The following is a 271,149-nucleotide window of genomic DNA, read 5'->3' on the forward strand; positions in this document are numbered from 1 at the left end:
CACCTAGAACTGAGGATGTGTAAAGGGTGTCTGACTGGCTTACTCCTTGGCTTAAAGCCACTTTAATCTAGGATGTTGCGGAAGCCAGAGTGCATGTCAATTCCATTAAGGAAAGAAGAGAAATGCTTATGGAAACAGTACCACCTCCATATCCATTGGCCTCCCCTTCCCGACCTCCACCCTGCTGTACCCATCAGTCATCTGAAAGGAAGATCCCACAGAGTTGACAGACTCCTTTAGAGAGAAGATCGTCATATGCTCTCCGTAGGTTACCTGTCTATTTAGAAGCAAACCTCTCGTCACCCGCTGCGGAGCATCTCGATGTTAGAAACCACGCCACTATTTTTAGTGTGTGTCCTTGTGCTTCTGCACGATGAGTCAGGGTTCTCTTTTTAAAAATACTTGGCATTCCTCAGAAGAAAGATAAACACATTTAATGTTCTCAGTTGCTACTATTCTAATCGCAAAGTCAAGAGTTCCTTCTTTTCTTAGCTGCCTTCAGTGCCACAGAACTATCTGGGCCTCTTCCTCTACCCCTCCTTGTGTGATCGCTTCTTTCAAAAGCAACAGCCAAAGCAGATGCAAGGGAGATGCATTGGTGCTCATAAATTCAAGGAGCTGAAATGGCAACAGCTGTGGCAATTTCAGGATTTCAGCAGGTAATCAAGTAAGTGCAAAAGCGGGATTTGACAATTCTACAGGGGACTGGGACAGAGGGCAGCGAGAACTTGAGCTTCAAGGAGAATCTTCACTAGCTATCAACAAGAAATGTAAATGCTGTGACTTTACCCAGTTAAGCACAGCAGATTTTCCTGCTTTCAACTCTAATCCTTGAGCAGCAGGAATACCCTTTCCCATCTCACAACATTTGACTTTCTCAGATATATTTATTCTATGTTATATACTGCAGTTCACCTATGTATTTTGGGGTTAATTTATCACTGGTTGAATAACATCGTTCAATAGACTTATGAAAAGATGGGCATTTTCAGTTGTGCCAATTTAGGTGAGGCTTATGGACAGTGTTTCTTCCAAAATGTTCCCAAGTCTAAAGGACCATGATTCTCAAATTCTCTGTAAAGTATAACTAGGTCTCTTTCTCACCTTGGAAGAACAGCAGCTAGAGGCCAGCATTCAAGGCATGGAAAGGAGAAGGTATATGGTGCCTTGTTCTCTTTTGTTATTAGATGTAATTATGAAATATAAAACTAGGACAAAAGCAAGTTGTAAGTGTTAGCATAGTGGCTAAGAGCACAGACTCAAGCCAGTCTGCCTAGGTTCAAATCCCAGCTCTGCCACTTGCAGGCTTTGTGACCTAGGACAGGTTTCTTTACTGTTTTACTGTCCCAGTTTCTGCATCTGTATAACAGTGCTAGTAATACCCACTGCAAATGATTTTATGAGAATTAATTTACTCACTGTTTGGAAAGTACTTAGAATAATGCCTAGCAATAGTAAGCACTCAGTAAATGTCTTTTATATAGAGCATGTATCTCTTCAATAACAAGCACCTGTGCAACAATCAGAACACCACAAAATAGCACTATAAAGACAGTAAAAAATATCCCTTTGTTTTTTTTTTAACATGTCTTTGTATTAATTAGAACTCTGCCAGCTGCAAATTCAGAAATCCAATTTCTGAACTAGCCTAAGGGGACACGAAAGGAACTTATTGCCTCTTGGGACTGGGAAGTTCAGTGTGCCTCTGATTTCAGGAACAGCTGAATCCAACAGCTCAGACTCTGTCCCCATCACTGTCGCTGTCTCTCTCCCTTTGTCTCTTGACTGTGCTCACATAATTATACCTGCAGTCTTTCACATGACAGGAAAGGTGACCACCACCGGCCCCTTGCTTATACCCAACTAATACCTATATATTAGTTGGTCTTACACTGCTATAAAGACATACCTGAGACTGGGTAATTTATAAAGAAAAGAGGTTTAATGAGCTCACGGTTCTGTGAGCTATACGGCTTCTGCTTATGGGGAGGCCTCAGGAAACTTATAATCATGGCAGGAGGGGAAGGGAAAGTAGGCATGGTCTTCACATGGCCAGAGCAGGAGGAAGGCGGAGGGGAAGTTGCTACCCACTTTCAAACAACCAGATCTCAGGAGAACTCTGTCATGAGATAGCACTAGGGGGATGGTACTAAACCATCAGAAACCACCCCCATGATCCAATCACCTCCCACCAGGCCCCACCTCCAACTTCAGGGATTACAATTCAACATGAGATTTGAGTGGGGACACAGAGCCAAACCATATCACCCTCCTAGCCTAGCATCTCCTACAGAAATGGTCTCCCCTGATGGGAAGAGCTGTGACTGGCTCAGCCTAGAAGCAGTCACTATGGATGGAGGGATATTGTTACCTAGCTGGACCAGGTGCCTACCTCTGTACAGCTTGGGGTGGGGGGTGGGGAGGTTGGAGTGAGGCAAGGCTGGCAACAGCAGTTCCAATCAAACCACACCACAGCTATGGAATTGGGTACCCATGGGAATGAGTGGTCCTGGTGTTAGAGGAAAGTGGCACTAGGGGATGATGTTGTGCAGTCCAAAGCAATAGATGCCCATCTGAAGCTAGCTGGGAAAAGGCTTGAGTTCATCAGCAGGAGTGTACATTTCATAAGACATTTCATTTTTGAATGTCTCATTTCATATTTATCCCATTTCATGGACAAATATCCATTATAAACATATAAACATCAAATTATGTCTGATTTTCTTTAGTCAATGAATAGTAATTGATTGTCTTTTGATCTACAATACTCTAAAAAGTAGTTATAATTATGTATAGAGATAGAGTCTTCATCCTTCTGTATAGAGATGGTGTATTAGTTCATTCTTATGCTGCTAATAAGGACACACCTGAGACTGAGTAATTTATAAAGAAAAAAGAGGTTTAATAGACTCACAGTTCCACATGGCTGGAGAGGCCTCACAATCATGGTGGAAGACAAAGGAGGAGCAAGGACACATCTTACATTGCAGCAGACAGGAGAGCGGGTGCAGGGGAACTCCCCTTTATAAAACCATCAAATCTCGTGAGATTTATTCACTATCACGAGTACAGCATGGGAAAGATCTGTCAATGTGATTCAATTACCTCCTACCAGGTCCCTCCCACGACATGTGAGAATTATGGGAGCTACAATTCAAGATGAGATTTGGGTGGGGAGACAGCAAAGCCACATCAGATGGCAAATAAATATGTTTCATCTATTATGCCAACCTATGAAAATTGGGTGTGAATTTCCTAGAACACTCTGTTGAGAGTTTCTGAGGTTGCGTCCTTGCTCAGACAAAATGATACCTGCCATCGATATGGTTCGGGATGTGGTGGTACATATGCCAGGTAGTAACTCCCTGCATACTGCCAGTTTAAGAACGCTTACCCACAAACTGAGGACATATATGGAGGGATTTTCTGTTAGAGTCACTGTCAGAGCTGAGCTGCCAAACAATGCCAGAACTCATTCAAATTGGCCAATTAACTGCCCGATGTAGCAGGTTATGCTCCTAACTGAGCAGCCTCACAACACCACACATGAGTGCTGGGAGGCTGACTCAGCTCTGTCTAGAAAGAAGAAAATGCTGATTTACCTCTTTCCAAGCTGCCTGAATCTGCCTCTTGCAAACAACAAGTAAATAAGGGCAGGAGGTAATTTAAGCTTTTCTTTTTCATTTAGCTTTCTTTTGTAGTTTAAACTTCAACTGAGGTCATATATGTACTGTTTCATCAATTGCTAGGCGTAGTAAGTGTTCATCAATGGTAGCAATTTTCATGATTCTTTTCACAACTTTTTTCCTTATAAAGCATTTATTTTATCACTAAATAAAACGAATTATATAGCCAAACTTAGTTTAAAGATTTGCTTGGAAAATTTCAGAGATGATACCCCTGTATTAATCATGTTCTTTTTTTTCATATTTTATGATGCTTTGACACTGTGGGGGCTGTGTGGACCTGGGGAGGGACTGCCTCTCCAGGGGTTAGCTAATTTTTAGAGATAGCAGACAACTTGCCTGTGAGCACACCTTTTTTGTATACAACCCCACCAATCCAAAGCCCATATCCTCAACCACCACCTTTATCTCGCTCTAATACACCAAGCCAGTATTTCCACTGCCAAATCACCCAAGGCCGGGCATCAGACAACTAGAGACCACCCCTATGGCCAGAGCCTGCCCACATTATCCAAACTATCCAATTCTAAGCTTGCTCAAACCTGCCTTCCCTGCCTCACCCTTTCTCTCCCATGGAAACCACAGTAAGGCTCTAGACCAGGCTTTTCCCTCATTCCTTCTGCCTCCTGACTGACCTGGGTACTTCCCCGGAGGCCTGACATAATATGGCATGCCCCTTCTCTTGGAACCTGTAAGTAATAAACTCTTCTTTCAAAGACAGTTGTCTCTATATCTGTGATGAAACTGTCTTTGCAAAATTATGACAGTGAGAGAAATCTAACATAACTGACTCCATCTTGCTTCTAACTTCACAAGCTAAGCCTTTGCTCATTCTAAGCTAACTATGGGAGGAATTTTGTTTATAATTTAACTTTAAGACAAAGATGATAGCAGTTCCTTCCTGAAACTAACCCCCACCTTACTCGGGGACAAAAACCACCTTTTTAAAACTAATGAAAGTTCACAAGGTTACAATTGTGGTAGGAACCTGAATTCTGCTAAGACGTAGGTATAAACCCTAACCAGTCATTGTTTCATAACTTGCTTTTTAAAAATTACTTACTACTCAGGAGTGATGTAGCCACAAAATTTATAACTTCACCAATTGCCCCTATGGAGAACGTTGCTATTGTAAAACCAAAGACTGGTGTTTGAGATATGTTTCAGATCTTTGGTTCTGTATGAACCAACTGGCACCACCCCGACCAGTAACCCACACTCAGGAACTAACTCAGCACAAGACAGGGTCGACCCCCTGTGATTTCATCTCCAACCCAGCCAACAAATATTCCCCATTCCCTAGTCCCCTGCTTGCTAAACTAGCCTTGAAAAACCCTAGTCCCCAAATTCTCAGGGAGGCAGATTTTAGAATTATCTCCCATCATGCCATTTGGCTGGCCTGCAATAATTAAATCTTTCCTTGCTGTGAACACTCTTGCTGCGCTCAGTGCATTGGCTTTTCTGGGCAGTGGGCAAGAAGAACCTGCCTGGGCAATTACAATCATACCTGTTTAAGACAAATCCCAGGGCTGGGTGCAGTGGCTTACACCTGTAATACCAAAACTTTGGGAGGCCAAGGAGGAAGGATTGCTTGAGCCCAGGAGGTTGAGGCTGCAAGCAAACCATGTTTATGCCACTGCACTCCAGCCTGGGCAACAGAGTGAGACCCCGTCTCTCAACCAATCAATCAAATCCCAGGTACATTTTAAGATACTCCCATAACCAAAAACGTAGGGCTGAAGAATAATATGCAAATAAAAAAATAGTCTCAAAACTGAAGTGAAAGTAAAAAATGTGGAAAGAAGAAAGCCTTTGAATACAATATGTTGGCATAGTTTATTATTTTCTCTCTCTAATCGTGTTTGGAAAAGAAGTTATCTAAATCCCAGGCAAATAGATATTGGAACTCTGGAATTTCTATGTAAATAATACCCATTTGCTATAGAGTTCTTTAATGAAGAACTTACTTTTACAAAATTATGGACAATATTAACATTACCAGAAATAATCTCCAATACAATCTTTAGCAATTTAGCAGTTAACTTCATCTCATCAAAACATGTTCAGACTTGGACCTTCTATTTTTGCATTTTCTTATTTTATTTTCAAGAAAATTCTTAAGTGATTTCTTTTGTTTTTAGTGCCTAATTTTAAAACATCATGCTCTTGGGTGAGACATAACATGTCCATGTATGAAATTAAGCATATAAAGAAGGGTTAAATTATAGTAGCTTTTTGGAGTAAAGAATGAAGAGGGCAAACATGATGAGGAAAAAGAAACTGTCAGTAATTGCAATGCACACAAGGGAGAGCATCCGCAGTGAACATTTCAGGGACAAGATGGAAAGTGTGCTCTGCACAGAGACCCTATGCTGTGAAAAGAGGGAGAATCAATTTATGGGCCAAGAAAGACCTGGACAAAATTATACATTTTGAGGGAAATCACTTGTGCTGAAGCAATGAAAACTTTCTGGAGAGCTATTTGAGGAGGCAGATGTTTAGGTAATATATTGCTGCTTTGCATTTCTATAACACCTTCCATGTAAGAGCTGCAGAGTGTAACACAAACATTAACTAATAAATTAAGCCTCGTGGCACCTCTGCATGATCGATAGACATAACAGCCATTTTTATAGTGTAGGAAAGGCAGCACCCTGCTCAAAAGTGCTGAAGTCATTTACCCAAGGTCATGGGGGTGGGGGGGGGGGGGGAATTGGCAAAGTGTTTCAAAATGGAGCGTTGCGTCTCGCCACACTCACACAACCTGCCTCCTTCAATGGGGTCATAGAAGGAAAGAATGGGGTGCCATGTATGCCCTGGTTTCCAATGATTCACTTCAGGAGATATATCTGTAATTTAACTTGAAGATGGTTTGGAAATAGTAAGTCTCAGATCAAAGGCTTAACTCCTTTCTCTCTGGTTTACTCGGGAATTAATTTGTTTGCTAATGCTGGTCTCTCCTGGGATCACACTGGCCTTTAGCTATAGAGTTTTGTGTTCATGTTACTTAATCTGATTATGCAAAGGACTTAAAATATTTCAAGAATATCACACAACACAAACATGTCTATGTAGGCATTAATGTAATTATTTTGTTATTTTAGTTTCTAAAAAACTCATAAAATTGCAATTGAAAATAGTGTGCCATCTTTACAAAAGATAATGCCAAGTCCCTAACAGAATCTCTTTATCTATTTTTTTAACTTTGGTCAGACATCACTATATATCTTCCTAAATGCAACTTCTCTCCATTATCAACCTTGGCTTGGTAATAGCCTGTTCCATAATAACATTGTCTTTTATTCCTCTTTCTCTCCGATAACCACGTATTTTCTCCATTAGAAGAATTGGCAGAGAGAAAACAAAGTAAGGAAATCAAATATAAGTCCCCAGTGCTCCTCATATCTCTTGGAAAGAAAATGGGACACCTCTGTTAACAAAGTTATGATGATTTCTACCTCGGTACACATTTTCGAACTTCTCAGAGAGGAACCAGCTCACCTGTAAGTCACTCATGTTCTCAATTTCCTTTTTTTTTTTCTATAGCAAGAAAAAGAAGACCTTTTTTTTTCTCATTGAAGCAAGGCATAAGGCACTTGTCACTGTTTAACATTCAGCCTCATTTCTTTTCCAGAGCGGTCCTTTGAGAGCATTAGCACTCACGCCCCATACAACTAGAACTCATGACACTGGCAAATGGTGTTTCTAGAGTGCTTTGCATTGCCCGACATGTTCTTACCCTGTTTTCTCCCCACTCCTTACAATTCTCCAAATGCAAGTGCAAACTGGGGTGCTGTCAAGCAGCCTGGTGCTTAAAGGGCAGAGCCAGGATGGACCCAGATTCTGGTTTCCACCATGTGCCCGATGGATACCATGCAGATGTGGAGCAGGAAACACTGGGTGCAAATCCCCGCCAGGAACTGTTCATCCTGAAAAAAACCTGCTGCACATTGCCCTGGTCACCTCAACGAAAAGTGAGTGCTTTTCCTAATGGAGGTGTGTGCACATCTAGAGGACAAGGGCAGTGAATGTTCATCATTTAGGAGAAAATAAACCCACCCCAAGTGATTCCAATACAGGCTTCTGGGATTCTATTTCAGCCTTTTGGTTGAAATCCTCAGAGATAATGTAGCTTTTTTAAAAGCATAGTTTGTCTTAGAGTTAGGATGTAAATAAGCTTTGGTACACAGCTCATTTCTGACACCTGTGGGCAAATCATCAGGGAAAAAGGAGAGGAGGTAAAGAAGAAGTAAACAGAAACACCCCATTGGTCAACCCACAGCCAGAGATGCTGCTGCTACACAGACATTTTGGGTTTGGGCGCTTCTGGGCTTGTATTAGTCTGTTTTCATGTTGCTGATAAAGACATACCCAAGACTGGGAAGAAAAAGAAGTTTAAGGGACTTACAGTTCTACATGGCTGGGAAAGCCTCACAATCATGGCAGAAGGCAAGGAGGAGCAAGTCACGTCTTACATGAATGGCAGCAGGAAAAGAGAGAGCGAGCTTGTGCAGGGAAACTCCGTCTTATAAAGCCGTTGGATCTCTTGAGACTTATTCATTGTCACGAGAACAGCACAGGAAAGACCTAACCCCATGATTCAGTTACCTCCCACCAGGTCGCTCTCACATGTGGGAATTCAAGATGAGATTGGGTGGGGACACAGCCAAACCATACCAGGGCTCCACAATTTCTTCAGAACTGTCTTGAGTATCAAGGTTGATAAACTCAAAGAAAGAGATGAAGACTTTATGCTAGGAGAAAAACCACCCCCTCACCTGCCCTCCCAAGTGGGAATGAGGTTGCTTCTCAGCATGGGGCTCTGTGGTTTGGAGCCTGGGTCCTAGTCAGCTCTTTCTTGTCTCACTCTGGAGGAATAGCCCAGGGTCCACTAGATAATGTCTCTGCTGCTGGCATCTCATTAGTAAGGCTCTTAGGGAAAAGACAGACTCTTCTTTGGGAATTCCTACTGCAACCTTTGAAGAAGCCATAACAAAAAGAGAGAGAGCATGAAATCAGTCCTTCTAATCTTCCAGGGTATTTGGATTTTGTGATAGAATAGAAAACTATTTCCCAATTACCCAAGCCCCTGTTTGACTGAAAATGGGCAAGATCAAACGGTTTTGCCACAACAGAGGAAGATTTGTGGCTACCAATTCAGCTAAGATTCTCATTTTGTTAAAAAAAAAAAAACCACACACACACGCAGTTGAAATTCTGTTTTGAACTTGATTTCAAGTATTATTTGACAATGTGGGAGTAATTATTTGTTTTCTGTTTGTATTAACATTGCAAACCGCAGAAACTAACATAGAATAACTTAGGTTGAAAAAAAGTTACCAGAAGGATTTTATTGCAGAATTAACATGAGAGCTGGAAAAAAAAAAAAAAAAAAAACAGGAGAAAGGGCAAGAACCAGAGGAAATGACACAACAGAGCCATCCACAGCTGGCTTAACCTGCATCTTAGTCCCTCCCTCAAGATGTAGCATCCTAGGCATATGCATTCTCTTAGATCTGCCTCAGTCAGTTTATTCCCCAAATGCCACCCTCAGCTTCATCTTGAGATTCCTCCAGAGTAGAAAGGGTGTTCAGATGCCAGGCAGCCAAGCATCACAGATGTCTACTGCAACACTTCACACTTTCGTCTACCTAAAAAACTTCTGCCATACTCTGAAACTCATTCTCATTAGTCAATATCTTTTTTTCTCTCTCCCTCCCTCACTTGCTCCACCCCCTCTCTCTCTTCCTCTCCCTCTCCCTCCTTTCCTCCCTTTCAGTGCTGTCTTACCCTTCTTTCCCACTTCCCCTCCCTAGCACCCTGATATAGTTTGGATGTGTGTCCCTGCCCAAATCTCATGTTGAACTGTAATCCCCAGTATTGGAGGTGGGGCCTGGTGGGAGGTGATTGGATCATGGGGGTGGGTTTCTTATGAATGGTTTAGCACCATCCCCTTGGTGTTGTCCTTGCAGTAGAGTGAGTCCTCATGAAATGTGATTGTTTGAAAGTGTGTGGCACCTCCCCACTCCCTCTCTTCCTTCTGCTCTGACCATGTGACATGCCTGCTCCCCCTTCACCTTCTGCCATGATTGTAAGTCTCCTGAGGCTTCCGAGAAGCCAAGCAGATGCCAGCATCATGCTTCCTGTATAGGCTGCAGAACTGGGAGCCAATTAAACCTGTTTGCTTTATAAATTACCCAGTCTCAGGTATTTCTTTATAGCAATGCAAGAACAGCCTAACACCCTCTACCATATCACTCTTATAAAAAATCTTGATAATGGCATTTTTATTATGGTAAGATATATATAACATGCAGTTTATGATTACTGCCTTTTTTAAGTGTAGAATTCAGTGCCATTAAGTACATTCACAATGTTTTGTAGCCATTAACACTTTCTATAGCAAGCTAATTTCAGTGAAGGCTTTCCTCTGATGAATGTGGTCTGAGGGGATTAGAGGTAATTCTGTAGAAACTAAGATGGAAACTGATCCATTATCAGGGAAGGTGCCTGGCATGAAAAGGCACATTATCATGCCTTGTCGTAGAAGGCAACATATGCCATTTATAGAATAGAACCGCTTTTATTACTGCTATGGCCCATCAGCACATAGCTGTTGGTTTGTATTGAAAAGTACACTGCTCCCAGGTAGAACCCTTTGGTTCAAGCATGGCCAGTTGATTTAGCATTGATATCCCTATCCAGGCCTCATTAGTTGCTTCATAAATAATTCTCCAGTGCAAAGTTATGAAGTTAAGTAAATTCCTAATAAAAGAAATAGAATCCAGTGTAACTCCAGTAAACACTGGAATTGTCTCGATAACTAAAACATTATTTACTTTGTTTGCTAATGTGTTATCTGTGTCTACATTCTAAACATATTCATCACACTTACACATCATCTAAAAAGAGAACGCTTCTCTGGCCCTCACTTTGTCACAACTCTGCCATCACTGACTTTTCATAAGACCCCCAACCACCAGTGTTCCCGGGCAGGGGAAAAGTTGTCTCCACTGAAAATAACATAACTCAGTACCGTTGACAACACCCATGCAATTGATTCTACTATTCCTCATCGTTTGGAATTTTAAAAGCTAGGTGACATAAATCCCTGCCTCACAATTATTATGGTCGTTCGCATTTCCAGGCCATATTAGGCAACTTACCTGCTTAGGAAGTAGATTTTATAATCTATCGGTTTTCATACAAATATTTTAAACAGAGAAACCGGGACAGGTGTGAGAGTGGGGATGACAGTCTTAGAGAACCTGGATTCAATGCCATCTAAATAAGGTGAGAGAGAAAGCAAAGAGTTACAAAAAAGCCTAAAAAGTTTTCATCAATTGTGTCGTTGTTGACAGATGGGTCAAAATCAAAGTTGATGATCAGTCATATGATCTTCAGCAGCCCTGGAAGGGTGTGAGTTCTCGGCATCCCATGCAGGACCTCTGAATGTACAGAGGTGCTGAGGAGGGAGCATGCGCCGGTGCGTGAGTATGGTTCATGTCGCCCCTCAGGGTTGGAGGGTGGTAATTGACCTGTGACACTGAGTTGAAGCTGGGCTCTAACCTAAGGATTAAACAGAATCCTGCCCCGGGGGAAGCACCTGCCTTCTGCCATTGAGAAGTAACAATTAGGCTTCTCCTCGGAGCTCACTGTTCGATGATAGTGTCATCTCCCAGCATTCTAGTCCCATTTCCTCCTGTGCTGAGAATCAGCTATAGAGTGGAATTGGCAATTTGAGGGAGCCTTGAAATGTGAATCTTTTTTGTCTTTTTACTGTTTTTCATCCACATGGTGAATAGCTGGTAAACAAACTCACAGAGAGCCTAAGTTACAGATGAACTCAATTTCTGATGCTGTTATCTCCCCAAATTGCTTGTCTTCTCCTTTCTAGGTTTTCACTCAGAAAGGTACAGAATTACCACTTGATGAGTTACCATGGCAACCCCTATACATTATCTTTTAAATATCCCAGACATGCAGAGTCTAATTTGATTGTAGGGATTTTAATTCATGACTTCTATGTTTTGTATAATACCATGTTTTTAAAGTTAATGAATTATAAACAGAAAAACATAGTTAAATTGGCTTTGATTAAAAGATAGCTTATTTAGCAATGCTGCTTCCATTTATGTTGCTCAAACAACAGAACATTATTTCAACCTATTTCAAATCTATACCACTGAGAGACTGCTGCACACTTCTGCAATAGGCTGTGATCCTGGGACCCTGGGATGGGAACTTCATTATTAGTAGAATCTAGTAGAGTTGGCCTTGCTATGTTGGTGTCTGAGGCTGGCTCTTTCTGGTTGTCTCAGGATGCTATCAGTGATTAGTAAATAATAAATTATACCAAGAAAGAAGCTCGTTTGAATGTTTAGTATGCCTTGCAAGGGAAATTAGGGACAACGAATAGACCTCTTCTATTCTCTTTGCACTTGATTTGCAAAAATATTTGTTTATTAAATGAGTTATTACATGGACAGCAGTTAGAACAGTGCCTGGCACTTTGTAACCAGTCAGTGAGTTTCATCATCATTGTTTGCATTTTTACAATGATTCCCAATACAAAAGGCTTCAGCATCTTGGGCTCCTCAACACGCTGGGCTTGCATGATCCTCATCACACTGTTTATCTTACTCTTGACTACTTCTGCTGTAAGCCCTGGATTGAAGTGTTCCACATGCCCTCTCACCATTATGTTTGGATGATTTTAAAGAGATTTCTGATTCAAAGAAATGTAGGAAGAAGAATTTCACAGCCTCTTGGGTTGCAATCTTATTTGGTGGTTAAGGTGAATATAACTTAGATTGTGTATATCATTATTAGGGGAATCTTCACTAACTTATAGAAGCAGTAAAGAAGTTGTATCACACTGTCTTGAGCTTCTCAAGTTTATTTCTGGTGCTCTCCAGAGCCACTGGCATCTGTTTCAATGCCCTTCACCCAAAAATGGTTTGGAATGTACACGCACATTATGGACAGTGTAGATGGCATGGTGGGAAGGAAGGGCTTTTTACTGAAAGATCAGGCGATTCTGAGAGAGACATTAGAGTCTGGGAGAAATAAAAGTTGAAACAACCAACAATCCACTTAGCTGTCTTCCTGCAGCATAAATAGGAAGAACCACCTAAACACAGATACCTACGACACCTGTTTTCCTGGGGGTATGTCCCGCCATCCCTCTCTGCTTGCTGGCTCCTAGCACCTCCTCCACCCCTGATGCCTCACAAACAGCCTAGCCCCTTCCCTCAGAAAGCTCTACCCCTCCCCAAAAGAAGAGTAACCTGAACATTTTCCTCCACCTTGCAATTTGAGTAATGCCTCAGCTCTTCAACCAATCTTTGCCGATATTTTCCTCTTCTTGAGTGTCGTAATCTCTGGAGGAAGATAATGATGGCTCCAAAGAATTAGATAAACTGGGGCATCCCAGTCTCAGACCATTCTCCACTCCTAAGAGAGCTTGCAACTGACGTCAACCTTAATATTTTTTCTTAGAGTCACTAACCCAATTTCGTCTCAAAGAAAGAATATCTATTCTGTTGTCATGACTTTGGTCTTTTTCTTCTGATAAAACAGGCCCCGCCACCTGACCTTTTTCTGCCCCTGAGCCCTGCTGCCTCTTTAGAGAAACACTTAGTTGTCAATGGTTGTTCTCCTTGTTTTCTGTGTGGGATGAGTCTTGCAGTTATGTGCCACTTTTTTCAAGGATCGTGTCGTGTAGGGGGACATGGTGTTGGGTAGGGGTGGTGGAAGGATTCAAGAAGGGATTGCCAATTCCATCATAGGGTTAGAAAGAACAATAATTCTCCTGGTCTCTAGTTGAGAGCAAGGGGAGGTTTGTGGACTCTGTGAGGGAGACAATGGGGTACTCTGCGCATAAAGGACTATGCACACCACATGACAGGTGCTCAACGAATCTTTCCTCTTGAAATTTAACTACCTTCTTGATATTTCATTGCTCCTTAGTTCCTCCAGAAAAGAGAGTAGAAAAAACAAAAGGATAATATGATTTTTCACTGACTTTTTAAAGCAATGGGATGTTTATTTTATTAAAGACTTTTGATACATACTAATGGCTTTAAGCATGATAATGAATATAATGCATTTTAAATCTTCCTTACTCTTCTGCCTGCCTTCATCTTGGACAGAATGATTTTTACCATAATTAGGGAACATGAGGTGATAGAGAAAGCTACAAAGTGTCTCTTGCTCATATATAAAGGCTGGATGCATGAGAAGCCCCCCATTTTTTATAAAATCTATTCAGTCTGTGGTCTAATCTGTGTCTCAGCAGTTAGCAGAAAGTGTCTCTGATTTGGGCCCTAAGAAAGACACTGGATAAAAATCCCAAACTTCACTCTCCTAGGATCTTGCAACCAAAGCTGACTATTGGTGGCTACACTGTGTACTAATGGGGTTAGTGCTACATGCAAATTATGTGGAAAAATAAAGCAAGATGACTCCACAGATTTTTACCCATAACCACAGCTACATCTGCATGGGAGAAGGCAAGCCTGCCATGCCACCCACCCCCATCTCAGGCCTAAGAGTGATGGAGATGTGTTCAGATGAGAGTCTGTGACTCAGCCTGCCATACCTTCCTCTCCAAGTTCTATTCAACATGGAAACCAACTGAGGCCAGGGCCTTAGGTGTCAGCTCCCTAGCTCAGTGTCAACTTAGAACCAAGCACCAAAAAGGGTGGGTAGCTCGACGGAGAGATGGAGTAGCAGATGGAGCTATTTTATTCCTTAATTAACATAACAGCTGTAAGCAATGTCTCCCCACCCCCATAATCTTACCAACAACACTGAGGGGTTCTACCTGTGTTTATTGGCTGTTTGTGCTGTGTGTTTCAAATAATTGACAACATATGTGATTTTGTTATTCTACACTGAGCTTGCTTAATCTGCATATTCATTAAAAAAGAATTTTTAAAATCTTTGTCAGATGTTCTACATCTGAATCATCTTCTAGTATTAAACCACAGCCAAGAATTTTTATATCTTTTATCACGTTAATATAAAGATTCATGGAAATTTGGGGACTTGGTGGTTGAGAATTTTTCTAGTTTCTCCAATTTGTTTACTTTTTAAAGGCAAGCTGTAAATATTGGTGATAACAATGTGCTGAATGGAATTATATTTCTATATCCACTTCAGTAAGATTAGACTAATCCAGGGGCCAGAAATCAGTGCAATTACAAACTATCCAATTCTTGGTTGGAGTTTTGAAGGAAAGTTTTTTAAGAGTAGTTTGTGGTTTAAGTTGCATATTCCCTCTGTAGTTTACTTTGAGCTATTTGAAATGCAGAAGTACACATGTGTAAGATCATCCGTTATATCACACATAATATATAAAATGCAGATAACTGTGTAAGGCAGCTCACCAAATGGTACCTGGCATGCAATAAGCATTGAATGAATATGAATGAATAAACTAAAGAAAACGTGCTGTCCCTAACAGGGTCGTATCTGATTCCTGTGGCCAAGGAAATGCAAGAGTCTGTGGGAGGTAATACCAAATGTTGCCAAATATGGCCTGGGGAAACAGATCACCAAGATGGACAGTATTCTACGATATGTTGAAAATGGTGAAAATATGCTTTATTTACTTGAAAAAATCTTATAAATCAGCTGAAATCGGCCACAGAAATATTTCTTGTGTGGATTTTAGCTTTTCCTCTACAAACTCTAAGCTGTAGAATCGAGCCACTGCAGTCTCTGTTGGGGATAGTCAGGGAGGCTGACTGGCTGGTGTTGAATTTGGTCCTAAGAGCTTCTTCATCATCCTCCTTCAGCTTGAATATCAGTAAGGCAAAAATAAGCTACATGTAATGTGGGCATCAGGAAGGTGAAATAGTGGTTTACAATTGCAGACAGCAGTCTCCAGACATTAAAAGATGAGGGAAGGGCGTAGGAATGGTGGACCCCCCCCAAAAAAAAAAAAAATTCTCCCCCTGCAAGGAACCATGTAAGGCAATCAAAAGACATAACAATAACCAACATCCACGCAACTCCTGCCAGGTGCCAAACGCTGGATGACCTCACTATCCTCATGGAAAAGGAGGTGGTAAGTACTGCTCATATCTTCTTCATTTTCCTTTTGAGGGAACCAAGACACAGAACGATAAAGTAACTTGCTTAGGTTACACCATTAGTGAGAGGCAGAGCTCGGTTTCAAACCCAAACTGAGCTATTAATATTTCAGTAAAGCACCTTTATATAAATAAGGAGGTAGTTCCTAAGATCTTATCATGGCTGTGCGGCTGCAGATCTCTTCACTACTCCAAGCCCTTTTTTTTTTTTTTATTGAGACGGAGTCTCGCTCTGTCGCCCAGGCTGGAGTGCAGTGGCGCGATCTCAGCTCACTGCAAACTCCACCTCCCTGGTTCACGCCATTCTCCTGCCTCAGCCTCCCGAGTAGCTGGGACTAGAGGCGCCCGCCACAATGCCCGGCTGATTTTTTTGTATTTTTGGTAGAGACGGGGTTTCACCGTGTTAGCCAGGATGATCTCGATCTCCTGACTGCGTGATCAGCCTGCCTCAGCCTCCCAAAATGCTGGGATTACAGGCGTGAGCCAGCGCCCCCGGCCCACTCCAAGTACTTCTACACATAGCATAGGGTTCCCCTACAACTAACCACGCCGGCGACCTTGAGAAAAATCCCAGACCCTTGAAAATCCAGGACAGCCACTCCATGGTCCCTGCTCTCCCTGCATGAATCATTTGCATCTCCAGACCATATTCCTTTCTGACCCCTAATGTTTGTCAGCCTCTCACCCCTGCGCACACCAGGGTGCCCCTTCCTTCCTGCACTGCCTTCTTCCTTGTTCTTCAGCTGTCAGATTGACTCCTCCTTTAAGAGCCATAAAGTTTGTCATGGCCAGTCCAATGCCAGGGATTATAATGCTGTACACATTCATCCACTCAGTCAACAAACATTTATCAATGTGCTTTCAGCATCAAGTTACAGAAAATCCATCTTAAACTGGATTTAGTAACAATAGAATAGTTGGTTCACATTCCTGGAAGTCACAGCAGGAGACCAGTGTTTAGGTTGCTTAGACTGGAAGCTTTAGTTCTATTTTTCCGCAAATTCTTTTTTTTTTTTAATTTTTATTTTTCTTTGAGACGGCATCTCACTCTGTTGCCCAGGCTGGAGTGCAGTGGCGCCATCTCCGCTCACTGCAAGCTCCGCCTCCTGGGTTCACGCCATTCTCCTGCCTCAGCCTCCCGAGTAGCTGAGACTACAGGCGCCCACCACCACGCCCAGCTAATTTTTTGTATTTTTAGTAGAGACGGGGTTTCACCATGTTAGCCAGGATGGTCTCGATCTCCTGACATTGTGATCCACACGTCTTGGCCTCCCAAAGTGCTGGGATTACAGGCGTGAGCCACTGCACCCAGCCGCGCAAATTCTTTTAAAAAGTTTTTTTTTTTTTTTTGTCTATGAATTTGTGACTCTACCCTCCTCTGCATGTTGACTTCATCCTCACTTTGTAGAAAGATGGAATAAAGAGGTCGGTTCTGGAAGCAGAAGACACAACTTTCTCAGGAGTCCCTAGCAAGCTTCTCATTGGTCTGATTGAGTGGCATGCCTGTCCTGGACCAATCACCAGCAAGTGGGATGAAATTACCGCTGGTGCTATCATTCCCACACTTGGAGCCAGGGTTGTGGTTGGCATGTATAAGGGAACTTAATTCCTATGTGAATCTGTGAAATAAAGTAATTCATAGTTTGTAGCTCATACATGCACAGTATTTCATTCTTACCAAGCAGGGAAATACTGCACACAACTAATTCAACAATTTTTATTTCATTTCTTGATATGTGCACATTCTGCTAACACTCTCTACATTGCTACTCATTGTGAATAAGGAAGGACCTAAAGAAATAAAAGAACCATGGGTTGCCTTATCTTTCCCTTCCATCATTTTCAGAATAAGTGTTTGACTAACACAAAGGTGTAACATGAGTAAGAAAGGCTGTGAAAAGCTTCCTTGATAATTTGTGTTTCTTAGAATACCACTGCCTTCTTTCTGTGTCCAAGCAAGTTATGATTGGAATGGAAAGTATAGCCACCCGGGGCTGGCAGTACCCCTACCTACTCAATTGCAGACATGTTGATACAGAACATGATCATCAAATTCCAGTGAAGCCACAGTGATGGGAGTCCAGCAAGAGTAAAAGCAAGTAGAAGGTAAGTATGTTACGGAGGTAGCAAATGGGATGGCTAAGATAGCAGATGTGCATATTATGTTTATGTTATCTGCTCACTGTGTGCTGTGTTGTCCCAGCAGACTTTACTTGCAAACCAGAAGTTCTAAGATAAAATTATTAAGCATTTCAAGATGGTAATAGCAGAGCATTTCCCCAAGCACAGGGCCCTTCTGAGCATGTGGCCCTGTCACTTGTCCATGAAGCCAGCCCTGGATGAGTAGTTACCTAGACAAAATTAGGGTCCTGTTAGAAAGGAGGGGATGGAGGTTGAATTCCCAGTCAACCTTGTCCTGCATTGGCATTGACTTCATTGTTTAGATGAGGGATCAGGGGCTCAAAAATGTCTGTCTAGTTGTTGTAAAGCTGATATTCAAACCTAGATCAGTCTATGAAACAAGTACATGTCCACTACACTCTTCCTTTTCTCATATTGATAACCTGTAACATGGTATATTAGTCTGTTCTGCATTGCTATAAAGAAATACCTGAGATTGGGTAATTTATTTTAAAAAGAGGTTTAATTGGCTCATGGTTCAGCAGGCTGTACAGGAAGCATGATACTGGTATCTGCTCAGCTTCTGGGGAGGCCTTAGGAAACTTAAAATCATGATGAAGGTGAAGGGGGAGGCAGCATGTCACATAGCTGGAGCAGCAAGAGAGAGAAGTGGGGAGGTGCCACACACTTTTAAACTACCAGATCTCACAAGAATTCACTCACTGTCACAAGGACAGCACCAAGGGGGATGGTGCTAAACCATTCACAAGAAACCCACCCCCAAGATCCAGTTACCTTCCACCATGTCCCGCCTCCAACATTGGGGATTACAATTCAACATGAGATTTGGGCAGGGACACAGATCCAAACTATATCACATGGGAATCAGTTTCACGTCTGGATTTGTGTGTTCCAGTGGATTGTCACTAAGTAGAAATCTATGCTCCTGGATCCCTCACAGAAATCAATTGGAATTCTGTGTAAACAAGAATACTTCCTAATGAATTCTAGGGAGAACCATTTATGTGGGTTTATGTATTCAACTTGTTATCACTGCTCCTAATGCTAAGAGGTGTGCATAAAAGGAAGAAGGATTCCAATATTACATTAAGGGAAGCCAGTAAAAGTCCCTTAAAGGGAAGCGAGATACCAACGGTTTGAATTGCTTAGTCTCATTTTTGAAACAGGCCCCCTTTTTAAATGTCTGGGCCTTGAAGCTGGAGATTCCGCTTCCGCTTCTCTGGGCTGGTGTTTCACAGGGCACTGTTGTAGGGATGTATTTCAGAGAATGACACTCAGATATTGGGAAGTAAATGATGAATGAGCAGACATTATTTGGGCAATGCAGTTTTCAGACAGGGGCTGCAAGAGAATATATTTTCGGGTGCTTCTGTTGGTATTTAACTTGCAGACTGTATATACAGTAAATCAGGAAGACCAATAATACAGTACATAGGGCGATGTTTTATGTAGGGTTCTGACGATGTACAACAGCTGCCCTAGCAGAAGGGGTATGGATTTATGGTCACACGCTTGCAGGTGGTGACAGCCAATATGTAGCAAGGTTCTCTATCGATACCTGGAAGTATTTATTTTTTTGGTTCATCCTGAGGTAAAGGAAAAATGAAAGGCAACTATGGATCTTTTGACACCAGATATGCAAGCTGCGTAGCAATTGCATAGCTTTTAAAGGATGGAGAAAGAGCTTAATATAACACACTCGCTCGGAGTCGTTTTTAAGACTCAGTTTCTTGGTGTCAGTACCATCCAGAAAAGGTCTTTTTTTTTTTTTTTTTTTTTTTTTTTTGCATCCCTGATGGTTCTCCCATTTTATCTGTGGGGTGGGGCCAACTTATCCCATAGGCACAGTAGGCGCAGCGGCTGAGCCCACACCACTTTCAGGGGTCCACAGAAAATGTTTCAATTTTAGGTTCTTTTAAAATCAGAAGAAAAATGAATATAATAATAACAAATATATAGTGATTGGTACAGCATAGATTATACTTGTCTTTACACCAATGAAGCCATAAAATATTTTAATTATTTTTTTAAATGCAGGAAGAAGCCCAGAAAAACCAAAGCGCCTAAGGCCCATGAAAGCTGTAATGACTCCTTACCATGAAGGTCAGCCGGGCTTAAAATCTCGCTTTTTCCCATATCCCCAGGCAGGCACCAGAGACTGCCCGTGGCATTGGGCATTTGATGAGGGTGAGCTGTTTCAGGTCTCGAACTCTCTCTGAAGAAACTCAGCTAGGGATTGGGGCCTGTCCATGAACCAGGCTCCCTCAGCCCATCCAGAAGCCACTCCCACAACCTTGACTCGATTTTCTCCCTACCTCACCCCAGAGCTGAGACACTTTCATGACTCCTCTGAGCATCTCTCCAGCTTAGCGGATTCCTAGGGTTGCCGTAACAAATACCACAAACTGGGTGGCTCACACAACTGAAAGCTATTCTCTCCCAGTTCTGGAGGCCAGAAATTCAACTCAAGGCGTCAACAGTGTTGGCTCCTTCTGAGGGCCATGAGGAGGCATCTGTCCCGTGTCCTCTCCTAGCTTCTGGTGGCTTGCTGGCAATCGGATATCCCTTGGCTTGTAGACGCATCATCCAGATCTTTCATCTTCACATGAAGGCATTCTGTGAGCATGTCTGTGTCCATTTGCCCTTTCTTTTTTTCTTTTTTTGAGACGGAGTCTTGCTCTGTCGTCCAGGCTGGAGTGCAGTAGAGTGATCTCCACTCACTGCAAGCTCCACCTCCCGGGTTCACACCATTCTCCTGCCTCAGTCTCCCGAGTGGCTGGGATTACAGGCACCCACCACCACACCCGGCTAATTTTTTGTATTTTTAGTAGAGACGGGGTTTCACCGTGTTAGCCAGGATTGTCTTGATCTCCTGACCTTGTGATCCGCCCATCTCGGCCTCCCCAAGTGCTGGGATTACAGGCATGAGCCACCGTGCCCGGCCCATTTGCCCTTTTTTATAAGGACACAAGTCATATTGAATTAAAGGCCACTCCACTATGACCTCGTCTTAACCAATTACATCTGCCCTGTTCCCAAATAAGGTCACATTCTGATGTATGGGGAGATAGGGTTGCAACATCTGAATCTTTGGGGGCCAGGGAGGTGTGGGGCAATAGAACTCCTAAAATCAGTTCACGATGATGCTGTGATCTCAGTGTGGGTTTGGAGTGTGAGCCCCTTCTGCCTGATGTTCCAAAAACCAACTCAGCGTGAGTGAGGCCTCTGCACCTCTCTCAGTTCACTCTTCTCCATCCCGAGGGAGGTGTGTGCCCCCTCACTTCCAGGAGTGTAATCAGGGATTCTCGTGCCCAGTGCCAGGTAGGGGGGAAGGGAAAAGAGACGGGGGTCTCCATCACCTCCTGTATAACCTCAATGCCTACTCAGCAGGAAGTGGGTAAAGAGTGGACAGAGGAGTTGAGGTGAAACAGAAGGTCGCCAGATGTGGGAACAGAGGAGGAGGTAGCCGACAGGTAGGACCAGAACCAGCCAGCTTTATCTGATTGTCTCGATGTCAACTTCACACTACTCTTTTCATGAGCAGGGTGGAGGATCAAACCCAGGCCAGGGTCAGGAGCAGAGATGCTGAGTCTGAAGAGCGGGTGTGAGTGTCAGGAGGCAGGGGGGTTTGTAGGGCTGGCATAGAGCCCAGGACACGTGTGGGAAGCACTGGACAGTTCAGCACAGCAGCTGTAGGCATTAGCCGGTTTAGTTAATCAGCAGTGCAAGCCCCCAAGGCTCAAGTCCTCTTTGTAGAAAGATCACAGTAAACAGGAGTGGGCGCAGTGGGAAAAGAATAGACTTGAGAGTTAACCAGACCTAAATTTAAATTCTAATTCTGAGTCCACTTGGCTTTAGGCAAATCACCTTATCTTTCTGGCCCCAAGTTCCCACATCTATTAAATATAAAATGGGAATAATAATAATAATAATACTTACTTTATAAGGTTGTTGTGAGGGCTAGATGTACTTATATGAAAGAGAGAGTCCTGGCAGGTGGTAGGTGATGAATAAATGGTAGCCAGTAATGGTGGTGAGAGAATCTTCTACTAACTAAGTAGTATCACTCACACTATGTGCTTGAAGTCGAAACCAAGGCTTAAACTTCCAGGAGTGGTTCTTTAGTTGTGGGCTTAAAATGTACACACAGGGTCTCACATATTGTCCCTGGGTTAAAATTTTTGTAAAATAAGTGTCATTTTTCTCTCTATGGGACACAGATAGAAGTGGTCAGGATGTTACAGGGAAGTGTATTCTTTCCTATTATCAAAGGGGTGATAATGCCCAGTTATTGTCCTGGCAGTTGGACCTCTGCTCTGCTGTCCTTAAAAGTTAGCGGAGGCCAAGTGCAGTTTCTCACGCCTGTAATCCCAGCACTTTGGGAGACTGAGGTGAGTGGATCACTTGAGGTCAGGAGTTTGAGATCAGCCTGGCTAACATGGTGAAACCCCATCTCTACTAAAAATACAAAAATTAGCCAAGCGTGGTGGTGCATGCCTGTAGTCCCAGCTACTTGGGAGACTGAGGCAGGAGAATTGCTTGAACCTGGGAGGTGGAGGTTGCAGTGAGCTAACATCACACCACTGCACACCAGCCTGGGTGACAGGGTGAGACTCCGTCTCAGAAAAAAAAAAAAAGGAGTGGCAAGAAAATATAATAATAAGCACTGACATGGTGCTTACCACGTGCCAAATTCTATTCTCTATGTCTACAGATATTACCTTATTCAATCCCCACCATAACCCTATGGAGTGAACGTTATCCTCACTCCATAGGATAAGGATATTATTATCCTCTTTTTTAAACCACTTTTTATGTGCAATATCTACCTTTAAAAATATCTATTAGTAAACAGCTGAATTATAAAAAATCAATTTCACTCCAGCAAACCTCGAGTGCCCAAAGCCGACAACAAATGACTCAGCGAGTAAAATAAAGGTAGAACAAAGCAACAAGGACAAGTAAGACTTTAAGTGATTATTATTACCTCATTTTTACAGATGCTAAAGGTTAAGATGCAAGAACACGAATGTCAAGTTCTGGTTCCAGACTACACGCTCGTGGCCACTACACTCTGCTGCTGCCTCATATTCTATATGCCTTGTACACTGTAACTCCACTGAAGTGCTGGTGGTGGTGGCGTGTGTGTGTGTGAGAGACAGAGAGAACTGGGGCATCGGGAGGCCCCTAGCCCTCACACCTACCAGCCCAGCCACTGTGCAGAATGCAGGGATGAGTTGTTTCATTTCAGGTGTTCACTCTGCTTTTTGCAGAACATATTGTCCCTTGAAGGATATTAATACAGGAAATGAATAAAGAGTGGCTTCAAAACAAATTTGAGACCAGGACAGCTTCCATCTTATGCGTTTCAGATAAATAAGCCCTTACAGTAATCAACTCTTCAGGGCCAGACCTCTCTCCCTGGAATATGAAGTGCTCCAGCACACTGTAAACAACAGTGATGTGACTCATTTCCTGAACTGTGTCCTGGCCATCTGCTCAAATATCTCCCTTCCTTTTACTGTATTCTAATGATACAGCAACTCTATGGACAATTATGTAGCCATTAAAAATGGCAGTTTAAATTTTCAAAGTTAAAATGCATAAGAATGTGGGGAAAATGCCTGCAATACAATGTTAAGTGAAACAATTGCACACAAGAGGTGCCTGTATGTAAAATGTGTATGCACGAGGCCAAGGCCTAGAAGGACATGGAAAAGGAAGCTTGTTTTCAAAAACTGGAGACTTCTTTTTTAAAGTTTCACATATACTTTTAAAATTAGAAATAAAGCAAGACGCTTCGTTGTGCAATTTCACTGCCATCAACTACAAACATAATGTTTACATACCGACCCAGTTTTTTTGGAGCTGGGAGGATCTCTAAGATTGATAAAAAATAGTTATTAAAATGGCAGATTTTTCTGGATATGGGAAAACTTATCATAAGATAAGTAATGTCGTTTCCTTATCCTGTTTGAAATTTTTTAATGGTTGGAGAACTTGTGAGGAAGGAGATTAAGAATGAAACAGTAATCTTTTCTTTAAAATGTTATCTCACACCAGATACAGAGAATAAATGAGCAGTTTCCAATCCTTTTTAGGAAGGAGGCAGGACATAAATAAACAAAATATGGACTACATGAAATATAACTTAAGCAATCTCCCTAGATACATTTTTCAATAAACCTAAAATCTATTAGGTATTTTTGTAGTTCTTCATTTCCTTCACTCACTTAAAGTCTTACTTGTCCTTGTTGCCTTGTTCTGCCTTTATTTTACTCACTGAGTCATCTGTTGTCAGCTTTGGGTACTTGAGGTTTGCTGGAGTGAAAAGAATTTTTTATAATTCAGCTCTGTTTACTAATACATCTTTTTTAAGGTAGATATTGCACGTAAAAAGTGTTTTTTTAAAAAAAAAAATCAGCCAATGCCCTTGTGAAGCTACTTCATTTGCTCTGTTGGTCCAGGTCAGCTAAGTTTCCAACACATCTTTAGTATTGATGCATCAAAGGACTTAGTGAAATTAATCAACTGCATTTTAGAATGAAGGCTTCATTCCACAGAATGTGTGGGCCATTAACAAAAGTGAATTTTTCCCAACTCAAAACGGTATAGAAAGGAAAATGTAAATGAAATGACTTGGAGTAAGTTCAGTATAAGGCTAATTTTTCTTAAGGGTAAGCTTGTGGTTTAGGTTAGAACTCATCAAGTTAATTGTCTTCTGATCCTTGAAAGTCAAATCCAGACATCTTCTTGATGATTCCTGTTACCAAAGTGTCTGGAACAAGTGATGTTTCCTGAGCCTTCTTAAAGACTCTGATACTAAGGAGGTCCTTCGGGAACCCAGTGCTAATAATGTGTGATACTGGAATAAAAAAGCAAGGGAGTAAATGAACTTGCTGAGAAGGACCCCAGTGAACCATTGTTCCTGAATATAAAAACTAATTCCTGAAGATTGTGGCCAAGAAGTAGGTCCCAGTGGAAAAGAAGGAGAATCAGAGTTTGGAAATGTGATGAAATTTCCGTTGGCATAGCAGAGAGTAGATCTTGTCACTAGTTGACAGGTGCTGCTGCCAAGGTGTGGCCCTTGGGAGAGTACAGCTAATGGCCTCAGCGTCACCTGGAGGTCTGTTACAAATGCAGATAGACCACGAAAGGATTTTTGTCTCTTTGTTCACTTCCATCACCCTAGTGCCTTTAACAATGTCTGCACATAATTGCTGGACGAATGAATTTCTTGAGCCCAATCCCAAATCATTGAACTAAAATCTCTGGGGGCAGGTCCCAAGAATCTGTATTTTAACAGGATCCCCAGTTGGTCCTCAGGCATAGTTTAGTGTGAGAACCATTGCCCTACTGTACATGGATACTGGCCAGTGTAGTACAGTATTGATTCCCCTGAATGCACCACAAACTCTAGAAACCTGAAAATGAAGGAACAGCCACACCTTGGTTTCTACTATGATTATGATGATGATTCTCTGGTATTGCATAAAACATTTACACCCAATATATCCAGGGGTTAGGTTAGGCAGTTACACTTATTCCCATTTCACAGTAGAAAAACTTGGACATATGCAAGGTCAGATAATTAACAAAAAAAGAATCAAAACCTACCCCACTAGACAAAGTTTAGGAGATGATGTGCTAAGCCTGAACTGGACAACGTGACATAATTAGCAAAGAGTGAAGGACAGCACTCCACTCGGGTCTATTATTGTTATGACCAACGTCATTTTAAAGTATCAGAGCCTCTTTCCAGGCGAGTTATAGGAAGAGGCCACAAAGAACCCGAAGAGATGGCGTCTTTCAACCACCTCTGTTACTCTGACAGTGATCTGAGAACAAAAGGCCCTCTTGGGCTAAAAAGAACAAGTTACGGAGTCAGAAGGGGGTATTAGGGAAGGGAAAGTGAGCCAATCCCTGGGGCTCACCAGGAACAATTAATTTGTTCAGTTCTAACTAACCCATGGGTTTACCTTGAATGAAAGTTAGCATTATATTGAACTTACTCCGAGTCATTTTATTTACATTTTCCTTTCTATATCATTTCGAATTGGGAAAAATTAGATTTTGTTAATTTTAGCTCCTTGGGCAAAAGGCACCGCATTCATTCCCAGCATTACCATTCCCAACACTTCGCGTAGTATTAGATCACTTTCCTATAATCACTTCATTCTCTTTTATGAGACTTGAGGTTTAATTGGAGGTTCCAATAAGAGACTTTATGTGTTTAATGGATTTTGGTATAATAATCGGAGTCTGAAATGCTAGTCAGAAGGCCAGTTGACTTCTAATGAGGCTGCACTTGGGAGAAAAGGGTTTTAAAGATACTACAAGTCTATGCTGTAGAAGTAGACATGCAAATATTTAGGGAAAGATGTAAAGTGTCTTGTTACTTCTAAATCACAGGCATGTGTACTCCAAAACCTATTGTTAGGCTGGGTTAACTGGTGAAAAACATTCAAATTGATGAGTGGGCAGTTCAGTTTTTGAGAGGGACTCAGTGAAAATAGTAACGGGACACTCGGACGCATTCTCCTGTTGGCCACTTCTGGAGGCTTCAGGGATTGGGCTCACCCTCCTTTCGCTGGTAACCCCTCGTGACCCCTCGGCCTGGGCTTCTCTTCCTCCTGCACGCTCCCCTGCAGAGTGGAACACAGACTTTCCAGCCTTCCTAACTGCACCCCTTCCTTACCGTCTCCAAAACGTGCACCTGCTCACTTCTTTTTAATTATTACTTAAGGAATTTTTCAACTGGACACGCTAAGGAAAATGGGATTACAAAATAAACAAGAAATGAGGAAATTAAATATTATGGGAAATCTTATATTTATAGCTATATCAAAGCAATTTCCCTAGGAAATTTTATGGTATATTGCTGGCTAGGCATTTTCTTACTTTCCCATTACTCGTGGGAATATTTTAAACAGAAGACAAGCACTCTTACCATGGAGCTATATTAAACTTAATATATTTAAATACTACATAGTGCATATCTCAAGTATTACGTGTTTTGCCTACACATGGAAACTAATTTTTAAGTGGCCTCACCCACAACCAAGGACTCTCTGCCCTTCCCAAGGTGGAAATGTGAGAGATGGATCTTCCCTGCGTCTCCCTCCAGGCCACAAGCTTTTTTTTGTTTGTTTTTGTTTTGTTTTGTTTTGCTTTGTTTTTTGAGGCAGAGCCTTGCTCTGTTGCCCAGGCTGGAGCGCAGTGGCACAATCTCGGCTCACTGCAACCTCCACCTCCCGGGTTCAAGTGATTCTCCCGCCTCAAGCTCCTAAGTAGCTGGGATTACAGGTATGTGCCACCACACCCGGCTAATTTTTGTATTTTTAGTAGAGACAGGGTTTCACCGTGTTGGTCAGGCTGGTCTTGAGCTCCTGACCTCATGATCTACCCACCTCAGCCTCCCAAAGTGCTGGAATTAGAGGCGTGAGCCACTGTGCCTGGCCCACGAGCTTTTGACCCTGGAACTGCATGGACAGTCTTTGCCTTTCACCAAAGTGTAAGTGATGCTAACCACACTCGGTGATCGATGGTTCTCAAATTGGAATGTGCATGACAGACAGCTAAGGCACACAGTAGGAATTTAGATTCTTGGTCACCAATCCTACAAATGGATTCAGCAGGCCTGAGAGGGGCTCAGGAACCTGAATCTGCATTTGTGCCAACCTCCTAACTCCTGGGTGATTCTAAGGACTACTCTTGAACTCTAGATCCTGCCTGGAGAAGCAGGGTGCCCTGCCCTATCTGCATTGGACACTTGGGGCCACAGCTGCTGCCCTGTGAGGTATGAATTAGTCTCTGGGTTACTCCCTGGGGCCCCATTTATTCCATAACTGCTTGAATTCTCTGAGGTCAAGCTTTGAGCTTAAGGATGAAGAATTCTTCCCTGAGTATAATCTCCAAAGCTTCCTCTCCATGAGCTGCAGGACATCCTGTATTAATTGGGAACATTAATTAAGCTCCTTTACTTATCCTGGAAGGTCTCTATTGTTTCAATAAGTTGTTCAATTTGCCAGCCACATTAGCTCATAATTTCAGGATATGGACTCAGTTTCTTCTTAATCTGTTGCTCTAGTGGTTCCCGAACTTAGATGGGGACAAGAATTACTGCAGAGCTTATTAAACAAAGGGTGCCAAGCTCACCCAAGGCTTACACAGCCAAAATCTCTGGTGTCTGTGCTAGAGATTTTGGGATTCTGTGTTTGACAAGCCCTACTGGGGTTCAGATACCAAACATTGAGAATTGTTGCATAATCCAGTTATTCTCAAATGTCAGGATGTATCAGGATCACCAAGGGGACTTGTTTAACAACATCACTGGGCCCTGCCTCTCAAGTGTCTGGTTCGGCAGATTTGGTTGGCGTCTGAGAGTTGACATTTCTATCAAGTTCCCAAGTGACATCGTTGTTTGTGGACCAGGGCCTACACGTAGAGAACCACTGACTAAGCTAGTATCTGGGCCCAGGTTGCACTTACAGCCATGTGTCACCATCAAACCAAACATATGGTGGCTTTAAAGCAGCTTCTTATCAAAACAAACACTTCCACTGAGCCCCACTAAATTCCTGCTTTTAGGCTGGGAGGGCCTTTTGTTCTCAGATCACTGGCAGAGTAGCAGAGGTGGATGAAACATGCTATCTCTCCAGGTTCTTTGTGGTCTCTCCCCATAACTCACCTGGAGAGTGGCCCTGACACTCCAGAATGACCTTGGCCATAGCAGTAGTAGACCCAAGTGGATGCTGTCCCTCACTGTTCACTAGTTATATCACGTTGTTCAGTTCAGGCATAGCACATCGGGCAGTTCTTGCTCCTGCCTTTTGATCATGCACAAACACTTCCCCAAGACAGAACCCCTCCTCAAATTTCATTTCTCCCCACCTCAATAGAACTCGTAAAGCACTATTTGGTAATGTCGGTTTTCCAGGCCGTTTCTGGAAAGATGGAGAAGAGAATATATCAAACACTGCACTACACAATACTTCATCAAAATCTCCACCTTTGTTGTCTCCTTCTCTCTTGTCCTCCCTGCCTCCCACCAGTTTTTCTCTTGATCTCTTTCCTCCTCTGATTATGTAGAATAATTTAGGTGTCCTCCCCCCTTCCAATTTGCATCCACCCACCTGAATCAATTTAACACCCCCATCTTCCTTCAGCAACTAGGGGATCTTCTTTGGGATCCTTCCTCCTTAGACATTAGGAGAGGATTGTAAAAATATATCCTTTCCCATCTCCACCCCACCTTGACACCAACTCCAACAGTGGGAGCAAAGAGGTTCTCTTTAGGGGAGAATATTTGCCTTTATGGAGCGTGTGATCCACCCCTCTGTGATCCCCTTCTTTCTCCAAGCAAAATGAGACAGGCACAGCTGGGAGATAGAAATCTCCCTTCTATGTGGGGCTTATGAGGTTGACATGCATCCCCATCTTTCCTGTAGGAGAATGCACTTGCCCGTGCAATATGGATACTTGGAGCCTTTGGGTCAGGGCAGGGGAGTGAGAGAGAGAGAGGTGGGGAGGTGGAGAGTTCACTTAGAGTGGAGTCTTCAAATGCTTTGAGAGACTTAGAGCCACCCAAAGCTATGTCTCCCTCATCACCCTCGGGTTCGCACTACCCCCGTAAATAGACCCTCTCCTCAGCCACCCTCACTGGGGTTCTTGGCATGGCAGCCTGCCCCCCATGTTGAGTTATCCCAACAGCCACAAAGTGTTTAGAGCTTCTTTTGAGTCTCCTGCAGCAGCACAGAGTTTCATGACACAGCATGGAATGACTCAGCAAAGTCAAATGAGGGCAGAGAAGACAATCAGAGGGAATTACAACACTTTGAGTAGAATGATGAGAAAAGGCCCTTATTAAAGAGCACCCACAAAGTTCAGATTGCCAAACACTGTAGTGCCATCTGCCGGCTGAGGGCCCTCTTGCATAGGCCCCCCCATTCTTGAAGCTATTCTCCAGGCCCCGAGCCATGGCCAGGATCTCTGAGACCACTGGAGATCCTTTTGCTGTCTGTGTGACCTAGACTTCAAAAGAGGTCATTCTATGAGTCTGTCATGCTCTAATGGAACCTCTCTCTGCCCTTGAGGAACTTGGATGATCTAAAACTCAGAGAGATCTAAAACTGTTGAAAGGCATTGAAGGTGTTGAAATGGAAGAAAGAAAATATACTAAACCTAGCAGCTAAAATATGTCCTTTGGATGTTTTGTATGTGCCTAAAATTCTTCAAGATACCATAAAATGGTCACCAACTACACTATTAATGTCATTGTGTAAATGATCATTGTCCTTCTCATGCCCCTAATTTTTAAAGACCACCAGCTGCAATCCAGCTCCTTGGTGGACAGGCATAACCGCGGACTTCGGATTACATCCCCTCTATTTCTTCTGCCCTATATTTATAGACATAAGTGATCCTTAAATTTGCTAATGAAGATGGATCCTAGTTTCAGTGAGATCAACGTTGCTGGCTGATTATTTATCAATACATTTTAACCAGGAATTGCTTCCAGAATCATAAAGGCAGCAGAAATCCAGGCATGTATTTGGAATTTGTCTTTAAATTCTAATACCTTTGTCTAAAGACTTTACTGCTACATCCATTTCTCTACTAGATGAGCAAAATACTTTTCCCTGGACACTAAGGTTAACTTCTGCTTTTTCATCTCCTAGAAGTGTTAGCCATTTGGACCTTTGTTTAACAGCTTCTGTGAAGCGTTATGCTCTGACAGCTTGCCTGATGGATGGAGCTGTCAGCGTATCCCCAGTCCAGAGATGAGGAGGACATTGCCTCACCTACCCACTCTATAAATCAGATGAATAAAAATTAGTACCAAGCTAGGCCCAGGGATCCTTTCTCATTTTAGTACTCTTTGTAGATTATAATCTTCAGAATGTGCTTCAGGAAAAAAAAAAAGAAAAAGAAAAACACTTTAATGTTGCTTTGCTCTAAAGAATTAGCATTGATTTAGTCTACAAAATAACTGCTCATGGCTAAGACATTTGAAAAAATTAGTACTATATGCACAAACCTGTCCTCTGTGACCTGGAATCATAACTTTAGGGGTTGGAGGTCCGATCTGAAGTGCAGAGAGGGAGGTATTAGCAGAAATGTCAACACCCAAGGGGGACTGGGCAGAGTGGGCAGGGCAGAGATGAGATGCCAAAGTGAGGCAACCAGAGGCACTCAGGAGAGGTATCAAGGAGAAAAGAAAGCCTTTCCTCACCCATCAGAGACAATTACTTCTGTGGTTTCCAGGACGTTTCTTTACAGATCTACCTACATCTTTACATGTCGGTTTTCCCTGGTAGCCTCTGAACCCCTTGACGTTAGGAACTGAGACTCATTCATCTTTGTGTCCCCAGGTTCCCAGCCCTAGGTCCCATGGCAGGCATTCAGTGTAAGATCTATGAGTGAATGAATGGGATCAGGTACTTTAGCAAAATAACTAGGGTAACTCTGGATGAGAAGAGAACTACATAGTCTGGCAGAGGTGCGTGGAAAAAAAATACCCAGAGTATGAATATGTAAAAAGGAATTGTGGGAAGTAAACGGCAGCAATAAACATGTGATCTCATACTTCATTCTTAGCTGAGAAAACAGAATTCTTACACTGCAAACACATGATGCTGTGTTATAGACTTCAAGTTCTTCACTGGGGAAGAAATCAGCAGTTAGACCATATGTTTTCCTAGGTCACCACTTTGCCCTGCTCCAAGTTGACACAGAACTGGTATTCGTTCCCATTTCCCTGATGACCATTGTGTCTCCCTTGGGACTTGGGGTAGTTTTAAATCAACCATGGAGTGGTTTCCAGTTCTGGCCCCACCATGTTCATGTTACTGAAGTTTCAGGGTTTCAGCTTTCACCATCTGTAAAATTTAAATGGCAACACTATGCCTTGGCTGCTAAGCAGGACTAGAATAAAAAGTAAGATGTTGTCAGGAAAGCCTGTAAGGCGTTTGCATGGCACAGGGGTAAAAATAGCCAAAAGGCAGATAAATGCAGTCAAATATTTTGTCATTTGCTTTGCCTTAAAATTTTCACTACTCTTCATGAAAATGAAAAGATGTCCTTTTGCAGGGTGACAGCTGCTGTTGGTTGCAGGAAGCTGCTGTCTGCTACTGATAAACAAATGACAACTTGCCCTGAATGGGTCCATATATTGCCGGAAGCAGATTTATGATTAAATTTTTGCTGGCCTTTTTTTTTGACCACGGAAAAAGATTTGGCTGGAGTGAGTATATTTCCCTCTTGACCAAATCCTTTGGTGTTTTGAAAACTTTCCAAGTGAGAAAATGAACCCTTTTACCCAGCTTGAGTCAGATGCTCAAAACACAAGATAAAAATAGCTTCTTGGGAAGCTGTCACACTGCTTTGCTCTGCCCCCAGGATGGTTAACCCATCACAGGGCCTTCAGCGCAGTGAGCGAGCTCCCCCGGCTTTTGTTAGAGATGATCCTTCTCACTTTTCATTTAGGATGTCCTTGTTACGACCCATGTGAAGTCGCCTGTGATTATGAACAGGAAACTTGAGGGTGAGCCAAATGTCAAAGAGCTCTTTCCAAACCATCTGCACTGAGGTGCTTTCCTTGTGGAAGGGATCAGTTTTGGGGCTTAACTCTTCCTATTTCTAATAGTAGTTTATGGTTTGACTTCTCTCTCCTAGACAATTTAATAAATCTGATTAATCGTTATGTCAATTTTAATAAGAAAAATGGCATGGTTGATATTAAAAGCTAACAGTCAATGAATATATTTCAGGCACCTTATGTGCATATATAAACATCATTCTATTTAGTCCTCATACAGGATTCATGAAATAGATGCTATCGGCAGTCTCTCCATTTTACAGATGGGGGAAGTGAGACCTGCCCAAAATCTCGTAGCTCAAAAACGACAGGCAAGAAATTAAACTCAGAGCTGTCTGTCCAGAGTCGGAGCGCTTAGCCAGTATGTCCTGCCAAGCGAGTGATGCTGGGCATGGCATCCTCTGGCCCATCAGTACTGCAATTCCAGATTCCAGTCTCCCGGAGCAGAACCCTTCAGGGGTTTTTTTTTTTTTTAGACAAGGTCTCACTCTGTCACCCAGGCTGGAGTGCAGTGACACAATCTCAGCTCACTGCAACCTCTGCCTCCTGGGTTCAAGTAATCCTCCTACCTCAGCCCCCCAAGTAGCTGGGACTATAGGCACGTGCCACCACGCCCAGCTAACCTTTGTATTTTTAGTAGAGATGGGGTTTTGCTATGTTGGCCAGGCTGATCTCAAACGCCTGACCTCAAGTGATCCACCCGCCTCAGCCTCCCAAAGTGCTGGGATTCCAGGTGTAAGCCGCCGCGCCCGGCCGCGGTCTGAATTTCAAACAGATGATTCAAGGCTGGGGCTTGAATGAATGCCAAGGCCTTAACTGCAGATTGCAATAAGTATGAGGTTCAGGTGGCCAACAGTCTAGCACCCAGTGGCAAGACTCATTACTGCCTTGAGGAATAACAGTCATCAAGACAAATGTAGGCCTGGGAGTCAGCATTGCTGGGTTGGCGTTAATCTTGTTTGTTTGGAAATCTGTAATGCATTTTGGATACCCATACAACATCTCTGGGGCTTAATTTCTTTTTGAAGTTGAGAACTGGGGGTAAATGAGGATTAATCATGTAACTTAATGGTCAGGAAATTTACAATCCAGTAAAGGAATTAAAGTGTCCGAATCTTGTTATGAGCCACAGGGTCATAATGAACTGGGATGCAGGGTAATTTTTCTCAGGTATCTCCCAGTCTTATCTCTGCAAGAAGTCTACTTATCTCTGCAGAAGTCTACTTCTGGGGGTGTTCAGAAAGGCAAGGAGCCTTTTACACATCAGGCCATCCAAGATTGAAGGCATGAGCTGCTTCACTTGGATGCAGGTGAATGGGTGTATGTGTGAAGGGGGCCTTTCCTCCAATTTGAGAAACAAGAGGTCAAATGAACAGGACCTGGTGACTGGGGCTTCCACTGGGAAAGCAGCAAAAGTGCCATTATCAGCCCTTGATGAGTCATTGTTTCAGCCCTTCAGGGTGCTAGGAATAAAAGCTCACATCACTGGGTTCATCTCAACTGACTTATTTAAAAATAAAAACTGAAAAACATGTGTTTATCTGGTAATTATAGAAGCAATAGCATTACAAAATGAATGCACAAGGGACTGAAGTTTACAATATGAAAAACAAGGCTTCCTCCACCTTGTTCTATCCCTGGGCCCGCTAGTGCTGCTGCCCAGGGCAGTTACTTAAAGACTCGATCTTTACCTCACCTCTGCCCAGCCCTGAGCTCCCTCTTTAATATTCCAGATTCTGGTTCTTCAAATGGTTTCCTCCATGTCTGCAAATATTAAGTGTATGCTGCTGATATGGTTTGGCTGTGTATCCCCACCCAAATCTCATCTGGAATTGTAATACCCGCATGTTGAGGAAGGGACCTGTAATCCCCATGTGTCAAGGGAGAGAGGTGATTGGACCACGGGGGCAGTTTCCCCCATGCTCTTCTTTTGATAGTGAGTTCTCACGAGATCTGATGGTTTTATAAGCGTCTGGCATTTCCCCTGCTTGCAGTTCTCTCTCCTGATACCATGTGGAGAAGATCCTTACTTCCTCTTCACCTTCCACCATGATTGTGAGTTTCCTGAGGCCTTCCCAGCCATGTGGAACCGTGAGTCAATTAAACATCTTTCCTTTATAAATTACACAGCCTTGGGTATTTTACAGCAGTGTGAAAATGGACTAATACAGCTGCTGACTCTTCCTCCTATGACAGATGAGTTCTTAGTTCACTTACATTACTCCCTTTCTTTCTCACAACACAGTTACATTGCTCTTGTAAAGTCCTCTCTATGTTACTTTTTTCACTACAAATAATATGACTAAACTTCTTATTTTTAATCCTATTAGTGATAGGTAAATTATCTTGACTCCTCGCTTTATAATATGAAGATAGAGTGCAGTTGCAATATGTGTGCACTTAGCTCATACGTATTAGCTAACTTCATCTGGCCAGAAAAGAAGAGGAAAGTGGGTATGAGGAAGAAGTGAGAGAGAAAACGGGGGCAGGAGGAAGACAGGCCGAGGGAGTGTGGGGGAGGCAGAACTCTTAAATAGTGTGAATGATGATTTCAGCTGCACCTGCATTTTGCCCAATAAGTGAGCTGGGATGGGAGGTATGATCAGTGCTCATTTGGTCTCATTCACCACCACCACCCTGCCTCATGTTTGTGAGTATCTCCCTCAAATTAGTACAGGTTGAGCATCCCTAATCTGAAAATCCAAAATCCAAAATGCTTCAAAAATCCAAAACCTTTTGAAAATGCTTATCAGTAGCATATAAATTCAGAGTCAGAGATGATGGTGATGCTAACTACCAGATTTTCCACATGGGTGGCTGAGATAGTGACACCTTTGCTTTCTGATGGTTCAACGTACACAAACGTTGTTTCATACACAAAATTATTTAAAATATTATATAAAATTAAATGTAAGCTGTGTGTATAAGGGGTGTGTGTGTGTGTGTGTGTGTGTGTGTGTGTATGTGTGTTTAGACTTGGGTCCCATCCCCAAGATATCTTCATTATGTATAATATATGCAAATATTCCAAATTCCAAAAAAAAAAATAAAAAATCTGAAACTCAAGTGTTCCCAGGCTTTTTGGATAAGGGACACTCGACCTGTATCACCTGAAAACTTAAGCAAATTCTTGGGCCCCACCCCAGACCCATTGAACCAGAAACTCTGGGGTGAGACCAGCAATCTGTGATTTAACAAGCCTTCCAGGTGATTCTGATGCAAGCTTAAGTCTGAGAACAACTGTTCTGAATTGAGTGTAATTCTAATGTTTAAAGAAAAGTTATTTTTCATACAATATAACCCCAAAACCCAAGCTGATTATGTCCACTGATTACTGATTTCATTTGGTAGGGAGGAAACAGTAATCTTGGTAACATTGATATTTTGTTCTGAAGCCATAGTTGTCTTTCACACTTTCTCCATAGGTTCATTTTTAAAAAATGAAAACGAGTTAAAAGTATTTACAGTTGGCCGGGCGTGGTGGTGCACACCTGTAATCCCAGCACTTTGGGAGGCTGAGGCGGGCGGATCACAAGTTCAGGAGATCGAGACCATCCTGGCTAACATGGTGAAACCCCGTCACTACTAAAAATACAAAAAATTAGCCGGCTGTGGTGGCGGGTGCCTGTGGTCCCAGCTACTTGGGAGGCTGAGGCAGGAGAATGGCGTGAACCCAGGAGGTGGAGCTGGCAGTGAGCCGAGATTGTGCCACTACACTCCAGCCTGGGCGACAGAGCAAGACTCAGTCTCAAAAAAAAAATAAAGTATTTACAGTTTATGTTATATAAATTTTTCCATTAGAGCCAAGAAGAAATGATTACATTTTTTTCTCTCTGACTCCAATGTCATGACTTAAAAGGAAAGTTGATTTAAAAATAAAATTGATTTTTCTTTCTTACAGTTTACCAGTTGGTCACCATCCATCATGTCATAGCAACCTTTGCTTCGTAATTGAACCACACCTTTCTTGTAAGTGGCTATTGTCTTGTTCGGGAGTTTCCTATTAACTTCTTTTTCAGTTGCTGGAAAAAGAATAATATTCACTCATCATTGTATTTCTGTTATCTTCCAGCTTCTTCTTCTTTGGGCTCTCTCTTGCTTGGAATCAATTTTATTTTTTCTAAAGCTCACTGACTTCCAGGTTACTTTCATTTGGGCCATAATTCGTATCACCTTTAATGTATCCTAAAACCTTTAAATGTTTTCCTTTTTTTTTTTTTCCTTATCATCCCTATTCGTCTATTCTGCGCCCTTTTCACAGTATAAGGGACTTCCCATTTCTTTGTAATCGTATATAGTTCACGGAATCCCTTCCTCCCCCCAGCGCTAGTCCTCTCCCTCTAGAACATTAGCTGTTCTGGCTGCTCCCCAAAGCCACCTGCCCAGCTCTTATCCCGGAACTTCTCTGAGCTACTTTCCTGAATTGAAGCCACTGTTTTCTGGATCCTATACCTACCTTTTTCTTGCTTTACATCCTTGTGTACTGCAGCATATCCTTAAGTAACTCCCTAAAAAAATGATGATACAAGAGAGGTATAGGAGGGTGAGTTTTCTGTATCTTTACATGTCTGAAAATATCTTTGTTCTGTCCTCATGGTGAACTAAGAGTTTGACTATGTATAGCATTATAGATTAAAAGCAAGATAAATTTATCTCAGACTTCTGAAGGAATTGCTCCATTGTCTATTAGTATTTAATGTTGCTGAAACTTACTTTTTCCATATTCTTTCCCACTACCCTTTAAGTTTAGGGTCTAGGCCAGGCCTAGTGGCTCACCCCTGTAATCCCAGCACTTTGAGAGGCCAAGGTGGGTGGATCACTTGAGGTCAGGAGTTCAAGACCAGCCTGGCCAATGTGGTGAAACCCCATCTCTACTAAAAATTCAAAAAAATAGCTAGGCATGGTGGCACATGCTTGTAGTCCCAGCTACTCAGGAGGCTGAGGTGGGAGAATTGCCTGAACCTGGAGGTGGAGGTTGCAGTGAGCCAAGATAATGCTATTGCACTCCAGCCTAGGTGACAGAGTGAGACTCTGTCTAAAATAATTTTTTTTCAAAAAGTTCAGGGTCTAGTTACTCTCCTTAATTTTTAAAATATTGCAGTGATGTATTTCAGTGATCTCCCTCCTTCTCCCAGCCTTGACTGACCTCCACTTATCTGGCCTGATATTGAATAGGTTATTTTTGAAGATTTTGGTCTCTTTATTAGTTTCCTATTGCTGCTATAACAACCTCAAATTTAATGGCTTAAGATAACACACATTTATTATCCTGCAGCTGTGGAAGTCAGAAGTCCAAAATGAGTCAACAGTGCTCCGTGTCTTCTTAAGGCTTTTTGGAAGAATCCATTTCCTTGCTGTTTCTGGCTTCTAAAGGCTGCCTGCATTTCTTAGCTTGTGGCCCTTTCCTCCACCTTCAAAGCCAGCAGCATAGCCTCTTCAAGTCTCTCTCTTACCGACTCTGTTATCACATTGCCTTTTCTCTCTGACCTTTCTACTTCCTTCTTATAGAGACCCTTGTGATTAGATTACTGGCTAATCCAGGGTGATATCCCCATCTCAAGATCCTTGCTTAATCTTCTAAATCCCTTTACCATATAAGGTAAATTATAGGGGTAAGGATGTGAACTTTTTTGGGGAGCCATTATTCTGTCTAGCACAGTCAGTCTTTGGCCTCCTAAATTCATATCCAACCCACATGAAAAATACATACACCCCATCCTAATATCTTCAAAATTCTCAACCCATTACAGCATCAACTAAAAGCCTAAAATCAAGTCTCATCAGCCTAAAAGCCCCTCAATTTCATCGAAGTCATCTAAATCAGGTATGAGTGAGACTCTGAGCATGACCCTTCTTGTGGCGAAGTTCATCTCCATCTGTGAACCTGTAAAACTCAAGAAACAAGTTATCTCTTCCCAAAATTGGTAGTGGGACAAGTATAGAATAACAGTTATAGACATTCTCATTTAAAAGGGAGAAAGGGGAAGGAAGAAATTACCTGTCCAAGCAATTTCAAAATCCAACAGGGCAAACCCCATTAGGTTTTAAGGCCTGCACATAATCCTATGGGGCTCCAGGTTCCACTTTCTGGACCCTCAGCTCCACCGTCTGAGTCATTCTTCCTTTTTCATAAAAGGGTAGTAGAGTTTGCAGCTGAGTAGTTTAATCAGCCTGTTCCCTGCCTGTAGAATCCTGAGAATCTGACAACCTTCTTGCATTTCATCCTCTTTCTGCCCCCTTTCAGTGTAATCTGGTAGTGTTTCAGCTAGTATAAAATTCTCAAAAACCTTCAACTCAGGGAAATTTTTTTGCCTTAGTTTTTAAAATAATTATCACTCCTAATTTTTTTCCATTGCATCATTCTTAAACTCTCATTAATAGTGTTGAAGTTCCTAGATTAACATCATGTTTTCATGTTTTCCCTCATATTTTACATTTCTTTGTATATTTACTATGTTCTGGGTGATATTCTTCTAAACTTTCTAATACACTATTTTATTTTAGTAAGATATTCTTAATTTCTAAGAATATTTCTTATTCTATCATTGCTCCTTTTTCATAGCAGCATGTTCTTATTTTATGGAGGCAGAATTCTCTCAACACTAAGAAGCATACTAACTTGAATTTTCAAACTTTTTTCTGTATCTGATAGTATCTCTTTTCTTCAGAATAAATGTTCTGCCTTTTACAAATCTTAATATTTCCTGTTAATCCATGTTCTTGGTTTTCCTCAGATGTCTAATCATCTTTGTTAACTGTTCACATTTATGTGTGAAGGGCAATGTTAGGATATAGGGATCCTCTCTTTATCTGTTCTCTGGCTTCTCATGCAAGTCGCTGGGCTGACTCTGGCTTCCATGATAGTGAAGAGATTGTGTCAATGTATGGCCTTCTTTTAGGGGGCATAAGTAGAGAACACCTCCACAATTGCCAAGATAAAGCATATTTACTCTTGTGTTAGTGGTGTGGGAAGTTCTTCACTGTACTTCCCTCTAGGTAGTGCTTCCTTTCTTTTTCTTTCTCTGGAGTTCCCTCAAGATCTGCTCTGCTCCTTTCAGTGATCCCTTTCCAAGCAGAACTCCCATTCTATTTACTATTCCTTCCTGCAGGTCTTTATTTTGGCCAGGTGGAGAGGAGGAGGAGGAGGACAGATGCCAAGAAGTAGAAAGAACATTCCCTGACTTGGCTCTCCTAGTTCGGAGCCTGCCAGGAGAATAACTCTCTTCCCTGCCAAGGCTTCTTTCTGTAAATATCCCAAATCTCTTTTCAGCAGCTCCAGTTTGTCTATCTACCCGATTCCTGTTTTCTTTCTCCTCAGGAAATTCATCAAAAATCTCTGAGTTGCTAATGGCATGTGTCTTAGTTTGTCTGGGCTACTGTAACAGAATACCATGGATCAGGTAATTTATAAACAGAAATTTATTTCTCACAGTTCTGGATCCTGAGAAATCCAAGGCACAAGCAGATTCAATGTGTGGTGAATAGATGTTTATCAAAGATCCTGCCCTCTGTGTCTTCCCGTGGTGGAAGGAGGCAGAAAGGGTGAACAGCTCCCTCATGCCTGTTTTATAAGGTGACCAATCCCATTCATGAGGGGTCTGCCCTCATGACTTAATCACCTCCTAAAGGCCCCAACTCTTAATACTATCACATTGGGGATTAAGTTTCAACCTACGAATTTTGGGGAGACACATTCAGACCATGGCAGCACACTGTTTTTAATACTACCGCAGCTTTTCTTTTCTGTTAAATTTTGCTACCTCTTTGATAGAATTTTGTGAAAGAAAGCAGTAACTCTATATGCTCAATTTTCCATCTTGAATTGGGAGATGTCACCTAAACTCTTAATGATCTTGCGGCTTTTAACATCTTAGATTGGGGGGAACATAGTTACACTTCTGACTTCAGAATCTTAGAAATATTTGCTACTTGAGACCTGACTATATGTAACTACTTATCAGGATAGGACCTTTCAGCCAGCTTCAATTGGAATAAGTATTTTTTTCTCCCTTTTATTTATTTCTTCTTTATTTTTTGAGATAGGGTCTCACTCCATCGCCTAGGCTGGAGTGCAGTGGTGTGATCATCGTCACTCACTGCTGTAGCCTCTACTCCTGGGCTCAGGTGATTTTCCCATCTCAGCCTCCCAAGTAGCTGGGACTACAGGTGTGCGTTACCACATTGAGCTAATTTTTTATTTTGTGTAGAGATGGGGTTTCACCATATTGCCCAGGTTGGTCTCGAACTCTTGCGCTCAAGCAATCCACCTACCTTGGCCACCCAAAGTGCTAGGATTACAGGTATGAGCTGCCATGCCCAGCCTTCTCCCTTTTCTTTTCTGCTTTAGGTAGATGGAAGGTAAATACTTCCTCTTGCCCTGGGAATGTTTGAAGATGAAGCCCTCTTTGCCCTCAAAGAAAAAAAAAAACATTTTTTGTTTGTTTGTTTGCTTAACTGCTAAGAATTTATAAGAGATACATTTTGCCGGGTAATGGTATGTGGAGAGATAAAGATGGGATAAAACTTGGAATTGAGAAAAGCCTGGGGAAGATTGGGAGCAAAGGGCAAATGAGATGGCCTTGATACAGGGCCTTAGACATATAGGAATTAATGTTGAAAAAGTTGTTCAAGGAGGGAGAGATCCGGCTGCCCGAGGAGAACTGTGTGAGTAAGTTGCATTTAATGCACGAGGGATGCCATAGTTTCAGTAACATAACAACTATGTAAATAACCATATAAATATTGAGTGCTTGCTATATTCCAGACACTGTGCTAAGTGTTTTACCCAAATAATCTCATATAATCCTTACAGCGAGTCAACGAGGTAAGTGTCATGTGTGATATTTTCTGTTGCCATGTAATATTCAGTCACATCTCTTTCCGTGCACATTCCTACATTGCTGGTGTTGGAAATCTGTTATAAAAACTAGATTCCCTTAAAGCGGGAGTTCTGGATGCTACCTGTAAGAGGCAATGGCCCAAGATTTGGAAGATAAAAGTGAGGTCGTGGCTACATCCTTGCTAGCAAGTAAGGTCAGAGGAATGTGAGTGTTTGCTACAGAGAATTCCACAATACGGTGTTAGTCACCAGCTTTGTGGGAAGAAGAGGTAGCTGTGGCTGCAGCAACAGCAGCTTCAGGTCCTATGGAATTCAGTAATGACGATATGCCATTGAAGTATATGGCCTATTGGTGGCTCCCCTGACTTGCACTACTCCAGTCTTTCCAACAAGTTTTTAAACACCACTTCCCTGTATTAAATCCCTTTCTGCTTAAAATACCTAGAATGCTTATTTAGCCTTAAACTTATGTGTACTATTACCACCTCCAAGTTATAGATGAAGCAAATAAGGCTCAAAGAGAATAAGTACCATGCCAAAAATGAACCAACTATTTAGTGGTGGAGCTGGATTTGAATCTAGGTTTATTAGATTTTAAGTCCAGTGCACTTAACCACTACGCTTTATTGTCTCTTGTTCTCCATCTAAAGTTGGCTCATGCAAATGTAGACTGGTTAGCCTTTAATATACAAGGGTACTTGTAAGACTGGTCCACCAGCCTTACCTATGTTTTTAGAATAAGTGGGTCAGTACTATGGCCTATGGGTTTCACTGGGGTTGAACTTTTGCCTTGAGCTCATTAACCAAGGCACTCTGAATGAGATAACACTAATCCCTCAAACAATTCTACCAGTTCTAATTTTCTGTAAATTTTTACAGCAAATTCAGTTAACTTTTTGTGATTCCCAGAACAGGTAACTGGGAGCCTGCAAATTGTTTTCAAAATGAAAATAATGGGAATATTCCTGATCCTGAAAACAGAAAACTTTACTATTTCCTACTCCTGTAACCCACCACCACTGATACTTTATTAAAATGTGAATAAAAGCAGAGTATCTCAGAGGCAAACCAACGATGCAGAAGATATATTTTGAGAATTTTTGTTTTTCCATCTCAGGAACAGTTTGTTGTCATAAAGATATTTGTCATTTTAAGAGAAAGAACTTCTGAATAGTGGCAATTATACATTTGTTTGGCTCAAATAATAACAGCAGCTAGGTTATTCATCATAATTAAAAGGGATTTTAGTCTCATCAAATCAGCTCAGCTTCCTCCTGTGATTTCCCAGCCTTGTGGAGAGGAGAGAGTGCTGTGAGGATGTGCTAATGGACATTTCATTTTAGATGGAAATGCTTTGTTCCTGCACTAATGCTCTCATGATTCTCTATGCATTTAGGCTGCTGAATCCTCAGAAAAGCCTAGGATTACGTAGCTTGTGCTCTTAAGCCACGCGTCCATTGCTCTATGCACATACTGAAATCACAGACATTTCACTTCGAATTGCAAGGAGCAAGGTAAGCCCATTGTGATTGGGAAAAGCACTAAACTCTGATATTACAGAAATCACTAGTGGGTATTATGGAGAGGACCTGAAGAGTTCTGGTTGTTATCTCCAAGCACTTACTATTTATCTAATCTGAATAAGCTGAGGTTACCCAAGATCTAAATGAAAGAGGCTGGGGCTGGGGACATTATATGGTGTCATATTAGGGACCTGTGTTTATTCATGCAAAAAGGAAGGGAAAGATTGAGGGGGTGAGGTTCATACAGGTGAGAGAGTTAGAACAATACACTTTAACCAGGCATTTCATAAAAATCACAGGCCTAACCTAACTGTAACCAAGTGTTGCTCCAATTGGGCTGAAAAAAAAATTCTCTTTAATCAGAAAATCAGTTGTGAGTATTAAATGCTCATAGTACTGCCAGGAATTTGTATGTAAAGGAACTGTACATATAGCCTTTGTAACCTTCCACTTTCCAGGGGTCCAGTATATACAGTAAATTTATTCAAATAGGATCTGAGGGGGATATTAAATTTGTTATTTTTGCTTTAAAAGGGTAATTTGTAATCAGAGTTTGGGGTCTCAGCATAATGATTCTAGAGGTTCATTCTGAATTTAAGAAAAGCAAGATTCAGTTTTTCATGGCACTAAATTCTTTTTCCCTAAAAGGAGTTAATGGAAGCCTCAACTCAAGTACACTGCAAGGATACATTTTTTATCTTGTATTTCTGAACCATCATTTTTTTAGCAGCCTCATTCACTTATGTGAAACATAACTAAGAATCTGAAAGGCAACAGAAAACACCTCTTAGCAGCAAAATACTGTTCACAAAGCCCAGGTACTAAAGGTCATGCTCTTTACCTACAAAAGAATCTTTTGGTGTTCAGCAGAGCCTCTTTACTCTTATTTTGCCCGCAAATCAATGAGCTTGATTATCTGGTAATAAAACAGATTGGGAGCAGCAGTTAGAAGGGATGACCAAGTAGCTACTGCAGAGGCAAGCTGAAACACAGGGAGTAGAAAGAAAAACGGTAAAATGTAGAAATAAGAATTCATATAATTTTTATGTGCCACAATGTATTCTACTTTTTAAACGAATTGATTTAGGGAGTATACGTGAAATTTCGTTACATGGATATATTACAATAGGGGTGTTTATTCTGCTTCTGATTTTTTAACTGTTGATAAATGTAAAAGCTATTCTGAAGCTCATGAGCCATGCAAAATCAGGCAGTAGTTGGTCGTGACTTGTAGAGGGGCAGGCCATCTTTTTCTAACCCTTAGTCTAAAGCAAAAAATATTAGCAACGAATCGTATATTTGTAGCATATACACATTTTTTAAATATTGATAAATGAATTGTGGTATATCCATAAGATGAAATACTGCTGAACAATAGAAAAAATAAGCTATTGATTTCATGAAACAACAGCAAAAAAGGATTCAAAGAACAGTCAGCTGAGGTCATTTCGTGGATTGGAAAATAGTCAACACCTTAAATACCTTGAATGAACTCCAAAGGTGTATATATTACACCCTTGTATTACCATGTTCATAATGACAAGCCTCAGGTCAAGGAAGTGTTTGATATTCTTCTTTTAAGATGCAGAGAAGAGAGAAGCACATTTCAGAAAGGTTACCATCCAGAAAAGCGAAACCTAAAACCGATAATTGTAAAGGTCAAATTTTGATTAATTTGGAATTCCTCATGTATCCAGATGAATTTATTTCGCATGAGTGTCCAATAGTCAATGTTTTACTTTATAAGATTTTACCTGGGGGAGAGAAAAATTAAAAGGATTATTTATTCATGGCTACAAGGTATATATATATATACACACACACACACACATACATGTATATATATGTGTATATATATATATATACACATAAACAAATATTAGCAAGTGTTGTCAATGTATATATGTGCATATAGAAACATTATCATACTGTTTAAAGTGAGTACATGAGTATGTTTAAGTGAACATGCCAAAGCTTCCTGCAATCAGAAGGTTTCTAAAAAGTGTATGAAGGTTTAAGAATAAGATACTGATGTCTGATTAGACTTTCAGTTTTGCCATTGCTTGATGATTTAGGCTGTTTGTCATAGCTTCCTCATATTCATTAGAAAATTGTGTTTTCCTCACATCCTGTGTCTACGCTTCTTTAAATGTTCGAGACACAAGGTTTAGAAAATCAAGTGGATCGTTTCTGAAGCTTATCTTAACAACGAATATCTTAGACTTAAGGATCTGGGACTAAGATGTAGAGCAATCATTATAATAATAATAGCTAATGTTTAACAACTTGGCCATTTACAAAGCACTTTCAGCTTTGTGTTTCTTTTGGTTGGTACGGTCTTGATTTTTAAAAATACTTGTAACAGGTAACTCTTCCTTTTTAAATGCCATTTTTTATTGAATACTGGCTTATTTATCCTGTGGCAGAATCTCACGATCTCTATGTGTCTGAGTCCACACAATGTCATTTAACATATTCCTCTATCCCCCATAAGTTTGTAAACTAATATTTGCATCTGAAGACTTGATTAGATTCAGATTTAAGTTTTTAAAAGGTTACCTCATGGCGGGGCTATGAAATTTCCATTGAATCCCTTTAGAAGGCTTATAATATCTAGCTGTCTTTCCATTAATGCCTTTAAGGTGGATTAGTCAAATCAGGTTGTCAAGTTGATCCATCCTTTATAAAATTCCCCATCAAAATTTTACCTAATGCTTTGAGCAGTCACTGATCATTGCCTAGAATAGACCCCTTGTTTCACCGGGTGTTCCAAAGTGCTAATTTTCTAATTCCACTATTATTTATGCAATTATTAGCTAGAATTCCATAAGAAGAGCTTACCCTTGTCAACTAGTTAGACATCCTAAAATACATTCAATACAGAAAAGACAGGATAAATGTCTATCCCATGCTTTTAACCACTGTGCTATCCTGGAAAGATAATGCTTTCTTACAAGCATGATCTGATAGGGTGGGCCTGGCATCAAAAGGGTCTAGCTAGCGAAGGTTCTCATCCTTAGGTCTCAGGAGACTATGCAGATTGAAGCAGGATTTCTGTTGGGAGATGGAAAGAGGAGATCGGGGCAAGCTACAGGGAGAGGAGTCTGGCAAAGTTTCTGCCCCAGCCCATGAGGCTGCCACAGACACAGAACTGGAGTGTGATGGGGAAATAGGACAGAGGCCCTGGAATATGGAACAGGCACACTGGGTGAGATTAAAAGCGGGAGGGGGTAAGAACATCACTGGAAATGAGAGGGTCTAGGGTCTTCACCCAAGCAAGAGGAAGCTGAGCCAAAGTGTAGCTGGGCTCCTTAAAGGGGACAGGGAATGAATACTAGACAATGTGGGACTGAGCCCTGGAGGGAGTGTTCTGAAAAGTGTTCGTGAAGGGCTGGGTTTGTATGACTGAAGAATCGTGCTGTACCACTGGGTCCGGAGCTGCTATGCCTTAGCTGGTTTGGCACCAGCCACCTCCTCATGAACCCCAACTGGAAACTCCACTTCCATGACCGAACAAAAAGGACCAGATTTCCAAAGGGACACAGCTAGAGGAAATGGAGCCAATACTGACTTTATATGGCCAATGCATTCATCACTGGTTCAAACCGGTACCCAGTCAGTGAATCCGCCACCCTGATTTTGCCCATGTATGACCGTACTCCCAGCGCAATCACATAAATGCCCCCAAAACGTTGAGTTGGAGTATTTCTGGTTCTAGAGCTGTGTTATCTAGGCCAGAACAGCTAAGAGATGTAAATGTAGACTCTCCAGGGCCTCTGCCCATCCTCTCAGCACCTGACTCCTCTCACTTGGGGCTCCAGAGACCCATCCCTGCTATTATATTCGGGAATTGACTGTAAAAACCAAACCACTCTGACCGATTAAAATTTCTTGTCTTCCTGCTGCATTACTTACAAGAGAACCAAGAACTATTTTTAGATTTAAAAAACAGCAGTTTGCTGGTGCTTGCCATCCAATTTGTAACAGATTTCCAGAGATTAACACTTGCTGGGTTTTTGGCCACATTTAATCACAAAAGTAATTCTCCATTCCATCAATACGCTCAGCTCGAGGGATAAAAATAGCACTGCAATCTGGTTGGGTGCCTCTCAGCCGTGGGGCTCTGCTTCCCCAGTTGCTGTTTTAATGTTGTTATGGAATTGCTGACCCGCTTTAGGGATATGTGTGTGCAAGGCAGCACATGAGGGTGTCCTGTATCTGATGTGCTTTTAGGCTCAGTGAGGCCCTCCGCATGCTAGAAAAGCGGTCTCTCCACCGAGCAAATGAAGAGAGTAATTGTGTCTGATTATCTGGCCAGATTTTATAAGTGAGAAACTGTATAGTACAATTGTAGCTACTTGAGAGGCTGAGGCAGGAGAATCGCTTGAACCCGTGAGGCAGAGGTTGCGGTGAGCCAAGATCACGCCACTGTACTCCAGCGTGGGTGACAGAGCAAGACTCGGTCTCAAAAAAAAAAATTACTTTAGATAAGAAGTATTAATATTTCAGTAGGTGAAAATTACTCCATGACAGCCATCCTGGCTGTGGCTCCTCTTTTGCTGTGGGGTGTCCACTAACCAACTGCTAAAGAAGGGAAGAAACTCCAGTAGGAATTGCATGTCAGCTTCTGCCCTGATTTGCTTTTGTTTCTCTGTATAACTCCAGTTGTGTAGATCTGCCAATATGGAGCTCTTGTGGCTCACAGGAAATAAATGTCACTAAATGCCACTACAATCAGTTTACATTGGTCATCCTGTAAAGTTTTGTTTCTGGTCTCTAGAAATTACTGATATTCTTGGATCTCCACATACCTGTGGTGGATTTTCAAGGGTGAAGAAAGTACCCCCAGATGCCTCCAGAGAGAAGGCGTGGGGCTTCACCTCTCTGTTTGGAGAGCTTTCAATCCTCTGTGCTGCTTTTGCAGTATGTTAAATGATGTCTCATTCATTGCTCATCACGTGTTATTCTGTGGGTGAACGTCTTGGTGGCAGAACTTCTGAATCCATCAGACACAGTCTTCCTTTCTCTGATAACCGCCACCCCAAGAAGACATACAGGTCCCCTATGCTCACAACTAAGGTAAAAAATAACACACACACAAGCATTCTGGCCACTCCAAATGTAAGTAAATTTGAAAACCCTGGAAGAGTTATTGACTTTCCTCCTGACAGAGTCCTCCATAGCCCTTCCTGCCTCCTTGTCCTTCCAGGCCCTTTTTTCTGCCATATTCTTCATGAAGCTTAATAACTTAGGAAACACCAATCCCTCTTCTTGGGACCCTTTTCTTCTTGGGAAATGGATTTTCTTAACTGATCAATTATATGATGTCTTACATTGATGGACATGATTTTTCATAACATCATGTATTTTAGAATTAGGGAGGAAAAAACAAAGAATATCTAGTCCAGCATTTATCCAAAGTATAATCTGAAACACACTGAGCAGAGAGATGTTATAGAAAAAGCGTTCCACAGTCAAGCAAGTCTGGAGAGCATTAACCGAAATTCCCAAGTCACATTGGCTAAATTTCAAAGGCTTCTCTCAGACCCCCTTGCGGTAACAGGCTAGTCTAAATATGTTAAACCCATTGTTTTCAAATTTTTACTTAGGATAACTTTTCTAGATAATGTTTATTACGTTTCTATAGAACATAATTCAGAAATGTCAATCCTATCTATTTTCTCCATTTTACAAATGAGAAAACAGGCTGGGAGATTCAAATGACTAGGATTAGTTTGTCAGTATTTGGAACCTGATAAAGTCTTACAAAGTTAGACTTATGACCCCATTAAGCTATAACCCATGTGGTCCAGTCTCAGAGCCAAGGCACCCTGGAGTCCTGATAAGTAAGCAGGGTCAAGGAAGGGGCCCCAGGTGGGGATTGTCAGCAACTGTTCTGAGAGATGGCTAACCACAAACAACCTACTGACGCATCCTGGTCCTGCACATAGCCCCAGCAGCACCACCCTGTAAAATTTCCCTCCAGCCCCTGCCTCTTGGCAGACAGTCCCTTCTCTGCCATGCTGCCTGTTGCTTCCTTGCAACATAGTTTCTCTGTAAGTAAACCTGCTTTCTTTTTTTTTTATTATTATACTTTAAGTTCTGGGATACATATGCAGAATGTGCAGCTTTGTTACACATAGGTATACATGTGCCATGGTTGTGTGCTGCACCCATAAACCTGTCACCTACATTAGGTATTTCTCCTAATGCTATCGCTCCCCTAGCCCCCCAGCCCCCGACAGGCCCCAGTGTGTGATGTTCCCCTCCCTGTGTCCATGTGTTCTCATTGTTCAATTCCCACTTATGAGCGAGAACATGTGGTGTTTGGTTTTCTGCTCCTGTGTTAGTTTGCTGAGAATTATGGTTTCCAGCTTCATCCATGTCCTTGCAAAGGACATGAACTAATCATTTTTTATGGCTGCATATTATTCCATGGTGTATATGTGCCACATTTTCTTTATCCAGTCAATCATTGATGGGCATTTGGGGTGGTTCCAAGTCTTTGCTATTGTGAATAGTGCTGCAATAAACATACATGTGCATGTGTCTTTATAGTAGAATGATTTATACTCCTTTGGGTATATAACCAATAAATGGATTGCTGGGTCAAATGGTATTGCTGGTTCTAGATCCTTGAGGAATCGCCACTGTCTTCCACAAAGGTTGAACTAATTTACACTCCCACCAACAGTGTAAAAGCATTCCTATTTCTCCACATCCTCTCCAGCATCTGTTGTTTCCTGACTTTTTAATGATCGCCATTCTAACTGGTGTGTGATGGTATCTCATTGTGGTTTTTTTTTTTTTTTTTTTTTTTTATTCTTTAAGTTTTAGGGTACATGTGCACATTGTGCGGGTTAGTTACATATGTATACATGTGCCATGCTGGTGGTATATCTCCCAATGCTATCCCTCTCCCCTCCCCCCACCCCACAACAGTCCCCAGAGTGTGATATTCCCCTTCCTGTGTCCATGTGATCTCATTGTTCAATTCCCACCTATGAGTGAGAATATGCGGTGTTTGGTTTTTTGTTCTTGCGATAGTTTACTGAGAATGATGGTTTCCAATTTCATCCATGTCCCTACAAAGGACATGAACTCATCATTTTTTATGGCTGCATAGTATTCCATGGTGTATATGTGCCACATTTTCTTAATCCAGTCTATCATTGTTGGACATTTGGGTTGGTTCCAAGTCTTTGCTATTGTGAATAATGCCGCAATAAACATACGTGTGCATGTGTCTTTATAGCAGCATGATTTATAGTCCTTTGGGTATATACCCAGTAATGGGATGGCTGGGTCAAATGGTATTTCTAGTTCTAGATCCCTGAGGAATCGCCACACTGACTTCCACAATGGTTGAACTAGTTTACAGTCCCACCAACAGTGTAAAAGTGTTCCTATTTCTCCACATCCTCTCCAGCACCTGTTGTTTCCTGACTTTTTAATGATTGCCATTCTAACTGGTGTGAGATGATATCTCATAGTGGTTTTGATTTGCATTTCTCTGATGGCCAGTGATGATGAGCATTTTTTCATGTGTTTTTTGGCTGCGTAAATGTCTTCTTTTGAGAAGTGTCTGTTCATGTCCTTCGCCCACTTTTTGATGGGGTTGTTTGTTTTTTTCTTGTAAATTTGTTTGAGTTCATTGTAGATTCTGGATATTAGCCCTTTGTCAGATGAGTAGGTTGCGAAAATTTTCTCCCATGTTGTAGGTTGCCTGTTCACTCTGATGGTAGTTTCTTTTGCTGTGCAGAAGCTCTTTAGTTTAATTAGATCCCATTTGTCAATTTTGGCTTTTGTTGCCATTGCTTTTGGTGTTTTGGACATGAAGTCCTTGCCCACGCCTATGTCCTGAATGGTAATGCCTAGGTTTTCTTCTAGGGTTTTTATGGTTTTAGGTCTAACGTTTAAATCTTTAATCCATCTTGAATTGATTTTTGTATAAGGTGTAAGGAAGGGATCCAGTTTCAGCTTTCTACATATGGCTAGCCAGTTTTCCCAGCACCATTTATTAAATAGGGAATCCTTTCCCCATTGTTTGTTTTTCTCAGGTTTGTCAAAGATCAGATAGTTGTAGGTATGCGGCGTTATTTCTGAGGGCTCTGTTCTGTTCCATTGATCTATATCTCTGTTTTGGTACCAGTACCATGCTGTTTTTGTTACTGTAGCCTTGTAGTATAGTTTGAAGTCAGGTAGTGTGATGCCTCCAGCTTTGTTCTTTTGGCTTAGGATTGACTTGGCAATGCGGGCTCTTTTTTGGTTCCATATGAACTTTAAAGTAGTTTTTTCCAATTCTGTGAAGAAAGTCATTGGTAGCTTGATGGGGATGGCATTGAATCTGTAAATTACCTTGGGCAGTATGGCCATTTTCACGATATTGATTCTTCCTACCCATGAGCATGGAATGTTCTTCCATTTGTTTGTATCCTCTTTTATTTCCTTGAGCAGTGGTTTGTAGTTCTCCTTGAAGAGGTCCTTCACATCCCTTGTAAGTTGGATTCCTAGGTATTTTATTCTCTTTGAAGCAATTGTGAATGGGAGTTCACTCATGATTTGGCTCTCTGTTTGTCTGTTGTTGGTGTATAAGAATGCTTGTGATTTTTGTACATTGATTTTGTATCCTGAGACTTTGCTGAAGTTGCTTATCAGCTTAAGGAGATTTTGGGCTGAGACAATGGGGTTTTCTAGATAAACAATCATGTCGTCTGCAAACAGGGACAATTTGACTTCCTCTTTTCCTAATTGAATACCCTTTATTTCCTTCTCCTGCCTGATTGCCCTGGCCAGAACTTCCAACACTATGTTGAATAGGAGCGGTGAGAGAGGGCATCCCTGTCTTGTGCCAGTTTTCAAAGGGAATGCTTCCAGTTTTTGCCCATTCAGTATGATATTGGCTGTGGGTTTGTCATAGATAGCTCTTATTATTTTGAAATACGTCCCATCAATACCTAATTTATTGAGAGTTTTTAGCATGAAGGGTTGTTGAATTTTGTCAAAGGCTTTTTCTGCATCTATTGAGATAATCATGTGGTTTTTGTCTTTGGCTCTGTTTATATGCTGGATTACATTTATTGATTTGCGTATATTGAACCAGCCTTGCATCCCGGGGATGAAGCCCACTTGATCATGGTGGATAAGCTTTTTGATGTGCTGCTGGATTCGGTTTGCCAGTATTTTATTGAGGATTTTTGCATCAATGTTCATCAAGGATATTGGTCTAAAATTCTCTTTTTTGGTTGTGTCTCTGCCCGGCTTTGGTATCAGAATGATGCTGGCCTCATAAAATGAGTTAGGGAGGATTCCCTCTTTTTCTATTGATTGGAATAGTTTCAGAAGGAATGGTACCAGTTCCTCCTTGTACCTCTGGTAGAATTCGGCTGTGAATCCATCTGGTCCTGGACTCTTTTTGGTTGGTAAACTATTGATTATTGCCCCAATTTCAGCTCCTGTTATTGGTCTATTCAGAGATTCAACTTCTTCCTGGTTTAGTCTTGGGAGAGTGTATGTGTCAAGGAATGTATCCATTTCTTCTAGATTTTCTAGTTTATTTGCGTAGAGGTGTTTGTAGTATTCTCTGATGGTAGTTTGTATTTCTGTGGGATCGGTGGTGATATCCCCTTTATCATTTTTTATTGTGTCTATTTGATTCTTCTCTCTTTTTTTCTTTATTAGTCTTGCTAGCGGTCTATCAATTTTGTTGATCCTTTCAAAAAACCAGCTCCTGGATTCATTGATTTTTTGAAGGGTTTTTTGTGTCTCTATTTCCTTCAGTTCTGCTCTGATTTTAGTTATTTCTTGCCTTCTGCTAGCTTTTGAATGTGTTTGCTCCTGCTTTTCTAGTTCTTTTAATTGTGATGTTAGGGTGTCAATTTTGGATCTTTCCTGCTTTCTCTTGTGGGCATTTAGTGCTATAAATTTCCCTCTACACACTGCTTTGAATGCATCCCAGAGATTCTGGTATGTTGTGTCTTTGTTCTCGTTGGTTTCAAAGAACATCTTTATTTCTGCCTTCATTTCGTTATGTACCCAGTAGTCATTCAGGAGCAGGTTGTTCAGTTTCCATGTAGTTGAGCGGCTTTGAGTGAGATTTTTAATCCTGAGTTCTAGTTTGATTGCACTGTGGTCTGAGAGATAGTTTGTTATAATTTCTGTTCTTTTACATTTGCTGAGGAGAGCTTTACTTCCAACTATGTGGTCAATTTTGGAATAGGTGTGGTGTGGTGCTGAAAAAAATGTATATTCTGTTGATTTGGGGTGGAGAGTTCTGTAGATGTCTATTAGGTCCACTTGGTGCAGAGCTGAGTTCAATTCCTGGGTATCCTTGTTGACTTTCTGTCTTGTTGATCTGTCTAATGTTGACAGTGGGGTGTTAAAGTCTCCCATTATTAATGTGTGGGAGTCTAAGTCTCTTTGTAGGTCACTCAGGACTTGCTTTATGAATCTGGGTGCTCCTGTATTGGGTGCATATATATTTAGGATAGTTAGCTCCTCTTGTTGAATTGATCCCTTTACCATTATGTAATGGCCTTCTTTGTCTCTTTTGATCTTTGTTGGTTTAAAGTCTGTTTTGTCAGAGACTAGGATTGCAACCCCTGCCTTTTTTTGTTTTCCATTTGCTTGGTAGATCTTCCTCCATCCTTTTATTTTGAGCCTATGTGTGTCTCTGCACGTGAGATGGGTTTCCTGAATACAGCATACTGATGGGTCTTGACTCTTTATCCAACTTGCCAGTCTGTGTCTTTTAATTGGAGAATTTAGTCCATTTACATTTAAAGTTAATATTGTTATGTGTGAATTTGATCCTGTCATTATGATGTTAGCTGGTGATTTTGCTCATTAGTTGATGCAGTTTCTTCCTAGTCTCCATGGTCTTTACATTTCGGCATGATTTTGCAGCGGCTGGTACCGGTTGTTCCTTTCCATGTTTAGCGCTTCCTTCAGGAGCTCTTTTAGGGCAGGCCTGGTGGTGACAAAATCTCTCAGCATTTGCTTGTCTGTAAAGTATTTTATTCCTCCTTCACTTATGAAGCTTAGTTTGGCTGGATATGAAATTCTGGGTTGAAAATTCTTTTCTTTAAGAATGTTGAATATTGGCCCCCACTCTCTTCTGGCTTGTAGGGTTTCTGCCGAGAAATCCGCTGTTAGTCTGATGGGCTTCCCTTTGAGGGTAACCCGACCTTTCTCTCTGGCTGCCCTTAACATTTTTTCCTTCATTTCAACTTTGGTGAATCTGACAATTATGTGTCTTGGAGTTGCTCTTCTCGAGGAGTATCTTTGTGGTGTTCTCTGTATTTCCTGAATCTGAACGTTGGCCTGCCTTGCTAGATTGGGGAAGTTCTCCTGGATAATATCCTGCAGAGTGTTTTCCAACTTGGTTCCATTCTCCGCATCACTTTCAGGTACACCAATCAGACGTAGATTTGGTCTTTTCACATAGTCCCATATTTCTTGGAGGCTTTGCTCATTTCTTTTTATTCTTTTTTCTCTAGACTTCCCTTCTCGCTTCGTTTCATTCATTTCATCTTCCATTGCTGATACCCTTTCTTCCAGTTGATCGCATCGGCTCCTGAGGCTTCTGCATTCTTCACGTAGTTCTCGAGCCTTGGTTTTCAGCTCCATCAGCTCCTTTAAGCACTTCTCTGTATTGGTTATTCTAGTTATACATTCTTCTAAATTTTTTTCAAAGTTTTCAACTTCTTTGCCTTTGGTTTGAATGTCCTCCCGTAGCTCAGAGTAATTTGATCGTCTGAAGCCTTCTTCTCTCAGCTCGTCAAACTCATTCTCCATCCAGCTTTGTTCCGTTGCTGGTGAGGGACTGCGTTCCTTTGGAGGAGGTGAGGTGCTCTGCGTTTTAGAGTTTCCAGTTTTTCTGTTCTGTTTTTTCCCCATCTTTGTGGTTTTATCTACTTTTGGTCTTTGATGATGGTGATGTACAGATGGGTTTTCAGTGTGGATGTCCTTTCTGTTTGTTAGTTTTCCTTCTAACAGACAGGACCCTCAGCTGCAGGTCTGTTGGAATACCCTGCCGTGTGAGGTGTCAGTGTGCCCCTGCTGGGGGGTGCCTCCCAGTTAGGCTGCTCGGGGGTCAGGGGTCAGGGACCCACTTGAGGAGGCAGTCTGCCCGTTCTCAGATCTCCAGCTGCGTGCTGGGAGAACCACTGCTCTCTTCAAAGCTGTCAGACAGGGACATTTAAGTCTGCAGAGGTTACTGCTGTCTTTTTGTTTGTCTGTGCCCTGCCCCCAGAGGTGGAGCCTACAGAGGCAGGCAAGCCTCCTTGAGCTGTGGTGGGCTCCACCCAGTTCGAGCTTCCCGGCTGCTTTGTTTACCTAATCAAGCCTGGGCAATGGCGGGCGCCCCTCCCCCAGCCTCGCTGCCGCCTTGCAGTTTGATCTCAGACTGCTGTGCTAGCAATCAGCGAGATTCCGTGGGCGTAGGACCCTCCGAGTCAGGTGTGGGATATAGTCTCGTGGTGCGCCGTTTTTTAAGCCGGTCTGAAAAGCGCAATAATCGGGTGGGAGTGACCCGATTTTCCAGGTGCGTCCGTCACCCCTTTCTTTGACTCAGAAAGGGAACTCCCTGACCCCTTGCGCTTCCCAGGTGAGGCAATGCCTCGCCCTGCTTTGGCTCGCGCACGGTGCGCTGCACCCACTGGCCTGCGCCCACTGTCTGGCACTCCCTAGTGAGATGAACCCAGTACCTCAGATGGAAATGCAGAAATCACCCGTCTTCTGCGTCGCTCACGCTGGGAGCTGTAGACTGGAGCTGTTCCTATTCGGCCATCTTGGCTCTCCCCCCTCATTGTGGTTTTGATTTGCATTTCTCTAATGACCAGAGACGATGAGCTTTTTTTCATACATTAGTTGGCCACATAAATGTCTTCTTTTTAGAAGTGTCTGTTCATATCCTTTGTCCACTTTTTGATGGGGTTGTTTTTTCTTGTAAATTTAAGTTCCTTGTAGATTCTGGATATTAACCCTTTGTCAGATGGATAGATTGTAAAATTTTTCGCCCATTCTGAAGGTTGCCTGTTCACTCTGATGATAGTTTCTTTTGCTATGCAAAAGCTCTTTAGTTTAATTACATCCCATTTGTCAATTTTGGCTTTTTTTGCCATTGCTTTTGGTGTTTTAGTCATGAAGTCTTTGCCCATGCCTATGTCCTGAATGGTATTGCCTAGGTCTTCTTCTAGGGTTTTTATGGCTTTAGGTCTTATGTTTAAGTATTTAATCCATCTTGAGTTAATTTTTGTAAAAGGTGTAAAGAGGGGGTCTAGTTTCAGTTTTCTGCATATGGCTAGCCAGTTTTCCCAACACCATTTATTAAATAGGGAGTCCTTTCCCATTACTTGTTTTCATCAGGTTTGTAAAAGATCAAATTGTTGCAGATGTGTGGCATTATTTCTGAGGCCTCTGTTCTGTTCCATTGGTTTATATATCTGTTTTGGCACCAGTACCATGCTGTTTTGGTTACTGTAGCCTTGTAGTATAGTTTGAAGTCAGGTAGCATAATGCTTCCAGCTTTGTTCTTTTTGCTTAGGATTATCTTGGCTATCTGGGCTCTTTCTTTGGTTCCATATGAAATTTAAGGTAGTTTTTTCTAATTCTGTGAAGAAAGTCAAAGGTAGCTTGATGGGGATAGCATTGAATCTATAAATTACTTTCAGCAGTATGGCCATTTTCATGATATTGCGTCTTCCTGTCCATGAGCATGGAATGTTTTTCCATTTGTCTGTGTCCTCTCTTATTTCCTTGAGCAGTGGTTTGTAGTTCTCCTTGAAGAGGTGGTCCTTTATATCCCTTGTTAGTTGTATTCCTAGGTATTTTATTCTCTTTGTAGCAATTGTGAATGGGAGGTCACTCATGATTTGGCTCTCTGTCTATTATTGGTGTATAGGAATGCTTGTGATTTTTGCACATTGATTTTGTATCCTGAGACTTTGCTGAAGTTGCTTGTCAGCTCAAGGAGATTTTGGGCTGAGACAATGGGGTTTTCTAAATATGCAATCATATTATCTGCCAACAGAGACAATTTGACTTCCCCTCTTCCTATTTGAATACCCTTTATTTCTTTATCTTGCCTGATTTCCCTGGCCAGAACTTCCAATACTGTGTTGAATAGGACTGGTGAGAAAGGGCATCCTTGTCTTGTGCTGGTTTTCGAAAGGAATGCTTCCAGCTTTTGCTCATTCAGTATGATATTGGCTGTGGGTTTGTCATAAGTAGCTCTTATTGTTTTGAGATAAGTTCCATCAATACCTAGCTTATTGAGTGTTTTTAGCATGAAGGGGTGTTGAATTTTATTGAAGGCCTTTTCTGCATCTATTGAGACAATCATGTGGTTTTTGTCATTGGTTCTGTTTATGTGATGGATTACGTTTATTGATTTTGTGTATGTTGAACCAGCTTTGCATCCCAGGAATGAAGTTGACTTGATCATGGTGGATAAGCTTTTTTATGTGCTGCTGGATTTGGTTTGCCAGCACTGTATTGAGAATTTTCGCATCAATGTTCATCAGGGATATTGGCCTAAAATTTTCTGTTTTTGTTTTGTCTCTGCCAGGTTTTGGTATCAGAATGATGCTGGCCTCATAAAATGAGTTGGGGAGGAGTCCCTCTTTTTCTCTTGTTTGGAATAGTTTCAGAAGGAATGGTACCAGCTCCTCTTTGTACCTCTGGTAGAATTTGTCTGTGAATCCGTCTTGTCCTGGGCTTTTTTTGGTTGGCAGGCTATTAATTTCTGCATCAATTTCAGAACTTGTTATTGGTCTATTCAGGGATTCAACTGGTTTAGTCTTGGGAGGGTGTGTGTGTCCAGGAATTTATCCATTTCTTCTAGATTTTTTAGTATATTTTCATAGAGGTGTTTATAGTATTCTCTGATGGTAGTTTGTATTTCTGTGGGATCAGTGGTGATATCCCCTTTATCATTTTTTATTGTGTCTATTTGATTCTTCTCTCTTTCCTTCATTATTAGTCTTGCTAGAGGTCTATCTATTTTGTTAATCTTTCCAAAAAACAGCTCCTGGATTCACTGACTTTTTGTAGGATTTCTCATGTCTCTATCTACTTCAGTTCTGCTCTGATCTTACTTCTTGTTTTCTGCTAGTTTTGAATTTGTTTGCCCTTGCTTCTCTAGTTCTTTTAATTGTGATGTTAGGGTGTTGATTTTAGATCTTTCTCGTTTTCTCCTGTGGGCATTTAGTGCTATAAATTTCCCTCTAAAAACATGCTTCAGCTGTGTCCCAGAGATTCTGGTATGTTGTGTCTTTGTTCTCACTGGTTTCAAAGAACTATTTATTTCTGCCTTAATTTCATTATTTACCCAGTAGTCATTCAAGAGCAGCTTGTTCAGTTTCCATGTAATTGTGTGGTTTTGGGTGAGTTTCTCAATCCTGAGTTCTAATTTGATTGCAGTGTGGTCTGAGAGACTGTTTGTTATGATTTCCGTTTTTTTTTTTTTTTTGCATTTTCTGATGAGTGTTTTACTTCCAATTATGTGATCAATTTTAGAATAAGTGTGATGTGGTGCTGAGAAGAATGTGTATTCTCTTGATTTGGGGTGGAGAGTTCTGCAGATGTCTATTAGGTCCACTTGGTCCAGAGCTAAGTTTAAGTCCTGAATATCCTTGTTAATTTTCTGTCTTGTTGATCTAATATTGACAGTGGGGTGTTAGTCTCCCACTATTATTGTGTTGGAGTCTAAGTCTCTTTGTAGGTCTCTAAGAACTTGCTTTATGAATCTGGGTGCTCCTGTATTGGGTGCATATATATTTAGGATAGTTAGCTCTTCTTGTTGAATTGATCCCTTTACCATTATGTAATGCCCTTCTTTGTCTTTTTGGATCTTTGTTGATTTAAAGCCTGTTTTATCAGAGACTAGGGTTGCAACCCCCGGTTTTTTTTTTTTTTTTTTTTGCTTGGTAAATATTTCTCCATCCCTTTATTTTGAGCCCATGTGTGTCTTTGCATGTGAGATGGGTTTCCTGAATACAGCACACTGATGGGTTTTGACTCTTTATGCAATTTGCTAGTGTGTGTCTTTTAACTGGGGCATTGAGTCCATTTACATTTAAGGTTAATATTATTATGTGTGGATTTGATCCTGTCATTATGATGCTAGTTGGTTATTTTGCCCATTAGTTGATGCAGTTTCTTCATAGTGTTGATGGTCTTTACAATTTGGTGTGTTTTTGCAGTGGCTGGTACCGGTTTTCCCTTTCCATATTTAGTGCTTCATTCAGGAGCTCTTGTAAGGCAGGCTTGGTTGTGACAAAAATCTCTCAGCATTTGCTTTTCTGTAAAGGATTTTATTTCTCCTTTTATGAAGCTTAGTGTGGCTGAATATGAAATTCTGGGTTGAAAATTCTTTAAGAATGTTGAATATTGGCCCCCACTCTGTCCTGGATTGTAGCATTTCTGAAGAGAGATCCACTGTTAGTCTGATGGGATTCCCTTTTTGGGTAATCCGACCTTGCTATCTGGCTGCCCTTAACATTTTTTCCTTCATTTCTACCTTGTTGAATCTGATGATTATGTGTCTTAGGGTTGCTCTTCTTGAGGAATATCTTTGTCGTGTTCTCTGTATTTCCTGAATTTGAATGTTGGCCTGTCTTGCTAGGTTGGGGAAGTTCTCCTGGATAATATCCTAAAGAGTGTTTTCCAACTTGGTTCCATTCTCCTCGTCACTTTCAGGTACACCAATCAAACATAGATTTGGTCTTTTCACAGAGTCCCATATTTCGTCGAGGCTTTGTTTGTTCCTTTTCATTCTTTTTTCTCTAATCTTGTCTTCATGCTTTATTTCATTAAGTTGATCTTCAATCTCTGATATCCTTTCTTCCACTTGATTGATTCAGCTATTGATACTTGTGTGTGCTTCACGACATTCTTGTGCTGTGTTTTTGAGCTCCATCAGGTCATTTATGTTCTTCTCTAAACTGGCTATTCTAGTTAGCAATTCCTCTAACCTTTTTTCAAGGTTCTCAGCTTCCTTGCATTGTGTTAGAACATGCTCCTTGAGCTCAGAGGAGTTATTACCCACCTTCTAAAGCCCACTTCTTTCAACTCATCAAACTCATTCTCCGTCCAGTTTTGTTCCTTTGCTGGCAAGGAGTTGTGATCCTTTGGAGGAGAAGAGGCATTCTGGTTTTTGGAATTTTCAGCCTTTTGTGCCGGTTTTCCTCATCTTCCTGGGTTTGTCTACCTTTGGCCTTTGGTGTTGGTGACCTTCAGATGGGGTTTTTGTGTGGACATCCTTTTTGTTGATGTTGATGCTATTCCCTTCTGTTTGTTAATTTTCCTTCTAACACTCAAGCCCCTCTGCTGAAAAACCTGCTTTCTTTAACTCACTACTGTCTTGATAAATTCTTTTACTGCCCACAACGCTGGCCCCAGTCAGTTGCAACCTATGACAGGCACATTTAAGGAAGCCCTGCCCAAGAAAAATTTGTATTTCCTTGAATCTCTTAAAGGAAATCAAAGAGGATTGAAGCAACAACCTTAAGTACCCTTTCCTCACTTTCCATCTGTCGGTTACCCAAGGCCTTACTGGAAAAACTGAAACCAAAACATTACCTTTATCTCAGCCCATGAAGCTTTCGCTGTCTCCCCTCTTGTTCAGCTCTTCACTTGTGTGTAGTCCCTACACATCTTTCCAGAGGCCCTTACAATGCTCCTTCTTTCTCTCTAATCTATTTCTGATACAACATCTATTTTTTGATCCAACATCAAAAGTGCCAGAAGAACTTGTCTAGCAGAGCTAAACTCTCCTCAAGGGAGGGAATGGAGAGAGGAAAATTGAAATGGCAATGGCAGGCATCTTTTAGAAAGATCAGAGAAGATGGGAAGTCAAGGACCACTCTCATCGTAATAAATTGTATCTTATCACACATTTGTTTCTTAGTGAAGCATCCACTATGAGAAGGGAATGAAACAATTCCCCTGATTCTTCATTCCTTGGTTTATTTTTTTGTGTTGCATCAATAATTATTTTTCTTTTGAAGATGTATTCATATTGGTTTGTATCCACCATTAAATTTATTTCATAATTTAAAGTATTCACCTATTTTATTTCTCTTCACTGACAATGTACAGTTGAAGCATAGGTTCAAGGTGTTTCTAATGTTTATTTTATGTTTTCTAAAACTCTGCCATCTGATAAAAGAAGAACTTCAGCAGAATTAAATTTAAAGAAGTTTAATTGAGCAATGAATGATTTGTGGATCGGGCAGCCCCCAGAATCACAGTAGATTCACAGACTCCTGCACAGCCACGTGGTAGAAGAGAGTTGTAGACAAAAAAGGGAAGTGACAAACAGAAATTTGGAAGTGAGGTACAGAACAGCTGGATTGGTGACAGCTCAGTGTATTCCTTATTTGAACACAGTTTGAACACTCAGCAGTGTATGACTGGTTGAAGTACAGCTGCTGGGATTGGCCAAGACTTAGCTATTGTTACAGATGCATACCACTAAGTTAGGTTCTCAATTTTGTCTGCTTATTTAGCCAGGTTACAGTTCATCCACAAGGACTCAAATATAGAAGTACAGAGTCCTTCTCAGGCCACATTTAGTTTGCTTTAACACATCTAATATGAAAGAAAAGTGTTCTGTTGAAAGCAGTCCTCAATTTCCCCAGATAAACACTTCCTGAGACCAGGCACAGTGCTCTGTAGACATTTTGAATTAGTGATCTTTGTTAACTCCTTCTGTTCAGACCTCATTGTTTGCTTATTTGGCCATTCATTATGTATTTGGGAAAATCATGCTTGTTGTGGAATTTCATGTTTCTTCAGATTAGGGATAACTTCTAACCTTTGAACCTCTTGAAATGTGAAACCTGGAAAGCAGCATCTCAAATCATGAACTTGAAACAAACCCAAGATATTCTTATGGAGCACCTGGGTGGGAAGGGAAGGAAACAAGAGGGGCTGAAAAGTAACCATGAGGTATTTGTAAAACAAAGAGAGATACAGAAAAGTCTGCTGTTTCTCACTGGAGGCCTTCCTTACTCTCCTTCTGAGACCTGACTTGCCTAAGTATAGTAAGAGGAAAATTTGAAATTGCTTCAAATTATTTATTTTATTTTAGGAATATAGGTTGTTGCCTAAAGGTATCTTAGAAATAATTTCTCCTTTATGGGTGAGTAAGGTATTTATTCCAGGTAGGAGTGTAGAACAAAAAAACGCTTAAGTGATTTCACACTTTTTTTTTTATTTAAGATTCTCCTTGCAGACATGGTAACTAAATGTAATGTGGTATCCTGGAAGGAATCTTAGACTAGAAAAAGGACATTAGATGAAAACTACAGACATTTGAAGCAAGTGTGGACTTTAGTTAATAATAATGTATCAATATTGGCTCATTAGTTTATTTTATGCTAATAATGTAAGATATTAACAATGGGTGAAACTGGGTGTGAGGTATAGGGGAACTCCCTGTACTACCTTAACAACTTTTCTATAAACCTAATATTAAAGTTAAAAGTTGATTTTAAACAATCCTCCTGTAGCAGATTGGGATTTGCAGGCAGCTCTTTGGAACTAGTAAGAGGTCAACACATGACTGTTAAGAATCATGTCCCAAAAGCTCCCCATTCCTGATGTAAAGAGAAGTCCAGATCTGAACTCTATGAAGCAAACCCTTGCCTGTATAGGGTTATTAGAGGACAAGAAGTGACACGGTGCTCAGTGCTCTCCTGAAACAAGGCCTGAAAACATCAGGAAGAATTGGGTGTAGATTCCTCAGGTTCCAAATCATTTTGATAAGGAGCTGAGGCTGGCTCACCTGGTCCCTGCTTCCCTGCCTCCCAACCTTCCTTCCTTCTGTGTTATGTATCTTTTAACCCTGTATGTTGTCAAGGCAGCTGTCCCTGCTCCTTTACAGCAGATCCCACAGGGATAGAAATAATGAGGGGACCCCTCTGGTCTGTACCCTTTGAGGAATGGCCCTGGCTCTCAGATTCCATACCTGGTACTTCCATTTACCTCCCAGCCAACGGCTCATCAGGAGTGGCAGTCATTTTATGGTAATATACCATTCTGAGGTGGAAATGTCAAAGATGTCACTGCTTCTGACAACTTACATAGGCAAAAGTTGACAGAATACTTATTCAGCTCAGGCCCTGAATGCACTGTGCACGGCAATCTTCTGTTACCAAAGCTCATTTACCCACACATTTCTATTTCAGGGCTACCTCAGGGAGACAAAAACTATAAGGACAAAGACGACAACTTCTGGATGACAGCAGCCAATTTCAGTCTTCTCTGGAACAGTATCTGTGCTGAGTACTAGCACTAGGCTATTTGCATGTGGTTTTAAAGGTCTTCTTTCAGAGCACTGGGCTTTTAAATTAGCTGGATTTTCCCAACCTCTGCATAGCTGGCATATGATAGGAGGGTTAGAGAACGCAGTTCTGAATCTTTTTGATTAATTCCTACCTTTTCCCACCACTGCTGCTGTATCCCTGTGACGTGACTACCTAGTGACTTTTTTGTTTTATATTTCAGCTCTTTCTTTTTTTTTTCTTCAGCTTTTCAGTTCAGGGGTATATGTGCAGGATATGCAGGCTTGTTACATAGCTGAACATGTGCCATGGTGGTTTGCTGCACAGATAATCCCATCACCTAGGTATTAAGCCCCGCATCCATTAGCTATTTCCCTGATGCTCTCCCTCCTGCCAGCAACAGGACTCAAGTGTGTGTTGTTCCCTCTCATGTATCCATGTCTTCTCATCATTCAGTGCCCACTTATAAGTGAGAACATGCCATGTTTGGTTTTCTGTTCCTGCATTAGTTTGTGAGGATAATGGCTTCCAACTCCATCCATGTCCCTGAAAAAGACATGATCTTGTTCCTTTTTATGGCTGCATAATATTCCATGGTGTATATATACCACATTTTCTTTATCCAGTATATCATTGATGGGCATTTGAGTTGATTCCATGTCCTTGCTATCATGAATAGTGCTTTAATGAACATACACATGCCTGTATCTTTATAATAGAATGACTTGTATTCCTTTGGATATATACTCAATGATGGGATTGCTGGGTCAAATGGTGTTTCTACCTCTAGGTCTTTGAGGAATTGCCACACTGTCTTCCACAATGGTTGAACTAATTTTCATTCCCACCATCAGTGTAAAAGTGTTTCTTTTTCTCCACAACCTCCCCAGCATCTGTTGTTTCTTGACTTTTAATGCCATTCTGACTGGCATGAGATGGTATCTCATTATGGTTTTGATTTGCATTTCTCTAATGATCAGTGATGTTGAGCTTTTTTTCATATGTTTGTCAGCCTCATGTATGTCTTCTTTTGAGAAGTGTCTGTTCATGTCCTTTGCCCACTTTTTAATGGGGTTGTTTGTTTTTTTCTTGTAAATTTAAGTTCCCTGTAGACTCTGGATATTAGCCCTTTGTCAGATGGATAGATTGCAAAAATTTTCTCCCATTCTGTAGGTTGTCTGTTCACTCTGATGATAGTTTCTTTTGCTGTGCAGAAGCACTTTAGTTTAATTAGACTTCATTTGTCAATTTTTGCTTTCATTGCAGTTGCTTTTGGCATTTTTATCATGAAATATTTGCCCATGCCTATGTCCTGAATGGTATTGCCTAGATTTTCTTCTATGGGTTTTATAGTTTTGGGTTTTACATTTAAGTCTTTAATCTATCTTGAGTTAATTATTCTATATGGTGTAAAGAAGGGGTCCAGTTTCAATTTCCTGCATTTGGCTAGACAGTTCTCCCAGCATCACTTATTACATAGCAATATTTTCCCCATTGCTTGTTTTTATCAGGTTTGTTGGAGATCAGATGGTTGTAGTAGGTGTGTGGTCTTATTTCTGAGTTATTTATTCTCTTCCATTGGTCTGTGTATGTTGTTGTACCAGTACCATGCTGTTTTGGTTACTCTAGCCTTGTAGTAGTTTGAAGTCAGGTAGCATGCTTCCAGCTTTGTTCTTTTTGCTTAGGATTGTCTTGGCTATTCAGGCTTTTCTTGGTTCCATATGAATTTCTAAATAGTTTTTTTTTCTAATTCTGTGAAGACTGTCAGGGTTAATTTAATGGGAAAGCATTGAATCTATAAATTACTTTGGGCAGTATGGCCATTTTCACAATACTGATTCTTCCTATCTGTGAGCATGGAATGTTTTTCCATTTGTTTATGTCCTCTCTGATTTCTTTGAGCAGTGGTTTGTAGTTCTGCTTGAAGAAGTCTTTCACTTCCCTAGTTATCTGTATTCCTAAGTATTTTATTATTATTGTAACAATTGTGAATGGGAATTCATTCATGATTTGGCCCTCTGCTCACCTATTGTTGGTGTATAGGAATGTTAGTGATTTTTGCATAATGATTTTGTATCCTGAGATGTTGCTGAAGTTGATTATCAGCTTAAGAAGCTTTTGGGCTGAGACAATGCGGTTTTTTAGATATAGGATCATGTTATCTGCAGTCTCACTTCCTTTCTTCCTATTTGAATACTCTTTATTTCTTTCTCTTGCCTGATTGGCCTGGCCAGAACTTCTAATACTATGTTGAATAGGAGTGATGAGAATAGGGTATCCTTGTCTTGTGCTGATTTTTCAAGGGGAAATGCTTCCAGTGGGTTTGTCATGAATGGCTCTTATTATTTTGAGGTATATTCCTTCTGTACCTAATTTATTGAGAGTTTTTAACATGAAGTGATGTTGAATTTTATTGAAGGTCTTTTCTGTATCTATTGAGATAATTATGCATTTTTTGTCTTTAGTTCTATTTATGTGATAAATCAAATTTACTGATTTGCACATGTTGAACCAACCTTGCATCCTGGAGGTGAGGCCAACTTGATTGTGGTGGATAAGCTTTTTGATGTGCTGCTGGATTCAGTTTGCCAGTATTTTATTGAGAAGTTTTATATCCATGTTCATCCAGGGATACTGACCTGAATTTTTGGTTTTTTTGTTATATCTCTTCCAGGTTTTGGTATCAGGATGATGCTGGCCTCATAGAATGAGTTAGGGAAGAGTCTCTCCTTTCCAATTTTTTGGAATAGTTTTAGTAGAAATGGTACCAGCTCTTCTTTGTATCTTTGGTAGAATTCTGCTATGAATCTCTCTGGTTCTGGGCCTTTTTATTGTTTTGTTTTGTTTTTTTTGGTTGGCAAACTATTTATTACTGCCTCAATTTCAGAATTCATTATTGGTCTATTCAGGGATTCAATTTCTTCCTGGTTCCATCTCAGGAGGGTGTATGTGTCCAGGAATTTATCCTTTTCTTCTAGTTTATGTGCATACAGGTATTTATACTATTATCTGATGGTTGTTTGTATTTCTGTGGAGTCAGTGGTGATATCCCTCTTATCATTTCTGATTGTGTTTGATTCTTGTCTCTTTTCTCCTTTATTAGTCTAGCTAGCAATCTATTTTATTAATTTTTTCAAAAAAAAAAGCCAGCTCCTGGATTCATTTTTTAAAGGGTTTTTCATGTCTTTATCTCCTTCAGTTCAGCTCTGATCTTGGTTATTTCTTGTCTTTTGCTAGCTTTGGAGTCTGTTTGCTCTTGTTTCTCTGTTTCTTTTAGGTGAGATGTTAGGTTGTTAACTTGATCTTTCTAGCTTTTTGATGTGGGCATTTAGTTCTGTAAATTTTCCTCTTAACACTGCTTTAGCTATGTCCCAGAGATTCTGGTGTATTGTCTCTTTGTTCTCATTAGTTTCAAGTAACTTCTTGATTTCTGCCTTAATTTTATTATTTACCCAAGGGTCATTCAGATGCCAGTTGTTCAATTTCCATATAGTTGGCGTGGTTTTGAGTGAATTTCTTAATCTTGAGTTCTAATTTGATTGCACTGTATTCTGGGAGCCTGTTATTAATTCAGTTCTTTTGCATTTGCTGAGAAGTGTTTTACTTCCAATTATGTGATCAATTTTTGAGTAAGTGTCATGTGATGATGAGAAGAAAGTATATTCTATTGTTTTTGTGTGGAGAGTTCTATAGATATCTATCAGGTCCACTTAATCCAGAGCTGAGTTCAAGTCCTGAATATCTTTGTTAATTTTCTGTCTCAATGATCTGTCTAATATTGTCAATGGGGTGTTAAAGTCTCCCATTATTATTGTGTGGGAGTCTAAGTCTCTTTGTAGGTCTCTAAGAACTTGCTTTATGAATCTGGGTGCTCCTGTCTTGGGTGCATATATATTTAGGATAGTTAAGTCTTCTTATTTAATTGAACTCTTTACCATTATGTAAAGTCCTTCTTTGTCTTTTTTGCTCTTTGCTGGTTTAAACTCTGTTTTTTCAGAAACTAGAATGGCAACCTCTGCTTTTTCTGTTTTCCATTTGCTTGATACATTTTTCTCCATCTCCTTATTTTGAGCCTATGTGTGTCTTTGCACATGAGATGGGTCTCTTGAAGACAGCATACTAATGGGTCCTGGCTCTTTATCCGGCTTGCCATTCTGTGTCTTTTAATTGGGTCATTTAGCCCGTTTACATTTACGGTTAGTATTTTTATGTGTGAATTTGATCCTGTCATCATGATGCTATCTGGTTATTTTGCAGACTTGTTTATTCGGTTGCTTTATAGTGTCACTGGTCTGTGTACTTCAGTGTGTTTTTGTAGTGGCTGGTAATGGTTTTTCCTTTGCATATTTAGTGCTTCCTTCAGGAGCTCTTGCAAGGCAGGCCTGGTGGTGATGAGTTCCTGCAGCATTTGCTTGTCTGAAAATGATCTTATTTCTCCTTTGCTTTTAAAGCTTAGCTTGGCCAGATATGAAATTCTGGGTTGGAAGTTATTTTCTTTAAGAATGTTGAGGCCGGGCATGGTGGCTCATGCCTGTAATCTCAGCACTTTGGGAGGTGGGGGTGGCAGTGGGGAGGATCACCTGAGGTCAGAAGTTCAAGACCAGCCTAGCCTAACATGGTGAAACCCTGTCTCTACTAAAAATACACAAATTAGCTGGGAGTGGCAGTGTGCACCTGTAGTCCCAGCTACTCAAGAGGCTGAGGCACGAGAATTGTTTGAACCCAGGAGGCAAAAGTTGCACTGAGCTGAGATCATGCCACTGCACTCTAGCTCAGGTGGCAGAGTGAGGCTCTGTCTAAAAAAATAAAAATGTTGAATATTGGCCCCCAATCTCTTCTGGCTTTGTAGGGTTTCTGCTGAGATGTGCACTGTTAGTTTGATGGCTTCCCTTTGTAGATGACCTGACCTTTCTCTCTGGCTGCCCTTAATGTTTATTCTTTTATTTTGACTTTGGAAAATCTGATGATTATGTGTCTTGGGGTGGATCTTCTCATGGAGTATCTTACTGGTATTCTCTGCATTTCCGGAATTTGAATGTTGGTCTGTCTTGCTAGGTTGGGGAAGTTCCCCTGGATGGTATCCTAAAGTATGTTTTCAACTTGGTTCCATTCTCCCTGTCTCTTTCAGGTATTCTAATCAGTCATAGGTTCAATCTTTTTACACAATTCCCTATTTCTCAGAGGCTTTGGTCATTCCTCTTTATTCTCTTTTCTCTATTTTTGTCTGCCTCTCTTATTTCAGAAAGATAGTCTTCAAGATCTGAGATTCTTTCCCCCATTTGGTCTATTCTGCCATTGACATTTGTGATTGCATTGTGAAGTTTTTGTATTGTGTTTTTCAGCCTCAACAGGTCAGTTATGTTCCTCTCTAAACTGGCTATTCTGGTTATCACCTCCTGTATTGTTTTATCGTGGTTCTTAGCTTCTTTGCACTGGGTTATAACATGCTGCTTTAGCTCAGAGTAGTTCATTATTACTCACTTTCTGAAGCCTATGTCTGTCAATTCAGCTATCTCAGCCTCAGCCCAATTTTGTGTCCTTGCTGGAGAAATATTACAGTAATTTGGAGGAGAAAAGGCACTCTGGTTTTTTGAGTTTTCAGCATTTTTGAGTTGATTCTTTCTCATCTTTGTGGGCTTATCTACCTTTGATCTTTGAGGTTGCTGACCTTTGAATGGGGTTTTTATGGGGTCTTTTTTGTTGATGTTGTTGTTTTCTGTTTGATTTTCTTTTAACAGTCAGGCCACACTTCCATAGGGCTGCTGTGGTTTGCTGTGGTCTGTTCCAGATCCTAATTGCCTTGGTTTTTCCCATACCTAAAGGTATCACTAGTGAAGCCTGCAAAACAGCAAAGATGGTAGCCTGCTCCTTCCTCTGAAAGCTCCATCTCTGGGGGTTACTGACTTGTTGCCAGTCCAAACATTCTTATAAGAGGTGTCTGAAGACCATTGTTGGGAGGTCTCACCCAGTTAGGAGAAACGGGATCAGGGACATGACTGAAGAGGCAATTCAGCTGCTTTTTGGTAGAGCAAATGTGCCACACTGGGGGGGACCCTTCTTCATCAAGACTGTTTGTCTTCTCCAGAGCCAATGGGCTGGTATGACTGAGTTGACCAAACTATAGAGATGGCAGCCGCCCCTCCCCCAGAGAGCTCCATCTTAGGGAGAGATCAGAGCTCTGTCTGTAGAACCCTTGCTGGAGTGGCTGAAGCCCACACAGGGAGGTCCTGCCTTGTGAGGAGGAATGGATCGCGGTTCCACTTAAAGAAACAGTCTGGCCACAATCTGGCAAGGCATCTGTGCTGCACTGTGGGGTGCCCTTCTTCCAGACCATTTTTATTCTCTAGAGCCCACAGACTGCAATGACTGAGGCTACCAAACCACAGAGATGGTGGCCACCCCTTCCCCCAGGATATCAGTCCCATCTCAGGCAGAATCCAGCCTGTTGCCATTGGCTGGCTGGAATTCCAAGTCAGTGGGTCTTAACTTGTGAGGTGCCATGGAAGTAGGGCCTGCAGAATGATGCTGCTTGGCTCTCTGGATTCAGCCCCCTTCCTAAATATATCTACATATGGATCTCCCACCTTGCTGAGGAACCTGGGGCCAGAGTATATAAAACTCCTGGGTCTCTGTGTGTGCCTGAGCAGCTGCTCTGCTGAGACTCCACAGCTCTGTGTATTGGACCCAAGGCCCTGGTGGAGTGGGCTCATAAGGGGATCTCCTGATCCACAGGTTGTGAATATCCATGGGAGAAGCATGATTTCCCAGACAGGGTTGCACAATCAGTCACCGCTTCCCTTGGCTGGGGGTGAAGGTTCCTTTGGCTCCATGCCACTCCTGGGTGGGCCATCACCCCACCCTGCTTTTCTTCATTCTCTGTGGGTAGAATTATTTGCCTTGTCAGTCCCAATGTGAGAACCTGGATATTTCAGTTGAAGGTGCTGAATTCACTCACTCCTTTAATTCTTCTCCTGAGTGCCACAGACCGTTGCTGATTCTAATTGGTCATCTTGGCCCCTCCTACTATATAGTGACTTTTGATCTTTTAGCCTTGTTTTCTGCTCCTGGCCCTAAATGTGCCCCCTTGGATCTGAAGCTGGATCTGGTCTCATACCTTCTCCTTTGGCAAGTTCCTCAAACCTGGTTTGCCTTTCTTCTTGGTTCTTTCTGTTCCAGCTCTTCTGGTTACCATTTTGCCTCAGCAAGCCCCTAGCCCTAGGTCTCCACCTAGCAATGACCTTCACCAGCCCAGAGAAAGCTCCTTTCAAGGGCAAGAATAAGGGAGGACCCCCTAGAGTTTGGAGCCAGAAGTTATCTTGCTTGCCTAAGCACCAAATAATTTTTCCTTGGGCTTTCAGTAGGGAGCCCTAGAGCTGTCGGGCTGCTTCTTATGATGTCTGGGATGATGACTGGGGAAGGCTATGAAGATAAAGGATTTCAAGCAAAGGAGTTAGGTTACCAGGGTGGCATGTTGCCTGCTCAGGGCTGACTGGGAAGCTTGCACAGACAAAGCAAGTAAAAATGTCCAAGCAGATGATTTGGCCACACGAAAATTTCTTCTCTTCCCGTATTTAATGTATTGCTAGATATGAAATATCAAGCATAGTAAATAAACCTGAAAATATTAAATGAAAGATTAAATCCGTTTTTAAAAACCTCAGTGTTAAAAATGTATACTTTGCAAAGTATGTATTGTTTCTTGCAAAAGAAACCGTCCTCTGTATGATTCTTATCTCCAGTGATTTTTGTTGAAGACATTGCTGATTTGTTATTTTAATGGGCTTTCCAAAATTAGCTGTGATACTCATTATTCTTGCATGGTTGTTTTATTCTTTCATTTCTCATATAAACAAGGGAGCCAGGGGACCTGTGGATGTTAATTATTCCGTAACCCTAGCACCGTGACAGCAGGGCTTTCACCTCCTGTTTGGAAATGGTAGCAAAAATACAAGGCTGAGGCCTGAATGAGGATTCTCTTGGTCACAGTATAAATATGAAAACATAATATGTCTGTATTTAAATTCTGCAGCAACAGATTATGTCTTCAGCCAATGTGCACAACTGGGTTCTTAATAGCAGAGGTAGCACTGAAGTGAAAAACCACAGAAGCAGATGTCCAGAGGATCATCATTCCTTTTACTTTCTCCTTAATTCAATATTTTTTCACTTATTAGTTGCAAGTATACCTTTATCTTGGGCCTGTGAATTTTATGCTACGAAATAATGCGTGATTTCCAATGTATTGACCGCCCCACCCCCTTCTTTCACAGATGTATCCATCACTGCCTTTATTCCTGCAATCATAATATGTACCCACCCTTCTTGATCAGGCAGGCCCTGGTAGAAGAAATTTCTGATTAGCATGTGAATTAGGCGGGGCTTCAACATCTAAATAAGCACCTGAGTCCTGAGAGGGTCTTGACGAATTGGTGTGGATCGTCCTTGACCACGAGGCCTGTGTACTGAATGAGGCACTTGGAATCAGCTGAAAAGGCATCAGAGAGTCACTTCTGAGTTCTCAGTAGTCACTCCAGTCACCTATCTTTCCTCCTTCTCGCTTTCCTATCTGTTTGCCCCACCCCTGGCCCCTCTAATTTCCCATTGTCCTTATTCAATTGCACTTCACTAAATATTTGTGAATGTTTATACTTCCTAACAAGACATATTCATGTAGCTGAACTTGAGGATATTTTATTCATATCCATCAGCTGCAGAGAAGGGAGAAGAGAACAAAGGGGAAAGAAAGAAGTTTGCTCCTAAACTGTGAGACTGTGTTCCAAACAGCCAGAGAGGCCTAGACTGAAATCCCTGTTCTACCATTTGATATCTGAGTGCCTCTGGAAACCTACTGAACATCTTTTAGCCTTAGTTGCCTTATTTGCAAACCAGACATAAAAATACCTACATTTCAGGGTTGTTGTCAAGGTTAGAGACAGTGTATAAGTTCCCAGCTCACGGTAGATGTTGAGAAGATAGTTGCTATTAATATTTTACATAGCGTTTTATATATATAATTTTACATCTTGCTTTTCTTGCTTAGCACTATAATATGAGCATTTTGCCACATTCTGAAAAACTCTTTGTAAACCTCATTTTAAAATGCTAGAGAAGCCACGTGCAGTGGCACACGGCTGTAGTTCCAGCTGCATGGGAGGATCACATAAGCCTAGGGGTTCAAGTCCAGCCTAGGCAACATAGTGAAACCCTGTCTCTAAAAAAATATATTAAAAATAACATACCAAAGAGTATTTAATCAAACAGATGTACTGTAATTATGTAACTTATTATTAGATCCTTAAGTCCTTCCTTCCTTCTTCTTTTCCTTCCTTTCCTTCCTTCCTTCCTTTTCTTTCCCTCCCTCTATCTCTTCTTTCTTTCTCTTTACCTCCATTCTTCCCTCTTTCTTCCTGCCTTCTTTCTTTCCCCCTCTCTTTCTCCTTCCTTCCTTCCTTCCTTCTTTCCCTTATAAAGGTGCTGCAATGAACTCCTCTAAGCACAAAGCTTTATCTATGTTTAGGCTCACCTTCCATGGGCTTTATTTCTGGAAGTCAAATTACTTTGTCAATGTGTATGGATGCTTTTAAGTATCCTAGTATATAGTACCAGATTACTTTCCAGAATGTCTACCAGCTGCATGTGGCCCATTTCACTATATTCTTGGCAGCCAGAGCAGACACCACAGGTTACCTACCAAAGAGTCACTATTTCCCCCTTTTCCCTGTTACTAGTGGCTTAATTTCTTCAGATGTCCATGCTTCCTCTGAGAATAAATCCTTATCAGCCTAAGCCAAATTTGCTAATCTCATTTCTCTCACTAGAGATTGGTTTAGAGATGGGCACGTGACCGAGCTGGGGCTAATGAGATGAACTGTGACGTTTACTAGGTAAATGTTTTTCATTCTTAAAAATAGACCAGAACAGTCTCCTTTTGTGTGTAGAACATTGTTATGTATGCACATACACCTTGAACTATGACAGCCTGACAATAAAACCAGTGGAGGATGAGAGACTGATAATGCTGTTGAACCCTAAACCAACTCAGGAGCTGTCCTTCCTTGGGACTTCTTTTATGTGAAATAATATATTATACATACTGTTTTAGAAGTTTGCTTTGGGTGTTGATATTGCAGCCTAAGCATTCTAACTGGAACACTAGCATTGTAATTATTAAAGATCTTTCTCAAATTAATTCAAACACACACACACACACACACATCTTAATTTTGATTCAACCTGCTGTTCTTTAATTACTGATGAGAGCACGTGCTTATTCATATCTTTGTTAATAATTTGCATTGTCTTTTCATAAACTATCTGAAAAGATTTTTGAAAGATCAGTGGTCCACAGAAGAGGATCATTTGCAGACTAGACTGAGCAGATGAATGTGGCATTGAGGGCACAGTTAAGGTCACGTTGGAACTAAGCCTCCAGATGTCCAAAAACTCCTGTTACTTGTCATGCAAATACTCCTCCAACTTGCAAAATGCCTTCAGCCCAGGGAAATCAGCTTCTGTCCAAAATATGGTAATGATGGAAGTCAGTCTTTCAGGACTCTTTGCTTATAAAAAGCTAGACCCTGGATGGCATTTTCTCAACAAGCCGACAAGAGGTCTGGTGGGCAGAAGAAAAGTAAGACTGAAAATGAAGGAAGGGTTGAGCAAGAACAAATACCTGCTAAGGACCTGCTGCCCAGGACACATAATGCATTTCTCTCTGCTTTTTCCTGGCATTCCCAGTTTCAAGTCACTGTGGTCCTCCCATCCCTTGCCCAGTTAAGCTTATCTATGTTTCCGTTCTAGCATAAGAATGTTTTCATTAGATTTTCCAAATACAGAAATGTTTTTCAATTACTCTGGTTTTGAAATAAACTTTGAACACGGGCATTGCAGCAAGAGTCTCTGATTCATTTCCTAGAAAAGGGAACATATGAAAATGAATCACCCTCCCTTTTTATTAGCACATCAGAGAGGCACAGAGTACTGAGTCATCAGTATTAAGGTAATGTATAATGGTCAGATAATTAGAAATTTAAATGGCTTGGGTTTAATAGGAGGTTTTCAATATTATGAATAGTCAGTGAATTCAAGCCCGACTGAGAAATGCCCCAGATGAAGTCTTGCCGATGGGTGTATGTATAATACATGGGTAAGGTTGTTTTATAAAAGACTTATTGACTTTATGGTCAAAGCTCTAGTACCTTGCATCAAAGTCTTGTTCTAAACCATTGTAAATTAACAGATGAATAGTTAATGGTACTGCCAGCCAAGTTTAAAGCCAAATAACTCAGATTCCAAGACAACTCGATTTTACTCATTTGTGATTCAGAGACACTTTGGTAGACAAATTGATGTTTGTTTAAGTCAATTTGTATATCCAAGGTCTTCAGCCTAACCTACTTTCATTAAGCCCACAAAGACCATCTGCAGAGTGGGGCTGACTAATCTGAAGCTTGCTTCCTTTTTGTTTGTGTCAAGACCTTTTATTGTAGAGATCCTTCACTAGGGGCATCTTGTATGATTAAATCTGATCATCTGTGGTAAGATCTTTAAGATCCTGACTAAATAAAAAGTGGGCTTCATTACAAAGTTGGGAGTGAGAGAACATGAGAATGTGTGTGAGAGAAAAAAAGTACATTTTTAAAAGAAATATGAAACAGTTCGAGGGTGGGAGAGTGTGTGTTGTGAGGTGTACATGCCATGTGGCCTGTGGATGTATTGGTGGGTGAGGAGTGTTTATGCCGTTTTCCATTGCCTGTTAGCTGTGCCCACCACTTGGGGATTTAAAAAATAGTATTTCTCTAGCTTTAATGTGAACTCTGTTGGGAGGAAAGAACATAGAGGAAAAAAAATAGATCGTGTGTGTTTCTGGCTGCCTGCTCTTTACATGCAAAATTATAAAATAAATAGGATCCCAAAATAGTACTGTCTCTGCTCCCAAAGAGATCTTCCACTCTGCTCTGAATTATAAAATCCTCTGTTAAAAAAGGACTAGATAATGAATTAGGCTCACGTGGGAAAAATACAGGAGCAGGAGGCAAGACTAATTTAATGGAGGGCTCAGGCTCAGCAGAGCTTGTTGATGTTTGTTGGAGGAGAGTAATATCTCAGTTCTCAGTCCTGGTGGGAATGGTGCTGTTCTGGGGATGCAGACCCCAAACTGTGGTCATGAGCCTCTCTTTTCCTTCCCAAAAAAGCTCTGGGTGAACAATACCAAAGAGCCTTCCCATTTAGTCACAACACCACTTAATTGTTTAAGACAGATAATATTTCTTCAACCCTGACATGCCCAGCTGTCTGGTAGTAGAGAGCTATCAAAGCTTTGGCTAAGAAGCCCTGAGGTTTCATCATCTCCTCCTCTCCCTTCCAGCCCCAAGCCCCATGATTTTTCATTTGGCATCCAATCACCAAAACCAGTACAGCACTTGTATCAGACCCAGATTCCTGGGTCGAGATTCTAATCCTGAATCAGAATCTCTGCAAGTAAAGCCCAGGAATGAGCCTTTTTGACTTGGGCCCCAGTAATTCTTATGCTCGCCCATATTTTTATGCTGAAAGTTTAAGAGCCGCTATCATAGTTTCTTTCTTTTGAGCTTCTTTTTTTTTCCTTTCCATTTCTAGCTAAGATCACCTTTGCCTCCTCCTCCTCCTCTTCTTCTTCTCCTTTCTTCTTTCTTCTTTAATCCCTATAAAAAGAAGAGCATTTTGATGAGATTCTAGAAGCCTTTATTGTTCTGGTGTGGTGGCAGGTTGGCTCTGGTTGGTCATTTGACTGTGACTCAGTTTGGGTCTTGCCTAATCCAGGTTGGATATCCCTGAGAGAGCCACAGTAATCACTTTAACGTTGGTAGTAGGCTACACGTACTCTACTCTGTTCTTCAAAAGACATTTCATTGGACCAGGGGAAGAAATGGTGTCAGAAGACAAAATAACTCCCCTATACTAATCCAGCCTCTGCTTTTAATATAACTGTGAAAATGTCCTCAATGACTTTAATATTATTAATAATTTATTTTATTATATAGTCTGTATAGCCCTTAACCTGAAGAATAATGAACTTAATGTATAGCAAATTCTTAATTATTCACTTTGTGGATTTTTCTAATGTAATTTTTTTATTCCAAGGTCAAAGTCTCCAGTGCTCAGAACCCTGCCAAACTGCTATCTCCCAAATAGTTTAAGCTAAACATAACTGGAAAGGTGTATCTGCTACATAAGTATGGATTCTAGATTTTGCTGTAATTTTGTTTCAAATCTATGGTTTTCAATTAAGGGCTATTGATTATTATTATTATTCACATGTGTTAGAGGAAAGATCCAGCTTTTTTTACACATATTTGTTGTTGTTCCCCCCTTTTGTAAAGATAACTTATGTTGATTAGAGAATAGTTCTTAATTCATAAATTATTGAATCTACAATGAAGAGTTTTCATTTTCATGAAGATGTCTTCTCAAAACTTACCCAATGCTGTAGAGGAAGCTCTTTAAGAGAAGGGAAAAGTCAGATTTAAAGGTCCCCACCCTATCAACTGGGAAGACACAGCTCCTTGGCCAGGATCTCTCTTGATCTCCTTATTTCTGTTCCAGCTTCATTTCTGGATAGCCTGACATTTGTCAAGGCTGTAGACAGGAAGACACTCCAACATTTTGTTCTGCTCTTTCCCCAATCCCATCTCCACCCTCCAGTACTCCCAGAGAGATCCGCACACCTCAGAGCAGGATTTGAAGGCCAAGCCAGCTGATAGCTGACACTTCCACCAAGGTCGGACAACCAAGGTTTCCCAACTCTGACTTAACCCTGTAGGCTCCAATGGGACTTAACCCAGGCTTCTGTTTGACCATCTCACACTGTGTATTATTAGCTCTATTTGAAGCCCGACTTTTCCTTTTTAATTGTGGGTACATAGTAAGTGTATATATTTATGGAGTACCTGAGATATTTTGATAAAGGCATTCAATGCATAATCACATCAGGGTAAATGGGATATCCATCACCTCAATCATTTATCCTTTCTTTGTGTTACAAACAATCCAATTATACTCTTTAAGTTATTTTTAAATGTATAATAAGTTATTGTTGACCATAGTCACGATGTTGTGCTATCAAATACTAGATCTTATTTATTCTAACTATATTTTTGTACCCATCAACCATCTCCTCTTTTCCTTCCTCCTCATATTCTTCCCAGACTCTGGTGACCATTATTCTACTCTCTGTCTCTCTCCAAGAGAGTAGAATGAGTTCAATTGTTAATTTTTAGCCCTCACAAATAAGTGAGAATATGCGGTTTGTCTTTTCAGTGACTGGCATATTCCACCTAGCATGATGGCCTCCAGTTCCATCCATGTTGCTGCAAATGACAGGATGTCATTAGTTTTTATGGCTGAATAGCACTCCATTGTGCATACGTTCCACATTTTCTTTATCCATTCATCTGTTTATGGACACAGGTTGCTTCCAAATCTTGGCTATTGTGAAAAGTGCTGCAATAAACATGGGAGTGCAGATATCTCTTCAATATACTGATTTCCCTTCTTTTGGGTGTATACCTAGCAGTGGAATTGCTAGGTTATATGGTATCTCTAGTTTTAGTGTTTTGAGCAACCTCCAAACTGTTCTCCAGTGGTTGTACTTATTTACATTACTGACAGTGTACAAGTGTTCCCTTTTTTTCACCTCCTCACTGGCATTCATTATTGCCTGTCTTTTGCATAAAAGGCATTTTAACTGGGGTGACATGATTTCTCATTGTTTTTGATTTGCATTTCTCTGACGATAAATGATGTTGAGCACCTTTTCATATACCTGTTTGCCATTTGTATGCCTTCTTCTGAGAAATTTCTGTTCAGATCTTTTGTCCATTTCCTAATCATATTATTAGATGGTTTCTTATTGAGTATTTTGAGCTCCTTATATATTCTGGTTATTAATCCCTTGCTGGATGGGTAGTTTTCAAATATTTTCTCTCATTCTGTAGGTTATCTCTTCACTTTGTTAATTGTTTCCTTCACTGTGTGGAAGCTTTTTAACATAATGTGATCTCATTCATCCATTCTTGCTTTGGCTGCCTTTGCTTGTGGGATATTACTCAAGAAATCTTTGCCCAGTTCAATGTACTAGAGAGTTTCACCAGCGTTTTCTTGTAGTAGTTTTATAGTTTGAGGTCTTAGATTTAAGTCTTTAATCCATTTTAGTTTGATTTTTGTATGTGACAAGAGATAGGGGACTAGTTTCATTCTTCTGCATATGGATATCCAGTTTTCCCAGCATCATTTATTGAAGAGACCATCCCTTCTCCAGCATATGTTCTTGGCACTTTTGTTGAAAATGATTTCACTATAAATGTATAAATTTATTTCTGAGTTATCTATTTTGTTCCATGGTCTATATATCTGTTTTTATGCCAGTACCATGCTGTTTTGGTAACTGTAGCTCTGTAGTATAATTTGAAGTTAGATAATGTGATTCCTCCAGTTTTGTTCTGTTTGCTCAGGATAGCTTTGGTGATTCTGGGTCTTTTGTGGTTCCATATAAATTTTAGGATTACTTTTTCTATTTCTGTGAAGAATGTCATTGGTAATTTGATAGGGATTTCATTGAATCTATAGATTGCTTTGGGTAGCATGGACATTTTTACAATATTAATTTTTCCAAACCATGAACATGAAATATCTTTTATTTTTTGTGTCCTCTTCAATCTATCATATCAATGATTTATAGTTTTCATTATAGAGATCTTTCACTGCTTAAATTTATTCCTAGGTATTTTATTTTATTTGTAGCTATTGTAATTAGGATTACATTCTTGATTTCTTTTTTAGCTTGTTAACTGTTGGCATATAGAAATGCTACTGACTTTGTATCCTGCAACTTCACTGAATTTGTTAATCAGTTCTAATAGTTTTTTGGTGGAATCTTTAGGTTTTCCTAAATACAAGATCATATTATCAGCAAACAAGATTAATTTGACTTCTTCCTTTCCAACTTGGAGGACCTTTATTTCTTTTTCTTTTCTGATTGCTCTAGCTAGGACTTCAGTACTATGTTGAATTGCAGTGGTGAAAGTGGGCATCCTTGTCATCTTCCAGATCTTAGAAGAAAGGTTTCTAGTTTTGCCTCCTTCAGTATGATACTAGCTGTGGTTGTGTCACATTTTATTCTTTTTTCTGTTTTTCTGTTTTATTCTGTTGGGGTATTTTCCTCCTATACCCAGTTTTTTGACTGTTTTTATCATGAAGAAATACTAATTTTATCAAATGTTTTTTCAGCATCAACTGAAATGATCATATGGCTTTTGTCTTTCATTTTGTTGATACAATGTATCACATTGATTGATTTGCATATGTTGAACCGTTCTTGCATTCATGGGATAAATCTCACTTGGTCATGGCGAATAATTTTGTTAATGTGTTGTTAAATTAAGTTTCCTGTTGAATTCAGTTTCCTAGTACTTGCTGAACTCAGTTTCCTAGTACTTTGTTGAGAACTTTTACGTCAATGTTCATGGGGAATATTGGCTAGTAGTTTTCTTTCTTTCCTTTTTTTCGGTGTACTTTCTTTGGTTTTGATATTAGAGTAATATTGGCCTCACAGAATGAATTTGGAAGTATTCCTTACTCTTCTATTTTTTGAAATAGTTTGAGTACAATTGGTATTAGTTCTTCTTTAAATGTTTGTTAAAACTGAGCAGTGAAGCCATCAGGTCCTAGGATATGCTTTGCTAAGAGATTTTTTTTATGGCTTCAGTCTCATTACTTGTTTTTGGTCTGTTCAGATTTTAGGTTTCTTCATAGTTCAATCTAGGTAGGTTGCAGGTTTCTAGGAATTTATTTACTTTATTTAGGATTTCTCATTTATTGACATATAGTTGCTCATAACAGTCTCTAATGATCCTTTCAATTTCTGTGTTTTGGTTTTAATATCTCCTTTTTCATCTGATTTTATTTATTTAGGTCTTTTTTCTTTCTTACAGTGGCCAAAGGTTTGTTGATTTTCTTTATCTTTTCAAAAAAACCAACGTTTTGTTTCATTGATTGATATGATTTGGTTGTGTTTCCACCCAAATCTCAGCTTGAATTGTAACTCTCATAATCCCCATGTGTCATGGGAGGGACCCAGTGGGAGGTAATTGAATCATGGGGGCTGTTCCACACCTCCTGTTCTCGTGATAGTGAGTTCTCATGAGATCTGGTGGTTTTATAAGCATCTGGTGATTCCCCTGCTGGTACCCCTCTGTCTCCTGCTACCATGTGAAGAAGGACGTGTTTGCTTCCCCTTCCACCATGAATGTAAGTTTCCTGAGGCCTTCCCAGCCATGCAGAACTGTGAGTCAGTTAAACCTCTTTTTTCTTTTTAAATTACCCAGTCTCGGGTATGTCTTTACAGCAATGTGAGAATGGACTAATACATTAATCTTCTGTATTGTTTTCTTCATTTCAATTTTACTTACTTCTGCTCTAATCTTTGTTTCTTCCCTTCTACTAATGTTGGGTTTGGTTTGTTCTTGCTTTCCTAGTACTTTAAGTTGTATCATTAGGTTATTTGAAGTTTTTCTTCTTTTTTAATATAGGTGCTTATTGCTATAAACTTTCCTCTTAGTACTGTTTTCAGTGTATCCCACAGGTTTTGATATGTTGTGTCTTTATTTTCACTTGTTTCAAGAAGATTTTCCATTTCTTAATTTCTTCATTGACCCAACGGTCATTCAGGAACATATTATTTAATTTCCATGTGTTCGTATAGTTTCAAAAATTCCTCATATTATTGATTTCTAGATTTATTCCACTGTGGTCGGAGAAGATCCTTAATGTTATTTTTATTTTATTGGCTGTTTTAAGGTTTGTTTTGTGACCTAATATATGGTCTATCTTTGAGAAGGGTCTATGTGCTGAGGAAAAGAATGTGTATTCTATAGCTATTGGATGAAATGTTCTGAAAATATCTATTAGGTCTATTTGTTCTATAGAGCAGATTAAGTCCAATATTTGTTGATTTTGTGTCTGGATAATCTGTCCGATGTTGAAAGTGGAGTGTTGAAGTTTCCAGCTATTATTGTATTGGGGTTTGTCTCTTTCTTTAGCTCTAACAGTATTTGCTTTGTATATCTGAGTGCTCCAGTGTTTGATGCATGTATATTTATAATTGTGATATCTTCTTGCTGAATTGACCCCTTTATCATTATATAATTACCTTCTTTGTCTCTTTTTATAGTTTTTGTTTTGAAATCTATTTAGTCTGATATAGCTTCTCCTGCTGTTGTTTTTTTTTTCTTTTTTTGGTTTCCATTGGCATGAAATATTTTTTTCCATCCTTTTGTTTTCTGTTGACATGTGTCTTTATGGGTGAAGTGTATTTCTTGTAGGCAGCAGATCATTGGGTCTTGTTTTTTTATCAATTCAGCCATTCTCTGTCTTTTGATTGGAGAGTTTAGTCCATTTACATACAATGTTATTATTACCTAAGCACTTATTTCTCCCACTTTGCTTTTGTTTTCTAGTTGTTATGTGGTCTTCTTTTCCTTTTTTTTCCTTCCCTTCTGCCTTCCTTTAGTGAGGGTGATTTCCTCTGGTGGTATGTTTTAAATTCTTGCTTTGTATATTTTGTGTATCTGTTGTATTTATTTTATTTGATGCTTGGGAATAATATTGTATAATCCATTGTTTTAGACTGACAACACTGATTACATAAACAAACAAACTTACAAACAAGCAAAGAAAACACTAACAAAAACTTGACACTTTAACTTCATCCTGCCACTTTTTAACTTTTTGTTGTTTCTGTTTATATCTTTATTATACTGTCTATGTTTTGAAAAGTTGTTATAGTCATTATTTTTGATAGGTTCATTTTTTTGTCTTTCTACTTAAGATATGAGTAGTTTACACGTCAAAATTACAGTGTTATAATCTGTGTTTGTCTATGTACTTACTATTACTAGTGAGTTTTGTAGCTTCAGGTGACTTCTTATTGCTCATTAATAGCCTTTTCTTTCAGGTTGAAGAACTCGCTCTAGCATTTATTGTAGGACAGGTCTGGAGCTGATGAAATCACTCAGCTTTTGTTTATCTGGGAAAGTCTTTATTTCTCCTTCATGCCTGAAAGATATTTTCACTGGATATACCATTCTAGGGTAAAAGTTTTTTTCCTTCAGCACCTTAAATATGCCATTCCACTCTCTCCTTGTGTGTAAGGTTTCCACTGATAAGTCTACTGACAGATGTACTGGAGTTCCTTTGTATGTGATTTGTTTCTTTTGTCTTGCTAAAAGTAGCAAGATTCTTTCTTCATCCTTGACCTTTGGGAGTTTGATTATTAAATGTCTTGATATAGTCTTTTGGGGATTAAATCTGCTTGGTGTTCTATAACCTTCTTGTACTTGAATATTGATATCTTTCTCTAGTATTGGAAAGTTCTCGGTTATTATTTCTTTGAATACAGTTTCCATACTATCTCTCTCTCTACCTCCTCTTTAAGGCCAATAACTCTTAGATTTGTCCTTTTGAGGCTATTTTCTAGATCTTCTGGCATGCTTTATTCTTTTTTATTCTGTTTTCTTTTGTCTCCTCTGACCATGTATTTTCAAATAACTTATCTTCAAGCTTACTAATTCTTCTGCCTGATCAAGTCTGCTATTAAGGGACTCTGATGCTTTTTTCAGTATACCAATTGCATTTTTGAGCTTCATAATTTCTCTTGATTCTTTTTATTACATAAATCTCTTTGTTATATTTATCTAATAGAACTCTGAATTCCTACTCTGTATTATCTTGAATTTCATTGAGCATCCTCAAAACAGCTACTTTGGATTCCATATCTTAAAAGTCACATATCTCTGTCTATCAGAGATTGACCTCCTGATGCCTTACTTAGTTTATTTGATTAGGTTATGTTTTCCTGGATGGTCTTGATGCTTGTGGATATTTATCCACATCTAGGCATTGAAGAATTAGGTATTTATTGTAGTCTTTGCAGACATGTTCATGCCTGTCCTTCTGGGGAAGGCTTTCCAAGTATTCAAAGAGACTTGGGTGTTATGATCTAAGTTTTTGGTCACTAGAGCCATATCTGGATTAGGGATTATCCCAAGCCCAACAATGCTGTGGCTCTTGCAGACTCATAGAGGTACTACTGCCTTGGTGGTCTTGGGTAAGATCTGAGAGAAATCCCTGGGTTACCAGGCAGAGATACTTTTCTCTTACTTTCCCCCAAATGAATGGAATCTCTTTCTCTACGCTGAGCTGCCTGGAGCTGGGGGAGGGGTGATGCAAACACCATCACTGGTATTGCACTGGGTCAGACCTGTAACCAGCACAGCACTGTGTCTCACCTAAGGCCCTTGGTGACCACTGCCTGGCTACAGCCTATATGTTCATTCAAGGTCCAAGGGATGTACAACCAGCAGGTGCTGGATCCAGCTAGGCTTGTGTTCTTCCCTTAGGATGGCAAGATCCCCCCAGCCCTAGGAGGGTCCAGAGATGCCATCCCAGAACCAAGGCCTGGAGTTGGGAACTTTCAGAAGCTACCTTGTGCTCTATTTTGCTGCAGCTGAGCTGGCACCCAAGCTACAAAACAAAGTGTTTCCCAGTCTTCTCTCCCTTTTCCTCAAGCAGAGGAGTTTTTCCCTGTGGCCACTACTGGCTAGGCATGTGGTAAGTACTGCTTGGCTACCACTGATATTCACTCAAGTCCCAAGGGCTCTTCAGTCAACTTGTTGTAAGTGCTGCCAGGCCTAGATCTCTCTTTCAGGGCAGTGGGCTCCCCTCTTGCCCAGGATGTGTCCAGAAATGTCATCCAGGAGCTAGGGCCTGGAATGGGGGCCTCATGACTCTGCCTGGTGCTCTGTTCTACTGTGGCTGGGCTGGTATCCAAGTTGTAAGACAAAGTCCTCTTTACTTTCCCCTCTTCTATCCTCAAGTATAAGGAAGGAGTTGTGAGCTGTACTGCCTGGGGTTGGGGAAGGGGTTATGCAAGCACTCTGTTAGCCCTCCCAGCTGGTGTCTCACTAGGTTGTGTGCACCCCAAGTCCAGTGGCTCTGAGCCCAGCATAGCACCAGGACTTGCCCAGGAATTGCAGTCCTTGTGGCCTAGAGTGCCTTTCAAGTTTATTTAGGATCCTAGAGTACTTTAACCTATGGTGGTGGAGCTTGCCAGAGTTCAGTTTCTGTCTGCTGGGATGGACAATTCCCCTCTGGCTAGGGCTCATCTAAATGTTCCCTCTGTAGGTGCTGGCTGAATTTTTCCTTGTTTTGTTTTCCACTGTGATAGGGCAGAAGTGAGATCCAATGCAAAGTCCCACAATCACTGCGTAGTCCCTCCCCAAGTGCACAGATTTTCTCTCCATGCCACATGGCCACTGCTGGAGGATGGGTTGGGGGGTGACATAAGTGATTCAGGACTGTCTTTCTTACCCCTTTCTGTATCTCTTTTCTTAATATGATGTTAAATCCAGGTACTATGATCACTCCCCTAATTTTTGGTTCTTATGAAGGTGCTTTTTTATGTGGATAGTTGTTGAATTTGGTGTTCCTGTTACGGAGACCATCGCTGGAGGGTTCTATTCAGCCGTCTTGCTCCATCTCCTGAAGCCTGACTTTTTTGAGCATGCCCTAACAGTATGTCCATATTTGTTTAAATTGTTATGACATCTAAATAGTTTTCAACTGAGGTCAAATATTTTTAAGGATAAGCTAGTCTGTAATGACTAGAGTGGCCACATAGTTCATCACTCAAATCTGAACAGTATCAAAGGTGAAAAGAGGCACTAACTGGGTATGATGCTGGGGCCACAGATGTCAGACCGAACAGTAATTTCAGCAACAAAGCAAATGAGAATCTCCTGCAAAAGTCCTGGAATCATGTCCTTTGATTTGCCTTTGGAGAGGAAAGACAGAGCAGAGTAGAGAAAGAAAAATGGAAAGGCAGGAAGAAAAAGAGAAAGGAGAAGAGGCAAAGTGAGAGGAGACAAGAAAAGGGCTGGACTCATTTTAGCATGATATCTGATTGATGAAGTTCTAGTTTCTAAAATACAACAACTGGGGCCCTCCAAGAAGACTAAGAACAGAGAATGAACCAAAGAATCGAAGGTGAGGTCTCCTGAGCTGACCCCACCGTTAATCCAGCTGCTAAGTCCACATTGTTTGATTTTTTCCTAGTGTACATTGTGGGCTGTAGCTGACCTTGGCAGGGATCACGATGCTGGGGAAACACAGTAGTGTATATGTGGCTAGAATATATGTATAGTTTTTCACCCCTCTTGTAACCCTTGATCCTTCTGTCTAGGTAGGCATCACTACCTAAGGAAAGGAATAACTGGGAAGAAAGCAAATAACACAAAATGAGTCAATTAATTAGCTTTTTAGTTTTTAAAGTCTTGGCCTCAGGAGAACAGAACTGGAGTGTTTACAATAGATGTGGGAGAAGAAGTGATGAATAATAAAAAAGAAGCTTCCTGAATCCACATGGCTCTCCCTCCTTTAGGCCAAAGTGTGCCCCAAGCTCCCTTCATCAACCAACCAGAAAAACAGAGAAAGCTTGTTCTTTCTCTGAAAACAGAAGAAAGGAGAGCTTAGATCAAGCTTGTTCAACCCGCAGCCTGCAGGTCACATGCAGCCCAAGATGGGTTTGAATGTCACCCAACACAAATTCATAAACTTTCTTAAAACTTTATGAGATTTTTTGCAACTTTTTTTTTAGCTCATCAGCTATTGTTAGTGTTAGTGTATTGTATGTATGGCCCAAAACAATTTGCTTTCTTCCAATGTAGCTAAAGGATTGAACACCCCTGTCTTAGATGGTAATGAGTCCTGGATGAAAAAGCCTGCACCCAGCTCTCTTCCTGGTAGGTACCAGGAAGAATGTTCCACAACAGGAACTCCAGATATGTTTTGGGATTGTAGTACAGAAGAAACCTGTGTTTACCTTCTCTGGTAGACTCGAGAAAGGAGGCAAGACCCCCAAGTAAGGATGGCTGTCTACGCTGCCCTGGTAGATAAGTTTGAAAATGTCTCAGAGTAGACCTGTGAATGGTGAGGTTGGGGTACTGGGACAGTAGAATTATACTTGTGTACCCAAGGGTACCGAGGAAGTGACACATGGCTGTGGATGGTCCCACCAAGTTTTCTGTGGTCCCAGAATGGCATGGAGACATCAAGGTATTGCCACTCAAAACCAGATCCAGAGTTACTATGGTATGGTCTGACACAAGGGATGACTTGGCAATGACCAGCAGGTGTCCCTGTCCCATCTAAGTAGCTATGCTAGTGAAGAGTGCAGCTAACTTAGATGAGATGCCCTACATTCCTAACCTTCATTCAGTAGCACTGTGTAATCCTCAAACTGAGATGCAATCACAGGGGAAAGGCAGGTATCCGGAAATGACTGAAATTAAATTTCTATTGCCTGGAAGAAAAGGGGGTCATTGTAAGTATTAACTCTTTCCACACCTGGGTTTGTGAACTGAGATTTGTATATACCACATATAGAAACGTGTATACCTGCACCCCATCCTATGCCCTTACACATCCAAGTCTAGGCAGAATGCCCCATCAGGGCAGCAAGTACCTCTAATTTTCCCCAGTGCTTTTAAACATTGTACCAATTCTGTGAATTAGTCCCTTTGTGTTGATTTTATAGTCACGACTGCCATGAAGAATTTCTCTCTCAAGTCTTTCATTATTTGTGTGTTTTATGCACCATTTCCCTCTAGAAAACAGCCATCTGCTCAGAAATCAGTATAATTGCATCACCTCCATGTTCCTTTCACTGGAGGCTTGACCTTAGATGATGTGGACTTCTAATATCTAAATGTTCTTATCCAGTGAGCCATGACTCAACACAATTGGAGCAAATGTTTTAATAAGATTACCTGGAGTAGGGTGGGGGTACATCTCTCTTGGTTAGCACAACTAGAATGTGCAAAACAAAAAACAAAAAGGAGGCTCTACTGCCCTTCAAGAGAACTCTGCTGCCTTTCATGCTCTTAGAAGTCTGAACTCAGACATTCAAGTAACCTCATTCAGTATAAGTTTGATAGATGAGCACTAAGTTAGCTTCATGATTTTACAGCAGGTAAGACTTCTTTTTTTTGAGACTGAGTCTCACTCTATTGCCTAGGCTGGAGTGCAATGGCACGATCTTGGCTCCCTGCCACATCCACCTCCTGGGTTCAAGCCATTCTCCTGCCTCAGCCTCCCGAGTAGCTGGGATTACAGGCATGTGCCACCATGCTGGGCTAATTTTTGTATTTTTAGTAGAGATGGGGTTTCACCATGTTGGCCAGACTGGTCTCGAACTCCTGACCTCACGTGGTCCACTCGCCTCAGCCTCCCAAAGTGCTGGGATTATAGGCATGAGCCACTGCACCCGGCCTAGGTGAGACTTTTAAAACCCAAGCTACTTTGGGAGGCTGAGGCGAGCGGATCACGCAGTCAGGAGATCGAGACCATCCTGGCTAACACAGTGAAACCCCGTCTCTACTAAAAATACAAAAAGTTAGCCAGGTGTGGTAGTGGGCATCTGTAGTCCCAGCTACTCAGGAGGCTGAGGCAGGAGAATGGCATGAACCCGGGATGCGGAGCTTGCAGTGAGCCGAGATCAAGCCACTGCATTCCAGCCTGGGTGACAGAGTAAGACTCCATCTTAAAAACAAACAAACAAAACCCAAGCTAACAAGTGTGTTAAAACATGTCAGTTTTTTCTATATTTTTTTGTAACTTTACAAACTTGGTGTATTTAGGTTCCCTCCCCCACTTTCTCCACAGATATTCTAAGTTACAGGGAAGGCTGAAGCTTCTAGCAATGGGAAGGAGGAGTTGGCCTTCAGTATGGACTGGCATTCACTGAGATATTGCTTGCACCATCTGGTCTTTGGACATCACACCTTTAGCCCAGTGTCTTTGTTTCCTCTTTGGTATCAGATTAGCATGTCCATGTACTCTGTGTATCCCTCATCCCAACCAAAAGCTCCTTCAGATCCACTGGGGCCCTTTATATCACTCCCTTGATATATCCAGAAGTAAGGCAAACTTCCCTTCTGTGTGTGTGCAGGAGAGTTAAACAAATGTGAAAGCCCTCTTTGGCCCCATCGTCTCTCCTGTTTTGTTGCTGCACCATGCTGTCTGGACTGTCTTTAAGAGAACCAGCCAGGTGAGTACTGTATTCTTAAAAATCTATTGTCTTACTGTAAAGCTACAGTAATCAAGGCAGTGTGGCATCTGGTGAAAAAAACAGACAAAGAGACAAATGAAACAGAATAGAGAGTCCAGAAATGGACCTGCATGATTGGTCGCCTTATTTTTGGCAAAGTAGCAAAGGCAATTCAATGGAGAAAATGTGGTGCTTTTTTGTTTTGTTTTGTTTTGTTTTTTCAACAAATGTTGCTAGAACAACTGGAACATCTACATGCAAAAATAAAAATAAAAATAAAATTTAAAAAAGACCCATCTAGATAAAGCCCTTACACTCTTCACAAAAATTAACTAAAAATGGATCATAGACGTACATATAAAACACAAAACAATAAAATTCCTACAAGATACCATAAAAGAAAACCTAATTGACCTTGGGTATGGAGATGACTTTTAAGATACAAAACTACAGGCATGACACATGAAAGAAATAATTGATAAGCTGGGCTTCATTAAAATTAAAAACTTCTCCTCTGTGAAGGACAATGTCAAGGGAATGAGAAGACAAGCCACAGACTGGGAGAAAATATTTGCAAAAGAGACGTCTGATAAAGGACTATTATCCAAAATATACTAAAAACCCTTCAAGCTCAGCAAACAACCCAATTAAGAATAAGAAAACAAACAACCCAACTAAAAATGGGCAAGGCTGGGCACCGTGGCTCATGCCTGTAATCCCAGCACTTTGGGAGGCCAAGGCAGGTGGATCAGTTGAGGTCAGGAGTTTGAGACCAGCCTGGCCAACATGGTGAAACCCTGTCTCTATTAAAAATACATAAATTAGCCAGGCATGGTGGGATGCACTTGTAGTCCCAGCTACTTGGGAGGCTGAGGCAGGAGAACCGCTCGAATCTAGGAGGCAGAGGTTGCAGTGAGCTGAGATAGCGCCACGGCACTCCAGCCTGGGTGACAGAGTGAGACTCCATCTAAAAAAAAAAAAAAAAAGGGCAAAAGACCTAAACAGAGATCTCACCAAAAAAGGTATACATTTGGCAAATAAGCATATGAAAAGATGTTCTACATCATATCTCATCAGAGAAATACAAATTAAAACAACATTGAGATATGACTGCAAACCTATTAAAATGGCCAAAATGCAAAACACTGACAACACCAAATGCTGGTGAGACAAGACAACAGAAACTCCTGTTTATTGCTGGTGGAAATGCAAACTGATACAGCCAATTTGGAAGACAGTTTGGTATTTTCTTACAAAACTAAACATAGCTGTACCATATGATCTGACAATTATACTTATTAGTATTTACCCAAACGAATTGAAAAATTATGTCCACACAAAAATCTGCACACAGATGTTTATAGTAGCTTTACTTATAATTGTTAAAACTTAAAAGGAACCAAAATGTCCTTAAGTAGGTGAATGGATAAACTGTAGTATATCTAGACAATGGAATATTATTTACCTCTAGAAGGAAATGAGCTATCAAGCCATGAAATGACATGGAGGAATTTAAATGCATATTGCTAAATGAGAGAAGTCAATCTGAGCAGGCCACATACTGCATGATTCTAATTACAATATATGACATTCTAGAAAAGACAAAACTATGGAGACAGTAAAAAGATTAGTGGCTGGCAGAGGTTGTGGGGAGGGAGGAGTGAATAGACAGAGCACAGAGGGTTTTTAGGGCAGTGAAATTACTCTGTATGATACCAAAACGGTGGATACATGTCTTTATACATCTATCAAAACCCTTAGAATATACAACACCAGGAGTGAGCCCTAATGTAAACTGTGGACTTTGGGTGACAATCATATGTCAATGTAAGTTCATCCATTGTACCACTCTAGTGGGGGTTGCCAGTAGTGGAGGAGGTTCTGTGTAAGTTGGGATAGGAGCTATGTGGGAACCGTATACTTTCTGCTTGATGTTGCTGTGAACCTAAAACTGCTCTAAAAAACAAAGCTTATTAATTAAAAAAAAAAAAATCTATTGTCTGGCCCAGAAACTTGGCTCTGGCTTGAGAAATGAAAAAATCTCTTCCTTCAGGGCTATTGTTTCTGCTACATGTTTAGAATACGTATTTAGCAATTCAAAGTAGAGAGTCGACCTTCTGACCTTTCCTGCTATCTCTGTGATCTCTTGTATCAGAGGTTCCAACGTGAAAAACTATATGACCCAAATATGCATCCGCAATATATTTTTATGTTTGAGTTCATTTTTTATATTTTAAATCCAAGATGTTTCTTTTCCAATAAGAGGAGCCAGAGCTTCTTGGAGAAGTTGCTGATTCCAGGGCTAGGGCGAGGAAAGCAGAAGATGAGCCTCTGAAACATGTTGCCATCCCAGAAAATAAGGAAGTGCTCAAAATAGGATGAGGCACGACAAAAGCACATCACAGCCAAGCCAATTGGAAGGCACTCCCAATGGGCAAATCGAGAACAATTTGAGCAACAAAATAACAATAATAATAATGGATTGTAACCCATAAAATAAAATAAATATCCATACTAATATAAATAATTGAATAAATAAATAAACAGGGGAAAGGGATAGGACAGCTTTTCCTTACAGAGGAATTCTAATTAATAAATGTAGAATGAATGCAGGAAATACATCACCACTAGGCGGATATTACATTAAACAGTAATCATTGTAGGCAAGATCCACTGACGGATGTTAAAATCAGTGGACTAAAGTTTAAGAGGAAACAGGATACTTGTAGCTTCAAAGTATTGTCCCCAAACTATTGGTCTATTAGGTAAAAAAAAAAAAAAAAAAAAATGAAAACTTTACAGTGGAAAAACATGGCAGACACCACCTTAACTGAATGATCAAAGTAAGCATCACCACTGATAGGACATATTGATGTCATGTACCCCCAATATGATGCACTGAGATGGGCACAGCAGCACTTTTGTGGTACTTTTGCAAAAAAAATGCAAAAATCTCAACTTAATCATGAGAAGATAGAAACACTCTACAAAATAATTGACAAGTAGTCATCTAAAATGTTAAAGTCTAACATTTAAGTCTTTAATTCATCTTGAATTAATTTTTGTATAAAGTGTAAGGAAGGGATCCAGTTTCAGCTTTCTACATATGGCTAGCCAGTTTTCCCAGCACCATTTATTAAACAGGGAATCCTTTCCCCATTTCTTGTTTTTGTTAGGTTTGTCAAAGATCAGATAGTTGTAGATATGTGGCATTATTTCTGAGGGCTCTGTTCTGTTCTGTTGGTCTATATCTCTGTTTTGGTACCAGTACCATGCTGTTTTGGTTACTGTAGCCTTGTAGTATAGTTTGAAGTCAGGTAGCATGATGCCTCCAGCTTTGTTCTTTTGGCTTAGGATTGACTTGGCAATGCGGGCTCTTTTTTGGTTCCATATGAACTTTAAAGCAGTTTTTTTCCAATTCCATGAAGAAAGTCATTTGTAGCTTGATGGGGATGGCATTGAATCTATAAATTACCTTGGGCCATAAATACCCTAGAAGAAAACCTAGGCAATACCATTCAGGACATAGGCATGGGCAAGGACTTCATGTCTACAACACCAAAAGCAATGGCAACAAAAGCCAAAATTGACAAATGGGATCTAATTAAACTAAAGAGCTTCTGCACAACAAAAGAAACTACTATCAGAGTAAACAGGCAACCTACAGAATGGGAAAAAGTTTTTGCAATCTACTCATCTGACAAAGGGCTAATATCCAGAATCTACAATGAACTCAAACAAATTTACAAGAAAAAAACAAACAACCCCATCAACAAGTGGGCGAAGGATATGAACAGACACTTCTCAAAAGAAGACATTTATGCAGCCAAAAGAGACATGAAAAAATGCTCATCATCAATGGCCATCAGAGAAATGCAAATCAAAACCACAATGAGATACCATCTCACACCAGTTAGAATGGCAATCATTAAAAAGTCAGGAAACAACAGGTGCTGGAGAGGATGTGGAGAAATAGGAACACTTTTACACTGTTGGTGGGACTGTAAACTAGTTCAACCATTGTGGAAGTCAGTGTGGTGATTCCTCAGGGATCTAGAACTAGAAATACCATTTGACCCAGCCATCCCATTACTGGGTATATACCCAAAGGACTATAAATCATGCTGCTATAAAGACACATGCACATGTATGTTTATTGCAGCACTATTCACAATAGCAAAGACTTGGAACCAACCCAAATGTCCAACAATGATAGATTGGATTAAGCAGATGTGGCACATATACACCATGGACTACTATGCAGCCATAAAGAATGATGAGTTCATGTCCTTTGTGGGGACATGGATGAAGCTGGAAACCATCATTCTCAGCAAACTATCGCAAGGACAAAAAAAAAAACACTGCATGTTCTCACTCATAGGTGGGAATTGAACGATGAGAACACATGGACACAGGAAGGGGAACATCACACACTGGGGCCTGTTGTGGGGTGGGGGAAGAGGGGAGGGATAGCGTTAGGAGATATACCTAAGGTTAAATGGTGAGTTAATGGGTACAGCACACCAACATGGCACATGTATACATATGTAACAAACCTGCACGTTGTGCACATGTACCCTAAAACTTAAAGTATAATAAAAAAAATTAAAAGCAAAATAAAATGTTAAAGTCATGAAAGACAAGGAAAGACCGAAACTAAAGAAATACAACGATTAGACCGGGCATGGTGGCTCACGCCTGTAATCCCGGCGCTTTGGGAGGCCGAGGCAGGCGGATCCTGAGGTCAGGAATTTGAGACCAGCCTGGCCAACACAGTGTAACCCTGTCTCTACTAAAAATACAAAAATTAGCTGGGCATGGTGGTGGGCATCTGTAGTCCCAGCTACTCAGTAGGCTGAAGCAGGGGAATCGCTTGAACCCAGAAGGCGAGGTTGCAGTGAGCCAAGATCATGCCACTGCACTCCAGCCTGGGCAATAGAATGAGACTCTGTCAGAAAAAAAAACAAAACAAAAAAAAGAAATACAACATTGCTTTTAAGCAATGTGGGATCCTGGACTGGATCCTGGAACAGAAAAAGAACCTTAGGGGAAAACTGATGAAATTTGAATAAGCACTGCAGTTTAATTCTTTATAGCAATGTTAACTCATAGTTCTGAGAATTATACTATGGGTATGAAAGCTGACAATATTAGGGAAAGCTGGGTGGAGAGTATACATGAACTTTCTGCAGTATTTTCCCAGTTTTTCTACAAGTCTAAAATTGTTTAAAAATAAAAAGTAAAAAAAAAAATCAAGATATTTCACACATGTAGAATCTGGATTTTCATGTTATCTGGAAAAATCGAAAGATCCTTACATGATTATTGGTCATGGAGAAGTAGTAACTAATTCCCTCACAGTAGGGCATGTGTTTTTCGGTTTGCCACAATCCCTTCCCCTTCTATTGTACCACATGGGGCCATGTTTTATTTATTTATTGTGCTATAAAGCCTGGTTCCAAGAAGCATTTGGTTTGGGGATCCCTTGCTCAATAAGAATACAATGTTCCAGGCCAAATGATCTACCTGTTGTTTTCTAAACAAGCTTTGTCTTAACCCTTCCATATTCCCACTTTTGCACAAGCTGTTCCTTCTGAGTGGATTTTCTGCCTGTATCCTCAATCCTATTATTTTAGTCTTCCCTATCCTTCAAAACCTAATATGCAGACCACTTCCTCTATGAAGGCTATGTCTATCCATTGAGTTCATCTCTCCCCCCTTTGAATTAGAGCATCTGATATTCCTTGGAAAATGGTACCAACTTTCATTCATTATGTACTGAATAGTAGCTATGTGTCAGGCACACTTTCCTAAGTGCTGGTGACACCCAGATGAGCAATATGTCATCTTTGCTCATCAATGATCTTTCAGGCCTGGAGGAAGGCAGACAAGAAAACCAGCATCAGAATTTATGTGAGAAGCATTATGATAAAACTATGCGTAAAATTCTAAGAGTGCTCAGAGGAGAGGACTTCTTAAGGGGTGAACCACTTAAGTTGATTCTTAAAAGAAAGTGAGATATTAGGTAGGAAGTCCTAAGGACTGGGAATTAGGGAAGAACCTTTAGATGAGGAAACAATTTAATCAAAGGCCTGGAAGCCTGAGAGGGTAACTGCAAGCAGCTTGGAGAGCATGTGTTTGGCAGGTGAGGCTGAACAGGTAGGAGCACACAGCTTTGTGCAGTAGCCAGATTTATATGTAACATCACTCTCACTCAACTATTAACTCCTTGAGGGTAAAAAATTGGAGACAGAAGGAAAGAACATTAAAGTTCAAGTTAAAAGATCTCACCTCTCTGCTGTTTACTAGAGTTTATGCCATTAATAGTTAAGGAGTGTCTACTTATAAGCTGTGTGATCTTGGGCAAGTTACTTAATATGTCTGTGCCTCAATTCTTTCATTTATAAAATACTACCCAGCTGCACAGAGCATCGAGAGAAATAGTAATGATAACCATAATCACCATAGACACCAACGAGAATGGAGGCTGGACCAGTGAGAAATGGACACTGGCTATAAAAATCCTCTAAGTGCAAATGGTGTATTTGCTGATCATCAGCCACAGGTGCAAGGAATTAATGAGCTGATCTGTGTAAACAGCATGCACGGTGCCTGGCACAGAGTGTGCAATTAATAAGAGTTAGTTACTAGAACCATGTGCTACACACCAGTGTATTTTCTATCTTATTTGAATGCTAATTCTTGCAACAATTCTGAGACAGATGTTGTTCTTTCAAATTTAACGTTTGAGGAAAGTGAAGTTGAGAGAGGTTCAGAAACCTGTCCAAGGCCACACAGCTAATAATGATCAGAGGTGAGATCTGAAATTCCAAGTATTGTGGTTAGTACCAGCTACAAAATTTTCAGGACCAAGTGCAAAATGAGTATGTGCCCCCTTGTTCAAAATTATTGAGAATCTCAAGATGATATGAAGAGTATCAGTACCAAAATGGAGTCACTTATGTCAACCTAAAACCACAGAGAATGGCTCTCCAAAGAAATGAATTTCTTTGGAAATAAACTAACAAAAATGACAGCAGAACATTAAGACAAGTATGTGATCCTTCCAAGTCTGGGAACTTTCTAAACATGGGGCCCTGTGTGGTTGCATAGGTTGTACTCCTGTGAAGGTAGCCCTGATTGTTTTATTTGCAAACTACCAGAGTGTGCTGAAAAGAAAACCAGCATGAAGGAAAACCTGAGCATTACTCTCAGGAATAAAATTAAATATGGGACAAACGTACACCCATCGATGCTTCATAATGTCTTTGTAATGTGCTAATACCTTCTAATGAGTACAGAGGTCATTAGTAAAGGCAATAAGTCAAGAAATTAAAAAAACCCACCCAAGCATGATCTGCTGGTATGTGCAATGCAAATGGACTTTACAACACAATGTGAGTTTATTTAATTATTTTGTTTTTTTTTCCATATTCCAGGAAGTTTAATAATGGTCTGGATTAAAGAACACTAAAGATCTTTATATATCACACTTAGGTTAGTTTAAATTCAGCTGCTTCTTGAAATCCTGAATTTAACAAGAACAAATGTATCCCAATTACCACATTAGCTAATACTCTGGAAAAACAAGCTCAGCAAGGAAACAATTTCAACTTTGCTTAAGTAAGAAGATAAAGCAAAAGTACAGGAAAGGATGTTTGTTGAGTCATGAACTTACCCTTCTCAGCTTAGTTGCCTGTGTTCTTTCCCAGAGCTTGCTGAAAAACAGCCTCTCTCCCGTGTTACAGAGAAGCCTGACTATAGAGAACGAAGGCTTTTCTATCAACTCCTTCCACTTTCAGACAGTCAGATGCTGAATCCATTTTCTCAGTTATTAGCATTTATCTGGAGATGCTCACACACTTCAAAAATAGCATCTTCATTTAACAAATGGGAAAACTGAGGCACCCTGGTGAACCCTCCTACACTACCCTGTAGTACAAGCTTTAAGCACGATTTTACTTCTTTTTAGACTGAATTTTCTCAGTTCTATGGTGAGGCTGAATCAATAGATCAACAAGCACTTATCTGACACTTACTAAATTTCCTTTTATAAATGTAGCGAAGAATACAGTGGGACTCACCATTGGAAGGAAGGGATTTTAAGCCTTCCTGCACGGAGACCTCTTGGGCCCTATGGGTGATAAAATGGTAAAGGCCCCTGACCTATTAAGCTGGAGGCCTTCTCAACCCCTTTAGGATGCTAAAGAATTCTAAAGAATTCACCCTAAAGTAGAAGGTCATTGAAAGTGTGTGGTGGCCAGGCATGGTGGCTCATGGCTGTAATCCCAACAATTTAGGAGGCTGAGGCAGGCTGATCCTGTGAGCTCAGGAGTTCAAGACCAGTCTGGGCAACATGGCGAAACCCTGTCTCTATAAAAATACAAAAGTTAGCTGGGTGTGGTGGCATGTGCCTGTAGTCTTGGCTACTTGGGAGGCTGAGGCAGGAAGATCGCTTGAGCCCAGGAGGCAGAGGTTGCAGTGAGCTGAGATCATGCTACTGCACTCCTGCCTTTGGCAACAGAGTGAAACCCTGTCTTGATTAAAAAAAAAAAAAAAAAAAAGTGTGGGGTAAAGGATGACATGAAACAGAGAGTTTGATACCAGGGAAATTTATCCACAGGGCATCTAACTTAAGCCCTCAAAAACTTGGAGTAAATTTCTCTTTCAAAGAAGTATTCACCTCAGAAGGGAATAGGCTCTACTTTGTGTAGGCCAGGACATTAGGTACAGGCTAAAGGAGACATCACACTAAGTCAGGACATGTCCTTTCCATTTCGAGTAAACAAAACTATATCATGGAAGAGTAGGTAAACTCCATGGTAGGTGACTTGCAGTAGATGGAAGGGCCTTCAGGGAAATAGTCACATTGGCTGCCAGGGTAGCATAGGATGGATGTCTGGGGAATTTCTGCCCTGATCTGCACACATGAAGGCTATGTCAGAGAGCAGGACATGGTGGAGATGGGATGTGTGGCAGAGTCTAAGTGCACAAATACCCATCCTGCTTTCTTTCTTTTAGTAATAGAACTAGGAATATGCCAGTCATTGGAGACTGCATTTCCCATCTTCTCTTTTTTCTTCCTCTCATTGTATGAGGGAGTTAGGTAGTGGTATTTTCTCCTCCCAGATTACAGCTTTATATTGAAATATAATTCACTGGAACAAATTTAAAGTTTAACAAATTGTTAAATTATTTAAATTTGTTAAAACAAATTTAAAGTTTAAAGTCACTCATTTAAATTATACAATTCAAACACGTTTAGTATATTCACAGAGGTGTAGAGCCAATAATACAATCACTTTTAGAACATCTTCATCACCTAAAAAAGAAACTCTACACCCAATAGCAGTCCCTCTCCACCTCTCTCCAAATCTACCTTAGCCCTAGGCAACCACTAATTTACTTTCTGTCTCCATGGATTTGCCTATCCTGGTCATTTCACATAAATAAAATTATACAATATGTATCTTTGTAATTGGTTTCATTCACTTAGTGCATGTCTTCATGGTTCATTTATGCTATAGTATAAATCAGTACTTCATTCTTTTTTATGACTAAATAGTATTCCATTGTGTGGATATAACATATTTTAACACTTATCCATTCATCAGTTGATGGACACTTAAGTTGTTTCAAATTTTTGGTTATTATAAGTAATGGTGCTCTGAACATTTATCTACAAATTTTTGTGTGAATATATGTTTTTATTTTTCCTGGGTATATACATATACCTAGGAGTAGAGTTGTGGGGTTATATGGTAACTCTAGGTTTAACTATTTGAGGAACTGCCAAACTGTTTTCCAAAGTGCCTTCACCATTTTGTATTACCAATTTCTCTACTTTTTTTTTTCTTTTTTTTAAGATGGCATCTTGCTGTGTTGCCAGGCTGGAGTGCAGTGGTGTGATCTCAGCTCACTGCAACCTCCGCCTCCTGGGTTCAAGTGATTCTCCTGCGTCAGGCTCCCAAGTAGCTGGGACTACAGGCATGCTCCACCGCACCCGGCTAATTTTTGTACTTTTAATAGAGGTGAGGTTTCACCATGTTGGCCAGGATGGTCTTGATCTCCTGACCTCATGATCCGCCCACCTCAGCCTCCCGAAGTGCTAGAATTACAAGTGTGAGCCACCGTGCCGGCCAATTTCTCCACATTCTTACCAACACTTGTTATTATCTTTTTTAGGATGGCCATTTTAGTGGGTATGAGATGGTATCTCACTGTATATTTTATTTGCATTTCACTGATGGCTAATGATGTTGACTATCTTTACTTGTGCTTATTAGCCATTTCTATATCTTCTTTGGAGAAATGTCTATTCAAGTACTTTGACCAATTTTGAGTTATGCCTCTTTATTATTGCATTGTAAGTGTTCCTGATAGATCATGGATATATGATCTTCAAATATTCCCTTCCGTTCTATGCATTATCTTCTCACTTTCTGTTTTAAATTTTAGATTCGGGGGTACATGTGCAGGTTTGTTACATGAGTTAGCTGCATGATGCTGAGGCTGGGCTTCTAATGATCCCATCACCCAAGTAGTGAACATGGTACCCAATAGGTAGTTTTTCAGCCCTTCCCTTCCTCCTTCCTTCCCTTCCCGCTTTTGGAGTCTCCAGTGTCTATTCTCATCTTTGTGTCCATGTGTATCCAATGCTTAGCTCCCACTTCCAAGTGTGAATATAAGGTATTTGGTTTTCTGTTACTTAGGATTTGCTTAGGATAATGGCCTCTAGCTACATCCATGTCTTGGCAAAGGACATGATTTTGTTCTTTTATGGCTGTGTAGTATTCCATGGTGTATAAGTACCACATTTTCTTTATCTAATCCACTGCTGATGGGCACCTGGGTTGATTCTATGTCTTTGCTATTGTCTTTTCACTTTCTTTTTTAATTATTATTTCAATAGGTTTTGGGAGAACAAGTGGTACTTGATTACATGGATGAGTTCTTTACTGGTGGTTTCTGAGATTTTGGTGCACTCACTGCCTGAGCAGTGTACACTGTACCCAATGTGTGGTCTTCTATCATTTGCCCCCCTCCCACCCTTCCCCTCGAGTCTCCAAAGTCCATTTGTATCATTCTTATGCCTTTGTATCCTCATATCTTAGCTCCCACTTATAAGTGAGAACATGTGATGCTTGGTTTTTCATTCCTGAGTTACTTCGCTTAGGAATAACGGTCTCCGATTCCATCCAGGTTACTGTGAATCTCATTATTTCATTCCTTTTTATGGCTTAGTAGCAGTCCATAGTGTATATGTGCCACATTTTCTTTATCCAGTCATTGATTGATGGGCATTTGGGCTGGTTCCATATTTTTGCAGTGGCAAATTGTCCTGATATAAACATGCATGTGCAAGTGTCTTTTTTCATATAATGACATCTTTTCCTCCAGGTAGATAGCCAGTAGTGGGATTGCTGGATCAAATGGTAGATCTACTTTTAGTTATTTAAGTAATATCCACACTGTTTGCTATAGTGGTTGTACTAGTTTACATTCCTACCAGCAGTGTAAAAGTGTTCGCTTTTCACCACATCCATGCCAAAATCTATTATTTTTTTATTTTTAAATTATGGCCATTTTTGCAGGAGTAAGGTGGTATTGCATTGTAGTTTTGATTTGCATTTCCCTGATAATTAGTGATGTTGAACATTTTTGAATGTATTTGTTGGCCACTTGCATACCTTCCTTTTTTTTTTTTTTTTTTTTGAGACAGAATCTTACTATGTCACCCAGACTGGAGTGCAGTGGTGCAATCTTGGCTCACTGCAACCTCCGCCTCCAAGGTTCAAGTGATTCTCATGCCTCAGCCTCCTGAATAGCTGGGATTACAGGCATGCACCACCATACCTGGCTAAGTTTTGTATTTTTTAGTAAAAACAGGGTTTCACCATGTTGGCCAGGCTCATCTCGAACTCCTGGCCTCAAGCATTCCACCCACATTGGCCTCCCAAAGTGCTGGGATTACAGGTATGAGCTGCCATAGTCCAGCCTTGTATATCTTTTTTTTTAGAATTGCCTATTCATGTCCTTAGCCCACTGATTGATGGGATTATTTGGTTTCTTTCTTGCTGATTTGTTTGAGTTCCTTGTAGATTCTATATTGGTCCTTTGTTGCATGAATAGTTTGTGAAGATTTTCTCCCAGTGGGTCCCTCCCACACACATGGGAATGGTAGGAGCTATAGTTAAAGATGAGATTTGGGTGGGGACACAGCCAAACCTATATTATTAACCTTGAATGTAAATGGGCTAAATATCCCAATTAAAAGACAGAGTGGCAAGTTTGATAAAAAGGCAATACCTAACTGTATGATGCCTTAAGAGACCTATCTCACATTCATGATAATCATAGGCTCAGAATAAAGGAACAGAGAGAAATCTACCAAGCAAGTGGAAAACAGAAAATAACAGGGATTGATGTTGTAATTTCAGACAAAACAGACTTCAAGCCAACAATGATTGAAAAAGACAAAGAGGGGTATTACCTAACGGTAAAGGGTTCAATTCAACAAAAATACCTAACTATCCTAAATATATATCCATCCAACAAGGGGGAAACCAGATTCATAAAGCAAGTTCTTAGAGACCAGCAAAGAGGCTTAGATAGCTACACAATAATAGTGGGAGACTTTAACACCCTACTGACAATATTAGACAGATCTCCGAGGCAGAAAACTCACAAAGATATTTGGGACCTTTATTTGTCCATTCTCACACTGCTATGAAGAAATACCTGAGACTGGGTAATTTATATAGAAAAGAGGTTTAATTGGCTCACGGTTCTGCAAGCTGTACAGGAAGCATGGCTGGGTAGGCCTCAGGAAACTTGTGGCAAAAGGCAAAGGGGATGCAGGCATGTCTTACACAGCCAGAGCAGGAGGAAGAGTTGAGTGCAGTGCGCTACACTTCTAAACAACTAGATCTCATGGTAACTGACAAACTACCATGAGAACAGTACCAAAGGGGAAACCCACCCCCATGATCACCCAATCATCTCCCACCAGGCTCCACCTCTAACATTGGGCATTATAATTTGAAATGAGATTTGGGTGGGGACACAGACCCAAACCATATCAGAACCTAACAGACATCTACAGAACTCTCCACCCCTCCAAAAAATATAGATTTTTCTCATCTGCATATGGCACATGCTCTAAAATCAACCAAACAACAAGCAGCCATAAAATAATTCTCAGCAAATTAAAAAAAAACAAAATCATACCAACCATACCCTCAGACTACAGTGCAATAGAAATAGAAATTAATACTAAGAAAATCACTCTAAGCCATACAATTACATGGAAGTTAAACAACCTGCTCCTGAATGACTTTTGGGAAAGCAATGAAACTACAGCAGAAATCAAGAACTTGAAACTGATGAGAGCAAAGATAAAACATACCATAATCTCAGGACATAGCTAAAGTAGTGTTAAAAGGTGGAGTTTATGGTGAAAAGTTAGAGGACCAGATGCAGTGGCTCACACCTGTAATCCCAACACTTTGGGAGACCAAGGCAGGTGGATTGCTTTGAGCCCAGGAGTTCAAGACCAGCCTGGGCAAAATAGTGAAACCCCATCTCTACAAAATATTAGCTGGGCACAGTGGCTCGTGCCTGTATTCCCAGCTACTTGGGAGGTTTAGGTGGGAGGATTACTTGATTCCAGGAAGCAGAGGTTGCAGTGAGCTGAGATCATACCACTGCACTCCAGCCTGGATGACAGAGTAAGACCCTGTCTCCAGAAAAAAAAAAAAAAAAAAAAAAAATCTCAAATTAGCAACCTAACATTACACCAAGAGAAACTAGGAAAACAAGAGCAAACCAACCCCAAAGCTAGCAGAAGACAAGAAATAATCAAAATTAGAGCTGAATTGAAGGAAATTGAGACATAAAAGATTGACAAATCCAAGAGTTAGTTTTCTGAAAGAATAAATAAGATTTAGAGACTTCTGGCTAGACTAATAAAGAAAAAAGAGAAGATCTAAATAAACACAATCAGAAATTACAAAGGGGACATTACCAGTGACCCTACAGAAATACAAAAAAATCTTCAGACAACTATGAATACCTCTGTGCACACAAGCTAGAAAACCTAGAAGAAATGGATAAATTCTTGGAAACAAAGAACCTCCCAAGATTAAACTGGGAAGAAACTGAATCTCTGAACAAACCAATAAGGTGTTCTGAAGTCAAATTAGTAATAAAAAGCCCACCAACCGGAAAAAGCCCAGGACCAGATGGATTCATGGCCAAATTTTACCAAATAAGGAATAACTGGTACCATTCCTACTGAAACTTTTCCAAAAAATTGAGGAGAAGTAACTCCTCCCTAACTCATTCTCTGAAGCTAGCATCATCCTGATACCAAAACCTGGCAGAGTCACAACAAATAAAGGAAACTTCAGGCCAATATTGTTGATGAACGTAGATGCCAAAACCCTCAACAAAATACTGGCAAACTGAATCCAGCAGCACATTAAAAATCTAATCCACCATGATCAAGTAGGCTTTATCCCTGCGGTGCAAGTTTGGTTCAACATATGCAAATCAATAAATGTGATTCATCACATAAACAGAACTAAAAACAAAAACCACATAATCATCTTAATAGATGCAGAAAAGACTTGATAAAATTGAACATCTCTTTATGTTAAAAATCCTTAATAAACTAGGCACTGAAGGAGCATACCTCAAAATAATTAAAGCCATCTACAAAAAACCCACAGCCAACATTATACTGAATGGACAAAAGCTGGAAGCATTCCCCTTGAGAACAAGACAAGAACATGCCCACTCTCACCACTCCTATTCAACATGGTACTGGAAGTCCTAGCCAGAGCAATCAGGCAAGAGAAAGAAAGCATCCAAATAGGAAGAGAGGAAGTCAAACTGTCTCTGTTTGCATATGATATAATTCTATATCTAGAAAATCCCATAGTTTCTGCCCAAAAGCTCCTACATCTGTTTAAACAACTTCAGCAAAGTTTCAAGATATAAAATTAATGTACAAAAATCAGTAGCATTTCTATATGCCAACAATGTTCAAGGTGAGAGCCAAACCAATAACGTGATCCAATTCACAATAGCCACAAAAAGAGTAAAATACCTAGGAATACAGCCAAACAGGGAGATGAAAGACCTCTACCACAAAAATCACAAAACTCTGCTCAAACCATCAGATTTGGCACAAACAAATGGAAAAACACTTCATGCTCATGGATAGGAAGAATCAATAATGTTAAAATGGCCATACTGCCCAAACCAATTTAGAGTCAATGCTATTTCTATCAATCTACCAATGGCATTCTTCACAGAATTAGAAAACTATTTTAAAACTTTCATGAAAGCAAAACAGAGCACGAACAGCCACAGCAATCCTAAGCAAAAAGAACAAAGAGGTGTCACACTACCTGACTTCAGACTATACTACAAGGCTACAGTAGCCAAAACAGCTTGGTGGTGGTACATAAATAGACACAAACCAATGTAACATAATAGCCAAGAAAGAATGCCACACACCTACAACCATCTGATCATCAACAAAGTCAATAACAATGGGGAAAGAACTCCCTATTCAACAAGTGGTGCTGAGATAACTGGCTGGCCATATGCAGAAGATTGAAAATGGACCCCCTCCTTACATCATATACAAAAATCAGCTTCAGATGGATTAATAATTTAAATGTAAAACCTAAAACTTTAAAAACCTTGAAAGGCAACCTAGGAAATACTATTCTGTAAAGGGCCCTGTCAAAGATTGCATGATAAAGATGCCAAAAGCAATTGCAACAAAAACAAAAATTGACAAATGGGACTAAACTAAAGGGTTTCTGCAAAGCAAGAGAAACTATTAACAGAGCAAAAAGGCAGCCTACAGAATGGAAGAAAATAGTGCAAACTGTGCTCCTGACAAACGTCAAATATCCAGAATCTATAAGGAATTTAAACAAGCCAAAAACAATCCCTTTAGAAAGTGAGCAAAGGACATGAACAGACATTTTTCAAAAGACATACACAAAAGCAACAAGCATATTAAAATATGCTCAGCATCACTAATCATGAAAGGAATGCAAATCAAAACCACAATGAGATACCTACCTTCTCACACCAATCAGGATAGCTATTATTAAAAAGTCAACAGGTGCTGTCAAGGTTGCAGAAAAAAAAGGGAACACTTCTACACTGCTGGTGGGAATGTAAATTAGTTCAGCCGTTGTGGAAAGCAGTTTGGTGATTTCTCAAACTTAAAACTATCATTCATTCCAGCAACCCCATTATTGGGTATATACCCAAAGGAATGAATATAAATTTTTCTACTCTAAAGACACATACACATGCATGTTCATCACCGCACAATTCACAATAGTGAAGACATAGAATCAACCTAATGGCCTGTCAGCAGTAGACTTGATAAAGAAAATGTGGTATATAGACAGTATGGAAGCCTATTCAGCCATTAAAAAGAACAAGATCATATCCTTTGCAGCAACATGGATGAAGCTGGTGGCCATTGTCCTAAGCTAACTAATGCAGGAGAAGAAAACCAAATACTGCATGCTCTCACTTATAAATAGGAGCTAAATATTGAGTACACAGGGACACAAACAAGGGAATGACAGACACTGGAGCCTACTTGAGGATGAAGGGTGGGAGGAGGATGAGGGTATACATATCAGATACTATGCTTATTACCTGGGTGATGAGTAATCTGTATACCAAGTGCCCATGATATGCAATTTACCTATATAACAAATCTATACATGTACCCCTGAAACTAATAGTTAAAAAAAACTTTTGTAGTTTTAGTATTTCCATTTTTGTCTTTGATCTATTTTGAGTTAGTTTTTATATATGGCATGAGGAAAGGGACCAACTTCTTTCTTTTGCCTGTGGCTATCCAGTTGTTCTAGCGCCATTTGTTGAAAAGATTGTTCGTCCCCTCATTGAATTGCTCTGACACTTCGGTCACAATTCAATTGGCCATTAATTAACAGCTTCTTTGTGCACTTTCAATTCTATTTCAGTGATCTATAAGTCTATCTTCATGCCAGTACCATACTGTCTTAATTATTGGAGCTTTGTCATAGGTTTCAAAATTGGGAAGTATGAATCCTCCTATTTTTTTTTCAAGATTGTTTTGGCTCCAGAACTGTGGGAAATAAATTTCTGTTGCTTAAAATCTACCCAATTTGTGGTATTGTGTTATAGCAACCAAAATGGACTAAGGCAAGCAGCCTTCCATAAGTTTTGATATGTTGTGGTTTTCTTTTATTCATCTCAAAGTATTATTTCCTTTCCCTTGTGATTCCTTCTTTAACTCATTGGTTATTTAGAAGTGTGTCTTTTAATTTTCACGTTTGTGAATTCCTGAAATTTCTTTCCATTACTGATTTCTAATTTCATTCCATTGTGTCATGGAAGATTCTATGATTTTCATCTCTTTAACGTTATTGAGACTTCTTTCTATAGCCTAACGTGTGTTCTATTTTGGGGAATGCTGAGTGTTTGCTTGATGCAACGTGTGTTCTGTTGTTTGGTGGAGTGTGCTATAGATTTCTGTTATGTTTAGCTGTTTTATAGTGTTGTTCAAGTCTTCCATTACCTTGTTGATCTTCTGCCTTGTCAGCCTATCCCTTATTAAAAGTGGGATATTGAGATTTACAACTATTACTGCTGAATCTAATTCTTCCTCAATTCTATTAATCATTCATGTATTTTGGGCCTCTGTTATTAGGGACATACATGTTTGTAATTGTTATGTTTTCCTGATGGAATGGTCATTCTGTGATTATAAAATGTTCTTTTTATCTCTAGTAACAATGGTCTTAAAGTCGATTTTTCTGTTAATATTATAGCCACTCCAGCTCTTTTTAGGTTACTGTTTGCATAGCAGATCTTCTTCCTTCCTTTCACTTATTTGTTTTTGAATCTTGAGTGTCTTTAGACTTAAGCTCCAAACCCATTCTTCTTCCTTCAGTAACTGCTAGGCTGCTGTTTTTACAGTTACCATGGCTGTAAGGCTGTTCACTTTTGAGACTATTATGAAACTGTGGAGAAGGGAATGGGGATAGGGCAAGCTAGAATGTCACAAAGCTTGCTGTTTTTACCAATATTCAGCTGCTTTTCTTGAAGAAATGCACCTCAGAGTGTTGTATACCTTTGGCTAATTTCCACAATTCTGAAAAAAATTGATTTTGACTATTTTTGCCAGGATGTTTATTGCTTCTTATGGAAAAGTCTATTTTTGGAGGTCATTACTCTACCATTCCAGAAATGTTTCCCCAGAATCTGAATTCCCACAAGATCCTCAGATAGTTGTAGGCACATAAAAGTTTGAGAAACGTTGGTTTATAGGATATCACCTGTCCCTAAATTTTCTGGATATCTTCATTTGAAGTTATCAGGTGACCATGGAATCTTCCAATTGGTTTGGATTCTAATTGTATATAGGTAATATCTAATATGAAAAGTTTATATTGTCAGATCCTACAATGATTAAAAAAAATCAGCCTCTGTCTACCTTTGTGCTTATTTCTGGAAATGTTTGTATGAGACTTGATCGTTTTATTTGATTGTCACTCATTAATTAACATAAGAGTTTCCACTTGGTATAATTTTTTGGCATCTTCTCACCAAACATGGGTGTTGCTGGCTGTTCTAAATGAACTCAGAATACCCTATCTCCTGACCCAAGGGTAGCCTGTTTTCTGTGACAAAGTAAACAAAATAGTTTCTTCCTAGCTTTTGTTTGTTTGTTTGTTTCCTGAAAGAGCCATTGTGTTTCAAGGAGAAGAAGAAGAAGAAGGGAACAGTTTGCTTCCTTGGAGTGCAACTGTCCCCGGGCTGGTTAGGAGGTGTAATGTGGAGCAAAGGCCGTGCGCTGAGAGGAAATATGGCCTGGTTTCCCTCTGCCTCATCCTGGGTTCTCCTCTCACCATTTCTACTCATCTTCTTACACATCTTTCTTTTTTCTTTCTTCCTATTTCTTCCCCATTTGTCTTATTCAGTAAGAACTCATTTGTTGGTCAGTTCACAGGATTTTCTGCTTTTCAGAGAAATTTTGGAGCAAAACTTGATTTCCTTTTCTGATCTGTGACCCTATGTCCTTTCTGGCCTTGTCTGCCTCTCTTAGCCTGAACCTTTCCCTTTTCTCTTTCCTTATTGTCCCAACATTTTTAAGTAAAAAATTATGTTGAGAGCACATCTCTTCCTCTTGGGCATGGATGTAGAATTTGCCAAATTAACCACTCATGTCCATCCTTAATGTCCTACAACCAGGCCACTCTGCCATTAGAGAGAAGCAACTTTTTTTTCAGTATAGAAGAAAAGGAGTTATGCTTCAAAGGAGAAAAATACTTCACCACCTCAATTGCTAATTTTGCTGAAGTCTTCAAAAATAACAAAATAAAATGTAAATCAATAGCTGCATGAAGAGGAACAGTCACTAGAACCGAGCTGTCTTGGACAAGAAGACGGGTGGGTACTGCTCAGGCTGAAATGCATTGGCTTGGATTTAACATATAGATGAAGCACAGCTCGGTGCCTTTAGCTGGTAAGAATCAAATCGTGAGGCTAAACACTAAATTAGCTGTGTGCCTGTACCTCACAGCAGAGCCAAAATGAGGCAGCGTTTTTTTATCCCTGCACCTTCCGATGCCTGCCAAAAAGAATTCAAGCAAAGAAAAATATGCCTCCTGTTGTTTGGGGGAGTTACAAGATACATTTAAAAATTGATTTATGGTTTAATCGCTCTTGAAGCTTCATTATTCCAAGTATTAGCGTGAAAGACCATCTGATCCAGCAGACTTATTTGTTAATGCACCGACAGCAGCAACAGATGTGCTGTTTTTCATCTACAACCCGATCCGCTGGCTGATTCATCTGCTTCCATTTTCATTTTCCTGTCATTGATTTATTAATGATGTCTTACTTATCTGTGGTTCTTTTATGGGGTGGGCTTCCTCTGGCATGGTCTCAAGAGAGATGTTTTTGCACCTTCCCCAGGCATCAAAAACCCAGCCCCCTTCTCCGGTGTTCTTTATCACCGCTCCAGAGATTAGAGACTTTAATCATTTAGTAACTGAAATACCCTCCGTGGCTTGCAGAGTTTATGGCCAATTTGTCTTCATTGCACTGAATTCAACTGCTTTTCCTTGCTAAGGAATGGGCCGTGCTTATTATGCTCCTTCTTTGCACCAGAGGGAATCAGTGTGTTGTCTACAGACCCAATGCAGACAGTGGGTGGCTATGGGTGGCTCAGAACCATGAAAGTATGGCTCAGAGAACACATGTATGTATACCATAGGGCTGTTAGCATGTTGAGTTGCTTAGAGTGTGGCTGTGGCTTTCAGCTCCAAGTAGCAAAGGAAGGGTAGATAGGAGGGTTGAAATTCTGGGACCATTTGCAGGACCATCACTGGGATTGTCTACTCGAAATGCCACACGGACCCCTTTTGTTGTCTATGTTAAAAAGGAAAAAAAAAGACCTTGGTTTGTTTTGAAACCTAAGACCCCTAGAAAACTTAAGATGCCATGTAATTGAGACTTACAAAGATGTATTTCACCTAAATTTTACCTGAGAATCTGAAAACGATGACTTGTTATGCAGTTAAGGTTTGTAAAACTCCATATGTGTTAGGTAGGTTGTTGTAGACGATGTTATGATTCTGTCTAGATCCTCCCAGCAGCCTCAAGCACTCATTCCATCTCCCCAAGGCTGACAACTCTTAACTAAGTCCTTGTTTGGGACTTGTTCTGGGTTAAAGAGAGCCAGTCACCTTGACCAAGGTTACACTTCCTTCCAAGGGGCAACCCTTACTGGGTGCCTGCCCCACTCATCTCAACTTGAGACCACCCTGCAGGGCCATCCTGGCTCCAGAGCTCGCCATGGGATCAGTGAGGCCTCTGTTGTGGTAGCATCGTGGTTCATCTTCTCCCTTGGCCCAATTCTGCTTCCTTCACTGTCCTAAAAGAGATGGTCCCCAGAGCAGTTCCACTTCCTAATAAGCTTTTTGTGGGCAAAACTGTCTCAGATTTTCTCAGGGATCCAAACCTGCAACAGTTGGTACAAAGAGTGATAAATCACAAACTAAAGGCTAAAAGTGAAAGCCAGAAGTCTTCCTTTGCAGCATATACAGAGACTCATCTCCTGCAGTTGCAGAGCTGATAAACTGAAGGACGGCCGAGGGCTTAATCAAGAAAGTAGCAGAGCTCCAGAGAAGGTTGCGTTGTTAGCCCTGACAGGTCTGCTATGCTAGGCCTGGAGTGGGACCTGGGCCTGGGATAGGTATATCTGGGTTGGTGTACTAGAAAAGTGGGAACTTCCAGATTCTTCTGAGCCGTCTGGGACCACAGTTGGGTCCCACTGCTCTTTGTTAAAGGCTAATGCTCCTCCCTTGCCTGAAGATGTCACAGAGGTCTCTGTTTTACAAGGCAACATGCTCCTCCTCCCCCAAATCCACTCACAGCTTCCCTCTTGATCAACAGGCATATGAATAGGGTTGAGTCATACCTTGACTTGTTTGGGGAAGCAGTGGGTCTGCTCAAAAAGAAAAAGGCTGCACTAGGAAGGGGCTGCAGGACCTAAATAGCACGTACTGGCAAAAGCCAGGATACCACCCGTAGGACTGGATTCTGCGAGTTCTGGATCCTAGACAGAAAATAAAGTTGGACAAGGGAGAGTTTAGGGATATGAGAATCCTCTCCCATGACACAGAATATAACACCCTGACAAGGACCCCAAGAAAACAATCTAAATGCTGCTATGATGTATCTTGGAACTTGGAGAAATAGATGGCTCATACTATATGAAGTGGAAGTGTCAGAACTACCATGGAAAATGCCAGAGACAGGACCAAAGGACTCAGAGAAGCAGGCATGTTGGAGTGGATATGCTATTTAAGGCCAGAAAGACCTTGGAATATGCTTCCTCCAGAACTTGTGTACTCATACACTGGGAAAAAGGGAATACCCAAATATTTCAGAGACAGTTGGACACAGAGTCTAAGCTGATATTGACACCTGGGGAGCTGAAGTGTCATCTAGACCGCCTATTAAAGTGTAGACACATGGAGTCCAGATAGTAAGTGAGGTGCTGGTCAGGTCCATCTCTTAGGGTGTCTACTGGTGCACAGATCCACCAGGAAGTCTCTTTCTCAGCCCTGGAATGTATAATTGGAACAGATGTAATCAGTGATTGACAAAACACCCATGTTAGCTCCTTAGCTGTGGGGTAAGAGCTATTAATGCAAGGAAGGCTGAATGAAAACCATCTCCTCACCTCACTGGCCAAGATAGTAAATAGAAAACAACTTCACAACTGTATCAGAGTTCTTCAGAGAGGGAACCAATAGTATGTACATATAGATATGTGAGAGGCAATTTATCAGGGGAATTGGCTCACATGATTATGGAGGTTGAGATGTCCTTGATGTGCCTTCTGTAAGCTGGAAAACCAGGGAAGCCAGCATCGTGGCTCCATTCAAGTCTGGAGGCCTCAGAACCGGGGAAGCCAATGGTGTGACTCTGTTAGAGACCAAAGGCCTGTGAACCTGAGGGCTACTGGTGGAAGTTCTGGAGTACAAAGGCCAGAGAACCAGGGATTCTGATATCCAATGGCAGGAGAAGGAGGATGTCCCAGCTCCAGAAGAGGGAGAAATAATTCACCTTTCCTCTGCCTTTTTGTCCTATCTGGGTCCTCAGCCAATTGGATGGTGTCACCCCCATTGGGTAAGGGTGGATCTTCCTTAGTTCACCGATTCAAATGCCAACCTCTTCCAGAAACATCCTTACAAGCATACCCAGAAATAATGCTTTACCAGCTATCTGGATATCCTTTAATCCAATCGACACCCAAAATTAACCATCACAACAGCCAAGGGGCAATGAATGTCAAAGACTAGTGCAATTTTTAAAGACCTAAAAGGATGCGAGGGGAGGAGGAGAGTGGGCCCCATCATGTCCCAACTAATGAGCCAGTCTGCACCCCTACAAAAGGCAGACAGATCTTGAAGAGTGAAACAGTGGATTACTGTAAACTCAACCAAATAGTAGCCACGATTTTACAGATTTTGTCAACATGTGACATCTTTGCTACGACGATCAACTTGGTCTTGACACACAGTATGTGGCTTTTAATATGGATAATGTGGGGGTTTTTTGTTCTAGTGAGAAAGGAAGATCAGAAATAGTTCGTGATCACTTTGGACAGACAAAAGAATACATGTGTGATCTTTTCCCAGGACTATGTTAACTCTCAAACCCTTTGTCTTAAAGTAAGGTGGAAGTGGTGTATCTGAGAATTGGCACAAAAAGGGCCACAGGGCGTAAGTAGGCTGCACGAGCAGGTGGCCCAGATCCCTGTGGCATCCACTGAGAAACTGGTGCTTCTCCCTCAGCCACATGGGAGATTCTGTTATGACCACCGGACAATGGAGAGTAAAGGTCAAATTTGGTACATGGGTGGCTCAGCTCAGCATGTAGGTGTAAGCTGGAAAGCCTCACAATGGGCACAGCTTTGGGTGATTCACCTGTCTATCTATTTTGGGTAAAAAGAATAGTCATCTGAGGTTGGAATCTTTTTTTTTTTTTTTTTTTTGAGACGGAGTCTCGTTGTGTCACCCAGGCTGGAGTGCGGTGGCGCGTTCTTGGCTCACTGCAACCTCCGCCTCCCAGGTTCACGTGATTCTCCTGCTTCAGCCTCCTGAGTACCTGGGACTACAGGCACACACCACCACATCTGGCTAATTTTTTGTGTATTTTTAGTAGAGACAGGGTTTCACTATGTTGGCCAGACGGGTCTCGAGCTCCTGACCTTGTGATCTGCCCACCTCGGCCTCCCAAATTGCTGGGATTACAGACGTGAGCCACCGCGCCCGGCCTGAGGTTGGAATCTTTATAGACAATGATAAATACTTGGCTGGTTGGTCAGGGGCCTGGAAGGAGAAAGATGAGAAGATTGAGGATAAGGAAATCAGAGGAAGAGGGGCCACAGACGGAGAGGATGCCCAACGCAGATGGGGTGTCGCCCTCCAGGATGCAGGGTATACCCTAAATCAACAACCATTAAATGGCAATGCAGAAGTGTAAAGGTCTGGCCTGCTCATCCCAATTCAGGATAGCTCTGCAGGGTCACCCAGCCCCAAAGTTCCCTGTGGGACTCACTGAAGCTTTTTGTGACTGTATCATGGTCCTTCTGCAACTGCCCAGTTCTGAGTCCTTCATACCCCCACAAGTATGATACTGAGAGCACTCCCCAGTAAACTACCTGCATGCAAACCATTAGATAGATTGAAGGGTTCTGGGGACCGAGAAGTGGAAGTAGGAGTGGCCCTGCTTTCTGTCACTCCCAGTGACTGACTTGGAGAATTTGTGGTTTTTGGCTTCACAACTCTGGGTTTTGTGGTTCAGAGGTCCTGGTTCCCAGAATGGAAATGCATCCACCACAGGACATAGCAAGTAGCCCACTAAACCTCAGACTTTGGCTTCCACCTGGTTGTGGCAAGCTTCTTGTGCCAGGCGAAGACAGGAGTCACCATTCTATCTGGAGTAACTGACCCTGATCATCAGAAGGAAGGAGAGCTGGAAAAAGTGAGTGGCACCAGGTGATCTGCTTGGATGCCTCCTGACTCTCTTGCCCCACTTTTATGGGAAATGAACAAGAGCAGCATCCATGGCTCAAGAAGTACATAGTGACCAGGCACCTAAGCTACTCGGGGATGAGAGTATGGACCACTCCCCAGGTAAACCATCTAAACCATTAAGGCACTAGCTAGAGAAGATGACGGGGATCTAGAATGGATAGTAAAGAAGAATGGTGAGAACCAGTTATACCCCAAGATCAGCTGCTGTGGCAAGAGTTGTAGTTTATACCATTAACTTTTGTCTTAAAAGTGTCTTCCAGCCAGGTGTGGTGGCTCACGCCTGTAATCCCAGCACTTTGGGAGGCCAAGGTGGGCAGATCACAAGGTCAGGAGATCAAGACCATCCTGGCTAACACGGTGAAACCCCGTCTCTACTAAAAATACAAAAAATCAGCTGGGTGTTGTGGCGGTTGCCTGTAGTCCCAGCTACTTGGGAGGCTGAGGCAGGAGAATGGCGTGAACCCAGGAGGCAGAGCTTGCAGTGAGCCGAGATCATGCCACTGCACTCCAGCCTGGGCAACAGAGCAAGACTCCACCTGAAAAAAAAAAAAAATTGTCTTCCAGGAAAAAAGATCCCTCAGTATCTTGGGGGAACTGCTCCCAGAATGTAGTGTATGAAGCCAGAAAATGGGAGCAGTGCAGGGGAGGGCTGCAGAGGACACAGTGGCACACCACCCAGATTGTAGCCCACAAACCTGAGGCTTCACTCTCCCTGTGTTGGAGGCTGACTGTCCTCATCCAAGTGCTTTTCCAGGACAGGCCTGAAGAAAGCCACCCGGACAAAGGTCACATCCTTCTCTCCTGGGCAGCCCACATTCAATGAGTGACCACGCAGGAGTGTTAAGACCTGTCCTCCTCACTCCAATTCAGGACAACTCTGCAAAGCCAGCCCAGCCTCAGAGCTCCCAGTGGAATAAGCTGAGACCTTTGCTTGTGACTACATCACTGCTGAGTTTCTCCCACTGCCCAATCTGGCCTCCTTCACTCCCACGTGGATGGCACTCCCCTATAAGCTACCTGCATGCAATCTCCATCTCACATTCTGTTTCCTGGAGACACCACCTGAGATCATCACTGCAGGTGTCTTCATAACTGGTATTTGTATTTACAAAGCTCCATACCACTTTTAATCTGACAGGTGGGGTAATGCAAGCTCAGCCAAAAGGGAAACTAAAAAAGGGAAGAAGCTATTTTTTGACCTGTCCCTTAATAATTCAGTGGCCAGGTCTTACATGGGCCATAGGCCCTGTCTGTCCTCAAAGTCCAAGGTCGGTCCTTTGTCCTGGTGGGTCACCAGGGCCACTCACACTCTGACAATGAGATCGTCCAGTTCAACACCTACCTCCCTCTTTCTTCTGACCCCACCTCCCACCACTGGCATATCAGGACTGTATTAAGGAGTGGTGGGAAGGGATAGAAAAGATAATCTATGAAACAGATCAGTCGGAAGTTAACAAGAAGATTGCTAATCAGCTGCATCGCTGTGAAGTCCAAGCTCTTTGCAAATGTTCTTCCACCATCCTCCTGCAAGCCCCCATGGAGTGGGATCCGTGAGGAAATCCTCCTGCAGACTTCTACTCCAGTGCATTTTGCCTTTGTAAATTAAAGTGTGCAATTTGCCCTCCTTGTGTTTGGGAATGTATCAGGTCTGAAACCTAAAACCTTTCAAGTGAACCAAAACTTCTCTCCACCCTAATGACACCAGAAGTTGACTGCTTCACTCAACCTGCTCCCCTGCCTCCCTGCCTGCAAAAGTGTGTGCTGTTAGTGGGGAAGGTGGCTGCTTAATGTCTCAGAAGAGCCGGGACTTTAATGGCCTCAAGTCTGAGTTTCCACTGGCCTCCCCTGCACTGCTGGGTTTTCTTTGGGAGTCTTCAGAGATCCCTGAACAGTGATGGTTCATCGGCTCTTCTGGACCTTTCTTAACTTTGTGCCTTACATGCGCTCTGATTCAGTTCAGAGTTTGCTTTGCTTCCTACCTTCCTTGCTCCCAAGCCCTCAGGTTCATCTCTCATGCTCTGCCTTACTCTTTTGGGCTAAGCAAATGTAGGGCCAGGCCTGCGGATTAAACGTTGTGGAGACTTCTTTTAACTCTTCCATTTTAAATTTCAGCCTCACTTAATTGAATTGCAAAGTTAAATGTCCATGAGACGGGAACAGAGCAGCTTTAAGATTGGAGAAGGAATGCAAAATTCAAATTCTCACAGCTTCTTACTGAAAAATATCATGATCCACTTGGATGAAGCCAACACTGTTGGAAATGCCACTCCCATGGTGCCCTTGGCTCTGCCTGTCTGCAAGGATTGATGATTTTCAACTGGAAGGACCAGCCACAGCCAGTCCCCAAGCCAATCAGAACCAAGCTGAGAAGTTTATCCAGGGTTCCTTACCCATCATGCATGAGATATAGAATTAAGCTGTCTGAAGCTTCGTTGCTGCTTAAGGAACTGCTGGTCTCTTGAGTAACTCTCTTAGTGTGTAATCCATATAGCAGAGAGATTTTGCCCTGCCTCATCAACTCCTCTTTCCTCCTTGGCCTGGAGCTGCCCCCTAGTTCAACACCATGACAGTCTGCTTAACTCTTTCTCCCTGTAGAGCTACATACGTTTTTACCCCCATTTCCTCCTACCCTAGCTTTAAGCTGTTCTGCTTCAATCCACACGATGGATGTGGATTACATTCCTTCTTGGAAGGTGCAGCTACTACCCATGCGCTAAGGGGTACTTCCTTCATTCAGAGATACCATCAGTTAGACTTGAATACTTACTACTTGAATCTACCTGAATAATAATAGTGCCATATTAGAGTGAACCCACACTTCCCATGTTCCCAACCCATTACTTTTGGGGACTGGTCATCTTCCTCAGAAGCAATGCTATAGCTGGATCTTCTGTCTGGTCCTGATCCCTACCAATTCCAGCTTGTTTTCATTTCCTTAACAGTGCACTACTGAGGGCCTTGGGTTACTTGCAGCTGATCCACAATTGACATACAAATAACTTCCAATAGGGATAGAGCTTGAAAATATGCTCCCAGCAATCTTACCTAGGATTGTATTGTGCAGTTAGACACCAGGCTGGGTTATTATGCTATGCTGTGAGGCCAATGATTCTTATATATATTTCCCACTCCACAACCTTTTAAAGTCAGAGATCACTTTACATGAAATGCACACCTGGTCCAAAAAAAGGCCATTGAAATGCACCTTGGAAAATAATAGCTTAACGTGAACAATTCAAGTAAAAGCTGTCTTTCTTTTCCTCTTGTGAAAGCCATAAGAATTAAGTTTCATGTCTCCAGTTTCTGCCAGTATAATACTGAATTTAAGTTCTTGGGGATATTAGTTTAAGTAATGTACTAACTACTTCTGAAGGCTGAATTTCTAATGTATCTCAGAAACTGGATATGGGAAAAATAGAGTTTTATCTAGACGTGCATTTATTTCCAAAACTGGTGAGGCACAGCAGTTGAGTTCTCACTGGAGTGACCCATGCGAGACCTAAATATCCATTTCTGTCTGTTACATATTTTTATGTGCCTTAGGTTTTACAAAAATCCCTTGCTCCATATTTACCCAACTATAGAATATAATTAGAGTTTGACACTCACCTCCCCCTTGAGAAAAGGAACTGAGAAAATTCAGTTCTATGAAAGTTGAAATATTTTGTAGATATTTGTTTAATAAATATTGTTAGAGAAATTTTTCTAAATGGAATAGACGGTTTTTAATCCTAATTGGAATTCAGTACTTTTCAGCTACAAATCTGACATGATGTGATTGTGATTGGATTAGTTTCCTGTTGCTGCTGTAACATTACCACCAGTTTCATGGCCTAAGACAACACACATGTATTATCTGACAGTTCCAGTGGTCAAAAGCCCAAAATGGGTCTCACTGGGCTGTTGTCAAGGTATCAGTAGGGCTGTGTTCCTTCTGGAGGCTCTAGGAGATAACCTGTTTTCTTGCCTTTTACATCTTCTAGAAGCTTTCTGCATTCCTTGGCTTGTGGCGCCTTCCTCTGTCTTCCCAGCCAGCAATGGCCAGTCGAGTCTCTCTCACATCATATCACTTACAATGATTGACCTGTCATCCTCTTTCACTTATAAACACCATTGTGATTACATCGTGCCCACCCCAGACAATCCAGGATAATCTCCCCATGTCAAGATCATAGCCGAGCATGGTGGCTCACACCTATAATCCCAGCATTTTGGGAGACCGAGGCAGGTGGATCACCTGAGGTCAGGAGTTAGAGACTAGCCTGGAGCCTGGCCAACATGGTGAAACCCCGTCTCTACTAAAAATACAAAAAGTTAGCCAGGTGTGGTGGCAGGCACCTGTAATCCCAGCTACTCAGGAGGCTGAGGCAGGAGAATCGCTTGAACCCAGGAGGCAGTGGTTACAGTGAGCTGAGATCACGCCATTGCACTGCAGCCTGGGTGACAAGAGTGAGACTCCGTCTCAAAAAAAAAAAAATCCTTAATCACATCTGCAAAGTCTTTTGCCATGTACAGTAACCTGTGCACAATTGTCAGGGAGCAGGACAGACGTTTTGGGGAGGAGGGCACTATTCTGCCTACTGCAATTGTACTGAAGCAAAAGCAATTTTAAAGATTCTTAATATTTTCATCAGTTCGATAAATCAGAAGTGAACTCTTGAGGAGTCTTAAACATTTGGAGGAGGCTCTGTTGGAGAGCCGGCCCTTGCATGCCTCCACCACTATGTTGCTTAGCCATGACTTATCCCATTTCTTGAGGAAAGAGTAATGTGTTTTGGATCTGAGACACAGATGACTACATTCCCCTTGTCACCTTCACTTTGCCAATTCTCCATTTATTTCATTCTATAGAGACCTGACATATTGCCCTTAGAAACTGGCTACTCCCTAGAATACTGCCAATTTGGGGTTAGATGAGAAAGATTATAAGATAGCTACTCAAAATAGTGCAGCTTGATTGAAGGTGTATTACAACATCCTCAGCAAATAAGAAAAAATAGTGGATTAAAAAAAATTGCATTGGGGTTTTATTTAAAAGGAGGTTACCCCTCCCTACATTGCTGTAGCATGGTGATTCTCTTTATTTTGGTCACTGTTATATTTCGTTCTGTTTGCAACACTATACTTCTATCAGCTGAAGTGATGCAGCCAGCAGCTGCCCCCATGTGTTAGAAATGTCCTATAGCTTAACCATGGAGAATCAGGACTTAATTCATTTACCCTGGCTCCTCCATTGCTTTCCCTGCCAACACAGCTGCAGCATAGCTCCTCCATCTAGAAACCTGGCAGCTATCCCAGCTGGAAGCTACCTGCCAACACTTTTCTGAAGACCAGCCAGAGGAGGAAGAACAGGAGGGCAGAAGGCTGAGGAGGGAGGGAAGAGAAGATGCAAATCTAATTGCATTGGCCTCCAGCCCTCTTCAGATCTCTGTGCTTCCAGAGGGGGTGTCATACCATCAGCCATGACTGATCTTGCTTGTAAAAGTCCTATTTAGATGTAAGCACACTTCCCTCAGGTTTCAGATTCCAGAATTACCCTAATATTCCTCTTTACTTTGCAGTTATGCAGAACCAGGAACACCCCATTGACTGGAATAATGACCTCCCAGGCAGAAGAGTGGTGGCTTGATGTTCTGATGTCTCTTTACCCTTATACTAGTCATTAAATTATGTGCCTTCTTCTCACCTCCATAATGAGCCACAACGCTGTCCAGCTTTTCTAGGAGGAGGACCTCTTGTTAATGTCAAATTTTATACCATTCCCACATGATAGTAGTTGTACTTTTAGTATCTGTTGATTTTTAAAATATGTGATAAAAAGCACCTGAGTTCAGTAAGATTCGGATTAAGTTTTATTTTATTAATCACACGGTATTGAGTTACATTTGAAAATCAGCAAGGATGGGGACGCTGCAGTACTCTGTAAATACCAGTGAGATGAATAAAGAAAGTGCTTGGGGTGCATATGGATTCATGGACCTTTTTACAATAACTCAACACCCTAGAGAAGGAGTGGTTCACAGACTGGGGCACCACTGGAGAGAAACAGGGGCCAAACTTGCTCAGTTTTGTGTGTGCATGGGCCGGGTCCAGGAGCAGCTCTGTGAGCTCCTTCCAAGTCTGTGCCCTTGGGAAAAGATCAGTGTTTAGATCAGGCCCACCCACAGGAAACCACACTGTTAAAATCCCTTCTTTCATGGTTCTGAAATCTTCAAAATAAACAAAGCTACCCTGTAGGCTGGGACTTCAGTTATATCCTTTTGGTTCATATTACAAACTTTACAAGGAAAAGTGACCTCATGGCAGCTGGAGCAAAGGAGGGAAATTAAGTAGACAAGACACTTGCTAGGACAGGCGGCTCTAGTCCAGGGGCCTCCCAAGGGGAGTGTGATTTCAAGTTTGCTGCTCTCCCACAAACGAGATGGTAGCTAAAGAAAAGGTAAATGAAGAGAGCTGGTTAGAAACAGAGGTGATAATTCAAGTACTTAGAAACCAGTAGGGCCTGGGTGTCAGTGCATTGGAATGATCCATGAGCCAGAGCTCCTAAAAAGGCCCTGAAGCACAGTCTTCTCCCCACTACCCTAAGGAGCAGGTATTAACCCTTTGGTTGCTGGATCAAGGGAAGGTGAGGGGTTCCAAGGTGGCTGGGGTGGTTGTACAGGGACTGGATGCAGAGGCAACTTAGCAGCCAGTAAGGAAGCATTTCAATATTTAACAACTGGATATGCTACACCCCTGCATATTGGCAGCTGAAATCTGTAATCAAGAACTCGATGTGTCTCATAGAGGGTTTTGGAGCCATGGGGAGAAAATATTGACAAAATCCAGTTCCTTTGTTTCTCTCACTATTGCTCTAACTGGTTCAAACCTAGGCTCCCTTCTCCTGAGAAAATGACACCTTTAGAAAAAAGCATCTCTTCCCAAGGTGGAAAAAGAGACTGCTATGACTGAGTGCCTACCGTGTGCCTACCCCGAGCTTGGAGTTTTATAAACATGTCTTCATTTTCCCTTGCGACCACCACCTGGGTGGGCATTTATTACTCCCATCATACAGACGAGCAGCCTGGTGCCCAGGGTCACACATCTGGTAAAAGGTGGATCCAAGCTCCACCCAAATCTCCCTGACTCCCGAGCTGGAACCTTCTTTCCCACCTCATCACACTACAGTTTTGAAGGTTTTCTTGTTAACATGTCAATGATACAATTCTCCAGGTGGGCATTAGTGCTGTGCATTTTATCAAACAGGTCCGCTGTATTCTTTCTAACCCTTCAAATGAGTCTTCTTATATAACAATATTTTCATTTTGTTTCCATTTATTAATTCAACTAGTAACTCTTTTTGAGAAGGAGTCTTGCTCTGTCACCCAGGCTGGAGTGCAGTGGCGCTATCTTGGCTCACTGCAAGTTCTGACTCCCGGGTTCACGCCATTCTCCTGCCTCAGCCTCCCAAGTAGCTGGGACTACAGGCGCCCACCACCATGCCCAGCTAATTTTTTTTGTATTTTTGGTAGAGACAGGGTTTCACCATGTTAGCCAGGATTGTCTCGATCTCCTGACCTTGTGATCTGCCCACCGCAGCCCCCCAAAGGGCTGGGATTATAGGTGTGAGCCACCGCGCCCCACCAACTAGTAACTCTTTAATCAATCTAATCACGTTGAATTTATCACTTATAGTGGAGCAATGAATGAAGCCACATGTAACTTCTTATTTGAAGTACATGCTTACCATATGTAACAAGGCCTTTCAACTTTACCTGTTTCAAATAGGCCTCCTGATATGGTTTGGCTGTGTCCCCACCCAAATCTCATCTTGTATTCCCATGTGTTGTGGGAGGGACTTGGTGGGAGGTAATTGAATCATGGGGGCAGGACTTTCCTGTGCTGTTCTCATGATAGTGAGTCTCACGAGATCTGATGGTTATGATTAGGGGGAGTTTTCCTGCACAAGCTCTCTCTTTGCCTGCTCCCATCCATGTAAGACGTGACTTGCTCCTCCTTGCCTTCTGCTATGATTGTGAGGCTTCCCCAGCCACGTGGAACTGCAAGTCCAATAAGCCCTTTTTACTGTATAAATTACCCAGTCTAGGGTATGTCTTTATCAGCAGCATGAAAACAAACTAATACACCTCCTTATTATCAAATATAAGCTATAGTTCAATTAAAAACATAAACATATGTGCATATGCGTAAACATTCCCCAAAAGATAACAGTTGTGGTAATTGTCAAAGTTTTCCTTGGATTTTCATCTAAAGCATTTTCCATGGAAATCAATTTCATGGGCTTGTTCATGTGAGCAATGCCTCACGATAGAGGTGATGTCTTTCCATTAAACATTTCCAACCCTCATTACACCTCAGCCTTTTTACCTCTACCATTTGTTGATAATGTAAGGTTATAAACACCAACAAATACAAATCAATAACAATGTCCATTCCCAATTAATTTTATCTAACATTTGATACATGCTGGCAGAGCAATGAGTAAAGCCTTTCTTTGCGGGGAGTGAGGGTTTGTGGAGTAAAATGCCTTCGTTTCTAACCTTAGCCCTCCTGTTCCTTCCCAAGGTGTGCTCAGCCTCCTCCTGTGATGTATCTGGATTTCATCCTCCATGGTGAAAGGCAAAAGGCTGTTTATCTCTTCTCTGGTCTGTGTATGAAAGCTACATGAAAATGAGCATTGAAAGGGTTAAGTGCACTCTTCATGCAGAAAGACAAAACTTGTGGATTTTCTATTCCATTGGGTCCAAACAAGAAGAACGATCTGTTGCTATTATTTTAGGATTCAACTCAATAGCTGATAAATTTGATTTCTTTCACACTGGGCAAAGACTTGAAACATTGTAGCCCCAGAATGGGAAGTCTCTTCTCCGAACTTATGAACATGTAACTCTTCAGTTCTCCCTCAACTTTATTAAGCATATTGAGTTTCAAAAGACATTCCTACTCTCCTTCTTCAATACCTTCTCTTTTTAAATGTTACTTTATTTTTTAAATGTATTATGCAGTTTTTAAGACATTCAAAAAGGGATAAGGAAAACCAAACCAACACCTACGTATCTATCACGCAGCTCAAGAAATACAACATTAGGAGCTGTTAAATCCACTATTTATGCTCACTGCCTTCTAGATAGTCTGTTACTTCCCAGAGGTCAATTCCTGAGAGCCTAGGGACCTGGGCATTGTCTTTGCCATCTTTGTGAGGCCCTGGAGATGCCCTTTATGTCTCTGGCTTCTATGTTGTCGAAGTCTAGGTTGACCTTGTGATTTTTGAGGCTGTGGGTTAGGCTTGCAATGTCTGGAACTTGGCTATGAGTTTTGAACGCTTTTCCTTGGGCCTTGTCGTCAGATGGAAGTGCATATAGTTTCCCATGGCCACCTCTTCCAGGATGTTCAATGAGAAGTCCCAAAGCCCCTGCATGAGGATCAGCCTGAGAGGCCAAGGGAAGCTGACCAAGCTCTCTGAACTTGAAATGGACTAGACTCATAAAGGAGGAAGCAGTGCCACTGTTTCCTGGAGACTCAGCCCCCTATGGGGACACCTTGTACTGACAGGGTGAGCCGGGCTGAGGCTGGGTTTGAGGGCAGGTCCAGCTGTCCTCTCACTTGGCCTCTTCTGAGCAGGGTTTCTCTTCCAGCCATGGCACTGTCCTGGCTGGAGAGCTTCACGGTAGTGTCTGCCCCATACCCTCATCTGGGCTCTGAGATGGCTTCATGGGTCATTTTTGGTGAAGGGGGAGCTCAGAATATTTGCATTATTTTGTGGACATTGGTCTTGACTAAGAATAACTAAGAATTGAAGGCCCAGGGGTTTTAAAGATAAGAAAAAAATGCAAAAACTTAAGGAGTCATTTGCCCTGTTGCTCCTGGATATTGCAGCCAAATAAACACATTCCCAAATTTATTTATGTTGCAGACCAGTCATTTTTCCTTATACAGGAATCTTATTAAAACAATAAATCAATGTTAACCTGGGTTTTAAATTGGCCCAATATGTTTGGAGAAATTGCTGGTTTAATTTTCCTCTTTTTCATTTTTCAATTAACTAATTTAGCTTTCCCAGTTGGGATACCACAAACCTTAACACATGAATTTATCTTGAAACCAGGAGGCCCCAACATACATTGCTAGCAAAACAAAAGAGGAAAACCCAACATATGTCCTGTCATGAGACAGCAAAGAAGCACGGGTCCAGAAAATATCTGTCTTTGTTGCTGCAAACTACCTAAGCCTACGCTCTGTGAAGCAGCCGCAACTGCCTGTAGACTCCCCTGAATACTCTTTCTGAATTTTCTCCACATTCCCTGTGACTAAAAGTTTCCAGAGCATCTCTGCTGTAGACTGAATATTTGTATCCCTCCTACTTCCCCAAAACTCATATGTTGAAGCCCTGACCCCTGATGTGACTGTATTTGGAGACAGGGCCTTTACAGAAGTAATTAAGGTTAAATGAGGCTATAGGATGGGGCTCTGATCTAATAGGATTAGTGTCCTTAAGAGACACCAGAGAGCTTGTTTACTCTCTGAGTGTACAAGAAGAGGTCATATGGGCACACAGTGAGATGGTGGCCACCTGCAAAGAGAAGAGGCCTCAGAATGAAACCCACCCTTCTGGCACCTTGATCTTGGATTTCCAATCTCCAGAACTGTGAGAAAATAAACTTTTGTTCTTCAAGCCATGCAATTTCTACTATTTTGTTATGACAGCCCAAGCTGACTAAACAATTACCCAGCAGTGTTTTCCCAGGAACACTGTGAAAACTGCTGGTGCCCTGCCATCCGCCTGGGAGTGCTTAGTATCCCAGCACACATGTACAACTGGACGGATCTCAGCCAAGGGACCTCATCACCCACCACAGCTTCGCTACATTACAACACAGTCCAAGACTCCGGAGTATGAATGGGCCCAGATAGCAAAGCAAGCTTCTTTCCCACCAACCTCAGAGCAATATGTGTATGTGAGAGTGTGTGTCTGTTGGGGAGGGGAGACTTTTGCAATGGACCAATCCTCCAAGTGTCCTCAACTTCATGGGTGCGTTGTGATTTGTTCTCCACCCTGAAGCCTGCAACTTGGACTTGTGAGACCTGGCCTTAGGAAAATACAGGCTCAGTGAATGCTAAGTTTGTGGGGAAGCTGTTCTGTAGAGTCAAAAGAACACTGGCTTTGGAGTCAGACAAAGCTAGGTTCAAATTCCAGCTTTTTAGTGCATTGACCAAAATAGTAAAAGTAAGGACTCATTGTCTAAACTAATAGAGCTGACAAATCCAGGCATGTGTTTTGCCTTCAGGAACAGCTACATCCAGGTACTCAAAAGACATCATTGGAAATCTATTTCCTTCTCTCTTTCTGCTCCAGTGATTTCTCTATTGGCCTCATTCTGAGGACAGTGCTTCCTCAGCAGCTCCAGACTCACATGATGAATGGAGGAAGAAGGTCTCTGCCAAGATTTATAACACAGGTCTTGGTGAGGCTGCTGATTGGTGAATCCTAAGTCACATGTACACTCTTGCAGGGAGGTTGGGGTGGGAGAGGGAAGTAATCGATCTCATTCAACTTCAGGAAAGGTGGTGCTGTTACTTAAGGATAAAGGGATGCTGGGCAGGAAAAAAATAACACGTCTGTAGAGACACTGTGGAGCTCTGTGACTCTGAGCAAGTTATTTAACCTCTCTGATCCTCAAGTTCCCCCTTTGCAAAATGGCTAAACCAGTGTCTACCATGTTTAAAGTTATGAATATTATATGTACTCCTAGCATAGCTCAAGACACAGAAAGGACTCTCTCCCTCTTCCTTTTACCTGCCCCTCTCCTGGAGACCTGGGGAAGCTTAAGGAGTTTGGATTGCATTGAAAGTGTCATGCTGTTTCAGGCTGGACAGGCCTTGGATGGTGCAAAAACTTCAGAACCCACTCAGTGGGGCTCTTATGTCAGGGGTTGGTTCCACTAGGGAAAGGTTGCCTCAGGGCAGAGTGGGGCTCTGAGGATTCCCTGGCTGGCGCAGCTCTGGGACATCCAAGTGGGTTGACAGAGTCCTTTCAAAGGCAGTTTTCTGACAGGAGAGCTCAGAATAGCCAACAGGAAACTTTCTGTTATTCTCTGGAATTAAAACCAAGCCTCTCACTGCATATATTACTGTCCTGTAAACAGTAGACAGTCCCTGTCAGACCTGTGGGGTTTCTCACCCAAACAACCACTGCACTACCTGAATTGAGCCTGTGAACTCTAAAGAATCCTAATGAAAATATACCACCACAAATGCTCCAAAGAGCCTGCTTTAACACACTGGAATCATGTACCTGCCCAGCTGGTGAGAGGGTTAAAACTGCCAAATTTGTCTTTCCCACTGCTACCTGCGCTCCCTTCCTAACCATCCACACCAAACTTTGTGATTCGTTTATTTATAGGTTAAAAGACTGTGGGCACCTGTGCCCTCAGCTCTGTCTAGATTTATGATGAGCCAAACGGGAGGCTGGAACCATCTGCCAGCCTCACTAACACCCACTGGAAGGAGGTCTAGCATCTTAGTAGCCCACTTTTGCCCTGATGCTGCATTTTTAAAGGTCACCTACAGATTCAGAGGAAATCCAAAAGAGACTAAAAATATATATATAATTTAATAGATTTTTTTAAGAGTTTCATGACTTAGTTTCTTTGGCTCCATCTTGATTTATTCTGGGGCATTGCCACAGGACCTTGCTTTGATAGCTGCTATAGAGGATATCAAGACCTCTCCTTATATCTCTACAGAGTCTCAACAACGCCTTTCCCACCTCAGCAAGCTGCTGTGCAATTAAACGAGATATATTAAAGTGTTGTGAGCGCTTTGCTGGAAAAGTTCTATAATCCAAAGATAGCATTATGATTAGTGGCAGTGAATATGATATTTTCTCTCTGGGCAATCAGTGGCTTAGTTAGAACAGTGGATAATTCATGGGCAACACAAGATGATTCTGTTAATAGCTTGGGGTTAAGCTCAAGCTTTAGAATGGAAATGTGCTACAAAGCAGTTCTGGTATGGGCACGTAAGTGTTGTTGGGACCATCACCTCCATCAGAGATGGTGATTTTGGGTAAAATTGCCAAAGTTGGGGTGGTTCACAAAGGTCTTTGTGTAAATGCAGACAAATGGTGTATCACCGTAAAGGGAAACTCATATCAATGGGCCTGACTTGACTCCCTTTTGAGGGGTCAAAACAGCTTCCAATTTATGTAATTTGCATCTTTTATTTAAAATCCATTTCCTCAGTACAGTTGTATCATGCATGGTAATTGTAGGATTGCTAATTTTTAAAGAGCTTCCTTTGATAGAGTGAGGAAAAGCCCTGTATACACCAGGGAGAGTGTGAATTGGTACAACTTCTTTCAAAAATGATTTTGCAATATCTGGCCAAATGTAACATGCAAAACTCCTATAACACAGTGTGAAAGACAAATAAAAACTCAGGACCCCGATTCACTATGCCAAAAGGAAAAAATTAAGATGAAAGCTGAGTCATACAAGAAGCTGCCCTTCCTTTTGTTCCTAAGCAGGTAAAAGGTTGACTATCTCCACAGGTATGTTCACCTTATCTGATAATAAATTGCCGACTTACTGAGCATGAGACAAATGCGTAATTGATTATTCCCCTACCTGCTCCTTTTCCCTTGCAATGTGTGGATGCCCATACCCTCTCTCTTACTCCTCCACCCCACTTTTCCCCTTTAAATATTGAAACCCTCAAATTCACTTTTGGAGAAAGGCACAGACGACAGACTGTCTCTGTGATTCTGTGTTGTTTTCTTTCTCCTGGCCATGTCCTTAACCTTGGCAAAATAAACTTCTAAATTGATTGAGACCTGTCTCATATACTTTTTGGTTTACAAATTGTCAAGCATGAAGGGACTCTGAGTGGAGGTGGCCCTGACCTTTGACAAATCTCCCAGTGGTGTTTGATACCAGCTTGGGGTATCTTTATTGCTCAAACCAACAGGACAATTTGCTGATGTCTGGGAGGTGCCCCCTCCAGAGAATCCCTGATCCTCCAAAGTTTGCTTGAGATCCTCCAAAGTTGGGTTTGCTCTTCAACTCCTTTTCTGGCGGTTTACTCACTTCCAACAAGGAAGGCGAGTTTTCCTGCTTCTGTGATGATAAAGGGCAGGCAATTCCTTTCTGGTGTTTCAGCTCACTTCCAATAGGGAAAGTGAGTTTGAGTTTTTTCCTGTTTCTAAGATGGTAGAGAGCAGTCTTGAGCCTGGGCAACAATCTTAGGTAAGTAGCCGAATTGGGGTTTTGTCTTGAAAATTCTCCACAATGACTAAAAGTTAAGGTTGACCACCAGCTGATCTTCGTTTCTCCTTATCACTCAATAATTTTTTTTTTTGGTAGGTTGTTCCATCTTTCTCCCATCAGATTTGATCAACTCTACCTGACTTGGTCAAATCTTAAGGAGAATTCCAAATTATGGGGAGCAAGGCCTCTGGGTAAAATTCCTTGCAGCTGCAAAAACAAAAAAACAAACAAAACAACAACAACAAAAAATGAACCCATACAGTTGGTTTCTCTGTTCTCTTTCTTCCTTCCTTTCCTTCCTTCCTTCCTTCCTTTCCTTTCCCTTTCCTCCCTCCCTTCTCCCTTCCTTTATTTCTCTTTCTTTCTTTCCTTTTTTTCCTTTCTTTCCTATCTTACTTTTCTTTCTACTTTTCTTTTCTTTCTTTTTTTTTGGATGGAATCTTGCTATATCACCCAGGCTGGAGTGTGGTGGTACGATCTTGGATAACTGCAGCCTCTGCTTCCTGTGTTCAAACAATTCTGCCTCAGCCACCCAAGTAGCTTGGACTGCAGGTGAATGCCACCACACCCAGCTAATTTTTGTATTTTTAGTAGAGATGGGGTTTCACCATGTTGGTCAGGCTGGTCTCAATCGCCTGACCTCAAGTGATCCACCCACCTCGGCCTCCCAAAGTGCTGGGATGACAGACATGAGCCACCGTGCCTGGCTTTCCTTTCTTAAAAAAAAATTGTTCTTTTTTTTTCATTATTATTTTTAATTTTTTCATTATTTTTTCCCACCTTATTCCTCCTTCCCTTTTGCCATCTTCAGTACCAAGTGAAAAAAATCTAGAGAGGGCTTCTGAAGACTCAAGCCCCTTAAAGAATTGAGAATAAAGGCACCATTCATCTCTGTTTTGGATGTTCTGCTTTCTTTGGGGAGTTTCTAGAGTCATGGACATATTCTTCTCAGATCTAAAGCTCTGCTTTTTTGCATGGTGTTACCTGACCTCTTTGGCTTTTGGGGGCACCTGAGATTACCTTGTACTGTGAGAGGATTTGACCTTGGCATGTGTAATAGATAAGAGCTACAATGTTAGGGGAAGTTGAGGACAGTTTACAGAAAATGGTCGAGGCTACTAGTTTTTTGCATGCTTAGATTAGAAAATTGTACATGCTTTCTTGATCCTGTTTCCTAAAGGTCTCCACCCTAAAGCCAGTAATCTAATCAAGCTAAATTGAAACCACAACCTATCAAACTAAGTCACTTTAATAAAACTCTTTGTAAGGGAAATACATATCTTTAAAGGAAATCTCCATTTTGTAAGGGCATCTCTGTCTCTGCACCTAAACCACTAGGAAATTTAGAGGGAAGACAATAGCTTAAAGTTTACATAACAGACCTTGCATTTGTTTAGACTTACGTCTGTGACTTTGAATTTTCTACCTTGCTTCACTTAAGTCATGTCTTTGGAGATAAAAATTTAGAGTTGCCTAATTAACTATTGTTTAGGACATGGAACAGATAATCAAGAGATTAATAGTCTAAAGTAGGGAAGAGAAATCTTTTGAAAACAGGTAAACGAAAAATTTTAAATCTGTAAAATTCACCTCTGTCTGAGCTTGTTATGTCTGTATGTTTATAAAGTCATGTAGAAATAATATTTCACTACCAATTAGAAGAAAGAGCTCTCATTAATTGGCTTTTAAAAAATAAGCATTTATCAGACCAATAGAAGCTAACTCAGAGGCATTTCAGTTCACATGACTTCAGTATTTTTCGGTAAGATTAATTTGGTATATTTAGTTTCAAAATTCTCCCCAGTAATTTAAAATCTTAAAGTCATGTTACTTTTTTATTTTAATTTTTTTGGGTACATGGTAGGTATACACATATATTCGTGTGATATTTTGGTACAGGCATGCATTGTGTAATAATCATGTCATGGAAAATGGGGTATCCATTCCTCAAGCATTTATTCTTTGTGTTATAAACCAATTATACTCTTAGTTATTTTTAAATGAACAGTTAATTTATTTTGACTATAGTCACCCTGTTGTGCTATCAAATACTAGGTCTTATTCATTCTTTCTATTTTTTTGTACCCATTAACCATCCCCACCTCTGCTACACCCCCTCATGTTGTGATCAATTAAGTGATCCTACCTTTTTCACTAGGAATTAAGGTTACTAAGAGTTAGAATAGTGGGAGAGTAAGATGTGTTTTGGTAAAGTTTGTGAAAAAAAAACAGAGAATGTGGTTTTTGTTTAAGAAAATGTAACTTTTCTAGTTTAGAAGGCCTTTCTACTGGTGTTGAAATAAAAACCACTGTTTGCATCCAAGCATTTTTTTTTTGTAAACTTGTAAATTTGTATTGATATCTCATGGCTACAGTTCCAAAGTAAAAGCTATAGAATCTTTATTTGTATGAGTAAGTGTGCATGTGTGCTTAGGTGTGTTTAAATGTACGTATATGTGTTTTGTTACGTGTTATGGCCATAAGGTACCAAATTGACTTAAAAATAAAGGAATATTCATAAATTAAGTAAATAAGCCCAAATACTTTTCAAGTTCAAGCTACTTAAGTAAATTTTTAATCAATAAGCTGGCTCTTAATTAATTGGTAAAATGAAATGAGAATGGATTCAGAATTGTCAACATATATTATTTTTTTGATTTATTGGCCAAGCAGTTTTATATTTATCTGTGCTAAATATTATCAGATGTCAAGATTTGACATGAGGGTTATAAAGCTCTAAATGAAGCCCAAAAGAAGATTATCATGTAATTTTTTGATAAATAGGTATGCAATATTATCAATTTAATAAAAAATAGCTAAATCCTGTCTTACTAAAAAAAAAAGCCACATTTACTTAACCTTAAATTTCTTACTTAGGTTAGCAACTGAAATTCACAGACTATAAAAAATGGTTAACAAGAAAATAACTTTAAATGATGACAATCACAGTTTTCATAAGTAATCTAGGTAAATTAATTTTTACAAAACGTAATTAGGTTAATATAACAATAAATGATTGTAAAACAAATGTATATATAATAATTTAGAATCTACAGTTAAATTAAATCATAGATATTCATTAAATGTTTGGGTCACCTAGCTTTTTAAAACAATTACAGGAAAATATTTTTCTAAAAAACAATATGTTCTTATTAAAAGGAACTAGTTTGTCTAATTCAAAGGTTATTTAAAGGTTATTTATAAAACAAGGTAAAATGAACCAGTAAATAAGAAAGATGTAAAGAAAGATAAGTACAAAGTGATACTTTTGGTAAGAAAGGTTAAAAGGAAAATAATTTTACATGAGAAGGAATCGTGTGGTAAAATTTTTGTCTTAAAACAAAATAATTGGTTATTTAAGAAAGAGGGATGTTTAGGATAAAACAGGAAGTCCAAGGCTTTCATAAATGGTTTGTATAAGTCATAATAAGGTTTGTAAAAAGACAATTTATGGAAAAAAAACTTTATGTAATCAAGCTGGTTATAATTAAATTACTTAAAATAGTCTTTCTAGAGATTGGGCTTTCATATTAAAAATACACTAAAGAATGGGTTAGAACAACAAAATTTTCTTAAGGTATTGATTTACTCTTCATAAAATGACAAGAGATTTTAATTTTTAACCCAAAAGTTTAATTTTTATGGTGTCTCACTGTTTTCAGCTTTCTCCCCCCATCAAGAAGGCCTGATATAATAACTCTCTTCTTCAACATTTTTGTCAGCTCCTGTAACTTTTTTCCTTCAGATTCTAACTGATGTTGTGGACTGATGCTAAAAATGTTTTATCTTAAAGGTCTAAAGAAAATTTTTTTTCCAATATAACGTCCTGTGCACGTGGCTTTAAATTCTTATATAAAATAGAAAACTTTCACTTAGGACACAGGACACACTCTTCCTATGTCTAAGTAAGTCAAGCCATTTTCATAAATTTTAACTTGCAGCCTATCTAAATGGACTCCCTGTAGGGAAAAGCAATCACATCTCAGAAGGTCTTTTGTTTGTTTGTTTGCCTTGTGGTAACTGGCTTAACAAATAGATTTTATATTTTATTGAAATAATTTCTACATCATTGTTATTAAGTTTTTTATTTGCCTAGAAAAGCTGAAATTAAAAAGTTAAGTTTATTACATCCATGTAATTTTCTGTATTGCTTTTAAAGTCTTTGTGTTGTTAAGTTATAGGGCTTTGACTCCTGGATCTAAAAGGGACACCAAGTCCTGCTAAATCTTAAACACTGACAGCAGTTAAAGTCTCATCCTCAGATCCAAGAGAAGATGACAATCAAAATAAGCCAAATTCATGAGACACAGGGTCAGAAATTAAAACTAACCCCTGTAGGTCCGAGGACTATTGCAGAAGAGGTGGGAGCATGAGATTGTAAGGTTCGATTTTGAGAAATAAAATTAGTTCAGAGTTTCTCTATAAATTAAACATTAATATCAAAGGCACACTGATGCAAGACCAGCATCTGGGCCCCTATGTCAGATTAACAAGGTTTTCTTGGAGCATTAACTTACTCTTTAATAAAAACAATTACAAAAGGTTATAAAAAGGTTTATAGAAATTGCATCTTGTGGTCAAGATGATTAAAATTTAATAGATTTATTTATAAGGTTTGAGAGACAGATTTAATTAGCCTCATTCTATCTTTATTAGGGCTTACTGTTTGGAAAGTAAGTCTCTTTCAAAGAATAAAGACTTTTGCCTTTTTTGAAATCTTTGAGTTATCACTTTGGTTAAATGAATGACTTATTTCACAATGACCTGTGACCCTATTTTATGATAATTAGGTGTTTTAAACTTTTGATATTTGATAAACTTTCCAAAATCAAATTCTAAATTTTGCCCTTTTGACCTCATTAATTTTTTGATATACGGTCCCTGAAGTCCAAAAGGGATGTATTTGGCTCATTTGGTATACTAAATCATACAGGAAGAATTGTCAAGTATGAAATGGTGTTAACCTTCTTTAGATTAGGTTTATATAACTGTATTATTAGTAAGTGTTCCAAAATTTTATGAGATCTTGTGATTCTAATATGTCTTAGTATATCTTATCAGTAGTAATTATGATTGTTATGTAAATTGTTTTATGCCACAGAAGTAACCAAATTTCCTTCTTAATCATGTATTGTTTTTTATTATTTTTATTTTTCCATAAGTTATTGGGGTATTGGGGTATAGGTGGTATTTGGTTACATGTGTAGTTCTTTAGTAGTGATTTGTGAGATTTTGGTGCACCTCTCACCCTAGCAGTATACACTGCACCATATTTGTAGTCTTTTATCTCTCACCCCCCCCAACTCTTCCCCCCAAGTCCCCAAATTCCATTGTATCATTCTTATACATTTGCGTCCTCATAGCTTAGCTCCCACATATCAGTGAGAACATACAATGTTTGGTTTTCCATTCCTGAGTTACATCACTTAGAATAATAATCTCCAATCTCAACCAAGTCACTGCAAACATGGTTAATTCATTCCTTTTATGGCTGCATAGTATTCCATCACATATCATATATATACACACACACACCACAGTTTCTTTATCTACTTGTTGGTTAATGGGCATTTGTGTTAGTTCCATGATTTTGCAATTGTGAATTGTGCTGCTATAAACATGTGTGTGCAAGTATCTTTTCTGAATAATGACTTATTTTCCTCTGCGTAGATACCCAGTAGTGGGATTGCTGGATCAAATGGTAGTTCTACTTTTAGTCCTTTAAGGAATCTCCACACTGTTTTCCATAATGGTTGTACTAGTTTACATTTCCCCCAGCAGTGTAGAAGTGTTCCTTGTTCACTGCATCCATGCCAACATCTACTGTTTTTTGATTATGGCCATTCTTGCAGGAGTAAGGTAGTATCGCATTGTGGTTTTGATGTGCATTTCCCTGATCATTAGCGATGTTGAGCATTTTTTTATATGATTGTTGGCCATTTGTATATCTTCTTTTGAGAATTGTCTATTCATGTCCTTAGCCCACTTTTTGGTGGGATAATTTGTTTTTTTGTTACTGATTTGTTTGAGTTTGTTGTAGATTCTGGATATTAGTCCTTTGTCAGATGTATAGATTGTGGAGATTTTCTCCCACTCTGTGGGTTGTCTTTTTACTCTGCAGACTGTTCGTTTTACTGTGCAAAAGCTCCTTAGTTTAATTGGGTCCCAGCTATTTATCTTTGTTTTTATTGCATTTGTTTTTGGGTTCTTGGTCATGAAATCCTTGCCTAAGCCAATGTCTAGAAGGCTTTTTCCAATATTATCTTCTAGAATTTTTATAGTTTCAGGTCTTAGGTTTAAGTCCTTAATCCATCTTGAGTTGATTTTTGCATAAGGTGAGAAATGCAGATCCAGTTTAATTCTCCTACAGGTGGCTAGCCAATTATCACAGCACCATTTGTTGAAAAGGGTGTCCTTTGCCCATTTTATGTTTTTGTTTGCCTTGTCGAAGATCAGTGGGCTATAAGTATTTGGGTTTATTCCTGGGTTCTCTATTCTGTTCCATTGGTCTATGTGCCTATTTTTATACTAATACGATGTTGTTTTGGTGACTATGGCCTTATAGTATAGTTTGAAATCAGGTAGTGTGATGCCTCCAGATTTGTCCTTTTTGCATACTCTTGCTTTGGCTATGTGAGCTCTTTTTTGGTTCCATATGAATTTTTGAATTGTTTTTTCTAATTCTGTGAAGAATGTTGGTGATAGTTTGATGGGGATTGCATGGAATTTGTAGATTGCTTTTGGCAGTATGGTCCTTTTCACAATGTTGATTCTACCCATCCATGAGTATGGAATGTGTTTCCATTTGTTTGTGTCATCTATGACTCCTTTCAGCAGTGTTTTGTAGTTGTCTTTGTAGAGGTCTTTCAACTCCTTTGTTAGGTATATTCCTAAGTATTTTATTTTATTTCTTTTACAGCTATTGTAAAAGGGGTTGAGTTCCTGATTTGATTCTCTACCTGGTCACTGTTGGTATATAGAAGAGCTACTGATTTGTGTACATTAATCTTGTATCCGGAAACTTTGCTGAATTCTTTTATCAGTTCTAGGAGCTTTCTAGGGGAGTCTTTAGGGTTTCAAGGTAAACAATCATATCGTCAGCAAACAGTGACAGTTTGACTTCCTCTTTACCAGTTAGGATGCCCTTATTTCTTTCTCTGGTCTGATCACTCTGGCTAGGACTTCCAGTACCATGCTGAAGAAGAGTGGTGAGAATGGGCATCCTTGTCTTGTTCCAGTTCTCAGAGGGAATGCTTTCAACTTTTCCCCATTTGGCATTATGTTGGCTGTGGGTTTGTCATAGATGGCTTTTATTACATTAAGGTATGTCCCTTGAATGCCGATTTTACCGAGAGTTTTAATCATAAAGCGATGCTGGATTTTGTCTAATGCTTTTTCTGCATCTATTAAGATGATCATGTGATTTTTGTTTTTATTCCTGTTTATGTGGTGTATCACATTTATTGACTCATGTATGTTAAATCATCCCTGCATCCCTGGTATGAAACCCACTCGATCGAGGTGGCTTTTGATATGTTGTTGAATTCAGTTAGCTAGTATTTTGTTAAGGATTTTAGCATCTATGTTTGTCAAGGATATCAGTCTGTAGTTTTCCTTTTTGGTTATGTCCTTTCCTGATTTTGGTATTAGGGTGATGCTGGCTTCATAGAATGAATTATGGAGGGGTTCTTCTTTCTCTATCTTGTGGAATAGTGTCAAGAGGATTAGTACCAATTCTTCTTTGAATGTCTCGTCGAATTCTGCTGTGAATCCATCTGGTCCTGGACTTTTTTTGTTGGTAATTTTTTAATTACCATTTCAATCTCACTGCTTCTTATTGGTCCATTCAGGGTATCTAATTCTTCCTGATTTAAGCTAGGAGGGTTGTATTTTTCCAGGAATTTATCCATCTCTTCTAGATTTTCCAGTTTGTGTGTAAAAGTGTTCATAGTAGCCTTGAATGATCTTTTGTATTTCAGTGGTGTCAGTTCTAATATCCCCTGTTTCATTTCTTAATGAGGGTATTTCGATTTGCTCTCTTTTTTTCCTGGTTAATCTTGCCAATGGTCTATCAATTTTATTTATCTTTTCAAGGAACTAGCTTTTTGTTTCATTTATCTTTTGTATTTTTTTGTTTCAATTTCATTTCATTATGCTCTGATCTTGGTTATTTCCTTTCTTCTGCTGGGTTTGGGTTTGGTTTATTCTTGTTTCTCTAGTTCCTTGACACGTGACCTTGTATTGTCTGTGCTCTTTCAGACTTTTTGATGTAGGCATTTAGGGCTTTGAACTTTCCTCTTAGGACCGCCTTTGATGTATACCAGAGGTTTTGATAGGTTGTGTCGTTATTGTCATTCAGTTCAAAAAGTTTTTTAATTTCCATTTTGATTTTGTTTTTGACCCAATACTCATTCAGGAGCAGGTTATTTGATTTCCATGTATTTGCCTGGTTTTGAAGGTTCGTTTTGGAGTTGATTTCCGGTTTTATTCCACTGTGGTCTAAGAGAGTGCTTGGTATAATTTCAATTTTCTTAAATTTATTGAGGCTCATTTTACGGCCTATCATATGGTCTGTCTTGGAGCGTTCCATGAGCTGTTGAATAGAATGTGTATTCTGCAGTTGTGGGATGAAATGTTTTGTATATATCTGCTAAGTCCATTTGTTCCAAGGTATAGTTGAAATCCATTGTTTCTTTGTTGACTTTCTGTCTTTATGACCTGTCTAGTGCTGTCAGTGTGGAGTATTGAAGTTCTCCACTATTATTATGTTGCTATCTATCTCATTTCTTAGGACTATTAGTAATTGTTTTATAAATTTGGGAGCTCTAGCATTGAGTGCATATATATTTAGGATTGTGATATTTTCCTGTTGAACAAGGCCTTTTACTATTATATGCTGTCCCTCTTTGTCTCTTTTAACCACTGTTGCTTTAAAGTTTGTTTTGTCTGATATAAGAATAGCTACCCCTGCTTGCTTTTGCTGTCCATTTGCATGAAATGCCTTTTTCCACCTCTTTACTTTAAGTTTATGTGAGTCCTTACGTATCACATGAGGCTCCTGAAGGCAGCAGATAGTTAGTTGGTGAATTCTTACTCATTCTACAGTTCTGTATCTTTTAAGTGGAGCATTTAGGCCATTTACATTCAATGTTAATATTGAAATGTGAGGTGCCATTGCTTTCATCATGCTCTTTGTTGCTTGTGTACTTTGTGTTTTTTTTTGTTGTTGTTGTTGTTTTGTGTTTGCTTTTTAACTTGTATTTTTGTTTTATAGATCCTGTGTGATTTATGCTTTAAGGAGGTCCTGTTTTGATGTGTTTCCAGGATTTGTTTCAAGATTTAGAGCTTCTTTTAGCAGTTCTTGTAGTGGTGCCTTGGTAATGACGAATTCTCTTAGCATTTCTTTGTCTGAAAATGACTGTATCTTTCCTTCATCTATGATGCTTAGTTTCACTGGATACAAAATTGTTGGCTGATAATTGTTTTGTTTGAGGAGGCTGAAGATAGGTCCCCAGTCCCTTTTAACTTGTAGGGTTTCTGCTGAGAAATCTGCTGTTAATCTGACAGATTTTCCTTTGTAGGTTACCTGGTGCTTCTGTCTCACAGCTCTTAACATTCTTTCCTTTGTCTTGACTTTGGGCAACCTGATGACAATCTGCCTAGGTGAAGATATTTTTGTGATGAATTTCCCAGGTGTTCTTTGTGCTTCTTGTATTTGGATGTCTAGGTGTCTTTAATGGCCAGAGAAGTTTTCCTTGATTATTCCCCCAAATATGTTTTCCAGGCTTTTAGAATTCTCTTCTTCCTCAGGTACACCAATTATTCTTAGGTTTTGTCATTTAACATAATCCCAGACTTCTTGGAGGCTTTGTTCCTATTTTCTTACTCTTTTTTCTTTGTCTTTGTTGGATTGGGTTAATTTGAAGACCTTGTCTTCGAGCTCTAAATTTCTTTCTTCTACTTGTTCAATTCTATTGCTGAGACTTTCCAGAGCATTTCACATTTCTAAAAGTATGTCCAAAGTTTCCCGAATTTTTTATTGTTTTTTCTTTAAGCTATCTATTTCCATGAATATTTTTCCCTTCACTTTTTATATCAATTTTTGGATTTCCTTGCATTGGGCTTTGCCTTTCTCTGGTCCCTCCCTGATGAGCTTAATAATTAACCTCCTGAATTCTTTTTCAGATAAGTCAGGGATTTCTTCTTGTTTGGATCCATTGCTGGTGAATTAGTGTGATTTTGGGGGGATGTTGAAGAGCCTTATTTTGTCATATTATCAGGGTTGCTTTTCCTGTTCCTTCTCATTTGGGTAGGCTCTATCAGAGGGAAGGTCTAGGGCTGAGGGCTGTTGTTCAGATTCTTTTGTCCCACGGGATGTTCCCTTGATGTAGTACTCTCCCCCTTTCTCTATGGATGTGGCTTCCTGTGAGCCAAACTGCAATGATTGTTGTCTCTCTTCTTGGTCCAGCCAACCCAGCAAGTCTGCCCAGCTCCAGGCTGGTACTGGGGGTTGACTGCACAGAGTCCTGTGATGTGAACCATCTGTGGGTCTCTCAGTCATGGATACCAGCGCCTGTTCTGCTGGAAGTGGTGGAGGGTGCAACGGATTCCATGAGGGTCCTTAGCTTTGGTGGTTTAATGCTCTATTTTTGTGCTGGTTGGCCTCCTGCCAGGAGGTGGCACTTTCCAGAAAGCATCAACTGTAGTAGTGTGGTGAGGGATTGGCAGAGGGCGGGGCCCTAGAACCCCCAAGATTATATGCCCTTTGTCTTCCACTACAAGTGCGGATATGGAAGGATCATCAGGTGGGGGTGGGGCTAGGCATGTCTGAGCTCAGACTCTCCCTGGGCGGGTCTTGCTGTGGCTGCTATGGGGGATGGAAGTAAGATTCCCAGGTCACTGGAGTTGTGTACCTAGGAGGATTATGGCTGCCTCTTCTAAGTCATGCAGGTTGTCAGGAAAGCAGAGGAAAGCCAGCAGTCACAGGCCTCACCCAGCTCCCACACAAACTGAAGGGCCGGTCTTACTCCCACCATGCCTCCCCCAGTAGCCCCAAGTCTGTTTCCAGGCAGTGGGCAATAGGCTCGAAAACTTGCCTGAGGCTCTCTGCCTCCCAACTGTGACAGAAAAGGGCTTTAGTTCTTCCTCTGCCTCTGAAGTGTGCATGCCTGATTCGACCCCCAAGTTCTGCCCAGGAGGCTTCTTGCCTCATTCAAATTGCTACAAAGTTCAGCTAGAGAATTCCTTCTCCCTATGGAGTTTTACCCCCTGCCCCTCTGGCCACCCTCCTGATGGATCCCTGTGGTGCCTGGCAGGAATGGGCTGCTCAGGGACCCAGTGAGCTCCCAGGGCCTTTCTGCTGCTTCCTCTACCCTTGTATTTCACTCAGCTCTCTAACTTGACTCAACTCCAGGTAAAGTCAGAAACTTCTGCAAACAGACCTTCACCTTCTCCAGTGGGGGTGTGTATTTGGGAGAGGAGTGTCTCCCTTTCCCACTTCCACAGCTGGGGCACTCAGTATTTGGGGTGTCTCCTGGGTCCTGCATGAGCAATGCACTTCCTTCAGAGGGTCTGTGGGTCCTCTCCGGATTGCTGGTTTGTTCTTGTACTTGATCTGGAGCTAAAAATTCATAATGCAAGCCTCCACATGCTGCTCTGTCCAGAGCTGCAATCTAGTCCTGCCTCCTGTCCACCATGATCCCTTGTACCCTCATTAGTTGTGTCTTTAATCATGGCTAGTCTAAGCCTTTTGTCACCCACAATTGTTATATTACTTTGATCCTTTTATAGAGTGGATTATAATCAACTCTAAGATTATATAAGTTTCTGATAAATTTAGAGATTGTGCTATTAAAATAGAAAAACTTCCAGGATTCTCATGGAGTACTGATATATTCATGAGGTTTGCTGAATAAGCAGAACAGGAGTTAATTGCATGGACTGAACTAATAGAAATTGCATGGACTGAACTAATAGAAGACTGACTTAATCTTTTATGACTTTTTGTTTAAAACATTTTCTGATTCTTTTTGTTTTGTTTTTCACAGTCAGGGAAACTTTCTTTAAGCTGTTTATAGCTTTTAACAATTGTGTAAAGTATACTCTAGTGAGCAAAATTTAAAATATAATTCCTTTCTCTCTACCTAATTTTTCCAAAATTTGGAAGCTATTTGTAAGTATTCTTAATTTATGGTCACACAGTTCTTCACATAAGCTCAATAAGAATTTGTTTTCTTTTATAACATGACATAACTAGAGACACTGGTTATTTTACCAAGGCTTTGGCTGGAATGATGTATTTTCAGATTGCCTTGTAAAAATATACAGCTGATAAGAGCCGCTTGGGAAAACTGGCCTTATACCTTGACCTTTACAGGGTCCTGACCTGTGGTAAATAAAGAATGTCACCTTCTGACATGTCGAGGAACCCCAAGTTTTCTTGAAATCTCAAAAAGAGAAGAATTCACCCAATTTATACAGATATCTGCAGGCACAGATATATTCTTGGCTGGGCTTGAGACTTTAAAAAAATGTATAATATTATATTCCTTACAGAAAACATTTCAGCAAAGCTAAATTTTCTTTAGAAAGAAAAGACCGTATGGCAAATGATTATTCTTGTTGCCTTTTATGCAAATAATCAAGCCAAGTATAATAAGACTAAAATTTATTTTACAAATAAATTGGTCCTACTATGATATTGTCTTTAATAAAATAGGGGAATTGGAGAGACAAAAATTATATTTCAGAATAAACTACAGTACACCTGCTATTAGATTATAGTGTTGCCCAATGTTTTTAAATTTTCATTATTTTCTATAATTTGGACTGAATTATAAATTGTTTTCTGGCTACGAATCTCCAAAATAATGTTTTCAAATTTTTCCTTCTTTCTTTCCTCCCTGCCCCACCCCCACAGTTTTCCTAACTTGAAATCACTAAAAATGAAGCCATGCTTTTCTGAAAGCCCTATGAACTGAAGCTAGACCACTTAATCTTTAGAAGAAAGTAACAGCAACCTATTTATATACATAAATCATTTTTATAGCTGCCTACTCATGTATGGACTTCATTTGGGGAGCTGGGGAGACTGAGGGAAAGGGTAAAAAGTCAGGAAGTTTACAGGAACCAGAACACACACATCCAACTTCCTAAGCACAGAAAACTGGAGAAGGAGCATGCTGCTTCCATTATGAAACCGCTCTGTTAGTAATCCGTACTGTTATTTGATGGTCTATTATTTTGATGTCTAAACTTAAAGCTTAAGAAACTTAGAGAAAGCTTTAAAAACTACTGAACTAAATTTTTTATTACTACTTTATTTATTTACTTATTTGTAAGTTTATTATTAGTGATCACTTCCATAATATCTTTATATCTTATGTAACAATAAATCCAGATGTAAGAAATTTAAATAAGTTATCTTTCTTTGTTAATCAGATTGGTAAAGCTTTAAAAGTTAGTGGGTACAAGTGTTTGCAAAAATGTAAGAGGAAAAGGCAGGCTAATTTATGTAATAATGATGGGGTTATAAATTGGCTTGATTCTTTTAGAAGACAGGCAGTGTGTGTCAAAATTAAGAGATGCATAGTACCTGTCCCAACAATTCCCCTTTTAGTAAGTTATCTTGCAGAAACACTTGCAGATGTGCACAAAGATTATGAAGCAGTATTTTACTCATTACTACTGCCATTTAGAAACATTGGAAATAACCCAAATGCATATCAAAAGCAGATTAAACAATCATGATAGTGCCATACAATAGGATACTAGGGTAGTGTAAAACAGAGACGCAACTGCACATGCATTGACATAGATAGATGTCCATTACTAAGATTCAAGTTAAAGAAAACAAAAAGGCAATGTGAAAATAGCATTATGTATGTTCTTATTTCAATTTATTTATACTGTGAAGATCTGTAATAGCATGCTTTGAAAAAATATCTGGATGAATATAAACCAAGCAGTGTTTATCTCTGGGATTATCAGAACTTTCATGGTTTTACGGCATACACTTTGTAATCTTTATTATGGCCATCTGTTTCTTTATTATCAGAGATAACAATAATGATTTTTAAAACAAGAAAAATTATTGGTCAGAAAAAAAGAAGTGCTGCACACTCATTTTTAAAACCAATTGACACCAGAGCACTCATGATGCTGTTCTTGAAAGTAAAAGTGTTCCCTGAACAGATTTGTACACCAGTGACTAAATTTTAGAAATTTCTTAACTGCATCAGGGGTGTATATTCTAACTTTTTATGTCACACCACTATGCAGCATTAAAACATTTTTTCTACTGATTGGAGAAGCAGTAGCTTAAGAGCTTATTTACTAATATTCTAGCTAGAAAAGCCTACAAGTTATTTTAAGATGCTTAAATAAACACAACTTAGGAAGTGACAAGCATTTTTATATGATACATTAATATTTTGAAAAAAGAAAAAGGAGAGAAGGAGAAGAACATTTGGAAACATTTAAAAGCTCTATTTAGAAAACATTTTATTTCCACCTTCATCATTGAGAATACACTCCACAAGCCTCAAACTAGAAGAGGGTGCTTGTAAATTCTTCCATACCTCCTCTTTTCTGTTTGACATTTCAGGCTCCAAGGTTTTCATGACTTTGTACAACTTCTAAAACTGCAGGATGGCATATTCTACTCTTAAAGAATAGTTTATGGTGCCCTCTCATGGAATTCCCAGGGTGCTCTACAATGAACCTAGGAAAAGTGGCAAGGACTGTGCTTCCTCTCAGCTAATTGCCTATTCGGGTGGTTAGGATATGAGGGGTGGGGATTCCCATTCACACTCTTGTCTGGCTAGTCCAGGGTCCTGAAAAGGACTGAGCTGGTGATCCATTTCAGCATTTCCATCTACTGAGAGGAATTACAGGCTGAGAATTAAATGGCTTGCTGGCTGCAGCCTAATACAGGCAGTGAAACCCAGATCTCCTGACTGCTAATCTAGTGCTCTCTCCCAACCCCGCTTTGCTCATTCCATGGCTTGTAATGAAAGTTGTTCAACTGAAGATTTGTCTTGACTGCTGGAATGTCTCAGATGTTTGACTTGAACGATGAAATGCCTAGCTGCCTTTCAGCTCATGCACAGTCTAGCAAGTCTTCTCATTAGCATATTCGGCTCAGTCTTTGCCCATCAAGCCCTGGCCTCCTTCCTGGAATAAATCACGGCTTTAACTCCAGGGCCTGCCTGGGCCTCCTACCCCTCCAGTGCCATGGCCAGCACTGCCAACATTGGCCTGGATCACAGGGCCATCATGTCGCTGCACTTCAGTCTTCAACCTGGGAGATGAAACCTGAACTGCTCTTGGGAGCTGGGTGCCACTTCCTGGGGACCAGCAGACTCTGTTACCAGAAACACAGCTGCAACCTTCAGAGTTGTGAAGTGAAGGCCAGAGGGGCCTGGGCATTAGAGGTCAGAGGCTGGTAGCCTGGGGATCTGCGCCCTCAGAGCTGGAAAGCTGGAGGGCTACACACTTTGGGTTCCTTCCTAGACTCTGGTTTATGAATGCTATTAATTCAAAGAGTACAAAAGAGCGGGCACAACATGGCAAACCTGGAAATGCCCTGAAATCATCAGCTCATTACAAAAGATCTGTGTATTCAGGGTTTTCGCAAACTCAAAATCCATCCTAAAATTCACACACTATTTCTAGTAACAAATTTTAAAACTGAAATAAAGTGTTAAGCTGTTAATATTACAAACACATTCTAATCTACTGCACTAGAGGAAAGAATAAATTTGTTTTCTAGGCTCTCTTTAGCAGATGATACTATACGATTGTTGATCTATGAAGAGGCGATTAAAGAATATGCAGCCAATAAGATGGGAAAGAGAGAATTTGAGAGGTATGTCAGGCTGTTGATTTATTATGTTGTAGTGTTTATTGCATTTGACACAATTTTAGATTTTTAACTTGTGATTTCTTTTCTCTCTCTAAATAAATATTCATTTTGGTATGTAATTTTGAACTTTTTCTTAAAGTGGGACCCCAAATTACGTAAGTATAATGCCCCCAGAGAACTTGGACTGGCTTTTGTCTACCCCTCTTGCTCTGATTCTTACTTGGATATGCGTGTCTGTACTGACCAAGCATTATCACCATTGTCACCATCCAGATTGTCATTATGTCCCTTGGCCCATGTCTGTTGCTTTTAACTTTTCAAAGAGCTATGGCATCTATATCTTAGATCCAATTTAGAGGCTGAGTGACCTGCAACATCTCCTAATTACTTAACCTCTGTGTGCCTTAGTTTTCTCATCTGTAAAATGGGGATAATCCTGGTACCTATTTTATAGGATTACTATGAAGGTCAAATGAGTGAATAGACATAAAGTGCTTAGAACCATGCCTGGCAAAAAGCAAGCAATGTGTAGGAGCTTGCGATTATTTTATTATGTAAATTTTTATATAAATATACATAATTATGTTAAAATTATTTTAATAGCAAGCTCCTAGGTAGTACTTGCTTTGTGCCAGGCATGGTTCTAAACACTTTATATCTATTCACTCACTTGACCCTCACAGCAATCCTATAAAATAGATACCAGGGGCTACAGCTCCCAGCATGAGCGATGCAGAAGACGGGTGGTTTCTGCATTTCCAACTGAGGTACCGCGTTCATCCCACTGGGGCGTGTCAGACAATGGGTGCAGTCCATGGAGTGTGAGCCGAAGCAGGGCGGGGCATCGCCTCACCTGGGAAGCGCAAGGGGTGGGAGGATTCCCTTTCCAAGCCAAGGGAAGCCATGACAGATGGTACCTGGAAAATTGGGACACTCCCACCCTAATACTGTGCTTTTCCAATGTTCTTAGCAAACAGCACACCAGGAGGTTATATCCCGTGCCTGGCTCGGAGGGTCCCACACCCATGGAGCCTTGCTCAGTGCTAGCACAGCAGTCTGAGATCAAACGGCAAGGTGGCAGCGAGGCTGGGTGAGGGGCGTCCGCCATTGCTGAGGCTTGAGTAGGTAAACAAAGTGGCCAGGAAGCTCAAACTGGATGAAGCCCACCTCAGCTCAAGGAGGCCTGCCTGCCTCTGTAGACTCCACCTCTGAGGGCAGGGAATAGCTGAACAAAAGGCGGCAGAAACTTCTGCAGACTTAGACGTCCCTGTCTGACAGCTTTGAAGAGAGCAGCCATTCTCCCAGCACAGAGTTTGAGATCTGAGAACGGACAGACTGCCTCCTCAAGTGGGTCCCTGACCCCCAAGTTGCCTAACTGGGAGACATCTCCCAGTAGGGGCCGACTGACACCTCATACAGCTGGGTGCCCCTCTGAGACAAAGCTTCCAGAGGAAGAATCAGGCAGCAACATTTGCTGTTCTGCAATATTTGCTGTTCTGCAGCCTCCGCTGGTGATACCCCAGCAGACAGGGTCTGGAGTGGACCTCCAGCAAATTCCAACAGACCTGCAGCTGAGGGTCCTGACTGTTAGAAGGAAAACTAACAAACAGAAAGGACATCCACACCAAAACCCCATCTGTACATCACCATCATCAAAGACCAAAGGTAGATAAAAACACAAAGATGGGGAGAAACCAGAGCAGAAAAGCTGAAAATTCTAAAAATCAGAGTGCCTCTTAGCCTCCAAAGGAAGGCAGCTCCTCACCAGCAATGGAACAAAGCTGGATGGAGAATGACTTTGACGAGGTGAGAGAAGAGGCTTCAGATGATAGCTAATAACAAACTTCTCCAAGCTAAAGGAGGATATTCAAACCCATCACAAGGAAGCTAAAAACCTTGAAAAAAGATTAGATGAATGGCTAACTAGAATAAACAGCGTAGAGAAGACCTTGAAGGACCTGATGGAGCTGAAAACCAGGGCACGAGAAGTATGTGACGCATGCAGAAGCTTCAGTAGCCAATTCAATCAAGTGGAAGAAAGAGTATCAGTGATTGAAGATCAAATGAATGAAATGAAGCAAGAAGAGAAGTTTAGAGAAAAAAGAGTAAAAAGAAATGAACAAAGCCTCCAAGAAATATGGGACTATGTGAAAAGACCAAATCTGCATCTGATTGGTGTACCTGAAAGTGACGGGGAGAATGGCATCAAGTTGGAAAACACTCTTCAGGATATTATCCAGGAGAACTTCCCCAACCTAGCAAGGCAGGCCAACATTCAAATTCGGGAAATACAGATAATACCACAAAGATACTCCTCGAGAAAAGCAACTCCAAGATATAATTGTCAGATTCACCAAAGTTGAAATGAAGGAAAAAAATATTAAGGGCAGCCAGAGAGAAATGTCAGGTTACCCACAAAGGGAAGCCCATCAGACTAATAGCGGATCTCCCAGAAGAGAGCGGGAGCCAATATTCAACATTCTTAAATAAAAGAATTTTCAACCCAGAATTTCATATCCAACCAAAGTAAGCTGCATAAGTGAAGGAGAAATAAAATCCTTTACAGACAAGCAAATGCTGAGAGATTTTGTCACCACCAGGCCTGCCTTACAAGAGCTGCTGAAGGAAGCACTAAACATGGAAAGGAACAACTGGTACCAGCCACTGCAAAAACATGCCAAATTGTAAAGACCATGGATGCTAGGAAGAAACTGCATCAACTAATGAGCAAAATAACCAGCTAACATCATAATGACAGGATCAAATTCACACATAACAATATTAACCTTAAATGTAAATGGGCTAAATGCTCCAAATAAAAGACACAGACTGGCAAATTGGATAAAGAGTCAAGACCCATCAGTGTGCTGTGTTCAGGAGACACATCTCATGTGCAGAGACACAGATAGGCTCAAAATAAAGGAATGGAGGAAGATCTACCAAGCAAATGGAAAACAAACAAACAAACAAAAATAGGAATTGCAATCCTAGTCTCTGATAAAACAGGCTTTAAACCAACAAAGATCAGAAGAGACAAAGAAGGCCATTACATAATGGTAAAGGGATCAATTCAACAAGAAGAGCTAACTATCCTAAATATATATGCACCCAATACAGGAGCACCCAGATTCATAAAGCAAGTCCTTAGAGACCTACAAAGAGACTTAGACTCCCACACAATAATAATGGGAGACTTTAACACCCCACTGTCGACATTAGACAGATCAACAAGACAAAGTTAACAAGGATCCAGGAATTAAACTCAGCTCTGCACCAAGCAGACCTAACAGACATCTAAGAACTCTCCACCCCAAATCAACAGAATATACATTCTTCTCAGCAGCACATCACACTTATTCCAAAATTGACCACATAGTTGGAAGTAAAGCACTCCTCAGCAAATGTAAAAGAACAGAAATTATAACAAACTGTCTCTCAGTCCACAGTGCAATCAAACTAGAACACCACTCAACTACATGGAAACTGAACAACCTGCTCCTGAATGACTACTGGGTACATAATGAAATGAAAGCAGAAATAAAGATGTTCTTTGAAACCAATGAGAACAAAGACACAAAATACCAGAATCTCTGGGACACATTTATAGCAGTGTGTAGAGGAAAATTTATAGTACTAAATGCCCACAGGAGAAAGCGGGAAAGATCTAAAATTGACACCCTAACATCACAATTAAAAGAACTAGAGAAGCAAGAGCAAACACATTCAAAAGTTAGCAGAAGGCAATAAATGACTAAGATCAGAGAAGAACTGAAGTAGATAGAGACAGAAAAAAACCCTTTAAAAAATCAATGAATCCAGGAGCTGGTTTTTTGAAGTGATCAACAAAATTGATGGACCGCTAACAAGACTAATGAGGAAGAAAAGAGAAGAATCAAATAGATGTAATAAAAAATGATAAAGGGGATATTACCACCAATCCCACAGAAATACAAACCACCATCAGAGAATACTATAAACACCTCTATGCAAATAAACTAGAAAATCTAGAAGAAATGAATAAATTCCTGGACACATACAGCCTCCCAAGACTAAACCAGAAAGAAGTTAAATCCCTGAATAGACCAATAACAGGCTCTGAAATTGAGGCAATAATTAAGAGCCTACCAACCAAAAAAAGTCCAGGGCCAGACAGATTCACAGTTGAATTCTACCGGAGGTACAAAGAGAAGCTGGTACCATTCCTTCTGAAACTATTCCAATCAATAGAAAAAAAAGTTAGGGAATCCTCCCTAACTCATTTTATGAGACCAGCATCATCCTGATACCAAAGCCTGACAGAGACACAACAAAAATAGAGAATTTTAGACCAATATCCCTGATGAACATTGATGCAAAAATTCTCAATAAAATACTAGTAAACTAAATCCAGCAGCACATCAAAAAGCTTACCCACCATGATCAAGTTGGCTTCATCCCTGGGATGCAAGGCTGGTTCAACATATGCAAATCAATAAACATGATCCATCATATCAACACAACCAAAGACAAAAAACACATAATTATCTCAATAGATGCAGAAAAAGCCTTTGACAAAATTCAACAGCCCTTCATGCTAAAAACTCTCAATAAACTAGGTATTGATGGGATGTATCTCAAAATAATAAGAACCACTTATGACAAACCCACAGCCAATATCATACTGAATGGGAAAAAACTGGAAACATTCCCTTTGAAAACTGGCACAAGACAGGGATGCCCTCTCTCACCACTCCTATTCAACATAGTATTGGAAGTTCTGGCCAGGGCAATCAGGCAGGAGAAAGAAATAAAGGGTATTCAATTAGGAAAAGAGGGAGTCAAATTGTCCCTGTTTGCAGATGACATGATTGTGTATCTAGAAAACCCCATTGTCTCAGCTCAAAATCTCCTTAAGCTGATAAGCAACTTCAGCAAAGTCTCAGGATACAAAATCAATGTACAAAAATCACAAGCATTCCTATACACCAATAACAGACAAACAACCAAATCATGAGTGAACTCCCATTCACAATTGCTTCAAAGAGAATAAAATACCTAGGACTCCAACTTACAAGGGATGTGAAGGACCTCTTCAAGGAGAACTACAAACCTCTGCTCAACAAAATAAAAAGGGACACAAACAAATGGAAGAACATTCCATGCTCATGGATAGGAAAAATCAATATCGTGAAAATGGCCATACTGCCCAAGGTAATTTATAGATTCAATGCCATCCCCATCAAGCTACCAATGACTTTCTTCACAGAATTGGAAAAAACTACTTTAAAGTTTATGTGGAACCGAAAAAGAGCCCACATTGCCAAGACAATCCTAAGCCAAAAGAACAAAGCTGGCGGCATCACGCTCTCTGACTTCAAACTATACTACAAGGCTACAGTAACCAAAACAGCATGGTACTGGTACCAAAAGAGAGATATAGACCGATGAAACAGAACAGAGCCCTCATAAATAACACCACACATCTACAACCATCTGATCTTTGACAAACCTGACAAAAACAAATGGGGAAAGGATTCCCTATTTAATAAATGGTGCTGGGAAAACTGGCTAGCCATATGTAGAAAGCTGAAACTAGATCCCTTCCTTACACCTTATACAAAAATTAATTCAAGATGGATTAAAAACTTAAATGTTAGACCTAAAACCATAAAAACCCTAGAAGAAAACCTAGACAATACCATTCAGGCCATAGGCATGGGCAAGGACTTCACGACTAAAACACCAAAAGCAATGGCAACAAAAGCCAAAATTGACAAATGGGATCTAATTAAACTAAAGAGCTTCTGCACAGCAAAAGAAACTACCATCAGGGTGAACAGGCAACCTACAGAATGGGAGAAAATTTTTGCAATCTACCCATCTGACAAAGGGCTAATATCCAGAATCTACAAAGAACTTAAACAAATTTACAAGAAAAAATCAACCCCATCAAAAAGTGGGCAAAGGATATGAACAGACACTTCTCAAAAGACATTTATGCAGCCAACAAAGACGTCAAAAAATGCTCCTCATCACTGGCCATCAGAGAAATGCAAATCAAAACCACTATGAGATACCATCTCACACCAGTTAGAATGGCGATCATTAAATAAAGTCAGGAAACAACAGGTGCTGGAGAGGATGTGAAGAAATAGGAACACTTTTACACTGTTGGTGGGACTGTAAACTAGTTCAACCATTGTGGAAGACAGTGTGGAATTCCTCAAGGATCTAGAACTAGAAATACCATTTGACCCAGTCATCCCATTACTGGGTATATACCCAAAGGAGTGTAAATCATGCTGCTATAAAGACACATGCACATGTATGTTAATTGCAGCACTATTCACAATAGCGAAGACTTGGAATCAATCCAAATGTCCATCAGTGATAGACTAGATTAAGAAAATGTGGCACATATACACCATGGAATACTGTGCAGCCATAAAAAAGGATGAGTTCACGTCCTTTGTAGGGACATGGATGAAGCTGGAAACCATCATTCTCAGCAAACTATCGCAAGGACAGAAAACCAAACACTGCATGTTCTCACTAATAGGTGGGAACTGAACAATGAGAATACTTGGACATAGGTTGGGGAACATCACACACCGGGGCCTGTTGTGGGGTGGGGGCAGGGGGGAGGGATAGCATTAGGGGATATACCTAATGTAAATGATGAATTAATGGGTGCAGCACCCCAACATGGCACAGGTATACATATGTAACAAAGCTACACGTTGTGCACATGTACCCTAGAACTTAAAAGTATAATTTTTTTTTTTTTTTTTTGAGACGGAGTCTCGCTCTGTCGCCCAGGCTGGAGTGCAGTGGCGCGATCTCGGCTCACTGCAAGCTCCGCCTCCTGGGTTCACGCCATTCTCCTGCCTCAGCCTCCCAGTAGCTGGGATTACAGGCGCCCGCCACCACGCCCAGCTAATTTTTTGTGTTTTTAGTAGAGACGGGGTTTCACCGTGTTAGCCAGGATGTTCTTGATCTCCTGACCTCGTGATCCACCCGCCTCGGCCTCCCAAAGTGCTGGGATTACAGGCGTGAGCCACCGCGCCCGGCCAAAAGTATAATTTTTAAAAAATGCACACAAAATAAATAAAATAGGTACTGGGATTATCCGCATTCAACTAAATACATATATACACCAGGAATAAAATAATACTTTATTTATATTATATATTTTTATATAATAAAATATTCTATTAATTTATATAAAACAAATTATATATAATTTTATTTATATTATACACAATAATGTATGTTGTATATATGCGTGCACTTCACAATATGTGGTAGAGCATGACCACATACTGTCTTCATCCTCACCTACCCCCTCTCATAGCTGTAATTATATTTGGAATTGTGGAGGAAAGGGAGATTAGTAGTGGTAAATCTTTATCATAGGAAGTCAACAGATACATAAAAAATGCATAAATCCTGAAATCACAGTAGAAGCATATTATCTAGAAATATAGAGATACCAGAAGAAATAGCTAAAAGATTTGAAAATTGTGGCCTCTGAGAAGGTGGTGAGGATTGGAGCTAGAAATTACTGGGGTTTTTTAAATTTATTTTTTAATTTACAAATATATATATTTATTGTGTACAACAATGTTGTTTTGAGATATTGTATACATTGTGAAATGACTAAATTGAGCTTGAAATTACTGTGTTTTATCATAAGCTTTGACACATTTAACAGTGCATGTGTATCTTTGATTTTTAAAAATTGTCAATTTTTTTTTAAATGTTACAAACACAAACATGCAACTAAAAATATCCTTTCAAAAAATTGTTTAGATTGGAAGAATTTTTTTTCCTGGTATAACGATGCTCTTGGTTACTCTTTGTAGTCATTTTAATAAGAAAAAATAATAAGCAGCAAATCTCAACAAAAAGAAAGGCTTTGTTTAGGTAAATTACAAGTAAGCTTTCCCTCGTGGAAATCTTTGCCTAATTGGGCTGCAGCTGCTGCTAATTTATGCTTTTCACTGTATCTCATTTTGGTCTTGCATGTGTATTTGTGTTTTAAATATCACACAATTTGAGGCTTTCATTTGATGGCATGAGTTTGGATACAACTGGAGAGGCTCATGAGAGTCTTATCCTAAGAAGAATTTACTATTTTGTTACAGTTTTTGCTGTACACCTGGGAGCTACTGAATGTAATTGGAGTACAGCTAAGAGAAACTAGGTTGGGGGTCACTGTAATCATATTTGATTTTATTTTCTCATTATATTGTTCTGGTTCATTCATTCCCCTCTCCCGCATTAGTATCTAAGGCACTGTGTCATGAAGGCAGAGCTGGGATGAAAGCAGCTCTGATTGACTGGTTAGTATGTACCCTGGTTCATTCAACACAGAACTCAGTGCTTGAACCTCTCTCTAAAAGAGGCGGCATTCTGGGCACAAAGTGGAGAGGCAGTTAGCTGTTTTAGTTTGAAAAATGGAGAATACCATCTGGGCATATTTTTCTTGTGCCTAGGAGTATTTCTGCTAGGTCTGCTGGACACCAGTTGCATTTCATTATCCTCTAACAAGTGGCATCAGTCATGGCCCCGTCTCTCCATGGCTCGCAGGAAGGAGCAATGAACAGAACATACTGTTGTTCATCTTTTTCAGTCTAGGTACAAGGGGCAGATTTCATTTCATTATTGAATTGCAAGTCATACTCAGCTGAGATGAATCACTTAGTGAAGATTATTACTGCTTTTTTTCCCATTCATATTTTACAGAGCCAATAGCTAACTTAAAATAAAAAAGTAATCGGAGTCCAACTGCCAGCTGTTTTATAAGGCAAAACTGGGGATTTTGAGTTTGAGGTATATTAAATCATATCACAAGATACTATTAAGTTGTTCTTTCTACAAGGCTCAAAAATAAAGTATTGAAAGTAATTTTGTTTAAAAAAAAAAGCAGTGTTGAACTTTGAAAACATTAAGCTAAGTGAAATAAGCCAGACACCACAAGACAAATATTGTACGATTGTAGGAGGTACCTGTAGTACACAAATTCATGGTGGCAGAAAGAAAAATAGTGGACGGGGACTGAGGGAAGGGGAAATAAAGAGTTATTGTTTAATGGGTTCAGAGTTTTTGTTTAGGATGATGAAAGAGTTCTGGAGATGTTTGGTGCTGATGGTTGCACATTATTGTAAATGATGTTGTACATCGAACTGTACACCTAATGGTTAAAATGGTAAATTTTATGTATATTTTGCCACAATTTTAAAAACACACACAAAAAGAGCAGTGTTTCGGCTGGGTGCGGTGGCTCACACCTGTAATCCCAGCACTTTGGGAGGCTGAGGTGCGCAGATCACGAGGTCAAGAGATCGAGGTCATCCTGGCCAACATGGTGAAACCTCGTCTCTACTAAAAACACAAAAATTAGCTGGGTGTGGTGGCACATGCCTGTAATCCCAGCTACTGGAGAGGCTGAGGCAGGAGAATCACTTGAACCTGGGAGGAGGCGGGGGTTGCAGTGAGCTGAGATCACGCCACTGTACTGCAGCCTGGTGACACAGTGCGACTCTGTCTCAAAAAATAAATAAAAAATAAAAGCAGTGTTTCCTGCATGATGCCAGTGTATTTCACATCATATAAATAGACACATCATGCAATTTTATAAAACTCAGTGGTATTTACCGCTCCTCCCATCCCCCAATTACTCTTTGGCCTTTTCCCATATTGTTCCTCAACAAGAATAGGCAAGGGAAATAAAAGGAGAATAAATTTAAATTTATAAATATTGCTGATTACTGGTCCAATCCAAGGTCCTATTGGATTGTGAGGTTTCTTACAACCTAATCAATATTCAAGGTTAGAGATTATCAGTAGATTTCAGATTTTTCCTATTCTACTTATTCTCAGTGATTGTGGATATTATGTATTGGATATGCAGCAGCTCAGTGCCATCTTTTCTGTGACTCTGATTGGCCTCCTCAACAGTTGCAGAAAGAATTTCCACAATAGCTCAGCCAAAGGAGAGCAGTGGGAATTCTGTAGGATTAGAGCTGGAATTTGGAACACTGGCACAGAGCTAGGAGGCTGCAGATGAACACTTAGGTTATTTGTTATATAAATGTTTCCAAAGCACAGCTAACTCTTGCCTATGTTTCCTTATCTCAAAAAAATCTCTCTCCTGTAGTGCTAATAAGTAGGAACTGGTAGAAATATCCCACTCATGCCACAGAGCAGTATCCATGGGGGGTCTGCTGGGAAGCATTCGGGCAGTCACGGAAGTGGGCACAGCTCACGTGCACAAGTGTAGAAGTCGTTTGCTAATTCAGGACTGTGGATTTGCTGCATGGTGCTCAACAGACCATCAGAAGATAGGCAGTCAGGAGACTGCCTTCTCCTTCTCGTGATATGTTTTATACCTTCCTCCCTTTAACACATTTAAAGTAATGCCTATCACCTGAAAGAACTAAGTGTCAACTATTCTTATGGTTTTATAGCTTTAGTTGAATATGTCAAAATTAATGGAGAGAAAATAAGTGAGTCTATGTATCTCTGATTAAAGCATAATTATGATGCCTTTAGCCCAGTGTCCAGTCACGTTACATGTCATGCTGCAGAAATCATGGTCAGCATTATTCCATTTTCTCTACGTATATAAATATCTTATTATAAGAAATAAAGTAAATGCACTTAACCCATTAATAGGTTATTCTAAGTAAGAGAGGATTTTGAAGGGGTAGGGAAGGGTTAAAATTCAGAAGTGCATTAGGTATGTTGTTCTCTAAGGTAATAGACTTTATTATAGAAATCATGATTGAGCAAAACATTTGATTGGTATACCTAGAGAAGTTGAGAGAAAAACACAGTTGTTCTTCTAAAAGTAAGAAAAAAATTCAAAACTTGGAAACAGAGAAAAGGATGGCTACATACCTTTTCTATGTCACACTGGAGCAATGTCTAATAGACACACCTAAGGATTGCCTGATTCTCTAGGGATATTGTAGCTGCACCAGACCAGTCTGATTCAACTTTTATATAACAAAGTTGTGAGATGTTTTTCAGTTGTCATGGACCCTCAGATCACGTGGCGTGAGCATGCCCAGATGAACCAATCCTGCAATCACAGGGAGACCCTAAGTACCCCGACAGAAGAGCAGGAACTGAATTTAGAAGTGGACACCACATGGCAGGATCCAGGATCCAATCAGTAGAGTTTTGGTGTCGCCCCATGACAGGATCCAGTCACATCATGCCTCCTGGCATCACCTCATTGCAAGATCCAATCAGATTATGCCTCATTACCCTATGCTTATGAAACCTGACGCAGCTCCCAGCTCAGAGAGGCACTGCTTTGGGAATTATCTCGTGTGTTCTCCTTACTTGTTACAAGTAACAAAATCCCTTTGCTAAATCTTTCTTGCTTGTGGTCATTGGGTTGATGCCCATCAAGTGATCAAATCCACCCATTACGTGGGTAACAATATGATATCTACCTTTGACCTTTTACGATTGATTTGTCAATATTAATTTGTAATAAACTTAGAGCATTGCAAATGATTCTTATAGCAATACAAAGGAATTTTGCCCATAGAGACAGAAATGATTTCTGCCTGGTAAAAAGGATTACAACCCAAAGGTCTAAGTTTTATTGTCCTGTATGACATTAACCAATTTTGTGTGTAATTTAATAATTAATTCTAGTGTTACTTCTTTCAGTGACTACAAACACATCTGTTTCTCTCACATTTCTTTGAACCAGTTTTAGTATCCTACTGGGTCTCTCATTAATGAAATAAGCAGCTCTCTAGTGTATACTGACTTTGTTTTTGCATGAGTCATGTCTTTAACCTTGTGAAAATTATACCTCAATACTAATCGGCTTCTCAAAGCCCACAAACACAAGTCACAAATGGTCAACTGATAATGCTGATTAAAAGTCAGTTTTCTCAGTCAATGTAAGAAGCCAAAAAATGAGTTTCTGTGAAACAAAAATGTTGCCTGTTTTTCAACATGCTCAAAGCCCAGATGGGTTTAAAATTGCCTACAACTTGCCTAAGCTTTGAACTGAGACATTCTAAATTCACTATCAGAGGAAAAGATGGATGGGGTGGGAGTGGGAGGAGATGCATGGGAAGAGGAAACAAAGTGAAAAGACATTGTCCTGTCTAAGATGACTTTTCTAAGTTAGCCAGAATGCAAAAGGCCAGTTTGCTGACTAAGAGTTATGAACACAAACCCAAAAAGATGTGAGTGATGCTGTATTGTCTTAAATACTAGAGTCCTATTAATAATTCAAGTTTGAATAGAATGGAAAGAAACTTTTTATATTTAAAAGTGGGGAGAGGAGCAATCAATACTCCTTCCACCTTCAAGGGTCATGATGAAATTCATTATTTAGTGGCTCATTCTGGTCATGCAAGGCAAAGTTCCCTGGGCATGACCTGGGAAAAGAATATTAAAAACAAAAGAGATAAATTGGTCTGTGTAATAAAGTAAAAAGGATTGGAGAATTTTTCCTTAGCTTCTCTAAAGGGAGGATGTTTGGGGTCCCTGAGGGACTTAGAAAATGTGAGAGAAGAGCGATGTCTCCATTGGGAGAACACCCTAAAACTACAGAGGCAGATCCTTCCATGGAGTGAATAATCTTGAGGAAAACTCATATTGAATATTTAATTTTGAATTTTTTCCTGCTGCTCTATAATTGCCCCAGTCCCTTCAGCCTTTCAGTAGAAATCTGTTACCTTAAGCAACGGTCTTGTGTAAATGGTAATTTGGGGAATAGAGTTCACACATGAGAAGTGGTGAGAAGAGGGGAGAGCAGCCACAAAAGCTGAGATGGCCAGACCAAGATCTGCGTGGAAGCCAGGAGGACGAGTTCAGCCTGAGAGGGGACTGGAAAAAGTCACCCTTCTACCTCTCTACCCTACTCCCAAGAAACCTGAGAAATGGGGGAAGTATGCTGGATTCCCCACATTTATATGAAAGGGGAACTCAGTTCATTTTTCTTAATTAAAAGATCACAGGATTCTAGAGAACTTGGGGATCCAGGTTACATAAATAAATCTTTACAGTCTGAAGTGAGATAGTTATGAAAAGTAGATGGAAACCGTCAAACCCAAACCTATGACTGTCTCAGTAATTTGCAAGTCTAGCATGTTCTTGCTAATTCAGAGCATGAGTAGTGCAGATTTTGCGGAGCTGATCTTTAAGAAAAAGAATACCAAATTACTAAGATAAAACGAGATACAGCAGAGGATTCTTCAAGATGACTGACTAGAGGCACCAAACTACAATGAAAAATAAGAAGGAAGGGAAAGGATATAGAAAATAACCAGACAAAAATTAATAAAATGACAAGAGGAATAAGCTTTCACATATCAATAATAACCTTGAAAGTAAACAGATTAAACTTTCCATTTAAAAGATATAGACTGACCAAACAGATTAAAAAATAACAATAATAACATGACCCAACTACATGCTGCCTACAAGAAACTCACCTCACCTGTAAAGATACATATAGACTAAAAGTAAATGTATGAAAAAACCATGCCATGCAAATGGAAACCAAAAGCAAACAGGAGTAGCTATACTTACATCAGATAAAACAGATGTTAAGTCAAAAATAGTAGAAAGAGATGAAGAATGCCATTATTCAGTGCTAAAGCGATCAATTCAACAAGAGTATATAAGAATTCTAAATATATATGCACTCAACACCAGAACACCCAGATATATAAAGCAAATATTAGTAGATCTAAAGGGACAGATAGACTCCAATATAATAATAGCTGGGGACTTCAACACCCCACTCTCAACATGAGACAGATAATCTAGACAGAAAATTAAAGAAACATTGGATTTAACCTGCACTTAAACCAAATAGACCTAACAAATATTTATAGAACATTTCATCCAATAGCTGCAGAATACACATTCTTCTCACCAACACATGAAACATTTTCCATGACAAACCATATGTTAGGACACAAAACAAATCTCAACAGATTTTTAAAAATTGAAATATCAAGTATCTTCTCAGATCACAATGGAATAAAACTAGAAAAAGATCAATAACAAGAGGAGCTGTGGAAACCATACAAATACATGGATATTAAACAACAAGCTCCAGACCACTGGATCAAGAAAGAAATTAAGGAGAAAATAAAAAAATTCTTGAAACAAATGAAGATCAAAACACATAACTGAACCTAAGGGATACAACAAAAGCAATGCTAAGAGTGAAGTTTATAGCAATAAACCCCTATATTAAAAATAGATTTCAAATAAACCATCAAACAATACACCTCAACAAACTAGAAAAGTGAGAACAAGCCAAATTCAAAATTAGTAGAAAGAAATAATAAAGACCAGAGCAGAACTAAACAAAAAAGAGACTAAAATAATAATACAAAGGATCAACGAAACATTGGTTTTTTGAAAAAAATAAAAATCACAAGTAGCTAAACAAACTAAGAGAAAAAAGAGAAAATCCACATAAATGAAATTAGAAATGAAAAAGGAAACATTACAACTGATACCAAAGACATACAAAAGATCATCAGAGATTATTATGAACAACTATACACTAATAAACTGGAGAGCCTACAGAAAAATGGATACATTCCTGGACATATACAGACTACTAAAATTCAGGAAGAAATGGAAAACTTGAACAGACCAGTAATGAGTATGAGATTGAATGAATGATAAAATGTCTGCAAACAAAGAAAAGCCCAGGATTGGATGGCTTTACTGCCTAATTCTACCAAACTTACAAAAAAGACCTAACACCAATTCTCCTGGGAGTATTTCAAAAAAATGAAAAGGTATTCTCCCTAACTCATTCTACAAGATCATCATTACCCTGATACCAAATCAGTCAAGGATGCAACAACAACAACAACAACAACAAAAACTATGGGTCAATATCCCTGATAAGTATAGATGCAAAAATTCCCTCAACAAAATACTAGTAAACGATCCAACAGCATATCAAAAATAAATACACTATAATCAAGTGGGATTTTTTCCAGAGATACAAGGATGGCTCAACATATGCAAATCAATAAACGTGATACATCCTATCAACAGAATGCAGGATAAAAACCATATGATCATCTCAGTAGACACAGGAAAAGCATTTGATAAATTTCAACATCCTTCCATGATAAAAACTCTTAACCAAGCATAGAAAGAACATATCTCAATGTAATAAAAGACATTTGAGGCAAACCCACAGCTAAATCATACTGCATGAGGAAAAGCTGAAAGCCTTTCATCTAAGAACTGAAACAAGACAAGGATGGCCAGTTTTATCCCTCCTGTTCAACATAGTACTGAACGTCCTAGCCAGAGCAATCAAGCAAGAGAAAGAAATAAAAGGCATTCAAATTGGAAAAGGGGAGGTCAAAGTGTTCTTCTTTGCTATTGATACACTATTACATCTAGAAAACCTAATGATGCTACTGAAAACTCTTAGATCTGATAAATAAATTCTGTAAATTTCTGGGATACAAAAGCAACATACTAAAATCAGTAGCATGTCTATGCACCAATAAAAAACTAGCTGGAAAAGAAATCAAGAAGTCAATCCCATTTACAATAACTACAATAAAGAAAATACATAGAAATAAATTTAATTAACAAGGTGAAAGACTTCAGCATTAGGAAAACCACAAAACACTGGTGAAAGAAATTGAAGAGGACACAGACAAATGGAAAGACATTCCATGCTCATGGATCAGAAGAAGTGATCTTAAAATGACCACACTACCCAAAGCAGTCTACAGATTCAATGCTATTCAAATCAAAACGCCAATGTCATTTTTCACAGAAATAGGGAAAAGAATCCTAAAATTCATATGGAACCAATAAAGAGTCTGAATAACAAAAACAATCTTGAGCAAGTAGAACAAAGCTGGAGGCATCCAACAACCTGACTTTAAAATATATTAGAAAGCTATAGTAATGCAAACAGCAGGGTATTGGTATAAAAACAGACACATAGTTCAATAGAACAGAATAGAGACCCCAGAAATAAACCCACAAATTTATAGTCAACTGATTTTTGACAAAAGCACCAAGACCATGGACTGGGGAAAGGACAGTCTCATCAATAAATGGTGCTGGGGAAACTGGATAGCCATATACAGAAAAATGAAACTGGACCCCTATCTTTCATCATACACAAAAATCAATTCAAGACAGATTAAAGACTTAAATGTAAGATCCCAAATGATAAAACTTCTAGTAGAAAACAGCAGACCCACTTTAGGACATTGGTCTAGACAAAGATTTTATCTTTAATTTTGAGATTAAAGATCTCAAAAACACAAGCAACAAAAGCAAATTTAACCAAGGTGGAATGGGGTCACTGCCAGTGGGACTTGCTTAGGCACTTGGCAGCAATGGCTGCCCATGGGGGACTCTGTCCTCAGGGAACTTGCAAATGTGTGACAGCCCCACTGCCAGGGGTGCTGAGGTTGCTATCAGTGGCTTTCACTTTAGCCCCCATTGCAGCAGCCAGCAACAGCAGCTGCTGCAGGCACAGGGTGTCAATGGAACTCCAGGGATGGGGAGGTGCAAGCCTCTTTGGCCCCAGGGCAGGGTGTAGTCTGGTGAGGGCTGGGCTCTCAAAATGGCACCATGTTTTTTTTGCTTAGGTCTTGGGTGGTGCGTGGGAGCCAGCGTGAGCTCCCTTGCTGGACCAATGCCATAGCCCCATCTGCAGGCAGCTAGCTCCCTGTGTTAGTGTCGGGATCCGTGAGGATGGAGTGGGGCTCTTCTTTGTCTAGGATTGCAGGAGTTGGCAGTAGTGAGGTGGACCACTGAGGATCTATTCTACCCTTTCCTCACCGTAGGTTCCTCACTCTTGGGCTCCTAGCTGATCCTAGCAGAGCAGACTGCCTCCCTTCCCTCTCCTTCCTTGCCTTAGGTGTGTCCTGTCACTTCTCTGTTGAATTCCAAGGTTCTCTCTCAGATGCTCTATTGAGAGAGTAATTACTTACTCGCCATTTTATTTCTTCTGTGTGGAGGAAGCCAGTGCTTGGTGCCTCCAGTCAGCCACTGAAGCCCCTTCTCTCATATCTAGTGTTTATCATAGCTCACTGAGTTTCTTTAATATCAATATTTGGAATTCTTTTTCAAGAATTTCATAGATTTCCTTCTCTGTAGGATCTGCTGCTGGAGAATTATTGTGTTCCTTTGGAGGTTTCATGTTTCCTTGCTTTTTCATGCTTCTTGTTTCCTTAGGGTGATATCTTCACATCTGGTGTGACAGCACTGCTCCCAATTTTACGGATAGGCTTTCACAGGGAAAGAGCTTTCTACAAGGTTGTTCAGCCAGGGTGCTTTGGCTTTGATTCCGGGTGGGTGCAATACTATAGTCTCTGTATGATTTCTTTGGCTGTAATCAGCCTCGGTGACTTCTGTGATTTTCTCAGTGGTTTAGGCTGCAGTGGAGCCTGAGGCAAAGCTTTGCTGGGGATGGGGATGACATGTGGGCCAGTCTTTAGGAACCAGTGGTGGCAGTGGCAGGCCTGGTGTGCCAGTCCTTGGAGGCCTGGGAGGTGTATGCTGGCACTGGCAGTGGCAGGTCCAGGCAGGCACATCCTTGTGCCTCCAGGCGGCTTGCTTAGGTGCAGGTGATGGCAGTGGTGGGCTGGGAAGGCGTGTTCTCAGGCGCCTGGGAGATGTGCATATGGCGTCAGCAGTGGCAGTAGCAGTGGGGGGCCAACCTTCAGGCCCCTGGGTCACTCACATGGGTGCCAGCAGTAGTGGCAGCAGGCTGAGCAGACCAGTCTCCAGGTCCCCGGATGGGAGCTGGCAGCGGCAGCAGCAGGCTGGGTGAGCATGGTCCAGGGGTGCAGCAGCGGGTAGGATGGGCCTGTCCCTGGACAGTGTGTGCAAGCTCCAGTAGCGGCAGCAGGTGAGCCTATCCCCAGGACCCCAGATGGCATGTGCATGGGTGCTGGTGGTAGTAGCTGGGGCGGGCCAATCCCCAGGCATCCTGACAGCTTGTGCAGAAGTGTGGTGGCTCTGCTCCTGGAGGGGCTAGGGTTGGTGTCAGTACCGCAGCCTAGGGCAGGAGGCTCTCAGGCTCTGGGGGGCACACATTTTGGCTCCCTTGGTCCCAGGGGCAGCCTCTCTGGTGGACTGCACCTGTTCTCTGGGGGGTAGGACACTGTGTTGACCAGGCTGCTGGGTACAGAGCTGTGCTACTGGGACTCACCACAGCTGCAATACTGTAGCTCTCAGGTGGACATGAGAGATCCCAGTGTGGCGCTGGGAATATGGAGATGCAGGGGCTGTGGGCAGCCAGGACAGGATGGAGTCTGGTGAGGGCTGGGCTCTCAAAATATTATTGTGCTGCAACTGCTTGGATAGGGGAGGGGGATTGGGACCCAGCACAAAATCCCCCTCCAGAACAATGCCGTTATGTGGCCTCCAAGCAGCTCCCATACTAGTCTCAGGGCCCACAGGGGCCTAAGGGCTTTCCCATAGCCAGGATTGCAGAGTTCACTGTGGGAATGTGGACCACTTTGGATCTCTCACTTATCTTTCGCCTGCCATTGGGAATTTCTCTTGGCTTCAGGATGCTTCGCTCCCCTCTCCTTACAAGCCTCAGAAGCGCTCTGTCACTCTCTTGCTCAATTCCGGGGTTCTCTCTTGAAGTTCTGTTGGAGGTATGGTTATCTTCTTGCTGTTTTGGTCCTTCTTGGTGGAGGATCTGGTGCCTGGTACCTCTAGCCAGCCATGTTCCCATCACTTATCCTCCCCAGCTTTTAAAACAGATTGGAGGGTTTAGTGGTAATCCTTTTGTTTTTGCTGTCTGGCCTGGAATCCATTAGCTTGGGTGGTCCTGAATCTATATTGTTAAAAATCTATATGTATCCTTTTCCTTGCATCAATAACAGATTTTAGAAGTTTTTTTCTTTATTTCTTTTTTTTCATTTTTAGGTAGAAAAGGATATGGTGCTAGCAGCAGGATAGAAAGAGATAAAAGGCATTCACACAGCTTTTTAGGAATAAATGCCTGGAAACTCTCCAGATTTATCAATTGCATGGTTCCATTTTTATGAGAGTATTTTTAAAATTCTTTTATCATATAGAAAAGTATTTGATGTTATATGTTTTCCAAGGCACTTTTAGACACTTGATCTCATAAGATCTTTATAAGGAGCTTATTATTATGCAGAGTGTGTATTATTTTCTCTTACTTTCTTCCTTCTCTTTGCCCACCCACCCACCACAGTCTCCTGCCCTGAAATTTAATGATGATAACACTGAAATAAAGCATAGCCAGAGAAATCCCTAAACTGGCACAGCAGGCCAGTGGGGGAGCTCAGATTGGATCTCTGGCTTCCTAACTCTTAGTCCAGTGGTCTTTTTCTTTGGAACTGTAAATAAATTCTTCCATCAATTTTTCACTAACTAATTGTAGTTGATGTCCATGTCATTATTCTTTGCTCTCTATTTGCCATGATCTATAGTTTTGGTGGCTCAAAATACATTATCTTCCTGGGACTGGCTCTACCAAGAGCCAAGGACATTTGTGTTGGAGCTAGCAAGGGCCACAGTTAAATGGGTGAATGAACAGGCTGGATGGAAGGACTGTGGTGGAGGATGGAGATGCCAACCTTTCTCAGAACATGAGAAAGGTCTCCCTGTGTCCAGAGTTCTGTCCATTGCACTCACACACTCTTTCCTGGCTCTCCTCTTTTCTTCTCTGGCTACTTCTGTTTTGTTTGCCGCCGTCCTTCTCCCCCAGGCACCCAGTGTGAGTTCCCCAAGGCTAGTCTTAGTCCCCATTTCTTTCCCTATACTCTCTTCATATGTGGATTCAACCAGGCCTTTTCTTTTCAAATGTCATCTACATGCCAATGGCTCCCAAATCAGTTTCCACTCCAGACCTCTCTGTGCTCTGTCCCTTCAATGTAATTATGGACTTAATATTTCTACTAGGATGTCTCAAATTCTCAGAATGTTTCAGATAGAACTTAGGATCTTCCCTCCTCCCCCAAATTGGTTTTCCTTTCTACCACACCCCATTGCACAAGTCAGTAATCCTTGGAGCTCCTCTCTCCCTCACCCTCTATAGTCTATATCATCATGTGCTCCCATCGGGTGACTTTGACAACTTCCCACTCCGTTAGCCCACCCCCTAGTCTAAGCTACCACCATCTCTCACCTGGACTGCAACAGCTTCCCACCTGTTCTACCCAAATCCACTCTCGTCCCTCTCCTACTCATTCTTTACACCAAAGTCTATGTTGTGCATCACTGTTCAACCCCCTGACTCCCTGTGCTGAGGCCGCACTGGTCTTTTAGTTCCCTGTAGCAAGACATGTTCCCATGCCTCCTCTCCACCCCCTCCCTACCCCACAACCACCATCGTCACAGGGCCTTTACTCATGGTCTACTGTATGCCCAGAGACTCCCCACCTCCAATCCACACACATACACAGCCATCTAGTTACCTCCTACTCATCCGTCAGACCTACATCACTTTCCCAGACCCAGGTCATGTTCCTTCATTAGAAACTTATCTCCAGTCATGTTCTGGACATGTGTATCTCAGGTTTGTAATTACGCTCCCTCACTCACTTAACAGCTCTTTACTAAGCACCTACTTTGTGCCAGGTACTGTCCTAGGCAACTGAATAATTAGTCAAGCAATTGAAAAATAAATGCTTGAGTATTTTCTGTTACTCTCAAGTACTAGGAAACTGAAAAAATACAATATAATTACCACAGGTAATTACATTCTATGAATAATTACAAGTTCATTTCTTTATTTATCTTTTTAATATCATTCCCACTCTAGGCCCTGTGTTCAATGAGAGCTGGAACTGTGTATATTCTGGTCAACAACTATCATCAGCTCTCAGCGTAGTGCTAATGCCTAGCAGGTACTAAAACATTTGGGAAATTAATGAATATTTACATTTGTAAATTAACAAGTGAATGAATAAATATAATTTGAATATTATAACCTGGCTTACATTGAACTTGTGATATTTTAATGTTTAATAAATATTGTGATATACAATTCGAAAACAATTTCATGTGTAGGCGGCAAGACAGCCTTTCCCCAACTTGCCCATTAACCTGTAAAAGATGTGAATAGTTACTCCCTTCTCCCCTCACTTTTGAGAAGTGGTTTCCGAAGAGCTAGCTGAACTTTGCTGCCATCTTTTGACCAAAGTTAATACTGCAGAGATAAAAGCTACATTCCCTAGAAATTCTCATTACAGCCTCTGAGTATCAATGAGTTCTAGCTTTGCATAAAAATGCAAGAACGTGTTGCCAGTTAAGAGGAAATACATGGCCACACTCGGTGCCTACTTCTATTATATGTTTCTTTCTTTATTTGCATAGCTATCTTCTATCCACTCTTTCTTCTGTATCCCAGCACCATGGTAAACCTTAACAAATATTTTTTATGTGAATATTCTAAGTGAACAGTAAGTGAACAACAATTTAATATCAGGACTTGCAGTGTACAGACACCAAATAGACATTAGCTATTATTATTAACATTATCATTATTAAGACCCTTCCCCTGCAAAGTAGATGACTTCAGGAAGACTCTAAGTTCCTACTTGCTTGTGGACACCTACCCCAAACTTTGTCTCTCTCTCTCCTCTCTTCTTTCCTCTCACCCTCCCCTTCCCTGGAAGGCCCATGAAAATTACTTTTCGTTGCTATCTTAATCCCTTAAAATATATAAATACAGGCCGGGAATGGTGGCTAATGCCTGTAATCCCAGCACATTGGGAGGCCAAAGCGGGCAGATCACTTGAGGCCAGGAGGTCAGGACCAGCTTGGCTAACATGGCAAAAGCATGCTAATAGTTGCCTACAAAAAAATACAAAAATTAGCCAGACGTGGTGGCGCATGTCTGTAATCCCAGCTACATGAGAGGATGAGGTGGGAGGATTACCTGAGCCCAGGAGGTGGAGATGGAGGTTGCAGTGAGCCGAGATCACACTGCTGCACTCCAGCCTGGGCAACAAAGTAAGACTCTGTCTCAAAAAGGAAAAAAAAAATATATACATATATACGTATATGTATATATACACATATACATATACATATATATGTATATGTATATATACACATATACATATACATATATATATACATATACATATATATACACACACACACACATATACACACATACATATATATCTTTATATTTTGGTTCTCCATTAAAATTATAAGGCCCTAGTTGCAAAAAAATTGTATTTCAATCTTAGGATCTCCCACAGTACTCAATAAATGCTTATGGACTGCATTGAAGGTCATTTTCTGAAATGAAAGATTTAAAGAGATTTTATTTTGCTCTAACATATTTTGTGTTAAGGCTATACTGGGAAAATTATGACAGGTTCTCAGAGAGCTAGCATCGTTTTAAACTAAATATTTCAAATGATATTCATTTGGAAAATTTACAAAATTGAAAATATGACCTCTTTGAAATAGCTGTAATATCAGGGAGCTTACAGCTTACAAACAGCCAGGGGTCTTTGTATATTGTAAGCTAGATAATAGAATATAACAACCAAGAATCGTGGCAATGTTAACTTCTTTAAACAAAGGAAGCCAGAGAGATGAAAAATTTGGATTGTCCCATGAGAAGTCTGATAGGTATTTGAGCAATACATAGACCTGTTTAAAAGAACAGATATACCTTGGAGTCCTTGAGGGGCGTCTGTAGCAGAATCTGGTTTCAGGAAAGTGAAATTGTTGGATAACTCATGAAAACAAAAACCGTGAAATAAAGAGGTTCATCATCTGTTTGAAGAAACAGAGGTTCATCATCAGTTTGAAATTAGCCCTTTCAGCATAATGGGGAAATGCTGCAGCTAAAAGAGAAACCCTTTCATTCCACACCCATGCCTGATATATATTAGGTTGTCAGCAAATACCTATTGAATTGAAGAGGACTTTGATTAGCCACATTCTTACCTTTCTTTACAATTCACTACAGTTCAGCTCCTGGTGATTTAATAATTCTAAATGCCCAAATTTAAACATCCAGTTTTAAACAATTGGTTCTGGATGGGCATGTCAAGGAAAATGATGTTTTGTAGTTTGCCATGTATGACTGAGAAAACTAAACAAAGCAGTTGAACAGCTATGTGGATGATTTTATATTTAGAAGCTATATTGCATGTACTTTTTACTAATTTTACTAAAAATATTGCTCATTTTCATTTTCACACAGAAGCATATTGAGGATCGGATGCTATCTTTGGTCCTCAGTGTGGGGTAGCCCTGCTCACCAGAGATAGAACAATTTTGTTTTAGGGAAAATTTTCCAGTCCCACTGAACACATATTCAAAACAGTGAGCTACACCACCTCTGTGTTTTTCCTGGCTCTTGCATGAAATAAAATACCTGCTCGCAATTTCCTGTGCTGACAGATTAGGGATAAAATGTCTGAGCTCAAGGAGAAATGGGAAAACCGGCTGGATTGGATTGGTCATTTGGGAAGACTAACATAGGATACAAGGCACCCGCTTAAAACATCACCTGGCTATTTTAAAACCTTTCTGCAGGTCAATGAGCTAAATGGGAGTTCCATGTAGAGGATAAGAAACTATTCATTTCTCTCAGGTTTAGCTTTTCAGAAAAGCCCTCAAAAAAAAAAAAAAAAAAAAAAAGTCCCTCTACTTCGAGTGCACTAAATCCTCTTGGTGACTTTGGTGAAAGAGACATGAAATAGCTGATGAAGGCAAATGTGTTTCAGATGGAAAATAATAACTCTTGGAAAGCAATGCCTGGTGAACATCTGGTGTCCCTTTATTCTGAATGAACATCTGTCACCCTTGGTTAATAGTTTACACCTGTTGACCCAATCAACATCCCTACTACAACCAAAGGTGAAAATACTGATGTTGAGGTCCCACCCCCTAGAGATCCTGATGGAATTTCTTGAGTTTGGCCTAAACTTTGGGATCTTTAACATTCCCTGGATAATTTTAATATGCAGCCAAGATTGAGAACCACTGTGTAAACAGGAGACTTTAATTGGATTTGGGAATATGACTTATTAATGCAAAAATTAAACTAGAGATATGAATTGTTTACAGACTTTTATCATGTGTTTAAAATATTTTAAGTGGTTCTGTTTACATTAAATTTATATCGTTTTGATAGTTTTAGACAACTTTGTATTGGATTCATTGAGTCCCTGTCAATATTATAATTCATTGTTTCAGTTATAGGCACTATTAGCAAACAGAAAAATAAAAGTTATAAGTCTACATATTGCTTAAACGTCTATGCGTGCAATCCTTCCTTGTGGGGCAACCCTATGATGAATTATTATGGTTACAGACAACATGGAGTGATTGTTTAGTGTTTCATTACTTTTTTATTTTAAAATGATCTCATATAGTCGCGTTTTGTTTTTTTATCATTGGATAAATATAACTGGGTGACTAGGTGTGGATCTTTGTATAGCAAAGTGACAATTTAACTTGTAATGATAGAAATAGGATTCTAGAAAATCTGTTAAGAAGTCTGCTGGTCAAACATTATCTGAATTCAAAAGTGACTGAACCATGGAGCCAATAAACTATCCTCATGTTGGCAATACTGTGTCCTGTATCTTCAACCGTCTTTATGACTTTGGTTTAATGACTATTATGGCATGACCACAAACCAAAGAGGAAAAAAATAACGCTGAACTCTAGTCCTAACCCAGTGCAAACACATAGATCTATAACTACTCCCCCCACCCACCCACGTATCTACTCAAAAGGAAAACGCAAAAACTATGAAAACTGTGCCTATCTGAAACCCTTTATTGGTTGTTGCTTTGTTTCATGGTGGCAGATGGGTCAAGTGGTCAACTTAAGATGCACTTTAAGATTACATTCTTCAAAATAAGCAGAAGCCAAAAAAAATTTTTAACCTGGTGGTTTAGTAAAAACAGAGTTCACTTTATCCTTTTATTTATTCATTCATCCAAGTAGCTGCTGTGTGATAAACAAGTATGCATATCCCTCAGAGGTAGCTAAGAGAAAACCTCCAAGCCAAGAAGCTTAGTCAGGAAAGCCAGTGTTCTATCACATCTGGCCTCAAAACATTTAAAATGTCTTCATTATAAAATTGAGTATACATTTTTTAAAATCTTTAATTTTATTTATTTATTTATTTATTTATTTGAGGCAACTTCTTGTTCTGTTACCCAGGCTGGAGTGTAGTGGCGTGATCATAGTTCACTTCAGCCTTGACCTCCTGGGCTCAGGCAATCCTCCTGCCTTGGCCTCCCAAGTAGCTGGGAGTACAGGCATGCACCACCATGCCTGGCTAATTTGTTATTTTTTGTAGCAATGGAGGGGGGTCTTACCCTGTTGCCTAGGCTAGACTTGAACTTCTGGCCCCAAGTGATCCTTCTTCTTTGGCCTCCCAAAGTGCTGGGATTATAGGTGTAAGTACAGTGCCTGGCCTAAAAATCTTTAAATATTTTCCACTGGCTTATTTTTACATTCGTAAGTGATATTTTCACCATAAGTCATACAGTTTCTGGGCCTCAGTTCCTCACTTGTGAAGTGCACAAGTGCACTTCAGAGCACAAAGGCTAAGCTGCCATCAAGAGACTTAAAATCACAGTGACTTCAATGGGTAGGATGAGAGAGAGCTTAATTTCCCTTCCATGTCCCAGGCTGATCTGGCATTCTGGGATAGTTGGGCTGCTCTGTTACAGAAGGTCATCTATTGACATGGGATGGCTAGTAGCTCTGTTATTCTCAGTATGTGACTTCTATCTCTGGGCCCAAGGTATCTTCTGTAGCTGTTGCTGCTTCCCAGCCATCAGAAAAAGGAAAGCTTGTGAAAAGCTGCTACTTTGCTGAGGAACTGACTGGAAGTTGAATGTGTCTCTTGTGCTCATATCTCATTGATTCAAATTTAATAGCATGGCCATTCTTAGCTGTAAAGGAGGTAGGGAAATGCACTGTCTTGTTGTGTGGTGTGCTCAGATAAACCATGGAGAGTTCTATTACTACAGGGCAGAAGCGGAGAATGAATAGTGGGAGATGTTTACTAATCTCTGCCATTTGAAGGGTTGTGACTACATGATTTTTAGTATTGCATTCAGCAGTTAAATCCTGCAAATTCATGATTTTGCATGATTTTGACCAGTCTGCTCTTTAATTTTAAACCCGAAGTGTGTGTGTGTGCGTGTGTGTGTGTGTGTGTGTGTGTGTGTGTGTGTGTGTGTTGGGCAACAGATGGAGAGTAGGGCAAACAGATGCACTATATTTCTTAATCATCAATTAACCCAGTGCTTCTCAAACATTAATGTTCGTATAAATCACATGGAGAACGTGTTAAAATGTAGATTCTGATTCAATAAGTCTGGAGTGTGCCATGAGGTTCTGCATTTCTTACAAGCTCCTCTGATGAAGCTGATGTCGATTCTGCTGGTCCGCAGTTAACATTTAGCAAGGAGCTAACCCATCCCGATGAGAAGGCCAATGCTACGTGAGGCCTTTTTGGAGAAACAGACAATATAGTAAAATCTCTACTCTCTCACACTGTGCCTTTGATGAAGGTAGACAAGGGATCATCTGGGTCAGCAAAAAGCCATCATACTTTTAATTTAAAAAATGGCAACCCAAATGTTAATTTCCCACATATTGTGAAACTTGGGAAAGATGGTGTACAATGGGCTTGTGATACTTTCTGATGCTAACTCATGTAAATTCTCAATACATGATCTACCATCTAAAAGTAAAAGTAGATCATGGAATATTTACATGGCATTTGTTTGGACTTTGGAAGCTTTTGCCTTCATTCCTGTATGGGTTTTTTTTTTCTAATTGTTTGATTTAAAAGTGAAATCTACCATCACATCCACATAAAGAGTTAATCTCTGTTGGACATCCAAGTAAATATGACAAGCAAAAGGCCATTTAGAGTCAGGAAAATATTTCCTTCCCTCAAAGACTTTCCTACATATTTCAACTCAACTGGACATTATTAATATCAGTAGACACATATTGAACCATACTTACCTATCACTTATTCATTTTATAGGATAAGACAATATTTTTCTTGATATAAATTGTTACTTGTCTAATTTAGGAAGTGTTTTCACACTTTGTGTGTGATGAGACATAACACATCGAAAGAGAAAATTGTGAAGATCTTTCTGACATCTTACCACATGACATATTCTGTCCATTTCTGGACTACGGTATCCTGTCCATTCCGTGGGCTTCACACTTGAAAAGGAGCACAGTGAATTTTGAAGCAATTAGCTATTACATTGGAGGAGTCCTGATAGAGTCATTGGCTTTTGGCAAATGACTGGAGCTCAATTTTCCCGTTTAAAAATAATGGAGGTATATTCTGACATGTCAATTTCCCAAGCTCTTTGGGGTAGCTCTTCCTGACCCCTTCCCCCAGAGGGTGAATAGCCCTGTGTCTAATCAACAGTTTAGGAGCATTGTCTCATGGTGAAGAGGTCAGATTTGGGGAAAGAACAAAAAAGAGAGTCGTATCAATTCTTATAATGAATATAAAAACATAGGGTCCCCTCCAATTACCATGGAGTTACATCCTGATAAACCCATCATAATTTGAAAATATGGCAAGTCAAAAATGCATTTGATACACCTTAACCTACTGAACATCATAGCTTAGGCTCACCCACCTTAAATATGTTCAGAACACTTATATTAGCCTACAATTGGACAAAATCATGTAACACAAAGCCTATTTTATAAGAAAGTGCTGTGTATCCCATGTAATGTATTGATTTCTGTACTGAAGTATGGTTTCTACTGAATGTGGGTCACTTTCACACAATCATATCGTGAAAAATCTTAAACCCTCCTAAGTCGGGGACAGTCTGTAGTTGACAGTATTTGTCTTTGGGTGGAAGATTGTGAGGCATTTAGTTTAAATTTTCTTCTTCCAATTTTTAAATATTAATACATACTACTTTTATAATCAAAGTGCAATTTAAAATAAAATATATTAGTGAATTCATTAGAAAGAAGAAAGGAAGGAAGGGAGGGATGGAGGAAGAAAGGAAAGAAAGATGAAAGATGAAAGAAAAAAGGCTCGGAGTGGATGACCTCTACTGTTTCTCCCTGGTTTTAAAATTAATCTTAGATTAGCTATGAATCCTATGACTAGCCTGAGAATAGACAAGATGGTCATTATGGAGAATTTTAAACCTAGTTTCCAAAATTTTATGCCAAAAAAAAATCTGAATTTAGAGAAAGAGTGCTATTTCCTCAGAGCCAAGAACATTAATCACCAAAATGCTTGGCTGGCACAGGGCTGGAGCCTGCCTACTGGCACTCATTGTGGTCTTGGTATGTCATCTGACTATAGCCCTAAAACAAAATAAAAATGAAAGAATATGCTAATAATAATAATAATAATTATTATTATTATAAAAACGCTGCATGGGGAAGTTTATGATCTGTTCTACTGCTTTTTCATTTGTTTTCTTAGGAATGTCTATGTCATGGTTATACCGTGAGTAATATCAACCTTGCAGAGTGCACTTTTTTGCTCTCTATTCTCCTCTGTCAATAGCATCAATTCCAAGATTGGTCACCTTCATTCATGTTAGGATTTCTATTCCCAAGGACTCAGAAGAGGAATATAACCTTCAGTTCCCCTGGCCCAACTTGAGGGGTGGGGAGCAAATAGGACCACAGCTACTGATTATAATACACATTGATTCCATCTACCTTCTCGCTTCCATTAAGATCGCTAGGTCTCCAAATGGCAACCCCTTCCCACATTTTGTTCTGTTCCCTTGCAGACAGCCAGGATGTCATCGGCTTGCTTAGTGACCAGTTAAAGATTTCTGGTTATTGCTGTGTCCGTAGTCACTCTCCACTGGCTTCTGCCATGGCTGTTGCAGAGCCACTCCTTTGAACACCCAGGAGTGTCATTCACAAAGAATATAAAGAAATGGTGCCCTCTGCAGTTGCGTAACAAAACAACACCGGCTCCCGTCATGCTTGTAGGCCCTCTCTCTACCTGGAGCCTGCTCTGAACTTTCTGGGCACCCTGCAGCTTTCCCTACTCTCAAGGAAATAAGAGAGGTATCCTTACCCCTCTTTGTGAGTAGCTCCTGAGGAGTACCTGAGTTTGTGCTTTGCAGTCTCATCTGCAGAGGAATTGGGGTGGAGCTCCTAGGGATAGACCCGTGGGCATTTTGAACGGCTCCACCTGCTTTTATTCAGAGGCATTCCTCTCTGCTGTCAGTGTCACAGGACCCTAAGCAGGATCTGGGAAGCTGTCCTCCAGGAAAATGACTTGCCCTTTCCCTTTCTAGTTACATGAGCCAGCACATTTTGTATCTTGCCTAAGCTGCCTTTAGTTGAAATTTTTATAATGTGTAATCCAAACATCTTGACTAATACCTTACTAATACTGCACTTTTTCCTCCCTTTCTTATTCCCTCCCTCTCTCCCCTTTTAAAAAACTGTTTAGAGATATTTGCTTTATTATCTCTGAGAAAGTAGTCAACTTTCTCTGAAAATCAGTGATTTTCAGATCAGAGTTAATTAATCCCATGTTTAACATACATAGAGGTGAAAAATGCTTAGAATAGTGCCAGGTATACGATAAGCACTATCTAAGTGTTTGCTCTTATTATTATTATCAGTAGTCATAGTTCTAGCAGTAGCAAGAATAAGTCCAACAGTACATGGTGGCATACTGTGAGGGTACAACAAAATCCTTCCAGATTATTAGGGCTTTGTTATGGATTGCCCAAGAGAAACATATAGAATGGTAGGTATGAACCAAGCCATGATTTCCTATTGCCTCGTTCTTGATCTCATACTTTAGAAATAAGTTCAACCCATGACCCACTTTTGCAGCCTGGTGTGTTTAGTAGTAGATGCTCTCCTCGCCTGCAAAGCCAGTTAGTCCATCATGTCCCTGTCATGACTTTGTATCACAATTGCTTCAATTATCCATTCTAATTTTCAGTCACATTATTACTTCGGGAGGGATATGAACGTAAAAAGACTACTTTGTGTTATATTTCTTGGCTCACTCCTTCCATCTTCATTTTATAGGATGTATTATCTTATTGCTGATATATCAATTGATGGTCAGAATTATTGAAAGTTTGTATTTCCAGTTCATTAATCCTAAAAATTCAAAGCCTCAGATTCTCATAAACTCATAAATTTAAAGCCTCAGATTCAGGATGGATGAAGTTTAAACCAGAAAATGAAGTGTCAATACCAGTCAATAGAACCTAAAACTACCTGGTGCTGTAGGTAGAAGTTCAACACAGTCATTCTGCCAGTATATAATGGCCCATACCCCTTTGGGCTCTGTCCCTTTAACAAAGGTAGATTTGTCTTTTGATATTGTTCTAGCTGAGAAATCCTGACAGACATAGGCATTTTTCGATGGAGTCAAAGATTGCGTCATGTATCATGATTGAACCCAGTGTTTCATAGCTTGTGGTCTCCAGGATCCACTCCTGTTGTAGACCCCAGTTACCACCTTTAAAATCTCACCAACAGATAGACAGAGCTACCTCGATGTTTCTATTACCACCGCCTTTCTCATCTACATATAACAAACAGGTGTCAACAGGAACAATTCATATTTTAAGTCAGAAAGCCTATAGCTGTTTCATAAATGGTGCCCCTACATTGAGGTATTTTTAGCACTTGCCAAACAAATAGAGGTGCTTTTGTGTTGGAAAGTATAGAGTCAACCAGAAGACTTTCTACTTAGCCCATGGGCTGAGAGGACAGTCACAGACTTCCATAACCCTTCTCAGCTAATTGAGCACTGTGCTTAGTAAACTAAACTTGGCCTTGGCCATGCTCTCTTGGATTCATATTCTCATATATTCACAAATCCCTATTGCCAGAAGCAAACCTGATGGTGAGGACAATTTTGGCTCCAGGGCTGCAGCTGCCAGCTATGGATCCCATGGCCCACTATGAGCTCACTTCCTTTTGTATATTCTTTTTTTTTTTTTTTTTTTTTTTTTGAGATGGAGTCTTGCTCTGTCGCCCAGGCTGGAGTGCAGTGGCGTGATCTCAGCTCACTGCAAGCTCCACCTCCTGGGTTCGTGCCATTCTCCTGCCTCAGCCTCCCAAGTAGCTGGGACTACAGGCGCGCGCCACCACTCCCAGCTAATTTCTTTTAGTATTTCTGTATTCTATTTCTATAATATTTATATCTATATAAATATCTATAATATTTCTATAATAATTCTAATATTCTTTAATATACCTTTTCTATCTTATCACTAACCTTTTTGAGCTGCTCCTCCAGTATCTAAAAAATCTGGCAAATGTTGCCAAGGACAGTTTTGGAATTTCTAGTCTTATAATTATTTAACGTTCTTTTATAGGAACATGGCATCTTAACCAATAATCACAAGCAGAAAATGCTTTCAAAAGTGGAATGACAGGCAGCTGCATTAGGTATGCTTCAAATTCCAAAGTCCCATGACTAACACCCCTCCTGGTTTCTGCAGAGTCTTGAATCTAAAAGGTTTCTATTATGCAAACTACCAAAATTATAGGATCAATAAGCTTATAAGGACCCAGTGGCATCTTCTGTTTTTCCCCTTACTTAAAAGCAGGGTTTTTAATATGACATTTGACAAAACAAAGACCCAAAGGACACCCAGGTATGGGATGACTTCTCCAATATCCAATGCTGTGGTTTGAGGATGTCCCCTCCAAAATTGATATTGAAACTTAATCTCCATCATGGTGGTAGTAAGAGGTGTAGCCTTTTGGGAAATGTCTTAGTCAATTTTGTGCTGCTGTACAGAATACCTAAGGCTGGGTAATTAACAAAAAACAGGAATTTATTTCTCACTGTTCTGGAGGCTGAGCAGTCTAAGATCAAGGCACCAGCATCTGATGGATCCTTCTTGTGGCATACTTACATGGCAGAAGATGGAAGGTCAAAAAGGGAGCACGCTTCTCCTGCAAGACCTTTTCATGGTGGTATTTATCCATTCATGAGAGTAAGCCCTTATCATAAGCTAAACACCTTCCAAAAGGCCCCAAGACCGAACACTGTTGCATTGGGGATTAAGTTTCCACCACATGAATTTTGGGTGACACATTGACACCACAGCATTGATTAAGTCATGAGGGCTTCTCCCTCATGAATGGATTAGTGCCTTTACAAAAAAGCTGGAGGAAACTGACTTAGGCCCTTTTCGCCCTTCCACCATGTGAGGGCTCAGCAGCAAGCCTCTCACCATACATCAAATACTGGCACCGAATCTTGGACTTCCCAGCCTTCAAAACTGTGAGACATAAATTTCTATCCATTATAAATTACCCAGTCTGTGATATTTTGTTATAGCAGTACAAATGGACTAAAACATCCAAATAATTCTGTCAGCCCATTTGCTTCCATTTCATGGTGAAATTAAAAATGTTCTCAGCCAATTGTTTTTATATCAATGAACTATCCTGTGAATCTTTAGCCCAGCATATGCTAAGACATGCCTAAGACTTGTACAAGCCCTTATATTTAGGTATATTTACCAGCCAACAAGATGAGGTCATGTTTTCTGTCCCTTCCTACAGGTAACAATGTTCTTCTCGTTTATCACCAATTTCAAAAACACGGTTAGTCTTAAACTATTTCAAAATAAAAAGTTATTATGAAAAAACAGATGATGGCTGCTGTCTTCATCCATTAGGGCTGTTATAACAAAATACCTTATGCTGAATAATTTATAAACAATAGAATCTATTGCTCACAATCTGTGGTCTGGAAAATACAAGATCAAGGGGCTAGCAGATTTAGTGTCTGGTAAGGACCCAAACTCTGTTTCCAAGATGGCACCTTGTTGCCATCTTGTTCACATGGTAGAAGAGCTGAAAGGGGTAAACTCACTCTCTTAAGCCCTTTTATAAGGGTTCTAATCTTATCTATGATGGTGGAGTCCCCAGGACCTAATCACCTCCCAAAGGCCACACCTGTTACTATTATCACCTTGGGAGTTAAGTTCTAACATATGGATTTTGGAGGGACACCAACATTCAATCCATAGCAGTTATCATGGTCAGATTACTTCTTAATTATTATCATAAATAGAGTAATTAATATAGTCCTAAGATAACATAATAAAAGTGTATTATGTTGCATGTAAAAGTAAATGGTCCCTGCCGGTTCTCTTTCTTAGGGGTGGAAAAGGAGGCATTATCAAGGCAATATCGAGTTCAATCACTAAATCCCATTCTTTCCCAGGTTGCTGAACTTTTTTTACACAATTGTGGAACTCAGTCCAAGGTAAATTAATAGGTGCCATCTAACATTTTCTTGGCCAAACTGAGCTAATGTGAAAAAGATTAGTATTTATTAATACCCACACATTCACTGTTTCTTTAATTAAAAGTTCTACTTCCTGTTGTTTCCTGAGAGCTTGCACTATTTTGAATTTATCACACCTCTCAGCCTTGATAAATACAAAGATTTGATAAATCTAGAGATTCTCTTTTAACATGGCCAATTAAAAGAGAGAAAAGAGCATATTTTTGTATCCTAGTCACCTAGATAATAGTCATGCCAAGAAGTTTTCCTTTCATTCATGATATCCACTCTAATTACACGTTTAGATATTGGAGTGATCACCAGTTACCAACAGCTCTCTTGTTAGCAATGTTTTTATTGATCTTTTGCCTCTTTTCCACTGCATCCACAAATTCCCTGAAATACGCCTTTCAAGTATTTGGGAATTTCTTTGCAATAACACTCTGTATCCAGAAATCCCATTTATACAACTTTAGCTCCCTCTATTGGCTCAATTATTTTCACCAGAGCAATAAACAATAGCCAAGGCATGGCCAGTTTCACACTCATTTGGGGGGGAAAAAAATTCTCTATTTTAAATTAGTGGACCAGACCCAAGGTCATGGTTCTTCTTGTTACATATCTGAAGCCCTTAGCTATCTCATACCACAGGTACTCAGCTGATCAACCCAACACTGCAACACCATCTTGGTCCCTTCATCTATGATAGGTCTGGAATAAAGTCGTTAAATCTCCACCTTCTCCCTGCCATCCCTAATCTGCAAGGTGACTATATGGACAAATGTCAACAGCAAATTTGGGTTGATGGAGAGACCAATGACTCAGACTTCAAGTGATTAAGCTAAATAATATTGCAGTCAGGATAAGTAATAGAGTTATCTAGGGCAAGCAGAGATGTAAGTTTTCAAATTCTCCAATCCTCACAAAGGAGAGTGGGCTAAAAATACCCTTGTAACTGAGCATCACAGAAAGACTGTCCTCCTTCAATTTTATGAGATTAGAGAGTTCTACATATTAATTAGTCTGGCTATATGCCAGTGCTATATATTCATCTGGGACTGATGCATCTGATAATCTTGGGGTTATGCAATAAACAACATGATTACAGAGCACAGCATGGTATGACATACTCAGGCGTTCACTCAGTTCTTGGTCACTCAAGGCAAACACTGTCTCATTTCACTCCTAAACTAGGGAACTACAACAAGAGTCAGTTACTCAGGCATCTCTGAATCATATTAATAGGCCCTTAGGGTAGCCATGGGATCACATGGCTGGCTCACATTTGCTTTTCTTTCCTCTTCTCACTTGCCCTGTGGTTCAGAGTACAGTGTTAGATAGGATTTCATACTATGTGTGATACTTAATGGTGGCCCAAAGGTCACCCCAGCTATGGTCCCACTGTTTGTATCCCCAGGACTGCAAATGAGGACATGCCTGTGTGGGCCGTGGCACTACGACTCCAGAGAAGAGAAGCTGTTAAAAGGGCTACATGGGCAGAGAAAGAAGATATGCCTGAGTCCACATCAAGGTTTTTCACTGAGCAGAGTAGTGATATGACCTTGGGCAAATAATTTAAGCTATGTCTTAGTTTCATCTAGAAAATAGACATGGTAGATTGCAGATTTGTTGTCTTTAAGCAAATGAATGTATTTGGAACACTAGAACATAGAAAGCACTTAGTGAATGGCAGTACATCATCATCATCATCATCATCATCATCATCATCATCATCATCCCCAAGTTTAGCTGGGAGAGTTTGCTTGGCTGCTTCATAGAAGAATTGCAGTCTGGCTTGCCCCAACATGTATAGGTGAAAGGATAGAATATTAAACTCTAAAAAGATTTACCCAAATTAGTTTCATTTCCCTCCTCACATTTTCAAAAATCTTCTTTAGCATGGCATTACATGGATTGTAGAGCACTGGAACATGAGAGTTCTCATCCCATCTCTTCCAGTAGCCATTTGTAGGGCCTTGGGCTTCCCAGAGCCTGTGTTTTCTTGGCTAGAAATGGAAATTTATGCACACTTTGCAAGATTGTTCAAAGACATGATGGGGTAAGGCATGTGATGTTCTTCATATTGTGTCTGGTATATTGCAGGAGGGCCATGAATGCTGGTATCCCTTCTACTCCCTGGGGTCTGAGCTCCACCGCTTTATTTGGAAAAGAAGAGTTTAAGGGGAGTTGGGCTCATTTTTCCTTCAAGATTTTTCACTTCTAATGTTCTGTGACTCTTGCAACCTTCTCATGTGGTATATAATGTCAGTTCCCAAAATACAGAGAAGAAACTGGGAGATAAACAGCTCTAGAAGGTTTCGAAGCCACTGGCTCTTATCTCCATAGTGCTAAATTCTCTTTCCTGGTTGTTCAGGGTGCCTTATACTGCAATCTGAGAGCTCTTCTTCCTGATTTCCTTTGATAAACTCTATAGCTCTCTTGGACCCCTTGAAATGTGAATATTTATATTTATTGGCTCATCATCTTTGTTTAACACATTCTTTAAAAAGTTGTTCTGGCCGGGCTCGGTGGCTCATGCCTGTAATCCCAGCACTTTGGGAGGCCGAGGCAGGCAGATCATGAGTCAAGAGATTGAGACCAACAGATTGAGACCAAGAGATTGAGACCATCCTGGCCAACATGGTGAAAGCCCATCTCTACTAAAACACACACACACACACACACACACACACACACACAAAATTAGCTGGGCATGGTGGTGGGCACCTGTAGTCCCAGCTACTCGAGAGGCTGAGGCAGGGGAATCGCTTCAGCTAGGGAGGGGAGGTTGCAGTGAGCTGAGATTGAGCCACTGCTCTCCAGCCTGGTGACAGAGCAAGACTCCATCTCAAAAAAAAAAAAAAAAAAAAAGTTGTTCGTATTTTGTATCCTAATTATGAAGGCCATGACCTGATTTGCTTCCCAAACACAACCCTCAAGCAATATTTCTCATCTTGGTATATATCATTTTCTTCCATTCTGTTAGTGAATTAAAAATCAAGGTGTCATTCTCAAGTCCTCTCTTTCCCTCACTACCTATACCAAGCCATGAACAAATCCCACTGATACTACCTTTAAAACATATCTAAATGTGTCAACCATCTTCATTCCCATCAATGTCATGCTGGGCCGAGCCGCCATCATTTCTCTTGGAGGATTACTATAGCAGCCTCCTCTGTTCTCCACACAGGATTTGTTCTCCACATAGTAACCAGAGTTTTTAAAGAATGTGAATCAAATTGTGTAATTCCCCTGCTTGATATCTTCAACTTACTTCTCTTTGGTTTTCCAAGGCCGTGTATGATCTGGCCATCATCTGCCCTTTCCAAACTCATCTTATGCCATTCTCCCATCTACCAAGCTTCAGCAGCTCTGACCATCTTTCTGTTCCTTGAACACCTCTCATTTCTGTCTTAAACTTCTTGCTCTAGCTGTTTCTTCTGCCTAAAACGTTCCTTCTCCTGATCTTCATCTCGGCTAGCTATCTTGGCATTCATATCTAAGGGTAAATATCATCTTCATAGGGAGGACATTCTACACGGCTCAATCTAAAGTATCTACTCAACCACTGTCTTCCACATAACTCTATTTTAATTCTCTCCAGGGCATATATCACTAAGATTTTTCTTATTTAAGTTTTAATTTTCTGTATCCCCCCATTAGAATATATGCTCCTTGAAGTGAAGACACTGGCTCATCTTCTTTGCTGCTGTACCCGGGCAGAGCCCAGAGCTGTACATGGCACAGAGTAGCTGTTCAATAACTCACTGAATGAATGGAGGCAAATTCATCCTGCATTGGATTTATATCACTATTTAGCATATCATGCCACTAGAGGGCAATACATCACCGAATTAGAATCAGGAAATCAGTGTCCCTTTCTTCCAAAAGGAACTTAATTGATTTTTAAAATTTATATATATGAGGTGTACATATTTCGAGGGTACATGTGATAATTTGATACATTCTTATAATGCGTAAAGATCAAATCGGGTAATTGGGATATCCATCACTTTAAATATTTATTCTTTCTTTATGCTAGGAACATTTGAATTATTCTCTTCTAGCTAGATTCAGGTGTATGATTGAGCTTAATTGATTTTAATCATTAATGTGACAGACATTTATTTAAGAAAAACACTCTGAAAAGGAGCCACTAGATTTTCAAACCAACCACCAGGCACCGCCCAGGAAAAAGAAGTTTTTTCCAGGGTTATAAGTGGTAAAATAGTTTTAAATAGACTCTGTATTATTCAGGTTAAAAAAAAACTCATATAAAATGAGAAAGCATTCATGTCCATGATATGAAATTGTTCGGGAAGTCAGAAGGAAATTAAACAATGCCTTATTTTATCCATCTTTTACACACATACACAAAAATGTATTTCTTGGCCACTATTCTTATTTTTGCTTTTTAAAGTTCGAACCCTGGACATCTCATGAGAGTAGGGATTCTGAAAGAGATTTTCTTTTTTTTATTTTTATAATTCCATTTCTTTCCTAAGCTTTTCTTTTAAAGTAAGCAGCATGGTGTGTCCAGGATATGTCATTGAGCGCTAAGACATCCATGTTTCTGCTGACAGGTCTGCCTTGTGGTAAGAACAGCAAGAGTGACTAAGCTCCAGTGATAAGGGCAATGCTGTTTCTTGAGCCTGCTGCAGCACCTGTCATGGGAGGCAGAGAGAGCATGCAAATCCCTCAGGCCGATGTCTGTTCAATGACAAAAGGAAGGAGGATGCACTATTCCCAGTGACCTCAAGATGGCAGTGGAGAAATACTCCAAATGAATTTCGTGAGGTCACCCCCATCCAGGGAAGGACCACTGTAATGGTTGGTTAGCTATGAGGACAGTTTCAGCACCACATCGGGTCAGTTACCATGACAGCTGGAAAGCTCTCCTGGAATCTATGAGTTTCTAGCTGTCCTGTCGCCAGAGATGACAAGTGACTTATAAAGGAAAAGTTTGAGCCTCCCTAGAAAAACCTTAAATTTGTTTTTAATGTTGCTGACATGACTTACTGTGGCAGAAAGGCTTCTCAGTGTGAGTGCCTATGGCCATGGGATCTTGACTGGTCCGATGAGGCTGGGACCTTTGCATTTCCAGAGCTTTGCTGGAGTAGGAGAGTGGCCTCAACTTTTCTCAGCACTTAGGAACAATGAGAATGGTTTAGGGCACCTACCATGGGCTTTGGGGGATGTATTAGTCAGTTCTTGCACTGCTATGGAGAAATACCTGAGACTGGGTAATTTATAAAGAAAATAAGTTTAATTGGCTCATAGTTCCACAAGCTATACGGGAAGCATGGCTGGGGAGGCCTCAGAAGACTCACAATCATGGCAGAAGGGGGAGGGGAAGTAAGCTCTTCTTATGTGGCCAGGAGGAAGGGAGATGTTGGAGGGAGGTGCTACACACTTTAAAACAACCAGATCTCATGACAACTCACTCACTATTACAAGAAAAGTGAGGGGGAAATCCGCCCCCATGATCCAACCACCTCCCACCTGCCTCTCTTCTAACATTGGGGATTACAATTCAAAATGAGATTTGGGTGGGGATACAAATCCAAACCATATCACAGAAGGAAATAAGATCAGCTTTTGCTTATTTCCTTAAATTTTGTTGAGTACGGCAGGGTCTATTGAATCCTCACATCTAGTACAATAGATTACCAGCAGCTCAGGAAGAAGGATGCAAAAAGCATGAGAATGACCCCCCTCTGGCCTCCTTCAAGGAGGTGAAAGAACATTATCTCCTACACCCGTGTTCCAATTTTCAACCACAAAAACTCACATATGTATGTGCATTAGCAAACACTCACTTGTTGAACACCTACAAAATAGTTACTATACTCATGGAGTCAAATGGAAATGATGCAGAATTAAAGTTATGAGAGGCATCAACAAAACGTTATTGAGAATTCAAAGGACAAATGCTTAAAGCTTTGATTAAGAGGAAATTAGGTAATATTTCATGGAGTAAAGACTGGCCATAAAAGACTGAGTAGGATTTTAGGTGGATGGAGTTGGGTGGTGAAAGGGAGGGCATCGCAAACCAGAGAAAGAGAATAAGCAAAAGTATGAAGGGAAGATCACTCTGAGTGTGTCCGATATAGATAGAGTACAGGCCTAGTATGGGAAGTAGCAGGTGATAAGGCTTTAAAGCAGTGGTTCTCAATCAGGGGAGATTTTGCCACCCAGGGGACATTTGGCAATGTCTGGAGACATTTTTGGTTGTCATAACTAGGTGAGGGTATGTTATTGACATCGGGTGAGTAGAAGCCAGGGATACTGCTAAATACCCTACAATGCACAGGATGGCTTGCCACAACAAAACTTATCCAGCCCCAAATGTCAATAGTGCCAATATTGGGAAACCTTTTTTTCAGGAAGATTGGTCTTGGTCACAGAAGACCTTGAAAATCAGGGGAAGGGAAGGGAGCTTACTTGGTAAGCAAAGAGAGTACAGAAGATTTTTAAGTGGGAGAGTGAATGTGTTGATATTATGATTTATGGGCATTATATGGATATAGGTACAAATATAACCTTTTCCCTCCCTCATCTTTTAAGGAGAAACCTTATTTGCACTACTTGGTTAGCCAGCCTTTGCTGTGCTTACAGGGTAATAGGTAGAGATGCAGAATTGCAGAAGCCTAGGTAAACTAAATTAATCTCCATGTAAAAGGACATGGAGCCTCCCAGAGAAGAAAAAATGCAAGAGGTGGAGATGAGAGAGGCAAGAGAGATGAGTGAGAGAGTGAGGAAAACAGCACAAGATGCAGTTACAAAGAGGGAGCATCAAATTAGGTCCTGTGGGGAGGTGCTAAAATAAAAAACCTTGCTTCTGCCCTTACTGAGCCCACGATTTCCTAAAGATGATGATCTTACATTAAGTAAGTCCCTATTATTCACAGAGGAAAGTATACAGTCATCTCGCCATTTGCCGGTTCCACATCTGCAAATTCAAACCAACTATGGGTTGAAAATGTTATTTAAAAATAACAAAACAACAATAAAAAATACTACAAATAAAAATACAGTACAACTATTTACATAGCATTTACATTTTATTAGGTGTTACAAGTAATCTAGAGATGATGTAAAAGTTATGTGCAAATACTGTGCCATTTTATATAAGGGACTTAGAGCATCCCTGAATTTTGGCATCTGCAGGGATCTTGGAACTAATCCCCAGTGGATACTGAGGGACAACTGTGTGTATTTTCACAAGGCTTTGTCGTTTCTCGGAGCTTTCACTGATGAATAAAATCTAGGTGATCTCAACTCAGGGGTAAAAGTCATTTTTGGCTGCTTTCTTTGTGGGTTTTTCTTACATAGAGCATGAAAGAAAAAACTCACCAAATCTATCCAAGTCTAGGATTAAATTATTTCTGTCTTTCGGGCTGAAGATGGATTTGATGCTGATGACTAAAGATAGCCAGTTGCCCCTTGTTACAGGTGGGTCCTCACAAATTTGGCCAGTAGAAAGCTGCAGTGGAGACACTGTTAAGACTGCAAGAATATCAGTTCCTCATGTCACAGTCAGCTGCTCTGGTCCATGCACCTCTGCCAACTTCCAGTGGCTAATAAGCTTTTGGCCCAGTGATGGAAGCAATGGTGCCAATAACAAATATAAACAAGGTCCTCTGCCAGGAGCAAAAGCTGAAATCTTTCTGGTAATTGCAGCCTGACATGTGCATGGCCCCAGGATCGTGTGCCATCTCCACCACAGTCATTTACTATCTGTCGTGGCTCCAGGGACCTCATACAACATAATGGCTGCCATGGACACCGCATTATCCTGAATATGCCAGGGCAAAATGACATCATTCTTTTTGTAACTCCCCAGAGTTGGGAATGAATGGATATTAGGAAGGACACCCACAGAGCTGGTCAGTCAAGAATGAAACCTATGCACCAAACTGAGAAAAGCTGTTGATAGAGGAATTTTAAAGAAGGAATAGGGAGAGGACTACTTCTCTGTTTTTAGCTGGAAGTTCTCTCTATCATGTACAAATGCTTCTGATCACTACTTACAGCATGTCCAGCAATGACGCCTTGAAAATGGGAGATTATTGTATGACAAGAAGTCCTATGCAAGAGGATTTTCTGGTTATAACAACTGCTCTATCATGCATCAAGGACATAGGTTATATATGTCTTTTCTGTCCTTCATTCTCAGTAAGTTGGATTTTAGTTTTTGTTGTTTCATGGTATTATTTCAGGTATCATATTTAAGGTCGAGGCAAGAAGAATGGGAAAGAGGTGGTGCCAGCCATTCTGCCCCTTCTTTCAGGAAAGGAGAAACTTTTCCCGTTACATTTCATGGACCAGAACTGGGTCATCTGATCACCCCCAGCTCTAAGGGAGTCTAGGAAAATGAGTGTCGTCTAAGAGCAAAAGGATTGACATGACCAGCCACAGTTCATCTCCAAGGGCGGGCTGTTTGTTATCACAATCAAAATTAGGATTCCATTAACAAGAAGGGAAGGGAGTTATTGGGTAGACAACTCACGGTGTCTGTCACAAGCCCTTGCCATCCCAGACTTGCTGGCCTGTGAAGTGTGGTCTTTAGGTGGTGTGGGATGGAAACACAATGGGCTCCATCACTGTTTGCAGGTGTTCCCCTTGCTGTGCATGCCTTTCTCCCCCTCCCTTTCTCCCTTTCTCTTCTGAACTAACTTCTCCTTATAGCCGGGCTATGTTCCTAGTGAATTTCTGCTCATCCTCTGGCTTCTACTGAACTCATCTTCATGAGCCTTTCCTGGCTCTACCTCTCAGTGTTAAGCAGGCCCATCGCTGGCCTCATGACAAACTGGGTTGGCATGTATCACACTGAATTGTAGCTGTCTGTTTTCTTATCTTTGCTCACCACTAGATTGGGCTCCTTGAGGAGTCTTATTCATATATGTCATATTCATGTTTATGTCCCCAAGACTGGGCACAGAGCCAGGCACATAGTAGTCACTTAATAAACACCAACTGAATCAATGAGAACCTCAGCGAGTTTTGCTGCATGCTATAATTCCTTAAGAAATAGTATTTCTGGCTCTCCCTCTCCCTCTCCCTCTCCCTCTCCCTCTCCCTCTCCCTCTCCCTCTCCCTCTCCCTCTCCCTCTCCCTCTCCCTCTCCCTCTCCCTCTCCCTCTCCCTCTCCCTCTCCCTCTCCCTCTCCCTCTCCCTCTCCCTCTCCCTCTCCCTCTCCCTCTCCCTCTCCCTCTCCCTCTCCCTCTCCCTCTCCCTCTCCCTCTCCCTCTCCCTCTCCCTCTCCCTCTCCCTCTCCCTCTCCCTCTCCCTCTCCCTCTCCCTCTCCCTCTCCCTCTCCCTCTCCCTCTCCCTCTCCCTCTCCCTCTCCCTCTCCCTCTCCCTCTCCCCTCTTTCCACGGTCTCCCTCTGATGCCGAGCCGGGGCTGGACGGTACTGCTGCCATCTCGGCTCACTGCAACCTCCCTGCCTGATTCTCCTGCCTCAGCCTGCCGAGTGCCTGCGATTGCAGGCGCGCACCGCCCCGCCTGACTGGTTTTCGTATTTTTTTGGTGGAGACGGGGTTTCGCTGTGTTGGCTGGGCTGGTCTCCAGCTCCTAACCGCGAGTGATCAGCCAGCCTCGGCCTCCCGAGGTGCCGGGATTGCAGACAGAGTCTGGTTAACTCAGTGCTCAATGGTGCCCAGGCTGGAGTGCAGTGGCGTGATCTTGGCCCGCTACAACCACCTCCCAGCCGCCTGCCTTGGCCTCCCAAAGTGCCGAGATTGCAGCCTCTGCCCGGCCGCCACCCCGTCTGGGAAGTGAGGAGCGTCTCCGCCTGGCCGCCCATCGTCCGGGATGTGAGGAGCCCCTCTGCCTGGCTGCCCAGTCTGGAAAGTGAGGAGCGTCTCTGCCCGGCCGCCATCCCATCTAGGAAACAAGGAGCGCCTCTTCCCAGCCGCCATCACATCTGGGAAGTGAGGAGCCTCTCTGCCCGGCCGCCCATGGTCTGAGATGTGAGGAGCACCTCTGCCCTGCTGCCCAGTCCGGGATGTGAGGAGCGTCTCTGCCCGGCCGCCCCGTCTGAGAAGTGAGGAGACCCTCTGCCTGGCAACCGCCCCGTCTGAGAGGTGAGGAGCCCCTCCGCCCAGCAGCCACCCCGTCTGGGAAGTGAGGAGCGTCTCCGCCCGGCAGCCACCTCGTCCGGGAGGGAGGTGGGGGGGTCAGCCCCCCACCCGGCCAGCCACCCCGTCCGGGAGGGAGGTGGAGGGATCAGCCCCCCGCCCGGTCAGCCACCCTGTCCGGGAGGTGAGGGGCGCCTCTGCCCGGCCACCCCTAATGGGAAGTGAGGAGCCCCTCTGCCCGGCCAGCCGCTCCGTCCGGGAGGGAGGTGGGGGGGTCAGCCCCCCGCCCGGCCAGCCAACCCGTCCAGGAGGGAGGTGGGGGGGCCAGCCCCCCGCCCGGCGAGCCGCCCCGTCCGGAAGGGAGGTGGGGGGGTTAGCCCACCGCCCAGCCTGCCGCCCTGTCCGGGAGGGAGGTGGGGGTTCGGCCCCCCGCCTGGCCGGCCACCCGGTCCGAGAGGTGAGGGGCGCCTCTGCCCGGCCGCCCCTACTGGGAAGTGAGGAGCCCCTCTGCCCGGCCAGCCGCTCTGTCCGGGAGGGAGGTGGGGGGGTCAGCCCCCCGCCTGGCCAGCCACCCCGTCCGGAAGGGAGGTGGGGGTGTCAACCCCCCGCCTGGCCAGCCGCCCCGTCTGGGGGGTGAGGGGCACCTCTGCCCGGCCGCCCCTACTGGGAAGTGAGGAGCCCCTCAGCCCGGCCAGCCGCCCCGTCCGGGAGGGAGGTGGGGGGGGTCAGCCCACCGCCCAGCCTGCCACCCTGTCCGGGAGGGAGGTGGGGGGTCAGCCCCCCGCCTGGCCAGCCGCCCCGTCCGGGAGGGAGGTGGGGGGGTCAGCCCACTGCCCAGCCTGCCGCCCTGTCCGGGAGGGAGGTGGGGGTTCGGCCCCCCGCCTGACCAGCCGCCCCATCCGGGAGGTGAGGGGCGCCTCTGCCCGGCCGCCCCTACTGGGAAGTGAGGAGCCCCTCTGCCCGGCCAGCCGCCCCGACCAGGAGGGAGGTGGGGGGGGGTCAGCCCCCTGCCTGGCCAGCCACCCCGTCCGGGAGGTGAGGGGCACCTCTGCCCGGCCGCCCCTACTGGGAAGTGAGGAGCCCCTCTGCCCGGCCACCACCCCGGCTTGGAGGTGTACCCAACAGCTCATTGAGAACGGGTCATGATGACAATGGCGGTTTTGTGGAATGGAAAGGGGGGAAAGGTGGGGAAAAGATTGAGAAATCGGATGGTTGCCGTGTCTGTGTAGAAAGAGGTAGACATGGGAGACTTTTCATTTTGTTCTGTACTAAGAAAAAATTCTTCTGCCTTGGGATCCTGTTGATCTGTGACCCTACCCCCAACCCTGTGCTCTCTGAAACATGTGCTGTATCCACTCAGGGTTGAATGGATTAAGGGCGGTGCAAGATGTGCTTTGTTAAACAGATGCTTGAAGGCAGCATGCTCGTTAAGAGCCATCACCACTCCCTAATCTCAAGTACCCAGGGACACAAACACTGTGGAAGGCCGCAGGGTCCTCTGCCTAGGGAAACCAGAGAACTTTGTTCACTTGCTTATCTGCTGACCTTCCCTCCACTATTGTCCTGTAACCCTACCAAATCCCCCTCTGCGAGAAACACCCAAGAATGATCAATAAAAAAAGAAAAAAAAAGAAAAAAAAAAAAAAAAAAAAAGAAATAGTATTTCTGGATAAAACACACACAGAGAAAACTTCATTATTTGGGGATTGTGAAAGAACACACTTCTTAAGGAAGAGGTGCCCTGTCTCAAAGTGAAGATGCTTCTGCCTGGCGTTTCTACCTGTGAGTGCTGGCTTCCTGTATAGCCAGGCCCTTATTTACCCCAGCTCCATTTGTTTGCCTACCCCAGCTCCCCAAATGTACAAGTGAGATCACCCTCCCTCATGGGCCATCTCTGGGAAGGCAGTGTTTCATCGGGAGAGCCTAAGCTTTGGAGATTTGACTCTGCCATTATCACATTCTACTAAAGAGCAACACAAGTTAGCCTGTTAACTAGCCTCATTAAACTTCAGTTTGCTCATTGGTGAAATATGACAATAACAGTAACTTCAGAGGAGTATGTTGAATATGAAATGACATAACACATGTAAAGTGTTTGGCACGTGGTAGCTGCTCAGAAAAGCATTATGATTAGTGACTGCGTCTTGGATCTTTAATTATATGGTTTTATCAGGTCAAAGTTTCCTTATTTGCAGGTGATTTCACTACCCTAGAACCAAAATGAACCATGTTACACAAATGAAGTTGGGAAATTTCTTCACTCCGTATCACGCACATATGTAGACAGCTCCATATCCCACAACCTCGTGATAATGAAATCCCTCGCCTCTAGGAAACGTCACAGAATATCAGCTTGGGAACACTGTGTGTTTTGCATGTCAATCTTGTAATCATGAAGACCTACTTATAGTAAGGTCATATGTGTTCTATAATGTATTTGAAAGATTTCGAACTTATCACCTATTTATTCTTCTATTGGGATATAATTTACACACTATAAAATTTACCCTATAAAGTATACATTTTAGTGGATTTTAATATATTCTGGCTTGTGTGACCATTATTGCTATCTAATTCTGTTAAGTTTTTCATCACTCCAAGAAGAAATCCCATACCCATTAGCTATTAATCCCCATTCTTCTCTCCCCCTCAAGTTCTAAAACCACTAATTTACTTTCTGTTTCTATGGATTTGCCTATCCTGGATATTTCGTATAAATGGAATTATACAACTTGTGGCCTTTTGTGTCTGTCTTCTATCACTTAGCGTGATTTCAAGGTTGTCCATATTGCAGCATGTATCACTACCTCATTCCTTTTTATGGCTGAATAGTACTCCATCATATGGCTATGCCACATTTTGTTTATCCATTCATCCATTGATAAATATTTATATTGTTTCCACTATTTGGCTATTATAAATAATGCTACTATGCAAATTTGTGTGTAAGTTTTCGTGAGGACATATGTTTTCATTCTTCTTGGATATATACCTTGTAGCAGAATTAGTCAACCTTTTGAGGAACTACCAGACTGTTTTCAAAGTGATGGCTATATTTTATATTTTCACCAGCAATGTATGAGGGTTCCATTTCTCCACATCCTTATCAAAACTTACTATTGTCTGACTTTTGATTTTAGCCATCCTAGTAGATATTAACTGGTATTTTAGTGAGGTTTTGATTTGCATTTCTCTAATGACTAAAAATTTTGAGTATTTGCAAATTGTATATTAACAAGGTCTACTACCCAAATGTATATAGAATGATTAAAAATTGACAAATATTTGAATAGACATTTCTCCAAAACTTGAATATCTTTTTTGGAGAAATGTCTATTCAAATCTTTTGCCCATTTTTAAATTGGGTTATTTGTCCTTTTATTGTTGAGTTGTAATCATTCTTTATATATTCTGGTAGTAGACCTAATAAAAGTCTACTACATTTATTAATATATAATTTGAAAATATTTTCTCCCATTTTGTGGGTTGTGCTTTTCACTTTCTTGATGATTTCTTGAAGATTAAAATTTTGAAAATTTAACTTTGATGAAATCCAATTATCTATTTTTTTCTTCTGTTGCTTGTACTTTCCAGGTCATATCTAAGAAACCATTGCCTAATTTCAAGTCACAAACATTTACACCTGTTTTTCCTAAGACTTTAATGGTTTTAGCTTTTACATTTAGGTCTTTGATCCATTTTGACATATTAATAATTTTTGTATTTGGCATGAAGTAGGGGTACAACTTCATTATTTTGCATGTGGATGTCCAGTTGTCCTAGCATTATTTGTTGGAAAGACTATTCTTTCTTTCTTCATTGAATTATTTTAGCACCCTTGTCAAAAATCAACTGACCATAAATGTAAGAATGTAAGAATTTGTTCTTGGACTCTACTCTCAGTTCTATTCTGTTGACTCCATATTAGTCAGGGAAAGAGAATCAATTACTTACACACACACACATGCACACACACACACACGTACACATACATATATACAGGAAGGAAGAAAGAGAACAAGGTTTATTGCAAGGAATTGGCTTATACAATTGTGACAAGCCTAAAATTGTCAAGAAGAGCAGGCTGAAACTCTCAGGCACAAGCTGAAGCTTCAGTCCACAAGCGGAATTTCTTCTTCTCCAGGGAAGCCTCAGTTCTGTTCGTAAGTCCTTTCAACTGATTGATTCAGGCCCACCCAGATTATCTAGGATAATCTTCCTTACTTAGAGTAAACTGATTATAGATTTTGTCACGTTTACAAAATACCTTCACGGCAATACCTAGATTAGTGTTTGATTGAGTAACAGGAGACTATTTCCTAGCCAAGCTGACACATAGAACTGACCATCACAATCTGCTCAGCCTTATGCCAGCACCACACAGTCTTAATTACTGCAACTTTGTAGCAAGTTTCGAACTCGGGAAGGTGTGAGTCCCCTTTGTTCTTTTTCTAGAAAGTTTTGGCTTTTCTGGGTCCTTTGCTTTTCCTATGAATTTTAGAATCAGCTTATCAATTTCTGTACCTGCATTTATTTTTATATTAAGATAAATTGGCAACTTTGAAATCTAATTCATATGATTAAAAGAGTGGGCTAAGATGTTCTGCTTTGTCTCTGTAGGGGATAAAAATGAATTATCTTGGAGGCGGGGCACTGGCTCATGCCTGTAATCCCAGCACTTTGGGAGGCCGAGGCGGGCAGATCATCTGAGGTCAAGAGTTTGAGACAAGCCTGGCCAACATGGTGAAACCCAGTTTCTACTAAAAATACAAAAATTAGCCAGGCGTGGTGGCATGTGCCTGTACTCGCAGCTACTCGGGAGACTGAGGTGGGAGAATCTCTTGAACCCGGGAGGCGGAGGCTGCAGTGAGCTGAGATTGCGCCACTGCACTCCAGCCTGGGTGACAGAACGAGACTCCACCTCAAAAAAAAAAAAGTAGTATCTTTTCCTTACCCATCACAAGGTTTGTGGTTGAGACCCTTATAACAAAAGACAGATTAACAAAAGAAAAGCATAACACATTTATTTGTCATCAGTTTTCCATGACTCAGGAATGTAAGAGCTTCAGAAATGAAGACCCAAAGAAACAGGGGAAACTGTATATTTAAGAACATGTAGAAGTTTGATTGGAGGACAAAAGATGTGGTCTGATGGTCACATTAACTGGGGGAACATGGCAATGCCTGTGGTTTCAGACTCATCTCTGTGTCTCTGTATTTCCAATCCTTTCTTCCAGGTATAGGGAGGACCTCTGGAATGAGGGTCTTATTCCTACTTTACAGGAAAATCAGAGAATTATTTTATGGCATGTTTCTGCCTCAAGGGAGAAGGACAGGAGAAGGTCAGAGAAGCCTTCCTGCTTTTGCTGTTTTCTCAAATGTCAGAGTGCCATATTTTGGGGTAGTGTGTCCTGAACTCCATCATCTCTCAGGATCACTTCATGTATTTCCTATCTGCTGCCAGCAATATTATGTTCCAACTGCCAGTGTGAAAGACAGAGATGAAAAAGCATCATGGGAATAAATGAATTAATATAACATTGCTACCCAAAAGGGGTCCCAATCCAAACTTCAAGAGAGGGTTCTTGGTGCAAGAATGAATTCCGGGTGAGTCTATATTGTAAAGTGAAAGCAAGTTTATTAAGAAAATAAAGGAATAAAAGAATGGCTGCTCCCCTCAGGGATGCTGGTTGGCTTTTTTTTTTTTTTTTTTTTGAGACGGAGTCTTGCTCTGTCGCCCAGGCTGGAGTGCAGTGGCATGATCTTGGCTCACAGCAACCTCTGCCTGTGGGGTTCAAGCCATTCTCTTGCCTCAGCCTCCTGAGTGGCTGGGATTACAGGCGTGTACCACCATGCCCAACTAAATTTTTGTATTTTTAGTAGAGACGGAGTTTCGCCATTTTAGCCAGGCTGGTCTCAAACTCCTGGCCTCAAGTAATTCACCCACCTCAGCCTCCCAAAATGCTAGGATTACAGGCATGAGCCACAGCGCCAGGCCTGGTTAGCTATTTTTATGGTAATGTCTTGATTATATGCTAAACAAGGGGTGGATTATTCATGAGTTTTTCGGGAAAGAGGTGGATGATTCCTGGAACTAAGTGTTCCTCCTCCTTTAAAACCATATAGGGTAACTTCCAGATGTCATGGCATTTGTAAACTGTCGTAGAGCTGGTGGAGTGACTTTTAGCATGCTAATGTATTATAATTTGTGTATAATGAGCAGTGAGGATGACCAGGGATCACTTTCATCCCCATTTGGTTTTGGTGGTTTTGGCCAGCTTCTTTACCACATCCTTTTATCAGCAAGGTCTTTGTGACCTGTACTTTGTGCTGACCTCCTATCTCATCCTATGACTAAGAATGCCTTAACCTCCTGGGAATGCAGCCCGGTAGGTCTCAGCCTTATTTTACCCAACCCCTATTCAAGATGGAGTCACTCTGTTTCAAATGCCTCTGACAACATCAATAAGTAATTTCAATTCTCAAATACCATAACTTAAATAATACTTCTCTCTCCTGATTGTTAAAGAGGAAAAGTGGCATGTTCTACATCCTTTACTTGATGTGATTATTGATGACAAAGCTAAGATAGTTTCACCTTTACTGGGAGGAGCACCCAATGTACTCTCAATGTCAATTCATCATCATAAACCTATTTTGAGACTTTACAAAGCCCCAAGCTCTGTGATGTGATTTGTCGCTGGAGAGATGAATAATCATGGCTCCTGCCCTTGCAAAGCTTGGGGAGCCTTGTAGAGCAAACACAAGCCAAAACGAAGAAGCCAGCAGCCAACCTGTCTTGCAGTTTGGCTGATGGCACATTATTTTCTTTTTTACACAAGTATCAAATGTACATTTCCTGCCCTACTCACTGGGGCATTTTATGGTCATTCCTATGTGGATAGCTTTTTCAAAGACACAACTGGCTGGTGAGGAGAAGTCATGAAGTTTGTGTTCCTTTGGGACAAAAGGTAAGTGGAAAGTCCTGCTGATAATTACAGCCTGCTCCATCTCTCCTCCTCCCTGCTTAGCCATCCATTCGGTTTTCTGGGAAGGTTTCTTAGCACTCAGGCAAGATGAAGGGATTTGAGAAACAGTGAATATTTTTAAGAATCAGTTAATAGCCACTTGCCTAGAAAGATACCTGATTAACAAATGGTCCTTTTGAGGTTTATGCAGAGGAATCCTCACCTTTGCTCGTCACCCGCTTTGACAATTCTTGTAAGAAATGGAACTGAAAACTCTTTCAGAGATTGAGGAATGCAGTTGAGTTTTAGAAACAAGTTTTTGGGTTTTTTTGTTGTTGTTTTGTTTTTGTTTTTCCTTGTTTTCTCTTTCTTATCCAATGATCAGATCCCTGTGAAAAGAGGCTTGGGGTTGAGAAGTTAAGTGTCTCCTACTGCTGGAAAAATTTGTACTTACACTCACATTTGATGTGGGGCCTCAGAGAAAAAGTGGTTCTCGATTTTTAATTGAAGACATGATCCACCACATGATGAAAATCAGTCTCTTACCCTACTGTGAATAAATGAAAAAGAATTAGTTTTTGAGAGACCATTCAAAATACACCACTAATAGAACACACAAAAATCTGTTTAATAATGCTCATTATAATTATGCATTTAAATATAAAAGGACAGTTTGTTATTCAACATAAAAATGGACTAGGTATACATGTTGATTATTCCTGAGATTCTCACACCAATGAGACAGAACCTGTCCCACCCCCCACCCCCAGGCCAGTTTAAAATCAGCATGAATGCTGTGTAATCTAACCAACAGGATTGATCCAGGTCAGGTATTAAGGGCTAAAATGGATTAAACAAAAGACATTCCCCTTGTAACAAGAAGGAAAAACTTCAAAGGTGGGATTTGTTCTTGTTATGACAAAGGAAGTGGATTTACAAACTGCCTTGAGGCACACCCCTCGGTGACTTTCAATTTGCTCTCCTCTTACACGGAGAGGCCTTTTTCTCCTTCTCCTCTCCCCCACCCCCTCCACCCTCCACACCCCAGCTCCCAGAGTCCTCTCCAGGGTAAGAACTTCAGGTTAAGAGGATCAGATCGAGAAGATTTTTTCTTGTTTGTTTTTCAAGACTTGGCACCAGGCATCTCCCCATCAAATGACACTCGTTTGAGCACCTCCCAGGTTCCCATCACTCAGATGTAGAGCAGTGACAATACTCAGGGGAAACAGGGAATGCTGTTTAGTTCCCTCCCTCAGAGCAGACAGACTGCACGCTTCATCCTGGTACTTGCATTTGGTTTGAAAATCTGAAAGAGAGAAATGCAAACAAAAAGCAAGTTATTCTAATGAGTGAAAAATAACTCCACTCCATTAGTATAGCTTACTGCATAGACTTATGGTCCTGGGTCAGGATTAGCCACATTGGGTTTTATTGTTAATACTGTGATACAATGTATATATACTTTGATACAACGTAATAACTTTTATTATGATAATGCATATGTAAACATAATGTATCTCTGAGGAGTTCAAAGCATTTTTCAGCTCTCCTGCATATGTATATATACCTACATATATATTTTACATGAATATAAATACATACATCTGTGCATTTATTAATTATTGTACTCAAATTACCTTTAAAATACTTAAGTTCTCTGGGCAGGAAATGGAAATAGGACTGGTATATGAATGTGTCATCACAGTTTCTCAAACTCTAGTTCTATACAAACCCCTTTAAAAAAAAAAAACTCCCACTGCTCCCCAGATGTTGACTTCAATTACATTTATAATAATATTACTTCAACATGTATGAACATAAAACTAGTTATGTACTCCTTATGTTGCAGTTCTTATTCAATTACAAAACCAAAGTAAATGGACTAATTACAAACAAATTGCAAAACCAATAAAATTCAAATTAACAACATTAAATTAATGTTGACATAATGTTTTATTGAAATTGAATTATCGTTTACAACATGAATATGGTGCCAGCTGCCCCTCCCACATTCTAGTCTAGTGATTTTCCTGAGTGGAGATGAGGGTGTTCAGACTGTGATTACAGAAGATTTAGGTCATAATATAACTTGAACCCAGGTAATGGACTATCTGAGACCACGTGTTTTGGGGGATGTTTAAATATAATTACTATAAAGCAGGAACAGCACATTCTATCAGGATTATTGACAAAGATCCAGTCACTGGCCTGCCCATAACTTCTGTTCATTAAGCAATCCCAGTCCTTAACATGGCTTGAGATGATTCAAGTCTTTCAACTTGGGGACGACTGAATTAAATATACAAGGGTGTGAGGAGACCCAAACTTGTAGTTTCAACATGTTTTAGTGAAAAGAAATCTGTGCATATTTGGTATTTTAACTACTTGTAATATTTAATGGAATAACAGGCTAGAGTAATTGATCAACCTTGTAGTTCCAGAACTAAAATGATTCTCTATGAAAGAAGCTGTAAAGACGCTCTACAAAAAATCAGAGTGACTGTCAACCATCTGTGCAAATACACACCCACCAGAGATAATAAAGGTGCTTAGAGAAACATAAATGTAAAGTGGGCTCCCACATCTATAGAGGCATTCAGAGCCTGAGAAAAAAGCTCCAGCAAATTTCACCTCTAGCAGCCTGAGTGGACTATGACAGCTATTCCTAAGGAATAATGCTACCGATTAATAACGATAGAAAAGTAAGATGTAAAGTAAGTTATATCCAGGATTGGTCTTTCTTTCTTTCTTTCTTTCTTTTTCAGATGGAGTCTCATTCCATGGCCCAGGCTGGAATGCAATGGCACAATCTCGGCTCACTGTAGCCTCCACCTCCCGAGTTCAAGTGATTCCCCTGCCTCAGGCTCCTGAGTAGCTGGGATTACAGGTATGCACCACCACACCCGGCTACTTTTTTTGTATTTTTTAGTAGAGAGGAGGTTCCGCCATGTTGGTCAGGCTGGTCTCGAAATCCTGACCTCAGGTGATCTGCCCGCCTCGGCCTCCCAAAGTGCTGGGATTACAGGCGTGAGCCACCGCACCCAGACCAAGATTGGTCTTTCTAACTACCAATTTCAATAATTAACTAGAGAACTCAGAGATAATAAAGATACTACATAATTTTTCTACATATCTCATTTAATGGCTCATTTATAAGCCTACTCTATGATCTAAGGTCATCCTCCAGACACTTAACAATAAATAAAGGATGTTTTCCAGATAAAACAAAAGGGAAATCTCAAGTTGCTGGTTAGGCTGTGCAATAAATAGCAATCATGTCTGCAACTTTTTATCCCTCCAACTTTTTATCCCTCCCTGTATCCATGTCCTTTGTCATGTAGCTTTGCTCTCCTACCATGGGAAGGTTAGTCTGTATGTTAACACCCTATGCCATAACTTGCTTTGGCTAATGCAATGTTAGTAGAGAGAATGCAAGCAGAGGTTCAAGAGGAATTGTGCATTGCCTTTGCTCTCCCTTGCACTCCTGCCATCGACATGGGGATGTGCTGAGGCTAGCCTTCCATAGGACCAGAGCTGAGTCACCCCAGTCCCACCAGCCTGGATCAGCCTGCAGCTAGCCTAACCCCCAGATGTGTGAGCAAGCCTAACCAAGGTCAGCAAAGCTTCCTAGCTGACCTCCAGATGGTCACAGACACAAGAGCTATCACCATAACCTGACACATACTACAAATGTGAAAAACATATACTCTCCATGGTCATTGCCTCTAGTAGAGGCGATGGAAGATGTTTCTTTGCATGCCCTCATCAAAACACTTTCACAAAGAGAGTTGGAGCTAGTGTAAGTTTCAACAACTATGAAAAGATTTGGGCTCTGACCTGCAAGAGCTTCCAGGTCTGTTTATCAAACCAAATCATGATGGTCTTCAAATCCTATAGAGTTATTTGAAAGTACCCCTTATATGATGATATTCCTGTTTTAGTTCTGCCTTAAATCATTTTTGATATTAATAAATTATCATTCTGTTGGGAACACTGCCATATTAACACCCTGGATCTTGACAAACAAGTGTGTCCTCAGATCTCATTACATAAGATCTGTGAGGTAAGAGTAAGGACATGTCTTTCAGGGGCTGGTGGAGGGACTCATCCCAGCAATACATCACATCAATAAATGGTTCTTTGCTATCTAAATTGGACCTAACCAAGCCCAGAAGAACAATGTCTGATGAACGCTCTTCCCCTGCCTGCTAGATAAGAGAGAAGAAAGCCTAATAGATCTCTCACATCTCTAATTCCTATGATTTGGATCCCAGTAATGAAATGAGAAAGAAGCTCTGTGCATCATTTTTAATCTAAGCCTTTATTCCAAAGAAAGGTCCCTGAGGAATTAATGTCATGTCACTAAGTAATTAGATCTCCATTGCTTAGCAAGAATTCTATGCCAAAGGCAGGATAATTCTATTAGAAAATGAAACCACAATATCATACAGTTCTGAGGCCACTAAATTTGTATTTAATTATCCAGGTAATGTAATTATGCAATCAGTTTTAGTCTGATATTAAGAGGAAAAGTTCTTGGTTGTTTTTTGGGTTTGTTTTTTTTTTTGGTTTGTTTGTTTTGTATGGTTTTGTGAAAGGGCCATGCAATTAATGTGACATACTTAATTACTGGAATGTAAAGATATCTTTGCAAGAATATATCCCCATCCAAGCATGTGCATTATATTAGTTGCTTAGATCCTTGCTATTCCTCATGTATTTGTGGCTTCTTATCTTATAATGACCTATGGTAATAATTAGCCCCATGATGGAACAAAGACCTTAGCACTGTATTGAAAAGCTCAATTTCCACAGTATTCCACAGAACAAGAGAGGAACAATGAAGATTCAGAAAGGAATTTAGATTCCCTTAAATGTTCATAAGAAAAAGTTTTTAAAAATCTATCCAAATCATGAAAACCCATCCGAAACATGTTTTCAAGCCCCTTATAAGTGCCACCAAAATAAGATTCTTTCCTTATAACTTATGATCCCTGATAGATACAGATTTTTAGAGTAAACTGGATTCTTAGTGCTAATGCTTGCTGTTGTACCAAAATGGTTATTCAAATTCCATTTTATTTAAGGCACACCTCTATCACATAAACAATGTTTGCCTACATACTTCATCTTCTTCAATTGTTTCTTTAAGATTTTAGGTGTTTGCACTGTGGCCTTGTGCTACCTGTGTCTTTAAGCTGAGAGTGTAGTGGCTTTCCAGGCACTGGTAGCACAGGTAAGAACTTACGTGCCTTCTGGTAAGACTTCCTTTTCCTAATCTTGAACTGTGAAACTTTCCAAAGTCCTCCATTGTCACTATTGAAATTAAGCAAGCCTACTAAAAATTTCACTTGCAATCAGAAACTATCCTTCTGTGTTGTTTCTCTTCACTTGTTTATCCCTTTGGCCAATAGCTGTGCAGACTATTTTGTTTCCCAGCACAGGCAGAAGCTTGATGTGTGGTTGTTATTATTTAACGTTGTTTGAAACTTTGTTCCTGGAGGGTGAACATTCAAGATAAGTGAGCAGGAAATGTAGGCAGAGGCGGGGATGTGTCAATTACTGATGGTAAAACTGGGGAATGGAGCAATTCTGTGACTGAGTTGGGGCCAGAATGCATCTTCTTTATAGTCAGAATAGAAACTTGCTGGCATGGTGGTTGGGAAATGAATTAGTTTTCTATTACTGAAAAATGAATTACCACAAACTTAGTGGTTTACAACATAACAAATTTGTCATCTCATAGTTTCTGCAGGTCAGGGTCCACTGGGCAGAAATCTTAGTGTCAGCTAAGGCTGCAGCTCTTATCCGGGGCTTGGAGTCCCCTCCAAGCTCACTGATTGTTGGAAGAATTCATCTCCTTGCAGTTGCAGAACTGAAGTCTCCATTTTCCTGCTAGCTGATGGCTGGGGACCACTCTCAACAACTAGAGGCTGCCCACAGTTCCTTGCCATGTGGCCCCACCACAGGTTGTTCACACCATGGATATTTTCTGTCTTCCAGGACAGCTGGAACACAATTCTGTATTTCTCTTCTGTGATCTACCAGAGAAAATGCTCTGCTTTTAAAGGGCTCAGGTGATTCGTTAAGGCCCACCTGGATAATCCCCTCTCTTTAGGTCATGTGATATGGAACCTTAATTATATCTACAAAATCCCTTTAACATAATATCTATATTAGGCTAGGTGTGGTGGCTCACACCTGTAATTCTAGCACTTTGGGAGGCCAAGGTGGGCAGATCACCTGAGGTCAGGGGTTCGAGACCAGCCTGGCCAACATGGCAAAACCCCATCTCTACTAAAAATACAAAACTTAGAAGGGTGTGGTGGTGAATGCCTGCAATCCCAGCTACTTGAGAGAGTGAGGCAGGAGAATCTCTTGAACCTGAGAGGTGGAGGTTGCAGTGAGCCGAGATTGTGCCACTGCACTCTGGCCTGGGCAATAGAGTGAGAACCATGAGGCTCCATCTCAAAAATAAATAAATATATAAATAAATAATACTACCTGTATGAGTGTCTGATAGAATACCTGAGAGAAAGTGTGTGTGTGTGTGTGTGTGTGTGTGTGTGTGCGCGCATACCTGGGGCTGGGAAACTTGGGGGCCATGTTAGAATTCTGCCCACCACAGTGGACCTGCCAGGGCCTCAATTTCCTCTTTGAAATTACTATGGCACTTGAAACCTTCTCAAGAGAAAGTCATTCCTTTGGGCTTAAGCTTCATATTTCTGAGTGTCTTATGAAATTACAGTCACGTATCCCTTAACAACGGGGGTGCACTTGGAGAAAAGTGCTGTTAGGTCATTTCACTATTGTGCGAACATCATAGAGAGTACTTACACCAACTATATGGTATAGCCTCCTACACACCTAGGCTATGTGGTATGCCTATTGTCCCTAGGCTCCAAACCTGTACAGCATGTTACTGTGCTGAATACTGTAGGCAATTGCAATACAATGGTAAGTATTTGTGTATCTAAACATAGAAAAGATACAGTAAAACTATAGTATAAATGACATAAAATGTCACACCCATTAGGACAACTCCATTATAATTGTCTGGGACCAACACTATATATGTAATGTACCACTGACCGAAATGTTCTTATGCAGCACATGATTTTGCTACAACTACTTCTGTAATACCATTTTTGAGCACCTGATATTTGCTAGGCAGTATGTATTATCTTACTTAAATTTTCACAGCAGCCCTGTGAGAAAGGTGGTATTATTCCATTACATAAATGGGGAAACTGAGGATCAGAGAAATAAAAGGACTTGCTCAGAGTTACATAACCGTTCACAGATGAGTTTGGTGTTTACATTCAGGGCTGTCTGACACCAAAGTGCTGGTTTTTCTCACATACTCCTCTACCTATCAGTCAGTGTTCTAACAAAAGAAGCACAGCACGCTCAAAGAGGTATAATCAGAAGGAGCTTAAATAAGAGATTATTTATAGAGGTGTGTGCAGGATTAAGAAAATCAACAAGAGGAGAGAGTACCTGAGGGCTAGGAGTAGCAGGAAGCCATGACCTCCTATAGGCCTGGAAGGACAAGGAGGGGGAATAGAAATAACAGAACCTAGAGAAAGCTGTAGCCAGGGAGGAACCCAACCCTTGAGAAAACCTGGCCCTTCTTGGAGAGGGGCTGAAATAAATAACCTAATTCTCTCATCTGCCTCCAATTTCTTGTTAGTGCTTTTCACTGGCCAAACCAAACTCGAAGTTAGAGGACAAGAGAACCCAGGTGATTCAGTCCACTGGAGTCAGCCTCTGGGGGCACTGAGCAGGACAGAGTAGGATGGAGGGAGGTTCTAGAAAGTCAAGTGGAGAATAACCAGAATGATCCATAAAAATGCAAGTACCCCTGCAGGGGCAATGCATGGCAAGTTTTTTGAGGCCAAAGTCTCTGTCTGATATTTTTTCCTCTTAATATAATTTATAGAGACAAATACAGATGCTCAACTTACAATGGGGTTAAGTACCAACAAACTCATCTTAAGTTGAAAATATCAGAAGTGGAAAATGCATTTAATACACTTAAATTACTGAACATCCTAGCTTAGCCCAGCCTACCTTAAAAGTGCTTGGAATATTTACTTTAACTCACAGATGGACAAAATCATCCAACACAAAGCCTATTTTATAATAAAGTGTTGAACATCTTATGCAATTTATTAAATACTATATTGAAGTGAAAAGCAGAAGTGTTGTATGGGAACCTAGAGCTCCCACTGAATGAATTTGGCTTTCAAACCATTATGAAGTCAAAAAATCATAAGTCGAACAGTCTGTACTTAAGACTTGACTTATCAGTAGTTAATATCTTGACAGGTGTACTAGGTTGCTAGGGATACCATAACAGAATGCAACAGGCTGAGTGGCTTAAACGACAGAAATTTATTTTCTGACAGTTCTGGAGGCTAGAAGTCCAAGATCAAGGTGTTAGCTGGTTTGGTTTCTTCTGTGGTCTCTCTCCTTGGCTTGCAGGTAGCTGCCTTCTTGCTGTGACCTCACAAGGTCTTTTTCTGTGCACGTGCATTCCTGGTGTCTCTTTGCGTGTCCAAATTTCCTTTCATAAGGACACCAGACATATTGGAACAGGGCCCACCCTAATGGCCTCATTTTAACTTAATCACCTCTTTGAAGACCCTACCTCCAGATCCAGTCTCATTCTAAGGTACTGTGAGTTAGGGCTTCAACCTGTGAGCTTGCAGAGGGGCACAATTTAGCCCATAGCGGGGTTGGCTTATGAGACTAACTTCTGATTAGCTAAATGAGATGGAAAAGGTAAGTTGAAATTGGAGGAGAGGCAGGGGAAGGAAATATCCATAGTGTTTTGCCCAAGAGAACACTTCTGAAGTATGCTTTGGTTTAGGGGACTCTCCCTGCCCATGGGCAGTATTCAAGCACTGATGGGGTAGGAGTGAGGCGACATCACGGACAAGGACCCTAACAGGCAGGAGATGCTTATTTTCTAATTTTGCCTAGAAATACACTACCTGGACCCCATAGTAATATACAGCAATAATTTGAACTACGTTTTCTAAAAGAAGAATGCCCTCTGACATAAGACGGACCAAGAAATCATTAAAATCAAATGAAAACAGAATCAAATACCCCAGCAGTGACTCTCAATTCTCCCTATGCATCAAACTCTGTTATCAAACTTTAAGAAATAAACATATAGAGACTTGGCCTTTATCCCTGGGGATTCTGATAGAGTAAGTCTGGAGTGGGGTCTTGTATATTTTTTACAATTCCATAGATGATTCTAGTGTCCAGTCATAGTTAAGAGACACTGGCAAATCTTCACACAGTGGAGTTGTCTATATGTGCAATTGAACACAGGTGAATTCACTCCAAGAGCTCAGAGAGAAATGTGAGTTTGAGAATGCCAGGTATTTTCTGTAACCACGCGACTCGTGGCACACAAGCCCTGGAGTATGTGTGACCAGGAGACTGAAGCAGGGAACCTACTTTCCTGTGATGGCCAGAGTGTGAGTGCTGCCACACCACGTGTGAGAGGCTGATGTTTTAAGTAGATATTTTTGTACATCATGGTTCTTAATTCAAGCCAACAACTTCATCTGGTACTCAACTGAAGAAACAGCAATTCGTATTCCAATTCTGGAGGAGAGATTGCCTAGGTTGGCCTTATTCAGAAATTGGTAAATCGGAATTCAGCAAGGCCCCTTTCAAGAGATTTTTAAGCCTCACTTTTGACTGTATGAGAATTACTCCTTAAAAGCTAACTTTAGAGTCTAATCTCTATGCAAGATATAATTCCACTGTATTAATTTCACATACCTTGTAAAAAGGAACATTCCAACCTTGCTTTAAACTGAGTGTTCTAAACTATTTTATTCCTCCAACATTGCATGAATATTTAATAAGTGCTTACCATGTATGATGATTGCATGAGCAAGACACAGAACTCCCCACGTTTATAGGGTTGCGTTATCATTGTGGAGAAAGGGATGAAAAGCAAATAATATACTGTACATGAGGTGGTTAAAAGTAGACTAAGGAAAGGCCAGGCGTGGTGGCTCACGCCTGTAATCCCAGCACTTTGGGAGGCCGAGGCAGGCGGATCATGAGGTCAGGAGATTGAGACCATCCTGGCTAACACGGTGAAACCCTGTCTCTACTAAAAATACAAAAAATTAGCTGGGCGAGGTGGCGGGCGCCTGTAGTCTCAGCTACTCGGGAGTCTGAGGCAGGAGAATGGTGTGAACCCAGGAAGCGGAGCTTGCAGTGAGCTCAGATCAAGCCACTGCACTCCAGCCTGGGTGATAGAGCGAGACTCTGTCTCAAAAAGAAAAAAAGAAAAATAGACTAAGGAGTGGTCAGGAGGTAGTAGGAAAATGAGAAGAGTGCGGCCTCCTGGTAGCAGTACAGGAAGCGTTTCAAGAAGGAAAGAAAGATCAAATGTTTGGGATCAGATGTTCATGTCAGGCAAATAACAGGAGCACCTGGAGTTGACCACTGGATTTGGCAACAAGAAGGTCATGATGACCTTGACAAAGGCAGTTCTGAAGGAGCAACAGGAATAAGAGGGTCTGACTGAAGGGGGTTCAGAGAGAAACACTGCGTAGTACATACTCTTTAGAGGAAAGATGCATTTTTTAAAACGTCCACTTTCAATTCAAGGCTGGGACAAACTCCATATGTGAAGTGATGTGTGAAGGGGAGAGGACAGGTCGGTTCACCAATGTGGGCTGATCTAGACCAAGGCACTCCGACCTTGGGATCTATCTCCCCATTCTCTTCAAATGCCCTTTTCCACTGTCCTTTTCCCTTCAAGGTCTACTGATCGTTGGTTCAAATCCTGCTTGACACCACCTCCAGCAAAGCCCAAATCACTTCATTTCCTGTTATGTATTTGCACTGTGAGCCTTATTGCGAAATGAGATGTAAGACACGCTGTCTCCCACTTTGCGAGGATGTCCTTGCATTTGCAGCAGGAAGGAGAGGCTTTCCAGGTCAAGGAATCTTCCCAATGACTCCTCAAATCCAGCGGTATCTGCAGCTGCCCATGTGGCCTGTGGATAAGGCTCGGCTCGCTAAAGCAAGCCTTAAGTGTTTCTAAAAAAGGAAAACCAAAATGAACCCAAACAGAGAGGAACAACCTAACAGGTTTCTTCCCTGAGTGACGGGGAGGAGGTAGCAGGCTTCATCTTTCCTCCTCTGAGAGGCACTAATGCTTTAGGGCCTCAAAGAATGCCCCAATTTATACAATTCACTTCTACAGCATTAAGCCTGAATGGCATTTGGTGGCAGATAAAGTCGCTCTGTGTCACACAGTGGAAGGCTGTGTGGCCAGATCTTGTTTAGAGTTACATTTAAAACCTGGAAATCAAATGATATGTCCAGATAACTTCTGTGGTAAGCCCCAAACCAGTTCTGCTTCAGGTTAAGCCTCTGCATTTTTAAACAACATGCCTTTTATTCTCTCTAGGCCAATACTCGGACCTTCCTGCCAGCAATATCAAATAGCAAGAGGCTGAATGTACCCTCTGTGTGTGCATTAAAGGATAAACAGCCAAAGGAGGCAGCGCCTCTCTGCTGAGAAAATCTCCATCTTTGATATCTCTCCTCTACAAACACATCAATCAAAATAGCTCATTTCCTTTTGATTTCTGGAGTTATTTTCTAATTCTGAAAATTTTACAAACAAACAAAAACTAAACAAACCAAAAACATCCCATCACCCTGAGCAAACAGAGCTCTTAGTTTTCTGAATTTCTTTTTCTTATGTCTCACTCTTGAATAGATCTTTCCTTCTTGAAGGATGTCCTCTTTTTTTTTTTTTTTTTTTGGATTTTTAGTAGAGACAGGGTTTCACCGCATTAGCCAGGATGGTCTCGATCTCCTGACCTCATGATCCACCCACTTCGGCCTCCCAAAGTGCTGGGATTACGGGTGTGAGCCACATCACCCGGCCGGATGTCCTCTTATAACATCTTGCTTCTCAGGGTCTCAGAGAGTTTGAGTGCACTAGGAAAACGGACAGACCTTCCTGGTGGCTTTCCGGGGCAAGAGAATAATTCCATCTTGGCAGCAAAGTCAGAAAAGTAACATGATTTGTTTATGTTATTGAATGTTCGTGTTATTGCCAAGGAAACCAGGGCGTATGAGACAATGCAATGTCTTGAGCAAACTTGGAGACATAAGGCTGAGGGGGCTTGTGATGATGTATATCCCCTGTGTATGAGTCCTATTTCCTTGGGAAAAAGTCTGGCCCTCCCTTCTGCCTCCCATTAAGGCACCTCCTGTTAGGCACATGTGCTCATGGTCATACCAGGCACCAGGAGAAGCCTTTAAGCATCTACCGTGGTTTCCTGTGGGCAGTGGGATCAGCTTCCATTTAAGGTCATGGCTCATGAAGGAGCAGCTAAGATTTCCTTCTGCACATGCTTCCCTAAAGCAATACTTGATTCAGAGAAGAAAAGGTATAAGCTGGGACACTGAGCACATTTCAGTCCACTGGGGACAGGGACACACCATTTGTAGAACTCCACTATGCATCATTTTATTACTTTAGAAGTAAAAGAAGAATTTTTTTCTTCATGCAAAAAAATGTTGCAGTAGATTCTCTTGCTAAAAGAGTCATTTAAATATTACTGGTCAAGTCACATTGTAGTTGTTTGGAAATAATTATATCCATATCACAGACAGTAAATAATAGATGTGCGTTCACTAACATTTTATTCATGTTCTGTTTTAATATGGCAAACTTAGAAGTAATTTAATCTCCCAGTAAATTGAAGTGGTGGGGGGTTCTTCACACAGAAGACTGCAAGTTATTAATTCCGGGCAGTCTTCATCTTGTACAATTAGTCACTGTTTGCAGCTGGAAATGTTTTATTAATTTTCCATAGCAGTTGATTTTCCACAGTTTTCTCAGTTTAAATTAAGCAGTAAGAGCTGCTGTTTCTTCTTAAATAAATTTTCTTTCCACAAAAATACATGCCTCTGGCTATGTCAATTTTCCCATTTGATTAAAGTGCCAGCAGGCAATTAATAACTTAATGCATTTTAAAGTACTTTTGGAAAAAGTAATTTGAATAGCCAAACTTGTGTATTTGAATGGATTGTTACAGAAGATTTAATAGGCATTGGAAAATCCTGGAACCTTGGGAAGGACGAAATGAGGCCCACAAACTGTGTCTGGGGACCTGTGGGGTGGTCTTCATGAAACGCCCACCATGAAAGGCTTTCAGCTCCAAGAAAGGCACTGGCACTCACACTTGGGGGGCTGATGATTGCCACTGTCCAGGAGGCTAAAGGAAGAAAGGCAACCACGTGAGTGTATGGCAGACTCAGGGCTATGATGGTATGGTCTGAGGAGGAAAGTGTCTAGGGAAAGCCATCTAAAAGCCAGTGAGACAACATGAATAAACCTTGAAGACACGATGCTCAGTGAAATAAGTCAGACACAAAAGGATAGATATATGTTGCACCCGTATGAGGTTCCCGGGATCACCAAATTCATAGAGATAAAAAGTAGAATGGTGGTTGCCAGGGGCTGGTGGGAGGAGAGGATGGGGAGTTAGCATTTAAGAGGGATAGAATATCAGTTTGGGATGATGAGAAAGTTCTAGAGATGGATAGTGGTGATGGTTACACAGCAATGTGACTGTACTTAATGCCACTGGGTCACACCCTCAAAAAGGGTTAAAATTGTAACTTTTATGATAAACATTTTACCACAATTTTACAAAAAGCAAAAAAAAAAGCAATGAAGCTTATTCTTACATTCATGATGTCATCACATTCATGACTCATAGTATTATCTGTGGTGAGAATTAGCAGCTTCTGCCTGGCAGTGGCATCTCCAGCTGACCTCCATTTAACTGACTCAGGATCCACCCACACTCCCTTCCAGCTGTAGAACATTTTCGATTGAGGGTCCGGCAAGCTGAAAGCTCAGCATCAGTGCCTATGCTCATGCGTTCTGCTCCCCCTCGTTTGCTGTATGCCTCCTGAGATTCAGCTAGGATTGTTTCTGATATGGTTTGGCTGTGTCCCCACCTAAATCTCATCTTGAACTGTAGTTCCCGTAATGTCCATGTGCCGTGGGAGGGACCCAGCGGGAGGTAATTGAATCATGAGGGCCGTTACCCTCATGCTGTTCTCGTGATAGTCAGTGAGTTCTCACGAGATATGATGGTTTTATAAGGGGCTTTTCCCCTCTCCCCCACCCCCTGCTTCACTCTGCACTTCTCTTTGCTGCTGCTGTGTGAAGGACATGTTTGCTTCCCCTTACACCATGATTGTAGGTTTCCTGAGACCTCCTGAGCCATGCTGAGCTGTGAGTCAATTAAACTCTTTCCTTTATAAATTACCTAGTCTTGGGTATATCTTTATTAGCAGTGTGAGAATGGACTAATACAGTTCCCAAACCTGTTCACACCTGGTTGTTTTAATTATGCAATTTTATTAAATATTACATAAGCTGATGAAATGTGAGCTCACAAAGAGTTGTTTTTATGAAAACCAAGTTGAATACCTTTGTAAAACCTGATAAAGGTGAGCCCTAAAAAGATATTGCAGATGTACTAGGTATGGACAAAGTAAAGTTAAAGCTTGTGGGAAAATCATAAAAAACTTCAAAAGGATTCTGAACTTAGGTTGCTTTACAGGTGTCTTTAGGTTTTTACTTCACTTGAAAGAGACTGAAAGTGGAAATCATGCATGAGGTAATATGGCCCTGTTTTAAGCCAGTGCAATGACTGGAGCTTCAGCAGAGTCATATGCAACAGTAAGGCCTTGAGTCACTGCCCAGTTGCATTGGATAAAATAACTTTCACCAAACTTTCAAGCATCGGAGCAGAGCTAACCAATATTAATTTACATGTCGAAGCCAATCGCTTGGTAGTAAGTAATTAGCATGCTGTGTTGAGAAGTATCCTGAAATTACATCTGGACTCAGTAAGCAGGAGTCCAGATGAACAATGTTTTCCAGGGGCGTTCAAGGGAAGCAGAGTGAATAAAGTGCCATATATTCACCATGACTGATCTAGAAAGATAGATAAGCACAAATTTAAAACCAAACATTAGCTGCTATTTTTTTTTAACTTCCTGCTGGATCTAAGCCCAAGTCTACTTTTATTCTCACAAAATGGCATAAGTCATCCAAACCACACTTGTTATTTCCAACACTAGAACTACTTACTCATGATCAGAATGAAATGCCCTTTGCCTTATAGAGGAGTAAACCAGGTTTCACTGATCCTGTTGACCGACCCCAAGACTCTTTGCTGGAAAATTATATCCTATACACAAATCATCTTTCTAAAGAAATGTCAACGATGTTGACAATTGTGTTGGATTTCTTTTGAAGAGTCCACTGTTGGGGACTAGCCAGTTAATTAGCTAACTGCTTTTAGTTAACTGCTTGAAGAAAGGTGTAAAGTGCTTTTAAAAAATGTTTTGAACAATAACATTTTGTGTCTGGGAAGCGGTGTTAGATTATTTTTCTTGCACTGAACTGGTATGTTTCTGACAGCCCTTATGTAGATATTGGATCATGTTCCTGGTCTCAGGAGAGAAAGGAATGGTGATTTATGTTGTGGGTATCAGTTTTTCACATGTCTTACAGTGTGATATGCACCAGCTGAGGGCTCCAATCCACTTAGTGAAATAGGAAATGGCTGCTGCCTTGAATTGGTTTTTTAAGTCATGAAATAAGAGAATTAGTGCCAGCACTAGCGATTGCTGAGAACCTGAAGGTGAGTTAATGTGCCATGTTTATTATCAAGCATCAGAAAGTCAGTCTGGGTTTGTGTTTTAGAGAACTTCTGAGAGGAGAAAGAAGAATTTAAAACTGTCAAATCATTTTCCTCCTCAGGAAACTTCTTTTACTTAGGCTTTTTCTCATTTTTTATGCCTTATTTCTTTGGCCATTCAATTTAAGTGTGTTTTGTTGTTGTTTTATAGGTTTTTGTACAAAAGGGGGGCTATTAACTATATCTCAGTATATCAATAATTTTCTAAGTTCTAGGTCTCTGAGAAAATCTGTCGCAGCTTTTCTCTCCTAAAAAAATTTTAGTAACTTAATAGATAACAGAACTGTAATGAACTACAAAAAGGAGCTGTATCTGTTTAGCTTTGGCTGCATGCAATAGCATGGACTAAACAAACAAAGGCTTAAACGAGATGGAAGTATTTTTCTTTCACACATAATAGTAGTCAAGACCATAACATCATGTTGTAAATCTCAAATACGCACTATAACATTTATTTAAAAAAAAAATAAGTCAAGGGAAGGCAATCCAGGGCTGATACAGCGCTCCATGGTCATCAGGGACTAGATATGCTAGCTTGCTGCCCTGCCATCATTTGTGTTGTGTTCCACAGTGGCTGCTCAATTCCCAGGCATCATGTCCAAGAAAAGAAGAGTGCACCCTCTCCCTTTGAGGGCACTTCCCAAAAGTTGCACACAACATGTCTTTTTATATATCATTGGCCAGACTGTAATCATTTGGCTATGCCTAACTTCAGGGGAGATTGAAGAGCATATTCTTTTGACTAGATGACATGTCTAGCTAAAAGTTAGGATTTTTTTTAATTAAAAAAAAAAGAGAATATTGGAGGTAAATAGCATTCTTGTCCCAGGGAAGCATTCCTAATCTATGAGAACAATTTTAGAGAAGGCAACTTTTATGCTTATACCTTCCAAGTTTCCTTGAAGATATTATGAGACTACATACATATTGGGGTGGATGGATCCTTGGAGAGATTCAGCCTGTAATTTCTGCACTAGAATTTTGTTTGTAAAGTACTTACACTCCTGTCGCCACCACCATCTTCCCACCAGCCATGAAAAGTTTTGTCTGCTTCAAGGAGGCAAGTTTAGAAAGCTTTGGCAAGTTTTATCTTACTGTGCTTCGCAGGGGAGTCCCAAACCGTCTGTGTCCTACCGCTCTATTCCCAGAAGTTTTCTAGACAAGAAATCAATGGTCTCTTATTTTTCAACCCTAAAAATGAAAAGAAAGTAATATAAATTGCCATCTATTTGTTGCAAAAGTATAGAAGTCAAGTGATTAAATGTAGAATCTAGGCAGGTTGCCATTTCTTTCTGCCACCTTTGAGTGCTGGTGTTTGTTTTTTCTATGTTGGGTATTCCTCCTTCCTTTCTTCCTCCCTCTTTCTCGTTTCTTCCTTCCTTCCCTAACTCATCACAAAAGAAATTCATCAGCGTTAGTGCACGATTCCTGACAAACGCAAAGGCTCCCATCTCTGATTTTTGGTTGTTGATGCAAGAGAATGCCCACAGTTTGGGCAGTGGGTGGGAGCAGCTGTCTGCTGCAGGCTCTGGCATTAGGCCACCCATCCAGGTATTTTCCATTGCCCCTGTCCCTATTCCACTGCCAGCCATGGCTAATTTAGGAAGAACATCTCTTTTCTGACTTTCCTAAGGCTTTTTCCTCCAGTGTTGTGCCTCTGCCAGTTTCCCCTGAGCTCTCTTGCATTGATTCCCAAAGACATCATCAATATCTAAGCTTCTCCCTTTATTCTGCGGCTTGCAAATGTTAAGCACGGGGCAACTTTTCTGAAAAGTTAAGTGGAAAAGGTGAGTTAGTCTGTTGGATATATAATGCCCTTTACTCTTGGTTAAGGGAAAGAGCGTTCTAAGCAATAATTTTAAATCCTCTTCAATGAGTACCTTGAAGCAATGAAAGGAGTAGGAAAAAGTAAGCTTGGTGGACAGCATTAAGCAATTACCACTGAAAATTATTTAAGCTTAAATAACTAAAATAATTTATTTTATAAAATCACACGAAGTAATGGAAAGGATTCTGCATGGTCAATTTGCTTTCTCGTGCAGCAATTGAAGAGGTAAGCAAAAATTTGAATTCTAAAAGTCCCAACTTAGTGAATTAATATAGATTTGGGGGTAGCATTAAATACCTGAAGACGATGCTGAGTCATGGCTGCACTGGATTGGCAAATGGGATTAAATGATTTTGAGTGATACAAAAACCTAATACAATGAAATCAGTGAGTCTTGCATGATGATGACCTTCTCCCCCACTTCTTCTGCCGTAAAATGAGTACTTTCCAGTATTATAGAGAACCACTAGAGCACAATGATTAAGAACATGGGCTCTGGAGCCAGACTGCCTGAGTTTGAATCACAGTGCTGCCACTTACATTCTTGGGTAAGTTAACTGAGCGCTCTGTACCTCAGTTCCCTCATCATTAAATGGAGACAATGTGTCAGTTGCTAGTGTAAGTGCTTAGCATAGGGCCTTGTATGCAGGAAGCACTATCTGAGATATTTCTATCTGTTACACATGAATTCTTTGCTCTGCCTTTGCCCCAGATGTCTTTGGGACTGTGAGCTCTGGACAAAGGGCATTCATCAGCTTGCTGGATGCAGAGTTCCTCATAGTAGGAAGCTCATATTCCATTGTTCCCCACCATTCTTGGAGTGTGGGGAAAATCATGCATGGTATGCTAGAGAAGGGGAAGTGTCTTCTCATCGCACTCTTACTGTTCAGGATGTTCCTATTATGTGAAGAAGTTCACTGGCTGCCTCTTCTTGCCTTTAGGAATCCATTCGATAAAGACTGATTGAGCATCTGCCATATACCTGCCCCCAGTGAAGCACTGGTGATACTGAGATTGACAGGCACTGCCTGATCTAGGGGCCACACTGAGACATACAGCATGAGACAAGCAAATAGAGGCAAGCACACACTGTCACGAGAGCCCAAGGGATACACCAACTGGGCTTTAGAAGGATCAAGACTTTGCCCAGAGGGTGACATATTTAATTAAATGTTATACAGTTGATGGAATTTTCCAGATAGACAAGAAGGGATATGGCAGAAGAAACCAAGCACCAAACTTCCCAGATGTGACTAGTTGGGGAACAAGTCATGTGCTATGGATCTTACTCTAGTATTAGGGTACCCCTCTGTCAAGGCTGTGACTGGTCTATTTGGCACATTTCTAGTGAAGATGAGAGAGTACAAGAGTGGTGAGTGGAGCACGGGCTAGACCAGTTCCTATTGACTCCCAGGCTGGAGCACCATATGCTTTGATCCTGCCCTGTGGCTCCTGCCGCTCTTTGTTACAACGTGTTGTTGTCTTTCTCCTTGAGGTCAAGGACTCCATCTGACTCTTCTCTATATATAACCCCTGGAACAGCATCTCAGATTGGAGTTCTCAGACCACCTGCATCAGAATTGTATGGGGGCCATGTTTAAAAACACAGATTCCCACCCACACCCAGCTCTACTGAATCAAATGTATGAGAGTGAGTGCTGGAAGTCTTCATTTTTAATAAGGAACTGGGGTAGAAATACACTTTTGTAAACATATTTTGCAGCTAATTCTAATGCACATTTTAGTAAGGAAATCACCGCTATAGGACCCAGTAGACAACCTAGTATATTATAGATATTCAATAAAAGTTTAATAAATGAAAGACCAAGTTAATATGTTGGAGGAGAATGTGATGCAGACAGGGCAGGGCAGGGCAGAGCAGAGGAATGGAAAGGCCTTCAAATAGGACAATGGGCAGCTTCTTCCATCAAAGGAAGGGTTGAGCTCCTCGTGGGGAAGCTGGGATGATATGGGCCATGCTGAGGGCTCTGCTCTCCAATGAGGGTTCTAGATGGAAACTGTGACTCAGAGCCCTCTTCTGCCCCTTGTCCCAGTCTCCTGTTTCTGTCCTTGCCCTCCACAAGGCAGCTTTTCCGTAGTTGCTTCTACAGGGCAGAGTCAGCCACACATTCATCTTCAGAGAGCAGACATCACTACAACTTCAAGGCTCGAAGTGGCTACCTCCACCCTGGCTTCTAACGCTCCTTTGTATGCTCTTAAAAAAAAAGAATGTGTGTGTGTGTGTGTGTTTGTGTGTGTGTGTACACACATACACATACATATATATATATATATCCAACTTAGGTGGAGCTGGAGGCCATTCTTCTAAGTGAAGTAACTCAGGAATGGAAAACCAAATACATTATGTTTCATACATACATATGTGTTATGTTATTTATATATGTTATATTATTTCAACAGCTTTTGGGGAACAAGTGGTTTTTGGTTACATGGTTCAATTATATGGTGGTGACTTCTAAAATTCTAATGCACCCAAGTAGTGTATGTTATACCCAATATGTAGTTTTTTGTCCCACATCTCCTCTTACCCTCCCCCTTCTAACTCTCCAAAGTCCATTTTATCACTCTGTATGCCTTTCATACCCATAGCTTAGCTCCTACCTGTAAGTGAGAACATATGGTATTTGGTTTTCCATTCATGAGTTACTTCACTTAGAATAATGACCTCCAGCTCCATCTAAGTTGCTGCAAAAGACATTATTTTGTTCCTTTTTATGACTGAGTATTCCATGGTGTATATATACCGTATATTCTTAATCCACTCATTGGTTGATGGGCATTTAGGTTGGTTCCATATCTTTGCAATTATGAATTGTGCTCAATAAACAGACGTGCATGTGTCTTCATGTAATGACTTCTTTTGGCTAGATATCTAATAGTGGGATTGCTTGATTGAATGGTAGATCTACTTTTAGTTCTTTAAGGAATCTCTACACTGTTTTCCATAGAGGTTGTACTAATTTATATTCCCACCAGCAATGTATACCCATTCCCTTTTTACCACATCCACAGCAACATCTATTGTTTTTTGACTTTTACATAATGGTCATTCTTGTAGAAGTAAGGTGGTATCTTATTGCATTTTGAATTTGCATTTCCCTGATCATTAGTGATGTTGTGCATTTTTACATGTTCGTAGGCCATTTGTTATCTTCTTTTGAGAAATGTCTATTCATGCCATTTGCCCACTTTTTGATGGAATTATTTGGTTTCGTTTTCTCTTTCCTTTCTTTCCTTTCCTTTCCTTTCTTTTCTTTCTTTCTTTTCTTTCTTTCCTTTATTTTTTTGGTTCTCCGGCCTCAGCCTGCCGAGTAGCTGGGATTATAGGCGCACACCACCACGTCTGGCTAATTGTTGTATTTTTAGAAGAGGCGGGGTTTCACCATGTTGCCCGTTGCTGTTCTCGAACTCCTAACCTCAGGTGATTTACCTGTCTCGGCCTCCCAAAGTGCTTGGATTACAGGTGTGAGCCACTGTATCTGGCCTATTTGTCCTTTTTTCTTGCTGATTTGAGTCCTTGTAGATTCTGGATACTAGTCCTTTGTCAAATGCATAGTTTGCAAACATTTTTTCCCATTCTGTGGGTTGTCTGTTTACTCTGATGATTATTTCTTTTGCTGTGCAGAAGATTTTTAGTTTAATCATGTGCCATTTATTTATTTTTGTTTTTATTGCATTTGCTTTTGGGGCTTTAGTCATGAATTATTTGCCTAGGCCAATGTCCAGAAAGGTTTTTTCAAGGTTATTTTCTAGAATTTTCATGGTTTCAGGTCTTAGATTTAAGTCTTTGACTCATCTTGAGTTTTTTTTTTTTTTTTTTAATAAGGAAAGAGATAGGGATCCAGTTTCATCCTCCTACATGTGGCTGGCCAGTTTTCCCAGCACCATCTATTAAATAATCTACCCCTCTTTTTACAAAGGAAAAAATATATTTCTTCAGACCTCTGCAGAAAAAGATGAATTAGCCATAATTTTCAACAAGTGGTAACAGATAAATATATTGCAGATTCCAGGTAACAGCCTTGTAATTTAACAGAGTCCTTCCAAAGCCATGGTTCTCAAACTTAGCTGTACATTGGAATCACCTGGGGAAGCTTTCAAAATGATGCCTGCTTGGTCTCACCTCCCCAGAGATTCTGATATTTTATTAGCCTGGGGCACAGCCTGGGCATTGAGGACTTTTTTAACTCCTCAAGGGATTCTGATGTGTCCTCAGGATTGAGAATGACTTCTAGGACACCGTCATCTGAGAAATTCTGATGGTAGAGTCTTCAAGCATCCCGACAAGTCAGTCCAGGGAAGGGTAGGTCGGGGCAGAAGAGCACCAAACCACATCATCCTATCCTGAGCTGCACTAAAGGGTGGCTCAGTAAAGCAGCTGCTCAAGACCCTGCCAAAGTGTCTCTAGAACTGTTAGGAGATGGAGAAACTAGACCCCCTTTTCAGGTAAAGATATGCAACAGGTTGGAAGGAATTCTTAATTAAACAGCTCTAAGTATGAAGCTTTTTTTTTTTTTTTTTTTTTTTTTTGAGACAGATTCTCGCTTTGTTACCAGGTTGGAGTGCAGTGGCATGATCTCGGCTCACTGCAACCTCCGCCTCCCGGGTTCAAATGATTCTCCTGCCTCAGCCTCCTGAATAGCTGGGACTACAGGTGTGTGCCACCATGCCCAGCTAATTTTTGTAGTTTTAGTAGAGATAGGGTTACACCATGTTGGCCAGGATGGTCTCGATCTCTTGACCTTGTGATCTGCCCACCTCAGCCTCTCAAAGTGCTGGGATTACAGGCGTTAGCTGCTGCACCTGGCCAAGTATGAAGCTTTAAGTAAGCATCCCCAAAGGGCATGCTATGAAGGGCAATGAACTACTGCTAAATTGTCTTCTAAGAAGCACAAACACTTAATCACAGGAATTTTGTTTTGCTGGGCCAAAATGAAAAGTTGGGGGCCAAAACTTAATTGTCACCAGGAGTTGGTGTTCTCCAGCCTTCCCTTCTTAAGCCTTCAGCCATTCCTACATAGTTAGCAAAAATGTAAACAGTATCAGTTTGAAAGGGATCCAAGTTACTAAGTCCTCTTTTCTTAGCCTGGACCTGACCATCAGTTCCTCTACCTCTGAGTAAAAAGGTTCAGGTTCTCTGCAAAGACAGGGCTGTCCAGCCCAGGCTGCTGCTTGATTATAAAGGGGGATGCTTGAAAGCATGCTTCCTTCTGAAATAGCAGTCTTATTATAACTATTATAAAACGCCTAGCCAATTTAGGTTAGTTCTTTAATTATGCAATTATAAAATATTTTCATCATGTTGCAGCTTTTTAAATCTCTTGACTGCTGATACTTAAACATTTTTTTAAATTTACTTCTTTGTTTAGTCAGTTTTTAACCTTTCTTAGCAGATACATAAGTGAAAAGGTGCATTACCTGAAGAGGGATCCTGAGTGAAAAGAAGCATCTTTGTGGCAGTTAGTTGGATGACAAGACAATAGACACCTAGAAGCCTGTCAGAGTTCTTGTAATTGCCATCTGAAGTCAGCCTGGTACCTGGATGCAACCACACACAACTAGTGTATTTGCAGGGTCATCATCCATTTGCATGGGGCATTGCCAAAAGGGCATCTTATCCTCACATACCATAAATTACTAAGTAACCCAATTCAACAAGCACTTATTTAAGACCAAGCCTGGGGTAGATGTCTGGCAGATGTGGCCTTTCCTTTCTAGGTGCTCATAAACTTAATGAGGAGAGAAGGTACATTTCCCCATATGAAGCAGTTATATAGTGAACTGTATCTCGGTATTGATGGATATAGCGAGAACACAGACTTATGTTTTAACTCAGTTCTTTCACCTGCACAATGGGATGATAGTACTTACCCACAGGGTTGTCACTAAGTCAAATAACTATACATTATTGAAATAAAATATTTAAATACCTGAGTGTATAGTAGCAGCTAAGGAATTGTTGCTTTCTTCCCCTGGCTTAATCAATGAGATTGAAGATCATCTGGTCTAGTATCTTCATTTTAGAGATAAGGAAACTGAGACTCAGAGGGGCAAAATGACTTGTCCAAAGTCACACAGCTAGAAAGAGGCACAGTTAATAACCAAAATAAGGAATTGTATTTTTCTTTGGATTTCACAGAAAGTGATTGTCAGGGCTCTTCAAAATTCCACATTGCCCTGTAAAATGAATGTCCCAGAACAATGGCCTGAGGTAGTTTACATGACAAAATACAAGTCTCCCACCTAGGTTTTAAAGCCACATTCATCTGTTTTCAGTTGAGAAAGCTGCTAATGGCTCTTACCGTGCCTTTCTCAGTTGAAGCATAGAACCAAAACATTTGCAGCCTGAGGATTCCCTCCCACTGTTTGTAGATCAAACACAAACAGAAACAGTGGGAGGCTGGGCCATCTCTAACTGAGAGAATCAATATCAATGAAACAGACAAAATCCCAAAATCTCAAAATAATGAAAACAAAGATATCCAAGTAATAAAATCTGCTGGAATCACAAAGACAACACGACTCCGATCTCAGCTGGCTCAAAGAAAGTGTCCATTAACAGGGGATTAACACAAGGGAAGTACACAACCAGTCAATAGGAAATGAACACATTTCACACAGCCTAGTCGCTTTTGAGCCCACCCCAGGATTATGGATGAGGGTGTGTTGAGATAGTGTGGTTCTGACTAGAGAGAGTTTCCAGAAACCATCAGCCATGTACTGGCTTAAAAAAGCACCCCAAACTGGTGTTTGTCGGACTGAAAATTTGGAACTGACAAGCCAGAAGATGAGACAAAGCACTGATTACCTGCCCTTTTTAGTCTTGTCTGTTGCAATTTTCAGCAGACCCTTGGGAAAAAAAAAAAAAAAAAAAAAAAGCCACACTCGCTGTAGTATCTTTTAAAATACGGATTTTAGTTAAAGTTCCCTCATGCCAGAGCTTTTGGGAAGGGGAGATGGGAAAAAAACAAAATAAAAACAAAACCAAAATTGTATTAGCTTATCGCAAAATAAGTCAAATGGCACTTCCTGTGCCCTATATGAAGACAAGGCAGGTGCTATGGCTTGAATGGTGTTGTCCCTCCAAAATTCATATTCAAACTTAATTCCCAAGGGAATAGTATTAAGAGGTGGGACCTTTGGGGAAGTCATTAATTCATAAGATGTAAGCATGGGTTTTGGGATGAGACCATCCTGAAGTGCCCTTGTGAATGGGAAAATGCCCTTATAAAAGAGGCATCAAAAAGCTGCCTGGCTGTTCCATCTGTTTCAACCTGAGAACATCTGAGAACACAGTAAGAAGGTGCCATCTTGGAAGCAGAGAGTGAGCTCTTAGCTGACACTGACTCTGCTGGCACCTTGATTTTGGACTTTCCAGCCTCCAGAACTGTGAGAAACTGATTTCTATTATTTATAAATTCCTCATTCTAAGGTATTTTGTTATAGCAGCAGGAATGAACTAAAACAGTGGGCATCTTTCAATTTAAAATAACATCATTTGGATGAGGTCAGAAGCAAACACAAAAATGAATATAGTTGGCCAGTGGGCATACATTAGTACAACTATTATATTGCTATAATGGCTGTGATAGTCCTAGTGAATAGCCAAGCAGCCTATAGAATTGAATGAAATGTTTGCTATTTATATGATAAAAGTCAAATGTATCTGCAAGGTTTAAACACTTAAAAAGTAAGATAATTCTTTTTCAAATTTTTGCTCATTTTATTTTAGTGTAAAGCTATCACTACATCCATTTGATGAGTATATCTATAATCAGGTGCAATTATTTCAGAGAAAATGGACTTCATGTGTGTGTTTGTTAATCATTAGCAATTCCGAGCAGCTTCCCAATTTTAAAAACTGGCCTCATGAGCACACCAAGCCCTGTGGTCTGAACTACACAAGTGCCTTGGCCTAGAAATGTGAGTTTCACCCTGGAAACTTATTATAAAGAACAGAAAAGCAACAGGAAAAGATAGAGAAGAGGGAATGGCCAAACTAAGAATCTCTCACCGAAGTTTAATCCAAGGAGGTTTAAATCATTGTAATAGAAAATGATTGCCAGAAGCTTATAGATAAAGGCAAGTATTTCACACATGACAGTTCAGACACATCATCAAACATTTGGGCTGCAATGGGACAGAATATTGAAAATTGGGACTTCCCTAGAAAATCTCACTCCACAAGGGTTTCCTTATGAGGGATCCTGATGCTATCCTAGAAGAACGTCATGTTTATGATGTCTTCTTGGCTCCTTCCTTAGCTCTGCAATTTGCAGTCTACCTCATCAGCTGTTGTCCTCAAAAAACTTTTCCTCCGCATGTGTATACAGACAGGCTCATGCCAATCACTCATTTGTTTTCCAATTACAAAAATATCCCGTATCTAGTAGCATCCATGTCTCCTAAGGAGAAAATGTGAGTTTAGCAAAAATGTGAAGCTTAGTGCCAATAACTTGCTGCTTAAAGGCAAAGGATTTGAGGCAGGTCTTAGGGGCTAAAAACATATTAGTAAAAGCTTAGATAGACGGAGAGACAAGAGTAGTCTTGGAATTGTTTTCTGTATCTAGCTGTTGGAGAAATCTTTTCATGTAAATAGTCTCCAAACCTTTTAAAAACCACTTAGCAAAGCAGTAAGGCTTAGCATCCCTGCTTTTTTTTTTTTTTTCTCAGTGTCCCTAAGCAGAGACTTTAATGGTGTGCAACTGAACTGTAGCCAATTGTGCAGCATTTGCTGTCATCCAGAGGAAATTACAAGGAAGGTGTTTACATAGGAGGATACTCAAACTTCTCTATTTGGTGGGATTTCAACCTGGTGCCTTGGGTGGCTACTATGTGCTAGTCACTGGGAATATGATTAATAAGATAGGGTCCTTTGGAGCCTGCAAAGCCTTTAAGATGAAACCATCCCAAAGTGATAGATCCTATAGTTACTTGCCTAATCATTCTCCCTTTGCTCCTTGCTAAAATAATCCTGCTTTGGGTTCTTTGTCCAGATAAAAATACTGGTTCCTGGCCTTTCCTGCAAACGAGTAGCCATGAGACAGGTTCTGGCCAATGAGATGCTGGATGGGATTGTGGGGAAGCTTTAATTAAGAGAAGCAGCCTAAGCTGTCAGGTTTCTTTGCCACTCTGTCTTTGCTTCTTCCTGCTAGAGGTGTAGCAGCCATATGGCAATGATGAATCCAAGGACAAAACCCAACATACTCTGAAGCACAGAGTGGAAAGACACAAAAAGCCTGGGACCCTGGGATCTTTGATCCAATACAGCAACCCTAGATGGCCTCCTCATGAGCTCTTGTTGCATGAGCCAAATAAAGGCCAACTTCCTTAAGCCACCAATTGTCAGGTTTTCTGTTATTTTCAGCCAAAGTCATTTCTGATGATAAGTTAATGATGTCTCAGAACTTCATTTTCCTCATGTGTGAAATGTGTATCTACTCTTTACCAACTTTGAAGCTTTGCTGTAAAGCCTAGTTGGTATATGTATAACTCCTAGCCCGGTGCTTGGCTCACAGTAATAATTGGAGATTATTATTAATAATATATAATGATTATTATTATGCAGAATAAAATGAGTCTTTTTGGGGGGGAAACTTAAAGAGCAGACCCAAACTTACCTTGAGGTGGCACTGTCTTCTGGGCAAGGTGTTAAGGCCATATTGGAGTGGAAACTAACAGGCTGAGCTCAGCTTTACAGACCCTTACCTAGTTAGGATGGTCCATAAATAGTATCTAAAAACTGTGTCCCTCTGCTCTGACTTTAGGAGATTTCTCTGCTTATGGCTAATGCATGCTCAGTGTTTCTAACACCTGGAGAGCAAGTTGTTGCTTTGTTTATAGTGAAACCAAATCCCGTGGCTGCATTTGATTCCTGAGTGGTTATCACACCAGCAAACGGCAAAATTAGCATCTAATAGAGCATTTCAATGAGAAAACAGAAACATTCTTTGGATGCACAGTTTTTGCCTCCAAACACTGAGCTTCCCACTGCCTGGCCACTCCTTTTTTAGTCAGTTTTTTTCTGAGTGTGTAAAACTGTGCTAATTCCAATTTGTTTAGTGTTACATGCATTTGGCCTTCAGTTTAGTAGACAAAATACTCATTTGTTGTTCATTTCTTTAACCTGTTAATTCATGTTATTTGAAGCCTGCTGATATTTTTGGCCAGCATAGTCAAGGTATAGGGGCTTAGAGATTTATCCTGTGTAAGATTTAGAGCATCTTCTGCCATGCACATCACAGAAGAAAGGGACGGGATTCCTTCCGGGATTCCTGCCCTACCTGAGGCCCCTTCTGGTGCTTTGCCATAAGGCGGTTCAAAAACTTGATGGTGAAATCTCTTTTTCTGAACTTCAGTTAAGCCAATTTGGAATGTAGTAAATGAAGGCTGAGATGCAGTCAGGACCACGAAAATACTCCACCTGTTTGTGAGGGGCCTGTTTGAGGAGTGATAAGTAGAATAAGTAGCTATAATGAGCTCTCTTGGTCAGTTAAGTAGAGGTTTTCATGCTACAAAGATTTTAACCGGCTTGGTGCAGGGCTCACACCTGTAATCCCAGCACTTTGGGAGGCTGAGGTGGGTGGATCATGAGGTCAAGAGATAGAGACCATCCTGGCCAACATGGTGAAACCCTGTCTCTACTAAAAATACAAAAATTAGCTGGGCGTGGTGGCACATGCCTGTAGTCCCAGCTACTCGGGAAGCTGAGGCAGGAGAATTGCTTGAATTCTCCTGGGAGGCAGAGGTTGCAGTGAGCCGAGATCACGCCATTGCACTCTAGCCTGGCAACAAAGCGAGACTCTGTCTCAAAAAAAAAAAAAAAAAAAAAAAAAAGATTTTAACCAACTGTTCCTGAATATTTTGAATTTCCCATTTTTCTAGAGGAAGGTCAATGCCATTGTTGTCCAACAGAAACATAATGCAAACCATAAATATGAGCCATATGTGTAATTTTAAATCTTCCTGTAGTCATGTTTTTAAACAGAAATATATAGGTAAAAATAATTTCAATAATATATTTTTCTTAACTGAAAAATATACCTAAAATATCATTCCAACAAGTAATTGTAAAAAATTTCATGACTTTTTTTCATACTAGGTCTTTAAAATCTGGTGTGTATTTTATACTTGCAGCGTATCTCAGTTCAGACTAGCCACATTTCATGAGTTTAACAGCCACATGTAGCCAGTGGCTAACATATTAAAATGTCCTGTGCTGTCTTGACATCATTGAGATTCATGAGGACTCCCAAAACTTAAATGCAATTTCCTCTGCTCTCTTCCCAAAAGAGTAGGAATGGCTCCCTACCCAGCTAGTTCCCCTGATAGCCAGAGCAGCCACTCCCCACCTGGTTCTCAACCTAATGAGCCATTTCCCTGCCAGCCTGTGGAATTATCCAAACAAGCCAGTTACATCCTCCCGTGAGAACCAGGAGTCATCTCCCCATCTTGTTACTACAACACCAGCCTTCCACAGTCTCTGCTGCTTCACCTTGCTCCTGAGTGCAACCCCTGCATGGCCCCGGCTGTCACACAGCATCTTCCTCCCTAAGTATTTGAGTGTGAGTATATGGGACTAATAACTGCTGTCAGTCTCACCTACTGAGTGTCCAGCGTCATATATTCAGCTCTCTCCAGAACCATAGGGCAGCATTCCCTTCCTCACCCACAAGGTGAGGAAACAAAGCATCAGCATGTGTCTATACTTTTTTTAAGAGAGTTTTATAGTCAATTTTTCAAACATATTTGGAAGAATTTGGGCTTGTCTCCTAGCCCTCCTACGTTTACATTGTCCAAAAATGTTTAGTTGTAGCTCTCCATAATTTTTCTTTTTTTGTTAATATTTTTAGAATCTCATGGTGCTTACTTTTTGGGTCAGCTTTGCAGCTGATGTATGCTGGTTTAGGTCAGCTTTGCAGGTGATGTGTATTATCTTATTCCACATCTTCTGGTCTTCAGCAATCATGCTGATGGTGACCAATCAAGTTATTATTAGGCACTAACATGAATTTGATTCAAAAACAAAGGCCTGCTCCATGGATGGGGTGACAAATACCTTGCCAGTGTGCTGCCACTGTTCTTGCTGTGCCTGCAACAGGACCACCCAGCCAGTTCTCCACCCCAGAATCCTCTTGGCATTTGAGATGAAGTCTGATGGTCACATCTGGCCTAGAAACTCTGGGCTATCCTTGAGCCTTCTTCTTGATCCTTAATCTATATGCAGTGATCAGTGGACTGTCTCTCTACCCCGACCTGAATCATTCCACTGCCAAAACCTCTTTTGAATGTGTGTCCTTTCCTCTTTTTGAAAGAAGGAAATAATGTATATAGTGGTCCATTTCCAAGACAAAGTGCCTTAAATAGGCTTATGTCAGCAAACTACAGAAAAAACAGGATATACTAGGCCCCTGCTTGGAGAGCTGAGGACTGCTTGTGGGGCCCTCTACCCTTAGTTGCCCTCACCCGAACCAAAGAAGTTTAGTCTAAGATAAAAATTTACCAGCAAAAAAGCAAGCAAAATAGCTTGCTTTTGTCTGTTCTTATCAGCCTGCGCAGCTACTTAGGTCGTAAGTCAAATACTTTAAAATCCCCTGAGCTGACTAGGTTGCAGCAAGGCAACCCTAAAGAAAACACCTAAAGCCCCAACCCAACAACCAATAGGCGACGTCCAGGAAGATTGTGACCCCATAGTACTCAGCCTACGAGAAACCAGAACCTGTGAGGGACCTGCGCACTAGGGGATAAATTGCTTGTTGTAATTGTCCTGGGTGTGCCTGCCCATCAGACACTCGATCTTGCAAGACCGTCATTAAAAGTCTCACTTTCGCTATTCTCAGGTCTCTGAGTCCATTCCTTGGATTTGGATTGGTGAGTTTGTTTCTCACAATGAATATTGTGTGATCTCTAAACCAGGTTTTTGTTGTGTCTAAGGTGATCTATCAGACTCGAGTTCCAGTGGGTCTTTCTGCCTCCAGACCCCCGGACTTCCCCCCTCCTCCACTCTGCTGCCTATGTGATCCAAAACTCAGAGCTCATTGATGACTTTATGTCTTAAACACCTCCAACAGCTCCCTGCTGCTACCCGATATCCAGATATCTTAGCCTGATAATCAAGACACATAATGAAGCCCCAATCTATCATTTCATTTTAACCTTCAGCTACATCTTCTCATTGATTCCCCTTCCGAACTATTTCCCATACTCCAAACAAACCTGGCACCTTCCTATCCCAGTGCCTTTACGGAAGCTGCTTTCCACTTCACTTGCCCCTAGGTGCTACCTCAGGGACAGAGAGAGAGACTGAATTGAATGTATTAAAGGAAAACCCCACATTGCAATGAGGTATGTTGTCCATGAGGGAAAGATTACTGGAGGCTAGTAACCCCCGAAAGCTAGGCCCTTGTATTCCTCACTAAGTCCTACCAAGCACCCTGAAGACTGTTGTAGAATTGGGCCTTCAGCTCAGGAGACATTGCCAGCCACAATCCCTTGAGCTATGAGCAACCCAAACAAGGTAGAGTTTTTTATTTCTCTCATTCAAGACACCAAAATAGGTAACATAATTAAAAAGAATCTAGCCTTCTGAAAGACAAATTACAAGTAACTTCCTACAGCCTAGGCCCTAATCAATAATAAATAGTGTCAAAAAAAGTACAAGATCCAATTAGTTAATTAGTTAATTGCTTAGTAACTTAATTACTTAATTAAAAATATGAAAGCAAAAACCTGCTTCCACGGTGCTGTTTTCTGCGTGCATGTCAGATATGAGGCCTTGGGCAGATACCTGTGGGCAGAACAAAGTGGGACACACGAGGAAGCTGCCCAGGTTCTTTTGCGCTGGTTGTGCACACGTCCATTCACCCAGCCATGCTAGTGGTGAACTCTATGTAAGCCAGAGGTAGCCCAGAGTCATCAGCCGCTCCCAACAAATTTATATGTGTGATTTGCTTTACTGATAAAAGTAACTGTAAAGAAAAAGTCCACCTATAAACCCATAATAAAATAAAAATTGCATTTAACTGCATATAGTTTATTGAAGCCCAACTTTGTGAGAAAGGATTCCATAACACTGTAGGGTAAAGAATACCATCTTTGTATTCATTTCAAAGGAGCTTTCAATCCCGGCATAAGCAATTCGTTATTTAGCCTCTCAGGCCTCAGTTTTCTCATCTGAACATTGTAAAATGCAAACAGGTTAACTACGTAGAATTTTTAAGGGATGTAATGAGAAAATCCATGTTATGTACATACACAACATATGCAAATATTACCATTATTGTAAACATAATATATTTATATATTTTAAAATATATTTACTTTTGTTTTTCCAACTATCACAGAAATTTATCTTAGAGAGAAAACTATCTCTGATTGGAAAAATAATTTAGTAAATGCCTGCTACAGAATATTGAACCCCAAAAGTCTTTTTTGTTTTGGTTTTGCTTATTTTTCTATATCACAACCCCACCAGTAATTAGAGTCAGAGGACAGAGGTTTTTTGATATCTCTGGTGCCTGGCACCTAATAAAAGCAGAAGGCTTCTCTATCCACAGACTGGTGGCTATACATCTACTTTTAGAGTTTCATTTCACATGTCAGTTATTTACTCACATTTTTTCAGCCTGGAGAAATTTTAGATTTATGTCCCTGATAATAGGTGCTTTATACAGAAGACACGGAAGCATAGCGGGGAGAAGCCTTACCAGGGAGGAAAACGGGCACAGAAGAGAGAATGTGCCAGAACAAATTTCTCCCACTTCACCACTTCTGAAGAAGGGAGTAAATATTTATTGGGTGTCTAATTCACAACATGTACTTTGCTGAGTACTTTATATAATAATAACAACAGCATTTGCTATTATTTATTAACTAATAACCATTTGCCAGGCATTGCACTAATTGTTGTATGAATATTTTCAGTTCATTCTTGCCACAATGTTATAAGCATTTGGGTAGATATCTTCATTTTACGAAGGAGAAAAGTGGGGCTCAGAGAAGCTGAATCATGCGTCAAGGTCATGCAGCTAGTTCTAACTCCAGCTGGAGCTAGACACTGGAGCTACCTGACTCTGGTTTGTCTGCCTACTGTTTTCCATGTACCATGACCTCTCCACTGGAAAGCACCTCCATGGGAAACACTGCCATTTTCTAGTAATCTTCCTGGGCCCAGCTCCAGTAGATCCCTCACTCATAGTAAGCACCCAGTAAATGTTTATAGAATGTATAAAAGTAGAGAAAAGGGCTGGGCTCAGTGGCTCACACCTGTAATCCCAGCACTTTGGGAGGCCGAGGTGGGTGGATCACTTGAGGTCAGGAGTTTGAGACCCACCTGGCCAACACTGTGAAACCCCATCTCTACTAAAAATACAAAAATTAGCCAGGTGTGATGGCACAAACCTGTAATCCCAGCTACTTGGGAGGCTGAGGCACGAGAATCACTTGAAGCCAGGAGGTGGAGGTTGCAGTAAGCCGAGATCACGCCATTGCACTCCAGCCTGGGGGACAGAGCAAGACACTATCTCAAAAAAACAAAACAAAAGTAGAGAAAAGACAAGAGGAAGGTAGGTAGGTGTGTTAATACATTGCAAACTGAGCAAGAGAGGGAAACAAGAGAAGGGACAAGTGGGTGTCCTTCAGAGTGACATCATGCAACATATAACTCTATTCTTGGTCAGCTACATTTAACAACGCCCATACCTGATTTACATGGTCAGAAATAAACTCATCTGCAGCGACCATCATTTTGTGAGCCAGGTTGGGTTCTTTATACCTGCTGATTTCCATTAAATACTGTTTAGAAAAATAATTTTGTAACCCTGCCCTGCTGGCGTTAAATATAAATCATTGGTTTGGCTGCTAAAATATAACATTCAAGGTGAACAGAGAGACAAGCAATCTTGTTTTCTTCCCCAACGATGCTTTAACTCAAGACAGGAGCTCCCGGGTGGCTTCGCATCGCAATTTGCCACACGTGCGCTGATGGCTCTGCTGGGCTCTGCTGGCGGTGCTGGGCTGCCGACGTCACGGAGCCATCAGTCACGGATTATGGCTGCAAGGGGTGCCTGGGTTTAATCTCATTTTTGAATGAATTAATATTATTAGTTTTGAAGAATTAATGGTATTAAATGTGCAAGGTTCATATAAATTATGTCCACATCCACCTATTACTAAATGTGTCTCATTCTTGTGCAAGAAAGCTTCAAGAAGCAATGCAGTGGAATCCTCTCTTTTCTATTTTTCTAAAGTGCCCTCCTAAAAGAGTTAGATAGACTAATATATACCTAGGACAAGTGCTTTATGATATAAATCTGTCCTTTGGTCCATGCTCAAGGGGATGACATAATTGAGTCAGTTACGAGAGGAAGACATAACTTTGTGGTAGTTAATTATAGGCCTTTACAAATGTAGACGTAAGTATACACCATCCAAGAAAATCCTATATTTTAGAAGAGGCTTGAGCTTCCTTATTCTCTTATTTCCCCCTTCCAGTAAAAAAATCAGTGCTAAGGTATACCCATGTTGTAGCATTGAGAGAGAGAGAAAGAGGGAGAGAGAGGGACAGAGAGAGGATCATGTTTATGTGTATCTTTTTCAATCTGAAACCAATTTTTGTCCTTACCTAAGTCTAAATGAAATGCATATTGGGCTGGGAGCAGTGGCTCACGCCTGTAATCCCAGCACTATGGGAGGCCAAGGAGGTGAATCACTTGAGTCCAGGTGTTTGAGACCAGCCTGGGCAACATAGCAAAACCCCATCTCTACAAACAATAAATTATGTGGACATGGTGGCACATGCCTGTAGTCCCAGCTCCTCAGGGGGACTGAAGTGGAAGATTGCATGAACCTGGGAGGTTGAGGTTACAGTAAGTTGTGATCGTGTCACTGCACTCCAGGCTGGGTGACAGAGTGAGACCCTGTCTCAAAAAAAAAAAAAAAGAAATCATTTAAAATAAAAGCAAGAAATGCCTATTGTTGGAATCCTATGCTAGCAAGACTAAAATTCGTGTCTGTGTTTGAAGCTTTTGGGAAGATGATGATCAAATGTGAATGAGCCCATTGCCTCTTCTTTCTGAATGAGACTTCTGTTAAGGGATCTATCAGGTTGAATCCTGTGAAGTATACTTATCTTTTAACCCAGACACCGTGACATGCACTGATTGTTACATACAGCAATTGTCGCCTTTATTGCCTGCTTAAAAACTCAAATTGCATTCAGGTATATGGGTGAGATGACTTGATTTCAAGAAAGGTGAACTCTTTACCCTGGGTCCTTGGGATAATCCTATTATCCTTTGCTGTGATTAATGACCTAATTCCAGCCAACGAGATGTAAAGAGATGGATAAAGTTTTTGAACCTCAGTGTGCCAAGCACAATGCCTCACAGTCCATTAACAAGATAGATTCATTCTATATGTGCTTCATAGGCTCTTTTTTGGCATCCTTGAGTGGACATGAGCTCTTAATGAGTATTTAACAGAAAGACATTCTGCACACCTGTACTTTTAGTAACTCTTAAAAACTTTTTCCTAAAATGTATATATGTGTACTCAAGTAACCACATCATTCCCTTTCAGGATTTCCATATCTTCTCATTAACAATTTTTACCATCTTCTACTTCATTAGAGACTTTTGTCAAAGTTCTATAATAGCACTTTTCAATAGAAATCCAATTTGAACCACATATATAGTTTTAAATTTACTAGTAGCCACATTGAAAAAGTAAGAAGAAACAGATAAAATTAATTTTAAGGTGATACTTAACCCAGTATGTCCAATATAATTTTGTTTTGACACATAATCAGTATTTTTAAATTATTGAGGTATTTTACATTCTTTTTAAATATTAAGTCTCTGTTCCCATGTGTATTTTATACTTACAGAATACAGGCATATTGCATTTCATTGTGCTTTGCTTTACTGCACTTCACAGATACTAGATTTTTTTTTTTTTTTACAAATGGAAGGTTTGTGGCAACCCTGTGTCAAGCAAATCTATTAGCACCATTTTTCCAACAGCATGTGCTCACTTCATGTCTGTGTCACATTTTGGTAATTCTTGTAATACTTTAAACTTTTTCCTTGTTATTAAATCTGTTAAAATGATCTGTGATCGGTGATCTTTGATGTTACTATTGTAATTGTCTGGGAGCATCAGGAACTGTGGCCATGTAAGATGGAAACTTAACCAATACATGTTGTGTGTGTTCTGACTCCTCCACTCATGGCCATTCCCCTGTCTCTCTCCCTCTCCTCAGGCCTCCCTATCCTGGGGACACAGCAATATTGAAATTAGGCCAATTAATAATCCTATAAAGGCTTCTAAGTGTTTAAGTGAAAGAAAGAGTTACACATCTCTTAAATGAAAAGTTAGAAATGATTAAGCTTAGTGAGGAAGGCATGTTAAAAGCCAAGATAAGCTGAAAGCTAGGCTTCTTGCACCAAATAGTTAGCCAAGTTGTAAATGCAAAGGAAAATTTCTTGAAGGAAATTAAAAGTGCTACTCCAGTTTAGGCACAGTGGCTCACGCCTGTAATCCCAGAACTTTGGGAGGCCGAGATGGGCAGATCACTTGAGGTCAGGAGATCGAGACCAGCCTGGCCAACATGGTGAAACCCCCATCTCTACTAAAAATACAAAAAATTAGCTGGGCCTGGTGGCACACGCCTGTAATCCCAGCTACTCAGGAGGTTGAGGCATGAGAATCACTTGAACCCAGGAGGCGGAGGCTGCAGTGAACCACAGTGAACTGAGCCACTGCACTCCAGCCTGGGTGACAGAGTATATGAGATTCTGTCTCAAAAAAGATATAAAATAAAGTGCCACTCCAGTGACTTGAATGATAGGAAAGTGAAACAGCCTTATTGTTGGTATGGAGAAAGTTTTAGTGGTCTGGAGAGACGATCAAACCAGCCACAACATTCCCTTAAGCCAAGGCCTAATTCAGAGCAAGGTCCTAACTCTCTTCAATTCTATGAAGGCTACGAGAGGTGAGGAAGGCCGGGCGTGGTGGCTCACACCTGTAATCCCAGCACTTTGGTAGGCCGAGGTGGGCAGATCACCTGAGATCAGGAGTTCAAGACAAGCCTGGCCAACATGGTGAGCCCCTGTCTTTACTAAAAATACAAAAATTAGCCAGGCATGGTGGCACGTGCCTGTAATCCCAGCTACTAGGGGGGCTGAGGCAGGAGAATAGCTCGAACTTCAGAGGTGGAGGTTGCAGTGAGCCGAGATGATGCCATGGCACTCCAGCCTGGGCAACAGAGTGAGACTACGTCTCAAAAAAAAAAAAAAAAAAAAAAGAAGTGAGGAAGCTGCAGAACAAAAGTTGGAAGCTAGCAGAGGTTGGTTTACGAGGTTTAAAGAAACATGATATTAAAGTGTAAGGTGAAGCAAGTGCTGACATAGAAGCTGCAGCGTTATCCAGGAAGATCTAGCTAAGATCATCAATGAAAGTGGATACACTAAAGAACAGATTTTTAATGTAAATGAAACATCCTTCTATTGGAGGAATACACCTTTGAGAACTTTCCTAGCTAGAGAGAAGTCAATGCCTGGCTTCACAGTTAACTGTCTTGTTAGGGGCTAATGTACCTGGTGACTTTAAGCAGAAACCAATGCTTATTTACCATTCTGAAAATCCTAGGGTCCTTAACAATTATGCTAACTCTATTCTTTTTGTACTCTATAAATGGGGCAACAGCCTGGATGGCAGCACATCTGTTTACAGCATGGTTTATTGAATATTTTAGGCCCATTGTTAAGAATTGCTGCAAAGAAAAAAAAAATCTTTTCAGAATATTACTGCTTATTGATGACATTGCACTTGGTCACCCAAGAGCTCTAATAGAGATGTACAAGGAGATGAATATGGTTTGCATGCCCGCTAACACAACATCCATTCTGTGGCCCATAAATCAAGGACTAATTTTAACTTGCAGGTCTTATTATTTAAGAAATACATTTTTATAAGGCTATAGTTGCCATTATAGTGATTCCACTGATGGATCTGGGCAAAGTAAATTGAAAGTCTTCTGGGAAGGATTCACCGTTCTAGATGCCATTAAGAACATTCATGATACATGGCAGAAGGTCAAAATATCAACATTAACAGACATTTGGAAGAATTTTATTCCAACCCTCCTGGAGACTTTGAGGGATTCCAGACTTCAGCGAGGGAAGTAACTGCAGTTGTGGTAGAAATAGCAAGAGAATTAGAATTAGAAGTAGAGCCTGAAGATGTGACTGAATTGCTGCAATCTCATAATCAAACTTGAATGAATGAGAAGTTGCTTGTTATGGATGAACAAAGAAAGTGGTTTCTTTACATGAAATCTACTCCTGGTGAAGGTGCTGTGAGCATTGTTGAAATGACAACAAAGGATTTAGAGTATTACATCAACTTAATTGCATCAACATAAAGCAGCAGCAGGGTTTGAGAGGATTGACTCCAATTTTGAAAGAAGTTCTACTGTGGGTAAAATGCTATCAAACAGTATTACATGCCACAGAGAAATTTTTCATGAAAGGAAGCGTCAATCGATGTAGCTAACTTCATTCTTGTCTTATTTTGAGAAATTGCCATAGCCACCCTACCTTTAGCAACCACCACCCTGATCAGTCATCAGCCATCAACATCAAGGCAAGGCCTTCCAACGGAAAAGACTGTGACTTGCTGAAGGTTTAGATGATTGTTAGTTTCTTGTATCAATATTTTAAAATTATGTACATTTTTAGACATAATGCTATTGCATACTTAATATACTGCAGTATAGTATAAAAATAACTTTTATATGCATTAGGAAGTGAAAAATTTGTGCAACTTCCTTTATTGCAATATTTGCTTTACTGTGGTAGTTTGGATCCAAACTCACAGTTATTTCTGAGGTGTGCCTGTATCTCAATTTGGACTGGTCATTACTAGCCAGACTTTCTAACTTTTTCCCCTATATAACTTCTCATCCTGCTGACCTGATTAATTTCATATTATGCTCAATATTTTGAAATGTTTGTTTTTCCCAGCCTATCCAATTATCCCTCTTTTTATATCTTTCAGTTTAATAAGCAGTTATTATTTAGTGGCTACTATAAGACAAAGAGAATATTTCCTACCGCTAAGCTGTGTACACATTTGGTGAAGAGGGCTGCAGTCCGAACAATGGGCTTCTTCTTTTCTGTTCTACTACACTTTACATGCACCTCTCTTACAGCAGTTGTTAGGCTTCCTGCACTTAGGGAATAGCTATGGAGACAGCACTGCTTCCACTTACGGAAGAGACTTTTGTCTGTACACTAGTGTTAAGTAGGATTTTATATAATAAGGGTTTAAATTGGAAGGGATCCCAGAAGGTGTGATGGTTAATTTTATGTACCAACTTGACTAGACCACAGGACCACAGGATGCCCAGATATTTGGTCAGATATTATTCTGGGTGTTTCTATGAGGGTGTTTTTGGATGAGATTAACATTTAAATCGGTAGACTGAGTAAAGCAGGTTGCCTTCTCCAATGTGGGTGGACCTCATCCAAACAGCTGAAGGCCAGAATAGACAAAAAGGCTGACCCTCCCCTGGGTAAGAGATAACTTTTCCTTCCTGAATGCCTTTGAACTGAGAAATTGGCTTTTTTTCTGCCTTTGGACTAAAAATATTGGCTCTTCCTGAGTTTTGAGCCTCCTGGCCTTTGAACTGGAACTACAATGTCAGCTCTCCTGGGTCTCCAACCTGCTGACTCACCCTGCCTCCATAATGGCATGAACTAATTCCATATATAAGCTATGTATACACACACATTCACACACACACGGTTTGAATAGGCTGTGAATAAGGTTCGGAATACGGTCTGAATATAGAACAAGGTTCTGTTTCTCTGGAGAACCCTAATATAGAAGGCTTTTCACCCAACCTCCTCACTTTAGAATTGACTCAGCTAAGGACCAGAGAGGCCAGTGACTTGCTCGAGGTTACACAGCCACTTGGGAATAAATCAGGATCAGAAATAATTTCTCAAATTCTTACTTCAGTGCTCTTGCACACTGTGCCACTTGTGCACTGTATCACATTGGTGTGCACACACACACACATTCACACAGACATGCATGTACTTTTAAAACATGAAAACAACTTATTTAAGTGAGAATTTTGCCTTTGTACCCAACAGAAAATAATATTTGGAACTCAAGTAAATTGTGGTGGAAAGTCCACTAGGATTCCGTGGAGAGAATTCATTAGCTAGAGGATGCAAATAAGATTGGTGGTGAGAAGTCTGGAGAGACAGCAGCAATAGTTTTCCAGTAAGAATGGAAAAAACTGCCTGAGGTTTTGGCTATGTCTGCAGATCTGGGTTAATGATTTTATGAGTAAGCCAATTCAAGATGGCAGGGTTCTGTTTGGCCCATTTTCCTACTATAGTGCATTCCAACCCGGAAGTATCAGACCCTTCAGAAGCTCAAGTGTCTGGGCTAGAAAACAGCTACATTGGATTGAGCTGGAGGTCCAACAACAGGCTGAACAGAACAGAGGATGGACACAACTGCTGAGACAGCCTCTCATGGCTAAGGTGTGGTAAGAATAGTAATAGCCATTGAGTTAGATGGGCGAGACACTCTTCTAAGTCCTCTCCTTGAATTGACTCATTTAAGCCAACAATAACTCTACAAGGAGGTACTGTCATTATCCCCTTTTTACATGTGGCAAAATTGAAGTACAGAGAGATCAGTAAGTGGTGGGCCTGGGATCTAGAGCAGGTGATCAGGCTCCAGAGCCTCTGCCCTTAACACCATAGCACTCCTTACCTGCAGAAGCCTAGGTGGATTTCCTTGGAAAACTCAGAAAGTCTTATGTTCTATTGAAATACCTGTGCTAAGAAAGGTTGTGACCTTCTAAACTGCTTCCCGGATGAGAATGAGGAAATTTGGGTCTAGCTCTGCCATTCATTAGCCACCTGGTCTTTGGCAAATCACATAACCTCCCTAGGCATCTGCGTCCTTCCTTATATATGAATTACATTGTTAGGCTGATTCCTACAATCACATCTAGCTATGAAATTCTATCATCCTGATCATTGTGAGATTATACTATTTACAAATGTTTTTTATCATTATATATATTATTATTACAATCTTTTTCATTATATTCGGGAAATACCTTTAATGACATATAGATGACTTACTAATTTGTGAGTAAAAATTTCTGAAGGAATATGTCTTATCCCTTGAACAATATGTTAAATCATGCCTCTTCTAATATTTTCAAATGAGATCTGGAGAGAAAAAAGAGTAAGGGCTGAGCAGTGCATTGTTAATTTCTAAGTATACATGGAAATATCATGAATGGGGAAATACATAATGCTTTGATTAATGGAGAGCCATTCATGCCACAGTTTATATTAGTAATTGCCCGGTAAAAACTCTATGGTTTATCTAGGCTGTCTTGAGATGGGAATTTCAGATCCAGCTCTGGCACAAGCTAGACCTGTGATCTTGGGCAAATCCCCACGGCCTCCTTGTTGTCAGTATTTGAAGGAAGATGTTTGGGCCATCTGGTTTTCTTATGAGTATAATGATGCAGATGTGGGCAGGGCTTCCCTGGAAGAGCCCTGTTCCCAAGGCAATTCTGCCAGTTTGGACCCAAGTCAATTGCACCTGAAAGGAGGCCTCAATCTTGGCATCTTTGACAGGCTTCATAAGATACATTGCTAAAGGTGGAAATTTCCAAGTTACATCTAAATAATGTTCAGAAAATGGCAGAGGATATGACACCTCTTACCATCTCCCCAACTCCATGCATAGGGTTCAGCAGGAGAAGCTGCCCCAGGTATCATGCATGCTCAGCAGGTAGATGCTACAGGACCACCCTTCAAAAGCTATTGTTTTCCCCCGAGTGTAATGGAAGGTTGTTGCCTCTGTGAGTAGCTCCCTTAGAAGCAGGACTGTCAGGAACTATTCCCAAGTCCCAGCAGAGCTGCTATAAGCTGTGCTTGGCCCTTTAGTATGAAGGCCACTTTAGGTTCTATCTGGTCCTGTCCCCCAAAACCTCGTTTAATTCAGTCTCTTCAGTTCAGTACAATTTGCCTCTGAGTGCACCATGTGGGGAGATGAGAGTTTCAGCCTCGGCTCTCTCAGTCTCTAGACCTGTGATCCTAGGCAAATCTACTCCACCCACTCCTATCCATAGCCTAGGATCTGCTCTAGCATTTGTCATTAGTGCTCTATCAGAATTCCAGAACTCTGCCAGGCACAGTGGCTCACTCCTATAATCTCAGCACTTTGGGAGGCAAGGGCAGGAGGATGGCTTGAACCCAGGAGTTCGAGACCAGCCTGGGCACTGTAAGGAGACCCCATCTCTACAAAAAGACTTTTAAAAATTAGCCTGGTGTGGTGGTGTGGGATGACAGTTCCAGCCACTCTGGAGGTTGAGGTGGGAGGCTTGCTTGAGCGCAGGAGTTCGAGGCTGCAATGAACCATGATTGTGCCACTGCATTCCAACCTGGGTAACAGCCCCATCTCAAAAAAAAAAAAAAAAAGGAAAATTAAAAAAAAGAATTCCAGAATTCCTAAGCGAATCTTTCTGTATTTTGCTGGTTGGGGAACTAGTCAATTAACTACTGTACAGGTAAATTCTATAATTCTATAGGTAAACACAGGCAACTGCTCATTTTCATGGCCGTCATGAGTGTGGCCCATGTGCATGTGTGTGTTTGTGTGTGTGCATACACGCAGTTTCCAAAAGCTTTTTCCAAACTTGGGTTTTGCAATTCTTAAACACCTATTTGGTTCTTCTCTGAAGATTCTGAGTGTTCTTTTTGTACCAGTATATTTGTACCACACCTACCAACCCGCAAATAGGCGCTAATCCCCCACAGTAATTAGCCCTAACCAATATTTAAGTGCTTAATTTTTTTCAAGTTCTGTTTGTTTTGCCCATCACACTAATTTATGGTTAGGTTATAATGATGGCAACCACGACCATTTAAACTGCTAAGAAATTCATAAGCTTTTAGGGGGACCTTATTTTGGGGAGGCAAAACCCCCCCCCCTAAATTGTTGTTTATTTTATGATTATTTTTGTTTTAAAATTCTCCCAGGATTTTCTCTCCACACTTTACCTCATTCTAGGTATTTTAGGAATAACTAACAGTGAACTTGTCTGGGTAAAACTGCCCTGAGCTATTCTTTAAGTTAATTATCACTTCTTTTGCTTCTGTGAATGGCTGTTCAATGACACTGTCAGCAAGTGGAATGAACCAAATTACTTTAATTATGGAGTAATTGCACAGAGCGATGGTAATTAAATCTTGATCAGTTTAAGTGAGTGAATTAATTGCTCTAACTTGGAATGCACACCACAGCAAGAGGAGTTGTTTTGTAGTTTAATTAACACCATCCACTAAAGTCACATCATATTCTAAAACGTAGACAATTAATGAGTTTGATATTATTCTCACCTTTGCAAGAACTAGGACAGAATACATGCTGAGAAAGGTAGTGTACTAAGGGAATGATAGAAAACTTAATATTCTTGTCACTTGTATAGATATATTGGTTGCAATCTCTACTTTGCCTTCTGGAGAAATGTGCAAATAGAAATATTTCCATATAATTAGCTTCTGGCCCTATTTCATTTCAATATTCCCTGATCTGTGCAACAGTATACATTTCCAAATTTGTTAATGTTTTAAATTTCTACAGCCTGAATTTCACAGTGAATCTAACCATCATTTACTTCCTTTTTGTTTGGGAGAGTCCAGCCCTTATGAAGTTGTGCTTAGGGTCTTCATAAAATTTGATTATTTGTCAATCATTGTTTATTGGAAACAGATTTCCTTGCTTCTTCTATTACCCATTCCCTAGCACTGGGAAATGCTTTATGTTTTTATAGTAACTTTTCTGCTTCTATCTAGATCAGCAGTGTTCACTCCTGATGTTGCTTTAGAATCATCTATGGAGTTTTAAAAAATTGCCAGTACCTAGGCCTCACTCCAGAATTTAGAGGGGTGAAACCCAGGCGTGAGTATGTTTTTAAAACTCTTCAGGTGATTCTAGTATACATCACCAGTTGATAACCACTGATTGAGAAATTCCATCTGTCTCATCCCATTGATCCTTAGAGGAAGGTGGTATTATCACAGATTTCCAGATGGAGAGCACTCTGTGGTCAGGACAGAGTCTGAGGCTTGAGACCTAGACCTAATCCTCAGACAATCCTCCACTGCCTCTCTCTCTTAAGAGCCAATTTATCTAAATATTTCACCACCATGCTCCAGAATAAATCAAGTTGGTAAGTCCTAGTTTATAAACTAGAGAAACAAAGAAGCAAAATAAATAAACATGGTTTATTTAGCAGTCTTAGGCATTGCCCTATTAAACTTCCCATAAGAAAAAGATATGTTTCTCTCTGCCCCAGGATCGTGATATGTGTGCAGTTGCTTTATTGTCAATGGGTAGTAATGATTGAGTAGAATTGATGGAGGGAAATGGCATTTGCCAGTTCTGCCAGGTGTGAGTAATAAGTGAGCTTCTTAAGGTTGTACATTGTAAAAGGCAGGAGGAATTAGGTCTTCTCTGATTTCCACGTTCATATGCATTAAGCCTCTACGCTATAGGCTCCAGCTCAGAGTTAACACGAGACAGTGGAAACTTGACCCAATTCTATGAGTAGATTCTTGGATGTATTCACATGTGAGTTAAAATGTGAATTGGGTTTTGAAAAATAAAATTTTTCTATGCGGAAAAAGGAAGAAAATGTCCTACAAACCAAAGGTACTTCTGTAGGACCAAAACATGTATGTCTGGGAAACTTACATGGTCTTGGCATGACTGGAGCATGCACTGTGGGGGAAAGATATTTTATTAAAGCCAATAGACCAAAACTGCCAATAATCCACTTCTAGGCTGAAAAGGTAGAAGTATTTAGCTTGTTGTATCAAGAGAGAATAAATGGCAGAAAGTTTGTGGAGCAGCTCAGTAAGACGGAGTTGGCAAGGCCTTATTATAGGACTTGTGCTTTTGCTGAGCAGTTCTAAGGTTTAAAAAAGTGCAGGCCCATTCTGGATTGAGCGCCATCAAGAACAGAGACAATTCAGTAATTGGGTATTTAATAATTTGATTCAGGAGATAGAATAATTAAAGTGGGGCTAGCGTCATCAATAGCAAAGTCTTTTGTGTTAGCTGGGAGAGGGGGAGGGTTGTAGTCACTTTTGTGGTTGCAGAGTATCCTTGTCTCTGCTGCTTCAGACAGGGTCACGGAGGGAACTTGTCTGATCCTTGTGCTGTGAGCGTAGTTTATGTTCAGCTGGGGCATCAGTGCAGTTGCTTTTCACTTTCTCAAGGGATTAGGCCCTTGATTGCCATTTTGAGGAGCTAGGACTTAAATGTTGAAAAGTTTTGTGGAGTGAAAAAACAAAATTTCTGTTTTGGAAAGACCCCTCAGGTGGTATATGGAGGGTGGCTTTTAATATAAGACAAGATACAGATGGCCCCATAGGAACAGAAGAAAGAAAATGCTCTGGGCAGTGAGACTGGAGAGCAAAGGACTGAGAAGAGATGCTTTCGGGGAAGAAAAGAGAAAATTTGTGCTGCTTAACAATTCAAAGAGAAACAACAATACCAAGTTCCTTGAACAAATCTTTATCTTCATGATTTAATTGCGGAAAATAGCATTTTAAAAAGTTTCCTTTTTCGCTGGGCGTGGTGGCTCACGCCTGTAATCCCAGCACTTTGGGAGGCCGAGGCGGGTGGATCACGAGGTCAGCAGATCAAGACCATCCTGGCTAACACGGTGAAACCCCATCTCTACTAAAAATACAAAAAATTAGCCGGTTGTGGTGGCGGGCGCCTATAGTCCCAGCTACTCCAGAGGTTGAGGCAGGAGAATCACTTGAACCCGAGAGGAGGAGCTTGCAGTGAGCCAAGATCGTGCCACTGCACTCTAGCCTGGGCGACAGAGCGAGACTCAGTCTCAAAAAAGAAAAAAAGTTTCCTTTTTCTTGAAAAGTAAAACCCAGTGTTTACTAAGTTCCTGCATGGACAAATAGTTTCTGGGGTCACCTAAAACTTGTAGCCTTGTGGCTTCAGCTCTGGTAATGCCCCTACAGTAGCCTTTTCCCACTTAGGATGGAAAGAGTTTGCAATATGTTCATCCTGGCACAATTCAAAGGAAATACACCAAAGCAAAGAGACAGCTGGTTCAGGATTTTCTTTGGGAGATAAACTCTGTCTGTTTGTCCAGGACTGTGAGTCCTAAATCACCTGCCAGGAGCCTGAGCAGCAGAGAGAGGGACAGGTGAGGAAATGGGTGAGGTCACTCTGCTCAGGCCTGATTCTCCAGCTCTCACTTCATCTGATTTTGCCCTGAAGGAAGACTAAATGGGCCATTCTGGAGAAACAAGAAATTAGTAGAATACAGTAAAATACTGGAAATGAGGAGAAAAAAAAGGAGAAAACTTTGGTGTCAGGCAGGAAGTTTGCAGGATCTGGGCAGAGAGGAGAGGGAATGGTCCTACTTTTAAAAACAGGGTCCTAAGTATATTATTTTCCTGATTTTTTTTTTAAATCCACAAGACTGTCATTTACTGATGTAAAAACGATGGATAGAGAAGACTCACATGATAGAATGAAAAATGAACTGAACGATGAAATCAGTAACAGCAAATCACATAGTATTATAACTACTAATGACCATAAGGAATTTTAGTTATTTGGGGGGGAAAAAGGATATGAAGAGAACCAAAAGTCTTGTCTTTTAGCCTTTTTTGGGGGGGTGGGGGAAGAATTGCCTCAAGTCGCTTAACTATAATCTGTGACAGCACATTTATGTAAATAGCTTTGAGCAGAGTGCTTCTCAACATTTACTTCTATCCCATTTAACATAAATGTTTTGAGGAACAGATATTGGTTTGAGAGCAACATTTTATAAAATTCAGATGACTTATTTACTTTTACAAGCCTATTCTGCAGATTAATTTTTCTAAAACTGTTTTTTTTTAAGCCAAATGAAACCCTCAGAAAGTGAGGATTCTATTAGTTCATGACCTTATGTTTTAGTGGCAAAAAAGTGGCTTTGCAACCCATAAAATGTGTTAATGTAGGGATAGAAATCTTTATCCTTCCACTTATACTAGGTCCAATCAACAGAATGGATTGGGCCTAAATAATCTGACATTAGTATTAAAACAAATATTTAAAAACACATGTATCCATTACTGGTACATTATGTATGGAGTTTAGTTCTTGGTATTAAGATACATCTTGACCCCAAAAATGTTCAGTAGAAACCATCGCTATATGTGAAGTTAGGCAGGGAATACAGATTATGATTTATATCCGTTTTTCAATTAGTAGCAGAGAAAAGATTTGATGGCCATTTACAAATTGATTAACAAGACAGCAGATTAAAAAGACGGTACCTTGTGGCATTCTTTGCTTTATTGTCTTTGCCTGTGACTGGCTGCAGTGTTGAAGGACATGTGCCATAAGCAAACCGCGCATCAATTTTCAGATTTCACAAGTAAGCAAAGCTGGCACTAGCACAAAAGGCATGCCAAAGCCTCCAAAAACCATAAGCCAGTTCAGTGATCAACAAGGTGGAAGTGACATTACCTATGGCTATATGGTTAATTTTAATTGTTTTCCAAAAATACAGTTTTACTTATTTCAAAATATATTTCACTTTCCATTCAATTGCCCAGGTTTTCCAACACCTAATATATTAATTACCCAATAACTCAGCGGTCTCCAGCCTTTTCAGCACCAGGGACCAGTTTAGTGGAAGACAATATTTTCATAGGCTGAGGGGTCGGGGGGATGGTTTTGGGATGAAACTGTTCGGCATCAGATCATAGGCATCAGTTAGATTCTCATAAGGAGCACATAGCCTAGATCCCTCGCATGTGCAGTTCACAACAGGATTCATGCTCTTAAGAGAATCTAATGCCACTGTTGAAATGACCCCGAGGTGGAGCTCAGGTGGTAATGCTCCCTCACGTGCTGCTCATGTCCCTCTGTGCGGCCCAGTTCCTAACAGGCCAAGGACCAGTACAGGTCCATGGCCAGGGACTTGAGGACCCCTGCGATAACTCATTTCTTTAGCATATATCATTTTGAGCACCTGCCATTTGTTTTCATTCTGTCAAACCCCATGGGAGTCTATACATAGATGCATAATACATGGCCCCTGCCCTCATGGAGCTTACACTTTACATGAAGAATCATTAAACATTGAATGATGGTCTGTTAAGAAGATAACACTAAGTCAATAACCAAAGGCACAGTAAACTGCTGAAGTGTCAAATAAGTGGAATAGCTGGTATAAGTGCTCTCAGCTCATGTCAAGCAGGAAATCACTGTTGGGTTGGAGTTGTCAGTTGAAGCTTTATGAGAAAATAGGTAGCAAGCTGGTTCATGAAAGGTGAATTGGGGCAGAGGTATGCTGGTAAAAACCAGCTCCTGGGATGGGAAGCCTGATTTGTAGCATTTGTCAATGTCCACAAATACTCCCACCATGGCTGACTTGAAACTACCAATCAAACATTAATGAATGTGAAGTGGGATGCCCACACTTGGCACACACGAGCCGGTGCAAGCCAACTTCCACACCACTAAATGGAAGATTGACAAGCAATCAAGATTCATTCAGCTCAACAAGTATTTTGAAAAAGGAAAGAACTGTATGGTTTAAAGTTCTCTCAATAAGTAAAATAGCATTTTGCCTTACTTCCTTCTCCTCCCCAATTCCCTCAGCACAGTCCTAATTATAAACTGAATACCTTTGAAACCTACGTGAAGCACCTTTCCTATTAAAGGTGACAATGCTGACATAGCACCAGCACTGCCTTTAAGGTGCTTTTCTCTGGAGTACTGGCCTCCCCCTAATCTATTTACTTCATCTTTCTCAGCATCTCTTATGAACAGGACATACATTTCCAAGACAATGGGTCCAGATCAGAAGTGCAGGCTGTGCCCCCAGAACACATAGAAGTTGCATACAAACGCAGAATTAGACCACATTTAAAACGTGGTAGAACTTGGCTGATTTGCTCCTTCTTGGCCATCCATTTGAAGTGTGCAGTGAGGACCCCAAGTCCTGATCTCATCATTCAAGAGATGTTAAAATGCCTGTGGTGAATCTGACTTTAATTTACCACGACTGCTAAAACAGAGGCTTTGGAAACGAAAGCAGTAGCAAGTCTCCTGTGTGAGGCCAGAGCTCTTGAGGGGCATTTAGCAGCAGCAGATTTTACGTGTATGAATCAATTAATGTGTCTTAAATATTTCTAGCAACCTTCCAGGTTCCCAGTTCATGGCTCAGCAGGAGAAAGGCAAGGGGCTCGTTCATTCATTCATTCACTATAAAAGGATTAAAACAGACCTCGGTTTTTCTGGCTTCAACCCTTGCCTCCTTTTTCCTTTTTCTTTTCTCACCCCTGCCCCACCCCCTACTTTTTTTTGCTACCTCCCCTTCCGTGAACCCTGACTAACAGACAACCCACATGCTTATGAAAACAGCTCTTGAAAGAACAGTTCTGACAGTTACTGGAATGAGTTTGCTCCAGTGCTCCCAAGCAGAAGGCATAAAAAACCCAGAGCAATCTCCAGCTGTTCCAAAGGCAGACTGTACAGCAGTTAGAGATACAGAAAATTGCAACCTCCACCAGACCACAAGGACAGGCCCCCACTCTTCTCAATCTTTGAGAACCCCAATACCGCTTCATCTTGGGGAGTTTCTAGGTCTTCAGATCTAGATTCCCATCAGTTGAATGAAGCCTTTAACCTGTGTTTGGATCACTTGAGCTATTGATTTTTCCCTGACACAACAAATGTGTATTGACCATCTCCTCTTGCCAACTACTTATCCAGGTGCTTTGGGTATGTTGGGGCTCAGATAACAATATGCCAAAGTGAAAAACTCAGAAGCAGCCTCAGAAGCAAACATTTATCTCTGACCTTCTCCTGCTCTCTTATCCCTCAGTTCCTTTCTCCCGCAAGGCAGGTCATAGAAACCAGAACCCCCTTTCCCCAAAGCCAGCCATAAAACCTAAAAAAGCCTTACTCTAACTTTCCCTCTGCCTTTCTATGTAAAAACTGGCCATAAAGAAATTATCTGACTTACCTTGTTTAGGTCATTAGACTGCCGTTCCAGAGAAGGAGGAAATGCATTCTCAGAGAAACCAAGAAGAATCTAAACAGGCCTTGCTGGGCTTCCCAGCTCAGTCTGTAGCTAGCATTAGATGTTACCCTTTCTGCCCAATCATATTTCAACACAATTGTCCAGACTTTGTTGAACCTAAGCATAAAAATGGACAGTTCCTCTGTTATCCTTGAGTCTTCATTCTGAAGGCTCCTGTGTACACACATTAAAGAAATTTGCATGCCTTTTCTCTAGTCTGCCTTTTGTGAGTTGATTTTTCCACAAACTTTCAGAGGGCCAAAGGGAAAGCTCTCTCTTGGCCCCCACAGCTCTATCAGTGAGCAGAGTAAAGAAAAGACTTCCTGCTCTCATGCAGTCTACAACCTGGCCATCCACAAAACCATGGGCTGCCTGCTTTTGGTTGGGACAGCGGTTTTATGTAGGGGAGCCATAAACATAATGATTGAAGTAGAATTCTAAGTTTCTAGACCCACTGCCCATTCCCCAAATATTGTTTATGACCATAATCCTCTCTCTGACTTCCTATTTTCATTCTAAATTGGAATAAATGACTTGGTCTTTACCAAACACTGCATGTTTCAGAAAGGACTTCCAAAAGGACTTTCCAGAAAGTACCAGACTCTTAGGAATCGCATGAGGTGGGAGATTAAAAATACATTCTTAATTTATTTGATAGGAGCAATGGGAGGTCAAATAGCTTACTGATTTCTCTAATTATATGTCTAAATCACCAACTCATTGTGTTTGCTAAGAATTACTAAACCAATAAATGAAGTACTATTGGAATGGTCTTTTATTGTCTAGAATTTCTGGTGTATGGTGATAATAAAAAGCGAACTGACTTTTAGTTAGTTTTGTTTTTAAATTCTCTCCAGACAATGTACCTCTATTTTGCCTGCACCCTGATCTGACATTCCCAACCTTTCCCCTCCCTTGGGACACCACAGCTCTTATTCCAAATATTTTCTTAGATCTATCTCATCTAGAAAGTCTCTTCTGACAAATCCATGCCAAGCTGACTCCCAATATCTGTTTCTTCTGCGTTTTTCTGTAGCTGTTATACTCTATATCTTTATAGCCCTTATTTAAATGCAGTGCTAAATGTGTTTAACTATTCCTTCCTATAAATCATGTTTCTCCTCAAACAGAATTTAATGAGGGCATAACTGGGTCTGGCATCCATCACCTACCAAATGACAGAAATTGTTCATCAATTGGTAGTGGATGAAGGTGTGGGTGGTAAGTGCAAACCAGTACCTCGCAAAGGCCCTGCTCCCCTCACTGTAGGAAAGCGTATCAATGCCACAGCCTGGGCCCAAGTTGTGCTCCTTGCAGAGACTCAGCTACATCTAGCAATGTCTAATGACCTAGTGCAGCAGCCCACCAAGTATCTCCTAAGAGGGAGTGGGGAGTCAGGCCAGTGAGCGTAATCTGGCAGCAACATTTCAGGAATAATGGGCAGAATGATTCTGAGTACGGGGTGGGCACTTAGGCTTGGGTTAGAGGGAAAAAAAGGAAGGATGTAAAAGCTCAGCGAAACTTCAGGGCCCCAATTGTACTGCTGGGGACCTCTGTAACGAGTCTCACAAAAGGCTGGGACTCTGCCCTCCTTTGCCACAAATTCTTATGCAGCTTCCACAGCATGGTCTCCAGACAATGACAGGAGCCCTGTGCAGAAGCAATATGATGAGAAAAAATAGCATCAGGAAGGGATTGTAGTGTCTGACAAAGGCAGTGCCTGTCAGGGATGGTCAAGCCCAGCAGGTGCCACCTGTTAATTGTAAAACCCTAATATTTATTAAAAACATAACTTTGCTCCCCGCACTAAGCTAGTGTACTTTATGCATGTTATTTTAATTGTTCACCATCCTATGAGATAGTTTCATCTCATGGATACAGTGTTATAGAATCAGCATGGCAACTGACTGGATTTGTTCAAGAACACACAAGGCATACCCCAGGAAACAGACACACTTGTGGGGTGAGCTGTCCAGGAACTGAATATCAGATGAGTGTTTCCAGTGGTTGTTTTATTCATGTGACCCCATTCAATTTCACAGATTGGTGAACCCCTGGAAAATGTGGGTGGTAATAATAAAGTAATCATACTGGGTTAAGGAGAAGGTAGATAAACACAAATCACAAATAACACAAAGTAATCTATGCTCAAATATCCGGAGGGATGGCACTGTCCTGACAACCCCAGGATAGCTCTGTAACTAGGAGGAAACTGATTAGCACTGATTGCTAGCAGATTGCTGTCCCCTGCAGGGCGAGAAGAGAGAAGACACGCCTTGGGAATGTGCATGAGGGTGGGAAGCTTCTCACCATCCTCCCTCTCCCCCTGCCATCCTTAGGGGAGGCTAATTAGCTGGTGCCTATTCCTTAGCCCCAAAGAAGTGACTGCTCCTTCACTACACTTAGGTCAGTGGTCTCAACTTCAGCTACTGGGTGTTAGAACCACCTGGGGGTTTTAAGAGCATCCCCATTCACCCTTTCAGAGATATATAATGTACTCGGTCTGAGGTATGGCCTGGGGGTATCAGGAATTTTTAAAGGTCCCCCAGCTGTTTCTGATGTGCAGTTGCTAAGGTTGAAAACACCTGGGTTACAGCAAGCCCTGATACAGGAGAATTGATTGCACTTACATTTATTGAGCAACTATTATCCCCAGCCATTGTGTTGGGTGCTTTATACAGATCCTTTATAACCCTTAAAATCAACTTGCAAGTGGCTATGATCATCTTAAGGTTGAGTCAAGGTCACAGACAGTGCATTCCATTTGCCAGTCCCTAAACCCAATCTTTTTCTGCTAAATCTGTTTCCTCTTCTGGAAGGACAATACCGTCATTCCAAACACCGAAAGAGAGATAAAAAGAGATCACAGACTGTCTTCTCAGACACTCTTTGTTAAAGATATCTGTGAAGAATTGTAAAGAGAGGCTCTATGACACCTTTTCCACAAAGATTGCATAATTGCCATTGAACCTGCCTCCTTCCTCACAGTTTTGCTGCCCATACCTCCAGAAAGGGTCTGTCTCTGTTACCTGCTACTTCCTTTTTCTCATCCTTATAATAGCACTCATTCCTAGTGCTAGGCTAGGTGCTAAAGGATATAGCAGAGATGGGGTACACAGTGCTTGTCTTCAGGAAATCCTGACTTCGGTGACTGAGTGACAAGTATTACATGAAACTACTTTGGAATAGTAATACAGGGCAGGAGGCTAATCACGTGAAAGGCAGTGAATTGCTCTAACTCCTTATTTAAAATGTGGCCCTTAGACCAGCTGCACCAACATCATGTTAGAACTTATTAGAAATGCAGACTCTCAGGCCCCGTCCAGACCTACTGATTCAGAGTCTGCATCTTCAACGATCCCCGTGTGATGCATTTGTACATTAACGTTTGAGAAGTCATGGTCATGAGCTGTAGCAGCATTACTTTGGTCCCATTTATTTGCAGTAGGAACACCTGTTTTATCCTTCCTTTTTTTTTTTTTTTTTTTTTTTGAGAACTAGAACCCCCTTCTCCCCACCAACACACACACTTTTTTTAAGGGCATAGTTGCAATTCTCCCTGCCCTTCTTAAAGCACAGAAAACCAAGATGAGCAGAGAACTGGGATCTTGCTCATAACTAAGTCTTTTGTAAGGCTTCCTTATATGGCCCCAGGTGCCCTGGCACAGCTGCTGATATTTAGTTACGTTCTGCACCAGCAATTCTAGCATTTGGGAATGAAATTCATTTTTCTCTCTCTGGATTATGAAGGCCCAGGGCAAAGGAGGTGAAGAAAGCGGCACTCGGAGGAAATCTGTATTGGAAGTATCAGGTGTGGCAGTGAGGTCAGAAGCATTTTCATTTTAGGTTCTGGCATTTTATTTAGGCCTTGGCAATCTATCCCTTTAAATGGAGATGGGAGAATTTCTTTAATAAGGCCACAAAGAAAGATTTGTAGTTCTAAATGGCTCAACATTTGACTCACAAGCCCTCATATTGAGTTACACCCTAAATAGGGTTTGTGTTCTCTCTGTTTGCAATAATTACTCTTGGAAACGTTCAGTGAAGTCTTCTCGATCATCATCTTCAAACACTTGTAATATTAATTGTTCCATTTAATAAGGAAATCACAGCCCCATTTAACCTTACGTCAGTGTATGATTTTCATTTAGTCAAGTAATGAAGTGAATAGGTTCTTCAGATCCTGGATCTCTTTAATGAAACTGTTCTGCAACTTGTTTTATCATTAAGAATAAAGACCCACCTTTGCTATTGAACATAGCCAGAAACAAAACCTACTCAAAGGGAGGAATGAATTTGCACAGACTGGGAAACTCTGGAGTTCAAAGAATGTGGGTGACTTTGAAACAAACTCTGTTGATTCTTGCAAAGTTGCAGAATTACGCAATATAATGTTTGCATCTGGAAGAATTAATTATGATCCCAAGTCATGGGTTAGAAATATAATTAAACTGATTAGTGTCATAGGATAAAAATAAAAAGCAAGGCTGTGACAGCTTCCCATGTCCCCCTTTCCCCTCCCCCAGAAAGGCTCTTAAAGGAACTTTTAAAACATAAGCCTTTGTTCCCTCGATCTATGGTGCCCAGGTCAGGCGGACCCTGCGGCGTGGCTGAAATATTTCAAACGGTCACTCACAAATGTGTCATTTGACCTGCTGTTCTTCCAAAGAGGTATGAAAAATATGTTTCTTGCTGAGATAACTTGAAATCAAATAAACATAATCTCTTTAATTCTTTCTAAATAGTTCCATATTTTAAATCTAAACACAATAGAACACAAAGATTCTGGTTTTAAAAAAAAGTTTTTTTATTTTTTGTATGTGTGGTGGTGTTGGATTTTTCTTCCTTTTAGTTCATGTTAGTTTGAATGTAAGAGTATAATTTACATTTAAAACCGTGGGAATATATTTCCCTCGGTTTGGAGACACACACAGCATATGGCAATGAGGTTACTTGGTTAAATGTATAAGTTTGCTTTTATGAGCGCTCTCTTTAACAAGGACAGATGTTCTTATTTATATTAACCATCACTTGACAGACCAGAGGAGTCTTCACCATGGCTTGCAACAAATTGAACAATATTTTCTTATGTAAAATTGGTTCTGGTCCATTGTTTTTATTTATCTGAAATAATGGCACTCACTCAAGTTTGTAATAACACTGTCATGGCTGAAGGGAGTTAGCTTTAGGTATTATATCTATTATCTGCTCCCTTTCCTTTCTTTAAACAGAATCTCTAAGGGGAAAGTCTAAATGTGGCTCAGATTTAAGAAGAAGAAGAAGAAGAAGAAGAAAAACCCCAAAAGCTTCGCTAAAACCTCACGGTGTAGGATGTTATTTTAGATTGTTTTAAGATTTTTAATAATTCTTGTTTGTTTGCCTTTGGCTTCGAGCATTGGATAAAACAGAACTTGCCTTATTCTTAGGGGAGAATTATATGGCGTGGAGTTGTCACACAGTGCTCCATCCATTTTCTTTGCTGTTTTATGAGGCAAGCCTACCTAACCTTTTGCCCAAACAAGAAGGATTTACCTAGTACTCCCCAGCAGTGGATACAGATAGCAGTTTGGAAGTGTTTGCTTTTCTTCACCACCACTAGAGTATGCTCTGGTGCCATAAGATCTGCATGTTTTTTTCTTTAGATTGTTGGCAAGGTGGATGATGAAATCTCTAGAAAAAACAAAACAAAAAAACACCTTTCCATCTAATTATAGAAGTGTCCCTTTAATTGTCTTAGTAAGACTGGATTATGTTCGCCAATTTGATTAAGGTGGAACTGAAGACAACTTCAACATTCATGCATGTCAATATTTTGGGTGAGTTTATATTTTGTATTTGAAGTTGTTCTACTCAGCTCCAGTGCAGTGGTGAGACATACTATGTCCCTTCCATCCACAATCTACATTTTCAGGCAATAACTCTTTCACTTTACTTATAAGCATCACTGTGGGCCCAGCACATGAATGTGTGGTGAGGTTACTTGGGCAGAATTAACACCTTCGAAGACAGAAAGGTGTCTGCAAGCCAGAATGGATGTGTCTCCCATTTTTGTTCATCTCCACCATCTTTAAAAAACCAAAACAAACAAAAAAACCTAATCGCTATCTACGTGGCAGACCTTCATCAATAGCAATACATTCTCTAGAATTAGAAGGCTTAGCTTGAGGGTCTGCTGCCCTCGTCTCAAATCCCTGGCAGAAGCCCCCACACTTGATCTTGGGTGCCCGGGGTAGTGGTAAGAGCACAGTGCAGGATCCCCGTGGTGGCTGGCTATGCTGGAGAACTGCTCTGTGTTCACCACTGTGATTCTAGCACATTTGAGCAGCGCCTCTTCCTTCATCCCTCTATTAGCACACCTTCATTCTTATCTTCCATCTTCCTTTCTCCCTAGGAGAGGGCAGGTCATTGAGATTCTCTCTTAGTACTGTGGCCCTTCCGTTCCTTTTATGCCTCTGGTGACCTAACGTCCTTTTGCTCCTGGACCTTTAAACAGCTTCAAACCCCAGATAACTTCCTCCTCCAGTACATTAATTATAATTTCTCCAGCAAAGGCTAAAGCAAGGTCCTTATAGCTGGGACTGTTTGTCTCCCTGGATGTCTAAGACTCCTGCTCAGGGTTCAGCAACTACCACCTCTGGGTCTTTCATTCTCCTTCTGACCAGAGAAGGTTGCCCAAGACTGCTTTCCCAAAAGTATGTGACTGGGTCTGCCTGGACAGACGGAGGCCCAGCTCAGAGGGAAGCTTTGTGTGCCAACTTGAACAGGTTGGCTCCAGAGGGACCGCAGTCCAGAGAGCCATCTGAGATGGCCCAGGGTGCCAGGCTTCCTTTGCCTCTAGATGGGTTAAAGGGACCCCTGTAGATGTCAAGTACCACCTGCATGGTACTTGATGATCCTCTATTCCTGTGAACATCAAGTTAGATTCAGGGTCGACGGCGTTCCAGCTTCCTTTTCAGATGGTGGTGAATGCTCTTCAGTTGAAGCTGTCTCTTGCACAACAGGGACAGAAAGGAGGTATCTTGGGAGATTTAGAAACACCCCTTCCAGTAATCTCCACCCAGCCCCTTTCAAAGCCACCCCAAATAAAAGTAGAATCTAAACAAAAGCAGTGCACCTGCTATGCAGGTACAACTTGAAGCCAAGTCATGTAACGAGCGGCCCTTCCAAGTTCTAACAACAGCCCCATCCCTACGGACATCAAGTCATCATTCTTCTGGTGTGGAGACCCCACACTGACTCCTGAACAAATCCTTAAGACTTTTCTGTTCCAGAGACTTAGGAGAGCTAGCCCCTACTGGGCTCTAAGCCTCTGGGGACAAATGAGCACAATCTGCCCTATTCCTTATCCTGGGGTTCTGTCAGGACCAGGAGCCCCCAGAGTGCCAGGTTCTATGGACCTCAGAAACCTCTGAGAATACCCATGAAGATGGTTTATGTGGTTAACAAAGCTCCCGCACTGACTCTCACTGGCCCTGAGTCTCCTTCTACTCTCTTGAAGTTTCTTCTGCCTCTGTGCTTGTGTGACTTGCAGACATCTTTGGGCAGCAAAAGCAAAAGCAAACCCAGCAATCTTCTTCTTCTTACCTGGGCAGCAGCATAAAACTATGCATAGAAAAAGCACAGGCTCCAAATTCCTCCACTTGTTAATGGTGTGATCTAGGAGGATTATGCAAACTTTCTGTGCCTCAGTTTTCTTTTTTGTAAAAGAAAGGTAACATGTGACACCAGGCTTAGTGTGGCATACTGCCATCCCCAAAGTGAAAATCAGTACTATCAACTGAGGCAGAGAATTCATCAAGCTAAGTGCATTAACTGATCCATTCATCTGAAGTTGGTTTACTCAATCATATTTGTCAAAACCTCCTTTAAGAAGGAAGTATTATATTATTCCTTCATGGATTGATATCACTTATCAAACAAGCTGTAATTCAAATGGCAAATGTTTGACAGACTTGAAAAGAAAAAAAAAACTCTGAGGTTTGCAAAAGCATAAATATGTTTTCATACCATGCTATTGAATTTTCCCCACCAAACATGTCATAATATATTGACTTTTTTTGGTCATTACCATTATTTAACTGACATTTATTAAATATACTGTGGGAAAAGTTGGAGGTATAAAAATGAAAAAAAAAAGTTCCAATTTATAAGCTACTCATATCCCACCTGGGGATACAGCCATACACCTAGGAGCTGTAAAGACAGTTTGTCAAATAGAATTTGTGCATAATTATGGTTGCTCATAGTTTATGACGATGAATGCTATTTGATACTCCTGTATCAAAATACAAATGCATTTATATTTGGGAGTATTTTCCTCCAAGCCACTTTACCCGTTGAATATAGTGACAGGAATGTATATTATAGAAAGAACTTTGGACTAAAACCCAGTTTCAGTTCTGCCATCAACCAGCTGTGTGGCTCAGGTGAGATGCTTAACCTCCCTGGTGTCAGCTTTCTTACCTGTTAAATGAAGAGTTGTTGCATGTTCTCACAAGTGGGAGCTGAACATTGAACACACATAAATGTGGGAACAACAAACACTGTGGATTACTAGAGGGTGGAGGGTGGGGTGGGTTAGAAAGCTATGTACTGGGTACTACGCTCACTACCCGGGCGATAGAATCAGTACTCCAAACCTCAGCATCACGCAATATTCCCATGTAACAAATCTGCATACGTACCCCCGTATCTAAAATAAAAGTCGAAACTTTAAAAAGCCCGAAGGGCTGTACCTTTAGATCAGTGGGACCCAGACCAAGCTAATCAACATCTGGGAAGCTCTAGAAATGTTCAGCTATTCAGGCTTTATCTGGAACTACTAATTAGCATTGACAAGGGTAAGCCCAGGAATGGGCATTTTTGAAAAGCTCCACCAGATGTTTCTGATAATAAGCCATGTTTCAGAAATATTAATACTGCATTAGAAGGCTGGGCGTGGTGGCTCATGTATGTAATCCCAGCATTTTGGGAGGCTGAGGTGGGCAGATCACTTGAGGTCAGGAGTTCAAGACCAGTCTGGCCACATGGTGAAACCCCATCTCTACTAAAAATACAAAAATTAGCCGGGTCTGGTGGCGTACACCTGTAATCCAAACTACTCGGGAAGCTGAGGCAGGAGAATCACTTGAGCCCAGGAGGTGGAGGCTGCAGTGAGCTGAGATCACAACACTGCACTCCAGCCTGGAAGACAAAGCGAGACTCTATCTCAAAAAAAAAAAAGAAAGAAAGAAAGAAAGAAAGAAAAGAAATACCACGTTAGAAAACTGGCTACAGTTGGTCTTTCATTGGCATGGCTCTCTTCTTACTCTATTTAAAGAAATACCTCAAGAAGAATCTCTCGAATTCAACTCATCTCCACCATCACTCTCCTTGCTCCTTGCTGACTGATTTTGGGACACGTTGCTTTGCACCTGCAGCCTTGGCCACACACCTCTGCTCCTCCTGTGTCCTTGGGGCCCTCGTCCACTGGGAGTCCCACACTGTTCTGACTGCTTGGGTTCTGCCCCTGTAGCTCACTAATTCCTATGTCTGAAGCCACTTACGGGGATAAATCCAGTTCCTCCCACCGCAACCCCACCCCCACCACCCCTCTTATGCACATACTCAGGCTCTGGAGCCAATCCTAGCCCGAGACAAGGACACTTAAAAAACTAACTCCAGGACTCATATCAAATCAAGTGATACAGATGAGATAGCATCCTATCATAATTGGTATGTGGGCCCTGAGATGAAATTCCTGGGTTTGGATTCCTGCTCTGCTGCTCATTGGCTATGTAACTTGGCTATGTCAGCTAACCTGTCTGTGGTTCCCTTTTCCCATCTGTAAATGGGAATACAATATTTTTCTATCTTTTTTTTTTTTTTTTGAGACAGAGTTTTACTCTTTTTGCCCATCCTGGAATACAGTGGCATGATCTCAGCTCACCGCAACCTCTGCCTCCCCGGTTCAAGCGATTCTCCTGCCTCAGCCTCTCAAGTAGCTGGGATTATAGGCACTCACCACCACACCTGGCTACTTTTTGTATTTTTAGTAGAGATGGGGTTTCACCATGTTGGCCAGGCTGGTCTCGAACTCCTGACCTCATGTGATCCACCTGCCTCGGCCTCCCAAAGTGCTAGGATTACAGGCGTGAGCCACTGTGCCCAGCCAATATTTTTCTATATTAAAGGGTTACTGCGAATGTAAAATGAGATCATGTGTAACAGCTAAGATTTTTGAGTGCTACTTTGTGGCGGGCATTTTTCTAAGCATTGTGGGTCTGTTAACTCATTTCACTGGTGGAGATAGGTCTCAGACCCAGGCAGCCTCAGAATTCTTGGTCTCATCCACTATACTATAATTTATGTAATGTGTTTGATGAAGTACTTAGCATTAATAAGAATGCAATAAATATTAATCTACAGAAAATCTGCCATGCGTTCATCCTGATTCTGATTCACTTTTTATTTAGGACGCAGAATCTGGACTATTGCTTTATATGTTGTGACTATTCTTTTATCCTACAGTCCAATTATTGGTGGACTCTGCAGTGCTCTCTGAGACTCCAACTTACTACATTCTCCAGTCACCCATTTCCCTCAGGACCTGGGTTCCTCCTGTTTCAGCCATCTTCTCAGAGATCCTAGGGGATGGGCACAGTAGCTCATGCCTGTAATCCCAGAACTTTGGGAGACTGAGGCGGGCAGATCACAAGCTCAGGAGTTTGAGACCAGCCTGGCCAATATGGTGAAACCCTGTCTCTACTAAAAATGCAAAAATTAGGCAGGTGTGGTGGCACGCACCTGTAGTCCCAGCTACTTGGGAGGCTAAGGCAGGAGAATTGCTTGAGAATCACTTGAACCCAGAGGGCAGAGGTTGCAGTGAGCTAAGATGGCACCATTGCACTCCAGCCTGGGTGACAGAGCAAGACTCTGTCTCGAAAAAAAATAAATAAATAAAAGATCCCTCATGTGAGGCCTTGCTGACGCCTGTGTCTTTAACCCTGGCAATCTTTGTGTTCTGGCTTCTGTCATCACCATGAGAAGGACATGATCATGCTAATTTAATGGAAGATGAGAGATACATAGAAGAGAATTCAGTCACCCCAGTCTTCCCAGCCAAGGTGCATCCTATCCCAGCTGGGAGCTAGCCAGCTGACCCTCAGACAGGCAGGCAAGTTTAGCCAAGATCAGCAAAGTCACCTTGCCAATTTCCCCAGATGCATGAGCAGTAATAAACCCTTATTATTGTATGCCGTTGAGGTTTTGTGGTGTTTTGTTACATAGCGTTATTGAAGCAATAGATCCATAAATGTTAAGTAATGGCCCATGGATGCAATCAATGAAAACCAGAACGTGGGAAATTGTCCAGGATAAATAATGTAGTTTCTTCTCTTGTCCTGTATATTCTCTCATCCCTGTATTCTGGAGGAAGAAATGCTATAGATTAAAGAAGACTTAAGAGACATATGAGCCAAAGGCAATGTCTGCATCTTTTTTTTTTTTTTTTTTTTGCAACAGGATCTTGCTCTGTCACGAAGGCTGGTGTGTAGTGGTGTGATCATGACTCACTGCAGCCTCAACCTACCGAACTCAAGCAATCCTCCCATCTCAGCTTCCCAAGTAGCTGGGACCACAGGCTTGCACCACCACGCCTGGCTAATTTTTAAACATTTTTTTGTAGAGACAGGGTCTCCTTATGGTGCCCAGGTTGGTCTTGAACTCCTGGACTCAAATGATCCTCCCACCTTGGCCTCCCGAAGTTCTGGGATTACAGGTGTGAGCCACCACACCCTGCCAATGTCTGCAGCTTTTATGAACTTTAATGCAAACAAAACTGCTATAAAAATATTTAGAAATAATCAGGGAAATTTAACACTAACAGCTTAGTAATATTAAAAAATTACTAATTTGGCCAGGCGCGGTGGCTCATGCCTGTAATCCCAGCACTTTGGGAGGCTGAGGCGGGCGGATCATGAGGTCAGGAGTTCAAGATCAGCCTGCCCAACATGGCGAAATCCCGTCTCCACTAACTACAAAAAATTACCTGGGCATGGTGGCGGGCACCTGTAATCCCAGCTATTCAGGAGGCTGAGGCAGGAGAATTGCTTGAACCTGGGAGGCAGAGGTTGCAGTGAGCCGAGATCGCGCCACTGCACTCCAGCCTGGGTGACAAGAGTGAAACTCCGTCTCAAAAAAAAAAAAATTACTAATTTTTGCATGTCATAATAGTATTATGGTTATGTGTTTTTAAAGAAGACAATACTTCTGAGACATACATACTGAAACATTCATGGATAAAATGCTACGATGTCTGGGATTTTCTTTAAAATAATCCAGTGAGGTAGAAAGGAGAGAGGTATAAATGAAACAAGATTAGGCATATACTGATAAGTGTTACAGCTGGGTAATAGGTACCAGAGGCTCATTATACTATTCACACTAGTTCTATGTATGTTTGAACATTTTTTATAATAAAAAGTAAGAAAGGACAAAAAGGAAGGAGAGAAGGAAGGGAAGGATGGAGGGAGGAAACGAAACTTCCAGGGACAGAGGATGAGTCACAGAATGAGGTCAGGACTTGGGACCTGCTGTGGGATATTACTTATGATGAGAACCCCCGGCTGAGCTGTTAAGATCTACTTGTGCATCCTTTGGTGTTGAAGTAGGAGCAACCATTATATAGCCTCAGAGTAAATGTGGGAAAAAATATAATAGAAAATATGCATGCAAGCAATAATCTTAAGGCCAAAGAAGTTCTAATGGCATAACATAGAATCAACAGATCTAACAAATGGGAAAATTCACACCTGAGGAAATAAGTACAATAGAGCAATCCTTAAGACATTAAAAAGAAAATAGCAATAATACAACAAAAACTGGAAGTTATGAGAAAGAATGTGCAATTTCATATGCACAACATATAGTTCAATTATGAAGTAAGAATTAGAAAAGTGAAGAATAAGAAGAAACTAGAAATCATGAAAGTGAAGAATACAGTTGATTATTATACCACTAAAAAATTCATTAGATAGGCTAGCTGGGCATGGTAGCACGCACCTGTAGTCCCAGCTACTTGGGAGGCTCAAGCACGAGAATCGCTTGAGAATCGCTTGAAATCGGGAGGTGGAGGTTACAGTGAGCCAAGATGGTACCATTGCACTCCAGCCTGGGTGACAGAGCAAGACTCTGTCTCAAAAAAAAAAAAAAAAAAAGACTGAAGAGGCAATAAGCACATTGGAAGAAAGAACTAAGTCTCTCAAAATGTAGCTCAGAGAGATAAGAAATAGGGAATACATAGCAGATGTAGAAACAAGGAAAAGCCCAGAGTTCCAGAAGAGAAGGAAAGATGGTATGATAGAGAAACAATCTTTGAAAAGATAATGGCTGACAATTTTCTAAAACTAAAAGAAGATTTGAATCTTCAAGTTGAAAAGAACAAATGAGTACCAAACAGAATAAACTAGAAAAGATCTATGCTCAGATACATTACAGAAAAATTTTAAAACAATAAAGACAAAGTGAAAAAAAATCCTAAAAGCTGCCACAGAGAAAAGACAAAATAGCTAAGAGAATGATAATTTCATTGATAACAGATTTCTCGTCGATAGATTCCACGGGGAAAAGAAAATGGAGTGAAGAAAAAGTGCTAAGGGGCCGGGGCTGGTGGCTCACACCTGTAATCCCAGCACTTTAGGAGGCTGAGGCGGGTGGATCACCTGAGGCCAGGAGTTCAAGACCCCCCTGGCCAACATGGTGAAACCCTGCCCCTACTAAAAATACAAAATTTAGCCGGGCATGGTAGTGGGCACCTGTAATCTCAGCTACTCGGGAGGCTGAGGCAGGAGAATCACTTGAACCCAGGAGACAGAGGTTGCAGTAAGCCAAGATAGTACCACTGCCCTCCAGTCTGGGTGACAGAAGAAGACTGTCTCAAAAAAAAAAAAGGAAAGAAAAAAAAAGAAAAGAAAAGAGAAAAGCACCAAGGAGGAAAATAATGAATCTAAAATTCTATACCCAGCTAAATCATTCAAAATCAAAAATCAAGATAAAGAAGAAACAAGTTCAGATATACAGAGATTCAGAAACTACTAAAAGATATATTTCAGAAAAAAAGGAAAATTAGCTCATAAGGAAGTGGCAGATATAAAAAAAGTTAGTAAATCAGAAAATTGCCTGGAAAAGCAAGCATCTGTATTTAAATATGAATATTATACTGTGTTTAATTTTGTTTTCCTTCATTTCCATTAGCACTACCCTGGATGGGACCAAAGTCAGCTCTCACCTAGATTACTGGGGTGGTTATTTCTAATCACTTTCCCCACCTCTATTGTTACCCACCTCTTCTTCTCCACTCTATAGCCACAGTGAACTTTCTGAAATACAAATCATAGAACCCTTTAAATGTTCCCTAATGTGTTTTAGGATAAAGCTTCCAGAGTAATATGTGACAAGATGAGTTTTGTTTTGAGTGTCATTTTTGCTGCTCTAGATATTTTTCCTTCCCCTATCCCAAGAAAGTAGTCAGATTTTTGTGTTTTCTTGGACTCTGTGTTAGAGAACTGAAAGGAGAGGTTACCAGGAAGAAGATAACTCCTGTCCCAGATTTTATTTGTGACATCTGGGCTCATGGATATTAGCTTGTCCCAGAGAAGGAGAGGAAGAGGTCAAGAGCTGGGTGTTTAAGAGAGACAGAAGTAGACAAACTAGAGGGCTGAGAGATATTTCCAGAGTTAAGAGATCAGTTTCTAAAAGGTTTTCAATCAGATGGGGACCCTGAGTCACTTGTTAGTAACACTTCAGACTAAGGACTGATGGAGGATGGTGGAGTGGATTAATGGGAACTAGGATGGTGCTATTCACAGAGAGCCATCTCTTTGGTATCTGGGGGGAGAATTTCTGCAGGCTCAAACTTGGCGCTGGTGTTGCTTGCACCTGCTTTCAAGAGACCATGTGGACGTGGACAATGAGCACATCAGCATAGGCCACTGTGCAGATTAAGCCCAGAATGCTGTGGCTGTGTAAGCTCCCAAGACTCATATGTGAGCCTGGTGGGGTGGGGCTGGAGAAGAAAGGAGCCCCAGTAATGACTGAGTGAATATTCTGATAACCAAGTGGGACATGGATTCAAAACAGATTAAATTTGCCTCATTAAAGTAAAGTCAATGGGCCCTTGTGGTGTGAATTAAAATTCCTGTCTCCTCCACCTGAGTTACCATATCTGCATAACGTGTTCTCTCACAACCCACGCCCTCAATGTCACCCTTGACTGCCTACCCTGTCCTCAGCACACAAGGGCCACAGACCTATTGGCTTCAGTGCATCATTCCTCTTTAACTCCAGGTCTTCATGTGTGCTACCCTTTCCTTCTTCCCCCAGCAGCCCTCACCTGGTGAACTCCTGTTCTACTTCAAGTCTCAGCTTCTTTGAAGCCCCCTGTGATCCCATAACACCCTGCATTTTCCCAATCATATCCCATTTTCATACAATGCTGTCATTGCCAGATTGCGTATTGTATCTCCCGCTGGTCTGTGAGCTCTGGGAGGACAGAAATAATGCATGCCATACTTAAAATTGTTTACCAGTGCACAGAGCCTGGAACACAGTACACTCAATTGGTATTTTTAAAGTGGATAATAATAACAATAACCTACATTTCTTGAGTGCTTACTCTGTGCCAAGCTGGGTGCTAAACTCTGAATCTAGATTATTTTTATTTAATTCTCATGATATTTCCATTTAATAGATGGGGGAAAATAAGGTAAGTGAAGTAACTTGCCCAAGTGGTGAGTGATGGAGATGGCATTTGAACTCAAAGTCTAACTCCAATGACCATAAACGTAACTATCACCCTTCAGTCGTGAAAGGAGCATAGCTCCTAGTAGGCCAGGCACTCCATGCTGCTGGGCTCTAGCAAGAGTGGCTTTCTGATGAGAGAACCATCTTCTTGCTCAGGACAGTTTCCTGCAACCCATGCATGCTGCCTGCTCCTTCCATGTTCCCAACCCTGCTGCTCTTGCGACCTTCCCCCACTTCTATAAACACGTGTGCTTTATGTACTTCTCTTGTGTCTAAGACATTGCTTTTCAAGGTGAAGTCTCTAAAACCTATTAAACCTGTATTTATTCATGTACACAGGGAAGAAAATTCTCATGTGTCCCTTGGGTAGTATATTTGAATCTTAGTAACATTTGCAAAATTGTCCCCTGGACTACCTCCACTGATTTATAATCTGCTTATTCCAAATGTTCTGAGCCCAACCTCATGGTTCAACAGAATAACATACTCAACATGAGGTATTACCACAGAGAAACAAAGCCCTTTTATTGGGTTTGTGGAAAAAGAAAACACTAGGAATGGCATTACCTGCCCAGTTTGACATTCCCCTTCCAATGCCTGATAGAAGTCTTGCATGTTCAGACAGTCTTCATTTCAGCATATCTTTGGTTTACTATGGACTTGCTCTTGATATCCTTCCAAGACAGGGACTCAACTGTTGGCATGTCACTTTTCCCACGTGGGGAGATGCAAACAGTAGGGACGGATCTATGGCATCATCTAATATAAATGATATAATGCCAGTCCCAGAAGCCTTGGTGTATGTTGGTCCCCGACCTACTGAAGTATTTTCCTCTTTCTACTCCATTTGCATTCCCATTCTTATTGGCACTCCCATTTTTCAGAGAAAAGCCAGTTTCCCACTGGGGTCTGTTATGTAGGAAGTAAAGGGCTTCTCCCTCACTTATTCACTCCTAAGACCCAGGCAAATGAAAAATGATCTGTCTTAGGAAGATAAATTTAACTATGACACTCTTCCAATGGTTTGTGAAAACAGTAACTTGTCTTTTGACTCTTGAAACATTTTTGAGCCAATATTTGCCTTCTTATAAATCCCAACAATTGGTGTGGCTCTTTTCTAAAGGGGTAGGAAAGTATTAGTCTCAGAAAATCCTTAAAATACAGTCTGACACCTATTATGCTTTTTTTTTTCTTCCCAACTTCCAAGATTAGATCATCACAAGCAAACTGACACTTCTGGAGACATTTCCAACTCTAGTGTTTAGTGTGGCTGAATGACTCGAATCATAAGAATTTCAGGTCAAGGGGAAGGAGAGAGCATTAGCATATAGCAACATTGGCCACTGGGCTCTTGGATTATTGATGTTCAAATAGCACCATCCAGGAACTCCATTGCTATAAGCACAGAGACCACTCACTGCATAGCCCATAGCAGGCAAACTTAAATTTTATGTGGAATTGCCATTTGTATGCATATGCATGAAACTATTCATTTTATCAACTACTTTAAACTCATCAAGATGTTATACACCTATCCCTTGGTTATTTTTCTTCAAATCTTGATGACATCAATGCAGGAAACATGAGATAGAAGAACATGTACTAGAGCAGGAGCCAAGTACTGGATCATTAACTACGTCTGTGATCCAGAGCATGTAAATCCTGTCACATGGAAAATCCTTTATTCTACTAACTAAATACCTTGATGATGTTGGGTCATCAAAGGTAGTTTAGAGATAGCTTACCCTAAGGTAAACTAACATGCTGTGCAGAAGAGAGGAGAAGAAAGAGTTTGCAAGGGCAAGTTTGGGAAAAGGAGAAATCAGGGGAGAGTGAGCAGGAACCTGGGGAGATGGTTGTTGGTTGAACACTCTTCTTTCCATTCTCCCAGAAATCAGCTTGTTTGGAACCAGTGGGTTTCTCTGGAAACTGAAGAAAGGACTGAGTTTGAGCTATGTAGAATAATTTTTTTTTTTTTTTTTTGAGACAGAGTGTTTCTCTGTAGCCCAGGCTGGAGTGCAGTGGCACGATCTTGGCTCACTGCTACCTCTGCCTCCCAGGTCCTGGTTCAAGCAATTCTCCCGCCTCAGCCTCCTGAGTAGCTGGGATTACAGGCACATGGCATCATACCCAGCTAATTTTTGTGTTTTCAGTAGAGATGGGGTTTCACCATGTTGGTCAGGCTGGTCTTGAACTCCTGACCTCATGATCCACCCACCTTGGCCTCCCAAAGTGCTGGGATTACAGGCGTGAGCCACCACACCTAGCTGCTATGCAGAATAATTGAAGAGCTAGAGATGAGTGGAACAAGGCAGCAAGATTTCCTGGAAATATTGGGATGGAGTTTGGACTTGCACAGACCACGGAATTGAAGTTTTTATCCAAGGCTGACTAAGTCTCTAGGGAGCACGAAGCTTCCCAGATCACATCCTGGTCACAAATGGATAGTTTGTCTGTCTCATATATTTTCAGTTCTAGCTAATTACCTTTGAAATGGAAGTAGAAAAGTATCATTTTTACTTGCCCTATTTTCAAATAATATCCTATAGAATTTCTTCTAAATGTTAGATAACAGTTAATATTTATTGTGACTCACAATGTACCAAGTTCTGTTCTTTTTTGTTATTTTACTTAATCTTCACACAAAACTTAAGAGGACGGCTCTGTCATCATTCTCATTTTTCAGATGAGTCATATGGGGCCAGTTAATTTAAGAACTTTCAGGATCACAATGATAGTAGTAGAGCCAGGATTTAAACATTCCCTGAATGACTATGAAAATGCTTAATATTTTATAAGTTCCATAATTACCTTCTACATCACTGTTTATAATTATATACCTCTTACATTTCCTTTGTCATTTGGTTTGTATCTTGGGTCTGGGTTAGGAGAGACTTTCCTTAGGGTTGGGGGTTTAGATGTAGTCTTTTCTGAAAGCAGTTAGCAAGGTTAGATATCCTCTCTGTGTCCCTTCTATAGTCAATCTTCAAATTATTCCCGGTACTTACTATGTTCTAGGTACTGTGCTAGGTACTTGAATACATTCACAGTCCTAGTATTCAATATTCATTTTCTATCTGATAGATATATTTTACTATCATTTTCTTACTAAATGTAAAAACTTTATTCTTTGAACTTGAAATAGAACAAAAAGATTTTGAAAATAACACAAACCTTTTAGTACTCTGATTAAATAATTCAAATATTAAGTGAATCAGATTTTGAAACAGTATTACCTCAATATTTGTTAGAAGACTCTTCAGTGTTGAGGCCAAACAATATTTATTTTCCAAACTGCATATTCAGTTAACGATTTGAATTTTCTCACAATTCTGATTCACATATGGTTTTTTCCCCCTTCAGGCAGAAAAAAAATATTTGCCCCATATATATTTTTTATTTTTGTATCACAGGTCCTGTTGGGGGATGTGTAGATCAAAGGTAGCTGAAAATTCTTTACATTTGAGAGGTAAAGTCGAATTCATCTTCCCTTGAATCTGGGCTGGCTTTACTGACTTGCCTGATCAAGAGAATACAGCGGAAGCAACATTCTGTACCTTCTAAGCCTAAGACATAAAAACCTTGCAGCTTCTGCCTAGGCCTCTTATAAGTCTCTGAAAACTTAGTTCAACTACTCTGAGACTGCAATGTTGGAGAAGCCACATGGGACCATTCAGATCAAAAGTCTCAGCTGAGCCCAGCATTCCAGCCATTCCTACCAAGGCATCAGGCATGTAATAAAGGCATTTTGGACTTTCCGGACTGGCCTATCTGCCATCTGAATACCATCAAGTAACCCCAGTCAATGCTACATGAAACAGAAGAATCTCCTAGCTGAGCCCTGTATACATTTTGGACCCATAAAATTATAAGATATAATAAATAGTTGTTATATGCCACCAAGGGGGATAGTTTAACATAATAACAGGTAACTGGAACAAAGATTTTTGAAATACTTTATGAACATTTAATTTCTCTAATGTAGAAAAAATTATATTTAGAAATTAAAATACAATGATTAAATAAGAGGATTTTTAAATGTAATTTAAACAGGAGAAAATTCATTTAGGGCAAACATTTTTGTAGCTCCTACTGTTTCAGGTTCTTCACGTGCATTATAATGTCTAATTCAAAAGAGCTGTAGTTTGGCTTTTTTCCTTCTCATTTGCTTATTTACAAATATTTTACTCTTCTTTTTTTTCTTTTTCTTTTTTTCTTTTTTTTTTTTGAGATGGAGTCTCACTCTGTCACCCAGGCTGGAGTGCAGTGGTATAATCTCAGCTTACTGCAAGCTCCACCTCCCGGGTTCGAGTGATTCTCATGCCTCAGCCTCCTGAGTAGCTGGGACTATAAGCACATGCCACCATGCCCAGCTAATTTTTATATTTTTAGTGGAGATGAGATTTCACTGTGTTGGCCAGGCTGGTTTTGAACTCCTGGCCTCAAATGATCTGCCTGCCTCAGCTTCTCAAAAGTGTTGGGATTACATGCATCAGCCACTGGTGCCTGGCCATACTACTCTTTATCAAAGTAATACAATGCACATAGCAAAACGTGTAGGAATACAGAGCAATTTATAATGTAAGCAATATCTCCCAAACTTCTTTGCTTCTCCACTAGTCCTCTTTTCTCAGTGGCAACCACTTTTAACTTTTAATGACTTTAGTTCCACTCAGGATTACCTCCCTGAACAGTAAACCTCTGGTGCCCCTAGTGCTATTTATCTCTTGATTTATCAATATAAGACGTTATTTATTAGGCTGGGTACAGTGGCTCACACCTGTAATCCCAGCACTTTGGAGGCCGAGGCAGGTGGATCACCTGAGGTCAACAGTTCGAGACCAACCTGGCCAACATGGTAAAACCCCGTCTCTACTAAAAACACAAAAATTAGCCAGGCATGGTGGGGTCACCTGTAACCCCAGCTACTCAGGAGGCTGAGACAGGAGAATCGCTTGAACCCAGGAGGCAGAGGTTGCAGTTAGCCAAGATGGCACCACAGCACTATAGCCTGGGTGACAAAGTGAGACTCTCTCTCTCAAAAAAAAAAAAAAAAAAAAAAAGACATTATTTATTGACTCCCCAGTGTCAGAGTTCATTGCCACTATCCTCACCTTCACTCCTAATTTTCACAGTTGTTATTTTAACTAATTGTTTACTTTTGTGCCTTTAAATAATATTTCTTTTTATGTGATGTCTTAGAGTTTTGTTTAGAAAAAAATGGGTTTACTAAAACTGTGAAGATTACTGACAAATATCAGACTATAAAACTGAGTGGTATTTTTTTGTTTTTGTTTTTGTTTTTTTTGGACAAAGATCTAGAACAGAATTCATAAAGTTTATGTGTGAAAAGTAAATTGGTTTTAGGAGAGAGTTTAGTACTCAATTACATTAGATTACCACAAGGAATTTTGAAAGAAAATTTACTTTCATGCTGAAATCTACTTTACTTTCCTTGAGTAGAAAACACTTCCACATAATCACTTATATTAAATGGCACTAAAAAGATGCAGGAAAATTCATGAGTTATTTCATGTCAACTCAGGGTAATATTCTGGTTAGTATTCATTACAGGCCAGGCGTGGTGGCTCATGTCTGTAATCCCAGCCCTTTGGGAGGTCAAGGCGAGTGGATTGCTTGAGCTCAGGAGTTCGAGACTAGCCTGGGCAACATGGCGAAATCCTGTCTGTACAAAAAAATACAAAATTTAGCTCGGTGTGGTGGCACGTGTCTGTAGTCCCAGCTACTGGGGAGGCTGAGGTGGGAGGATCACTTGAGCCCGGGGAGGCCGAGGTTGCAGTGAGCCATGATCACGCCACCACATTCCAACCTGGGTGCCAGAGCAAGATCCTGTCTGGAAAAAAAAAAAAAAAAAAGAAAGAAAGAAAAGTATTCATTACAATACTGTCCGTTAGATAATTCCAGAATCTTCCTTCCTAGCTATTTTGAAAAATATGTGATATGTAGATAGAAACGTGCATAAAGCATTTTTAAATGGTTTAAAGAATAATTATAAAGAATACACCCATGTGACCACCACTCAAATCAAGAACAGAAATATTGACAGTACGTCAAAGCCCATATGTATCCCTCTCCGATCATAGTTCCCACTTACTTACCTGCAGAGGTACCATTAACCCAACACCCGCAATCTTGATTTTATTTTCTTTATAGTTTTAAACCCTATGGAGATATATATAGAGAGATATATGATATAATATACAATTTTTCAATGAATACCTATTGTTTAGATATACATTGTGCATACATAGCATATATAATATATATACACAATGTATATCTAAACAATATAGTTTAGTTTCACTATGGCTCACACCTGTAATCCCAGCACTTTGGGAGGCCAAGGCAGGTGGATCACCTGAGGTCAGGAGTTCGAGATCAGCCTGGCCAACATGGTGAAACCCTGTCTGTACTAAAAATACAAAAAATTAGCCGGGTGTTGTGGCACACACCTGTAATCCCAGCTACTTGGGAGGCTGAGGCAGGAGAATCACTTAAACCCAGGAGATGGAGGTTGCAGTGAGCCTAGACCATGCCATTGCACTCTAGTCTGGGGAACAAGAGTGAAACTCCATCTCAAAAATAAATAAATAGACAAATAAATAAGTAAATAAATAACTACAATCATTCCACATGTGTTCTATCATAACTTGTTCCTTTTGCCCAATATTTTGTTTGTGAGAATCATCCAGATTGTCCCATGGTAGCTAGCTATAGTTTGTTCATTCTCTTTGTTGTATACTGTTTATTGTATGAATATGAGAGGATTTATTTCTCTATTCTGCCACTGATAGATGTTTGAGGCTGTTCCTGTATGGGGGCTATTATGAACAACACTGCTATGGACATGTTGTACGTGTCTCCTGGCTTCTCTGGGTGTAAACCTGGAGTGGAATTACTGAGTGACAGACTCTAAACACCTTTGACTCTACTAGAAATGTCTGTTTTCCAAGTGGTTGGAAGTGGTTTCCAAGTGGTTATACTCCTGGTAACATTTCTATTGCTCCAAACACTTGCCAACATCATATATAGTTAGACTTCAATTTTTGCAAACCTAGTAGGTGTGTAGTATCTCATTGTGGTTTTCATTTGTATTTCTCTGATTACTAGTAAAGTTAAAGATGTATATGAATATTTACTTACAATTAATTCTAGGTCAGATTATATGAATATCTTTACAAATTTTTGATACACATAGATAAATTGACCTCTAAAATATTATACCAAATTCCCTTATCACCAATCCCCCATATCTATTAAATACCTTTGACAATTGGAAAGGTGGAAATGGCGTTTGTTTATTTTTATTTCAAATTCCTTTGGTTACTAATACATTTATATGCTTAAAATTACTATTCTGAGGCATTTGTCAGGGATATTTGTATCTCTTGCATTTTCCTATTGTAGATGGATTACCGGATGGGATGGTATTCTAGGCATCCAATTTCTAGTCTAAAGTTGGTAACCTTAAATTTCGCTGATATTAGAAATATTAAGACATTGACTTTATATCAAGTGGGGTTTGGGGGAATTAGACATCTAAATTGTAATTTGTAGGTGAATTTCAGTGCATTAATGTCTGTGAACCTACTCTGAATGCTCAGAATAAAACAAAGAGGAGTGACTTTTGCTTTCAGAAAGATGAAATAGGTATTTTTTTGAATTCTTCTTGCTAAGTACAACTAAACACACTGGACATTATATATTAAACAAAGATAATGAGACTTCAAAATGTGAAGAAAAAAAGGCAGTTGAGACAGGAGCTCTGAAATCTGAAGAACAACAGAGTGGTGAGGTCCCTGGACTTCTTTTTCCCCCTTATATCACAGATTGGTTGCTAAAGAAGCTAGCAACCCAGACATGCCAATGGGCCCAGACAAAAAAAAAAAAAAAAAGCCCCAACAAAAAGCCTCGTCCCTCTAGCTAAAAGACCAAGAAAGGGGCAAGACAGATACATTTAGAAAACAATCACTCTACTGTAGCCAAAACCAAAGAATAAACCATGAGGAAGGCTGAGTGGGCAGCCTAGACTTCTACCCTCTCCAGGTGCCTCCACATGCCACCAGGGTCATGTCAAAGAAGGCAAAGGAAGAAGCCAGAACTTTCATTCTGGTTGGGTGGTAATGAGACCCCTCTTCTCCATGGTGGCAGTGGAGACCACGTGGGGATCTTAGACTTCCACCCCTGCCCAAAAAGAAAGAGGTCCCCCTCTCCCTCCCTTCTGGGGTAGTATCAGTGGCAGCCTAGTGAGAGTCAGGACTTTCACCACTGTCCAAGGAAAAGGAGGCCATCTCCATACCCCCATAACCATGTGGTGCTAGTGGAAACCACAAGTGGAATAGTGACGAGGACTCCTTTACCTCGCAGCAGGGAGGCAGCAGTAGAGGCCCGGCAGGTAGGTGGAATGTCCACCTCTGCTCAGCAATAATGAGGAGCCATTTCCTTGGTTTCAACAGAAGCTAGATGCTGGCCATAAATCCCAGGAAGACTCCCAGAGCCAAATTTAGGGTACCATAGGGCCATGGATCTATGTATTTACTTTCCGTCAATCTGATGTTCTATATCTAATTGAGTGTTCCCTGGCCTCTGTGATGTTCTTTGAATGTGTCAACTTGGCTTGGCTACATTCCTCAGTTTTTCAGTCAAACACGAATCTTGGTGTTGCTGTGATGGTATTTTGTAGATATGACTCAAGTTCATAATTAGTTGACTTTTTTTTTTTTTCTCCAAGCAGAGTCTTGCTCTGTCACCCAGGCTGGAGTGCAGTGGCATGATCTTGGCTTACTGCAGCCTCTGCCTCCCAGGTTCAAGCGATTCTTATGCCTCAGCCTTTTGGGTAGCGGGAATTACAGGTAAACACCACCACACCTGGCTTTTTTTTTTTTTGTATTTTTAGTATTGATGGGGTTTCGCCATGTTGGCCAGGCTGGTCTCGAACTCCTGGCCTCAAGTGATTCTCCCACCTCAGCCTCCCAAAGTGCTGGGTTTACAGCCATGAGCCACCATGCCCAGCCTCATTTGTCTTCAAAACCGTGAGATTATCATAGTTAATCTGGTAGGCCTGATTCAATCAGTGGAAAGGCCTTAAGAGCAGGGATATGGGTCCCCTGATCCTGATGAAGAAAAACTTCCACCTGTGGACAACAGCTTTCTGCCATGCCCAGGAGTTCCAGTCTTCCCTTCCTGATGGCCTGTGCTATGGGCTTCAAAGTTACTTAGCCAGCCCTCAAAATTACATTATACAATTCCTTGCAATAAATTGTATCATACATATCTCCTACTAGTTCTGTTTCTCTGGATAAATCCCAAATTATTTACATATTTTTCTGCTTTATGGTTTGTATTATAGTGGCTAACTCTAAGCCATCATAGAATGATATAGAGCACAAACAATAAATCAATACTCCTTATATATCTTATTGGTCCGTCTCAGGATCAAGTCCAACCATCGCATGTTTACACATCATGTGTAAAGAGAGACATCATGAGGTCTCTGTCTTTATCTCTAACATTTTCTATCTTCAACCCTTCTCTTCTGTCCTCCTCAGTCCCATCCTCTCCAATAACCTGTACATCTTTACTTCATCACTATCTCTCTCCAAATACTCCCTTGAGTTACAAACAAAACAAGACATTCAAAAATCGTCATTTGACACTTCGATCCCTGTGAATTTTCATGCTATCTCTCTCTTTCCCTTCACTGCCAAACTTTTTGCAAATGTATTTTATTTTCACGTCTTCCATTTGCTCACTTCTTAGCCCACTAGTACCTTGTTTCCGTAGATACTACTCTACTGAAGCTGACCTCTTGAACTTTCAAGGTTCAAATACCTCCAGGTCACCAAATCCAACCATGCAGAGCCTGCTAGTTGCCCCTCAGTATCCATTCTCCCCTTCTTCCTTTGTAATAGAATTCTAGGCAAACTGTCCAGCTGAAAAGTCCATTTCGCAGCATCCTTTGCCCCTAGGAGTGACCTGTTATTCAATTTTGGCCAATTAGATGTAGCAAAATTGTGGAATAGCATGGAACGGCCTGTTTGAGTGCTTTTTTTAAAAAGCTGGAGCAGGCCTTTCTCTTCCCATCCTTTCTTTTTCTTCCTCAAGAACAGATGTAATGTCTGGAGCATTAGCAGCCACCTTGGATCAGTACATGACCTTGAGAATGTGAGCTGAGTGGGATGGTGCAGAAAGATATGAGGACTTCAGCTTTGTCCCTAGTGGAATCAGGGAGTTGCCAAGCCAGTGGTAGACTGACTTCCTACAGACTTCTGACTTCTTTTATATAAGAGAATGATTGTTTTAATGTTTAAGACACTGTAGCAGGATCTGTCACTAGTAGCTAAATGCAATCCCTAACGGATATGCCAATGATCTCTGATTGTTCATGTATTCATTTATTAGATAAATATTTGTTTAGCACCAATTTTGTGCCAGGCATCATTTTAAATACGGTGGAAATTAGACAAAGTCCATCAGGTTTGACAGGCTATTTAGACATAGAAATGGAGAGGTCGGGGGCAGTTGGGTTTTTTAAAATAATCGGTCGCTAAAAAAGAGAAGCAGAGGAGGTCTAATTTTGAGAAATATGGCCCCATAGTTGCCCTTTAAAGCTTCAATATGATCATCTCGGGAAAGAAGACAGAAAGAGAGAAAAGTCTAGAACAGCCCAGGAATACTCCAGCATTTGGGGGACCGACAGAAGCAGAGGCAGGGCAGGGAGGCCATTGATAAAAGGAAAACCAAAGAGTGTGCTATCAATGAAGGCCAGAAAAGAAAATACTTCTGGGGAGGAAGGAATAGTCAGATGCTTACTGAGAGGTAGAGTCAGACACAAACAGAGAACTGGAAGTTCTTAATCTTCAAAGGAAAACAACCATGAAGCTAATGAAGCTTAGGCCTCACAGTTCCTCTCTAGCCCAGGCGTCTTCCAATATCTTGTGACTAATTCTGTATCTGCAGTTTTATATCAGTTTACTTACATATAATTCTCCAAGTTTTATACACTTGAGCTTCACAAAATCTAGACGTGCCTCTCTTCATTGTCCTTTACCTCTCTGTAACATCCTGACCACATGTACTTCATCAACTTTTCTTCTTTAGCTTCTGGTGATGCCTCATTCTCTTACACTGTTCTCTCCCCTTCTCCAGCCATTCCCTAAAGGAGAATATGGGCTGACATTAGACCTCAACCTTGTTCTCTCTACACTATCCCCTTATCAAGTTAGTCATTTATATCATCCTTACACGAGCAACTCCTAAATTTGTACTTCCAGCACTGATCTCTACCTCCCAAACATGGACAAAGAATTATTCCCCTCCAAAATAAAAAAATTTTAAATAAAACTCATGAGCAAAAGTGAAATGCCTAAAAAGGGAAAGAAATATATGCTTGACCCAGTCAAGGTTACTCATTGGCATGTTCTTTCAGCAAAGAAATAGAAGACAGCCTATCTTAATTATCTATTGCTGATAACTAACAAATTAGCCTGCATTTATCAACTTAAAACATTTATTATCTCGCGGTTTCTGTAGGACAGCAGTCTGGATGAGGTTTAGTTAGGTCCTCTGCTTCAGGGTCATCCACAGGCTGCAATCCAAGTCTTGACAGGAGTTATAGTTATCTCAAGGCTTATGTGGGGGAAGGATCCACTTCCTAGCTCCCTCACATGGTGTTGCCTAGATTCAGTTCCTCTAAGGTTGTTGGACTGAAGGTCTCAGTTTCTTGCCAGCTGTTGGCTAGAGGCGGCTCTCAGTTTCTTCCCATGTGGACCTTTCCACAGGGCAGCCTACACCATGGTAGGTGGCTTCATCAGAGAGAACAAGTGAGAGGACAAGAGGGAGTGCCAGCAAGATGAAAGTTAGTCTTTCATAACCTAATCTTGAAAGTGACATCCATCACTTTTGCCTTATTGTATTGATAGAAGCCAATCCTTAGGTTAAGCTCACACATAAAGGGAACAGCTTATACAGGAAGTGAGTGAGGAGGCAGGGATATCTGGGAAGCCATTTTAGAAGCACTCTACCACACAGCCCCTCTCCTCCAGGAACTCACAGTACAGCTGAGAAATTACCTGGAAAAGGCTGGAAATTGTATAAGTACCTGGAAAAGACTAAGGTGTGCTGGCC

At 40.8% G+C, this 271,149-nt stretch overlaps 2 long non-coding RNA genes across 2 annotated transcripts; both read left to right on the top strand.

Moving 5' to 3' along the window:
* The first annotated feature begins 554 nt into the window (after positions 1 to 554).
* LOC134757183 (uncharacterized) lies at positions 555 to 122,377 on the top strand. Its single transcript, XR_010130881.1, has 7 exons — positions 555 to 659; positions 11,048 to 11,172; positions 15,717 to 15,762; positions 17,715 to 17,893; positions 19,967 to 20,032; positions 34,523 to 34,619; positions 121,535 to 122,377. It is a non-coding gene; the product is annotated as an uncharacterized lncRNA (long non-coding RNA).
* A 61,861-nt stretch (positions 122,378 to 184,238) lies between these two features.
* Positions 184,239 to 204,902, top strand: LOC129526744 (uncharacterized). Its single transcript, XR_008671483.2, has 3 exons — positions 184,239 to 184,544; positions 196,184 to 196,305; positions 204,877 to 204,902. It is a non-coding gene; the product is annotated as an uncharacterized lncRNA (long non-coding RNA).
* Positions 204,903 to 271,149: the final 66,247 nt, after the last annotated feature.

This window comes from Gorilla gorilla, chromosome 15 (genome assembly GCF_029281585.2).
Source record: "Gorilla gorilla gorilla isolate KB3781 chromosome 15, NHGRI_mGorGor1-v2.1_pri, whole genome shotgun sequence".
Taxonomy (NCBI): domain Eukaryota; kingdom Metazoa; phylum Chordata; class Mammalia; order Primates; family Hominidae; genus Gorilla; species Gorilla gorilla.